General features: G+C 42.3%; 1 protein-coding gene across 1 annotated transcript; it reads left to right on the plus strand.

Moving 5' to 3' along the window:
* The first annotated feature begins 52569 nt into the window (after positions 1-52569).
* On the plus strand, positions 52570-237441 carry RASAL2 (RAS protein activator like 2). The gene is made up of 20 exons (XM_077825004.1): positions 52570-53176; positions 95482-95609; positions 113684-113810; positions 168752-168858; positions 186954-187063; positions 198760-198913; positions 202975-203073; positions 203719-204273; positions 207239-207383; positions 212292-212436; positions 213378-213614; positions 214456-214657; positions 218033-218232; positions 219300-220161; positions 226944-227078; positions 229268-229470; positions 230043-230130; positions 234715-234745; positions 236767-236850; positions 237244-237441. Exons 1-20 carry the CDS (start codon positions 52570-52572, stop codon positions 237318-237320), a joined length of 4296 nt encoding a protein of 1431 aa, XP_077681130.1. The 3' UTR covers positions 237321-237441.
* Positions 237442-243793: the final 6352 nt, after the last annotated feature.

The raw sequence follows: 243793 nt of genomic DNA on the forward strand, positions 1-243793 counted from the left end.
TCTAAGATTATGGGTATACCACATTGCATTAGAAAGCTGAAATAATTAGCCTGTCTCAATCTCTGTAGATGATTGTATGAAGTTGTACATTTTCCCTTCCCATGACTACCGCATTTGAGTGAGTGGTTAGTTAGGCCAAGTCAAGAAAAGGTTTTCTGGTATAGCTATACTGGCAAACCCTCCTAGTGTAGAAGCAGCTTATTACTGGTAAATGACTGCTTATAAGCAAAACAAGCAAAATAAAGCTATAAGAGCAAAAGCACTTTTTTGGTCATTATAACTGCACCTACACTAGGGCCTTTGCTGCTATAGAAATGTAATTTAAAAACAAAAAGTGCAAAGCGATATTGCTATATCAGCAAAAGTTTCTAGTGTATGCCTAGCCATAAGCACCTTTCAGAACTGCTCCAGGGCATGGATTTTATTATCCATATTACAGACCCAAGACTTGGTCTAGTTTAACATCCCTCCTCGTTCCATCTGTCCTCTTTTTTTTTTAAAAAGAAATTGGAGACAGGAATATCATTTCTCAGGTTCTTATAATAAAAGCTATTGCTAAAGTGCTCATTGCCATTTCCAAGAAAAACATTGGTCTGATGGAGGGTACTGGTAATCAAATAAAGACATAAAGTGGCTAAAAATTCTATGGTTAATTTTAAGCAAGAGCAGCAAAACTCAATGGCAGTGGCCATAACTTCATGGAGTTAGCATCACTTCATTCATCTGCTAAAATTTTATCTGGCTAAAATGCTTTTATGCTTTTAGCCATAGTGACTAACTTAACTCAAGAATGATCTTAACTTTTTATTCAAGCATATATTTATATACTGTATCCAGTATATACAGTGGATAAAGAGTGTATATATATACTGGATATGTTTACACACACACACCCATACCCTCGGTATGCTTCTTTCCATTTCCAGTCTGGGTAGAGAAAAGGACACAGTGTGACTTGAATTCTAAAAGCTTTAACCTTAATTTGTTCTAGTCTGGATTGCATCTGGATATGCTGCCTCTCCTATCGAGGTCATCAGTTAAAAACAGACTCAGGATGTTAGTGACCAGAAGTCATTACCATATGAGAACTGTTTTAGCCTATGTAAAATGAGTCTGAACTCAGTTCTGTTCCTGTTGGTCAAAAACAATGCTGCTGTTAGTCTTAGCAAATGCCAGTGATTGAATGGCAGTGAAGAAAGAACTGCGCTGTTATTTTCGGTGTTCTGTTCGGGTCAGGCTTGGGAGACGTAGTGGCAGGGCAGCATGTGGAAAGCTTGCACTTGCTACTGCCTGTGCTGTCCCTACCCTTTAGAGGAGAGAGTCAGTCTTCAGGGACTGCCCGTTTGACTTCTTTCATGAGTGGTATATTTGCTTGCAGCCTTTTGATGTTCTGTGATGCTAGTTATTGATCTTTTTGGACTCCTTGTTGGAACCGAGTGGTGGTGTTTTGTTTGCCATTCTATGGCTAAGAGGATAACTTTTTTTCCTCCTCTTCTCATTTTCATATGTGTCTGAGTTTGTGGCTTGCCTCTGGACTTGCCCGTTTGAAATCTGAAAAGGTTAAACAGGATATGGGATAATTAAAACTGACTTCACCTTGCAAACAAATCAATGGCAATCATAGTGCCCTTCCCAGAACTGGGTGTGGTGGTTGGACTGAAATGTGTCAGAAGTACAGAGTCCTACTGTTTACTGGCAGACAAAAAGATAATTTCTGAAGACTCCCTGTTTGTACTGGGATATTTATGCTCTTATCGCACAGTTTCCATCTCGTTGATTTCTGGATTATCTAAATGAGGTAATCTTACAAGGATCCTTTAGGCTCATTTTCATATAATTTGAAACTTGTTATCAAGCCTCTGCTTCTGATTCAAATGGAAAATTTCAGTATTTGTGATGACTTTACTTGGAAATACTTCTTTGCATTTTGTTCCATCCCCTGCCTCTTGTTCAACTCGGAATGAATAAAGTTTTGTAACTTTTAACGTTTAAATTGAGTTGGAAATCTGAAGCAGTCGGAGGAAAAGGAATGGGCGGGAGCTCACAGTAGCAGGAGACTGTTTTTGAAGAGGGAATATTATTAAAGCAGATATTCCTTAGCCAATCACCCAAGTATCTTATTAATATTTGGCTTATAATCACATATGTTCTTATTACCATTTCCCTCCGCCTCTCTTCCCACTCCTTTTCATTGTTTTTACTAGGGTTGCCACCTTTCTAATGGCTGAAAACCGAACACGCTTGTCCTGCCCGGTCTCTTCCCCTGAGACCCTGCCCCCACTCACTCCTCACCCTACCTCCCTCCGCCTGCTGCCTGCAGAGCCCAACTTGGAAGAGCTGATGCGGAGCCTGCCCGATCGGGGCTCAGCGTGGGGTTGGTCCCCAGAGCAAGGGGCTGAGGCTGGGAGGGGTTTGAAGTCTTTACGTGAAGACTGGATGCCTTTCTAAAGGATATGCTATAGTTCAAACAGAAGCTATAGGCTTGATATGGGAATTAATTGATGAGGTTCTCTGGCCTGTGTTATACAGGAGATTAGACTAGATAATCATAGTAGTTCCTTCTGACCTTAAAACCTATGAATCTAAGAATATGGAGTGGGAGGTGGAACCTGATTGGGGCCCTGGGCATTACTGTGCTAAAAGTAAGAAGGAAAGAAAAGCATGAGTGAAAATAGAACTTATGATCATGGCTTCTCTTTACAATAAATGTTATAAATAATGAAATTCACCGCACCTATACTTGGAGCGCTCTGCCAACAAAAGAAAATTACAGAATGCTAGACTTTATACAAAATAGTTAGACATTGAGCACACTTGAAAAGAAGGGGCAGTTTTAAATCTTTCTTCCCTAGAATTTGAAGGAATGGACTGTTGTGAGGAGTCTAGCTCTGTCTTTGGAGAGCACCTTTTCCACATTTGATTATAGTGCATGAGCCAGGACATAAATTGGAGACTGCATAATGTCCTCAATCTGCAGCAGATCACCCACTGATGGCAGTGGCAGCTTTGCACAAAGATCAACAGCAGAATAAGACCTTATTTGTTACTCTTTTTTTTTTTTAGCTGATCTTATTTGTCTCGTTCAGCATTACTCACTGGGAAAATATGCTCACCATTAGGACCACTACTACTTCTACCCTTTTGTTTGTTTTGGTCTCTGTGTGTGCCCCTCTGTTTTCCCTCTAAATTTCCTTTCTTGCAGTAAATCTCAGTTTACCTGTGGGCTTTACTTTCTACGAATCCTATCTGATAAAATGATCTGTGATTAAACAGCTGATATGTAAAATATCATAATTAGCCTTCACTTAGCCTAGCGAAATTAATGAGGACGGGGAGCTAACACCTCCCAAAGCCATTGTCTCAGGTTGTCTGCAGACTCAGGAACACAAGGCTGCATTGTTTTATACTCGTTTTGCATTTGGAACTTTTTTTTTTTTTTTTTTGCAACCATGAAGGCGAGAAATTTACTTTTTTTTCAGAATGAAAGATTGGATTCTGTAGAATAGAAATATGGTGGTGCAAGATGCAGTACTCAAGAAGGATGAGTGTTTGACATGTCTGGCCTATTGTGATGTCCAAGGGTAGCAAGTTCCACAATCTATAGGCCAGGCTTTTGTGCAGTTGTGGAACTCCTAAATAGTGGATGAATTGAGTGCTGCTGGAGAAACACTGAGGCTCATGATCATTTGCTGCTAGCATTGTATATTCTTGTTTCAAACAAAAGTGCAAATCGTGTGGACAGGTTTTTTGTTTTTTTGCACTCTGGTTTAAATCCTCTGAAAATATCAATAAGCAAAGGTGGCAAACTATTCTTCTCTATTAGCTCCTGTCCTTAAACAAACCACATATGACAAGGCTTTCCATGTGGGTATTTTTGGTTTGGCTATTGTTTGCCTAGTCTTCACTTCTCGGTTTCCAGTAAGAACTCCTTCTTCATTTTCTTCCCAGCTGCTGCAGCTTTTTCAGTCCCCTTAAAAGAAGAGAAACAAAGTTGGTTGCTTTCCTTGGAAATGTTACGTGAAATCTCCACACAGTCATACTACTGGGTATGCAAATGGTGTCCTCATTTCTGCTGTTACTGACCTTATTTCCATTATACTTCTAAGAAAACATAATTTTTTTTAAAGTGTGTGCTTCCTTTAGTTTGTGTTTTGAGTTTTCATGTAATGTGGATAGCTCCTTTCACATGTTTTTGTTTGGGTGTGAGGACCACTTTTTGGTGAAATGGTAGAAATACGGAGCAGTCCTGAAGTCACAATATATAAGTAGTACTGATGTTCACAAAGGCTCTGTCTGTATGTATTATTACACAGCAGAACCATTAAATAGTGGTGTCTAGGCACATGCTTGCAGTATGTGCATGCAAAGTATATTCCTGTGAGCCGTATAATCCTTAAAGGCAGGAGGTGCATAAAATCAGAAGCAATACAATCTCAAGTTAAAGGAAAGTTATGTAGCACGGTAAGTGTCATAGTAAATTCTGACTGACTTGAAAGTCTAAATTTCACTTACACCATCACGTAGGGAAGAATTACAAAATGCGAAAGGAAGTAGATTCATTTAAGAAAAATTCCATTAGCTTGTCAGGAAGACTTGTGTGTTCCCAGTTGCCTCTTTAAAGGGTGATTTTCATGCTGGGACAAAGTTCAGTCAGAAGGGTGTGTGTGGGTACAACTCTTTTACAAAATACAATGTACTTTCAGTAATGCTCCATTTCCCTTGCTGGTATGGCTAATTGCTGAAGAAGTCTTTATCTGAATGTTTCAGTGAGATTTCTCCTTCACTGCAAGAGAAGAGAATCTGGGCTCTGAAATTACAATAATTTTCATAATAAAAAAATTCATTTCAGATGAATGTCAGAATTTCAGCATTATGATTTTATTTCATCAGTGAAAATAGGAGAATCCTTGTTTTTTGTTTTGTTAAACTCAGATGCCTTTAGTTAACTACAGCAGTAATAATGGAAATTCCTAGACTTGGGAGCTAAGTGATATATTTGAAAACTTACCCTATGTGAACTTCTTCATAATTAAATGAAATATAGTCACTTTTTTAAATGGAAGTGTGACTTATCCTTCCATAAATAGATGATGCCTCATTAGTGATTAGCACATGGCTAGTCTTTCCTTTTGCCCACCACCACAGTTCTCCACTAGCATAAACATTTCCCTTCAAAATGCCATTGAGCTACAGCGCATGAGGCTTTATGTAGACTCAGTGTTAATAGATCCATAATTACATGAATGAACTGATCCCTGGCAAAGTGTACTCCTGCAGCTCACTGAGTCTTATTACTTTGCATTTGCTGCTCTTAGCTAAGTCTGTGCAAGCATAGGATAACCTTTTGTACTCAGCAAGTCACAGAATCTCACTTTGAAAACGAGAGAAAAGAACCATTTTTAAATTTCTAATGGACATTTTAACAAGTTGTAGCAAACTCCACGACATTGTCCTGTCTCATTCGGTCATTGGTTGATTGGACTGAAAAAATTATGCGTCTGTCTTTAAATGGCAATGACTTACTGGCTGGGTATGAGTGTGTGTTGCTGTCTTTAGCATCTGGGATAATGAGTTAACTCATGGCTGTGTCATGAATGGACTTCTTAAAATTCTTCAGTAAAGAATTGTATTTAAGGCAAACTTTTGCTTTGCTTTACCCTTCCCCCCCCTCCCCCGCCATTTGACTGCTTGGGCCTCTATATCCTCTTGGCAATGATAGAAAACTTGAGAAAAATCTTTTCTCTTGTGGAATTAATTCTGTATAACTACCTTTTCATAGCATGTATGGGACATTCGTGAAGAGTTGAGATAGGTAACTAACACTTCTGTATTTATGCCAGCAGCAACTATGCAAGCAAACTTTATTTTACAGGCTAAAGTCTGTTGATGTCTTCTAGCTATATCCCTCAGCTGTTACTAACTGTATCCCCGGGGAATGCATCGCCTTTCAGTTTCTCATTGACTCTTACAGCCATGGCCATTTATAAGTAGGGAATCAAGTTGCATATGAAATTAGTAGTTCAGCATTCCCTTTTATTTTTAATTTAAATTTAATATAGTTTTAATAAACACTATTTGTAGACCTTGAAACATTTATCTGACATTCACTAGCTTGAGGACTTAAGCCCAGTAGCTGGGGTGAAAAATACCTGACCCACCACTTCCGGGCAGTTTTAAACGAATTAAATAGTAGTGCACTTTGACTGACAATATGTGGCAATTATCTTAAAATTAAAAATGTGGCTCACTACATCTCTAATTTTGGTTATAACTTCTATTCCTATCTAGTTTTACTCCTCTTCTCCCCCCCCCCCCGCCGCCCTTCCAACAGTAGGTCATGGTGTATCTCCTCCTGACTTGTTTTCACTCTGCTTCCTTTATTTTGCCTCTACTTGCACTCCTATATTTTCCTCTTTCTGTTTGGGGGTCTCTGCCATTTTTCCCACTTCCTTCAAAATCAGTCCCCAACTGACCATGGCTTTTTGGTCTTTTGATTAATAAGGTCCTCATTTAGACTGAAAGATCTTCAGGTCAGGGGCCAGGCATCTGTGAAGACCCAAGCAGGCTTCTGGAGTCTATAAAATAATAATCTACGATCCCAACCACTCTCCTGCACCTTGATCTCCTACCCCTACTACAGAAAGCTTGCAAAAATATTCAAAAGACTGAATAGCCGGAGAACTAAACTAAAATGAGGGACCCTGCTGCCTTGGGTCACTGCCTAAGTGTGAAGTCAAGCCTCTTCCCTTGCCCAATTGCTGGAAAAAGGCACCGTTGAAATATGGTCACTTTTCTGTTGGGTAGGGAGTGTCTTCTGGGCATCGGTGTACAATAGTGGCATCTACACTCTTTCTCCACTCTGCCCCAATTTCCTTAATACTACCAGTTAACATAACACTTGCTCTGAGAGGGCTATTGAAGTGAGGGTTACAAATTAGCATTTGAAAATCTCCTTGGCTTTACTCCAGCCTTGTTCTGTAGATAACTGGGATAAAGAACTTCCCATCGTCATGAAAATGGAATCCGAGAAATCCTCAAAGCTCAAGGGGAAGATTATTCCTTCAAAAAACAACTTGACTGAAATATTGTTACTTTTCTGGGAGACATTGTAGATATCCATTGGTAGGTTAGTTTCTTCTTTTACATCACCTCACTTCTTACCTCACCTCACGTCTGTTGCTCTACTTACCCGTATTTTCTTTCTTTTTCTGATACTTTTACTTAACTTCCAATTAACCCACTTAAGTAATGCACTTGAATCCCAATAATAAATCAGCAAGCTAGTAGTGTGGTATATAATCACCTTGTTTATTGTAGTAAAGTTAATTTTTACCGATGTACATAACATTCCTTATTCTTCTAGTAAGCTAAGTGGGCATCTTTGTTTATAATTAACTTTTTTACTTCACTTGTCTTTGCTGTCGTTTCTAAAAGTAAACTTTTAGACCCATAGACTTTAAGGTCAGAAGGGACTGCCATGATCATCTAGTCTGACCTCCAGTACATTGCAGGCCATAGAACCTCACCCACCCACTCCTTTTGAGAAGAAGGAAGGAGGTTAGGGTTGGTATCCTTCTTGGCAGCTGGGGGGTGGTTGTACCCCAAACAAGGGCCTGTGGATTATTGCAAAAACATAAAACAATGGGAAATTAGTGAATTGTCTCTTTATTAAAAAATTGGAGGTTGGTGGCGAAACTTTTAAAAATGCAATATATTGTGGGTTGTTCTCGCTTGCTTACTGTTAGTAAAATCAGGTAGGTGGCTGTAGTGTTGCATCCTCTGTTACAATGGGATGGATTAGTATTCATGCAAAGATCGGCTCAACAAAGCAACTAAGGTAGAACTGCGCAAAGCAACTGAAAACATAAAATAAAGGCTTCTGGATTTCATTTTAAATTATCAAGACGTGTCCCCGTTTAATTACCATGATTTCAGCTTTTTATATGAAAATGGTTTCTTTCACACAAATGGTCCAACTTACTTTTAAAGAGAAAATGTAACTTTAAAAATGTGTTTTTTTTAAAAAAATGTGAGTTTACCTGTGCAAAAAAATTGTGTGAAAATGGGAATATCACTTTTTGCACATCTCTGAGCTAGGGATCTCTTTCTTGATACCTCAGGCATTAAAATTGGAGACCCAAGGTGTGAATCTGGATACTAAGTTCTATTACTCTGGTCAGCAGTACTGAACACTGAAGATACCCGAGTTCATTGGTAAAGGGAGGGCTTTGTGAGTGTACACTACTTCTGCCAGTTACAGGAGAGTCCAAGTAATACAACTTTTTGTACAGCAGCAGCTGTTTAGTAGATTAATGCCCAATAACACTGTATGCCTGTCTTCTGTTGTGATTGCTGCGGAGGAGGAGAATTGGGAAAGAGGAAGTAATTCCATGAATGAGTAGGCAGAGAGAGAAACCCAAATTCTTGCTGGCTTAAGTAGTATAAATGGAAAGTCCCGTTTTGTAGAAAGGGGAAGTAAAGAACCCAACTTGGTGATGAAGGAAACCTAAATACATGGACTCCAGATGTATTTAGCTTATTAAAGATGAGCTGGAGGGGTGGGGTTTGAAGAGATACTGTCCCTGTAAAAAATGTATTGATATATGCAGGTTTGAAAGGTTGCAAACAAAATTTGCATTTTAAAAAAATGTAGTAAGTTCAGGTCCTGTCTAGGCTGGAAAACTGATAGACCAATCTAGTGAAATATTACAGGAGCCATGACTGTGAAAGTTGAGCAATTGAGAGGGGAAGGAATTTTTAGTCTGCTTAAAACTTTTTAAAAATACTTGATTTCAGTGACTAACACTTTTGATAAAGGAACTGTTTGTTAAAGGCCATGTCTACACTAGAGAGCTTACAGCGGCACAGCTGTATCGATGCAGCTGCATTGCTATAAGGTCTCCTATGTAGCCACTCTGTGCTGTCGTCCCGCCCCCCACCCCCACCCCCCTGGCTACATAAGTTATACCAACAAAAGTGCCACTGTAGACATAGCCAAAGATTCAACATTCTTGCCCTTCAGTTAAGGTGCTGAAGCCTGTAATAAATATATCTGAGACTTTCCAGTGGTCCTCCAGCTAAGCAAAGGAAGACCAGACTTGACATTCCGGATAGTGCTATGGGGTGGGGTAGGAGAAGGAGTGTGATGAGGAGAAGAGAAGAAAAATGAGGAGTCTGTCTTCAGTGTAGCATAAGAAAGCAAAAAAGGGCACAAACCCAATTTTAAAAAAAAATCCTTTGCAGGTCACCTTTAAATTGCAGCTACTTTAATGTTGTTTTTGTATAGTCCCATCTAGCTCCTGAGTCTAGCATCTAAAGTAGTAGAATTTATTATTTTGCCATCACAGAAATTAAGAAGCAATTACATTTTGGTGTTAGCATGCTATGGAGCAATAATTGTGTAATTTATGATTGGTTTTGTTTTGATTTATTGGCATAAGTCACACATTCTTAAGCTTGAGACCCTTTTACCTAAAAGAAAGAGGAACAGAACCTCTTAAAATAAATTTGCCCAAAGGACTGCTCGGACTACACAATCTGTCTCTTACTACAGTACAAACAAATTTGTTTATCTTGTCTTCCAGCAGAGCCAATGTAGAAGAAGGAAGAGGCGATTGAGAATGGTGCTTAAATTTAGTGTGTCTGGCAGGTTCTGCAGATGTGCTCACCACTTCTTGAGCTCTAAAGCTGATTTTCAGGGTCACAGAAGTACAATGCTTTTTTTTTACACCCAAAAAGCTTTCTCTTGCACAGATGGAGAGTCTCTAGGTTGCAAATCTTTCATATTTGGACTGGACAAAAGACTATAAAATAGTTATCCATCATAAAGATGAGAGATTCTGTAAACTCAGCATCATTCTTTTACCCCCTTTTCTTCTTTCTTCTGTTTTTATTCTGTTTTGCTAATTAATCTCTTTGTGGTAGAAGCCTCTTATCCAACTCTTTCATGCCTTCTCTTTTGGGCCATCTTAGAACAAAATTAGTCACCCTAAGAGGATGGGGAGTTTTTCTTCATTCTATAAATCTGGGCCTTTCCCAAGCTCTCTCTCTCCCCAATCTCCCTCCTACCCCTGGCCCCTTCCCTGCACTTAAACTTGTACAACAGATTTGATAAAAATGTGCAGTCCTTTAATTATCCATGTTATCAGAAAGTAATTAAGCCTGAATAATGAACCACAGTCTGTAGTTTTCAACCAGTCTCAAATAAATTTCTTGTTTGCCTGGATTTTGGATTATTCACAGTTAATGGAGGCAATGAGAACATCAAAAACTCCCTGCAGCCTGCCTTTGGAATGTGCCAGCCTGGCACACGTTGCCGAGTACCAGCCACAAATTCTCTTCCCTCTGCTGATGATAGCTTAATTTCTTTTCAAAGGCACTTCCTGAGTTTCAGATTTCCCATATTCTTTGTTTAGCCTCTTGTCATTTGTCTGGCTCAGGTAGCAACCTGAATAAAAGCAATCCTCAGGGTATCTTTCCTTGCAAACTTGTGCAGCAAACAGTCTTGCTCTAGACTGGGGAGCTCTCAGGCTCTTCCATATCAAAACTCTTTTGTAAACTGTCCATAAACTCATGTGACCTCCCTAGTAATTTCTTAGCTATATCACATTTTAAAATACTGGACCAAATAGAGGAAAATGAGCTCAGCCAGCTAAGTGCATTGTGCTAGTTGGGAATTTCACTCCTTAGTGGAGCCTCTGTATTTTAGAGGATTTTCTCTGCCCCTTTGCTTTGAATGGCTATTCAGCATTATTTTGCAAGTCGCTCTTTTGATGTCACTGGTGCTTTAGGATATTTCAGAGGTGATGTATTATTGTTTAATCTTCCTGAAACTTTCAATGAAAAATAAATAAATTTGGGGGAAGATCATAGACTCATAGAGCTGGAAGCACCTCGAGAGGTCATCTAGTCCAGTCCCCTGCACTCATGGCAGGACTAAGTATTATCTAGACCATGCCTGACAGGTGTTTGTCTAACCTGCTCCTAAAAATCTCCAATGATGGAGATTCCACAACCTCCCTAGGCAATTTATTCCAGTGCTTAACCACCCTGACAGGAAGTTTTTCCTAATGTCCAACCTAAACCTACCTTGCTGCAAGTCCATTGCTTCTTGTCCTGTCCTCAGAGGTTAAGAAGAACAACTCTTCTCCCTCCTCCTTGTAACAACCATTTTTATACTTGAAAACTGTTATCATGTCCCCTCCTCTGTCTTCTCTTTTCCAGACTGAATAAATGGGTTTGTTTAATCTTCCCTTATAGGTCATGTTTTCTCGGCCTTTAATCATTTTTGTTGCTCTTCTCTGGACTTTCTCCAATTTGTCCATATCCGTCCTGAAATGTGGCGCCCAGAGCTGGACACAATATTCCAGTTGAGGCCTAATCAGAGTGGAGTAGAGCAGAAGAATTAATTCTTGTGTCTTGCTTACAACACTCCTACTAATACATCCCAAAGTGATGATTGCTTTTTTTGCAACAGCGTTACACTGTTGACTCCTATTTAGCTCGTGGTCCACTATGACCCCCAGATCCCTTTCTGCGGTACGCTTTCCTACGCAGTCATTTCCCATTTTGTATGTGTGTGACTGACTGCTCCTTTCTAAATGGAGTACTTCGCATTTGTCCTTATTGAATTTCATCCTATTTACTTCAGACCATTTTTCCAGTTTGTCCAGATCATTTTGAATTTTAATCCTATTCTCCAAAGCACTTGCAACCCCTCCCAGCTTGGTATCATCTGCAAATTTTAGAAGTGTACTCTGTATACCGTTATCTAAATCACTGATGAAGATATTGAACAGAACCAGACCCAGAACTGATCCCTGCAGGACCCCACTTGTTATTCCTTTCCAGCATGACTGTAAACCACTGATAACTACCCTCTGGGAATGGTTTTCCAACCAGTTTTGCACCCACCTTATAGTAGCTCTATCTAGGCTGCATTTCCCTAGTTTATTTATGAGGAGGTCATGTGAGACAGTATCAAAAGCTTTACTAAACTCAAGATATACCATGTCTACCGCTTCCCCCCATCCACAAGGTTTGTTACTCTGTCAAAGAAAGCTATCAGGTTGGTTTCACATGATTTGTTTTTGACAAATCCATGCTGACTGTTACTTATCCCCTTACTATCTTCTAGATGCACACAGTGGTAAAACAAAGGTGCTTTTTAGCAGCAGTGGAGTAGCGGGGTTCATGGTCATGAATCCTTTCATTTTTAGGAGTGGTAAGAACTTGGCCATCTAATTCAGTTGAGCCCTTGTGGCAGTAACATGTGACCACATTTTCAGTTTAGTTGAGCTGTTAGCTTGACAAGCCCAGGTTTACAACGCAGTGTGGATGCTCAAGCATGAGCTTGGACACACCGGATATGTCAACACTGCATTGTGAATCTGGGTCGGTGGGACCTGTGCTTGAGCATCGATGCTGCATTTTAAACCTGGGTTTACAGTTGCTGGACCTGGATCTCTCAGCCATGCTATCACATCTATACTGCCCTACATATGACATGGGTCTGCGACTTGAGCTGTGTTCACACTGCAAATTGACAAGTTTTTGGATACGCGTCACAGCAGGACTCTTCCCTTATTCTCCCCCACACCCCACCTCTAACTGGATCAGGAGGGACTTGCCTGTGGAGCCAGGGCTGGGAGTTGTAGCCTCCTGACGTCAGTAGGAGGCGGCCCCAGCTGAGTAGGGGCTGGTGCGGGTGATGACCCGGGGCCTCCTCGCCTGCATTAGCCTGATATTGTCAGGTCCTCTTTTTGATAGGACTTCCCGGTTGAAAACTTGACACCTGGCAACTCTAGTTCCCACTTCCATTCTTGTAGTAAATACTCTAAAATGCATTGCCATTAAACTAGTGTGACAGTAACTTTAATGGCATCTTCTGCAGTTACAGATAATTGGCGTATCTTGCAAGTTTTGCTAAAACCAGAGACCAAACACTGAGCTTCAATTAGGTTTCAGAAAGTGGAAAAAGAGATGTGACCACAGTCCCCTAAATATAGGGCATCTTTGGAAATCAGTGTATGGGAATGTGCTACTAATCTGTGCGCTCTCACTTGGCAGTCTTATTACTGATGATGATGATACAAAATGATTAGATGTTTTAAAGGTGATTTTTAATGTTTCATTTGTGCCTTTTAAGACTGTTTGGTGAACGTCATCAGTGGGAAATTTTAGAGTAAGTGAACATACTCTTGTGTGTGTGCATAACATGTTTTGTATAATTGGACAAACCTTTCTGCTTTATACCCCGATACCATAAGAAATTTACTGAAGTCAGTGAGGAAATGCTCAAAGTATTAATGCGTCATTCAATTCCTATGGTTGTGTTTACTTGTGGATCAGATTTTGTCTCTCTCAAAAGGCTTTTTTCCCTTGGTTTCGAAAGCAGCCCCCTACAGCCCTTTGCATTGTGGGATGCGACTCCTGCTGGCTCTTTGTCACTTTCCCAGCCTTGATATTTCTCTTTCAAGCTTAGCTGGATGTATTGAACTCTTTCTCTGTCACTCTGTTTAAGTTAGACACAATGGACTTGAGAAGCTGTCTTTTCCACTGTAGACCATCTTTCCACAGGCTGGGCATGCTCTGCTGTTTCCTGTTGTGCTAATTAAACCTCCTTGCTGAACAATGCACAGCACAGTCAGATTGCCTCATGGCTGAACCCATAACAGAGACTAGTTGTTTACTAGAGAACCACAGCAGGGACACAGATATCCCCTGCTCTTTACACTTCCCTCCATCCCCTTCTTCTGATCGCTCATGCCAGAGACCTGATGGAACAATGTCTGAAATTTCCACTCTTTAAAATGTTGTTTCCTGGTCAGTTGGGTGATAAATAGTTATTTAATTGGAATGGCTGTTGCAAAGAATTGTATCTAAATGACCTCTTTTTCACAGCTGGAGGACTGAAATAACTGCCTGGTGAAATGTACTGGAAAAAACACCTGATGTTTTTAAAGGGTTATAAATGAAAATTAAAAATGTTCCGTTGTCTTCTGACCCCATTAGAAAATATCAGATTGTGTAGATCTAGTCCCTGAAGCATTTCTTTACTGTGATGAAAAGTCCTGGGAAGTGCAGTGAGTGATTTGACTCATTACTTATATTTAGTAGCATTACCTAGTGGATTCGATTCTGTTTTCTTCTGAGGCTGAATGCGTTCAGGAAGGTTAATAGCAAAAACGCCCTGAAAAAGGCAGTTCAGTGCTTATTAGAGTACAAATGCATGGAAAACGCCAGGTCATTGGGCTGGGTGTTGGGTTTTTTTCTCTTTTTTTTTTTTTTCTTTTTTCCCTTCAAAAAGTGCATGTGTAGTGTCCTTGCTTTTTGGTAAAGCGTGCTGAATTTGAGATGCTTGTGGAACCTCAATAGAAAGATGACTTCAGACTATAACAGCTTCTTTCATTAAGATTCAAGGCCACTGTAACATGCTTCTGGGGTACCCAAAGCTGTGAGCGATTGTGTTAGCATCCGATGAAGTGAGCTGTAGCTCACGAAAGCTCATGCTCAAATAAATTGGTTAGTCTCTAAGGTGCCACAAGTACTCCTTTTCTTTTTGCGAATACAGACTAACACTGCTGTTACTCTGAAACCTGTGTTAGCTCTGTGCCTCAAAAGGAGTGAGCTTTGCTGGAGATTAGATTGAGTGTCAACTTCCTGCCACAGCTATCTGTCTTCCTCACCAGCAAACTTCTCAAGATGCTACCAGCCTTTACCTTGCCTAGTATATAACAATCAGTGAACTCTGGTCCCCAAGCTCCTCAGAGATGTCTTTCTGCAAAGTACAGCTCCTCACAAATCTTCCTTTTCCAGCAATAGCTGGTTAGTTCTGGGCCCGGATCCCCACAGAGTCCAAGGCGCTGGTCTTCCTTGTCTCCTCAATGAAGGATAACTTAGGGGTTCACTCCCCTCTCTTTATTATCCAGTAAACCTTTGAAATGTATCCCCAGATAAAGTTTCTTTTCCTTGTTGGTTATGGATGCCATGCTGTCTAGTGAAGACTCCATGTTGTCTCTCTCCCCCAACAGGTGATGTGTACAATGCAAATGATTTCTTCCTGCAACCTCCGATACAAATAGCCCGTTGAATTTGGCCACACTTGGTTTGAGGTGGTGACTTCTTCCCTTAGTCTGGAGAAAATCAGTTTATCAGCTCCCACTGACATGCCATGTTAAAACACCTTTTAATGACAGACTTTAAAGTCTAATATCAGTGAGTATGCATAATTCCACATACTGCAGTATCACATACATTTCACAATGATATTATTGACCAATGTGATGTTAATTTTCATATGACACCTCATAAGGCATATTTTGTACCAATATCATTGCAATAATGTGTAGGGTGTGAATACAGGGCTGCCTAGGGTCATAGCCACATACAGAAGCACAAGTCCCTGAGTTTGAAATGTAGCATACTATTCCAACTACCCAATGAAGTGAAATCTCTGCTTTATACGTGGTCTTTCACAAAGCTCACTCTAAAGTCATTTGTAAAATAAATACAACGACAATCCCATTTCAAAGCCTAACCTGTAAAACAGAAATAGCACCAGCCTTACACCAACTAAGGGAGAGAGTTCCAGATCTGAGAGTGCTACTTAGTAAAATTTAATATTAAATTCTTAAATCTATGCCTCTAGACTTAATCCACTGCATAGGAAATCAGAAGGCCACTTAGATATGTGGAACCAGAGTAAGAGCTGTTGACGTTTTCAAAGAAATTTAGAATATAACACAAAACTTTAAGTGACTTCCTTTAACTCTAATATTGGAGAAATGGGTTTTTAAAAAATTGAAGTGCATAAAAGTAGTCAAACAATGTTATGCATAAGCTGAAGTCTACAGATTTTTTTCCATCTGTCATCATTGATCTGTCCTAGAAAATACCAGTGCATTGATTGACCAGTGCCAGTGTGATAGAGACAGCATGAGTGATGGAACAGAGTTGCGCTCTGATCTGATTAGAGCAATAAAGTGACCTTCAAGTAGTAGAATGGGTCAAAAATGATGTCTGCGTTTCTTATGTACAGTAGAACCTCAGTGTTACATACTGACCGATCAAGCACACACCTAATTTGGAACCAGAAGTACACAATCAGGCGGCAGCAGCAGCAGAGACCCAAAAAAAGGCAAATACAGTATATTACTGTGCTAAACATAAACTACTAAAAAAATAAAGGGAAAGTTTAAAAAAAAAAGTTTCTGTGCTTGTTTAATTTAAATTAAGATGGTTAAAAGCGACGTTTATACAGAGTAAAACGGATTTATTTGGGGTTTGCATCCCATTGAGAACTGGGTGTCTGAGTGCTGGAGAGGTAACCTGCTGAGCTATTTTTGGTTAGTCTGCAGTTTTAGGGGTGTGGCCCAGACCCTGAGTCTGTGTTGGAGCAGACTGGTGTGTCTGGCTCAACAAGGCAGGGTTCTGGAATCCTAAACTGGCAGGGAAAACAGGCTCAGAGGTAATTTCAGCACATCAGGTGACAGTCCCAAGGGGGTCTCCGTGACTGAACCTGTCACACTGAGGTTCTGCTCTACTCTCAAAAGTAATGTGGTTGCTATCAAAACTGAAAACATGGAGGAGCTTGAATACATTTTGAGGGACCAAAGAGGATGGTACCCAAAATATTCTGTGTCCAAACATAAACTGCTCCTCACCTTTGGATTTGTGTAAGACACAGTACCTTACAGAATATTACAACAGACTGGCTTTGTGGACAAATGCACTTCAATTATTTCAGATGTAGAAATGTCAGATGTTTAATGTGAAAGCTTAAATTCGGTTGTAGAATCTCTCCCATGTTTCAAGCTTAAGCTCTGATAGTGATGTCTTACACAAGATATCCTTTTGAGATTGATTCATTATTTTTTAAAATAAAGGCTTTACTTTAATATCTTTTTATGTTTTGGGCTTATTGAGCCTTCATTTGGCAAGTATTTGATATTTATATTCAGAAAATGATTAGTGTTTAACAGTGAACAATGATTTCATTGTTCACCTAGATAAAAAAATTCTGGTTGTCCTTACTAGTAAGCATATAAATATACACATCCAAATAGACCTTGATACATTTGATTACATCTGGCTCTTGTAATCTCGTTACAATTTAGTGTTAGCTCTAATGTCTCCTAAACAGGGGAGTCTCCTGAATACATTAATATTTTCTTACCAATATATAAATTCTTCTTTCCATACATTAGGTGAAACTGGGTTGAGTTGGGTAAGAGGTCTTAAAAAGCACATTAGCCTACATATCAACATATTTTGTGAGGTTATAAGGAAAAACCCTGTGAAATTGTAACGAATTATGTTAGAGGAAATGCCTGTTTTAAACCTATACAGTGAAGCTGGTGGTAGTAATATCTTTTGTAGACAGCCTATTAGAGATGCATTTGGTTTCTATTTTATTGTACTTGGTGTTTTTTTTTTTCTTCATTTAAACATTTTTGGTAAGACTTGCCTCAGATACCATGGAAGGATTGTTGTAAGGTTTCTAACTTTGGTATCCTATCTCATTTTAAAGAGAACTTTCTCTCTCTAATCTCACACCTACTTGCCCTGGAAGAGTAATTCAGTTTTCTTTTACAGCGATGTTTGACATGAATTGAGATTCTGATTTTACTGGCCTTGAAGGATATGATTGATGTAACTGCAGAGGACCTGAGAGATTTAACATGGTAGGGGAATCATAAAACTAGGTTATAGAAAGGGGGAAACTTTACCATCCAACTTTGCAAGGTAGAATTAAGAATAGGTTATGCAGAGACCATATGTAATTGTCATGGGTCCTTTATCGCACCTAATTAGATATAATAAAACTCTTTTGCACTGTAGGATAGATGATCTTAGATACAAAGTTAAGTACCTCCATGTGGTTGGTAGACCAAGAGAAGGTAATCCCTTAAAAATAAAAAGGTGTGGGGGAACTGTAGACTTTGGGGATGAATATTTAAGCCATCAGGTTCATCACTGCTCAGTCTTCCAATAAAAGTCCATTGGTAAGGTTTTTTCTTCAAATTGAGCTGCTGTCTTGAGAAATCATAGATTTGTGAACAGTAAAAACACTAACAGGCTCTATCCTTAATATGGTGTACCTCTGCCATTTTAAAGGCAAGGGAAGTCTTCAAGCAATGTGGAAGAGCTACATTCCTTGAGCTTTTCTTGTACGTGTAGTTAATACTTACTCATGCAGTGAGGGACAACTTATTTTCCAATAATCAAAAAAGGCTTCCATTCTGTGTGGATCAGAAACACTTAGAGGCAAATGCTGATATGGACATTCCAGAGATCAAGGATGAGGAAACTTACTGGTTGGATGTTTATTCATGTGCTTAGTTCTTAGTGATGGATCACTCCTTAGGATTTATGCTACTGTTCTGTCTAGTTTTAAATAATCTCTGTAATCCAAGTGATTGGTCACTATGTTTGCAAGTTGCCTGCTGCTGGCCAGCTGCCTCTGTATGTTCTCCAGAGCCTAAGAGTATAGTGAGATTTCTGCCATGTTAGTAGGCACATCTCCCCTCTGCGGCAGTTTCAGGCATGGTGCTGGTACAGATCTCCTCCACAGTGGTTTCAGTATGGCTGTCCTCAAGTATTGTTCACAGCTGCTGAGTCATACGGGTCTTGGCTGCCCTGATAATTCCCCTCTTCGCTGGACCTCATTGCATACTTGGGGTCAAGGGACCAGTCAGTGGTTTACTGGGTACTTGCTGTGTTCCCTGTGGCACTATCCACCACATCCATTTTGAGTTCTGTGCTGGCATAACTCACAAAAATACGGTCCGGTTCCTCACGGCATGGGCATGTAGTAGGAGCATTACTGGAGGTCCTGTTATGGTCCCTTGTCTTCAGAATCTTCTGCCAGAGCTCCTTTGCTTTGCCCAGGCACTGGGACTGGCTCCAGAAGTGACCCCCTTCTTCCCCCCGCTTTCATTTTATCTGACAGTGCCCTGTGGATGTCTGCATTTTGGTGATTCTTATCCAGTGGGACTGGACATACATGTCTCCAAAGAGGGAAATGAGTCCAGGACCTCTGCAAGGGCCCACCTGGAAACATGGGGGGTGGCTATGGCTGCTGTACTGGATATGTGAATTTACTCCTGGCTGGTACTAAAGAGGGGCATCCCTGGCTACCCACCAGCATTTAAATGGAGATTACATGCAGTCAAGGTGACCCTGGAGCAGTGGAGGGCACAAAGAGATCGGGTCAGTCAAGGTGTGAAGCAGTGCAGTGTGGGATATTAATTGAAGGACTGCCCTTAGTACAGTAGTTACACACTTACAGTGAGCAAACTCTCTGACGTGGAGTTACTCGTATTCCAAGGAGGGCTTGTGACCAAATAAATCGTGTTAGGTTGTGTGTGAACACAAGGCACTTAGGGAGCGTCTGCACTGCAGTTAGACTCCCACAGCTGGCCTATGTCAGCTGACTCACGCTTGCGGGGCTTGGGCTAAGGGGCTGTTTAATTGTGGTGTAGCCGCTCAGGCTGCAGCCCAGGCTCTTAGACCCTGCAAAGTGAGAGAGTCTCGGAGTTCAGGCTGCAGCCCGAGCGGCTACACAGCAGATAAAGAGCTCCTTAGCCCAAGCCCAGTGAGCTCAAGTCAGCTGGCATGAGCCAGTTGTGGGTCTTTAACTACAGGGTAGGAATACCCTTTAAGGCAAACTAACTACACTTTGTGAAATATAACATCACTGTATAGAGATAGACAGTGCCTTGATGAAGTAGTTAAATCATAATCCTCTAACAGTAAAATATTTCAGGTTTGAAAAATAGCCTGGAATTCATGCACAAGCCAAGATATCAACTTTGGTCAATTTTTCCATGGAAGCCAGATGTAAACGTTACAGCCCTGCAGCACCATGCTAAAGGGATTGTTGATGAGTTAAATGGTACTTCAAATGCCCTCTCCTGATCTGTCCTTAAGACTTAAATTTGTTACAAACACTTGCTCTAAGAAACAGACCTATGAAAATTTAGAAGGCATCGTGCTATCTTGTGAAGTATGTTCAGCTGCTTGAAAAAGATGACTTGGGTGGATATGATGGAATATATTAGAGAGATTATAGATTAACTTGTCAGTCAATGGTTGCTATGAACAGAACACTGATGTGCAGGTTTTCACTACTGTAGCCCCAAAATGACAAAGCTTACGTTAGCTAGGTAGTGGTGTTAATAAGCCCAGAATGGCACAAACATAAAAGTGGAGGGCACTTAAAATAAAAATACACATTTATCTGATTGCATCTGCTGGTCTGTATGTGAGCAGTTAGCATCCCTCATTCAGAGGATAGGATCAAATCACTCTATAGTAACCAAACTAGTCAATATAATGTAATTGCCAGTAGTTCCGTAGCTTTAGCTACTGGAATCATGGATATTGACTGACTCCTGCTATAAAACAGGGATATAGCTTTTGATAACTCTCACCCAGGTCATGTTACTGGGATGAGGAAATAAAGGAGGGGTGGCAAGAGATATTGATTTTTGTGTAATGCCTTTAATAGAGAACCTGTGAAACCTATACCTCTCCTACTTTGAGGCTTGTTTTTGTCTTCCCCTTCCTTTCTTTCTCTGCCCTCTGATTGCAGTGACATTTTTCTGTATGTCTGTGAGAAGGGAGTAAGAAAGCATAAAGGTATATTCATATTGGAGGTCCATGACACTTTAGCCAAAACACAATCTGGAATTGTTTCTTCCTTATCTGTCACAGCAGTAGGCTCAGAATTTGCCTAATGTAAAATTTAATCTGATGGGGGAAATGCCAAAGTAGCTTCATTGTTATTTTTAAATTAGTTACTCCTTGTGTGACTCGCATCTTTTTTTTGTGTGTGTACACACGAGCTCCCTTGGCTGATTTTTCAGCTTCAGTTAGCTAATACATACTCTTTGTTTACATCAAAGATACTGGAGCACAAATAAGGAAGTAAATACACTTAGTATTGATTCTGTGTGTAACGGGTTGGATCACAGAAAACCCCTTGGGACTGCCAACTGATGTGGCAAGACTACTACTGCCCCTGCTTTCCCTGCCTGCTTGGGACTTCAGTGCCCTGCCTGGTTGTGTCAGACACACTTGCCTGTTTCAAACAGACCCAGGTCTGAACAACGTCCCACAGACTGCAGGCTTAACTGAAAACAGCTTAAGAAGTATTCCTGTCTCCAGCACTCAGATGCCCACTCCCAATGGGGTCCAAACCCCAAATAAATCTGTTTTACCCTGTATAAAGCTTATACAGGGTAAACTCATAAATTGTTCATCCTCTATGACACTGATAGAGAGAGATGCACAGCTGTTCCCCCCTCCCCCCCGGTATTAATATATACTCTGGGTTAATTAATAAGTAAAAAGTGATTTTATTAAATACAAAAAGTAGGATTTAAGTGGTTCGAAGTAATAACAGACAGAACAAAGTAAATTACCAAACAAAATAAAATAAAACACGCAAGTCTATGCCTAATACAGTAAGAAAATGATAATGGATGAAATCTCACCCTCAGAGATGTTCCAGTAAGCTTCTTTTGAAGACTAATCTCCTTCTAGGCTAGGTCCAGCAATCGCTCACCCCCCCACCCCCACCCCCGTGGTTACTGTCCTTTGTTCCAGTTTCTTTCAGGTAGCCTCTCCACCCCCAAAGGATATCTCTTGAGCCAGCTGAAGACAAAATGGAGGGGTCTCCCAGGGGCTTAAATAGACTTTCTCTTGTGGGTGGAGACCCCCTCCTCTCTCCTATCCAGAATTCAGCTCCAAGATGGAGTTTTGGAGTCATATGGGCAAGTCACATGTCCATGCATGACTGAGTTCCTTACCAGCCAGGCCACATTCGTGGGAAAGCTGAGATGTGGATTGGCATCTCCAAATTCATTGTTGGCCTAAGTGTTTCTTGACTGGGCACTTACTGAGAATAGTCTTTTCTCAGGAAGCTAACCAACTGCTTCACTGAGGCTACTTAATTAAACAAGTACATAGCGAATACTCATAACTTCGAATACTAAAATGATACATGCATACAAATAGGATGAATATATTAAGTAGATCATAACCTTTACAGAGATATGTTACACAGCATATGTAGCTTAAAACATATTCCTGTTATGTCATATGTCTATATACATTCATAAGCATATTTCCATAAAGAATTATGGGGTGCAACGTCACACTGTGCTGTGGGTGTGTTTACATGGAATTTTCAGCCTTGTTGGTCAGCATCTGTGTAGCTTCCGTGGGGGTGGCAATAGGGGAAATGCTAATATGGACAAGGTGAAAGGATGAAGATATTTTTACCATTGTCACCCAATCCTATTCTGAGCAGGTTTAGACAACACGGTGGGGGGAAAAATGCCTGTGTTGCAAGCACAGTGGGTAAAAGGCTAGTGCAGACAAGGCTATTGAGGGGTGTGAGTGGGAGGCTTCTTGCCTAATGGAGATGTATAAAAACTGATAGACTTAAAAGCTCAGAAAATACAATGCACTATGGACAGTGGAGTTTTTTTTAAACTTCCTTTCCCAGTGCTAACTAGCTTCCAGAAAATGTCAGTAAGTTTGGTCATGGTGGTGCTACTGTCCACATTGAGGGCTGGTCATTGTGCAGAGTTTCATTTGGAGATGACAAATGACTCAATGCTTTTTTTGCCTCTGTCTTCACGAACAAGGTCAGCTCCCAGACTGCTGTGCTGGGCATCACAACATGGGGAATAGATGGCCAGCCCTCTGTGGAGAAAGAGGTGGTTAGGGACTATTTAGAAAAGCTGGACGTGCACAAGTCCATGGGGCCGGACGAGTTGCATCCGAGAGTGCTAACGGAACTGGCGGCTGTGATTGCAGAGCCATTGGCCATTATCTTTGAAAACTCGTGGCGAACAGGGGAAGTCCCGGATGACTGGAAAAAGGCTAATGTAGTGCCAATCTTTAAAAAAGGGAAGAAGGAGGATCCTGGGAACTACAGGCCAGTTAGCCTCACTTCAGTCCCCAGAAAAATCATGGAGCAGGTCCTCAAAGAATCAATCCTGAAGTACTTACATGAGAGGAAAGTGATCAGGAACAGTCAGCATGGATTCACCAAGGGAAGGTCATGCCTGACTAATCTAATCGCCTTCTATGATGAGATTACTGGTTCTGTGGATGAAGGGAAAGCAGTGGATGTATTGTATCTTGACTTTAGCAAAGCTTTTGACACGGTCTCCCACAGTATTCTTGTCAGCAAGTTAAAGAAGTATGGGCTGGATGAATGCACTATAAGGTGGGTAGAAAGTTGGCTAGATTGTCGGGCTCAACGGGTGGTGATCAATGGCTCCATGTCTAGTTGGCAGCCGGTGTCAAGTGGAGTGTCCCAGGGGTCGGTCCTGGGGCCGGTTTTGTTCAATATCTTCATAAATGATCTGGAGGATGGTGTGGATTGCACTCTCAGCAAATTTGCGGATGATACTAAACTGGGAGGAGTGGTAGATACGCTGGAGGGGAGGGATAGGATACAGAGGGACCTAGACAAATTGGAGGATTGGGCCAAAAGAAATCTGATGAGGTTCAATAAGGATAAGTGCAGGGTCCTGCACTTAGGACGGAAGAATCCAATGCACAGCTACAGACTAGGGACCGAATGGCTAGGCAGCAGTTCTGCGGAAAAGGACCTAGGGGTCACAGTGGACAAGAAGCTGGATATGAGTCAGCAGTGTGCCCTTGTTGCCAAGAAAGCCAATGGCATTTTGGGATGTATAAGTAGGCGCATAGCGAGCAGATCGAGGGACGTGATCGTCCCCCTCTATTCGACATTGGTGAGGCCTCATCTGGAGTACTGTGTCCAGTTTTGGGCCCCACACTACAAGAAGGATGTGGATAAATTGGAGAGAGTCCAGCGAAGGGCAACAAAAATGATTAGGGGTCTGGAACACATGAGTTATGAGGAGAGGCTGAGGGAACTGGGATTGTTTAGTCTGCGGAAGAGAAGAATGAGGGGGGATTTGATAGCTGCTTTCAACTACCTGAGAGGTAGTTCCAGAGAGGATGGTTCTAGACTATTCTCAGTGGTGGAAGAGGACAGGACAAGGAGTAATGGTCTCAAGTTGCAGTGGGGGAGGTTTAGGTTGGATATTAGGAAAAACCTTTTCACTAAGAGGGTGGTGAAACACTGGAATGCGTTGCCTAGGGAGGTGGTGGAATCTTCTTCCTTAGAAGTTTTCAAGGTCAGGCTTGACAAAGCCCTGGCTGGGATGATTTAATTGGGGATGGGTCCTGCTTTTGAGCAGGGGGTTGGACTAGATGACCTCCTGAGGTCCCTTCCAACCCTGATATTCTATGATTCTATGACTTCATGCATTTTTTTTTGGAAAGGATCAAAATGTTGATACCAGGCTTTTCAGGTACTCCACTTGCAGTTCCAGCCATTGTTTAAAATGTATATTATTGGCGTAGAAGAACTGGTTTTATATAAGAATTTGTAGCTAACCAAAAAGCACTCAGTAGAGTAAACTGTCCTAAGTGTTTGTCTTATTACTGACATTGGCCATTATAACATTCAGATTTTTTTTCTTAAATACACGTCATGGAAAGTCAAGTTTAAAATAGACAAATGGCATTTTCTCCAGCTTTCTGCATGCACGTATGTTTATCTCCCCTCTCTTGAGATCCATAGTGCTTTTTTTAATGTTTAATTTGGCTGTGAGGTAGTTTTCAACTGCACAAAGAAAAGGCAAACTCATTTTTAGAAGGGGAGATGGGGTAAACTGAAAACAGCCAAACAGCTTCAGCCATACTGTAGCTGAAGGAGACTGTATTTGAAAATACCTTTTTTAAAAAAAAAAAACTATTTCACAAGATGAAAAGTTTTGATAGTATTAGATTTAAGAGATAGTTATAAAGGTGTAATATCATCCATAAAATGTTTTTCTTTATAAGGTAATTAAAAAGAGATATAGAAGGGCTTTGCTAAACTATATCCTGTAAGCTTTTGCTGTCTAATTTCTACTGAATGTCCTTAGAATTAGCATATACAGTTATGTATATTATTTCAGTGATGGACAAAAAAAAGGCTGCCGTGTTGTATTAGATTGCTGTTATTCTGAAAACTCAGGTATTCTGTACAAGCTGCTATTAAATGGAAGTTACAGTTCTACCATCACATGCTCAAATGTCAGGAAGTGATAGGTTTAAATTTGTACCACCTTAATTAACTCTGCACCCTTGTTTTGTATGGATTACAATAGTCTCCAACAATTTGAGTCTATACTCTTTATTAAATGCAATTATTTCTACCTTAGCTAAATACTACATATATGTAGCATCTTGTACTATTACGTATGCCAAAGATGGTCCATGAGAGTCATTTGTGAAGTGTGTACATAAAATGCTACAATGTTTTAATGATAAAGCACACAGGATTAATGAGAGTTGGGCACATGCCAAGTTCATAGCTAAATTAGCTTCACAGCTAACTGCTTCATCCCTTGAATTGTACAGACCATTATGAAGGCTGTGCTACCAGCCCAAATTAAAGTGTGTAGAACATGGTTGCTGACTAAATAACTACAAAATATATCTTGCCCTAGACAATAATTTTACCATGTAAGTCACTACAAATATTCTAGATTACTGACTATTTTTAAGACTGGAGGTTTTAAAAAATAGATCAAATTACTAGATTGTAGAAATAATTGTAGGCTATTGTGCCTATATGTGTGAACATATAATAGAACTGGGCAGAGGTATGTGAAGTAGCCACTGGTTTTCAAATAACTTCAGAATGTATTTGTAATTAAATCTGCAGATACATTGTCAGTTTATTGGAATCTTAATCTTTACCTACTTGTAGGTATTTCTGAGGACTTCTTTTCTTTCCACCTTTAAAAAGAAATTTGTGACTAAATCAAACTTTCTTGGTCTTGAAAAATAATTTTATATCTCATATGAAACTAGAACTTTCTGCTTAAAATAAACTTTACCTCTTGCAGTTTTTATCCATTTTTTAAATTTATTTATTACAAGGTACAAATGCACCATCATAAGTTTTTTTTTGTGTGTTTGTTTTTTAACTGCTATTTGTTCCCAGTGAATGTTACTCTTTGAGGGCATAGGTATGTCCATAACAATTGCTGACATCACAAATAGTATTATTACTTTACTCCCTGGGTCAGAACAGTGTCTTCAGGTTAGTGCATAGGACTGAGAATTCCTTCCTAGCTCAGAACCTGACTTGCCTTATGACCTGCATAAGTTATTTACATCTTCTGTGTTCAAGATTTCCTACTTGTAGAATGGGAGCGATGATGATTTACCTTCTTCACAGGGGTGTCGTGAAACTTAATTCACTAATGTTTATAAAGTGCTTTGAGATACTTAAATGAATGGTCCTATGGGGTGAAATATTATAATAGATTGTTAAGGAGTGAATAAAGTCTTCAGTAGGAGATGTCAGAGGTCAACTGGTCTCAAACTCTTCAGTTGCTGTTTGTCTAGCCAGAGAGGAAAATTTTATTTCTTCTTCTGTGTATTGTCTTGCTGAGGATTTTAGAGAATGCAGATGGAATAGAGGATGCCACAAAACATGCAGTTTTCTCTTCTCCGTGCCCTCTCCCACTCCTGATTTTAGGAAGATGAGATTCACCAGTAAATCCTGATATTGGAAGCCTTAAAAGGACTCTCACTGACTTGTCAGTAATTTTTTCTCTCTGGTACTAGTAGGGCTAAACGTGCAGTCCTGAAAATGGGTTTTCATGATCCGTTGTAAGTAGGTGAGAGAAGTGACTTGGAAAAGTTCTTTCCAATCTTGGTAGAGCCTGAGAGAAAATCATGTGTTAGAGCACATAGTGGATAGAATCCTGAGCAAACTTCAGACTGACTTCAGTTAATACTGAAAGCTGCTTGGGTGCTAGAAGTTATAGCTAGGGCTAGTCAAAAAAGCATGAACAGAACAAATTAAATGGATTAATTTCCTGCATGTGTCTCAGGTTTTAAACAGTTTAAAGAGTTCATGCATGAGTCCTTTCACTTTGGCAGTTACTTTCTAAGACAATTGCAGGCAGTGGCTAGTTCCTCTTTGAGCTAAATCCAGCTCTTTCTTGAGCAAATGCTCAAAAATAACCATTTTTGCCAAATTACAGCTTCTTAGCTGTCAGCTTTCAACAGCTTTACAGAAACGAATGTCAAATTCTGATAGCGAAATAATGGTGGCATTTGACCTGGCTAGTCTGGAAGAAGCTGCAATTGAGTTTAATTCCCTGCTTGTGTTGCTTTTCATACCCCTGAAATTAAGCTATGATGGACACATCCATTTTTGTTTCTTTCTCTCTTTCCCTCCCCCAAACCTAGATGTTGTCATCTTTACTCTTATGGGCCTTAATTTACAAGCTTTAAATGTAGATTTTATTCTTCCCTTTTCACTTGTGTGAAGTCAAGTGTTCTTTGTGCATTACTAGTCTTTCTTTAATTGCTGTTGAGGATTTCATACTATTTAATCTTTCAACTGGTGTGTATCCTATCATATGAGACTCCCATCTTTGTTGAAATGGACCATTTATGTTGCATATAAAAAGTGTATGTAAGACCACAGAATTTTTTCTTACCAGAATTACCCTGGGATTTTCATTTTCCTGTTCATCTAGAAATTCTCCTAATGTGTGTCACAGCACATTACTTGGATAACTTAATGGTTAGGCAGCAAAAATTGGCTTTTACTTTTCTTAAGTTGCTATTTTAAACTTAAAATAAAAGAAAAAATTAAGACTAGTAAAAAGCAAATCAGAATGTGAATTGACTTATCCCCTTGCATTGTGGAATCTTATCAAAATAAAATTATATTTGATTGATTCAGCTTACTGTGATGACTGTGCTTCTGTTTTATTTGGTATACCATTTCATGTATTTCCAGGGACAGACATTTCAAACATACGGCCGTGGGTGGGATCTGGCTTGTATGATTCATGTATGTGGCCCTTATGACATATCCAGGCTGTGCAGTATCTAAATTTTCTTTCTTGGGGGGAAAAAAAAGTGTCTAGCCCTTGTGACTGCAGAGATAGTTCATGTTTTGAGGACTAAGTATAAACTGACACCATTACATCTGCCTGAGTCTTCAGTAAGCCTGAGACAAATGGCTCAGAGAACTTTCATCTCCTGTTAATCTCATTGGGGGTATCCTCTCTAAAGCCCAATGATGTCACTTCAGTGTCAACATTAACTATTCGTTTGCTGATAGACATGTGTATGGAATGGGAAAGGGAGTAGGAGTGAATCCCTTGATGGGTGGAGTTTGGTAGTTGCTACAGGGAAAGAAACACAGAAGAGATGCACAGAGTGAGAGAGGGCGAAAGGAAGATGGGGAAGGAAGAGAAGCAAAGGGCAGAAATAGCAGTGGCCCAATAGGGAACATTTTTTTTCTCACTGAATGTGACAATAAGATATGGAATAAGTAAGTTCAGTTACTACAGGAAGGCTATATTCTCCCTGGGATCTTTGTGCAAACCTTCCAGTGACATCAGTGGGAGATCCTCTGTGGATTAAGGGGACTGTGAATCCTGAATTTATTTCCTGGCCCTCTCTTCTGAATGAGTTTGACATCCTTGTCCTAGGAGCTGATATGTTGAAAATTAAAACAAAATACAGTGTTAGCAAAACAAGTTTATAAGTTACCAGTTTTGGAAGCTCCTCATTCTCTCGAACTTCATATAAAACTATAGTATTCCTACCTAATAATAAACTAAGACTTAATCTTGGGAAAATCTGCTAATCCTTTTTCTGCTGCCTTATATTAATAACAAGGTTGCTGTTTCAAGTAATTTCATGTACAGTTTTCCTTGCTTATTTGTCTTTTTCTACTTTTCTTGGAAGGTGATTTGAAAATTTGCATCAGTGGTCTGAAAAAGGAATCTGTGCTCCATAACACTAACACAGCGGGCCAGATGTAGCTAGATTACCACAGGAAAATACCTCACTTAGGTTGAATTAGAAAAAATGTTGGAAGATGAAGCAGTTTTGGTTGCAGTAAGAGATCACCTTAAAATTTTCTCAAAATAAACCTTTTTGTGTAATCCAGGCAGGCCAAATTCTAGTTGCTGACTCACCATGGGCATGTAATTGTTTTTTAAGGGTGAGTTAAATATAAATCATGTTTTAATTATCACACAGGAAAGTTAATTTTGTGCCCCAGTTATAAATATATGACAGTTTTGCGAATCTGATTTAACTTTTATGTGATGTCTGTTTCACATTCATCTAGTTTTTTAATATGGAAAACACTTTACCCGGCATGCTGTGTAAGACTGTCCAGATAGTAAGATGATCTTGCAAATGAGAGCTGCAAGAATTCTGAGGCATTTGTTAATTAAAGAGAAAAGCATTTTGAACCGGGTTCTCAAAATGTCAACTAAATGGTCCTAGAAAATAATTTGTCCTGAACCCACCCCACCCACATACAGAACTGTGACTCCTAAATGAAGAGCAGGTTTGTGAGATCGGTGTGTATGCACTCTCTCATTAAACTCTTAAGGTGATTTGTTAAGGATTAGTTTATAGATTGAGTTTTTTAATTGGAGAAAATTATATGGCTGGAATTTATATTCTGGATGGGGGAGGATTATGTTTTAAGAAGATTTATTTCTTTTCATGGGTAAATCCAGAACAATGCTTGTTTGTGTTAAATATGCTTTTTATTGAATGAATAAGCAGTGATGGAATGATAGGGCTTGCTAGAGGAAAGTCTGAGAGAGTTTTTCAGATTGAGAACTTGTTTCCTGGCCTTCAGATGTACAATGCTTGATCTGATCTATACAGGTTTGGTTCATTCCTTGATGTATTAAATCTGTGGCAGCATTGAGAGTTCTTTTGAGTGAACTGCAAAAAAAAAAAAAAAAAAAAAAAAAGTACAGCAGTGTGCTGAATAGCCCCCCTAATCAGGCTAAATGGAAGAGTCAAGACAGAAATATCTAAATATTCTCACTGATCTACCCTGGCATGTTGCAAATATACTATAAAATAGGCTCTTGGTGCTCCATGGTAGCTGTGATATTATAGGTAGATGCATATGGAGCATCACCACAGAGCAGTAATTGATCTGTGTGATTTTGGAGAACCTTAAAAGAACAATCTAATTTTGGTGGTTGCTCTCACTATCCATGTGCAGAAAGACATTCAGCAATTGGTGGTGTTAAGTACTCATTGCATGCTCCAATGAAATACTTATACTGATATTAACCTTGGCAGCATAGTGGGGTATTCTCCTCACTGTAGCTCTGTGGACCTCCTTAGGTCCTTTACAGTATTGCCAACCCCAAAAATAAAAAAGCTGTCAGACTCCAAAAATTACAAAATTGGCTCCAACATCATGAGATTTTAAAAAACATGTTTTTCTTTTGATTTTTGAACTCTCCCATCCCACCCAAGTGTGTGTCAGTTAGAGAGACAGAGTGGCCAGCTGTCCCAAATTTATTGAATTAAATGATTCCCCCATCTCTCCCCTCCCTCACATGCTTCAGGAGCTCTTGCTGGCTGCTGGATGGTGTGGAGTGTCTGGTTTCCCCAAACTCAAACATTTTAATTTTAATTAATTCTGTGCCAGGATGTTTTATTATACATTCATTTATACGTACATTTATACATACATAATTACATCCCATCCCAGGATGTAATTATGGACCCCTTCCCTTTGGAGGGGTGAAGAGAGAGCAGAAATGCTTCCTGGGCTCTTTGTTTCATCCTCCCCTTCCTCCTGTGAGAATGGCATCACCTGCTTCCTCTCCCCCATCTCTTCTCATAAAGTCCTCTCTGCTTCTGAAGAGTGGAGGGAGAGCTCTTTCCACCTCCTGGAGCAGCCCTGATTGCCTGCTCTGCTCTTCTGCAGGAGGTAGGGAAGGCAGTCAGTCACAGGGGTTTTCCCCACACCAGAGTGGAAATCACCTAAATGCTGGAGTTTCTCATATCTTTGTCAAATTGGCTCTTGCAGGCTGTAACGTAACAAGAGTTGATAGCACTTGCTTTATGTACTTAAAAGACCTCAGGAGCTTGGGAGGTACAACCGAGGTGGAGACATTGCTGCCCTGCTGTTAATCACTAAGGTTAGGTAATGCTCCCTGTTCCTCAGTACCCCATTGACCTTTTAGGGTCTGTTAATTTGTGTATACTGCCCATTCCTCTGGTTTGTGGAACAAGATCATGACCATATGCCAAAGAACTATGGAGGATATAAAGCAGTGGGATGCCAAACGACCTGTGCGAAACTGCTTTTTGGTTGGACAAGATGTAGCCCCATAGATTGCACAGTGAAAATGAATATTACAAGTGCCTAAAGCAGTGGTTCTCAACCTATTTGCCATTGTAGGCTGCATCCAATACTACCTGTATGGCCCTGAGGATGTCACATGGCATGAACAATATACCCTCAAGCCCATACAGAATTAACCTACAGGCTGCAACAAAGTTGATTTTTATTAACATAACCATACAAAAATGTACAGCAGTAACTTTGTAGACTTGAAATAATTAGAAATTACTATTATGGCTCCAACACCTGTATTTTCATTGTGTATTCTTGCAGACAGCCTCTTTTCAGACTGCGGCCCCATTTTAGCAAAACATTTAAGCACATGTTTAAATGCATCCCTATTCAGCATAGTCCTGTTGGAATGTATGTGTGTTGTGTGCTTTGTTGTTTACCTGTGCTCTCCAAACTCTTGCTGTTGGCACCCAGGCTGCATGATGGAGGAACAAGATCGACTCAGATGTAGACCCCAGAATGCAGGGCTGAGGAGCATGAACGGAAACGAGCTGTTTGGGGTGAAAGACAAGAAGAACAGGGACATAAGAGCAATAAGGACAGGTTGCTGGCAAGGAATGGTGGGGGATCAGAATCAGAATGGGACAGTCTGGGGGGATGTGATGATGTAGTTACTGGATCATTACGCATGCACATAAGAGAGCTGAATTAGAGTTCTACAGGCAACCTTAATTCAAGTATTTCCTAATTTTGAGGGCTTGATTTGGAACCTTAATGTTCTTCTAATGTAGTTTTTTGTAGGTAATATTTTCTGTAATATTAAGCCACTATTTTGAAGGCACTATATCCATGTAAGACTTCACAGGACTGTTACTGATGTACATGAGTGATGTCCTGCCTTTTCCTTGCTTGTTGCAGAGTGGAGGGAGCAGGAAGTCAGGCCTGTGTTTAGTCTGGCCTACATTGTTGTGATACTGAATCAAGAGGATTTCCTGTTTTGTTTTGTTTGCTTTTTTCCAGAAACGTACTTATTCTTTCTCTGCCTCTTCCCCCTACTCTCCTTCCTGCGCATCATTAGTCCAAAGTGGAATGTTTCCAAGGTTCTTTGAAGATGCTTATAAATAAACCAAGTTCAATGTGCATTTGTTTTTTCCCTGACTAACAATCACTACTGCAAATTACCATATAATTGATCCAAGTATGGTAAATTTCTTATTAGTTTAAGAAAAATAGTTACAAAATGTTACTAGCTGTAACTGTGGAGAATAGAAATGTAGGAAAATAGTTTGAAGAGAATACCAACAATGATAACTGAAGGGAGAAATTTACAAGATGACTTATTTTGATTTAATGAGCAAGAACAAACATGGAACATATTTTAATGTAGAATAAAGTAGGAAACTTGAGATCAGGGTTGGGAATGGCAGCAATTAAGATTTTATTCTAAATAAGACACAGTCTTGTTTTTATGTGCTATGTAGTCTGAGGGTTTTTTTAAAATGGATATTGACTGACAAGGAATGCCAGTGAATTCTTGGGGTCATTGGTGCTCTCTGTAAGAAAGGGAAGGATTTCAATAGCACTTCCTGCCACTCATAGTGAGTATAAATTTCACTGGATCACTGTGTTTATATTCTGGATTTCAGGTTCTTAATCTGCTGTGAATTCTGTATGTTTTCCACCACATACAGGAGCAGGTTCTTTGCTTATTTAAAGGTTGTACGTTCCCATATTGTATGTGGAAGAGAATATACATAGAGTATATATCTTCTTGTATTCTGTACCCAAAAATATTTGTGGTGTGAATTTATTCTCCATTCTGGAACGGTAACCTCTGGATAATTACCTTGGTTTGCCTAAGGAGACAGTTTGGATTAATACTGCAGAGGAGCAACAACGTATACTTCCCAAAAGAGTTTTAGTAAGGATAAATGTCACATTAACTAACTAAAGCGGATTTACTTGCTGTGACAGGATGATACCACACAACTGGTAAAATTCCTCAAATGTAATTCAGACTAAAATAAAGAACTCTTTTTCACTGTTTCCTGTTTGGACACCAGAAATTTGACACTGCTGATGGCTTGTAAATAGAACATATTTTTCCCAAGCCTTTATAAAAATTTCCCCGTTTCTGCAATTGTGACTCAGTTTTGTGGTGCCTATCTGCCTCTTGTCAGGCATTGGCCTGTCTGTGCGAATTAGAATGCGCACATACCCAAACAGTGATGCAAAATTTGAAATCGCACCAAGTGCACTGCCAGAATCCCATTGTGTGGGATTGTGCTGCGTTTCCAGCTTCAGCTAAAACTCCTTTGTCCTAGGCCATGTAAGCTGGAGTGCTGAAAAATGGTTATGCAGACTCAAGGAGGGAGAGAATCCAAATTGCACATTAATTTGGATAATTAGGTAAACAGTAAATACAAGAATCCTGCAGAGCATTAAAATCCCTTTCAATTTTTCTTGTCCTAAAGTTTATTTTTAGACTTGGCAGTGAGATTTGTCACAATAATTGGTATATTGTTTAAACAAGGTCACTGGCTTATTGTGCATGTGTTAATCTATGTTCAACTGGTTTGCTTTTTTTAAAATAAAAATCCCCCCTCAAAAATCTATCTTGGAGCTATTAAAATCCTCCAAATCGGATGCTTCAAACACACTCGGTTGCTGGAAAATATATATCACTTTGGCCATTACTGACAGTTTTGCAAATCTAAATCCTGGTAACTGATTGCAGCAGTTTCCCTCTGCTTGTGAGGCTCTGTCATTAGAATAAGAGGGCTTCAGGTGTTTAGAGCAGCTTTTTAAAAAAATAAGAATTATAGTATGTAAATAAGTGAACCTATAATTACTTTTCGCCTAACGCAATAATTCTTAACCTATTTACCATTGTGAGCTGCATCCAATACTACCTGTATGGCCCGGAAGATGTCACATGGGCCTCAGCTGTGTGCTGACTGGGCCACAAGCTGAGAACCACTGGCCTAATGGGATTGAAATGCACAAATTTACCTTTTTGGTCTTGCTTTAAAAGTGCAGTGCATTACTCTGAAGTGTCTATTAAGAACTGACATGGGGATCCATGTTTGTGTCTGAGTGACATCATATTTGTTGGGGTTTTTTGGTTTACTAACTGCCTGGAAACTTACCCTGCTGTGTGGAAGTCAAGCTGGGTTGTTTGCTGCTCACATCATGTGTAAAACAGATTCTGCAGTCAGTACTTACTTAACAGTTCTGTTGATTGTGGTCTGAATCTGAACAGAACATAATACATAGCTGCACTAAATCTTCTAAGCTAATAGGAGTAAAAAGTAGTGATTTTGCCACTGAAGGAAGTAAATAAAATGCCATAGGATATGCTCAGGCAACAGAATGGAACTTTAAGAATGGATGAGTCACTCCTATATTATCTTTCTGTATAGGAGGCAATAGGATCCAGTCTTTAGTTGGGGATTAGTAATTGCAGCTTTCTGGGGTTTATTTCTGAGTTCTACCAATGACTTGCAGTAGGGCCTTTTAGAAGTCTTTTAACCTCTGTGTACATCTATTTGTTGATATGAGGCTGTAATAGTAACCTCACTGGGGATGTTGAAACTTAGTTGTTTGTTGGTAAATGCTTTTGAGATGATCAGATGAAAAGTGTTAGAGGTATGAATTGCAGAGTAGACTCTCTCTTAAGCAATAACACAAAGGGTCAGAAAAACTCAGCCCCTGGTAGAGGAGTCTGCAGCTAAAACTGGGGAAAATATTGTAACAGAAACGTTTGAGAATATATTTAAGTGGTTGCTTAAGACTAGGTTGCCTATTGTAGGTAAGGTCCTCAGTGCAGCTTTCATAGCTGGAAGAACTGGACTTTGTATGCACAGGTGATTTAGGATTGACTCAGAAATATGCAGTTTAGTCATCTGGTAAGTGAATGTTCATGCTTAACGAAACCCAAAACAAAATAGTTTGGAACTTGAAAGTGAAGTAATCTCTCCAGAACAGTAATGAGGCATGAAGAAACAAAGTACTGATGTCATGGACATCGCCTGAGGCTGCTGTTGTGTGTGGTTCTTTCAGGATTGGGGTTATGCCTCTCTCTGGCTGCCATACAGAAAACAGAGGACTGTCTGCTCAGAGGGGTAATGTTGGTGATGGGGGTCCTTGCCTAGAACACATTCTTCATACAGATGTATTGCCATGCATGTATACTGTTCTTTTTTCTTTTTGGTGGTGAAGGGGTGTGTGTGTATGGCAAAATCTTTCCATAAATAGTCTTCTGAAAGTGCCAATCTCTTCCTTCCTTCCTCTTCTGACCATTGAGTTATCGTATATCCTTCTGTTGTTGGGAAGAGCCTCCTGTATATTGTTACCTTCAAATATATTTAGTTTAGCGTTAGACTTAAATATAAATAAACTGGCACAGAAAGGCTATTTTATTTTAAAATGATAGTCCTGGCATAGCTCTCTCTCCTAGATGCTCGCCTGCCAACTGTGTTTGGATACTCATGTTGGATCTGTGTGCTTCTAAACTCCCCTGGGTTCTCAGCAGGGTTTAGCCACAGCCTCTGGCCTCTTGGACATACTTCTCAGGTAGAGAGTATCTGTCTGGAACCACTTCTAGGGAATGGGATCCTCTGGTCCAGCTGCATTGGGCCACCAGGACCAGTGCTGACCGGCTCAGCTGCACTAGCACTCCCTCCCCAGAGCTTCATCCTCCTGGATATTCTGTTCTGTAATTTAACTCTTCAGGGACACATAATTGAAGCAAATAACTCATGGACTTCAAATCACAAGAGAAACTGAAATTTAGGCAAAATAATAAACACCTGTAGGCAATTAGTTCCTGAGCCCTCACCACTCTAGAGCATTCTTTGCAAAGGCTTTAGTCAATGGCTCCTGGGGTCCCAGATCCCCTCTTCTGGAACTCACTCCCCTGGCTCCGTCTTCTGTTCCTGGTCACGGAGCCTCCTCTAACTCCTCCACTGAGCTCCCTTCAGATTATTCAGATCCAGCAGTCAAAACCCGAGCAGCAGTTAAAATGTATGCTTGCTGAGCTAACAACCTTTCTGTTTGTTCCTTCCTTTCTCTTGAGATTTTCTATTTGCACAGCTCTAGCCCCTGCAGACAACCTGGGGAGAACTGCTTTCTTTTAGGGTATGTCTTCACTACCAACATTAAAGCGTTGCGGTGGCAGTGCTTTAATGTGGCTGTGTAGTTGCGGCACCGGCGTTGGGAGAGAGCTCACCCAGTGTTGTAAAAAAAAAAAAACCCCAAAAAACCCACCCCCACGAGGGGAGTAGCTATCAGTGCTGGGACCGCGACTCCCGGCGCTGGTGCATTGTCTACACTGTCACTTTACAGCGCTGAAACTCGCATCGCTCAGGGGTGTGTTTTTTCACACCCCTGAGCGAGAAAGATTTCAGTGCTGTAAAGTGGCAGTGTAGACAAGCCTTAATCTTCAGTCACCTCATTGTTCTAGGCTGCTTTCCACCTGAATGGAGGATCATTCCTTCATTATTCTTGTACCTCCCTGATCCTGGTCTTGGAGGTACATCACAAACCCTATCAGCAAATAGCTGATTTTTGTATCACTGAATGTCTCAGAATATACTAAAGAGCTTCTTATAGTCTCCCAAGATTTTTGACAGGTTGTCATATTTCCTCCCTGTCATCCATTTCTACTTACTGACATTCACATGGCCGATTTGTAGATAGTAATTATAAGGTAATGATGACATCTTATTTAAAATCACTGACTAATGTCTGCATGGCATTTTGGATACACTTCAAGGCATTATCCCGGTTTTACAAAGGCCACTGGGATTAAATTTCTCGCCCAAGATCAGAAACTGAGTCAGGAGTCCTGGACTAATTAATTCACCTGCTGGCCTCCTGCACTAAACAGCAGACCCCACTTCCTCTCTATATTCCCTATATTGCAACTTGTGGTGCCAGTTATTCCCCACAAAGTGATGGTAGTCCAGTCTAATAGATAGTAACCTCTTTGTCTGCTTCTCATTCAGCAGTCACTGCACAGGTCAGAAAATACGAATCAGACCAGCAAGTTTCACATACTTCAGTGGTTAACTATGAGTGAAACTAATTGTTTTGTGTGTGTAATGAACATACAACTCAAACATTTAAAATGCTGGAAAGGTACACACAACTTACTTAATTGTCTGACCTCTCCCTTGAAAACATCTGGTAAGGCTTTTTTACTTTGTTAATAAGGGCACCAAAGCCCTTGGGTCTGCCCATTGGGGTTTTTTATCACTAAACTGAAATCCTGAATGCATGAGCACTTGGCATATGGAAAAGAGTAATGAAGTAGTCTTCATAATGCTTCCAAGGTGGCAAAGGCTGGGGTCATCTGCCTGATAGGTATGCTCTGTGTTCTGGGGGGAAGGGGAGAAAATTTGGGGCAAAAATTCCAAAACAAATACTGCAGATGAATGGGTGTTGCCACCACTGTCGGTATTTCCACCTTGTCCTCCACAGTCTCTTAGCTCACACCAGTGCAGGAACCATAATACGAGACAGAATTTTTCTATTAAAGATTTGTGGTATTTACACAGCAGAACGTAAACACTGTAATTATGGATATTGCTGAAGTTTGTTCCTTATTTATACCATAATAATATATTGGTGTATAATGGTACTGGAGAATACTGTTTGATTGAGCAGTGGTTGATTTTACTTCTTGGTTTGGAATGAAGATGTTGGCTTTTTTGCAGGTTTTCCAGTTTCTGAGAGGTTACAACTTCAGATGTGTTTCATGGGGATAGTATGTTTGGATAGTATGGGGGATTCATGGGGATAGTATGCTTGGATAGTATGGGGGATTCATGGGGATAGTATGCTGGAAAAAAAGCTGTTTGTTCACTCTGTTAGAACGCTTCTGTCACCAGTGTTCAGGTGTTCTATTATTGTGGATTGTTGGTTCACAAAACACAGTCTGTGAAATCAGAGCAATTTCTGCACATGTGGTTTTGAGAGGTTTTGGTCAGCGTATCTGTTGCTCCTAAATTCTGCTAGCTATATGTATAATAGGAACAGAGGAATTGCCATTCTGGATCAGATCAATAATCCTTTTAATCCAGTAATTTGCCCTCTAGCTGGACGATACGTAGCTGTTTCAGAGGAAGATGTAAATATTTCCATTCTAGCTTATTTTCTCAAAGGGCGTGGCTATACTGAAAACTTCAAAGCACTGTCGTGGGAGCGCTCCTGCAGCAGTGCTTTGAAGTGCAAGTGTGGTCATGCGCGCGAGCACTAGGAGAGAGGTCTCCCAGCGCTCCTGGTAATCCACCTCCACGAGGGGATCAGCTCCGAGTGCTAGGAGTGCGGCTTCCAGCACTCGGAGCCTGTTTACACTAGCGCTTCAAAGCACTCTGACTTGCTGCGCTCAGGGGGGTGATTTTTCACACCCCTGAGCCAGCAAGTTAGAGCGCTCTAAAATGTAAGTGTCGCCAAGCCCTTAGCTATAACCGTGTCCTTTGTGGTAACAGGAGTAAAATAACTTAGTTTTTCTCACTGTTGTCAATAGGTATGACTCAATACACATATGGAGCAGATTCTTTGGGTAAGACTGTGCCATTTTTACACAGTCATTCAGAACAAACCTACAATTAAAGGCTACTATTTCTGTTTCTTACAAAATTCAACCTTTTAATTTGACAAAAGCCCCCTGCAATAGTAGTTGAAATTTACATAACTTGTTAGTGAAGGCCATCACATTGAATATTTACTTAGGTCTTGAAATATATTTAATTTGCTCTTGCTGGAGAGACTGAGAGTAGAGGAGGAGCAACAATACACAGCAGTATCTTTGTTTAGGTCCCAAGTGACCAATTAGTTTTTACAATTTGTCGAGGAAAGTAATGTCTTTTTACATAGCAAGTTCTTTAAATACTTGAAAATTTATTTAAAATCCAGAAGACATTTCTCGTTAGAGTAGGACCCAAAATTTGACCTAAATTTAGAATTGTTAAACTGTGATTACTGTTGAGATCATCTTCCTCTATGTCTAGAATCTAAATCTAATGAATTAATTAATCTAAATCTAAATTAACAATTGACTTTCCTTTTTCCTTATGGCTTGAATCAATACTGAACACACTTTACAGATGACATTACCACCTACAGCAGTATAGCTGCAACTGAGTTCTCATTAACTGAAGAAATTGGGTGTGCTATCACCACAGATCCTAGCCTAGAATCTATTCGTTCTATACCAGAGCACCTCAGTTAACTTTTGTTTATTGTGTAACATAACATTCTCTTTTTATATTCAAATGGATATTTGTATAGTAGCTAGTTGCCCTTCCCAGAATAAGCTTATATAAGGGTGCTGCTGTGCTTACGTCTCCTGCCTTTCCTTCTATCATCCTCCCCTCCGTTGCTGCCACATTAAAATCTTATTAGATGGTGGAATTGACTTCAGAGGTACCACCCCGTCTTCTCTTCTCTACTTCCCTATGGACAGCTCAATGCATAGTAGTGGAATTTAGTGTCCTCCCCAGTGGGATTGTAACAACAAACCTAAGACTCCACCTTTGTTGTCCTGTTCTACTTTTTTTCCCCCTTTATACTGTTTAAGATTTGCAAGATGAACTGATTTTAATATACTTTTAATCTCTATTTTTTAAATGAATCTTTGCTCCAGATTCCTTTAAAGCTGTAAATCTGCAGGAAAGTGCAATTTTCAATTATCTTTAACTTGTCCAGCTTGGAACAGTAGAAGTAGTGCATGGCTGCACACGTGTACACTGTAAATTTCCAGAAAATAATTTGATATGTCTGGAACTTTGAAAAAAGTCAGACTGAATTATATAACTTCAGCATTTTTGCTAGATAACATCAATTACAGGCTCTGTTATCTTTTCCCTCTCTTCCCCCCCCCCCTTCTATATTTAGTTGAAGAATATTCTACAGATGCTGCTTATGGGGCAGGATGTTTAGCCTTCCCTTTCCTACTTACAGCAGCCAGGGCTTTTGATGTCAGATGAATGATGTCCCATTAATATGGTGTGTCTGTCTCCAGTAGTGCATGCATGAAATGGTGGATGCTAAAATTATCAGGTCCATTATATTTGCCAGCCTGTGTGTAGAGGATGTGGTCACTTACTACAGCTGTATGTGAAGGGGGACAGAGAGAGAGAGAAAAATGGTCATGTGAATTTTGTTTGAACACAGTCAGCAGGGCGTCTGGTATAATATTTATCCATTAACATATGTGTATGCTACAAATCCTTTCTCTTGGTCAGTAATGCTAACTTTGCAGTTAGTTTGCTTGATGCTGTGATCAAATTTGGCAGTATTGTCTACTGCTGGTAGAATGTTGGTTTAAAAGATTCCAAGTGTAATACTTTTTCCCCTGGCTCAAGTGAAAAGAGGATTGGGCAGATGAAAAGGTAATTTTGCCTACTGGAAAACAATTTCAGTAAAAGGCTAAGTGAGTAGGTTGGTGAAGATTTGACATGGTATTCAACCCAATCTGTAATCATAAAGAAATGGATATCAGAGTGGGGATAAGAACAGTTGCTAATTTTAGATTTTCTTTTCAGTTGAGAGGGATCTTACAAAGATTGTCACTAAAGGAGGTGAAATGTGTTAATGCCACTAGTCTTTTTCTTTTAGATATATGACTTCATATTTCAGTTTAAGTCTTAGTGATTTGTCTCAGGTTAAGCCCCATGAATGTTTTTGTCCATAGCACAGCTGGCAGTACCTGCATTGGGGAAGCCAATTCTGGAATAACAACTGTTACAAGTCAGGACTGAGGGCCTGCATTAGAGAAATTTGCACTGGTATATGTATGCTGATGTAGCTACATCAACTGTAAGTCAACTCAGTAAAAAGAAAAGTACTGAGGGGTAGAACACATGGGCCAGTCCTGTGACTACTGGATGCCTTGGTGAAGAGATGTCAGATAGTGGTGTAGTTGCATGATGACCGAGGACTAAGCTAGAAGGATGTTGCCCTTTATTTTGGCCACAGGCCCATTGTGATACTGGAAACCAGCTTTGCGTTCTGATTTATTCAAAATTGCTGATCTTTTTCTGCAAGCACTAACAAATTGGTCCAGTCTCTAACATGCATTTCTAGCTGAGAGTTTGCTGTATTAACACTTTGAAGTGTTGCCTTCAGAGGAATGCTAATTCAGGTTTCAACAGATAACCATGATCCCAAACACAGCAATTTTTTAAGGTACTGCTCAGCTTTTCCCCTGAGTGTCTTCATTCACTTATGTGAAGCAGTCACATGCAGATATGTCAGGTGCGCTGTTCTAGACACGTAGTCCAAGGAGAAGTGGTCTTCACCTACAGGAAGTTTTGCAGCGGGAAGCAGATGGATCCCAGTGATAGGAGATGGGAAGGGGATGTTACATCATTAATTACTTAGCTTTGCATAAACAAAACTTGGCATTTTGAAAAATGTCTTTCTAGCAAATGGAGGGAAAGTCATCTTTGAGGCTATTTAGCTATGTATCGTGATTGAAAGGGATCTGTGACTCTTATTAACTTACCAATTATGGTTGGCACTAGAGCACTGTATGTACAGTTCCAGCTCTAGTGTGTCATGCAGTCTGAGTTAGCTTTGAAAGTGAAAGAATATAGAAAGCTCTAGATTGCTTTTTCCTATAGCTGGTTGAATAAATTTTTCTTTGATATATCTGCTTGTGTTTGCATGCAGACTGTCCAAACAACACATTATAGGGCACAGTACTGAATTTGTAGTGAGGGCTGTGTCCAGATGTCCCTCTGTTATGCCCTATTTTCCTGGACTGTCTGTCTGTGATTGGAGGAGGTGATTTGTCTGAAATTTTGAATATCTAAAGTAAGAAAGATTTTTCCTGAGAACTTGGAAGCTATATATTAAAATATATCTGGTAGTGAATCTAAAATTGGCTTAGTTCCTATATAAAGCAGTGTTGCGGTATGCTTCAGTGGCCTTTTTCTCAGTGCAATAAATACTGAAGATGAACTAAAATTTTGTACGTGTATTTCTGCTTCTACACACTCAGGAACTGGATAGCTTTCACAGAAAGGGCATTAAAAGAAATTAACTAATCTTTATTGTCAAGGGCTGGATCTCCTCCAACTGCTTAGCAATTAACATTTTTATCACTTGACTAGTAATGCTTATTACTAAGCAATTAGTGATTAAAACTTCTGGTACTCCAGGAGTTGTTTACAGTGGAGCTGGGTGGGTCATGGGGAAGTACTGAATGAGGAAAGGGAACTCTGGGGACCATCATATGGAGGAGAGACAGCTAGGGAGAGGGAGGATTGAAGTGGTTGACTTCATTTGAATATACTTGATTTTCATGGGATTTGATCACAAACTTAATGTTTTTCTATTTTCAGCACTAGTTTTAGAGACTAGTTAAAGCACTAGTTAAAGAACTATATGAGCATGGATTTGACATATATATAATGGCTTCTTTGGATCTTTTATAGGAAGAGGATTAACGGGAAAGTAGACGGTAATGGCACATTTGGTACTATTTTGTAAAAGGATTTAGGAAATTAAAATTTATTTTTACAATCAGTGTTTAAAATAAAAACTAAGAAACGTGTGCAGCTTTTCTGGCATGAACAGCTCTAGCAGGGCTTATGTAAATGTGCACATCGCTTTTTCTTATTACAGTGATACAAATTATACAAATGTAGTAATAGTTCTTCCCCCCCCCCCTTCATTTTCAGTAGCTGGAGTTGTAACAAAATGTAAAAGATGACAGAGTACCAACTAGAGAGAGCAGTAAGTGTAAACTCGATGCAAAGTAGTTTTGTAAAAGTAGATTAAGTAAACCCAGTTAAAACAACGGAAGAAAACATAACCAAGATATCTTGCAGTTTATCCTCTTTCTAAACCAGATTGCAAAAATCTAGTTTTTTGTGCCCCTGTGTAGGTAGGGAGCTCAACAGAGGAATCCAATTCCAAGTTTGTCTTCAATATCACGATGAGGGAAACTTGATCTAATACAGTGGTCCTCAAATTGTGGAATATGGCACGCCCTGAACACTGAAGAATGTTCGGGGGGACGTGCAGCAGGGCCTGGGCCAGCTAGGATTGCTAATTTTGGTTGGACATATTCCTGGAGGTTTCATCACAGGACATAATCTTTAATGAAAGATTAATTTTTAATTCCCGGAGACTCCAGGGCAATCCTGGAGAGTTGGCAACCCTAGGGCCAGCCCCCAAGAGGGGCGGGGAGGGAGCACCATGCTCCCAGCCCCACTCCACCCCCTCACTAGCTCTGCCCCAACCCTGTTCAGCCCCCAGTCCTGCTCCGCCCCTAGTACCAGCTCCGCCCCTAAGCTCCCCTTTACCCCCTACTGCACCCCCAGTCCAGCTCTGCCCTCATTCCCTCTCCACCCTCAGACCAGCTCCGCCTCTAGCTCCAGCTTCTCCCCTATCCCTAGTTCCACCCCCAGCTCTGCCTTCAACCCAAGCTCTGCTGCTGAGGAAGCCTTGGCTGTGCAGGAATGGCGTGGGGGCCTGCACAGACTCCGTTAATGTTGGTGGGGGGGTGCAACAGAAAAAGTTTGCGCACCACTGATCTAATGTAATGAAGTGTTGTTTTGGTTCCAAAAGAACAGTTTAGAAGTGAGCCTATGTATGTTTTCCAACCCAAATATTCTTCAGTATCAACCCTTACTTGGTACTATATGCATATTTAAGGGTTGCAAAATAGTTTCTGTAAAGGAATTTACTCTCTACCGCTTGGTTTAGCTACTGTTACTTGGTGTTTGGGGACTAGCACCTCTTGTGGGATTTCTGTCTCTAGTTAAGAGTGCTTGGTTGTTTTTCAGTCCTATCACTGTGAACAACATACTGTAGTTTTCCATGTGGCGTTTGCCTTCAATCCTGGATATAAATGCACTACTAAACCAAGAGGTGGCAAAGGCATGGCTCACAGTGGCTAGTTCCTTATTTTAAAGGAATGGGTACAATCTCATGACTAGCTGAAAATGAAAGACTGTATTTCTTTCCACAGTTGCTGGCCATGCTTTAAGAAGCGATGGTGCGTCCTGCACTAAGACTGAACATTGTCTTGTGAATCTGATGATCAGAAGGCAGATTCTCTTGATAAAGAGAGGAGAATGATGTTCTGGCTAGCAGTTTGCAGCATTCCTCTTTCTACCAGCATCATCTTTTACTTGTCTGTGTACAGATTAAATGGGAATAGTTTAGTTACTGAGCTTGAATATTTATATTTTTGTAGCTGAAGTATGTAAGTCAGCAAGTGTACTTTTTATTGTAAAAAGAAATAGCAGTGTTACGTTAATCTTTGAGATTCTCCAGTGTCCTTAAGATACTCAAGGTTTAAAAAAAAAAAAAAAAAAGCCTTACTCGTGCTCAGTGTTAATATAAAATTATCAATGACATTCCAAGTGATTGCTAACACTCAGTGTGCTTAACTTCCAAAAGGAAAACCCTATTCCCTCCTGAAACCGACAAGTAAATATGTAACTAATAAGACATATGCCTGTCCATTTTCCTCCTTACTTTTCTTGAATGTTGTTTCCCTTCAACCCTCCCTTCATCTGCTTTTGCCTTTTTAGATTTCAAGTTCTTGGAATCATAGAATCGTACAACTGGAAGGGACCGCGAGAGGTCATCTAGTCCTCGTGGCAGGACTAAGTATTATCTAGACCATCCCTGACAGGTGTTTGTCTAACCTGCTCTTAAAAATCTCCAATGATGGAGATTCCACAACCTCCGTAGGCAATTTATTCCAGTGCTTAACCACTCTGACAGTTAGGTTGGACATTAGGAAAAACTTTCTAAACCTCCCTTGCTGCAATTTAAACCCATTTTTTCTTGTCCTAAGGAGAACAATTTTTCTCCCTCCTTGTAACAACCTTTTATGTACTTGAAAACTGCTTTGGAGCAGGGCTTCTCTTCTAGTGCTTAGAAGGTACTTAAAGCTTTTTGTGGAACTACCAAAATATTATAAACAATTATGAGAGTTTTCCATTATAATCCTGTGACTGAAATAGATCAAATATTGTATTGTTTGCTGTTAACAAAAAAAATTAATCACAAAGAAATCTGCATTTTGTATTTTATACTGTTAATTATCTTTTGAAGATTTAGAAAAAATAATCAAAGCTTATATTAGTACATTTAAGTGTGAAAATCAAATGATTAAATGACTGGTGGATTATTCAACCCCCCCCCCAAATAAACAGAACATATGGTCAAACTTATCAATGTTGAATTAAAGTAGCCCTCATGCCAAGAATTCTTGTGAGCCGTGGGACTGTGTTCACATATGGTTCACATGGTTAAAAACAGGAGGTGAAAGGTGAAGATATTCTGAATAAATGTTCTCCAGTTGACCAATGAGCCTGTTTCTTTCACTGCAGTTATTTCACCTGTTGACAGAGTAATAGGTGACTTTGGATGGCTTGGGACCCAGCCTAATCAGTTGCAAATTAATCTATCGTGACACAACAGACCATGTAAATGCTTCCCATGATGAGTTTATGGTCTGGAATGATGGAGTTCTTGCCTGTGAGTAACAGGACTCAGATTGAGCAAAGTGGAAGAACTCTGATACAGTAACTGTCTTGGATGCCACCAACAGCAATAGATTCTGAAGGCCAAATGAGATCAATTTGAAGTCAGTGGGGTTGCGTTGGTGTAGCTGAAGGCTTTGTTTGGCTTCCAGCATCTTCATTATTGGTAGCATTGCATGAGAAATATAGAACACAGCTTGATTCTGAGCCCAGTCTGAGTTTGCTGAGCTTGCAGTTAGACGAATCATCTTTTTATTTCTAGAGTAAACAAATTTGATGCAAAATCATCGAGACACAATAAACGCAGAACCCCACTGTGCCATTGTTAGGTTAACTTTTCAGAGAAGAGCCAGCCATTGTTTAGAATATCTTGAACTTCAGCGAAATGGAGATAGCCAGACAAGGTTTCTGTCAGTTTAAAAGTCCGTTTTTCATTTGATGAGCAACGGCAGCATCAATGAAGAGAGTAATTAGTAAAATGCTTTTCTTTCTTCATTTACATTTAAACAAACTGATCTCTGATTTGAGATTCCTGGGCTTGTCGTCATTGGAGGAGTTAATGCTTCACATCTTTTGCTTTCTGAAGTTCTGACACTGAGAGTAGCATAACATAGAATTTTTGTCTGAACTTCCCCACCCAACTAAAGGTACCTTTTAAGAGTTGAATTCATAGTTTGCATTCTGTGTTGCTTTATCCTGTATTATGCATGCAGAAAGGCTAACTATCCTACATATGTGTGCATATATAGTGCATCCTTTTTTGGAAATGTGTGGCATAAAAATGTTGATGGGTTATGGTATCCTGTTCAATAGGAAATCAGCTTGCAGATGAATTACAGTAAAATGAGCAGGCAGATTAGCTGATATAAATGAAATGCCACTGGAAAGATGATAATGACGTCTTGTCATTCAATAAGCTGTTAGTAGGACAGCAGCAGAGAGGGAAGGGAATGGGACTGATCATCAAGCTATCAACTACTGTCTGTCTCATTCTGCCTTTAACTAGTGTTGTATTACATCCATTTTTTTTAGAATAATGCTGACGCAACTAGCTATGTATTTTTCAACTTAATGTCTCACGCTCGTGCGTGCGCACACACGCTCTTGCCATACTGGTCATATGCTGGGATCTGGTCCTATGACTGAGCTCAAGAGCAATCAAAACCCTATGTCCAAACATGATTTGCATCTGCACTGACTATGGTTTCAAACTGTGTTTCAACAGCATTCAGAAAATGTGCTCAAATTTTGCAAAGGGGAAGACTATAAGATGTCTTCAGCTAGCATGATTACTAAAAAACAAAACAACCCCCCCCACCACCACTCTATCTTTACTAAAGCATATAGTATTCCTAGTAGCAATTGTTAGAATGCTTGTCAAGCATGGTTTTGTAGAGTTGACCAGAAATACACCTATTCATTTCCAAATAGTTTTAGCTATTGTTTGAGTAAATAGAATAAAACACACCAAGCTTCCATATACTTTTATGTATTTTTAAACTTCTACAAAGCTAATTTCCCCAGATGCTAACGGAGGCTTTAAGTTGATATATTTAATCTGATTTATTTTGGTTGCCTCCTACCCAGTCTCAGTGGTTCTGCTCGTGTCCCTAAATTGACTTTAGTGTCTACATTTGCCTGATGTTTTACTGTTCCTCCTACTACTTAATTAAAATATTGTCTCGTCAGTGTAGCTATAAAAATGAAAACTAATGTTCTTCTCAGTCTGAAGAACCCATTCTAACTCTCCTGCTTTTACTTTCTTTGATGGCTGCAGTTGTGACCATTGCTGCTCTTAGTGGCGCTTCCCTCCCCCTTTTTTGTTGTTCCTGTGGTCATAAACTGACATTGACTGCAGGACAGTGCAAAACATGAAACATTTGAAAAAAAAAAAAAACTGAACAGTTTCCATAACTTGCCAGGGAGATTTCAACGAGTATTTATTGGGTCTTTTTCTTTTTAATTGAAATGAAGCCATAATTGTCTCCAAACAATGTTCAACCCTTTGCTCCAAGGTAATGCATTCTGTAAAGAAAGGGCTACAGCTCTTTAGCTCTACCTGGTAAGACAGAGGTCTCCAACCGGTGGTGTACAGGGAAGAGAAACTACCTGACAGGTGGGAAAATGCCATAATTAATGTTCTCTTGAGGCTGAAAGTGAAGCTGGAGTGCTGCTTGAAAGCAACCTGCCTTCCTTCCCTGTTTCCACTATCGTTCATAATGAAGCTAGCCACAGGGCTCTTGGTGCAGGCAGTAGCCAGTGGTTCAGACCTCACTTTTCACTGCTCCTGTGATAATAAGCTAAATAGCAAGAGCATAACTAACCTGGACATGTGGAACTACCAACAGATGCCTCCACTCTAAGCAGCATATAGCTTCCTGCTGAAGTGGGAACAGGAAGGGAGAACTGCAAAACTGAGGAATGGTTAGAATTGGCAAAGAAAAAATTAGAGAAGAGAAAGGTCCAAGGCACTTAAGAATGAGAGAGTAAATGGACTGCAAAGAAAGAGGAAAGTGTTCCGAATAAGGCATGAGTAGACATAGGTGGAAGCGGGTGTGCGAGTCATCTGCCAGCTCATTAGAAAGGGGAGCTCCATCAGAAGAATATTGAGAAACACTGCTGTAAGTACTGTACTTCTGGGTTGCTGGAGTTCCATGACTCTTCTGACTGACCGTACGTGATTCTCTGTCCTTGATCAGAATGAGTTGTTTGTGGCTCTAAGTTCCTTTTGGCTGGACCTACCCTCTTCTTAGAAGTAAACTGAAAAAGGGAGGAAAAATTGGGGTTGTGCTATTCTTTGCTGCTTTATGGTGGGGGAAAAAAAATAAGATGGAATGGTTTTACCAATCCAAAAAAAGATAAAAATTGTTTTTGCTTTAAAAATACAGAAATGTCCAGTTCCCTAGCCAGAATGAAATATTTTTTTAAACTTCTGCATCCCCTGATCAGAATAGCAAAATTGTGTGACATGAGAAGAGCTGACAGAGTGAAATCTCCTCAAGAATCTGAAAATTAACCAGTCATGGAAGGAGAAAGAGGTCTTAGCTGGATTTTTTAAAAAATCACACTTGCCTTAATTGCTGTCACAAATATGACACTAAGTTTTGACAAGGGCAGGTTACCTGTGAGATCTTTAATAATCTGTTGTGAAATGTGGAGAGCTCTTCCCCTTTTGATTGAAATAAACATAGAATACATTATGTATGTTATGACACATTATTTAAACTCCTCTAACTTGTCTACTCAAGGGTAAGGCAAATTTCTTTTGCCTGTCCTGCTATAACCACTAAACACACTAAATCACAATATGTGGCTTTGGAAAGGGGAAAATAAAACGTCCTCCCGTCAATCAGACACTGGACCAGATTCTGTAGCTTTGGCAGTGCAAAGGGGTTGTAAAACTGCCCTAACTAGACGGCTGAAGATTCCTTCAGCATGTTCCAGTCATGTCTCCTTGAAAATCACTACAAGTCTACATAGTTTAAGAAAGCCTGAAGCTGCTGTGAACCATGGCGTGGACTGAACTGGCTCCTCAGCAGCCCCTGGGATTAGGGAAGAGTGAAGGTGGTATATAGCTAAACTTGGAAGCATTAGGTTTTTATCAGTTTAGGTCAGTAAACTCTGATTTCACTCTGAACATGCACACAAACCAATGAGAAAATATTTCCACCAATAATAATTGGAATTTACAGGTAGATAAAGTAAGAAAAATGCTGCTTGAGAACCTATTAGAGTTTGATTTAAGGATATTTGCTTGGTATGTTGTGATGTGTGATGCTGACAATTTGTGTTTTAACAATTATAAAATTTTAACTTTTTGGATCTCTGCATCTACAGTCATTAAATAATTATTGTCTGACCTCCATAATTTCTTCAACTGTGAAAATGTGAATCAGTAAAAATAAAAAAAAATCTTAAACAAACATTGATAGTTTTTGTCAAAATAGTAACACATAAACCAAACTCTAAGTCTATATATAGCTCTCTCTCTCTCTGTCAGCTGCACTGAGCAGAGCTATGGTGTAGTCGAGGATCTAGTTCATCAGGTGCATTTTTCTGAAGAAATTACAAAGTTACAAATGAAGGAAAATGTCCAAATAGCTGCTCTGTTTTTTTCCTTGCCATATACCTGCAAGACATTTCTGTTTATGGTATACTTCAGTTTGTGTGTATGGTGAATGTTCAACCCAGGAAACGATTGATCTGGGAAAAGCAACATTTGGAAGGTACTGGGAACACAAATGTTGGTGCCTAGATATTCAGAATATGTCTACGTACTGCAATTAAACACCCATGGCTGGCCCGTGTAAGCTGATTTGGGCTTGGGCTATGGGGCAGTTTAATTGCAGTGTAGATGCTCTGATTGGAGCCTGGGCTCTGAGATCCTCTCCACTTGTGGGGTCCCACAGCCTCTGCTCCAGTCTGAGCTTGAACATCTACACGGCAGTTAAACAGCCCTTTAGCCCAAGCCCTGTGAGACCAAGTCAGCTGGCACAGTGACTGGTGAACTAGAAATGCCCAGATACAAATAGTATCATGCACTCTGAGTATGATCTGCCGATGGGAGCTTTTTCTGACAACACAAGCTTTTATCTGATGATTTAAAATCATACTGGAGAATAGGGGGGTGAAATTCTCTGAATCCTAGAACTTTCTTCCATTTGCTGTTTTTCTGGTCTCTCAATGAAGGTGTTGAACCATACAGTAAGAAACCGGAAAGCAGGAGACTTTCTTGTCTTCTGACTTACTCGTAGTCCTCTGGTTTTCCTGTCTCCTAAGGGGATGAGGATAGAGATGGGAAATGTTGAATGCAAACTTGTTTGTAAAATATTCCTTGCTTATAAATGAATCTGGACAACTTTGAAGCCCATGAACTCCCTTTTCTGGCCTGCCTGGGCATGATCCAGCTTTCTCTCCAAGTCTATTCAATATCGCTTGAGTAGTTGCAGTGCTTGCAGCTCTTGGAGTGTACCCACAGCCACTGCATCATCAGGAGTACTGAGATTTTGGAGATGACCTGAGAAATCCCCCAAGAGCCTGAGCCTCTGGCCAGTGCTTGATTGTAGGCACGTATGCATTAGATGTATCTTGTCTCCTTGGCAGTGTCTGTGACGCTCTTGCCCATTGGCTTGTTTCTTTCATAGTGAATTAATTTACTCATCTGTTCCAGAGAGTAACGTGGTTTTTACAAAACACAGGACTCAACATAATACATTTTTCAATCCGTATTCTGTATCCAAGGATTATTTTTCAGATTTTCTTTATTACTCATAAACTTGGCCACTTTAAAGTAAACACAGCCACTATCTTTCTATATCTTACATGCCAAAAAACACAAGATTTTTTTTAAAGGGAATTGGTCGTGGTGAGTTGGATATCTTTACAGACCCATTCCATGTTGATTCAGAATGGAATTGCTGGAGCAATTCACAATGTTTGCCTGCTGTAGTTATCAGGGATGTACATTGGCTGATGAAAGAGCTCTAGCTCAAAGCAAAGGTTCTGCAGTGGGACGGACAATTTTATTGGTCTGCCAAGCCAGATTATCCTTTTATATTACCAGAAAAGTCTTTTTGATTGTCGCTGTTGTAACATTAGTCAAGCGTCTGTCAATATTTCCATTATAAACCTCCTATTTTCAGGGGTTTATGAATAGACTATTTTTTAAAAAATCTTGCTCTGGTCTGAAACTTGGCATAGGAGATAGGAGTTCAGCAGCAGATATTTTCTTTAACAAATTTAAAATAGTCAGCTGTTTCTTAAACTGTAGAGAGGGCAAAAAAAAATTCTTTGGTTAAACAGATAGGAATATTTTTTCCAATCCACTTATTCCAAGTAGATTTATAAAAGCAAAACTCTACTCCCTATTAAGGGGGGGCGGGGGAGAATCATATTCCATTTGCCACAAGAGCTTGCCTCAAAACTTTCCCTTTCTTAACTTTGGTTTATGATTGACTAAATCCCACCCACCTTCTCTCTTCTTTCCTCCTCCCCTATGCATATTTCCCTTCAGTATATTTACATTATTGCGACTTTAAATTACAGCTTCCTTTCATTTACCCCCACTGATCCATATAACATCGCTTTTGCCTTGCTGTCTGAGGTTTGCAGCACCCAATTCTTATGAATCTCTTTGCCTCTCTAAAGGAATTTTGAGATACTTTGTTTGACAAGATATGTATGGTAAATATACACTGAACAGACTTATTCAGGAATTGCTCTTCTGCATTAAATGTTGCTTTAAGCTATCACTTAATGTACCCAACTTCTCAGGTCCTGAACATAAGAAGGATGACTGCTAATTTAGATTTGGGGGGGGGTTGGTATTTTTTTTACTACGACTTCATGCTGCATGAATGTGTGGCTTTAAGTTAAGGTAATTCCACATTCCCTTATTAACCCACTGTTGTTGCAAAGTGAAAAAGTGAATTACGATTGGCTCAGAACCCCATTGTGGGTTTTCAAGACTGGTGGTTTTTTAGTCATTTCCTGAAAGTTTGGTGCAGAAACCTGAAAGCGCAGGAAGTGACAACTGACTTCGCAGAGCTGAATTCATCTTCAGAAGGAGAACAATTTGCTGTAGGCGAGGGTTCCTGTATGTTGAAGACTCTACTGAGATGCAGAAATATGGAGTAATAAGTGATGGTGTGAAATTCTATATCTAAATGACACCCGATTGATTCCAGCTCATCAGGAAGAACATCTACTGTCATTCGTAGCCACACTACTGAAGAAAGCAGCTCAAGCATTAAAATGCTTTTGAGTACTGACGAATGTGAACTGTAGCTGTATGATTGGTAAAGCAAAAGGAAGTGTAAGTTAAAGAAACTGAAAGCTGAATGGTGAAAAATGAGTGTGTTTAAAAAGCAGTACCGTCCCTCTGCTGCAGCCTTTAGACGATCATTGTCGGAACAGGGGAGTGGAAGTACAAAAGTTGCAGCTAATTTGAAGGAATATCAATGGTACTACCAAATGAAGAGTAAGAGGACACATGAACAAGCAATTTCAGACCTAGGAAAGTCACTTGGTGCATACAGATGGCAGACGCATCCCAGGTTTCACTGGAAGGGGAGCAAGAGAGAGTTGTCTCACAGTCTTAAATGGAAACATAATCAGCTAAGTCCTATTGAATGCCCTTTGAGGATGGACAGTAGTGGTGCTGATGATCTCCGGGAAGACCCAGCAAGGAAGATGAGCCAGGCAGATAGTATACCATTTCGAGTTCCATTCAGCAGGTCTATGTCTGAGCCTGCCCCACACTGGAGAAATAGAAGTGTGAAGCCATTTCTGCAACCAGTGCGCTCAGTAGATTGTGAGCAACAGGGATATTTCATCCATGATATCTTCTCTACGCTTTCAAGTGGCTTTTCTAAGATGTTGACCCGAAAAGGGGAGCCCAGCACTGAGCCAGTGAATGAATGGAGGACGGACTGTAATCAGATTGATTTGAATACAGGTAACAGTGAATTGTTTTGTTCTCCTTATAGCTGGTTAACAGGTGAGCATAGTTACTTGCTCCTTGGAGAGATTTTTAGTTATTTAAAGCTATTTGTAACTTCATACTGATTTTACTGGTGGCTAGTAATGTGGGGAAGCTGATAGCATCTATGTTAAATTGAGTGCTCCCTGATGTGTCATTTAAATAGAGCAGTTTATGCTACTGTGGCCTTCTGAAATGTTTCCTTTTTTCCATTGTTGTCCTTGCCTTAACAGTGAACCCACTAAGTGCAATTCTTTAAATTGAAATAGGGTGGTGGTTAGGACTGCCCAAACAATTTTCTACCCACTTAAAAATTTGAAGGCTTTTTAAAATGTCTTTTTGGTGGTTTTAGGAACTAATAGCTCTCTGGAATGAATTGGGTATATGGTGTGCACTGTTTGAGGGCAAACTCTGAGGACTTGTAGTACCTTGTTATATAAAACCTGCTACTGTCAAACTGGAGTGTGGAGGGAAGTAAAGCTGTCTTTAAACGATGTACCGATTGATTTAATCGTGCCAGATTCACAGTTTTGTAACGTCAGCCAAATTCATGTATGTTGTATATTAGATGCCAAGAACAAGAACATTTGTAAAGGTTTAGCGAGCTGGGATTGAGGTCAGTAAGCTTCTTGATGCCAGTCTGTGAGATTTCATTTAATTCTACCCCGTTGATAACAATGCTTTTAAAGCGAAAGAGAAAAAGGGAGAGAGATTTGCCTCCTGTTGTCACTCTTGGTTTTTCATTTGACTTCCTAGTACTGGCAGATCTGACACAAGTAACCGATGCAGCTATGAAAATGGGTTTAAACTCTTACTTTTAAAAACTCGTAATGTTTTCCAAAATCCTGCAGATTATCATGCTAAAACCCTGATAACATCTGGATCCATCTTAGACCATTGGACAAGCCCTCTGTGTTCCGAAAGCCTCTGTTTTATTATTAGAATGTACTCTGCTGACATGGGCACTTACAATCTCTTAATTACAGTGGAGTGGTCTTGTATTTTATATACTGCATTTTTTTATTAGAGTCAGTCACATCCCTTTAAAACAAACAGCTAAAAGACAGAATTAAGTTATTTAATGGGGACTGTATCCCCAGTTCAGTGTAAGGCTGTAACTCAGTGGGATTCTATTCAAGATGAGTTTTTGATTAATATCACTGGATCCCCAAAATGTGGAATGTGGGTTGCTGATCCTTGTTTACATTGCTGTAGGTAGCTCCAATGCCTAGCGGGTTGCTAGGATTTTGTGCCCTGATGAAGCCCTCTTACTAGTAGTCCCTCTTCTCTCCTCTCCAATCATCTGCTAATTCAGTGTGAGACAAGAAGTCCAATCGCAGATTACTGCGATAGTGGGGGGAACCAGTGGGTTAGAGTGGTGAATGGGGAGTTGCAGAGTGGGCCTGGTCCATTTTCTGGTAGGCCTTTTCTGCACCACTGATCATACATCTTCAATTGGGGCAGAAAGGGGGGCCCTACAAGAAGTGCTGCTGCTCAGGCTGATGCTGGGCAAGTAGTCCATACCACATAGGAGGCTCGGGGAGTCAAGATTCTGACTTGGGTGAGAGCATAGTGGAGTGTAGTTGCTCAAGATAAGACATTCTTCAATAAACCCTTGAGCATTGTTATGGGACAATACCAGAGCCAATAGCTCTGTGAAGTGTGGCTTGACCTGCAGAGCCTACTAAACTGATTGCACATGCATGACAAAAACCTGGGAACTGACATGAGCAAAGGGACTCGAGAGAGGAACAATTCAGAGACACCAGACTAAGACAGGCACCCGCTGGGATGTTTGAAGAAGCTAGGCCTGACTAGACCCTCATTACAGGTTGGCAGGCCTTCAGGTAAGATAGACTTGCATGTAGAATGTTTGTTTTTAAACTCCTTGTCCCTAAATGCTTTATTCCTTATGTAAAAATAAACAATACTTGATGTTAAGAAGGCTGTCTGATCTCTCTATACCACTGGTCACAGACTACAAAAGGAAAGAATCACAGGTGCCAAACCCAGCAAGGCTGCTGGGTAAACACAGTTGAGCCACCAGGGTACTGTAGCCCAGGGTCCGGTCTAAGAATGGGAGAATCCCAGGATTCCACCCCAGGAGAGGTAAAGACACAAGGTCTAAGACCAGAAGGGGTGTGCACAGAGACACCACAAAGGGCACAGATGTGCAGCTTAGCCCTCTTATCTTGATATGGACCTCCTCAATTGCTATTGAAGAGACTACATTACAGGAAATGATCAGGTCTCCTGTATTCCTCCCAAAACTTGAAGAAATGGACTTGAAGAAATGGATTGAAGACCTCCCAAAAAACCTCTTGCCTTTATTAAAAGGAGTATGAGAAGCCTCTGCTTGGTCATGTCACAATGACTTCTAACCAGAGGGGGAGGCCTACCTAAGATGTTGTTCAACTGCAGAGTTGAAGAGGCATGTGACATTTCACTCCATATTCTTTATGAAAATATGCTTATGATATGAATATGACATAACTGAGATGCACTTTTATGCAAGATAGGTCTTGTAAGATATCATTGGAAAGGTTATAATTTACTGAACGTGATTATCCAATTTGTATGCCTGTATTACTTCTATATCTGAAATTAGGAATATTGTATCTGTATTTCAACTATGCTACTTTTGGTGACGCCCACTGCTAAAACTTCAGATACAACAATGGAAAAGCCAGACAGGGCTGATGACCCATCAGTGAGGACAATGGCCTGTGAAAATGGTTGGCCTTTCTGCAGACACTCTATGCTGCCACTGACTCATGGATGCTGTGATACTACAGAGTCAGGTGATCTTGTCACCGATACTAAACATTACCTGGGAGGACTTGTAACTTTCCACTGGAGGAGGGTGGGGGGGGGGGTCAAGTTTGGGAAACAAAGGATTTCCGCCTTATGTAAATCCTATTTAAGGAAGGGGAGGAAGGCAAACGAGGGGACTCCTCTCCATGGCCTGTCTGCCCAAGAAGAAAGACTGCTAAAGCCACCTAAAGGGAAGGCAAGGGGGGAGTCCAGACTGAGTCAGGGGTTCAGTCTGAAAAGGAATATAACTGGAACTCTGAACCACAGAAACTTTGCAACCTGCCTAAAATAACATTTAGGGTGAGAATTTACATTTGGTAACCTGTTTCTTAAGTATATTGAGCTTAGCTTGCGCGTTTTGCTTTATTTGGTCAGTAATCTGCTTTGTTCTGTCTGTTCTCTCTTGTATTCACTTAAAATTCACCTTTCATAGTTAATAAATGTATTTCTTGTTTATAATCCAGTTTATGTAATTTCTAATTGGTACGGGCAAGAAGGTGTCCTTATCGCCCTCCTCATTGAGGGAGGGGGCAAATTTCATAAAACCCTCTGGGTTTGTACCCCTTAAAGGGAGTGGGCACCAGAGTGTTGTGGCGAGCCCCTAAGGCTGAACCTATCCAGAGTGGATCTCTGTCTCTCTGTGCAGCTGGGTGCGGTCCTGCCTATGTGCTTGTCTGGAAAAGCTTGTGAGCCTAACCCAGCAAGGCCAGGTAAAGGAGACCCAGGCTGGCAGAATAGTCTGACTCCATGGCATCCCAGCAAATCAGGTGACATCCCAAAGGGCCCAAACCCATCACAAGGCACATCAGAGTGGGATTTATCTGGGAAGAAATGGGCCAAATCATTCTAACTACAGCACCAGTCATCCCCCTTCAATGGTGGAAGGACTCCGAATTTCTCTGAAGGGATTCTTCTGGATCTATCTAGTACCTCAACAGGAGATAGAATGCCCACGGGACTGCACACAGAATAGCAGTGCTGTGTATGGGGTAAGGCATATTGGGATGGACTACCACACAGATATTTGGGAGAGCGGTAGATAGACAAACCAGTCAGCTGGTACCCAGGAACAGTTAAAGATCCCTGTCCACAATGTCCTGAACTGGTTAGAAGAAAGCAACACGGAGATGTCATTAGCCTCTGGCATGGCTGAAACACTGTTAGATGCCACAGTGTCTCGATTTAACTGTTTTAGAACCAGGCATAATATTAACTGGCCTTCACACTGGTTGTAGCACGGACCAGGCCTTAAGCTAAAGGAGTTTAGACTCAACATTTTTTGCCATTAACTTTCAATTTGAACATTACTTATAACCTACAAAAAGCTGAGAACAGTAAATGTATCAACTCAGAAAAGAGAAATATCATTTCAGTTAACAAACATCTGGACTGTACATGTTCTCATACAACAGGAGTCACAATTTAACCAGAAACAGGGTAAGGAAAGAAACCAGTAAAGCTGTGTTAAACTCTTGTGTCTCCTTTTCTTTTTTGGAACTTTCCATTCTGTTCCCATTCTTAGCTTTTTTTTTTTTATTATTTTTTATTAAAGGTCACTGAAGCAGGAGAAAGTTCTCAGAAAATATGCATTTGATTGTTCTAATTTACCTGGAGCGCAGGACAGAGCAGGTTTAGTTGGGATATTTTCCAACTGCTCCACTTCACTCTGCTTGGTTCTGGAGAAAAAAAAATATGATGACTATTCTATAGTCTTTTTCTGTTTCGTTACAACTAGTGTTCTCTTGTTATCATCGTGATTATGGTATTTCCTTCAGAATTGCTTCCTCCTTTTGCTTCATCAGGACAAAATGCCTTTGCTCAGCATAAAGATTCTGAGTTATAATTTAGCTGATTTTAGAATTTACCCTATTTCTCCTGGCACCACCAATAGAGGGGCATTTCTGGTGCAATCCTGATTTTTCAAAAGCTCAACTCATTATCCAAAAAACACCCCATTCTTTGTAATTTGATAAGCTTTACTCAACCTCAGTCCCCTTCAATATGTGTGTCCAGTTTGGATTTCTCAGACTACATTCCTGACATCCTTCCATCCAAATTATTTAGATTCTGTCTTTTCAGATTCGAGAGACTTCAGTAATTTAGCAGTTTTAACACTCTGTCAATTCCCAGTCAGGAAGCTTTCATATTCTGTTTTGGGAGACAGGGTCTGGTATTTAGTATGCATGGAAGCAGCTATGTTTGTATTAACTTTTAAAAGCTGCTTCTGAATTATAAAACTCTTTTTAATTAAAAATCACCATCCAAGAGAAATTTAGAACTAGCTAATTGGGTCTACACCCTTAGATCCTTTTTCAATAAAGTGGTTTAGTTATTCCCAGTTGAATAAAAAACAGTTTAGTCTGTATGCATTTAATTGTATTACTTAGTATACCTAGGGTGACCAGATGTCCCTATTTTATAGGGACAGTCCCAATATTTGGGGCTTTCTTATATAGGTGCCTATTACCTCCAACCCCCTGTCCTGATTTTTCACACTTGCTATCTGGTCACCCTAAGTATACCTGCCCAAAAAATTTACAGACTATCTTTTGACTGAGTGCCCTGCACATTTATGGTGCTATATAAATAACTATATGTAATTCCTGTTCAGTGTTTCTATGATGGATTAGGGCACACAATCTACTTACATGTACTTTAGTTAACAGTTAAAATTGAACTGGTTTAAAGTTGTTTCAAGGATGTTTTATAAATAATGAACCTAGTGCTGCATCCATATTTTGTTAATTTAGTTTTTAGATCTGTATACATAGAAATAATCCACGTCAGCCACATTTAAACCTGTTTTTGAAACGCTAGTGTGGCTGAGAGGTGATAAATGGTGCTTTATGGCATGTTGAAAACTCAGAACTAAGGCAGTTTTGAAATTTCTCTTCTGGGAGCTATTACAGGTTTTTGACAGCTTTAGGACACTGCATTTAAAAAGCTCCTTATTTTTCTCAGTGTCTTTCTTTTTTACTGTTAATTACTGGCTTATTGCAGTCATTATAAAGCTAGTGTGGATTGGAACCAGTAATAATGGGCAAACACATTCAGCTGAATACTTCTGGTTTTAAAAAAGCTGTAAAATAATTAATGTCAACATTTAAACTTGTCAATAAAATGTATAGTTAGGTAGCATGGACAAACTGTTTGTTGGAGGCAGGTACAATCCATTTGGTATAACAATATGTTTTGCGTTTTTATCCTTTAAATCTATGTGCCAGTATTAGGCTTCAGAGTTATCCATTGGGATGAATAGAAGCATTCATATGCCTAAGAGCTATTGTTTCAGGATGTTTGTACACATGGAAGGACAAAGTTGCATTGGTTTCCACTCAATTCATGTCTGCAAGATTTTTTTTTTTTCAACAATAAGGTACTGAAACTTAAATATTTACAATATGCAAATTTAGAGTCTGTGGTAAGATGGTAAATTCTGCTGTTGTGGAATTGCAGAATACACAGGGTCCTTTCTTATGATTAAGGTTGCCTAAACATTTCTGTAACTAGCACTTAGTATGAGCATTTATTTACCCTTTTTCCTCATTAAAAAATCTATCTATACAGATCTAAATTAGAAAGGCCAAGGCACAAAACAAGCTTAAACTAGCTAGAGACATAAAGGGTAACAAAGACATTTTACAAATACATTGGAAGCAAAAGGAAGACCAAGCACAGAGTAGGCCCATTACTCAGTGAGGAGGGAAAGACAATAACAGAAAATGTAGCAGGTTTCAGAGAGGCAGCCATGTTAGTTTGTATCAGCAAAAAGAACAAGGAGTACTTGTGGCACCTTAGAGACTAACAAATTTATTTGGGCATAAGCTTTCGTTGGCTAAAACCCATTTCATTGGACGCATGCAGTAGAAAATACAGTAGGAAAATGTATATACACCTCTACCCCAGTATAACACGAATTTTGATATAACGTGGTAAAGCAGCGCTCTGGGAGGCGGGGCTGCACGCTCCGGTGGGTCAGCGTGTCTGCTTCTGACATGCTGCTCTGAGCAGTGTGTTAAGCGTGCCGGGCTGGGACAGAGGCAGAGGGTCTTGGGGGCGGTCAGGGGACAGGGAGCAGGGGGAAGTTGGATGGTTCGGAGGTTCTGGGAGCGGGGCGAACGGGGAACAGGGGTGTTAGATAGGGCGTGGGAGTCCCGGGGGGCCTGTTGGGGCGGGGGTGTGGATAGGGATCAGGGCAGTCAGGGGACAGGTAGCGGGGGTGGGGGGTTGGATGGGGTGGGGGTTCTGAGGGGTCAGTCATGGGGAGGGAAGTGACTATTAATAACGGAAATGCTCGAGGACAAAGCAAGTTTTATATAATGTGGTTTCACCTATAATGCGGTAAGATTTTTTGGCTCCTGAGGACCGTGTTATATTGGGGTAGAGGTATATATACAGAGAACATGAAAAAATGGGTGTTGCCATACCAAATCTAATGAGACTAATCAATTAAGGTGGGCTATTATCAGCAGGAGAAAAAAAATTTATAGTGATAATCAGGATGGCCCATTTCAAACAGTTGACAAGAAGCTTTGAGTTACAGTAGGGGAAAAATTAGCATAGGGAAATAGGTTTTACTTTGTGGAATGACTCATCCACTCCCAGTCTTTATTCAAGCCTAATTTAATGATGTCCAGTTTGCAAATTAATTCCAGTTCTGCAGTTTCTCATTGGAGTCTGTTTTTGAAGTTTTCTTGTTGAAGAATTGTGACTTTTAGGTCTGTAATTGAGTGTCCAGGGAGGTTGAAGTGTTCTCCGACTGGTTTTTGAATGTTATAATTCTTGACGTCTGATTTGTGTCCATTTATTCGTTTGCGTAGAGTATGTCCGGTTTGGCCAATGTACATAGCAGAGGGGCATTGCTGACACATGATGGCATATATTACACTGGTAGATGTGCAGGTGAATGAGCCCTTGATGGTGTGTCTGATGTGATTAGGTCCTATAGATGGTGTCCCTTGAATAGATATATCAACAGAGTTGGCAACAGGCTTTGTTGCAAGGATAGGTTCCTGGGTTAGCGTTTTTGTTGTGTGGTTGCTGGTGAGTATTTGCTTCAGGTTGGGGGGCTGTCTGTAAGCGAGGACTGGCCTGTCTCCCAAGATCTGTGAGGGTGAGGGATTGTCCTTCAGGATAGGTTGTAGATCCTTGATGGTGCATTGGAGAGGTTTTAGTTGGGGGCTGAAGGTGACGGCTAGTGGTGTTCTGTTATTTTCTTTGTTGGGCCTCTCCTGTAGTAGGTCACTTCTGGGTACTCTTCTGGCTCTGTCAATCTGTTTCTTCAGTTCAGCAGGTGGGTATTGTAGTTTTAAGAACGCTTGATAGTAAGGCTTTGGAGCTATGCTCCAGAGCTGCTCCGGGCTCTGCTCCAAAGCCCTGCTTGATAGAAAGGCTTTAGGTGTTTGTCTCTGTCTGAGGGACTGGAGCTAATGCGGTTGTATCTTAAAGCTTGGCTGTAGACAATGGATCGTGTGATGTGGTTTGGATGAAAGCTGGAGGCATGTAGCTAAGTATAGCTGTCAGTAGGTTTCTGGTATAGGGTGGTGTTTATATGACCATCGCTTATTAGCATTGTAGTGTCCAGGAAGTGGATCTCTTGTGTGGACTTGTCCAGGCTGAGGTTGATGGTGCGATGGAAATGGTTGAAATCATGGTGGAATTCCTCAAGAGCTTCTTTTCCATGGGTCCAGATGATGAAGATGTCATCAATGTAGCACAAGTAGAGTAGAGACGTGAGGGGACGAGAGCTGAGGAAGCATTGTTCTAAGTCAGCCATAAAAATGTTGGTGTACTGTAGGGCCATGCAGGTACCCATAGCAGTGCCGTGACATTATCAGGGATACTGTTCCTGATGGCTTGTAGTCCATCTTTGTGTGGAATGTTGGAGTAGAGGACTTATACATCCATAGTGGCCAGGATGGTGTTTTCTGGAAGATCACAGGTGGATTGTAGTTTCCTCAGGAAGTCAGTGGTGTCTTGAAGATAGCTAGGAGTGCTGGTAGCATAGGGCCTGAGGAGAGAGTCTGCATAGCCAGACAATCCTGTTGTCAGGGTGCCAATGCCTGAGATGATGGGGTGTCCAGGATTTCCAGGTTTATGGATCTTTGGTAGCAGATAGAATACCCCGGGTCGGCATTCTAGGGGTGTGTCTGTGCAGATTTGGTCTTGTGCTTTTTCAGGGAGTTTCTTAAGCAGATGGTGTAATTTTGTTTGGTAATTCTCAGCGGGATCAGCGGGTAATGGCCTGTAGAATGTCGTGTTAGAGAGCTGCCTAGGAGCCTCTTGTTCATATTCCGACCTATTCATGATGTCAGCCTTTTTGATTATGATGTCAGAGTTGTTTCTGAGGCTGTGGATGGCATTGTGTTCTGCACGGCTGAGATTATGGGGCAAGTGATGCTGCTTTTCCACGGTTTCAGTCCGTGCACGTCAGCGGAAGCACTCTATGTAGAAGTCCAGTCTGTTGTTTCAGCCTTCAGGAGGAGTCCACGCAGAATCCTTCTTTTTGTAGTGTTGGTAGGAAGGTTTCTGTGGGTTAGTATGCTGTTCAGAGGTGTGTTGGAAATATTCCTTCAAAAAAACTTCAAAAACAGACTCCAGCGAGAAACTACAGAACTGCAATTAATTTGCAAACTGGACATCATTAAATTAGGCTTGAATAAAGACTGGGAGTGGATGAATCATTCCACAAAGTAAAACCTATTTCCCCATGCTAATTTTTCCCCTACTGTTACTCACACCTTCTTGTCAACTGTTTGAAATGGGCCATCCTGATTATCACTACAAAAGTTTTTTTTCTCCTGCTGATAATAGCCCACACCTTAATTGATTAGTCTCGTTAGAGTTGGTATGGCAACACCCATTTTTCATGTTCTTTGTGTGTGTGTATATATATCTATACCTATATCTATATATCTTCCTACTGTATTTTCCACTGCATGCGTCCGATGAAGTGGGTTTTAGCCAACGAAAGCTTATGCCCAAATACATTTGTTAGCCTCTAAGGTGTCACAAGTACTCCTTGTTCTTTTTTTTAGAAATTGTAGCAATGACCGAAGTGCTAAATGCCTTTTTTTTTTCACCCAAAAGGTTAGCAGTGATCAGACGACTAACCTAGCAAACATCAGTGTAAATAGGGAAGAATCTGAGGCTAAAATAGGTAAAGAACAAGTTAAGAATTACTGAGGGCTTGTCTACACTGGCAATTTACAGCACTGCAACTTTCTTGCTCAGGGGGCGTAAAAAACACCCCTCTGAGTGCAGCAAGTTTTAGCGCCGTAAAGCACCAGTGTAGACAATGCACCACTGCTGGGAGCCATGCCCCTCGTGGAGGTCAGTTTTTTGTGCCGCAACCACACAAGCCACGTTAAAGCGCTGCCGTGTAGACCAGCCCTTAGGTAAGTTAGATGTCTTCAAGTTCGCTGGGCCTGAGGAAATACATCTTAAAATACTTAAGGAACTGGCTGAAGAGAACTCTGAGCCATTAGTGATTATCTTTGAGAACTTGTAGAGAATGGGAGAGATCCCAGAGGACTGAAAAAGGGCAAATGTGGTACCTATGAAAAAGGGTATTAAAGACAACCCAGGAAATTATAGACCAGTCAGATTAACTTTGGTACCCAGAAAGATAATGGAGCAAATAATCAATCAATCAGTTAGTAAGTACCTAGAAGATAATGTGGTGATAAGTAACAATCAACATGGATTTGTCAAGAACAAATCACATAGAGCCAACCTAATATCCTTCTTTGACAGTGTAACAAGCTTTGTGGATGGGGGGAGCCATAGATGTGACATGTTAACTTGAGTAAGGCCTTTGATGCTGACTCACATGACCTTCTCATTAGCAAACTAGGGAAATACAGCCTAGAGAGACGAACTTACCATGAGATGGGTGTACAGCTGGTTGGAAAACCATACTCCGAGAGTAGTTATCAATGGTTCACAGCCAAGCTGGAAGGACAAATTGAGTGGGGTCAAGATATCTTCATAAATGATTTGGATAATGGCATAGAGAGTATGCTTATAATGTTTGCAGATGATACCAAGCTGGTTAGAGTTGTAAGCACTTTGGAGGACATGACTAGAATTCAAAATGATCTTGACAAACTGGAAAAAATGGTCTGAAATAAGTAGGATGAAATTCAGCAAGGACAGGTGCAAAGTACTCCACTTTGGAAGGAATAATCAATTGCACAAATACAAAATCGGAAATGACTGCCTAGAAAGTAGTTACGCAGAAAAGGATTTGTGGGTTATAGTGCATCACAAACTAAATATGAGTCAACAATATAATACTGTTGCAAAAAAAAAAAGCAATAATTCTGGATGTATTAGCAGGAGTGTGGTAAGCAAGACACAAGAAGTAATTTGTCCACTCTACTCAGCACTGATAAGGCTTTAGCTGGAGTATTGTGTCTGGTTCTGGGCACCATACTTCAGGAAAGATGTGAACAAATGGGAGAAAGTCCAGAGGAGAGCAACAAAAATGATTCAAGGTCTAGAAAACATGACCTACGAGGAAAGATTGAAAAAAAATTGGGATTGTTTAGTCTGGAGAAGACTGATGGGGGACTTAAGTCTTCAAGTATTTAAAAGATTGCTATAAAGAGGAGGGTGATAAATTGTTCTCTTTAGCCACTGAGTATAGGACAAAAAATGATGGGCTTAAATTGCAGCAAGGGAGATTTTGATAAATTGTTAGGAAAAACTTCCGAACTGTCAGGGTGGTTAAGCACTGGAACAAATTACTTAGGGAGGTTGTGGAATCTCTGTCATTGGAGGTTTTAAATAATAGGTTAGACAAACACCTGTCAGGGATGTTCTGGATAATATTTAATCCTGCTTCCAAGCAGGGGATTGGACTAGGTGACCTATTGAGGTCCCTTCCAGTTTGACATTTCTATGATTTTATATATATATAATCTGTGTGTGTGTGAAAATAGATATAACCCAGGAAATCCCATTTTAAAATAATTCCTCCACATATAAGGCCAGGAGTATGGGGTTTAGCACTCAGAAGAAATTTCAAAGCTAAGAGGGCATACCAAATCTTAACTTCTTGATGGAGCTGCCCCTTCAGATTGCTATTCTTGAGTTGCATGGCATTTCTTTCAAGTCCCAGAGGTATTTAAAGTGAAGTTATTTTCTGAAAAAATTATTCTAAACTTGAACTTCCAAGTTTGTGGTTTAAATGATGCTGCTAATAAATGCACTTTGTTTACAAGCTAAAAGATTTTTTTCTAACCGTCAGTCTGAAATCTGTAAATTAAACTGGTATCCTAGCTCATGCAGCTTTCTTAGTAAAGATTGCATAGGCCAAATGTTGCCCTCAGTTACGTTTATGACTATGTAATCTTTAGTAGGACTCAAAGGTGAAACTGAGTTAACAGTTCTCTTGATGATCATGAGCCAATAATCCAATTCATTAGCCTGTTGATTCTCAAGGGCTGACAGTAGTAAAAAAAACTTATTATTTAAAGCAAGTTGATACAACCGAATACCCACAGTGAACAGTTCCACTGATGGAAAGGTGCCATTTTTAGTCACTTTTTCTATTAGAACTATTCTTTAAAAAGAGTTGACTCTTGGCAGCCATGCTTCAATACTGTACATGGATTTAAGCTTTCACTACTGAAGAGTTTCCCAAACTCCATTCTTTCTGTGCATCACTCTCCACCTAGTGACACTCTCAATAGACTCTAAGGGAGCTGGACAGGAATGGAAGGAGGAGTGAAGATGTGCAGAGGCAGATTTGGACATCTCCCAGTTACTGGCTTGCAGTTTTCCTTTTTCAAATCACTTTTTCTTTACCATCTAATTTTGATCCTATAAGGAAAGGCTATTTTAATAACTAACTTCTGCATATGTTGTATTAGGAAGATAGGGATCTGTGTGTTTAAATCTGGTGTACTAAAATGCTACTGATTTCAAACATCTGTTGCTAAGAATTTAAAACCTTAGCCTGGGCTGTTGTGTTGCTGAAACGTTGAGGTGCTGAGTTTCCTGTCAATGCAACTGTAGTTGCATAAAAATAAACATTGTTAAACCACCGTATTTTTAGAATGACTGTCCTTTTCTTTACTGGACTTTCTATCAGCATAAGGCAATTTTCAGTGATAGTGTGATTTTTCTCATATCTGAAGTCTTGAGCTAGTTTTGTAAGGGAATGATAGGGAAAATGAGTAATGGTTCTGATTCTGTGAGAAAGCAGCTAGTAATTATGTTCATCTGAACACATGGGATTTTCGTTGCTGAACTTTGTCAATCACAAGAGTTAGGGCAGGTCTACACTAAAAGCGCTACATCAGTGTAACTACAGCGCATCTGGTGAAGACCCTATGCTGATGGGAAGGTGCTCTCCTGTTGCCATAATTACTCCACCTCTGCAAGAGGCGGAAGCTATGTCTGTTGGAGAGTGTCTCGCGCTTAGGTCACAGTAACTTGTGTTGCTCGAGGGGGTGGGAGGGGGAGGGTTTCCACCTTGAGAGACATAAGCGGTAGTGTAGACCTGCCCTCATATGTGCCACTGGCATGCATCCTGATTACAACTGAGAACAAGCTCCAGCTTTGCCTAGTTTTGGATCTGATTTATGTGTGTGCATAGTAAAATCCTTTCCTTAATCAAGCTGTCCAGGTGGGAAAGGCCTTTGGAACCTGTTAAGGGCCCAATCGTGGGAAGTGCTGAATACTCTCAACTCCTATGGATTTCACTGTGGATTACTGTGCAAGGTCAGGGACTAACAGAAGATATTGTAATAGTAAAGCTATTGTAAAGGGATCTGCAGAGCCTGTCATATTACTGGACAGGATATGCTGTTTGAGGATCATTTTTTACAGCAGAATAGTGATGTAGAGTGGGTATGGAAAGAATAAACAGGCAGGCATGTACTTTTTGTTCATATCCGCTTTGAAGAGTCTGAAGCCCCTGAAATTGTTAGAGAAGTGGGGTAGACAGAGCCAGCATGAGTAGACATGCAAAATATCTGCATGCTAGAAAAGCACCTGAAAGTATCCTCATTGTCAAGTGACTGATGATTAGGGTTGCCAATTTTGGTTGCATGTATTCCTGGAGATTTCATCACATGACAATCTTTAATTAAAGATTAATCTTTAATTCCTGGAGGCTCCAGGCCAATCCTGTAGGGTTGGCAACCCTATGATTGAGTCACTTCCTTTAATTCTTAGAATTAAAAAAACAGAATATCTTTAGGGATTATACTTTCTGCTTCACTGTATAGTTTCTGTTGGAACCTTCTATAGCTGCCACCTGCATGGCTCTCTGTTACAGATTGAAAGAAACTGTACACACAGGTGCACACCCAGTAAACAGTAACTGCTTTTGAGTGCCATTAGGCTTCTATAATTTCCCTCAGAGACTACAGATTCATTCCCATGTAGAATGCATCATACTGAATTTTATTATGCAGTATCATAGCTGAGAGTTTAAATACACTAATCGAGAAATTAATGTATGATTTGCACAGCAACCATAGCTCAGACTCCTTGTGCATATGTAGCATTTTGAATTACACTCTATGGTACTAATTGTATAAGTACGTGCCTGCATTGTACAACATAGGGGCATAGATATGCAACAACTCATCTTCAGTGTGGCTTAGTAATGGTTGCCATGGAAACCATAAATTCAAATTTTCTGACTTTTATGGATTTAATATTTGTCAACTGTTTGGTTTTTTTGTTTTGTTTGCTTGCTTAAAAGGGGGAAGGAAAGGAGACAAAACTGATTGCAGATTGAAATAAACACTCTTGTACAACATGAGTCAAATAGCTGTATTGCATATTTAACTGGAATGTTCATGCTTGAGAGTACTGCATGTTCAAATAGACATAGCTATGTTTATTTTAATAGCAGAGCTCTGAATACACATGGTGGAATGCAAACACTGCAGAAAATAGAAAAAAAAGTGCAAATGTCTTCAGGTATGTCAAAGGCACTTGCCATCTATGAAGTACGTGTGTCTTTAAAATGCCCTGTTCGTGTCTATCAAAAATGATTTTTTGATATTTACCAAACTTTTCGAAAGAACTCAAGATCAAGCACAGGAAACTTCAGTCCAAATAATGTGCCTAGATATGGGTGTATGAAGAAAACGCCTACTGACTTATAACTATAGTGATGCTTTTGCAATTCTTTTTAAGACACCCAAACATGCCTAGCAGGTGTACCTGAGGTGAACAAACTTTGAACACACTTTTAAAATAAAGCCAGATCAATGTACAAATGTTTGGAGATATTGAATAGATCAGTTGCTGCTCAGCTTGGAGTCTGGCACATCTAATGCCCAAAGAATGCACAAAGAGAGATGCTGTAATAGCCTAGAGATATGGAAGCATGGCCATTAATGTATAAAATAAAATTCAAGGCAGTTTTCATTTTAATGAACTTTAATCACATGAGAGTTTAGAAAATAAAGAAAAGGAAATGATTTTTCTGGTTGTCATGATGGCTCATTGCTTCAGGGCTGGAAAGCACGTCAATGTGTAACTCACGATTTCAATTCAAGTTTTATGCTGTTCTTGGAGAGGATGTTGTGAAAAGGAGAGGGATGAATTGTTGTCATTGAGGACAGAACAAGTAGTAATACGATTAAGCTACAGCTGGGGAGAAAGGAGCTTGCATATTTGAGCAAACTTTAAGAATTAACTAGGAACTGAAACAAGATACCCAACATGATTGTAGTTGTCATTTGAGGTTTCCCTAACTAGTCATGACATCTCTCTCTTTATGGGGGGTATCAACCTATATGATTGTATGGAAGTTGTGAAATGAGGATACATTGTCTGTTTTACATACACTAAGGCCTGGCCTATGCTGGGGGAGTGGGGATCGATCTAAGTTACGCAACTTCAGCTATGTGAATAACGTAGCTGAGGTCGAAGTACTTAGATCTACTTACCGCGGTGTCTTCACGGCAGTGAGTCGATTACTGCTGCTCCCCCGTTGACTCCACCGGTGCCTCTTGCGCAGGTGGAGTACAGGAGTCGACAGGAGAGCGCTCGTGGATCGATTTATCACGTCTAGACTAGACATGATAAATGGACCCCCGCTGATCCAGCGGGTAGTATAGACATACCCTAAGATTCCTTATCAGGTGAGTTGCTCTTTGTTTTTCAACTCTTTGGCTGTTAGCTCAGATCTGTGTTTTTTGTTACACTTCTTGCTTCTGTGCCAAGTGCTTGAAACTTGTTTTAACACTTCTCCCTGCAGTTCTATTGTAGTGTCCTCTCAGCCTCTGTGTACCTATCCTGCATCTCCAGCCTCTTTGTGCTCTGACACTCCAGGATTCATAATAAAGGGGAAGCAGATCTCTGTCTTATGCTTGAGACTCTCATATACTAGTACAAGAGAACAAATTGTACCATCTACAAAGTACATGAAAATAGCTATTTTTCTGTGGAAGCAAGCCACTGCATACAGATAATGGTTTGTCAACTAGATATTAATATCAAGAGATCGTGTAATATTAATACAAACCTTTTAATTTAAAAAAGGCAGAAAAAATTTCTACCTTTGAAATATTAAGTGTTTTTTATAATGGAGAATTAAGAACAGCTTGAGATTTTTTCCTATATTTTTTGTTTCAGTTGTCTGAAAGAGTGGTTATAAATGATCAGTTTTCAGACTGGAAAGAGGTAAATAGCGGTGTACCCCGTTGATCTGTATTGGAACCAGTGCTGTTCCACATATTCATAAATGATCTGGAAAAAGGACTAATGTGAGGTGGCAAAGTTTACAGATGATACAAAATTACTCAAAACAGTTAAATCCAAAGCAGATTGCAAAGAATTACCAAGGAATCTCACAAAACCGGGTGACTGGGCAACAAAATGGCAGATGAAAATCAATGTCGAAAATGCAAAGTCATGTATATTGGAAAACCTAATCAGAACAATACATACAAAATGATAGAATCTGAATTAGCTGTTACCACTCAAGAAAGAGATCTTGGAGTCATTGTGGATAGTTGTCTGAAAACATCCTCTCAACGTGCAGTGACAGTCAAAAAAGCTAACAATGTTAGAAGCTATAAGGAAAGGTATAGATAAGACAGTAAATATAACGCACTATATAAATCCATGGTACACCCACACCTTGCATACTCCATGCAGTTCTGGTTGCATCTATTAAAAAGATCTATTAGACTGGAAAAGATACAGAGAAGGGCTAAGGGTATGGGACAGCTTCCATAGGAGGAGAGATTAAACAGACTGGGACTTTTCAGCTTGGAAAAGAGGGGGATATGATAGAGGTCTATAAAATCATGACTGGAGTGGAGAAAGTAAATAAGGAAGTGTTATTTATTCCTTCTCATAACACAAGAACTGGGTGTCACCCAATGAAATGAATAGACAACAGGCTTAAAACAAACAAAAGGAAATACTTCTTCATACAACACAGTCAACTTTTGGAACTCATTGCCAAGGGATGTTGTGAAGGCCAAAAGTATAACTGGGTTCAAAAAAGAATTGAACCTATCCTGCATGAACTTATCAGTGGCTGTTAGCCAAGATGGTCAGTGACACAACCGAATGCTCTTGATGTCCCTAAGCCTCTGACTGACAGATGCTGGCAATGGGTGACAGAAGATGGATCACTCAATAATTGCCCTGTTTTGGTCATTCCCTCTGAAGCATCTGGAGCTGGCCACCATCAGAAGACTGGATACAAGGCAGATGGACCATTGGTCTGACCCAGTGGGACCGTTCTTATGTTGTGTGACTGTTTACACTCTGAGATCTCATTGTGCTCAGTGGCACAGAAGTAGCTCTTTAACTAAAGCCACACGAAGAACAGCTATCTACAGTTACATTTGAGAAGCATTTCCTTCTATTGTCCAAGTTGGTTCTAGATAATAATCCCTTGTGTACATGAACGCTCCGTATCCCTTCCACCCACCTCGTGGCAGCATACAATTTCTGCAGAAAACTAAGAATTCTGTATGCTGCCTGTGTAAGTTGTACTTCCCAATGGAAGGAGATGAATTTCAGCGATAACTGATAAAAGCACAGATGGGGGTTATTTCTCTTCCCTTCTGTAAAACCCCACTCCCAAACTAGATGAAAACATTTCAACCAAGAACAGTTAGTTTTCTTTCCTCAGAAATCAGATTGGCTCTAGTGACTAACGGCCATGCTGTGAAACTGCATTTAATAATCAGATGTTATCAGGGCTCTTTAAATAAAGCCATCATCTGTAAATTTCAGTATGGTCCCACTGTAAGTACTTTTATTTTTTCCCCGGCAATCTATGTATCTTTGTGAACCTCACATGTTCTCCTTCCAGAATTAGAAACAGCTTGAAAAAAATGTTAGTGAGGAAGTTTACGTGATTCTTAAAATCCTGTTTGGGGGACAGCATTATTGGTATGGAAAACATACAGTACATTAAGTACAGTACATACATTAAGGAGCAACAGCATGTTTGTGCTTAAAGGATTTAAGGTATTAAAGACATTAACACTAAGCATCCAATAAGTATCAGTAGTAAAGCAGTATAGCAAAGTTTTAGTCCTGGTGTCCTGTGTTTTTCTGGGATGTGGGGGATTGGAGGAAAGTGGGAAGAAAGAGGGGAGGTGCATGAGGAGTCCCCAGGTAACATTATCAAGTGTGCTATGTGGTTGAGTGACTTTTTGGCTATTAATTTTGCCTTTTCTCTGTGACCCCACAAACCTGGAGGAGGAAGAGTCACATTCAAAAAAAAATAATTCCAGTGAAAATAAACAAAATATATTGAATGTTTGATTTAATTTAGTTTAGAATAAAGATTCTTATCACTTGCTCACTTAACATGCACTCTTATTTTAGATCAGACAAATGAAAGATGTACCTTCCCATGTTTCTAGAGTTGGAGGAAGAGTGTAAAACTTCCTGGACTGCTAGAAGACACTTAATTAGCTATGCCATTATCATGTGCATTAACCATAATTAATCATGCTTACCCTCACCATAGTAAACTTACTTCACCTGTGAAATTTTGGTACCTACTTACAGCGTCTCAGCTGCCTTCCATTTCTAAATTCACCTCAGTCTCACAAGAAGGGACTTTTCAAATACATTGGTCTACAAAAATGTATTTTTGTATTGTTACGATGTTTCAGCACTTAAGTTTCGCTGGTGTAGGTTACTTCCTTCTATGTTTCCTCTATTTTTCAAGTCATAGTTTCATAGATTCATAGATATTTAGGTCAGAAGGGACCATTATGATCATCTAGTCTGACCTCCTGCACAATGCAGGCCACAGAATTTCACCCACCACTCCTGAGAAAAACCTCTCACCTATGTCTGAGCTATTGAAGTCCTCAAATTGTGGTTTAAAGGCTTCAAGGAGCAGAGAATCCTCCAGCAAGTGACCCGTGCCCCATGCTACAGAGGAAGGTGAAAAACCTCCAGGGCCTCTTCCAATCTGCCCTGGAGGAAAATTGCTTCCTGACCCCAAATACAGCAATCAGCTAAACCTGAGCATATGGGCAAGATTCACCAGCCAGATACTACAGAAAATTCTTTCCTGGGTAACTCAGATCCCACCCCATCTAATATCCCATTACAGGCCATTGGGCCTATTTACCATGAATATTTAATTACCAAAACCATGTTATCCCATCATACCATCTCCTCCATAAACTTATCGAGTTTAATCTTAAAGCCAGATAGGTCTTTTGCCCCCACTGCTTCCCTTGGAAGGCTATTCCAAAACTTCACTCCTCTGATGGTTAGAAACCTTCATCTAATTTCAAGTCTAAACTTCCTGGTGGCCAGTTTATATCCATTTGTTCTTGTGTCCACATTGGTACCGAGCTTAAATAATTCCTCTCCCTCTCCGGTATTTATCCCTCTGATATATTTATAGAGAGAAATCGTATTTCCCCTCAGCCTTCTTTTAGTTAGGCTAAATAAGCCAAGCTCCTTGAGTCTCCTTTCATAAGACAGGTTTTCCATTCCTCAGATCATCCTAGTAGCCCTTCTCTGTACCTGTTCCAGTTTGAATTCATCCTTCTTAAACCATGGGAGACCAGAACTGCACACAGTATTCCAGGTGAGGTCTCACCAGTGCCTTGTATAACGGTACTAAAACCTCCTTATCTCTACTGGAAATACCTCGCCTAATGCATCCCAAGACCGCATTAGCTTTTTTCACGGCCATATAACATTGGTGGCTCATAGTCATCCTACGATCAACCAATATTCCAAGGTCCTTCTCCTCCTCCGTTACTTGTAATTGATGCGTCCCCAGCTTATAACTAAAATTTTTATTAATCCCTAAATGCATAACCTTTCACTTCTCACTATTAAATTTCATCCTATTACTATTACTCCAGTTTACAAAGTCATCCAGATCCTCCTGTAGGATATCCCTGTCCTTCTCTAAATTGGCAATACCTCCCAGCTTTGTATCATCCCAAACTTTATTAGCACACTCCCACTTTTTGTGCCGAGGTCAGTAATAAAAATTGATCCCTGAGGAACTCCACTGGTAGCTTCCCTCCAGCCTGACTGTTTACCTTTCAATAGGACCTGCTGTAGTCTCCCTATTAACCAATTCCTTTTCCACCTTTCAATTTTCCTATTGATCCCCATCTTTTCCAATTTAACTAATAATTCCCCATGTGGCACGGTATCAAACGCCTTACTGAAATCTAGGTAAATTAGATCCACTGCGTTTCCTTTGTCTAAAAAATCTGTTACTTTCTCAAAGAAAGAGATCAGGTTAGTTTGGCATGATCTACCTTTTGTAAAACCATGTTGTATTTTGTCCCATTTACCATTGACTTCAATGTCCTTAACTACCTTCTCCTTCAAAATTTTTTCCAAGACCTTACATACTACAGATGTCAAACTAACAGGCCTATAGTTACCCAGATTGCTTTTTTTCCCTTTCTTAAAAATAGGAACTATGTTAGCAATTCTCCAATCATACGGTACAACCCCTGAGTTTACAGATTCATTAAAAATTCTTGCTAATGGGCTTGCAATTTCATGTGCTAATTCCTTTAATATTCTTGGATGAAGGTTATCTGGGCCCCCCGATTTAGTCCCATTAAGCTGTTTGAGTTTCGCTTCTACCTCAGATATGGTAATATCTACCTCCATATCCTCTTTCCCATTCGTCATGCTACCATTATCCCTAAGATCCTCTTTAGTCTTATTAAAGACTGAGGCAAAGTATTTGTTTAGATATTGGGCCATGCCTAGATTATCCTTGACCTCCACTACATCCTCAGTGTTTAGCGGTCCCACTTCTTCTTTCTTTGTTTTCTTCTTATTTATATGGCTATAGAACCTTTTACTATTGGTTTTAATTCCCTTTGCAAGGTGCAACTTTACTTGACTTTTAGCCTGTCTCACTTTATCCCTACATGTTCTGACCTCAATAAGGTAGCTTTCCTTGCTGATCCCTCCCTTATTCCACTCCCTGTATGCTTTCTGCTTTTTCTTAATCACCTCTCTGAGATGCTTGCTCATCTAGCTTGGTTTACAACTCCTGCCTATGAATTTTTTCCCCTTTCTTGGGATGCAGGCTTCCAATAGCTTCTGCAGCTTTGATTTAAAATAATCCCAGGCCTCCTATACCTTTAGATCCATAAATTCTTCAGTCCAATCCACTTCCCTAACTAATTTCCTTAATTTCTGAAAGTCAGCCCTTTTGAAATCAAAAACCCTAGTTGCAGATTTATTTTTGTTAATCCTTCCATTCAGTTTGAACTGAATTAGCTCATGATCACTTGAGCCAAGATTATCCCCTACAACCATTTCTTCTATGAGGTCCTCACTACTCACCAAAACCAAATTTAAAATGGCATTCCCTCTAGTCGGTTCAGCAACTACTTGCTGAAGGAATCCATCAGCTATTGCATCTAGGAAAATCTGAGCCCTATTATTATTACTAACACTCGTCCTCCAGTCTATATCTGGGAAGTTAGTCTCCCATGATCACACAGTTTCCATTAGTATTTACTTTATTAAAAACATTAAAAAGGGCTCTATCCATATCCAAATTAGATCCCGGTGGTCTATAGCACACCCCAAGCACTATCCCAGGGGAGGCTCTAATAGTTTTGTTCCCCAATGTAATTTTTGCCCAGATGGACTCTGTCTTATCCATTCCATTGCTTCTTATTTCTTTACATTCTACCTCATCGTTGATATACAATGCTAACTCCACCACCCTTACCTTTATTTCGGTCTTTCCTAAACAGCACATACCCTTCAATACCTGTAGTCCAGTCATGACTACTATTCCACCATGTTTCTGTTATCCCTATAATATCTGGTTTCACTTCCTGCACCAGTAGCTCTATTTCCTCCATTTTGTTACCTAGGCTCCTCGCATTGGTGTACAAACATCTTAATTTTTGCTGTTTGGCCTCATTCACATTCTGTACCCTATTAGGCACGGTCATTCTACAGCCAGTATAACCTATTAGACTGGTATCTACACTGCCCTTCCTCCTTATATACGTTCTCCTACCCACGGCTGTATCCTCTCTTACTTTGTTTTCTTCCCTCTCAATGCTAAAATCTGGCGTGGAGATTACCTGGACATCTCCCAACCATCTCCCCCAAATTCCTAGTTTAAAGCTCTCTTAATCAGTTGTGCCAGCCTCCATCCTAGAAGTCTATTTCCTTCCCTACTCAGATGAAGTCCATCCCGAGAGAACTGTCCTCTGTCCATGAATGCCTCCCAGTGGCCAAACATCCCAAAGCCCTCCTTATAGCACCACTGCCTAAGCCATCTGTTGATAGTCATAATCTTGTCACACCTTTGTTGCCCTTCTCTAGGAACAGGCAGAATCCCACTAAAGATCACCTGAGCCTCGATTTCCTTAAGCGTCTTCCCTAGCCTAGGATAGTCTCCCTTAATACTTTCCAGCGAGAATCTAGCCGTATCATTTGTTCCTACATAAAGGATAATTAGGGGATTCTTTCTTGCTCCCTTTAGGATCCTTTTCAACCTCAGGTCTACATCCCGTATCTTAGCACCTGGAAGACAGCACACCCTCCTATTCTCTGGATCAGCTCTGGTTACAGGTCTGTTTATTCTTCTCAGTAAAGAGTCCCCGATCACATAGACCTGCCTTTTCCTGGTGACAGTGCTATTCTCCAGTCTATCCCCTGTTCCCTCTGGCTGCAAGTTCTTTCCATTCCTATTCTCCCTTGGATAATATGCAGGCACAAAATCAGTCCAGCTACTGTATGGTATTCTGACTAAAACTGAGCTTTGGTTTAAAAATATTTAGGTCATGTGGTGGTAGTAGTTAAAGCAAAACACTGAGTCAGGAGGCATGTGATCCTTCATCTGAGCTGAGAGTGATTCACTGTCCAACCATGATCAGATCAGTTGTCGGCTCCTTATCCTTAACCAAAGTGGATTTTTCTTTTTTTTGTAAAAGCCTGATCTCCTTCCCAGTTATTGCATCTGAGACTAGTTTCCCTAGATAAAGTAAACTACCCCAAAAAATCCTTAAAGCTGGAATTTGAGAAAAGGGTATTTTAAAACCTATTATCTCCACTCATTGGACTAAATATAGTGATTCAGATTAACAGCAATGGAAAGACTTTATTTGTTGTGCAAAACTGAGTAATACAGAACAGAATCCCCATCACATTCATCCTCAATTTCTCCAGTCCCTCCTCCCCCACCCCCCAAAAATTATGACTTCATTGGACCTTCCTCACTAGACATCTTTTAACTGAAAAAAGCCTCCTCAGCATGGTCCAAATGTTTCTTTACTAAAATGTGTGCAGATTCTGCAGGGAGAGAGAAAGATTTGGAGGGCAGGGGAGATGGTCTTTTTATTTGTTTATTTGAAGTGTGTGAAATCCACTAAGTGGTGGATAATAGCCAGTTCTAGACTCTGGTTAAAACATTTGTAAGATACCAAAACTGGGAAGGTCTTCCAAAATAGCATGGGGACCTGGTGGGAGGCTTCTTTATAATCTATTAGAGTCTGCTGGAATAATACATTAAGGCAGTTTGATGCTTTCTGTGGATAAGAGAAGTTCATATGCTTGAATGACTTGGATAATACCCTATGAATGCAAGGAACAATGCCCCCTCCACCTAAGTGAAAAACATTATGCTGTCTCAGTAAGATCACACACATCTATGCCATGGTGGTTGGAATATCTGTAGTCTCACTGTATCCTCTCAAAACTCATATAGTCTCAGACTTCAAGATGCATGTTTGTTCAGAGTCCAGGAGGTGGAAAATACCTAAAATACTTGAGCTATTTTTCTGGGAAGCAAATGAGAGCCATCAGGTTTTCATGTAGATTCCTTATTTCCTACGCGTCCAGCTTGAAAACCATTGAAATCCACAGGCTTTCATCTTTAGAACACCAAACTTTACTCATCTCAGACAGGCAACTCTTTCTATAGGGCAGGATTTTTTCTTTTAAATAAATGGGAAACCTGAGGTCCATTCCATGAAAGCACCATGTGGAGGGTTGACTCCTAAATACTAGCATTCAGTATTTGTTTTGTTGCAGCAAAACAGGATGAAAGTGTTTGAAAGGTTTAGGCTTTATAGCTGTTTAAACTGCACTGAGATAACATCCAGCCTAATGTTTTCATTTGCCCAATTGGTATTTAACTTGTATTGGTATACTTGTGACACCCAGCCCTCACCATTCAGCAGTTAGTTCTTGACACTCGCCCAGCATTCCTCAATCTTTTCCCTGCCAATACCCCACATAATTCTCTGATATCTGTGAAACATCCCTGCCCCTCATCCCACTCGGGTTGAGGACCCCAGATCTTGCTTAATGCTTCCTAGATCAGGACTGACCTAAGGAAAGAAGATCTCCCCTCCATATTAAATCCAATTGTGCAGTTTCATCAAGAGTTTTAGTACACTGAGAATCCCAAGGTAGCACTTGATTGATCATGCTTCACTAAAGGATAATGGTTCATTGATGTAGGTTTTATATGTTGCAGTATTAAATGGCGTTGCTAGGGTAAGAAGATCCAACTCCAATCAAGTTTCAAATCAAGAGGTAGCTGGAATCTTGTAGCAAGATTCTATTTGTGGATTAAATTATCTATAGAAGTTCAAGATCAGAGAATAAAATGAAAACAGGAATAAACTGTACTGATAAACTAAGCATTTTTGTTTCAATTTAAAGGAAGTTCTCTAACATAATAAACAAGCAATTTGTAAAGAGGCCATTTGGAATTACAGATATGAAGTGAGTTTTATGTTTGGCTAGTGGTGATGGTTTGCTGTCAAGGGAATGGAATAAGGCAGTCTTTGAGGGGTGTTTTGGTAATAGATCCGCCAAATGTCATACATTGGTCATGGCACACAAGCATTTGGTCCCTAGCCCAAATACAATCCGACAACTGCACTGGAATCTTGTGCATCCAGAGGGGTTGCAGGAGCTGAGCAGGGTGTCCTCTAAGGTTATTCCTCCCAGCTGCTTGGGGCCACTGTAGAGCTGCAATTTGAAACAGACAGGATGCTTCTCTTTCCTTCTCCCTGCACCACTGCTGGCTAACTAGGAGAGAGAGAGAGCGAATTGTGCAGTAAAATGAGGTAGTGGACAGCATCTGCAGCTGCAGGCTTTATCTCTACTGGTAGTTCACAGGAGGGAAAGAGGAAGCACAATAGAAAGGGGAGAATAGGGGGCAGGGAGAGAGGGGTAGAATTGAGTAGAAGGGAATATGCTAAGGGGAGGAGATCAAACCACTTTTACCCCAGGGAGATATTTAGCTCTGGCCCTTAGACCCCCTGAGAAAAGCCCTCTGCCTCCACCTTCTCCAGGGAGAAGTGTCACTCAGCAAGATCTTCAGCACTAGGTGGCTATGTAGTAGGGCATATAATCTTTGCCCTTTTATAATCTTTTCTTCAGTTCAGTAAAATCTCTCTGCTTTTGAGAATTTGAGTGTGTATTGCAAACCAAATGGGAATTTAACTAGCTGAGAGTGAGTGCATTTAGTAATTGGGAGTGAAGGAGCGGTGAAAACTCAGCGGTCTGAGGCACAGAATGACAGCTGAAGAGGTGGGAAGGAGAATCAACTTAGCATTGCGAGGAGGGTCATACTGATGGCTTTGAGTGACTGCAAGTTATTTGAAGTTCTGGGTATCTTTGGAAACGCAAACTGTTATATGAATGGGAGCTTCTGTTTTGATGATGTCATGAGGTTTACAGAGTTATACAATGAGCATCTTGTTTGCAGACCTGCACCAGAAGGTTGTACTGGTTTTGAAACATGCCTGCATGCCCTGTAGCATTCCAGTCTTAATTGTGTTACTTTTTTGGAGGTTCTACATGTTTGGCTGTGAAGCAGTGTTTGATTAGCCCCTGGATTTTATGGGCTCACAAAGATCTTTGGTTTTTATCTCTCCTGATTATCATTCTGTTTTTCATTACTGGTGCATGCCAACTTTTCAAGACTTGAATCTCTAAGGAAGACAGACAAGAGAAATGAGGATCAGTTACTCTTTTCTAGGCTTCAGAGTAGCAGCTGTGTTAGTCTGTATCCGCGAAAAGGACGACTTGTGGCACCTTAGATACTGGCACATTTATTTGAGCATAAGCTTTCGTGAGCTACAGCTCACTTCATTGGCTCACGAAAGCTTATGCTTAAATAAATTTGTTAGTCTCTAAGGTGCACAAGTCCTCCTTTTCTTTTCTAGGCTGTGCAGCATGTAAGAAGCTTATAGAGCTTAGCAGCATTCAAGCTAATTGACCAGCTTTAAACTGCCATTAAGAGCTTTCTCACCTTTGCTAAAGAGAGCTTAGCAGTGAACTGAGAAGCTTTCTCTGCAGTAATCGAAATCCTGCTGTCAGGTTGGTGATTGAGTTGTCTAGAGTTAGACCAACTTTAACTCTCCTTAATTTTGCTCCTGCTTCTAATTGCTTAGGCCTGGCCTGTAGAGCTGACATGAGGGCCGCTGTCTAGCTTGGCAGAACAATGTGATACACTCAACATCTGCCAGTTAAGCTAATGTTAAGCCCTTAAGACTTGCGTCTTCTTTTGTTAGAACAACTTCAGGGCTTTCCTTTGGAAGAAAATACCTCAGTGTGTGTGTCTGTGTGTGTTAGCAGTGTAAACAATGCCTTGCAGCTTAATGAAGTTTGTTCTAAAGCATCGCTAAGGGCATGTCTACACTGGCAAAGTTATGGTGCCGGCAGTTACAGTGCCTCTCAGAGAGCGCCAAAGGAAAACCACTGTTGTGTGTTCACACTGACACCTGCCTGCACAATAGTGTGTTCACACTTGTGGCATGTGCGGCGCTATTTGGAGCGGTGCACTCTGGGCATCTATCTTTTGCTCCTAAGACTTGTGGGAAGGTGGAAGGGGTCGTGGGGCATCCTGGGTCCTGTCCCAATGCCCCGTGATGCATCGCTTTGCATCCCAGCAATCCCTGTGCTTCCGTACGCATTTGGCGCCATCTTTGCACAATTTGTGTACTGCGCGCCCTGCCCTGCCTCTTTCTGGCTGTAGGAATGGATCCTGAGCTGTTGACAAGAATGCTGTTCACACTGACCAACACGTCACAAGTGGCAGTGGAGTTATTCCTTAAACTACAAAGGCAAGAGGAGTGTGACATTGATCTCGCCACGTGTAGTAGCTATGCCACAAGATTTTTTGTGGCATTCACAGAGGTGCTGACCACTGTGAAATGCCACTTTTGGGCTCGGGAAACAAGCACTGAGTGGTGGGATCACATCATGATGCACATCTGGGATGACGAGCAGTTGCTGCAGAACTTTTGCATGAGGAAAGCCACGTTCATGGGACTATGTGATGAGCTTGCACCAGCCCTGCGGCGCAAGGACATGAGAATGAGAGCTGCCCTGCCATTGGAGAAGTGCGTGGCAATTGCACTTTGGAAGCTGGCTACTCCAGACTGCTACCGATCAGTCACTAACCAGTTTGGAGTGGAAAAGTCAACCGTTGGACTCCTGTTGATGCAAGTGTGTAGGGCCATTAATCTCATCCTGCTTTGAAAGACCGTGACTCTGGGCAATGTGTGTGAGATTGTGGATGGCTTTGCACAAATGGGCTTCCCAAACTGTAGAGGGGTGATAGATGGCACGCACATTCCAATTCTGGCACCAAACCACCTAGTCACCGAGTACATTAATTGCAAGGGGTATTTCTCAATGGTTCTCCAGGCACCTGTGGATCACCATGGGCATTTCACGAACATTAACGCAGGCTGGTCCGGAAAGATGCATGACGCACGCATCTTTTGGAACACTGGCCTGTTCAAGAAGCTGCAAGCAGGGACTTTCTTCCCGGACCAGAAGATCACCGTGGGGGAAGTCGAAATGCCCAATGTGATCCTGGGAGACCCCGCCTACCCCTTAATGCCATGGCTCATGAAGCCATACACAGGGCAACTTGACAGCAGCCAGGAGCGGTTCAACAGGCTGAGCAAGTGCAGAATGACTGTAGAGTGTGCATTCGGCCGTTTAAAAACCTGCTGGTGATGCCTGTACAGGAAGCTGGACATGATGATAATATTCCTATGCTTATAGCCGTGTGCTGTGTGCTCCACAATATTTGTGAAGGGAAGAGTGAAAGCTTCACTCAGGGCTGGACAACAGAGGCTCAGTGCCTGGAGGCTGAGTTTGAACAGCCGGAGACCAGGGCTATTAGAGGGGCACAGCGTGGGGCCATAAGGAAATCAGCAATTTGAAGCTGAAAGCCACTAATATTTGTTGCTATGCTTGGGATTGCAGTGCTTATGATGCTAGGAGGTGATTGGTGAACATGATGCAAGAAGGGGCTTTAACATAGCTGTATGTATGTTGCTTTGCAGTACTCTCTTTGCTTTCGCTTAATAGAATAAAGATTGCTTTAAACAAACACAATTCTTTTATTGAAAGATAACAACCAGAGGAGAGAATCAAACAAAAAAATTCATCAGCAGGAAGGGTGATGGGGGAATGCGCATGGGAAAGAGTTTTGTGACCGGCTGTACGGAAGGGCGGGCGCGGAGCTGCTCGGTTTGAAGAGCTAGTATCGCCTGGAGTGTGTCTGCTTCGTGCTCCATAACTGTTAAGAGCTGCTCTGTGGCTTCTTTCTGGTGTGCCACATTCTCCTTTCGGTCCTTCTTCTCGCTGTCCCACCACTCCTTCAATTCCTTTTTCTCGGTGGTGGCGTGCATCATAATCTCACGCATAAAGTCTTCCTTACTTCTTCTTGGCCGCTTTCGAATTGTTTGCAACCGTTCTGCCACCGATAAGGGAGGCTGGCCTCCCAAGGTCATCTCTGTGAAGTTTAAATGCAACATTTTACAGAAGCAGTATTGTTTGCAACACAGACAACACTGTTTCAGTGCTTTAAAACACAGCCAGGTACTCTCACACCTGACACTAATTTGCTGACCCCAGGCAAGCACACACAAGCCACAAGACCCCCAAGATGGTGAGTAGCTGCAGGGGCAGGGTAAATCACTGTTCCTAGACCCTGCTGTACACTGGGCACGTGGATCTTGGGCACTTGGGGAGAGCCAGCACTGTAGGGGCGGCCTGATAATCATTCCTGTCCCCACACTTTCCGCAGGAGGTGATGATTTTGTAAGATATCTCGCTGCTGAGGGTGAGCAGGGAATCAAGGGAGGGTCTTCTCCAAGCCTGCTGCTTCAGCCCTGGCCCCTATGCAGCTAGCCTGTGTGCAGCTATGGTCTCCCCCACCTCCCACTCCTCCGTGACAGCACAGTGGTGCAGGAAAGTTACCATTAATGGGGCAAGAAACAAAGCAGCTCTGCTGAGGAACCTGGGGAGCGGATTGCCCAGTATCTCCAGAAGATTTTCTGGGAGATCTCTGAGGGAGATTCCTGTGAAATGAGGCAGTGTGTAAACAGCCTCAAACTAGGCATGCGGTGGGAGACGAGCCTGCTTTCTGCAACCCTCCTGCTCCCAACAACTCACTTCAGCAATTCCCAAAATCAGATCCACTTATCAGGGGCCTCCTCTCCTGTTTGCGCTTATCCAATATCCACCTGTTGTGACTGGCTAGGCTCCTCTGGTGTAGAAAAGAGCTCCTGACTGCATGCATCTCTGGCCTCCAAGTCATCTTCTGCCTCTGGTTCCCCCTCCCCCTTTTCTTCCAAGATGGCTTCCTCCTGGCTCAGTCCACTCTCGACTGACAACGAAACCAACAAAGTATCCACAGGGAACTTCACAGTGGAGGTGGGGTCACTGCTGAGTATTGCGTCCAGCTCTTTGTAGAACTGGCAGCTCGTGGGCACAGCACCGGAGCGAGGGTTTGCCTCCCGTGCCCTGTGGTAGGTGTTCCACAGCTCCTTCACTTTGACCCTGCACTGCAGTGTGTCCCAGTCATGGCCCTTTTCTATTATGCATCTAGAAATCTGTCCATAGGAATCAAAATTCCGACGGCTGGAGCACAGCTGTGACTGCACTGCCTCCTCTCCCCAAATACCGATGGGGTCCAGCAGCAGGATTGCCTGGTGCGTGGAGCAGGCATGGCCACCTGGAGAGATGCACTGAGAATACTGCACGCATTACCGAGCAAACAGGAAGGGGACTTTCAAATTTGCAATCTATGGGGTGGGGCTGACGGTTGAAAGCAGGGCAAAGAGGTGAGAACATGCATTGTGGGACACCTCCCGGAGGCCAGTCGCAGCGCTGTAATCGCCACGGCACAGAAAGCTCTACGCCTCTCGTTGAGGTGATATTTTTAGAGTGCTGCATCTGTGCAGTTTCTGCGCTCTAAGTGGCTTGGCAGTGTGTACACCTCGGGAGTTACAGTGCTCAAAGCTGCTTTCCTGTGTACAAACTTGCCCGTGTAGACACAGCCTAACGCAGTTGAGTACTGTTAGGCAAAAACCTATGATACTAAACATTAGGGGCTGAGGCTGGTTAATACACTAGTTTACCTCATTGGAAGATCTAGAATATTAACATGGCTTAGGTTGTAAGTAAGAGATTGGTGCTTTTGGCCTAGTTTCTAATGGATGGTTGACAAGGTTGCAAAAACAACTGCCCAAGTGTCCATCTCTTAGGGGAAACTCCAGACATAACTGGGAATAGCACAGGTGTTGCAAATCAGCACTGAGGTAAACTGGCAGAGCCATCTGGGAGCTCAGCTGAATAGGTATACTTACCATGCCTGACTTTAACCGGGCTGTTAATCATCTATCCTTTTCCTTGAAAGGGTTTTTCCAGTGCTTGTGAAACAGTTCTGCTTTTCCTATTTAAAGAAAAAACTTGGGAGTAGCTTCAGCAACATCAGGAAGGAGCTGCCTGCTGCCTTTGCTGATCTCAGTGCTGAGACAGAGCAGGCATGTACTTAGATTCATAGACACTGAGGTCAGAAGGGACCATTATGATCATCTAGTCCGACCTCCTGTACAACGCAGGCCACAGAATCTCACTCACCCACTCCTGCGATAAACCTCTCACCTATGTCTGAGCTACTGAAGTCCTCAAATTGTGGTTTAAAGACTTCAAGGAGCAAAGAATCCTCCAGCAAGTGACCCGTGCCCCATGCTACAGAGGAAGGCGAAAAACCTCCAGGGCCTCTTCCAATCTGCCCTGGAGGAAAATTCCTTCCCGACCCCAAATATGGCGATCAGCTAAACCCTGAGCATATGGGCAAGATTCACCAGCCAGATACCCAGGAAAGAATTTTCTGTAGTAACTCAGATCCCACCCCATCTAACATCCCATCACAGGCCATTGGGCCTATTTACCATGAATATTTAAAGATCAGTTAATTACCAAAATCATGTTATCCCATCATACCATCTCCTCCATAAACTTATTGAGTTTAATCTTAAAGCCAGATAGGTCTTTTGCCCCCACTTCTTCCCTGGGAAGGCTATTCCAAAACTTCACTCCTCTGATGGTTAGAATTATTTACAGGTTTGTTTTTGTTTTCCATCTTTAATTGCAAAGAAGCTCCTGGTGGGACTGGTGCAACTTGATATGCATGAAAGTGACTGCTACATACGTCAACTCATCACCTCACTGGATCATCTTAAATTTTGTATGCAGAAAATATCTACCAGAAAACTTTAGGAATCTTCACAAACTTTGATCTTGTTTCCTAAAACACCAGAAGGAGTTCCCTGCTTTTCCTGTGCTGAGACCAGACTGCTTCTAGGTTGAGAGAGATGGAGAAGACAGCTGACTGCTCTTGGTGCAGACATAGCAGACTTCCTTGTAAGCATTCAGGCTTTTCGACTGGTGCAGATTGAATCACATCAGAACATCTCATGGGAGATGTGGACAAACTGTCTTTAATTGGAAAATGAGGCAAACACCTGTAAGTGATTGGTCATCAGGCACAAATGATGGAGCACATCATATCTGAATGTTGCCTTTGGCTGGGGGCCTGAAGGACATTAGCCAGCTCACTGCTGCGGCAATGTGCTGGCTATCAAATCTAGATATAAATTTGTAATCTTTGCTACCTACCCAAGCCATATGAAAGAAGATTTGTTGGTAGTTGCTGCGACTCTCCTAAAATTGGCCATCAGATTCACAGATTCCTCATTTTTTATAGTGGACAGAAGAGCTTCAAACCTCAGTTAAAGATATGGAGACTAAGATCAAGTAGGAGATGCATTACCTAGCATCCAAAATGAGGGACCTAGAAAATTGAAGCAGTTGCTGCAGCCTATGTATTGATATACCAGGATCCTCAGAAGAAATGAGTAAGGTAGCCTTTTACAAACTACCTTCTGGATGTAGCTTTCCCAATACAAGCGCATACCCAAATACTGAGAGTGAATGATCTTATTAGGCTGGTTTCTGAGTAGCAGCCGTGTTAGTCTGTATTCGCAAAAAGAAAAGGAGTACTAGTGGCACCTTAGTCTCTAAGGTGCCACTAGTTCTCCTTTTCTTTTTGCTTATTAGGCTGCTCGTTCTTAAACCTAGGTCAGGTGAAAAATACAGGCAATGACCTGCAAATTTCAAAAATGTTGTAAAGACAAATTCATGTAAGTATACAGGAAAATTAAAAGGGATGTTTGGTCATCAAATATTTGTTTGGATCTCAGTGTGGAATTGAGGACTGAATGGAAACAAGTATAGGTCCTCCCTGAGCAGTTATGGTGTTCGGCTGGCCTTATGGCCTCCATCCTCCGCAGTGAGAAACACATTTTTGTGTGTGTGAGTGAGAGAGAGAGACACACACAGGAACTAGAGACAGGGAAGCTCTGGCTCCTGACCAATCATGTCTGTGATATTTTGGGATCCACCCACACCAGTAAGGGGTTCTGTCATTGTCTGCCAGGTATATTTGTTGGGCTCTCTGTACTGTGCAGCTGTGTTTCAGTTCCCTGACACTAGTAGCCTGTCCACAAGCACATGGTTTCACCCTGGCTGTCATCAGCCTAGTATCTCTTTGCAGGGTGACACCAACAGCCCTTCCAGTACTGGGTCTCCCCAAATACATTCTCCTTGACTTCTGAATTACAAGACACTCTTCCTGATCCCCTCTGGTTCATCACCCTGAAGGGTGAAACCAGCCGCCCTCTGGTTATCAGTTCACTTTGGCATACACACTGCACACAGTTTGTACACGAGAGACTTGCTTGGGATAAAAATAAACAAAAGGTTTAAGTAGTAGAAAAATCTCAGATTCAAAGATGAAATAGTAAGGGGAAGCAAACCTTCGCATGTTGCACAGAAAATAAACATATCTGCAACTGCAGACTTTACACTTTTATGTTAGATAAATTCCCTTTTCTAGTAAATTACTTATTCCCTTAAAACAGATTCCCAACATGTCCCTTAGATCTTGGATGGATCCAGCATTCCCAGACAGCCTTGAAATTGTCCCCCAGGTTCTGGGTGGTGATCAGTTCAAACCCCTTCCATTTTAAAAAGGGTTTGCAGGTTTTTTTTTCTTCAGCCACTAGAGATATTCAAAGTGGGGAAAACACCCTTCTTTCTTAGTTTCCAAAGACTGGGGTTTTCTTTTCAGTTACAAGCATATTCCCATTTCCTTTGGTGGTTCCTCATAGTTTTTTCCTGGGCTTGCACAATGGCTAGGTGCTTGAAGTCCGTTTCATCTGCTTGGGGAGTCCCTCCCTGCCTTATTGCTCCACTGTGCAATTGTGAGGTGATGCTGAAATTGCACCACAATCACAATTTATATAATATACACACATTCATAACCATAACCTGCACATGTGTCTCAGAATGACTGAGTTCAGTGCATTACAAGCTGTCATAAAAGATCTTTACTTACAGTAAAATAACATCATGCAATCAATTGTTTTAACTGCTTATTTTGGAGGGTGGGAGGGTACAGGCATAGGCGGTCTGCCCCCGATAAAAGGGGCAGGGCAAAGACGGCAGGACTATTGCCCGGACTGGAAAGACCCAGGGGGTGATGGATCCTGGGTACATGGGCGTCTTCTACGCAGAGACCCCAGGTGGAGTCCCTGGTTGGGCCCTGGTGTCAGCACCCGGGCGAAAGGGGGCTGATCACCTGCAGGAAATCTGGGAGGCCCAGGAGGGATTGTGGGAGGTGCAGGAGGCCTTCCAGGAACAGTTGGGCCATCTGGTAAAGAAACAGCAGGCCCTGGTAAACCTCCTCAGGAAGGGGTTTCAGAGGAGTGGTGGTGAAGCTCAGGAAAGGCTGACAGCCAAGGCCAGGAGGCCTGTGGCCGAGCGACAGACATGTTATGCCCGCTTAAGATGCGGACATATCAAGAGGGATTGTCCCTACTGGGGCGGGGGCTGGGTGCCTCACCCAGGAGAGAGAGAGGGGCAAGTTCTGGGGACAGTCCGCCGGGTGAGGAAACCCGGGTGGCTGCCAACCTGTTGGGCCTGTGGGCAGGAGGGCCACGTGCAGTGGACATGCCCACGGCCAAGTCGGAGGGTCCAGGTCCACCCTGGTGGAAAGGTGGGACCCAAGAAGGACCAAAGGGGAAAGAAGGCAGCAAAGAGGCGGGGAGCCTGCTGGGGCTGCCATATCCCAGGACACATTAGGGGGCACTGTCCCCTCAAAGGAGTTGAGGGTTGGATGATGGAGGTGCATGGAGGGGGCCGCATTGGGTTTGGAGAAAGCGACAGAGGCCGAGGCAGAGATGGTGAGGGCCCAGCAGGGAATTGGGACCCAGACCATCATAGAGCCGGTCACCAATGGGGAAACCCAGACTGAATGGGGCCTGCAAGAGGCCGGGACCCAAGTGGTTGTGGGACAGACAACTAAGTGGACCCAGACCCTGTAAGGGGGGAGTCCAGGAGATTCCAACCTACAGGCACGGCTGGAGGCCGTGGAGCTGCCCCGTCGGAAGGCAGAGGCCCAGTTCCGGGAAGTGGCCCGAAGCTGGGAGGCCACCGAGAGGAAGTGTGCGAGCCTGGAGGAGTGACCCTGGAGAGCCAACTTCAGGGAGCCTGGACCAAGCGGCCCCCGCTTCCCTCAGGGATGGGGGTTTTGAGAGGGGGTGTGTGTATCGGGGTGGTCACCTGCTCTGGCCTTAAAGGGCTTAAAATAGCCCAGGAGAGGGCTATGGCTGGGAGCAAGCAGTTCCCAGGCTGATTGGGGGAAGCAGGCTTAGCTGTGGCCACACCCCAGTCAGGCCTCAGCTGGCTCTTATAAGAGGGCAGTGGGCCAGGAGCAGGCAGAGTCTCCTCTAGCTGTGGAGGGAGACTATCCTGGCTGCTGGGGAGTGCACCAGCGTACCTGAGGTGGAGCAGGGCTGGGGGAAGGCCATAGGAGCTGGTGAGCTCCAGCCTGGAAACCCCCCAGGCTGCAGGCCTAGTGGAAGGCCAAAAAGGGTATTGGGGTTGCAGGGGGCAGCCCAAAGGTAGGCAGAGGCAGCAGGTCCAAACCCCCCTTGCCTGTGATGATTGGCTTATACACAGTAGTCCGCTGCAGTGTACGGGGGCTCAGTGGTGACTGGCTGTAGCCAAAGACTAAGGCAAGGTGGGGATAGTGGGTGGGGGTTCCCCTGGGAGGGGGAGACCCAGATCTGTGGGGGTACTACCAGGGGGCAGCACCCCAGGGAAAGGGGCACTGGTGTCTGGGAGGGACACAGGGGCCAGCAGCAAGTGAGACACCGGCCTGCAGAGGGCGCTCCGAAGACTGGAAGAGCTAATTCCCTGAGAGACCAGCAGGAGGCGCCACGGGGTGAGTCCCACACCGTGACAGGGGGATTAAACCTTCTGTTTGGGCCCTGAACCCTGTCACCCTATAGTACCCCCCCGTGCCATGCTGGGACATTGTTTAAGTATCTGTACTGACTTGGAGGAGTTTGCCATCTACTGATTCCCCAAATGACTTAATAGAGCACCCTGACTTTTTTCCTTGGAATACTTCCTTCTACCTCAGCCTTGCTTATCTTGAGAAATGTGATGCATCTTTTTTTCATCAGGATTTGGGAATTTGAGAAACGATAAATGCAAGGGGGAGCCATGTGAACACATGATTGTATATTCTTCATTGTGCTTTTCCTAATATCCTGTCAGAGCCCATGCTCCTTAAGACTTCTCTCCTATACCCCAGAGCTTGTTCACTCATTTTTTAACTGTGCCACACCTGTCTGGACACCTGTGATTGCTTTCCTGCTTAAAGAAAAGGAGTACTTGTGGCACCTTAGAGACTAACCAATTTATTTGAGCAGAGCTTTCATGAGCTACAGCTCACTTCATCGGATGCGCTACAGCTCACTTCATCGGATGCATACTGTGGAAATGCATCCGATGAAGTGAGCTGTAGCTCACGAAAGCTCTGCTCAAATAAATTGGTTAGTCTCTAAGGTGCCACAAGTACTCCTTTTCTTTTTGCGAATACAGACTAACACGGCTGTTACTCTGAAACCTTTCCTGCTTAAAGCTCTCAGATCTAGTTGTCACTAAATTTTTCAACTCTGTACTTTTCCAGTATAGTAGATCCCTGCAACTCTTCATCTGAAAGTTGTCTGGCTGCATGAGATGGTTAAATACAGTGTAATTACCTGTTCTTTAGGTATTGCTGTTTGTTTGTCACATTAGTGGCTTCTTTTAAAGCAATGCTATCTTAGTAGAAGCTTAAGCTTCTTATGTGGGGCAAGGGAGTGAAATGCAATGACATACAAACATACAATGTTTCTCCTCCTGCCCTTTCCTTCATTTATTTCTTTTTATATCATTAGCTTAATCACTTTCCAGATTTGGGTTCAGTCCTATAAAGGTTCCTGTGCATCAGAGCCTAGTCTTTGTGGGACTTCATTGCAATAGCCAGGCTTGAAGTATCCGTTTCAGGTCAAAGGCAGGGTGAAGGTTCAGGTTGATGCTTATTTTAACAGAACTGCTATGTGTAAGAGTAAGGGGTGCTGACAGGCTCTCAGCTGACAGCATTTACTCAAAGCCCTTTGAGAGTCTGTCGCCATGGTAAGTATATCAAATAGCATAAAAACACTGACACCATTTAAATGAACCTGTTGTCAAAAGGTGTGTTAGTGCTCCCACTAGTTATATATAAAAAATAACCTCCCTGTGGGCCCACTTTGCTGTTAATTTAGTTATGAAGGAATTGCCAACCAGCTGTATCAGAAACATTATGGGGTGAAAACCTGGCCACATTGAAATTACTTAGAGTTTTGGCATTGATATCAGTGAGGCCAGGATTTTAACCTAAGTGCGTACTGTAAAAATGAGCTTTCTTTGACACCTCAGAGGGGGGCTGCTTTTTGCTGCTGGGATATTGGTATTTTTTTAATAACAAAAAACCTAAACCTCTTCCCCAACAATTTGAGAACTACTTAGTAATGTAAAAAAATGTTTGCTGTTAATTTGATTAGCACTGAAACGGAAATTCTCAAATATCTCAGGGCTTTGTAAATTATGCTTTAAAAAGGTCCCACTCCAGTTTAAGCTGCTCTCTCACCTTTTAATCTTGGATGTGTAGTAACCCGGAACCAAAGTATGCGGGTTTTTGTCGTTTAAATTCAGAACTAGGGAAGCAAAGATTTTTTTTTTTAATGGGTATAATCAGGAATAATGTGTCTTTCAAAGCAAATAAGCTCCAGTGTCTGAAGTAATGTCCTGATTTTCCCTTTGGTAATCAGAGAGAGAGAGATGACCTTGGGTCAGGATATGTGCAGACTTCTGTCTATTTTGGGCTGACCTAATGCACATTAAGAATGCACATGGTTTTAATGCAAAATTCCTCAATCTGAGAATTTTTTTGTTAAGACAGTCAACCCCTTTTCAAAACTAAAATATCTCCTCTTATTGTTGCATAACACTACACATTTTTGCTGGCATTGTGAAGGGAGAGGAGATGCTCTCTTGTTGCTGCAACAAAAGGGCACATTGAGAACAAATGACATTGAGGCATGTGTTAACTTCTGGAAATCATTCTCTCATTATGAAATACTGAGGACTGGCTTTGGGAAATTTGCTAGACTTCTCCTGTTTTGAACACTGTTTGAGTAATATTTTTAAAATGCTGCATGCTCGTAATGGAACAATGCAGAAATGCACCCACTTACACTACAGGTACCCATCCCAAAAAACTACGAAAGCACTCTTCAGCTCTCACAAAGCATCACACCTCTTTCTGGAGGGACCAACTTGGACACTGGCTCTTTCTCTCCCTTCCTCTGCTCCCTACACTAAATCATACCCCTTTGTTTGCCCTGTCATGGTAAATCCATTGTTCACATTCATAGATGCCTTCTAGTTTGAGAATGGTAATGTACAAGTTCATCCTGCTGAATATAAAGAGGCTTTGTGGATATTTATAGACATGCTGAATGGAATTTCCAAAGCCATGGAAAAAAGAACAATGCAGTTGTAGATCTTCTGGTAGGTCAGGTGATGTGACAGGCATGCAGTGATGCACTCCTCAGTTTAGCAGGGGAGTATGTACAGAAAAAGAAGTTCTGTTTTTTTAAGCTGTTACTCAACTGATATTAGCATTTGAAGGGTCATAGGGCATGATCTTTGATCCTGTGAGTAGGCCAACTGATCTATTTTTTTGAATGCCTGATTGTAAGAATGCAGAATGGAATGGATTGCATCAGACTATAGGAGAAAAATCTCTCATCAGTGCTTGCATTTTTAGGTGCTCGGCATAACACGTTGATACTCTACATAAATCTGCAGGATTTAGAATAGGGGTCAGTTTTCCAGATGCGCCTTTCTATTCCATATTTCATATTTACTTCAGGTCCAAACACTTACAAAGCTACACAATTGTATTCTTGAATAAATTACCTTCAGGAGAGACTTTCGCCTTCCAAATGTTGTTATACTTGCTTATGTGAGCTGTCTCTTTCGCAAAATGGCCCCACACTGAGAAATGAATCAGCCCCTGGCTTTGAAAATCTCCGCAGGAGAAGGTGTGCAACATTTTAGTTAGAATTTTGTAATCTAATTTTCCACAATTCTTCAAACACCAGGTGGTACTCCTATGGTTGCTAACTTGAGAGGTTGATTTTTATGTACGGAAATCCTTTTGCTCCCCATTATTCAGTACTACTTAACCTCTTGAAGTCCAAATGTAAGGTAAAGGCGTAGATGAGTAACACAAGAAAACAGAGCCTCAGAGTTTATGAACCACTGTGCATATTTATGACACTGCTGGTGCACTCTCATAGGTTTGCACGGTGTTTTGAAAACACTTAAGTCCCAAATAGTCTGTAGTCTAAACTAGTAAAATACCTCACAGGCAGGCTTTTGGTACCACAGCTGTTGCAAAAGCTCTGGAGAGATCAGCCACCTCGAAAGACTCACTAAAAAATGAGTAAGTTGGATAGGGATATTGTTTGGCACATAAACCGAGACCATTCCGGGTACAGTACACAAATTAGTACCAAGAAATATCATTTTATCATGGTTCATTCTCTGTGTAATTTGCATTTAGTTTCCCATGGGTCTGCAAGACAGGTTTTCTGCTGGTTCCTATAATGTGGACTCCAAACGGTGGACTCCAAAATTGCAAAAAATCTGCTTGCCGTCACTCTCCACTGTCTTACTGTAGGTACTGTTGTATAATCAGAATAAAGCGATGACCGAGCTGTGTGCTGACATTCATTGCTCTTTACAGATGTACATTCCCTGTTGGCTACTGGCAGCACATTATACTAAGATGGCATCTTGTGTTGCCAGCAGTTGGTGCGGAAAGCTGTTCTGACGTAGCTAACTGACTTGACAGCATAACTGTGGCTGGCCACCTCTGCCTGTAGCTCAGTTAAGTACTATAGTTGTTAGTGCTGTGGAAGATGTTATTCTAGTCTATAAATCGTATGGGCTGAGTGTAGAAATATTGGATGCTATACTAGTGAAGCCTACGTTTAGTGGAAATTACAATGCAAAATATTTTGCAGCTCGCATTTAGCGTCTACATCAAAAATAAGAAGTCTGAGTAACATGGTTTTGGGTTTTTTTGTGATTGCTAAAATGAGCTAAATAAGCTAAAAATGAGTGAGGGTTTTTCGGTGCACACTTGGTACAACCACATCAAGTAAAATCCTTTGTTTTACAAACCTTAGTTTGTCAATGGCAAAAAAAAAAATCCATCTGGAGGTGTAATGTTCTATTTTTTTAGACTGAGCTGTGTACGTGCTCCTCAATATTAGGGTAGTCTGCGGTGGCCAGACCATGTTTCCCGATGATAGTGTCTCATTTAACTGAGTCTTCTAAACAGGATTTTGAAGAATGTTGAAATACACAGAAATTAATTGTGCTTCAAAATTGCTCTATACTACTGTAAATCAACCTATGTTGCAGGAGTCAGGTAGTCTACCACATAGACATGAGTTTATTGGCAGATTCAATACCAGTCATTTCATGAATCATTCCCTAAAAAATGTAGATACACACCTTCTGATGTTTTCTGAATGGTCAGTACTGTATTGTAACAGTCTTTATCTGTGCCCTGAAAACTTGGTTCAGGTTAAGAGTCAATGTTTTCAAGATGGCAGATTCTCATGAAAATTTAGAGCTACAAGATTATATTTACCTATTTGAAAACTTTATACAAATATTAACTCTTCTCACATGCGTAATTCAGAGTGTGTACAGCTTCTGATATGGACTGCATCTTTGAGGGCTAAATATTTATTTAATTCTAACACTACAGTCTTGGCTTATACTCTACTTTCCTCCCAAGACTGATTGAATGCTGCAGTGTCTGAGGATTTGCTGGCCTCTAGTGGGGAAGATACAAAAGTCTAACAACAGTAACATATTTAGTCTGTACAAATCAGTTTTAATTGTGGGTTGTTAGTGAAAGGAAAGGAGCATTAGGAATCATTTGGATCTCAGCAGAGGTAAAGCAGTGTAAAACTCAAATGTAAACTAGCAACAGAATTTAATGTTACAAAGAAGGCAACATGTCTACTTGGAACTGTGTAACGAGGTTATTTGCATGTATGTTTCCTAAATTTTGATAAATTAGGGTACCCAGGGCTGTATATTTTTCCTCAGATAGGTATGCTCATTGAGACTTGAACAGCAGTCTTGACCTTTACTACTGTTATTTCAACTGAGGGGTTCCCACAGATCTTTTAACAGTGTACCTCAATACTTACCTATATCCTCTACACCAAGTCAGTAATATCTCTGTCTAGTCACATCATTCCTGATGTGCAGCACCACCTGCTGTTCCAGACTTGGCTGCTCCTGAGTGGAGACTGCCATGCGTGGTGTGTGTTTAGTGACATGGACAAACACATTTAAGTTTTGGGGAGTTTTAGTCAAGACAGTAGGTGTGATATCTTGCCCAGTCTTTGAGAAAGCTTGTTGGTGATAAGATGCATAATGCATCTGTAGTTAGTGCATATAATTATAATGGGAAACAAAACAAGTTTTAAAAATAAATGTGCTCAGTCCACTAGACCACCTTGCCTCGCAACACTGGGACCCAGGCAGGCATGAATTCTATTTCTAATTCTGCCACTGAGTCACTGTATGACTTTGGGCAAACTTGGGCAGACTTTTATATCTCTGTCTTTACCATCTTTATAATGGGGTGTGACTCTCCCCCACCTCATTTTGGAAGGGAAGCCTCTCAGTATTAGAGAAGGAACTGCTGGCAGGACATTCTAAGTGAAGAGAACTCTGCTTTGGAATCTGCATCCACTGTGGGCTGAAGTAGCCTGCATTTATTAACTTTCAAGGCAAGGCTTAAGGCCTGTGTGTTTACTCCGGCTTTTAAGGAGGGAGAGGCAATAAAGGCTGATCTTTATGAGGGACAAGGGGGTTGAGCATGGGAGCTGCTTGTTTTATTTTTGTTCCAGTTTTTTAGTGCTTAGCACAGTCACTTAGAGGTTCCTCAGGTGCTTTTGATTTGTTACAGATCTATTGTAAATAAAAATAAATGTGTTAATATTTGTACTGTGACCTATATAAAGTTTCACACAGCTGACTTGTAGGAGAGCGGACTGTTTAATATACTGAAACATGCACTCTCTTTAACTACACTTTACAGTTGTACACTGTTTCTATCTACAGAGACTCAAAAGCAGGAGAAGATGGCTAATTAAGCTCTCTAATGATTCCATTTTATTCTTTCACAGATGTGAAAGGGCCACCTACACACAGACTGTCCTGTGGCCAGTCTCCCTACACTGAAACTACAACATGGGAGAGAAAATATTGCATCCTGACGGACAGTCAGCTGGTGCTGCTCAACAGGGAGAAGGAGGTGAGACACACTGCCAATGCCGAAGGGATTTCTCCCTCTGAATGTATTTGTCAAACAGCCAGAGAGCGTTTCTCTTCCTCTCTGATTAAGGGGGTCATGGCTGCAGTTGAGTGTATAGCTCAGGGGAAGCTAAAATAGTATTAGTGGTGGTAGGAGATAGGGTATTGTCTCTGTTAATGTAATGAGAAGATGCTGTCTGCAAACTTCATTCTATGTTGTCGTTTTTGTTGTAGTCAGCTGGGCGGAGAGGGAAGCTGAGATTATTTGCCCTTTTCTCTTGGTAAACTGGGCAAAGGATAGGTGTCACTGGCAAATGCATGAAACCAACCATACAGTTCTCAGAAGGAGCTATAGGAACCTCTTAAAAAGTGGCCTAAAATGGTTTTAAGGCCCAGGATTCCATAGATCTGGCAGTGAGATAGGGATTTCCATGTTCCACTGCTTTAAAGCTTGTATATCTGTCTCTGCACAGTCTCAAAATATCAGGCCTGAAAACATATCACTGATGCAGCCCTGGATATTGTCCATCTTGGGCTTTGATTAGTGTAAATTGTCCCGGGGTCTAGAATATTGGAAATAGTCTTTTGGGAGATGTAGCCAGTGTGGTGGTCAAAGGTACATGGAAAAACTGTTGATGCATGTGAAAAAATTCATTTACTACACGGTTCTGCAGTTTGTCACATGGGTGTGAATGGTATGTGGATTTATAACAACGCTTTAAGACACTAAAGAAAATCATGGGCATGAAGGAACTAATACTATCAGTGTACTAATCCCGGTTACACTCAGCATAAGAGAAACATACCTCATAAAATGTAAACTGGAACACACTAGGTTAAATCACAGATAACTATCTGAAGGCTGGTTTTGAACACTAATCACATATTAATTGGGTGGGTTTTTTACAGTTACAAAGGTCAGTTTGTAGGAAGATTTTGCAAGGATATGGGTAAGATGAATCTCTTGGCTAGAAACAAAATCATGTGGGAGGGTTATATTAGTCCATAGTATCACTAGTGTATTAAGTTAAAAGTGATATTTAAATGCTTTCCTGTTCTGCTGGTTATGTGTCAGAAATTGAAGATTTTGTATGTGGGCATTGTGACGGGGCAAGGCCAGATGGCTATAGAAAAGTAGTGGGGGATAGACATATTAGCTCCAGGCTAAACAAATCCTTGGTACCAGGATAAGTGAAATGGCAGCTGCTCCAGGTCAATTAAGACACTTGAAGCCAATCAGGGGCTGGCTGAAACTAGTTAAAAGCCTCCCAGTTAGGTGGGCATGCATGTCAGGAGCTGTGGGAGGAAGTTGCGCTGTTGGAGAGACTGAGTAGTACACACCATATCAGGCACAAGGAAGGAGGCCCTGAGGTAAGGGTGAAGTGGAGCTTGAGGAAGTGAGGGCTGCTGTGGGGGAATCAGCCCAGAGAATTGTATATGTCATGTTTCTAAAAGGTCAGCTACCATAGCTGATACTATTAGGGTCCCTGGGCTGGAGCCCGGAGTAGAGGGTGGGCCCAGGCTCCCCCCCATTTGCCCCCTGATTAATCACTGAGACTGGGAGACAACAGAGACTGTGCAAGGAAGGATAGCTTCTCCTCACCTCCCTCGCTGGCTTATGATGAAAATGGCTCAGTAGACTGTGACCCTTGTCTCTAGAGAGAGAAGGGTTACGTGGAGGGTCGCAGTGAGCCTCTGAGGCTAGCAAAATCCACCAGGAAACGTGGGACCCACAGGGGCAAGAACAGAGCTTTGTCACAACTGGTATCAGGAGTGGGACTTCGTTCACAGCATGGCGGAAGAAAGAGGTCTAAAAAAAAAAAGTGCACTGGGGTTTTGGATTTTGTTTGTTTTGGTTTGTTTGTTTGTTTGCTTTGTACCACAATGGAGGAGGTGGTAAGAGCTCTGGTACAATCCACAACAGCCCAGCAGGAGGCCACCCGGGTTCAGGCAAGGGCACAACAGGAGTCTATGCAGCTACAGCAGGAAACCAATCAATTATTGATGAGCCAGGCAACCCAAGATCGTGCCTTCTTGAGAGAGGTGGTGGACCAGCTGAAGATCCTCACCACCCAGGCCCAGGGGTCCGACGGGACGCGAACCCTGAGGGCCAGTGCTTGTCTGCCAAAGATGATGTCAAGAGATGATGTAGAGGTAGATCTCCTCTCATTTGAAAGGACTGCTCAGCATGAGGCGTGGCCCCAGGATTCTGGCCCCTTTTTTGTGTGGAGAGGCCCAGAAGGCCTATTTTGACTTGCCTGGCACGGATGCCACTGAGTATACCTCTCGGAAGGCAGAGATCCTAGCATGATCAGGGGTAACGGCAGCGGTAAGAGCCCAGAGGTTCCATGAGAGGAAATACCAGGAGAACAAACCCCCGATGTCCCAGCTATTCGACCTCATAAACCTCGCGCAGAAGTGGTTACAGCCCGAGGTGTGCAGGCTGGAGGAGATTTTGGAGACCCTGGTCATAAACCATTACATGCGGGGACTGCTGCCAGATCTCCAAAAATGGGTACGCCAGAACGATCCATCCACGTACGACGAGATGATCACTCTGGTAGAAAGACAGATGACAGCCAGGGAACTGACCCCACTACCCAAGGAAGGCCCCTTTTGAAGCAAGCCCCCGACCCCAACCCTGGAAGGTTGGGCAGCCAAACCCCCGGGGAGTTCTAGGTGGAAGAAGGAGGGGGCCGAAAACCAGTGGGGACCCCAGAAGGAGGGGACTGGCCTGAGTGGGAGGCAAGGACAGAGCTTTGTCACAGCATACAGAACAGGGATAGTAAATATACCAGTTACAAACAAGGGAATCCAGCAGGAGAGTTAACCTTCACAGTGTGCTCTTGGAGGAGCCTGCCAGGAGTATCGCCTTGAGAAATTACTCATTATTTCATCCAAATTGAGCCAAGTAGACACTGCCTGTGGTACAGGTGTGACTGCATACACAGAGCAGCTGATTTGTTTTAGAAGCTATAGTCTGCAGACTCAGATTTACAATTCTGATTTTTTTTTAAAGTAATTTTAACTACTCTGAATGAAGAAGGGAAAGTCCTACTGCCTGTCTGTGAAGTATTTTACTAGTTTAGACTACAGACTATTTGGGATTTAAGTGTTTTCAAAATAGAAAGCCATTTTAATCTAGCCTCTGAATCTATACACATGAGGGCGCGTTTCTCTGCATTTATAAAAGCACAAGTAGTTTTACAAGAAATTCTCTTGTGCAATCTTAAGGTGAAGAAACAAAGAGCTGATAAAACAGACTAATACAAAACAGCATTAGCAGAAGGTGGTTTTATATTTTGAATGCTTTTTGCAATAGGTTAATCTCGGTTGTGTTTGTAGAGGAAGGAAAGAGAGGAATCCACTTGGTGAATTTTAATTGGCAGGTTATTTCTGCCAAAGTAAAAGGTCTAGAGATGGGAGTGAACTAAAATGAAAAAGAAGAAGTTGGGAGACAAGTTTGGGTGGAGCATGTGGGATGGAGGAGGAGATTAGAGAAAACACTGTAAGTGGGACCAGAACTGTGTAGAGCCCTGAAAGTATAGGTGAGTAGCTTGAACTTGATACAGAAGGAAAGTGGAGGCTAGTGAAGGGAATGATGAAGTGGGAAAACATGGTCAGAGCAGCATGTGGGGAAGATGATCTGGGAGGCATCTTTTTGCCTAGGTCAGAGGGGATGAGGCAAGTAAGCAGTGGGAAGTTGGGGAGGGAGGGAGAGAGAGAGAGGTTACGGTAGTGAAGATGAATGGTGGTGAACGTTTTCAGCATCTATTTTTTTTCCTGTTAATCTACTTGGATTTTGATCCACTAAAGCAGGGGCGGGCAAATTTTTTAGACTGAGGGCCACATTGAGTTTCGGAAAGTATGGAGGGCCAGTTAGGGGAGGCTGTGCCTCCCCAAACAGCCAGACATGGCCTGGCCCCTGCCCCCTATCCCACCCTGCTTCTCACCCCCTGATGCCCCCCCAGACTCCTGCCCCATCCAGCCCCCCCGATCCCTGTCCCGTGACTGTCCCCAGAACCCCCACCCCTGATTGCCCCCTAACCCCATCCAACCTCTCCTCTCATTCCTGACTGCCCCCCCGGGACCCCTGCCCCATCCAACCACCCATTCTCCCTGACCGCCCCTGGAACCCCTGCCCCTGACTGCCTCCCCGCTGCCCCATCCAACCCCCCCACCCCCTTCCTGACTGCCCTTCTGGGACCCCTGCCCCATCCAACTACCCTTTCTCCCTGTCCCTTGACTGCCCCTGGAACCCCTGCCCCTGACTGCTCCCTGCCGCCCCATCCTACCCCTCCTCTCCTTCCTGACTGCCCCCCCAGGACTGCTGCCCCCATTCAACCCCCCTGTTCCCTGCCCTCTGACTGCCCCAACCCCATCCACATCCCCACCCCCTGACCATCCCCCCGAACACACCTGCCCTCTGTCCCAAACACACACACACACACACACACACCCCGCTCCCTGCCCCCTTACCGCACTGCCTGGAGCATCAGTGGCTGGCGGTGTTACAGCCACGCCACCCAGCTGGAGCCAGCCACACCACCGCGCAGCACAGAGCACTGGGTCAGGCCAGGCTCTGCAGTTGTGCTGCCCCAGGAGCTCACAGCCCTGCCGCCCAGAGCATTGCGTTGGCGGCACAGTGAGCTGAGGCTGTGGGGGAGGGGGAACAGCAGGGGAAGGACCAGGAGCTAGTCTCCGGGGCCAGTAGCTCAGGGGCGGGGCAGGAGGGTCCTGTGGGCCAGATATGGCCAGATGTGGCCCGCGGGCCGTAGTTTGCCCCACCTCTGCACTAAAGTAAGAGACTTTAGTTTGGGTTAAATTGGAAAGGCGCATACTAGTACCCTTCACTGAACGTAACATTTTATATCCAGAAGAGAGGAAACCAGGGCATGCAGAATACAATTAGGAAAGTAAAATAAATCTTAACTGTTTCACCTGTCACACTGGACTAACTTGTGCTCCATTTCAACACAGGGAGTGTTCTGAATGAAATGTGTAGACCTATTTCAGTATGCTTGGGGAAATGAATAGAAACATGTAATAAGACATTGGAAAAACTGCTTACAAGTATTATATTTTTCCAGAAACACTACACAAGTACATACATTGATTTGACTGAACAGAGACTATGCCAAGAATTCACTGTGTGCATGTTTTTCACATTGCAGTTGGGTCCAATGTATCTGCAGTTACTTAGACAAAAATAAATTATGACCGCATCACCTTGGTGGAGTGTAGGCTAACAATAAAAACTTAACACTTTGTCAACTTTTATGGAATTAAAATTGACAACGAAGAATAGGAGCCACCACTAAGGAAGAGAAGAGATTGAAACTCAGAAAGCAAGTAGAAAGAGAATAAGCCTAAGGGGGAGGGGACACAAGCCCAAGGGGTCCTCCATGAAGTGAGGAGTCACTAGCTTGTGAGAAGTGGACATACTATAAGATTTCAGAGGCACTTTTATGGTATGATAATGCCTTGCAGCATCTTTCAAGACCAGTAGAACAGGTCTTAAAAAGTTAAGGTTTTTTTCCACAATGGAAACGTATACTAGATCTGATTTCCACTCTGATGTTTGGGGAGAATGTGGATCTTTCCATCATCTCAGTAAAACTTTTGTGTAACGTAAGAGCTGTAAGAGCATGCTTATAAGATACCATAGTATATGGCTATTCTCATAAAGGCCAAAGAAGCAGAGTTTAATTTAAGGGGTAATGGAATAGTTTAGTGCTTCTGAGGAGTGATTGCAGATGGATAATCACACAGGACTCCCATGAGGGAGGACACAAACATGGGATCATGTGACAAGTAAGTGGCTGTCACTCCAGCAGGGTTGCAGTTCTTCTGAGGTTCGCTGTCTGTAATTTGGCTGCTGTCTTGGTAGAACAGGGGTGGGCAAACTTTTTGGCCTCAGGGCCACATTGGGTTTCCGAAATTGTATGGAGGACCCGTTAGGGGAGGCTATGCCTCCCCAAACAGCCAGGCATGGCCCACCGTCGCCCCCCCAGGAATCCTGCCCTATCCAACCCCCCCCTGTTCCCTGATGGGGGCCCCCCCCCGGGACCCCTGCCCCATCTACCCCTCCCTGTCCCCGACCACTCCCCGCCACCCCATCCAACCCCTCCTCTCATTCCTGACTGCCCCCTCTCCCCCTGGGGACCCCTGCCCTATCCAACCACCCCTTCTCCCTGACTGCCCACCGCTGCCCCCATTCAACCCCCTTGTTCCCCGCCCTTTGACCGCCCTGCCCCCTATCCGCATCCCCAGCCCCTCGAACTCTCTTGCCCTTTATCCAACCCTCCCTGCCCCCTTACTGCATTGTCTGGAGCACCGGTGGCTGAAGGCACTACAGCTGCGCTGCCCAGAGCAGCTGTGACGTCTGGCTGGAGCCAGCCACGCCACCACACAGCACCAGGTCAGGCCGGGCTCTGCGGCTCCTCTGCCTGGCAAGAGCTCACCGCCCTGCTGCCTAGAGCATTGCACCGGTGGTGCAGTGGGCTGAGGCTGTGGGAGAGGGAGAAGAGCAAGGGGAGGGGCCTGGGGCTAGCTTCCCAGGCCAGGAGCTCAGGGGCCGGGCAGGACGGTCCCACAGGATGATTGTGGTCTGCGGGCCGTAGTTTGCCCACCTCTGTGATAGAATCTGTTTAGTTTTGGTTTACAAGTAGACTGGGCAAGGATGAAGAGCATTTTACATTTCACAAGATTCTTTCTGAAGCTTCTGCCCTCAGATTCCAGGTTCTTTGTCTGTCTTTTTCAAAGACAAAGGGGGATAATGACCAGAGGCAAGTTGTAACTGTTTGGCAGGGGACACAATTTAAGGTTATGGGCTGCACCTGACTGCCCTATATGTCACCTCTGCTGTCCACCCCATTGTCCCTTTGCATGCTCCCCATCTCTTGGTTTCCTCCCACTTTGCCCCTTAGCCCCAGAGGCCCGCTGCTCCTCCTTAACACCCTCCGGCGGGGCACGTCCAGCTCCCAGTGCTGTGCAGAGAATCGGCCCTGGCGGGAGCGCTCTACATACCTGCAGCCAGGCTGGTGGGCTCCTTGCTCCCCTGCTGCCTCTGGTCTGGTGCCCTGGAAAAGTCCAAGACCCTCCTGCACAGAACACTACCCAGGAGAGCCAAGCCCTGTGTTTGCCAAAGCCACCTGGAGTCCTGCACAGCGCTGGCACGGGGGAACCTCTCTGTCCCTCAGATAAGTGCTGGTGTGGGGTGGGAGTGATTTCCAGCCCATTCCTGCCCCAAACTCACAGGCTCTGCAGTGGCCCCCCAGGCAGGGGCTTAGAGCCATCTTTGTCCCTCCGCCACCCTGCTCGGCCCAAGCCCTGGCCCCCAGAAGAACACCCCATGACCAAATCTGCTCCATCCCCTAGAGTTAATCTACAGTTAGTATGCAAGTGCCTTTGTGCCCAAGGCAGCAGCCATGCATGGTGCTGTTCCTCCTCCAGGGGGCATCCTCCCCTGCTGAGCCACCTCTGGACAGGCTCCATGGCTGCTGAAGCCCCTGCACAGCCCAGCACCTGCCACTTGTTCAGGGAAGGTGGGGATGGATCTGCTGGTTCCCCCGCAGCCCAACTACCCTCTGCTGGGCACTGGCAACAGCCCTGCCCTGCCTGCTGCCACCACCTGCTCCAGTGGCCCTTACCGGCTCCAGTCTGCTGCCCAGCTGGATGGTCTCTCCACGGAGAGCCCTGGGGGGACTCAGCTACTCCTGCTGAGCCACCTACACTGCAATAGCTCTGCCCTGCAAGTCCCGCTGTACTGGTGGATGCCTGGCTGGAAATGGAAGGCAGAAATCTGGGGAGGCATGTGACCTGCGTGCTGCCCCATGCATCGCCTCTGATATTGAGCTGCCACATCCTGCCTCCTTCACCCTATGACCAAATCTGCTTCCTACTAGCCTCTCCTACTTCGAGGGTACGCCTTCACTACCCACCGCCTCGGCGGGTAGTGATCGATCTATCGGGGATCGATTTATCACGTCTCGTTTAGATGTGATAAATCGATCCCCGAATCGAAGCCTGTACTCCACCTCGGCAGGAGGAGTAAGCGGAGTTGACGGGGGAGCCGTCGCGGTCGACTCACCGCCGTGAGGACGGCCAGGTAACTTGAACTAAGATACTTCGACTTCAGCTATGCGAATAGCATAGCGGAAGTTGCGTATCTTAGTTCGAAACCCCTTCCCGCCCCCAGTATAGCCCAGGCCCAAGTAGCAGCAGAGGGAGCAATTCATTTTTCCTACACTCCCCCCCACCCCCCGCGCATGTAGCAGCAGCAATGCTCCCAACAAAAGCTACAGGGAGCAACACTTATCACATTAATTTCTTCTTTAAAGGCACAAAACAAAATTTTCAAAAGCACCTAGGTTCAGTTTTCATAAGAGACTTGGGAGTAGAGATCAGAACTTTCCAGCAAAACATTTTTTTTGACAGAAAATGCTGATTTGTCAAAACAAACTTCAAGAATGAATGGCTAATCTCCTGATTTGAAACAAAGTTTCAAAATTATTGAAATGTCCCATTTTGATACTTTCTAAATAAAAGCAAGTTTTTTTTTGTTTTGAAATCACTTTTTGGTTTGACTTTTTAGGTAATTTAAATTTAAAAGGTAGAAAAATTGTACAGATAAAACGATATAATTTTTGTCTTGATTTGGGAAATTTTTGGATATCTTGAAAAGTCTCACAAGACAGGAAAACCAGTTCCTGCCAATCTCTGCTTAGGGACCTTGCGTACCTTTGACTTTTATTGAGACTTAGGTTCCTGAGTTCCTAAGTCACTTTTGAAAATGTGATTTGGGCTCCTATGTCACTTGGGTACTTCTGAAAATTTTACCCGCAATGCCTGTATTGTTGTATCTGGCTGAAAGCCCCAGATATAGGCTTTGGTCTTAGGATTTGCACCACAGAATATAGTTCTATCATGTAGTTCAGTTGTAAGGATATCTCTGAGCTCTCAACCTGCCCTTGTTTGAATCCTGGAACTTGCAAGTCAAACTTCTTAACTGGCAAGAAAAGCTTTTGGAATGTTCATGGATACCTATTTGTATCCCAGGGGGCAGTCTGCTTCAGGGTCTAACATTAAAACAGCAGCTGCAGGAAGGCCAGTTCAGGGTTAGAAATACTCAAGATAGTGGAGTCTTGCAATTTAGAACCTAAATCCCATAATGGGCACTGAAGTGGCAGCATTTCAGGATTCTCTTCAATCCTCTGCTGAAATGCTCAGTAAATGTGGAATAGATTTGGTCAGGGTATTGAGGGAAGCAGGAGGAATACTGTTGAGACAAGGCTTAATCTGCTGCATAGGTCATGGGGCTTTGGTTCTGCCCTTGCAGATGTTTCCATGCCACCTACTCTTGGAATACATTTGACCCAGTCTAAAGCAGCTGACACAGCATGTCTAAGACGTCTCCAACACTGAGATATGCAAGGTTGCTGCCTGGAGATCATTTCACACATTCACGCAGCATTACTTCTGTGAATTGACAGCTAGATCTGGTGCCTGAGGGCAGTTGTGCAGTATTAAACTAGTTCTCCTTCAACCTGCCTCCTCTTAGGGTGATTAATGCTAGTTAATTTCCCAAGAGTGGGAATCCGTACTGGCAATACTTCAGGGAGAAAGAAAGGTTACTTAGTAAATAACACTAGTTTAAAATGACAGTATGGATCCATGATTCCCCTGCCACTTACCTTCCTCTCTTCTTCAGAGTCTTTAAGATTTTGTTTGAGTTTGTCTAGACTGAAAACACAGTTTCAAACAAGAATAATTCTACTGAACCCGGTACTGTTTTAAAACAGACTTAGGCCAAATCTACTCGAGCAATTTTGGCTGGTGTAGCAATGTTGGTTAGGAGTATGACTTTTTTTTTTTTTTTTTGTAAAGACATTCAATACCTACAAAAGCCCTAGTGTAGATGCAGTTATACCAAGATAAATTGCTTTCGCAGTATAGCTTATTGTGCTTGCCAAACTAGTATAAATTATACTGGCAAAAGAACTTTTTTGATAATATAAGCTGCATCTACAGGAGCAGAATTTGATGATATAGTTTTACCAATAAACCTCTTATAGTGTAGGGCAGTGGTTCTCAAACTGTGTGTCCAGACTCCAGAGTGGGTCATGACACAATTTAAATGGGATCTCCAGGGCTGGCTTAGACTTGCTGAAGCCCGAGCCCCAGGGCCAAAGCTGAAACCTGAGGGCTTCAGCCCTGGGCAGTGGGGTTCAGGTTACAGGTCCCCTGCCTGGGACTGAAGCCCTTGGGGCTTTGGCCCTCCCCGCCCGGGGTAGCAGGGCTCGGGATTTGACTTTGTCCCCCCTCCGCCCAGGGCAGCAGGACTCAGGCAAGCTTAGGCTTCGGTCCCCCCTCCTGGGGTCATGTAGTTATTTTTGTTGTCAGAAGGTGGTTGTGGTGCAATGAAGTTTGAAAACCGCTGGTGTAGGACACCCAATTTAGAAAAACACTAAATGAAAAGGATATGGGTTGGAGTCAAGGTCTTTGCTTTTGTAAAACCTTCCACTTAAAGGTTCAGTTTAGCAAAGAAGCATATCTGGGGCCCTGGCAGACAATGCTTTCCAAATGGTCCTGACTAAGAGTACATGTGCTAGTCCCAAGAGAGTTAATCTACAGTTAGTATGCAAGTACCTGTCATTTTCTGCTAACTTTCAACTGTTGACCTTCTCACCAATGCTATCTCATCCTCTTTAGCGCTACCTTATTCACAACTTAAAAATAAATCCTGGAATTTCATCTTCATACTCTCTTATTTGTCAGAATTATTTCTTCCCTTGCCCTTTCTTCTTTGCTTTTCATAATTCCTTGCTTTCGTCTAGTTTAGATTATAATCTCTTCAGGGCAGGGACAGCATTGCCTGTATTTCTGTAAAGGGCTGTGTAAATATGGGTTTGTGGACTCATAACATTATAAGTAAACATTACATAACAAGTAGAGAATGAAAGAGGTTGGCATTCTTGAACTGCTATCCCTTTGTATCAATGTATTGCTTTTTAAATTACTTTTTTGTGGGGGGAAAACCTAAAATAAGTGTGGTTCATTTTGGGCTGAACTGTGATATTTCATTTAGTTCCTTCTTTATGTACAGTAACTCCTCACTTAACGTCGTCCCGGTTAACGTTGTTATGTTGCTGATCAATTAGAGAACATGCTTGTTTGAAGTTATGCAGTGCTCCATTATTTGGCAGTCACCTGCTTTGTCCACTGCTTGCAGAAAGAGCAGCCTATTGGAGCTAGCTGGTGGGGGCTTGGAACCAGGATGGACCAGCAGCCCCCCTATCAGCTCCCCTAAGTTCCCTGTGCAGCAGCCGCCCAGCAGGCTATAAATTGCCAGGCAGTTCAGCTGTCTCTCCCCGCACTTCCGTGTCCTGCTCCTGCCCTCTGCCTTGGAACTGCTCCCGGGAGCCTCCTGCTTGCTGTGCAAAGGGAGGGGGAGAGGGGCGAGAGGGGTTCTAATGTCAGTGTGTCCCCCTTGCTCCTGTACCCCATCTCTACAGAGAAGTGGGGGGACAGGACAGGGCTCAGGACGAAGGGAGCTTGCTGGCAGCAGCTGCTGTCTCAATTTGCTGATCTACTTAAAAAAGCAGTGTACTTAGAGTGAGGTCAGTGTTCTTAAAGGGGCAATGCATCTCACACACATGCACACACAGAGTCTCTCTCTCTCTCTCTCTGCCATGCTGTGTCTCCTCCCTGCCTTCGTGCTGCCTTGTAGCGTGTGACACTACATTAACAACAATGTGTTAACCCTTAAGGGCTCAGCCAAGTGCTAGTTAATCATTTAGCAGTAAGGCATTCCCTGGGAAATATTCCACCCTCTGACTTCACCACCTCAACCAAGCTTCACAGTCATTATTGCTATGTACAGTATTAAATTGTGTATATGTATGTATAAAATATAGTCTTTTGTCTGCCAAAAAAAATTTCCCTGGAACCTAACCCTCTTTCCCCCATTTATATTATTCTTATAGAGAAATTGGACTCTCTTAACATCGTTTCGCTTAAAGTAGCATTTTTCAGGAACATAACTACAATGTTAAGCAAGGAGTTACTCTATGTTTTTTGTCAAAACTGTGAGAGGCGCTTTTTTTTTTTTTTAAAAATAGTCTTTACAATCCTAAAAACTGAACAAAAAGGTGGGGGAGAAGAAAACTCCTGTTCTTAAGGGGTAGTAAGTCTGGATGAGATCTGTGGGTTCTTTAGCATCTATCTTGGATTCACTTTCTGGTAATCTGAAGAAGCAGTGTAAGCATGATTAGGATCAGTTTTATGAATTTGCCAAAATGCTAGCTATTTTAAAGCTGAAATCTAACAAACTAGATTTGCCAGTTATAAGTGTTATAGCCAGTGTTGAGTGAAGTCTAACTATGATAACCCCTTTTTTGCAAAGTGCAAGGAGTGTTAGTTGACTAATTTTAACACTTGGTTCTTTCCAGGCCTACATTTACCTTGGACAATGTTTCTCAGGTCAGGACACTTGGTTATTCTTAACCAAGCAACAGTTTATTAATGCATCCAGAACCACATACATATACAATCAATCAGTCAATGTGGACATAACAAATGTTCTAGACATGTACTGAACACAAAATATACATGCAGTCTTATAAGAAATTAGCATAGACCAGTGTTGGGGGCCCAGCAGCTATACCAGGGAACAATACAAATCACTAAGATTTTCTTATTATATTTACTAATAATCATCAATTATCAATTCTCTACCTCTAATACACTTCTTATATTTCCAGTATTTCTCTATGGAGTAAAGATGCAGCTGTTTTGAAGGAACTTTTAAGAGTGTGATCCCTGCTATTTGAATTATTTGGTATGAAAAAGACAAGAATATCAAAAGCAATTGCTTATCATTTGTCTGTCTTAGGCCAGTTTGGTCACAGGCATTTAGCAGACTCTGAGGTCCACACTGTGGCCTTAAGGTTTATATTGTTTCCAAGTCCACTGGAGAAGGGCAATGCTCTTAGCGTATGTCTATGCTGCCTATACACATATATACACACACACACCATCACTCAAAGAAGAACTGCAGTTACATCTACACTGCAAAATATATATATAAAACCTGTAGCAGCGAATCTCAGAGCCTAGGTTAATGGACTCAGGCTCACACTGGGAGGCTAAAAGTAGCTGAGTAGACGTTCCTGTCCATGTTCCAGCCCAAGCAGGAATGCCTACATTACTATTTTTAGCCCTGGAGCACAAGCCCAACTCAGCTCACCTGGGCTCTGAGACTCACTGCATCAGGTTTTTTATACATATATATTTTTGCAGTGTAGATGTAACTGCAGTTCTTCTTTGAGTGATGGTCCCACAGATAGGGACCACAATCTCAAAGAACCTCCAGTTACAGGTAAGTAACCTCCTCTTCCTGTTGGGCAGTGGTCAGCTGGGCACTCAGCTTTCAGCTCTTATTTTCTCTGCTTCTTCCATTCCTATCCAGTAGATGGCATCAGTCTACAAGAAATTTCTTCAATCCTTTACTTTTCGGAGGCTTTTTATATTTGATTGACTTCCAAAATTGTATTTAAAATTTACCTAGACTATTAATTCAAATATCCCCATTTTTAAGTAAATTCTTCTGTTTTTCTAAAGTTTTATATCCAGATTAGGTGCTTATATCTTTTAGTATTCTTTAATCTTCTGGTGTGTTAAAATTCCTATCGCTTCTATAGTGCAACAGTAATTTAGAGAGAACAAGCAAACGTCCCCTATAGTTCCTAGATGGTACGTTCTCTGATTATATCTATTATATCTCATTTCACATCTTTTAGGGCATACCATAGGCTGAGACATTACGTTGGAGGAATAAGACAGATTGCTCACTTAGAGACACAGATCTGATTCATTAGGCTGACAAATGTACAGTTTCTAATTTCAGGTGAAATATATATTTGGCTGCTTGGGATATCAGGAAGTTGGACCTCTGGAATATTCAGCTTTTTGGGTTATCCAGCAAGCTATTTCTAACTGGTCTGAACTTACATTTTCTACTCCTCTCTAGTCCTTGGCTAACATATAGGAGACAGTAGAGCACTTGGCACAGGGGGGGAAAAGGTGTAGTTATTCTGATCTGTCTCCTGGCTAGGGATTCTCTGTCAATAGACCAAGAAAGATAGAAGTTTCATCCACATGTAAATTATGGGAGTGTCTGGTTTGAGGGACTAACAGTAGTGATAAGACTCCTTCTCAAGCATCTGAGCTTGCCTTTCCTGGAAATAGCGTACTTCAACTTCAATTTAGTTGATGCTTCAGGACAAGATTTCTCACATGTTGAGATGGGCATGTTGATTCTCATCCTCCCCAAGAGGAAGCTAAAGATTTTGAATATACCATTGTGTGATCAATGTCAATCTTTCTTGTTGCAGAGAGTTTAAAGGGCAGAGAGACGACTGTAGCTGTTCATAGATCTTCAAGGCATATTTGATACCTGTATTAATTACAGTTCCCAAGGTAGGATTTCATGTGTGTGGAAGGTAATCAGAGTTGTGAACCTTGCCACTAGTTAAAGAGCCCTAATCAAGTTTTAGGCAACTGTTGGGTCTCAAATATCTGGTGAAAAGTGTCCTATTAGATGGATTTCACTAGTACTTGTTGAATAATATATTCAACCTGCTGCAGAGCTGGTAAAATGCTGTAAGAAACTATTGAATAAGTGTTGAATAAACTCTATGAAAAATCACAAGATTCACTGGATAAGACACTCATTAAATATTATTACACCTGTCTGGTATCACCACCAAACATGGACCAATGAGCCAGGTAAATTTGGCTCATACATTTCTGCACAGATACTTTTCTGCCCTTGTTGTTTTTCTAGTAATAGCTCCTTCCACTGGTCGTAACCCCAATTAGGACACAGTGAACTAATGACACAGCTGAAAACTAAGTTTAGGCATTGCTGCAGAAACTTACTAACAAAGAATATAGTTTAGAAACCTTGTTGGAAGGTCGGCCTCTGAGAAGCGGGAAACCTATTATCCCATTGTCTGCCTTTGCGTGGCTACCAGAATGGATGCAGGCATTCCAGCCTCAACTGATGGATCTGAGTTCTAGTAGGGTTAATCATGTAAAAGTAAAAATATTTACTGGGTGGCAGACTCTGATGCGAGAAGAATAGACAAAGGTGTAGAGAAGCTGTATTTAGAGAGAAGGGACTATATCTATATCCACTTTGTGGGCTAATTAGCAATCTTGTCTTAGGGAAGCTCACAAGCAAAGGAACTGTATTCACTACAGAATTAAACTAGAGTGGTGATGCATGTCTGCTAAAAGGGTAGTTGTCACTAATCAGCACCTTGTGGCTTTGTGGGTGAGGTTAAGTGGAGTAGGGCACAGGATACTATGAAGATATTACATGTAGCATTCAGCAAGAGCAATCTAAAAGAAAATGCAGAGATAAAGATTGATAAAAGAAATGAAAAAGCATTCAGTAGGAAATATGCCTAAATGGTGTCTGCAAATGAAAACTGCAAATCTAGTATTTGATCTTGTTTGAGTGAGTGTAACACAAACCAAAAATAATAGTGTCCCCTTAGTTTACTAATACTCTCTCAAATAGACCTCATTCATTAAATCGTCTGAGTAAAAATCCACCATCAAACTATAAAGCTTCAAATAGAATATCCATGAGGGAATTGAGAAATTTATTTTGAAAAAATGAGCAATGCTTGAAGGAGACAACAGACAAGCATAGTATCAAATTACATTAAAAAAATACGTGAAGAGAAATGTTAATATTGCATGATTAAGTACTCAAAAGTCAGGAAATGCTGGAGCTAAGATTGAATGAGCCCTTAAGGTACAATCTATAACTAGATGATCACATAAATTTCTCAAATAATACAAAATATTATTCATATTTTATATGCCTTTGATACAAATGACTAATATCTTTTGCTATTACTATTACTCTGTTTTGCCAGATAGGGACAATAAAAGACATTTATGTATAAGGTGCACAGTGAATGAGGCTGAGTTTTTCACTCTACAAATTTATAAGATACAGTTTTTTCCTACAACCGTATACAGAGCATGATCCTGTGTGTAATGTGAAATATTATGTGATCATGCAATTAAAGACTGTATTTTAATGCCATATGCACAAGAAGGTAGAATAAGTTAAATTTCTTGACTTTTAAGTGCTTATCTCTGCAGAATTAATATCTCATAGTTAATTTTTAATAGAATATTTATAGAATAAGTAATTTGGAAAGGGAAAAAAACTGCATAATTCCAGATTGGCGGTATACTGCTAGTGCAGTTTCCAGTGAGGCAAGGTCTCCTTTAGAGTCATTGTTTAAAAAAGATTGTTTAAAAACATTGCTGTGCATGTCTGAAGTTTGCATTTTTTCTAATTCTGTCAAATCTCAGTCAGTTTTCACTAGAGTGCTTAGTAACCACTGACAAAGGACTGTTGCCCTGCGAAAACATCAGTTTTCTACCTACAGTCATTTCATATGCAGAGCTGTCCAAAAAAGGGTTGCAAGAATTTGTTTGTTGAGGAACAATTTTGTTCGCTCTCCTTATAGTCTGTAACAGCTCAAAAGTTGTCTCAAACTTATGGAGAAACTAGACACAGAAAATTTCAGCCCAGTCAGTGAAACTTAAGGAAATATCTAAATAACTGAAAATAGTGGGTTATAATGGAAATATATAAGCAACTGAAAATATAGACATTGCTAGCAGTTTACCTATCGTAGGGGGGTAGTCCAACAAGGGGAACCAATTGTCATGGTTCAGGGATAGCTGCACTTTCAGCCTCTCAGTATCTCTGAGTACAACCCTGCAGGTGATAGACCTCTTGCCTTCATCTCTCTGGGATAATTGTGCGCTTCCTCCCTGACTGTCAGACTGGGTCCTGGGCTGTAGCACCCTGTGAACTGACTGACTTCCTTAGCAGACCCGACTGGGTTAGAGCCCTGCCAATTTTCTCTTCAGGAGCTGTGAGCTTTTCAAAACAAAGTATTCAGTCTCAATAGCCAGAACAGAGCATTGGGCTGACCTAAAGCTTAGGTAGATTTGGCTTATCCAGACACCCCCAGATCTGGGAACTGAGGCTCAGTCTGCTTCCCCACTGTCCCTGAGTCTCTGTCCCTGTCTTCAGGGGCAGACCTTTCATCAGTCCCAAATCTCTGTGTCTCCCTGCCTCTACTGAACTTGGCCAAACCAATTTATTCGGTTGGCAGAGAAAGAGTTCCAAGCAGTTGATTCTCTGTTGTCCATTAATTATTGGTAAATGGGTGTCTATCAGAAGTTTCTCCACACTCTTATCTTTGTGCATGCTAACCCATGTGTAACCCTTAGCAATACATAAATCTGAATAAGCCTGCATTAACCGTTAGTAATCGTATAGCAAATGCTATAACAATCAAACACAGATATATATAATATTCATAAAATATTTCAGACATCTTCCATCTCCTCATCAGTAACAACCTTCATTCAAAAGTTCCTCTGTCCTTTTGTATGCCATACTGATCAGAACAGTGGTCCATCTATCCACATATCTTGATTCCAGTCCTCTGTTATAGTTGATTGTAATGACCGTGTGTCTTTGTTGGAAGTACAGTTACTTCATGCTTTTGTAGAGTCTCGAGGCCTTGGGTGTAACAAGCCTTGTAATCTGATTAGTAAATTCTGCCTGATTTTAACAGTATGGAAATGAGTAGCACTTCAGACCAATGGCTCTTGGTCCCTCAGTCATGGGGAAACCAGTTTCCAGGTACAAGACTTACCTTGTAATTGTATAGGCTGTTTGTTTTTGTTGCTTGGTGCCTTTTTGGCACAGACATATGTACCTCTGTGTGCTATGCACAAGTCTCTTTGCATAGTTGCATTTCCTGGTAGCTCACTTCTTTTATAATAAACTTACTTCCCCTTTTCTGGATTGTAACCTCTCCAGATTTTTGTGGTTGGGTTGGATCTGCTGCATCCTATCTGAATATTATTACCAGATCAGTGAAAAATTAAACAAATCTCATTGAGACTGAGTATTAGAAGACATGTATAATGACAGATTAAAGATGCTGGTATCTTTTTCTGTAGATGCCTGTGGAGGGGGTACAGGAGCAGCAGGCAGAATCTACCAAAGGGCGGTGCCTGCGACGTACAGTAAGTGTCCCATCTGAGGGTCAGTTTCCTGAATATCCACCAGAGGGAGCCACTAAGCTTGGTAAGTTACAAAATTAGAAAAGCAATGTACTAATTTTAATTTATAGATGTATTATTTCTCTGTTTTAAAGAAACTGTTTTCTATCCAGCATTGCCGTAGTCAGTTTGCTCAAATCAATAGCATTTCAGCTAAGAGTTAGCAGAGGTCATAGGAGAGTGACCGTTGTTTATAATTGCCTGTCAACAAAGTGACTTCAGTGTGTTAGGATTTATCTGAACATCAGTGAGGGTACTGGGAGGGAAAACTGCACAGCAGGGAGGCTTATAACTGCATTTGTGAGGATACTAAGCAGCTCTGGGATTTATAACTGTGAATCTGTGAGCCCAGGTCAATAGTGCTGCATGCTTTACAGACCGTTTTAAGTGGCTCTTCCTGGCTGTTTGTTTGAGCTGTTACTTGGTTATGATTTACCTTATTTAAGCCTTTTAGAAGCTCCTTGGCATTGTATTTTAGTGACTATTGGGCTACACCTAATCTCCAGACCTGATTACACACTATCAGAAATACTGTCCATTTGAAGGTACGGCTTCCCAAATAAACCAACGAGTTGTGAGCAAGGGGCTGTGCCAGTGTTGGTTATAATCATAGTTTTTGAAAAATGAATCAAAGGAGACAGAAATGGAGGGCTCTAAGGAAAACTTAAAAATAGAAGACCAGTTGTGATGATAGGGTTTCCACAATGCCACATTTTGGCCCAGTTCCCCATGTTCTCTCTCTCCTCTTCGGTCAGCCGGGAGCGGTCTCCGCGCAGGGAGGGATAGTAGAAGGAGGCAGCAATAGTGCAAAGTGAATTCTTGTTTCTATCTGCAACTAGTGATGGAGCATGACTTGGCAATAGGCTGTCACTTGTTGCTGGGGCTAGGAACAATTCTGCTTTTGCCTACCTGTAAAGTTGCAATTCTAGAAGAGAGTTAGCTGCAAGAAAAGGCTGCAGGTACATCTCCAAGCAGCAGACTAGGTAGGATAGTGACTTTATGTAAATATGAAGAGTACATAAAAGAAGGGTTTTAATTTCACAAGTGTGTTCACTTTAAAAAAAATTAGTCTATAATTACGTGGATAATAAAATGCTCAAAAATAGATATTTTTTCGTGGGTATAGATGCAGTATAGCAATCTATTGTAGATTGCTAAATAGCAGTTTCAGTAGCTGTTAAGGTTGTATTTGTGAAGCACTCTACCTCACATTTTCTTCTTGAAAGCAAATTTCCTGATGGGAGGGGGTTTGAGCTTTTTCTCGGTCTTGCATTAGGGGTTTGGAAAGAGAAATGCAATTTAGAAAATGAAAAGGGAAGATGCCAATGTGTAGGAATAGGAATAATACAAATGTGGTTTCTAGACACTTATTTCCAGATAATGGAAATTACACACAATTTGTTGCAAGTCAGAAGAGTTTAGAAGTCTTCAGGAATGAGACTCCTAGTCTTTTTTCTTATTATAATAATAATAGTAATAATAATAATAATAAAGTTTAAAGAAAGTTATACCTGACCGTTAAGCACCTGAAAGTCTGGGAATGCCAAAGTTAAGATTGCAATGCAAATTTCACTCTGTTTCTTTGTGTGCATGTGTTTACAATACAGATTGTAATTCTATGATCACATACTCAAATAATAGTATATATTTTTCCCTACAACCTTAGATGCACATGTAACATCTTGTGCCAGACAAGAGTCCATTAAAAGTACATAGGAAAAGTACACAATAACCCATAGTCAGACCATATTTTACATATTTTGTATACAACTATCATGAAAATTTTGCTGGACCATATAGGCCACCTAATTTAGTAGCTAAAGAGGTGTGGGCACACAGAGCGGGAGGGGAGGAGGAAAGACATGCAGAAGAAGATCATGAATGAAGGGCAGAGATGATGGACAAGTAGGAAGGTTTTAATGTCTGATCACTCTGTAGTAGATCAGGTTCCTTTTGTTTACTTTTCACATGCTGACTAGAGACATGGTTTATCAGTCATCACAAAATCCCTCCTGATTGAAGAAGCTGGGGTGGTGTAGAGAGAACGGTGAGAAATATATTTTTATGAACAAGACAGTGAGCCAGAGGGCAAACCAATGAAGTAAACCACTTGGAATCATTGTAAAGAAAAGGAAACAGATGGCAGTGGGCAGAGTGTATCACCAGCAGTACAGATAACAACTGGACCGAAATAGTCTTTGAATTGACACGAAAGCTGTAAAGCACAATGGGGCAGATAAACTATCCAGCAATGAAATTGCTGTGCAGAGCAGATAAGAGTATCTCGCTTGTCCTAAGGACGTATGTGCTTGACATGGGAACAACAGACGTTATAGCTTGAGAGTGTCTGAAGTTACTATCCAGAGATGAGTTTTTACAGCTGGATCTATTATGAGGGTTAATGGATGGCAATGGTATTTGCTTTTTTCCTGTACGTAAGGTTACTGTACATGCTTGACTATCAAAAATGAGAGAATCATTATGTAATCAGTTAACTGCAGTGCTACAATTATGCTTTTATAGAGTACATGAAGGTATTGTACTGAACCAACCTTTAATTGACTTTAGCAATTGACGAAACATTATGCTATATCATTATATGATGAGATAATACATATGCTTTGGGCTCAGTTCATGACTAGTAATAATACTAATTCTTAGGATTCATGCCGCTGTCTGTGATCAGAACACTGTGCAAAGATCCTAACACCAATCCTATGAAGTATGTAACTATATATTATCCATGCTATCATAAGAAACTGAAGCCCAGGGCAGATCTGTTGCAGGCACAAAGATAACACACAAGAAGGTGGGCATCTTGATTATTTTAAAAAGAACAAAAACAATAATCAATGGATTGGTCAAAATTAAGGCTATGTTTTAGTCACAGGTATTTTCAGTAAATGTCATGGACAGGTCACAAGCCATGAATTTTTGTTTACTACCTGTGACCTGTCCATCACTTGTACTGTATAGCCTCCTAAATGTTTGTGGGGGAGGGGGCGGCCCGGGGGTGCTGTGAGTGCTCAAGTGTGGCTGGCAGCCCGGGACACCCGCTGGTGCTGGGGGGGGGGAGTCGGTGGGGCTGGCAGGCTCCCTACCCTAACCCAGCTACGTATGGCCCCCTGGAAGCGGCAATATGTGTCCCTCCCTCATCTCCTAGGTGGGCCACACGCTGCCTCTGCACCGAGCACTGGCTCCACAGCTCTCATTGGCCCCAGTTCCTGGCCAATGGGAGCTGCGGGGGCAGTGCCTGCAGCCTCTGCCTAGGAGCTGAGGGAGGGACATGTTGCCAGTTCCAGGGAGCCCCCCAAGGTAAGTGCCACCCAGAGCCCTCACCCCCTCCCGCACCCCAAACCCCAGCCCTGAGCCCCCTCCCATACCCAAAGTCCTGCTGCTGCTGGGGATAGGGGTGCGGTGGCCAGAGACTGCCTGAGCAGCGGCTGGTCCAGGGGCTGCCTGAGCTGCTTGGGTGGCCCCCGGGCCAGCCATACCAGCTGCTGCAGAAGTCCCGGAAAGTCACAGAATCCTTGACCTCCGTGACAAACTTGCAGCCTTAGTCATAATGCATAGAAGAAGTCTGTTGTGTGTAAAAAGCTTCACCTTCTGGCTCATCCTAAATATTAAAGGAATATCTATTGAAAGGAAAGCTACCCGGTTTATGAAGAGGCTGCACATGGTTATTCTATGTACCTGTTTTACACAGGTTGTGTTTAACTAAGGCTTTCCTGCATTAGGTTAAAACTAGTTAAAATCCACTGTGAAAATGGCTGGTTAATACCACTGTGTATGGTATTAAAAACTGTTTCTGGAAGGTGTGAGCAGACCCTCAATATTTCCCTTACTCACTAGGATCTCATCCATGGGAGCACATAGCTTCAGAGGTAGTTCCATTTTAAATATCACACTGTTTCATCTGCTAAAAATGAACCATTATTTTGTTTAACACCGGTCCATTAAAACGTAAGTCTCTGACATGCTAATCTTCATATCGTGAGCAATATGAGCCTCCAGTGCTGGTACCCACGCAGGAAGTTTAAGGATGAGTTTCATGAAGAAGACTGAATTAGTGTGTCTTCATAATTTCCTCTTTTACTGTTACCTTCCTTATTACTTTAGGTCCTGCCATTCGGTAGCTTATAACTTTTCTTTAGACAGTTATGTTCTTAGTAATTTCTCATGCTTTATAGTTACATATTGGTATTTATTAATCAACCACATGGAAAGACCCCAAAATAATTTCACTCATTCATAACATGTGCCAGATCAGTAGCACAGAATCACTGATCTGTTTCTAGAAGGGGTCCTATGTTTCTCCTGTCCCCGAAACACACACACAATCAAATGTAAAACAAACCACTGCACAAAATAAAATCTACAAAGTTTGGATGATATCATTTGGGGGTAGTTTTTGTGGCATTTTGAAGAAAAACCTTGTTTTGGCAACATCTGTCAAATTCATTCCCAGGGGTGGGAAATGAAGAGGCAAAAATCTCTTTTAATTAGTGCTTCAGTTATCAGGAAAGAATTGCCATACCAGGGAGAACCTGTAATTAGTAACAACACAGCCTGTCTGGAAAATCTAATTGGAGGTAAGACAAAGCAAAGTTGATTCTCAAGACTCCTTGGTGCTTAGAAAAGCTGTAATTGATGCAAATGAGGAAAGTCCATTGAGAGATGAAGTCCTTTGGAAGATAGAAACTAAAGATTATTGGATTTGGACCTATTGAAGCAAAGTATCTTATCTTTGTCTATGAATTTGCTGAATTTTGGTGCTCTTTAAAGAGGGATTAATAGCACTGGCTAGAGAGGCAGGTCAAGCGTGAATAGTCTCTGTGTAGATTTCAACACCTTTTTAAACATGCATCTCAGCCTTTGCTATCCCACCCTTTCCCAGATGGGAGAAGCTGCCTCATTGTGCCAACCTCTGCGGTTTTATGACTAGAGATTAAGAATAACATTTTCAAAAGTGTCTAAATAGCCTTTTCAGAAGTGATATAGACAGTTAGATACCTAACTTTCAAATGGGTCTTAAACTCCTAAATCACATAGGTGCATTTGAGAATTTACCCTTAATTCCCCATGTTCGTTTCATTTGTGATTTTAAATGGGTTTCTGAATGTGAGATTACAGCATCCCAACCCACCACCACCACTGAATTTCTGTTTTACATTTTTCAAAAAGGCAGGAACAGTCTAACCACTAGTTGTCTCTCGCTTTCTAGCGGTTGTAAATGAGTCTGGTGCTTCAGTGCTCTTAAGGGAGGAGTTGGGAGAGGAAATCTAAGAAATAGAAAAGATCCTGGCTGATAACATCTAAAACATGCCTGACTTGATGTGACTTTGATTCTCCGCTTGCCCCAATAGCTATTGAATTAGGATGCATCATATACTAATCTATAAACTGAATTTAGAGGAACAAGAACAAGAGAACACAAGAATCTCTGTGGAATTAGGAAAATTTGTGGTGGCAGAAACTGCAGTTTGATTAGTCATCTGGGCATTCGTACAGTATTTTTTCCACGTTAAAACAACCATGGAATGCTGGTATAAGTTTGCTGTTTCAATTGCGTAGGATCAATATTGCTAATAGAGATGAGCCAAATCAAAATATCAGATCCAAGTTTGCAGGCCAAAGACCCCCATATTTGGTAAGATTCAAATACCGATAGATATTTTAACCCCCTTACATTTGAGTGTCCAAATCTGCAGTTTTGGTTTGGGTCTATCTCAGATTCCTGGCTAAACAAGCAGGAACCAGGTTCATCTTCAGGATACTTTCGTTAGGTCCAAATAACGGTATTTCCTGCTTAGTTTTCATTGTTGCCTTGTATAGTGGAATCCCTCCAATTGATGTGAGTGTGCCTGTTGTTGCTGGGTGCTGACACTGATGTTTCCTCTGTATGTCTGTTTAAACTCTTTTTCATAAAATTTGTCTGTTTTTTGGTTTATGGAACTTCAAAATGAAAGCACGCTTAGGAAATTTTGCATTTTTTAGACAAAATTATGCTTCAGTCAGTTGTCTGGATGTTTGCAAAGCCACTTCTGCTCCACAAATTCACACTTGTGCATTCCAGAATGTTGCAGGAGAGGAGAGAGATGATGGGAATGATGCAGAAGTGGCTTTCCCACTTCTGTCATTGTCACTGGCATTAATACTGCTATATGCTAATGGAATTTAGCTATACTTAGGGCCCCGAATACTATATGCTGCATCAGACCTACCTTATATAACAAGGCCTTCTGATTTACGCAGTGGAACTGCTCTGAATTATGGCCCTGATTCAGTAAAGCACCTGAAGCATGGGAGAGGCAGTGTGGCACAGGGGATAGGGCATTGGACTGGGATTTGGGAGTCTGGGGTTCGGTTCCCAGCTGCAACACTGACCTGCTGTGTGACCTTGGGGAAGTCACTTCACTGCTCTGTGCCACACTTTCTCCTCCTACCCTTTATCTACTTAGACTGTAAGCTTTTTGGAGCAGGGACTGCCCTTCACTAAGTGTTTGGTTTGCTCAGTGCCAGCTACAATGTGGTGTCTCTCAATTAGGGTCTCTAGGTACTACAGTAATACATAGAATTGATAATAGTTAAGCATGTGCTTAAATCATCACTATCCTGTAAGGCACTTAAGCATTGATTAACTTTAAGCAATTGCTTACATTCTATTGCAGTCAATGAGAATTATGCAGCAATGTTAGCTAGTTGTGAAATCATTCAGTATAAATAAAATTAATGGGGAGCTGTATGCTGCACCTCCCCATCCTTGGCAATAAAATTCAAACAGTTCACCGCACAATTAAAATATTAAATTTGTTGGGGGCGGGGCGGGGAGAATGGCCACAAATCATAAGGGGTCCTGGGGCAAGTAAGCTAAATGCTTATCAGGAGCTCCTACAATAGCAGTTCTGCATAGCAAGTGCCTACCCCTCCCTCATAGCTCTGAAGTCAAGGAAATGGTGGTCCATTTCTGCAGGAGGGGAGCTTATTCTTCTGTGTGGTTGGCTGGGTGAGCAATGCCTATGTCCATGTGTGGAGGGCTGAAACACTGTGCTTGGGGAAGCAGTCAGAGGCTTGCAGGGACAGACTAAGCCTGGAGGACTGAGACTGCCACTGCTGGAAGGCTTAGGAGCTCCACAAAGCAGCTAGCTTCCTCACTCTGAGGGCTTGGCTACACTTGCAAGTTAGAGCGCATTAAATCTGCCCTGGGTGCCCTAACTCCCGAAGTGTCCACACTGGCAAGGCACTTAGAGCGCCTGGACTCTGCAGTGGGAGCGCTCCTGATAATCTTCCTCCACAAGAAGCATAAAGCTTGCTGTGCCCCGGCTGAAATGCCCAGGTGTCATTGTGGACGACGTGTTGCATTACTGCGCTGTGATTGGCCTCCGGAAACATCCCATAATTCCCTGAAGTCAAGTGGCCACTCTTGTCATTGTTTTGAACTCAGCTGCAGGCATGCAGACATCCCCTTTCAGAGCTCTGTTTCTGACAGCCAACATGCTTATCTGCTCCGGGACAAAGCAAACCATTAGAGTGTGAGTGTGTGAGAGAGGGATGGGGGGATCTGCTGCTGTCTGAACTTACAAGACAGCATGCTGACACACTCTCTGCCCCCCAAAACACACTATCTCTCCCCCCACATACAAAGTCCCTGTCACACTCCACCCCCCCCCCCCCATTTGAAAAGCATGCTGCAGTCACTTGCACACTGGGATAGCTACCACAATGCACTGCTCTCTGTGGCGTTGCAAGAACTGCTAATGTGGCCATGCCACTGTGCATGCAGCTGACAGTGTAATGTCACACTGCAGCGTTTTCCCTTCTGCAATCTCCGAAGGCTGGTTTAACTCCCAGCGCTCTACATCTGCAAGTGTAGTCAAGCCCTGAGTTCCTCCACTGCATTTCCTTTCACCACCTTGTCAATTAGACCAGGGGTCTCAAATTCAGTTTACCTTAGAGCCAATGCCAGTCCTCAAATCCTCCCAGCGGGCCAATAATGTCACTGAAGGTGGTGTTCAGAAAAGAAAATGTTGATATTGTATTTTTTATTTCGAATTTCTTCGAAATTATAAAACTGTCATGCAACTTTATACAATTCTTCGCTTGCCAGAGAGTTTTTAGTGTTTGCCAGACACCTGTCAACACTTCAGTTCTGTCAGTTTGTTGATGTTTGGCCTCAGTGACTGAGCAGTTGAAACCTTCTTCAGGATTGCAGCAAGGTGTGCATCAGATAGTTGTGTTCGGTATTTAGGCTTGTTTATATTCATTGTGGGGGAAAAAAGGGATGCTGCCTTCATGGCTGACTCTGCCCGGCGACTAGTGATGGTATCTCTGTCCCTCTCCCCCAGCCAATGGGAGCTGTGGGGGGTGGCGCCTGCAGTAGACCTTGCCGGCAGTGTGTCTGCATGAGTGTCTCTTCTGCGGGCCGCACTGGGGAGGTTCTCAGGCTGCAGATGGCCCACAGGTTGGGACTTTGAGACCCCTGAATTAGACTATTGAATTTTGCCAGGCCTGCCAATTCTTGCACATTACTGAGCTGTTAACTCCCATGTCCTCCCTGCTCACCGCTGCTAGCTTTTCCCACCCATTCAAGCACTTTCATGCTTTCACCCATTCTATCCATTTTGGAGCAGATCCTCCAAAAATGAGCATTGCTATCCTCCAGATTCCTCTATAAATCTCACCTGGGTTGCGATGCCTACAACTATCTCGACAATGGTTAGGCATTTGGTGCTGATACTGGTGCCTATTGTGGTGGTTTCACCTTTTACCCTGTCTCTCTCTCCTACCTGACCATTATTGTCTTATATGTGACCTTTGTCCACCCATTATGTATATCAGGGGTGGGCAAACTTTTTGGCCTGAGGGCCACATCGGGGTTGCAAAACTGTATGAAGGGCCAGGTAGGGAAGGCTGTGCCCCCCAAACAACCTGCCCCCTAACTGCCCCCTCCCACTTCCCGTCCCCGTCAGAACCCCTGATCCATCCAAACCATCCCCCCTGCTCCTTGTCCCCTGACTGCCCCCTCCCAGGACTCCGTGCCCCTAACCGCCCCCCTGGTACCCCACCCCCATCCAACCCCCCCGCTCCCTGTCCCCTGACTGCCCACCTCCTATCCACACCCCTGCCCCCTGGCAGGTCCCCTGGGACTCCCATGCCTATCCACCCCCCCCCCTTTTCCCCGTCCCCTGACTGAACCCTGCCCAGAACCTCTGCCCTCTGCTCCCTGTCCCCTGACTGCCCCCTGCAACCCCCTGCCCCTTATCCAACACCCCCCTGCCCCTTACCACGCTGCTCAGAGCAGCAGGAGCTCGCAGCCACGCCACCGCGCTGCCCTGCAGAAGTGGCAGACCACTGGCGGCATGGTGATCTGAGGCTGCAGGGGATGGGGGACAGCAGGGGAGGGGCCTGGGGCTAGCGTCCCCGGCCGGGAGCTCAGGGGCCAGACAGGATGGTCCCGCAGGCTAGATGTGGCCCGCAGGCCATAGTTTACCCACCTCTGATGTGTATAATAGAGAGTGTGTATTGTGGGGCGGGAGCTGTCTTGTTTATATGTATACAGTGCCTAGTACAGTGGAGCCTTAATCAGGGCTTCTCTGTATTACCATAATATAAACAATCAGAATAATTATCTTCCCCTGTTTTGCAGCTATGCTATCCAGGAGCAGGGTTCCATTCCTATAGAAATTAGGAGTTAGGGTCCCCCCACCACCTTACACAGTTCCTTAGACAACGTTTCAGCCCCGTCTGCTGCACTGTCTGAGGGAAGATCCTTAGTGGTGAAGGATCTCCCTCTCCCTGCCCCTTGCGCCCTCTTATAAGCAGTAGGGGGAGAGCAGGTGCAAGAGACCCATTGAACTCCTGTGGGGAAAACACAGGAAAACTGGATAAGGAAGGCAAAATTGGCAGGTGGACAAGCTAAGTAGTGGGAAGAGGAGGAAAAAATGATAATTTTTGTGGATTTATTTAGTGTAAAGAGCCTTGCATGACAGCTTATCAAAAAGATGCATTGTGGTCACTTGCGCTGATGCGTTGTCGTACTGCAGTAGACATGGAGTTCTAAATGCCCCTCAGTGTTCCTATTAAGTTATTAAATATCATTGCTCCTGTACTATAGATGGGGGAACTGAGGCTGAATTGTCTGATGTGCCCAAATCAATCAACGTTAATGTCAGAAGCAGGATTAGAGCCCAGGTCACCTGAACCACTAGACTTCAGGGTCCCAGGCAGATCCCCTAGCCAGAATTTTCAAACTTGATTGCTTAAAGTTAGACATCTGAATAAGCTACCTGAGTTTCAAAGGTGCGGAACACCTGCAGTTACTGTTGACGCAATCAGAAGGAATGGGTGCTAGGCACCAATGAAAACCAGGCTAATTACGTTGTCTGCCTCAACACACTAGAGCTAAAAAAATTTGTTCTTAGCCCCGAAAAAGAGGGTCCAGAAAAAGCAAAAATGTGAAATCTACCAAAGCTAATATTTTTGCATTCAGACTTTGTATTTAACTGCTTGTTCCCCAGCTCAAACACCCGAAAGCCCACACAGTTGATGGATTTTTTTAATTCATCCTTTCTGTGCTAGTGATGTTTTCATACTTGAATTACTCAGAGTGGAACTCATTTTAACAGTGAAAATTCCACTTTCACCTGATCCACCGTGCAAGGAGATAAGTGGTAAAAATGAGGCAACAGTCTGTTTTGGTGCCAGATCCGGTATTTAGTCAGGTGACAATACTATCAGGTGACTAGTCAGAAATCCTGTCTCAGTACTGTTTGAAAGAATGTGTCCAGGGGCTTGGAAATGGTGTGAGCAACAGAACATTAGTTAAGTATTACTTCGTTTGATTGCTGCTTGGAATGTGCCTCCACTATCCGTGTCTGCAAGCTACTGCTCAGCACTTCTAGCTCGAGGATAATTGCACCAAGGAAACACACGGTCCATGCTTTTCCTTCAGGTAAAAAACTTGGGAGAGAACAGTAACTAAAGAAAGATGTCTAGGGTTAATTCAGTAACTGCTGTTCCTCATCCATAACATTCTCTGTATCTGTAATGATCAGAGCCAAGCCTGGCTATTTGCATGTTCCAGTTGAGATGAATACTTTCTGTGACGGAGGAATAAACCTGTTTAGACAATAGATTTACTGTGTGCACCAGTCTGTTGCAGTCCTTTCTGTGCAATAAAGTGTCTTGAATGATTACTTGATAAAGGAATCCAACTTCTTTCATGACTGGAAAAAACCCTCACTTTTAAAAGAAGTGCTGTTTGTGACCTGGTCAGTGAAGGAATCTGCAATGCACCAGTCTGGGTTAAATCTGTGCATTGAGCTAATGGTATACTTAAGAAAGGGGCAGATGTTTTGAAGAAATAGGCTTACCATGCCTTCTAGCTGGACAATATGCTGAAGAGGACTTTGCCTGTGAGGAATATCCTTTTGAAAGCGAAGGTGGGGAGTTGCAGCATGGAGCTTCCCATGTCTATATTCCATGAATGTGGATATTCTGTCTTGATGAAAGACTTTTCCTAACAGACTTGTCTTTCTGTGCCTTATTGGCATGTGCAAAATGTACATCTCCAGTTAGCTAACAACATGTCTGGTTGGGGGAGTAAAAAATGGGAGCTTCAGCTTTGGTTCTGTCAAATTGGCGTGTGCATGTGTGGGAGAGAGTGAGAGCACGGGCATGCATGCAGTATGTCTGACACAGAGAGATCCGGATGAGCTGATGTCTTGATTTTCATAGCTCTTAATGGCTGCCTGAGGTGCAAATGACATTCAGAATCTGTTTTATACAGACCAAGGATCTAAAAGAATTGATACATTACTTTTTGGTATTTCTTTTTTTTTTTAATTAGCATCTTCTAAGTGTGTATGTTAAACAAACCATATATACCAAAAATGTAATAAACCTGGATTGAGAGATCTCCAATAGATGCAATATAAATTCTAATGAAATCTAAGCACTAAGCACAATTCTGCATTTCTGTGTGTGAATTTTAACAACACTGAACTGAGAGAATTGACTACCACCACATATACTACAGGAGGGTATTGTGCAAATATAGCCACAAGGCTTTTCTATTGTACTTCAGCTCTGACCTGCAACAATATTAGTAACACTCCACAATACATAAACCTTTCCAGAGCTGAGACTGCAAAACTCCGAGGTTAGTTTAGTGACACGAAGAAGGGTCTGCTGAAGTCTAGACAGAGCACCCAACTTTTGGTGTAGCCCATATTTGAATCCAAGAGTGAAAGTCAGGTGCACTGATTCACTGTCATTTATTGCTGTGATTATTAGCAGTAAGTAGTTGAATTGCAGTTATTTACAGGGAAGTTAATTAAACCTTATTGACTTTTTAATTGTAATTTCTTGTTTTTAGAAAATATTAAATTTGTAGAGCACCTTTTAGTCCCAAAATGCTTTACAAATTATATTCCATTGAAACGCAGTAACTCTTGGTATGGATGGCAGTATGAAATTGCTGTGCAGCACAAGGCCAGCACTTGTCTGATGCAAAATATGTCCTGGTATTTTTGGGGTCTGCGGAAAGAGACAAAACTTTGGGTTTTTTCCCTCAAATCTCATTTGAAATCTAAACTGTACAGAATGCAGTTTGCCTGCCTCAGAATGATGAAGAACTGAGGCAACCATGCAAGGATTAGAACTGTGCCTTCTGGGAGGCTCTATATTTTAAACATAATGCTTAGACCTCTAAGACATCCCCTCTGGCATTTGGAGCTATTCATATATAGCAAATTGCTACGCTTCTGTATTTTTCATCCAATATAACTCAAGTAAAGGTGGATGACTTTTTTGTTTGTTTTTTAAATGCTGCAGCCATAATCCTTATACACCAAATGCCAGATTATGGCAGGGAGCAAATTTATCTGGTTAAATCTTAAACCTCAGTAGAGCAGGAATTAATAGTAATATGAATACATAATCGTAACACTTTGATATGCTGTGCACATAATCCATGTTTGTTTTTTTTCTTGGAAATGTGTTACTACACCTTTCTGAAAGAAATCCCTGTAAAAGATTGTAAAGTTTATAAGGGTGGCCAGTGTTTGTCTTGCATCTACAGTGAGAAACAGAGATGCTAGTTGCCAAGAGAGGGAAGCTGCATGACTCCTTGGGGTGGGCAGGTTTTTGGCCTGTTATGTAAACAAGCTACTGATCTGAAGAAAGCTCTTGTTAATTACGGTGCAGGGTTCCTCTGATATATACAACCCTCTGCATCATGTGTGAATTTGCTGTGACTTGTTCAATTTTGTGCATAGTTTTCTGTATTTATGTTCTTGCTGCAGAAGCCTGCTTATATTTACCTTGTTTGTGCACACTTATGAAGTTTTTTGACCATGAATAACATGACACCTGATGGAAAACTAACTGTAAATGTCACCTTTTATGCAGATCTCCTGTCCCAAGGATGACACCTACCGTTGTCTTAACTTTTCCAGTTTAGACAAGGCTTAACTTGTTAACTAAATTGATTTAAAAATCAGTGTACTTGAACTCATTCAAACCCCTAATGTAAGACCTACTACAGAACCCAGTTTATCCAATCTAAATGGGAGTGTGACCAGGGCCACATTGATTAATCAAAAATTCAGATAATCACGAGAATGGGAAAGTGCGAGGCTTCAGTGCCATCTAGTGGCCACAGGAGAGTGCACCCACTTCTGGACCTGTGTGCTCTGAAAGCCGGATAATGGAGGGTCGGCTAAACAGGGTTCTACTGTACTTATACCTGTTTAACCATTGCTGATATCGATTTAGCTAAAGTGATAACTTACCAATGCAAGTATAGGTTTAATTGGTTTAAGTGCATTAATTATAGCTATACACCAATTTAACTAAACTGATTTTAAAATTGATTTAATTTCATTGTCTATACTAGATATGTGCTCCAAAGACTTAAGTTCCTTATCCTGTGCTAGATGCCCACTGGATTAGTAGCCCATCCATTTCTACTACATTCAGTTAAGATGCCTTTGTGATCTTTTTATAAATAGAGTTTGAAAAATTTGCCCAATACTAAATATTCTGGAGGCTAAGGATATAGCTACACTGCAAAAAAGACCCGCAATAGCAAGCCTCAGAGCCTGGGTCAGCTGATTCAGGGTCATGCTATGGGGCTTAAAAAAAAACAGTGTAGATGTATGGGCTTGGATTGCGTGACGTAGTTATGCCGATGTAAGTGTGTAGTGTAGACCTAGCATCAGATAGTTACTAGACTTATTTCAGCAAGAATACAGGCTATTTTGATAACTTGTTACCTTTACTGTAACTGATGGCTCTTTTATACTACAGGGGAAGAGGAAGGAATTATACTTGCTCTGATTAGATCAGCAAAGTATTTGAATATTTACATTTGAAGAACATTCATATTTTTGATAGAGGTATCTGCAGGTGGTACTAATGAAGTCAAGAGCAGACAGGCCCCTGAAAATTTCTGCTTTGTAACTTTCTTTTCTTCCCTGCTACTCTGTTTGTACAGTAACTCCTCACTTAAAGTCGTCCTGGTTAACATTGTTTCGTTGTTACGTTGCTGATCAATTAGAGAACATGCTTGTTTAAAGTTGCTCAATGCTCCCTTATAAAGTTGTTTGGCAGTTGCCTGTTTTGTCCACTGCTTGCAGGAAGAGCAGCCCATTGGAGCTAGCTGGTTGGGGCTTGGAACCAGGGTGGACCTGCAGCCCCGCATCAGCTCCCCACTCTCCTAAGTTCCCTGTGCGGCAGCTGTCCACCAGGCTATCAATTACTGGGCTGTTTAGCTGTCCCTCCCTCCAATGGCATGCGCTGCTTCTGCCCTCTGCCTTGGAGCTGCTCCTGGGAGCCTCCTGCTTGCTGTGCGGGGATGTGGGGGAGGGGGAAAGAGGGGTGCTAATGTCAGAGTGTACCTCTTCCCCCTGCTCCTTTACCCCATCACACCACAGAACAGGTGGGGCACATGACAGGGCTCAGGACAGAGGGAGCTTGCTGGCAGCAGCTGCAGTCTCAGCTTGCTGATCTACTTAAAAGGGCAGTGTACATAAGAGTGGCGTCAGCGTATTTAAAGGGGCAATGCATCCGTCTCTCTCTATGTGTCTCTGTCTCTCTCTGCCATGCTGTCTCCCCTTCCTCCATTCGTTCTGCCTTGTAGAGTGTGAGGCTAACACAGCAATGTGTTAAACCTTGAGGGCTCAGCCCAGTAGTCGTTCATCATTTAGCAGTAAGGCATTCCCTGGGAAATATCCCACCCTCTGACTTCACCACCTCAATCAAGCTTCACAATCATCATTGCTGTGTACAGTATTAAATTGTTTGTTTAAAATGTATAGTGTCTGTGTGTGTGTGTGTGTGAGATGTCTTTTGTCTGAAAAAAATTTCCCTGGAACCTAACCCTCCTCCCTCCCCCCCCATTTACATTAATTCTTATGGGGAAATTGGATTTGCTTAACATCGTTTTGCTTCAAGTCGCATTTTTCAGGAACATAACTACAATGTTAAGCGAGGAGTTACTGTATCACTTGCAAGGGTGGCACACTGCAGCTAATTCTCTTCAATTTGGAAAGATCTGGATTGTTTCTGAAATCTGATGTGAGAGGTTCACCTTTTGACTAGGGTCTCACTCTGCCAGTTGGGTAAGACACCTTCTTTTGTGACCACGAGCTAAAGAGCAGCATTAATGGGCATCTTTGGCTGGCTTTAGGGAGTCTCACAATATCGGAGGATATCTCTGTTCCTGACATTAGTGAAACATACCAAGAAGGCTCTAAGAACAAGCCATGGCTTTGCATGGCATTTCTGAACAAGTGGGTGAATGCTAAGTTTGAATAATTCTATACAGAGAAAATGCTGTTATTTCCCAGGCCGTGGGCTGTCAGGAATGTTGTGGGAAGAAGAGGCTCCACATTGTGTCATAACTGAGAATCATGGGTTGGGAGGCATCCTGACCACTACATTCATGGGGTTATAGATTAGATATAAGCAACAAAGCCACATTAGAGTGTGTATCGGTGCTTTGACAACTGCCCAAGGAAATGCACCAGCAAGCAAATGCTGCACCTCCTGACATGACACGTTGTTTTTCACAGTATATTTTAAAAAGTAGAAGATCGCTTAGTCCATTAAAAATATACCAGACGCCTACTAGTCAGAGATATATATTAAAGAAGAGTTTGTCTGCTCCTCTAGAAAAACTGATAGGCAACACCCTGATGTTAAACCTAGTCTTCCTGCTACCATAGGCTCCTGGGAAGGGGGAGAGAGCTGGACTTACTGCCTTACTGCCTATGATCGTATGACTTACGATCATATTTGAAACTTCATTTTTCATATATCTCTGGCTAGTAGGTGGGTCTTAAATTTGAAGCTCCAAGCTCTCTAGCTGTTTGAGAAGAGGAAGATCTTTTTTAATTTCTTCTCCCCTATCTGGAGTCTTCTGAAGGCTGCATGTGAGAAGGGTTTCTGCTACTCCTCTACCCTTCTCCCTGTGCCTTCTGAATGCTGTGATGGGAGGAGGTCTCTGTTGCACTCTCCCTGCGTTTGTTCCCCTGTGAATAGCTCCAGTGCCTTTTCTCTGCTGCTGCTGCTCATGGCTCTCAAGCAACACAAAATTGACAGTTCTTGACAATTTCATTTGCTGCCTTCATGGTTCTGAATAGAAGCTATAAAACTGTCCACGATGTTAGTGACGTCACTGCCACTGATTTGGGAAAGTTTTGAGCAGCAGCAGAGGCACTGAAGCTGTTAGTGTGTGGACCTAGGCAGACAACCCTCTGTTCAAATTTGGAACGTTACTTTCACAATCATAAAGAGTACAACTTTAACTGAATCCATTGAAAGCCTATATTCTCCAGAAATTGTTAGTGCTCCCAAAGTTGCTAAGGAACGCTGGCTGCCTGTGAGTGGAAAAGTGGATTTCTCAAGCCCTGTCATAGAAAGAGAAATCAGAATTCTTTGAAACAGAAGGGGTCACTTTCAATAACTGGCTTTAGCAATAGCTGTGATAGAAAAATGAGTGGAAGCACTAAAGTGATAGCAGATGGGCTGGTAGCACTTAAATACCTATTTTTGGATGCCTCTTTTTTCTGAGTGTGCCTGCATACAAAAACAGCATTAAATAAAGTGCATCTTTAAGGGAAGTTTGGGGGCAATTCAAGGCACTATCCTGCAGAAGGCTAGGTTGGTGCATAATGATGTCAGGTTTTTCCCTCCACATTTTAGAGGTCCCGACATTCTCTGGGAGATGGGGCATAATGGGAATTTCAACAAAAAGGCAAAACCCAATGCCATAGTTCAAATTCACATAGGTTACACCATCAATCACTGGGTTGTTTTTGTGTAAATGTCAGATGCCTTCATGATCCTTGGATGAGAGCGAGCTTGTTACAAGGACTTTGCAGATTGCATTTCAAGTTCCTGCAAAAGACTGCTTGGATACCACATTTGCTCCCTCTTCCCCTAAGCACTCTCCCTGCTTGTACATCAGCCACCACTTATGGTTCCTTTCCTGCTCTGCCTGATATCAGCCTTGAGAAGGCTTTTAGATTATGGCACAATGGGAGAGGGCTGTCAATCTATTAAATATCTTAAAGTTAAATAGAAAAGAAATCTGTTTGAGACAGCGCTTAGCAATTTCACTGTGGATGTTTAAAGAAATATTTTGACTTGTATAGGGAACTTAATATACTGTGCTTCTCCAGTCTTTGAAACAAGATTTACTCTTCTTTTTTATATTTGGCTTAAATTCAATCTTAGTAGTATACTTTATTCTTTCCATTTTCTCTCACTGGAATTGGGTAGAATTTTAGAACACTCCAAGTAGCTGTGTATAGTTTGACATTTTTTAATCCCTCCTCCAGTCCAGCCATCCTCACTACATACTTTGGGGGTCTATTTCCATTAAGTAGAATCAGACAGTTCCTTTGGCATTTCAAGAATCTAAATTTCTTCATGGCAGGTATAGCAGTATCGTGGCTGATAAAGCCAGTTCTCTGACAACTCATCAGATCCCTAGAAAACACTTCCATTTACGAAACAGCCAAGCCATGGTCTCAGGGGTATTAACCAATTTTCACAACTGGAACTGGAGTGTAAGCCCTCTGTTTCTAACCAGGCTGAGATGGAGGATTCCTGAATGATGTAAAGCAAGAATTGGAAATGTAACTGGATGAGACTTTAAAAGCCAATGTCCTGTCTACATAAATACTAAAATTCTGATGGCTCTTTAAAGAAGAACATGGATTTATCCCCGTGCTCTAGGCTTTATTGTTCCCTTCTTGCTGTTGTACAATGTTGTATGCACCAGTTGTTGTCTGCTGCTCTCCACCCCAGACATAGCTGCATTTCTTTCATGCTGAAGATACAGTTTGTAAAGTGTTTTTGGATCCTTCAACATAAAACATGCTATGTCATTATCAAACTGTTCATTTCAGTGTGGACAAGTGTGGAGAGAGAGAGAGGGAGATTACTGTTAGTTGACAAATTGCTTTTCTAAGGAATCCTATTAAACTGAGATTGTCCTGTCCTTCCACTTCCCCAGTAGTTAAGTATTTCTAGAACCAGGTCAACTCAATCTCTGTATAGGTGGGCTTGTTTACTTTTTTTATACCATTGTTAGTGTTGTCTTTTTTTTTTTTTTTAACCTAAAGGCCTGTACTAGCCTGAATTATGTACCTAGTTCTTGGTTTCTGTGTGTGGTAGTTGGCTTTAATTTTTTACTTAATTTTAAAGGTGGGGACAGTAGTATTTTTCATTTCACAATGAGTTTGTCTGAACACACCATCAGCACGTTTTTCTCCCAAGAACTATCCTGTGGCTTTCATACATATTTTTCATGTGAGCCTTAGCGGGGGGTGGGGTCATCAAAGCTTCTATTCCTACTGGGAAAAAATTGCCAGGGCGTGGGGGTTGTTGCATAAAAGGAGAAAGAACAGACGCTTATCTGAAACAGAAGTAACAGAGAAAAGGAAGAGGTATGTCACTAAGGAGAGAGGAATTAAAAAGGAAGAAGAGATCATGTTACAAACAAATGAACAAAACAGGAAAAACTTTGAACAAACTACAGAAGGTGGGAAAGAGCATGTGATCTGTTTACTATCAGCTGTTCATTAAATGGTAGCAATAGGCTAAGCAATTTTGTGTTTCTCTCTTTTCTATTCTCTTCTGCTCTGGTGCCCAGACTGGTGGCAGGTGGGATCTGCTGGGAATCAAACTGGATTTTTAAATTGATCAAACTTGACATGCTGTCCTCAGCAGTGGCATTATAATGTGTTAAAGGTATCATGCCAGCAGCAGGGACTGGAATGTGTGTTTTCCCCTTGCTTTCTCTGCATGTTAAAGAGCAGCTTTCATTCTCTGTTCTAGGGTAATGCTGCTGTACCTAGAAATCAAACTCTCTGCAATTTTAAAATAAACAAAAAAGATAGCAAGGAGAGATCTTTTATTTCAAACTTCACTATTGCTCTTTCAAAAGCCAGAAATCACACCCTGAGTAAAAAGCAATCCCAGTTCAGGCTCCAAGGAGATAAAATGTGCATTGTTTGTTTGAGGAAAATCGTCCAGGCTTGTTGGGAGTTGTATATTTTCCTGAGATGTAGAGGTAGTAGTATCTTTAAATATAAAATACAATTTTATGAGACTGACACTTAAAGTGGCAGCAGGTGAACTCTTTGCTCCCCTGGCTGATTTGGGTTTGTACTTTCTTGGTGTCAATCTAGTTTTTAATAGTTTGGACATTCTGTGATAGCCTCTTAAGTCAGCACTTCTTAGTTTTTATATAATTGATTTTAGACGTATAGATTTTTGAGACAGCTGCTTGAAACCAGTGGCTTTCATTAGTTTAATACATCTGTTATTTAACAGCAGACCTCTTTCCGCCCCCCTGCCCCCCCCCGGGCCCTGTGTGCTCATTGTCACTCTCACTCCACCCCACCCCCCCGCATCCCCCATGGGACAGGAAAATGAATTGTCTAACTGTCCCTGGTAGATTATGTTAGCTGTTAACAGGGGAGACTGCACCTGCCCGAATGCTGCAAGAGAAGGAAAGCAAGTGAAGGGCAGCTATTGTTTAACTGAAGCCAAGGAATTGGTAAACGGGCTTGGGTTTGACTGGCTTTGGCTCTGGCTTTTCTGCATTCCAAACTGTCTGAGGCAGAGAAAATAGAGAGTGAGCGGGGAGTATGCACAGAGCGTTCTGACTTTCTGGCTGTCATGCTGTCAGGATTATGGTAGAGGCACTAGGAGCATCACAGAATGCAGTCCACAGGTAAGATCCGTCATGATATTAACCACACGAGTCTGGAAACAGATCTCTGCTGTATTCCACTGAGGTTTAACTGGATGATAGGAGAATGGGTATTGTGTTAGAAATGTAACTATGAATGTAGTTAAGAACTAAAGCCTTGCTTTTCAGCCTTTCCTTGGTTCCTACTGTATACATACTTTTTGCATTACTTTATCAGTGTTGTACACAGCCGATATTTTCCCCAGAGATGTTCACATGTGTTTCATCTGGCAGGGTGAATGCACAAGGGAGAGGGCAACGTGGCTATCTTTCTGCTCACCAGTGCAGACACCAAGGGCAGTAATATCCCTCTGATACCCCATGTGGGAGAAGAGAAGTCAAGAACCAGGACATTTACATAACTAGTTTTAATGTTTAAAATAGTTGCTTGCTATGTGAATTCTTAGATTAAAGAAAAAAAAAACCCAACTCCTCTCTAAAAGCCCTTACGTAATGAGGATAACTCAGGAAGAGCAACCTTCCAAGGAAAATTAGATTTATGGATAAGGGCAAATGTGCCTTACTTTCTTTTTAAGAACACATTGAGTGACATTCTTAATGTGCTAGTGCTAGTAGCATCTGGCATTATATGTTGGAGTCCATATAAAATTTTGCAAACCTGTCTTCCTGTTCACTCAGAAGAGATGTTAAATCAAAGGTATTCAGGAAACCCCACAGGTGGTCCATACAAGCAAGAGGCTTTTTCAAAAGAGTAAATTTTCCTACTGCTGTTTTGCTTTTCTGGCAACCTGTGTTTTAAAATATATTGTCATAAGATAGTAAGCTGGAAGCCTTCAGATTTTGTGGTGGTCGATATTTTTAGACATATGCCACTGACTACAAAAATTAGTAAGTATTATATGAAGCCAAGCACTGAAATCTCGGAATTAAATTTTGACCACCTTGGAGTTGTCTTTTAATGTGTATTGATTAGAGAGCAATCATTCAGTTATTTCCTGCTTAACCCCTTCACCAGAGACAGAACTACTAGTTTGCTCAGGCAGAATAACTTTGCATTGGGTCACCTTTAGCCAGTGTGAAGAAAAATATCCAGCAGCTGCTTGTGATTAGAGAATGAAAACATTCTACATTCATTTTTTCATATAGGTGTGGATTCCTTAAAACAAAACAAAAAATTTCATAACCAGCTAATAGGGGAGGCTTACAGTAGATTTCATACTCCCTGCCTAGTTTCTTATGGATGATTACAGGAAGGTGGTTGAAAGGGGAATTTCCAGCCTTTTCCGAAGTCTTTTATCACATCAGTAACCCATTATTATAATTACAAGGAATAGGTTCAGTAGTGCTAGGAGCTCCAGAAGGTGGAGGCAGAGGACATTTGTATCCAGATGTTTTCTGTGGTCCCTAAGTTTAGCTGATGCTCTTTACATTTCTTTTGGAGCTCCCTGGGCAGGGAAGAAGCAGTACAATTCGATTGAAAGAACTGTTCAGGAAAGCTGCTGTCAAAATGATCTGCCTTTAAGTGCAGATGGCTCTTTACAGCGTATGGGGAGGAGTTTGTTTTGTTATCTGGATACAAGAGAAAGAAGGGCTGTCCTGTTGCAATGAGGCTTGACCTGCTCTTTCACATTTTCTAGTACCACAGTAGCTCTTACTATAGGACAACATGCGCGTGCATGAGTTAGAATTTTAATAGCAGCAAAGCCTTGTGCCAAAGTGCAGAAAACAAAAAGTATTACAATAAAACTTAAATCCAAAATTATAAAATATTAAAATACTTAAGTACAGATTTAAAAAGACATACTCCCGTAATCCACGTATGATCACTATGCTACTTGCCTTTTCCTTATTTTAGCAGCTGACCAAGCAAATAGGGCAACTGCTTGGATTACAGATACACTGTCAGCTCGTAACAAACATTCTGTTTTCTGAGAAGTCAAGAAAAAGGAATCTGGGACAAAAATATGGAAAGCCATTTTGACGTCAAATGGCAATACAAATGACTATGTAATAAATAATGGTGTAGATCTTCCACCTGCCCTAAACCAAATGGACAGAGGCTGTCATGTTTTTTGATGCCAATTAATTGGCCTTCTAAGTAAGCTGTCTGCACAAATTGAAAACGGAGATCTGTAAAGGCCCTTCTAAGCATGTTATTATTATTACTAGTTGTCTGGCATTGCCCATGAGTCTTTTTAAACAAGGGGGAACCAAAATGATGTATTTGAAGTAGAAACAACTGCCTTATCCAGTTGCTTATTAATATCCTCTATTCTCTACTTGACTAGGGATTTTACATTTTTAAACTTAAATCTAATAATTACCAATTTAAAAAACCTGGAGGATGCAAAGAATTTTGAATATATTCTAACCAAGGAAATTTGTATGTGAAAGTCCTGCTGAGCTGCACCTCTAAGCACAACCTTGCAAACCCGTGAGTGCATACTATGAATATGGAGCCAAAATTTAATATTACAGAGTTGCATTTTGGACAGGGTGTTAAACTTTCACTTCAGCTAATTACAAGTGCATTTATTGCCATGCAGGAGGGCTGTGGCCTTCAATGTAATTATCTGGAAGGACATTGTTCTTCTCGTACAGAGCCCCGGCAGGTTTTGCGAGGCACTCCAGCAAATGAAGGGTGGCCTCCATTTCTCATGGTCACAGACAAAGCTGCAAAATCTAGGGCCAGGTCCACCTGTAACTCCAGTCTCTCTGAATTATGAAACTGTAGAAGCAGTCTCTAGCTTTTGCTATTTGGGTTCTATACTTACCAGTTCCTCGAACTCTCCATCAGATGGGCATCGCAGCGTCTGCCATGGGTCATTTTACAATGAATATTGAATCAACATCATCTCAGCATGACAACCAAGTTAAGGATCTATTCGAGCTGTATCCTTTCCATACTGTTGTACAGCTGTGAAACATGGACACTATGCTGCTCAGACTGGTCAAAACTGGAGGCTTTCTACATAAAATGCCAACGTCGTATATGGGGCACAAAGTGGAATGACTTCATTTGTAATGCATATGTTTATGGTCACTCCGGTCTACAGACGGTCAGGGCCATTGACCGCAGACGGCGTCTTATGCTTTTCGGACATGTTGCGAGAATGCCACAAGACATTCTGGCGAGCGCTGTTCTCAGAGTGGCTTGTAACATTCAGGATAAAATTCCACCAACCAGGGGATGGAGGTGGCCCAGAGGCAGACTCCCTATTACATGGGTTCATCAAGTCTGTTCCAATATTGGACACTCAGGCCATCAATTCCTTGCAGCTGCACAGGTACGGACCAAATGGAGAGTGATTGCTGCAGCTGACCATTTGGCTCAGCATTGAAGAAGAAGAATTTTGGACAGAATAGAATTCATACCTGTTTTGCATCACTTCTAGTCCTTTGAGATCATTCCATTCCTACCATTCTGCTCCATAGAAGATTCGAGTGCATACCGTAGCCTCAAACACTCAAAGGCTGGTGCAGTTAAGTTGCCCACATGAGTCCAGATAAAACGTAACACCTTTTGCATTGAATCCGAGTCCTTCTCTTTTGTACCTGAATATGCTTATCCCACAAACCATTTTGTGCGAATCAGATACCCAGGTAGTGGAAGGAGCTGACTTGTTGCATATATTGCCCATCAATCCTCTAGTTATGCAACCTCTGTCTCCAACTAAAGACAGTTACATTAGTTTTGGAATAATTTATTGAAAGGCCTCCCCTTTGACAGTATAAACCAAAAGCATGTAATAAATGCTTCAGTCCCAAAGATGTTTGTGACAGTAGAAACCTATCCTCTGAACATAAGAAGACAGACATAGGGTGGTTCATGATTTTAGGGGGAAGATATTGATCCCCTTTTAATGCAAAAGCAACATCATTAATATAAAAGCTAAAAAGACAAGGGGCTAAAAGATAGCCCTGTTGAACTCCTTTTGTAATTGAGATAGAATCAGTTAGTTAAGGAAAGGTCTAAGTACCACCACTAGGAGCTACGATAATACAAATAATAAGTTTAAGCACACTTCCAGAGTGACCCACCTCCCCAGTAGAAATATGCAACTGTGTTGTGGTCAGGTGCATTTCATAAACAGGCCATTTGCAAGTGGCCTTGAGAGAGAGCCCTGTCCCAGAGATCAGTTGGGAATGCATACAGCATGTTGTGTAGTTTTTGTTAGATAATGTACCTGAATTTTCTCAGAGCTTTAATCCTACATGAAAGGCTTTCTGTGATTTTTTTAGCTTGCTCTCAAGGTCAATTATGTTATTAGATGCCATAAGCATTCCTTAATAGAGTTAATACTGAGAGGTTTGACACTGGGCCAATGTAAGGAAGACATAATGATCCCCTTATAATTTAATGTACTATATACATGGGTCACTGCCTTCCACGAGGCAGAGAAAATGTGTGAAAAGTAAACAAACAAGTGGTGTATCTATAGCTTCTCCTTTCTTCCTGAGCCCTAGCACTTCCCAACATTAAAGGAGGGACAGATTCACTGTTTGCATTTTATAGATCAAGTCAGTAGCCAATAGTGCTGAAATTGTTATTTAAAAACATGGGGCATGTAGTTGCACAAAGCAGGATTTGGGCTTTGTCTTTGGTTGGGTTTTTTTTGGAAAATTTTGCGAGTCAGGATTGTATTGTATGAATGATTGGCCTGTTTGGTTACATAGTTGGTCTGTTCTCCTACCCACTAACTACTCTCTGTATCTTTTGTTGGGAGGTCAAAGGACAATCAGTGCTTTAAAAAGCTCGCTTTTTAGGTAACTAATGTCAGCTACCAACTGTTGTGGTCAGTCTGAGTGGTGATTCTTTGCCTAGCTTAACAGTGCTGCTTCTTACTTGGTCAATGGAGTTGTTTGTTATGACACACAGATGTGAACACCTGCTCAACAGAAAGTGAAACAAATCCACCAACCTATTCACTTCACTTGGGTCTCCAAGCAACCATCATAATGCTGCCAGGCATTCAAAATATGAGCCAGGCCCTTAAAAATCATGAGGCTATTTTAAAATATTACATTTTGATTCTTTTAACTAGTCTTCTGGTTTCTGTGTCATTCGGTTGATCTTAAGTCAAGTTTTCAAGCTTTTCTCTACCACAGTGAAGGCTCTGAATGAAAACTGATATTCTATCCATGTTCACTTGATTCTAGGAGCTGAAGCTTCAAGAAAACACCAAGAATCGCAATAGTCACAATAATATTGAGAGTTGACAACACTACTGATCAGAACATGACATTTTTCAGTCAGTTCTAGTATGTTTAAAGTGACTAGGAGTCTCTTAAAACAAAGCACCAAAAATAGTCTTTTGCCCTACACAAGCTTTTGCAGAATTTATCCTCCCAGAGCCTTGTTCTAGTGTATTTTGGGCTCCCCATAAAACATGGGATGGATTCTCCAGGGGAAGTCTCTTTGATTTTTCCGAAATCTCAGTCAGGAGGATTTTGTGAAGTGTATCTACAGAACACTACACCAATCTGCACAGGGATTAAAGTAAGATCTACAAAACAGACATTAGATCTGTAATTTAGTATGGCTCTGGATGCTGAGGAAGAAACCGGAGCAGATCCTGAATACAAAGTAAATGGAAATGTTAAGTTCGATGGTTGGAATTACAAGGATGGACCATGTTTGTAACACAAATTAGGGAAAGTATGGAGGGGTGGTACTAATTATTGAACAGCTGAGAGAATCCAGACTTCGATGGTTTGGGTGTGTGAATAGAAGACTGGACTGAAACAGCATGTTAAACCTAGAAGTGGAAGGGTAAGAGAGGGGTTGGAAGCACCAAAATTGGATGGATGGATGTCATGCAAAACTATTTGATTTGCTGTGGAGAATTGCTTCAAGACCAACTGGAATGAAGAAGGGGGACTTGAAGAGCTGGCTCCAGACAGATGGGACTAAGGCTAGAAGAAATAATAGTATTAAACAAAAACAAATGATCAGTGCATTAAATTTCCTGAATGGGACATTAATGAAAGGAAAGTGTCTTGAGCCTTGATAATTACCTCAGTTCTGCCTCTGTTCATGTTCATACCTTGCAAATCTTTGTATGTATGCAAGAATATGAGAGGGAAAGGGGGAAATGTGATTCATGAACAAGGATGGATGGAGGGAGAATCATAGGACTGGAAGGGACCTCGAGAGGTCATCTAGTGCAGTCCCCTGCACTCATGGCAGGACTAACTAATATCTAGACCATCCCTGACAGGTATTTGTCTAACCTGCTCTTAAAAATCTCCAATGATGGAGATTCCACAACCTCCTAGTCAATTTATTCCAGTGCTTAACCACCCTGACAGGAAGTTTTTCCTAATGTCCAACCTAAACTTTCCTTGCTGCAATTTAAGCCCATTGCTGCTTCTTGTCCTATCCTCAGAGGTTAAGAGCAACAATTATTCTCTCTCCTCCTTGTAACAACCTTTTATGTACTTGAAAACTGTTATCATGTCCCCTCTGTCTTCTCTTTCCCAGACTAAATAAACCAAATTTTTTTCAATCTTCCCTCATAGGTCATGTTTTCTAGACCTTTTATCATTTTTGTTGCTCTTTTCTGGACTTATTCCAATTTCTCCACATCTTTCCTGAAATGTGGCACCCAGAATTGGACACAATACTCCATTTAAGGCCTAATCAGTGCAGAGTAGATTGGAAGAATTATTTCTCATGTCTTGCTTACAATACTCCTATTAATACATCCCAGAATGATGTTTGCTTTTTTTGCAACAGTGTTACATTGTTGACTCATATTTAGCTTGTGGTCCACTGTGATCCCCAGATCTCTTTCTGCGGTACTCCTTCCTACGCAGTCATTTCCAATTTGTACGTGTGTAGTTGATTGTTCTTTCCTAAGTGGAGTACTTTGCATTTGTCCTTATTGAATTTCATCCTATTTACTTCAGACCATTTATCCAGTTTGTCCAGATCATTTGGAATTATAGTCTTATCCTCCAAAGCACTTGCAACCCCTCCCAGCTTGGTATTGTCTGCAAACTTTATAAGTGTACTCTCTGTGCCATTATCTAAATCATTGATGAAGATATTGAACAGAAGCAGACCCAGAACTGATCCCTGCGGGACCCCACTCATTATGCCCTTCCAGCATGACTGTGAACCACTGATAACTACTCTCTGGAAATGGTTTTCCAACCAGTTATGCACCCACCTTATAATACCTCCATCTAGGTTGCATTTCCCTAGTTTGTTTATGAGAAGGTCCTGGGAGACCATATCAAAAGCTTTATTAAAGTCAAGGTATACCATGTCTACCCCTTCCCCCCCATCCAGAACGTGTTACCTTGTCAAAGAAAGCTATCAGGTTGGTTTGAAACGCTTTTTATTCTTGACAAATCCATGCTGACTGTTACTTATCACCTTATTATCTTCTAGATGTTTGCAAATTGATTGCTTTCTTATTTGCTCCGTTATCTTTCCGGGTACTGAAGTTAAGGTGACTGATCTGTAATTTCCCGGTTTGTCCTTATTTCCCTTTTTATAGATTGACACTATATTTGCCCCTTTCCCAGTCTTCTGGAATCTCTCCCGTCTTCCGTGAATTTTCAAAGATAATTGCTAATGACTCAGATATCTCCGCAGTCATCTCCTTGAGTATTCTAAGGTGCATTTCATCAGGCCCTGATGACTTGAAGACATCTAACTTGTTTAAATAATTTTTAACTTGTTCTTTCCCTATTTTAGCCTCTGATCCTACCTCATTTTAACTGGCATTCACTATGTTAGACGTCCATTCACCACCAACCTTCTTGGTGAAAACTGAAACAAAGAAGTCATTAAGCACCTCTGCCATTTCTACATTTTCTTATTGTTTCCCCCTCCTCATTGAGTAATGGGCCTACCCTGTCCTTGGTCTTCCTCTTGCTTCTATATTTGTAGAACGTTTTCTTGTTAACCTTTTATGTCTAGCTATTTTGATCTCATTTTGTGCCTTGGCCTTTCTAATTTTGTCCCTACATACTTGGGTTTGTCCCTACATACTTGTTTATATTCATCCTTTGTAATTTGACCTAGTTTCTACTTTTTGGAGGATTCTTTTTTGAGTTTCAGATCATTGAAGATCTCCTGGTTAAGCTAGGCTGGTCTCTTGCCATACTTCCTATCTTTCCTACACAGTGGGATAATTTGCTCTTGTGCCCTTAATAATGTCCTCTGAAAAACTGCCGACTGTCTTCAGTTGCTTTTCCCCTTAGACTAGAATCATTTTGTGGACAAGGTCACTCATCACGATTTTTTCCTGGAAAGTCCTTGCTACGTGACTAGAGGTCTCAAATTACCATTGTATAGGTCACTACGCATTAGTCTAGAAGAAGCTTTTGAGGGTAATTTTCTGGTTTGATTTCTGTGCTGCAGGAAGTTGATGATGCAATCTGTTGTGAATTAGTCATCTTTATGACTGGGCCAATCGCATTACAGCAGAGGAGACGATTAGCTCACAGCTGATGTTGGCAAACCTGTAGTTGGTTAACATCTGAAGGGAGCAGGCAGGGACATCAGAGGTGGAGCAGGGTTTGAGATTGACACAACATGCCAAACCCTGTTCTGTTAGAGAATCCTAGGCATTTATCTTGTTCTGAATAAAGCTAGCAAGATAAACTTGTTGTGGGGGTATTATATAAAGCCAGTGTTAGATAGTTCGCAGGCTTGCTTGAAATGGGTGAGGTGCTCACAGGGTAAAATTTTTTAAATTGTGAGATAATACTGAAGGGGCAAAGTGTGGTGGTGGTCCTGGGTGATGTGACTGATAATTCTTAAAATGTAGTACGATTCAGCATAGAACCCTTTAGAGTATGGAATGTGACTTCTTTTTAAGTCAACCAGAATTCCACACATAACAGAAAATGGTTCGCTGTGTGCCTTTAAGCTATAAGGGGTGCTGTGTGGATGCTATCCTTGTTACACTGAGATGGGCATATTGGATGATTAGAAATCATATTAAAGTCTCTTTCCACCAAGTTATTAATTTTTTTCAAAACTGTGGACCTTTCTGGGATCACTAAGCAATTTACCTGAAGGTTTCATGAGAGGAGGAGAAATAGGGAAAGGTGCAATGAGTGAGTGGTCTTTTGAAATGAACTGGATTCTTTTTGGAAAATCTCAGGGCTCTGCACTATGACTAGGTGCTTGTTAGAGCATTGTGGTATCAAAAAGAAGTTTGTGCAGTAACCCAGTGGTGACAGGAACAATGGAGTGTGGCAGGGATGTCTAGTCAGTGGGGAGCACTATTTTATAAAGGGTCATGGCACCTCCATCAGATTTGAAACTCTTCATTAGTAGGATTATGCTAGGTCCTAAAGGCCCCGACCAAGATTGGGGTCACATTATGCTAGGCATTGTGCAGACTTACAATGTGGCAGTGTCCCTGTCCCACAGAGAATTTATAATTTAAATAGACAAAACAGTCAAAGGGAGGGAGGGGGAATAGAGAGGTGAAATTATGTGCCCAAACTTACACAGCAGGTTAGTGCTAGAGCCAGTAGAAACCGCCCTGGACAAAGGAAGTATTCAGACAAAGTTGGCTTAGTTGTTAAATTTAAATTATTTTTCTGAATCTGGGTAAGGTGAGCCCGCATTTACACTAAGTTCTCTGAAACATTTTTATGCTGCAGAATAGAAGGAAGGTTTTTCAACTTCTATATGTGTGATTGTATTAAATGGGAGAAATAGCTTGCAGCACCAGTAGGAACTTGGAGATGAACTCCAGTGCGAGCTGTCCTTCCTTCAGAAACCTTGCTCTGATTGTTTTCTCCTTTGACAGTTCACAGTAAGTAAGCAGCTTCCACTGCTGGGGATCAAGCAGATGTCCTCAAGAACCAGAATAACTTGTCAGATCGCCTACTCCAGTGTACTGTACAAATTCCCCAATGATTACATAGCAGTCTGGAAATAATTAGACTTTATTTTCTATGTTTATCATTACAATATGATGTCCAATAAATTAACTGTTAGTCTTTCCTAAGTGGCTGAGACATTTTTAAACAAAGTGGGCCAAGGAACTTCTAAAGAAATCAGTGTCCGCTCTTCCCCCACCCCCAACAGGAAAAAAAAAAACCTTTTAAAAACCAATATGAATGGCTAAAAAGTGAAAGCATTTTAAGATCAGTGTTCTTATATCTTAGCATTCAAGAGTATTCTCATGTGCCCCTGCAGGTGCTTCAACCACTTGGCTTCTCTTACACATTCTCTGCACACAGTGATCCCTTCACACAGCTAACTGTGGCAGTCATTGCCACTAAAGTTAGTTGTAGTTGAGCCACCCCTACCCCTAGGAAAGCTAGATTGACTATCATGGTGTATGTCTACGCTGTAAAACCTGCTGCAGTGAGTCTCAGAGCCTGGGTCAACTGAGTCGGGCTCACACTACAGGGCTAAAAATAGCAGTGTAGATGTTCCCACTCAGGTTGGAGCTCAGGCTCTGAAATTCACCTCCCTTGCCAGGCTTCAGAGCCCAAGCTCCAGCCTGAGCAAAAACATCTGTTTTTAGCTCGATAGCACAAACCTGAGTCGGTTGACCCAGGCCCTGCTGTTTTTAGCTCGATAGCACAAGCCTGAGTCGGTTGACCCAGGCCCTGAGACTTGCTGCCATGATATGTTTCTCCCCCGACTCCAGACAGATGTATCCTCAGTCACTAGCAAGAAGAGGGGGTAATTCTGTTTTATAATGGTAGCTTGCGTTTGCCTTACAATCTCCTTAAACTAGAAGGGTGGCAGTTGTCCTCAGTTAGTGACGTTAATGCAAAGAGAAGCTTGACATTAGGGGATTATTACTTACAGGGAGCAAAAACTAATTTCCTTCTGATCATACCACATGACAGCAAGTAGTTATATGCCAATAGAAATGCATTTTAATATGAAGTGAATGGAGCGACGTTGCTTGGATTCAGAGTAGCAGCCGTGTTAATCTGTATTCGCAAAAAGAAAAGGAGTACTAGTGGCACCTTAGAGACTAACAAATTTATTTGAGCCTAGGCTTTCATGAGCTATAGCTCACTTCATCGGATGCATTCAGAGTGAGCTGTAGCTCACGAAAGCTTATGCTCAAATAAATTTGTTAGTCTCTCAGCTTTCGTGAGCTACAGCTCACTCTGAATGCATCCGATGAAGTGAGCTGTAGCTCATGAAAGCCTAGGCTCAAATAAATTTGTTAGTCTCTAAGGTGCCACTAGTACTCCTTTTCTTGTTGCTTGGATTGAGGCTATGAAACCGCTGGGTAACTTCAGAACATTTTTTCTTAGAACACCTGGAGCGTTTTTAATATTAGTTTTTGTCCTCATCATCCTTGGGCATGAGGGAAGAAGCTGCACCTTGTTCGATCATTGCATCCCCTTGAAAATTCACAAGCAGGAAAGTGTCTTTCTGTTGGAACCAACTGTAATTTTGCAAAGTTATATCATTTGTGACACAAGCTGTTCGAGTTCTTCCCAGTGTCAGATTGAAAATAAGTTTTCCTCCTGCTTTCATACTGAAATAGCAAATTCTGTCTTGATTTAAGCAGCTTGCAACTCTAGTCTGTGGAGAATTTGGCCCTAAAGTTCAGTGTTAATCTTTTTCAGATTGGAGGGCGGGAACTGGTTTTCTCATTTTTGGTCCCAGTGTTACAAAAGTCAGTTTTTCAGCAGAGTGTCCCTGGAAGCCTTATTTCTAACCAAAAATGTATCTGCTTTTAAGCACAGTTTCAAAATACTATTCTGAAGAAGAGTTTTCTTTTCAGTCTGTATGCAGTGTGCATGGAAGGGTTTTTTTCAGATCACTCCTCATGATTCTTCAAGGGTTTGCTACTTCATTTGAGCAGCCAATGTTTTTGATTAGGGGGATCAATGGGAAGTTTAACAAAGGAAACAATATGGAACACCCAATTTGTAAACACATGCTTGGAACAAAAGGGTAACTGTTAGTGAATGATGGCTCATATTTTGAGAAATTCTGGTGGAGGGGGCCAGAGTACGCAAAGCTTGCATGTGATAGCAGTGAGCTGAGCAGAGTGGCTGCAAGTGTCAACCCAGTTACTGCAGAGAATGTAGCCTGAAAGAGTCATCTTGAGCCACAATACTAGCCACATTTCTACCTGTATATAATAATGAATGCTGTGGAATAGAGAGGGGAATCACTTTCTGCAGAAGTGTGTGTGCTCCAGAGTGGAGTTCCTGCATTCCTGGGTTAGGAAGCAGTTAGGTATATATTTTAATAACCAAAAGTAAAACAAATATTCTTAAATACACAAAAAAAGAAATCCTTCTACTAGACTGGTTTCAGAGTAACAGCCGTGTTAGCCTGTATTCGCAAAAAGAAAAGGAGTACTTGTGGCACCTTAGAGACTAACCAATTTATTTGAGCATAAGCTTTCGTGAGCTATAGCTCACTTCATCGGATGCATACTGTGGAAAATACAGAAGATGTTTTTATACACACAGACCATGAAAATTGGGTGTTTATCACTACAAAAGGTTTTCTCTCCCCCCACCCCACTCTCCTGCTGGTAACAGCTTATCTAAAGTGATCACTCTCCTTACAATGTGTATGATAATCAAGGTGGGCCATTTCCAGCCATTTGTGAAGTGTATCTACAGGACACTACACCAATCTGCACAGGGATTAAAGTAAGATCTACAAAACAGACATTAGATCTGTAATTTAGTATGGCTCTGGATGCTGAGGAAGAAACCGGAGCAGATCCTGAATACAAAGTTGTCAAGGTTCCTCCCCCACTCTGAACTCTAGGGTACGGATGTGGGGACCTGCATGAAAAACCTCCTAAGCTTATCTTTACCAGCTTAGGTCAAAACTTCTCCAAGGTACAAAATATTCCACCCGTCGTCCTTGGATTGGCCGCTACCACCACCAAACTAATACTGGTTACTGGGGAAGAGTGGTTTGGACACGTCTTTCCCCCCAAAATACTTCCCAAAACCTTGCACTCCACTTCCTGGACAAGGTTTGGTAAAAAGCCTCACCAATTTGCCTAGGTGACTACAGACCCAGACCCTTGGATCTTAAGAACAATGAACAATCCTCCCAACACTTGCACCCCCCCTTTCCTGGGAGATGTTGGATAAAAAAGCCTCACCAATTTGCATAGGTGACCACAGACCCAAACCCTTGGATCTGAGAACAATGAAAAAGCATTCAGTTTTCTTACAAGAAGACTTTTAATAAAAATAGAAGTAAATAGAAATAAAGAAATCCCCCCTGTAAAATCAGGATGGTAGAGACCTTACAGGGTAATTAGATTCAAAACATAGAGAACCCCTCTAGGCAAAACCTTAAGTTACAAAAAAGATACACAGACAGAAATAGTTATTCTATTCAGCACAATTCTTTTCTCAGCCATTTAAAGAAATCATAATCTAACACATACCTAGCTAGATTACTTACTAAAAGTTCTAAGACTCCATTCCTGGTCTATCCCCGGCAGAAACCAGCATATAGACAGACACACAGACCCTTTGTTTCTCTCCCTCCTCCCAGCTTTTGAAAGTATCTTGTCTCCTCATTGGTCATTTTGGTCAGGTGCCAGCAAGATTACCTTTAGCTTCTTAACCCTTTACAGGCGAGAGGAGCTTTCCCCTGGCCAGGAGGGATTTCAAAGGGGTTTACCCTTCCCTTTATATTTATGACAAAAGTAAATGGAAATGTTAAGTTCGATGATTGGAATTACAAGGATGGACCATGTTTGTAACACAAATTAGGGAAAGTATGGAGGGGTGGTACCAATTATTGAACAGATGAGAGAATCCAGACTTCGATGGTTTGGGCATGTGAATAGAAGACTGGACTGAAACAGCATGTTAAACCTAGAAGTGGAGGGTAAGAGAGGGGTTGGAAGCACCAAAATTGGATGGATGGATGTCATGCAAAACTATTTGATTTGCTGTGGAGAATTGCTTCAAGACCAACTGGAATGAAGAAGGGGGACTTGAAGAGCTGACTCCAGACAGATGGGACAAGGCTAGAAGAAATAATAGTATTAAACAAAAACAAATGATCGGTGCATTAAATTTCCTGAATGGGACATTAATGAAAGGAAAGTGTCTTGAGCCTTGATAATTACCTCAGTTCTGCCTCTGTTCATGTTCATACCTTGCAAATCTTTGTATGTATGCAAGAATATGAGAGGGAAAGGGGGAAATGTGATTCATGAACAAGGATGGATGGAGGGAGAATCATAGGACTGGAAGGGACCTCGAGAGGTCATCTAGTGCAGTCCCCTGCACTCATGGCAGGACTAACTAATATCTAGACCATCCCTGACAGGTATTTGTCTAACCTGCTCTTAAAAATCTCCAATGATGGAGATTCCACAACCTCCTAGTCAATTTATTCCAGTGCTTAACCACCCTGACAGGAAGTTTTTCCTAATGTCCAACCTAAACTTTCCTTGCTGCAATTTAAGCCCATTGCTGCTTCTTGTCCTATCCTCAGAGGTTAAGAGCAACAATTATTCTCTCTCCTCCTTGTAACAACCTTTTATGTACTTGAAAACTGTTATCATGTCCCCTCTGTCTTCTCTTTCCCAGATTAAATAAACCAAATTTTTTTCAATCTTCCCTCATAGGTCATGTTTTCTAGACCTTTTATCATTTTTGTTGCTCTTCTCTGGACTTATTCCAATTTCTCCACATCTTTCCTGAAATGTGGCACCCAGAACTGGACACAATACTCCATTTAAGGCCTAATCAGTGCAGAGTAGATTGGAAGAATTACTTCTCATGTCTTGCTTACAATACTCCTATTATTGCAGAGTGACTGCAAGTGTCAACCCAGTTACCGCATGTACAAATCCAGGTTTTGTCCCCCCCACCCCCAAACCCAGTCTCCTGTTGGTAATAGCTTAGAGTGATCACTTTAGATAAGCTATTACCAGCAGGAGAGTGGGGTGGGGGGAGAGAAAACCTTTTGTAGTGATAAAAACCCATTTTTTCATGGTCTGTGTGTATAAAAACAGCTTCTGTATTTTCCACAGTATGCATCCGATGAAGTGAACTGTAGCTCACGAAAGCTTATGCTCAAATAAATTGGTTAGTCTCTAAGGTGCCATAAGTACTCCTTTTCTTTCTACTAGACAGTTTCATAGACATTAGACAACTTTTTTTTAAAGTTACGTGAAGGTATTTTTATCATCTTGTTAAAAGTGGTTATACGATGGTGACATGCTGGTCTTAAAATAGAACAATTTGTGTACTAATGAAATATGATGCAATATGTTTCAAACAAGATATATTTTTCTAGTATTGCACAAACTTTAAAGAGTTTATTAAGCCAATATGGGTAGGTCAGTGCAGGTCCATTACATTACAAGTGAAGTGAATGTGGCCGAAGATCAGAATGTACTGGATATTTGTCTTCATCCCATTGCAGTATATTAGCACAGTTGGCAGTCTCTGTTCAGCGAAGGCCCAGACTAACCCAAATTCACCATCTCAAGGTGATGGTGCATTGTTGGAGCTGTACCAGGGAAATCTGAAGGGCAATTGCTACACTGTGACTATAATCTTAGGGGGTAAACATTCAGTTAACAAGCAAAATCAGTTTACTAGTATAATTTAATCCAATCTGCCAACCTGTGGAAATTCTCTGTAGTTCCTAGGCATGCTGGATCTAGTCTAAAGTTCCCTTTCAGCTGCTCAGCTGTCTGCCTTTAGCTGTATCAGAATCGTTTAAGGGAATAGGCTACTGATGTGATAGACAATCACAAGGCATTTTTTTTATTATTTAAGAAACATTGCATGCTGTCAGAGACATAAAGTGGCCTCTTGTTTATTTTAATAAACACTAAAAGACCTCAGTGCTAATGGCCAAATCTGTCTTCATTTTGGGGTCTATCACTCCTTTCCTCCTCCTGTTTGCCTTTACAAGCTGTCAGTACGGGCAGTTCCCATTGAAACCAGTGTTTCCTGCTGCTCTCATCACAATCAGTTAGGGAATTGGGTTTTCTTCTTTTCACATGAGTGAGTGATCACTTGTTCAGTGTTTCTGATATCCATCAGCCTTGGGATGGTGGCTGTGTTTGGGAAACTAGGGAGCCTCTCGCTGTGGCAAAATATATTGTTGCAGCAACACCGTATTGCATGGAGGTTGTCATCTTGCAGTGGGCTGAGAATTGCTGAAATAGACTACTATGGATCATTGTCTGAATTAAAATATTAATATCTTCAGAAAGCATTCTGAAAATAAAAAACTAGAATATGACTGGGCATGTTTGTATTTTGCCATTAAGAGTTTTGCCTTATTAGCTTGCTGAAGAATGGGTTGGTTTAAAGAAGGAATCTGATTGTTCAATCAGGCGTAGCTGAGAAAAGGGGTTTGGCCCTGTACTTACTTTGTCATACATTTATTGCTTCAGTATTGTGAGGAAACATGAGGCTAGCTTGAGGCAAGTCTCTCTCCCTGGTATAAATTTACATAACTATAGGATACTTACTAAAGGTTAGTCTGTGCAGCAATTTGTCTTGTCAGGATGTTATGATATGACTGGGAGACGATCGTTTCATGAAATGGTATTTAATCTCTCGTGTGTGTAAATGAGGCTGAACTGTGTGTTTATCCATGTTATGCTATAGTGTTTAATCCCTTCAACATGATTCCACAAGGCGTGCATGCACACACACACACACACACAACTGTTTTTTCCCATCTTTATGTTATAGCATGGTCAGAAGGCTATTACATTAGAACACAATTTCTCAACACAATAAGAGTTCCTTTATAGATGGGCAATTAGAATGATTTGAGTGTGGAAGTTTGAGATTCTTAGCTGGCTGTGGAGACTTTTGCTTCTATAACTGGTCTGTTTAGATATCTTGGAAAAATAAATATTTCATTTCGGACAGGTCACTTGTTCAAATCTGGAGAAGGGCTGTCTTGATGGAAGGTCATTGCTGTTTGATGGCATTTTGCCCCCAGCAAAATGGCTTAATGTACTTTTCCTATGACCTGATGGACAAATGAGGCAGGGCACAGGAGCAGGAATTGCTAGTTGTGCCATTGACTAGTGATGTGACCCCTGAGCAAGTAATTTCATCTCTTTCCCTGCCCTCCCTCCCCATGTCTTTTTGGATTTTGAGTTTTTCTGAGCAGAAATCATTAAAAAGGGATAGAGAATAAGACGGAGAGTATCTTATTGCCCTTATATAAATCAATGGTACACCCACATCTTGAATACTGCGTACAGATGCGATCCCTTCATCTCAAAAAAGATATACTGACATTAGAAAAGGTTCAGACAAGGGCAACTAAAATGATTAGGGGTTTGGAACGGGTCCCATATGAGGAGAGATTAGAGGCTAGGACTTTTCAGCTTGGAAAAGAGGAGACTAAGGGGGGATATGATAGAGATACACCTCTACCCCCATACAATGCGGTCCTTGAGATCCAAAAAATCGTACCACACTATAGGTGAAACCGTGTTATATCGGGGTAGAGGGATTCGAGTGTACAAAGAAATAATGTGCTTTGAAATTTTACTAGGAAAGATATTTTTATTCCTTTAGGATAAAAATGTTTGTAAACTTGCGAACTAAATAATTTTTGTTAGTAGGGGCAGAGGGTCTTCGGCGGGGGCACGGGAGGGAGGCAGGAGCTGAATGAAGCGGCAGCGGCGGCAAAACCGCCCAGCCCGGTGGAGCGCGCAGCACCCCCTGGGGGTGCACAGGACTGGGTCTGCAGCACGGACCCGCTCCCTCTGGCCGCAGGCACCCAGGCTGGGGCATGAACTTCCAGCCATAAGCCGTCTCCCGGGTCGCCACAGCCTGGCCGAGCCCCGCAGCGTTGCCCCTGTACATCTGAATCAACCCCTGTTCCCTTCTCCCCATGGCCCCATTATCCAACCCCTTGGGAGCCAGACACAGTGATGCGCTGATCTACCGGAGCGCGCAGCCCCGTCCCCCAGAGCGCTGCTTTACCATGTTATATCTGAATTCGCTTTATATCAGACTGCATTATATTGGGGTAGAGGTGTATATAAAATCATGAGTGGTGTGGAGAAAGTGAATAAGGAAAAGTTATTTACTTGTTCCCATAATATAAGAACTAGGGGTCACCAAATGAAATTAATGGGCAGCAGGTTTAAAACAAATAAAAGGAAGTTCTTCACTCAGTGCACAGTCAACCTGTGGAACTCCTTGCTGAGGAGGTTGTGAAGGCTAGGACTATAATAGGATTTAAGAGAGAACTGGATAAATTCGTGGAGGCTAAGTCCATTAATAGCTATTAGCCAGGATGGGTAAGGGATGGTGTCCCTAGCCTCTGTTAGTCAAAGGGTGGAGATGGATGGTAGGAGAGAGATCACTAGATCATTACCTGGTAGGTTCACTGCCTCTTGGGTACCTGGCATTGGCCACTGTCAGTAGACAGGATACTGGGCTGGGTGGACCTTTGATCTGACCCAGTATGGCCATATCTTATGTTCATATTATGGCTGCTCATCCTGCACCTGGTTGGATACAGGACTATAGTAGGTTCCAGGTCTGCAAATACATCACCTTCATCCAATACTAAAGTAACCGTTAACATTTTAATAAGAGTGACTTGAGTGTACAGAGTATAATTACACTGCTGTGAAGGAGTCACTCGGTGACTACATTAGAGCCTGTCAGTCAGTCAGTCCGTCAGAGACTGTCTCTGCTGTGTGAGTCAGATCCATTTTTCCTTTTCTTATAAGTGCCTTGTACATAGAACATTAGTACGTTTTGATTTATAATACTACTGCTACTTTGTGCTTACATAGCGTCTATCAGAAGCTGTCAAAGCTCCAGTATTTGCATATATTATGAATGATCGTTTACTAAATTGCTTTATAAAAATATGAACACACTTGCTTCTGTGTGGCTTGACTTATCATGGGTGTTGACTTCTAAATCCATAGGTTAGCAAAGATGCTTAGCTTCATAGGTTTCAAAGCCATAACAGTTTGAGGTGACACTTTTGACAGGTGAAAAATAGTAGATGCTCGTCCACTGATGATGATATAAAGTGGTACTAATTATGGATTTATAATTTGTAGCTGCTATTTAGGAGATTTCAAAGTTTCAAAATATATGGGCTTTACAGGCGTTCAGTTTAATTTTTTGCTGGATGGGCTTCCACACATTCAAATGGAGAAATACTCCAAAATTTGGGAGGGGAACAATTGAAATGAAATAGTTTAATGGAACTTCTGGCTTTTGTCCACCTACCACTCCAAATAACTATCACTTTTAATTTTGGAGGAGCAATAGCCTTTCCATAATTAAGGTGGAGACTTACTTCCCATAATAACATTGGGTTTTTTGCTAACCCATTCCACCTCTCGTCCCCACATACACACTTTCAGATTTCACTAAAAGTCATTTCCATTTCAAATTCTGCATTCTCTCTCTCTGGTTGGAAAACCATTTTTTGTCCACATTTACTTTAGTCCAGACAAACTATTTTTGCAACATAGATTTCAGGGTGGAAATGAGTATTAATCATGTTTTGAAAATTCTTCTAATGTTTTTTGCAGCAACTTATCTCAAAACCTACTTGTCCTGGAATATTCAGACAAGACTTATTTGACAGCTCTTGGCAAGCTCCAGAGTACAAGACCCATTTTGAGATGAAGAAGGCATATTTAGGAAGTTATTAACAGCATGTGTTCTATCTCTGCCAGACTATAAAAGGGAGACCAAAGCTGTCGTGGTCATCGTCGTTTTCTTTCTTTTTTTTTTTTTTTTTTAAGTCTAACCCTTTTTTTGCAAAGAGAAGCTTCAAAATGTAAACCAGTTGCTATGCAGCCTTATTACTGTTTACAGTCTAGACCTACCTAAACGGGGAGAAGATTTCTGATAGAGGGCTCTGAAGTCTAGCATGCAAAGTCATAACAATATCCGGTGGCTGGAAATTGAGGCTAGACAAATTCAGACTGGAAATAAGGTATAAATTATAAATAGTGAGTGCAGTTAACCATTGGAGCAACTTAGCAAGGGAATGGATAGATTTGCCATCCCTTTTGTCTTTATGTAAGGATAGGATGTCTGTCTAAAAGATATGGTTTAGCTCAACCAAAAGTAATGAGTTAAATGCGGGAGTCACTGGATGAGGTTCTGTGGCCCATGTGATGTAGGAGGTCAGACTAGATGATCATAGTAGTCCCTCCTGACCTTTTGGTCTATGGATCTGTGAATTTCCATGCTTTTGAACATTTCTTTCAAGTTTAACAATAACTGGTTTTTCAATTATTGTGTTTTTATAACTACAATGTTCCTAAAAGGATTTTTACCCTCACCCTTTTTACCCTCCTATGTACTTTCAACTTCTGGTCCAGGGCGAGCAGGCTCATCACATGGTGATGTCTCTCCTGCTTCCAGCTTCTCAGGGTATGTCTACACAGGAAATGCGACAGTGCCATAGCTGGGCGGTAGCTAGGTTCATGGAAGAATTCTTCCGTTGACCTAATGGCTTCTACATCGGAGCTTAGGTCATCTCATCTAAATCGCACAGTGAGTGAAATTTTTCACAACCCTGAATGATGTAGGTAAGCCTGTAGTGTAGACCATGCATGAATCCCATAAAAAGGTCCTAAATTGCATAAATACTTCCCTACATTACTTTCCTATGTAAACAACTGCTGTAGCTGGCCCAAGGATGTTATGTGACGGTTAGTGGGAAGAAAAGGAGTACTTGTGGCACCTTAGAGACTAACAAATTTATTAGAGCATAAGCTTTCGTGAGCTACAGCTCACTTCATCAGATGCAACCGATGAAGTTGCATCCGATGAAGTGAGCTGTAGCTCACGAAAGCTTATGCGCTAATAAATTTGTTAGTCTCTAAGGTGCCACAAGTACTCTTTTTCTTTTTACGGATACAGACTAACATGGCTGCTACTCTGAAACCTGTCATTAGTGGGAAGAGAGGAGGTCAACATTATGAGACGTTTGAGAACTTACGAGCTACTGAGTATGTTGAATTCCTAATTGAGCACTTCACTGTTTCCTTCTCCCTTCCTTATACGATTTTGTATTTTGTCATGATGTTACATAAAATCACAAAATTCTGATCCCTCCCTTCTCCCCCCTCCCTCCCGAATATGACTTAAAAAAATACAATGCAACAAAAGGGATGTTTTCAGATTACAACATGCGATGACAATGTCACAGGGAAAAATTAAGAAAGTGTAATCTTGTGTTCTATGATTGTCCCTTCAGATGCCCTTGATAGAAAAGTGAAATGAGAGAATGAAAGGAGAACTAGTGAAATTAGCATTTTTAGTCAGTTTTCTATAGAAGATGACATTCATGCCTTTCAGCATTATAAATAACCTTTAAAATGAATCAGTTTTCAAAGGGAGGATATGAAGACTTTTGTATGCATCATATTTCAGTTTCCCAAGAAAACTGTGAAGGAAGGAAGGAGGTAAGATGTTGGTGCTAAATTACTCAATGTATGGGTGGAAACAGACTAGCTAAGCGTTTCTAACTAAGTCTGTTGAAGTCCATCCTTCTTTCAAATAATCATGCCATCAGTTTGCACATTTTAAAGTCAAAGAAAACTTTTTTACAAAATTACAGAACTGAAATTTGTGGAAAAACACAGTTTGTCAAATAATTAATATTTCTCACACACATGCCTTTCCATCACAGAATTGTCAAGAACACAGGAAATATCCTAATTTTCATATTAGGATCAGGTACCTTTTCTATGAGTCCTTGAGAGACACTCAGCTAGGCCTTACATGCTACTGTGGTATTTCACTTTTGAACTGTGCCGTGTTCCCTCATTAATTTGGACTCAGTGTAGCATCTGCCTTGCTTGGCAGATTTTTAAGAAAATATCTGCCCCATACAAGCAATACTTGCTTCTGTACATGTAGGTAATTGGAATTTTCTTCTTGGTTGGGCTCTGATACCACTTTTTCTTCACTTGCTGGCTGGGATCCAATTCTTTCCTCTGCCGATCTAGTGGGTTTTTTTTTGTTGGTTTGGTTTGGTTTCAGGCCATTTGTCAGCAAGTGGCCCAGCTCAGTGCTCCCTCCTCTTCGCTGCAGAGAGGCAGTTTGTAATTGGGACCAACAATAATTCAGTTGTTGGGAATGGAATAGGTTAATTAAAATGAAAAACAGGTTTACTGAGAGTGGTGAACAAAGGGATCCTGTCTCTTTAAAGGATGTAGTTTGATCAGTGCATCAGCCTGATCCCTGAAGACAAAGACATTTTTGATTTGTTGGGCCCAGGAGTCCCTCACTTACCAAGACTTGTCTTGGCTTGTGCATGTGTAAACCTTTTGTGCAGAATAAATCATATGCCAAAAATCCTGTATTGTTAGATCTGACCCCTTCCTGTTGTAAAGTCACAATGCTGCAAGTCCCCTTTGTAGTGCTGCAGGACAGTCTTGGTTTCTGGCAGCACAGAGTTGTTATGGTCTCTTTTTTGTAAATAAACTGAATCCATTACAGTGTGGATGGCTCCTATGACCCCCCAGCATAGCTCATTTCTACTGACTCTCTTATTTGGCCTGTGGAAAGAGAGCTCTTAACTAGGGAGGCTATAGTCCAGCAGGACTTCTGATTGCTGCTTCTCATTCTGATGAAGAGGAACTGTTCTAATATCCTTAATGCTGCTGTTGGCAGTCAGAAACAGATTCCATTATTGTTGATCAATGCAGCCACCATGCAGGAGGAGGGAAAAGGGGAGGGGTGGGAGCTTCCTATTCACAGATTGATCAACCTGCCATTGCATCAACAAATGCATTGTGAGAAAGCCTGGGATGCTGTTATAATAGCTGAAGCAGGAAGGGACTGGTGAAGAGGGGAATACAGGTTCTCCAGCTGTGACGGGTTTTTCAAATTGCCTCTAAGCTCTCTTTTCTTCACCAAAAAGCTACTGAATTTGATTTTTGTTTAATAGGGTGATGGTGATATGTTATACGTAACTGATTAGCTATTGTGCTGGCTGAAAATTAGAGTTTCTTCAGCATTAGGATCCATTTCTTTTTATTTCAATTGCCCTTATATCTTATTCTGCTACTTCATCATTTTAATTACAAGCCTTCTCCCCACCCTTCCTCATTCTCTAGTATTTCTGCTTGGGCTGAAATCTGGCACAAAGGGACAAGGAACACAAATCTTTCTTACTGCTTTTCTCTCTCTCCTCTACCCCCCCCCCCACCTGCTTTATCAAAATGGTCTGACAGATAGAGAATTAAGAGGGGCAGGGTCACACTTTGTTTCATTTTGTCAGTGCAGTCAATAACTTAAGTGCTGGACTCCCAAGGCCATCAACTCATCCCCACCCTTCCTTCCCTGCTTCGTTCAGTCATTGTGTTCTGTATGGAAAAGTTTTCTGGCTGGAGAATGAATCTCCTATCTCCTGGTGATGTGGCTGAATGGCTGGATAGCAGCACAGAAGATGAGAAAAGCCTTCTCTCATTTCTCGGTACGGTAGGGTTCTAATGATTTTTAACACTTTACTGGCAAGACTTTACTACTTAGGGGTGGGAAGGTTAATTTTTCAGAGCAGAGTTGTAAAAGGAAACCATTTAAGGCAAGCTCTGAAATGAGATGGGAGTTTTAATTGGTTGGAATCAGTTAAAATTGTTCCAGCAAAAAATTTGGACAAATGCTGAAGCAGAGTGAAGTGACAGATGTGTTGTACAGAAATGTTTCATCCCAACTGTTACTTGTGGGTCTGTTTCCTCTTGACCAGCTGATCTCTCTGTTTAGTTAGCTTCTATCCATGTCATTCAGCATGCACGACAACTTTAACTTATCATGCATGTTAGAAGTAATAAGTTAAAGCATATGGAAAAAATGGCTGTGGGTGTTTTCCCTTAATTAGAAATTTTCCTATGTTAGAATTAAAATTTGAGGCAGAGGATCAGGTACACCTTAAATAATTTTTTTAAATCTAGAATTCTGGCTGCAGCATCACAGTGAAATGCCAAATACTGCTTCTATCTACTTAGGATAAGGATTTTGTTACGCTAAGTAAGAAATTATTCATTTTAAATTTTCCCTTGCTCAGTTTCTTCCCTTTACTCTTATTTATTGTCCCACCCTAAATATTTCTTAGCCCTCATTGTTGTTTACAGCCTTCAAACAGTTGTAGCTGGCTGCTACTTCATATTCCCCCTTAGTTGTCACTAAGCCAAGCTGTAAATATTTAGATTTTAGTTCTTCTAATCTTTCTACATAAGTCATTGCCTCCTGCCCCTTCATGATTTTTGTTGCTTTTTTCTGAATTCCCTCCAGTTTGATATCTTCCTGGTATCGAGATGCATAGAAGTGTGTGCTGTAATTTGTGTGCAATTTCAGCTTCAACGCTGTATAGAGAGGTAATATCTCTTCCCTTGGTGTCTATGCTGCGATACCTCTGCATATTGTACTGACTTGGGGAACTGGGTCAGGTTTTAACATTTTTTTCTTTCCATGATGTGGCTGCCAACAGACTGGACAAATGAGTGACTCTTAATCTGTGAGTCAAGCAGGCAATAGATGATTTTAGATACTGGATTTTTGTGCCTAGTTCCTCCTCTGTCCAGTGTGCAAGCAGGCTTCCCAGGTTGTTCTCCTGCCTCACTGGAAGTAGCTGCCACAAGTTCCTTTCTACTGAGAAACCGTCTTACTTGCAGGCCTCAACAGAGCTCCAGAATAACATAGAACATGGGAGAAAAATGGAAAGTTAATCTCAGAAAAAGCAAGAGGATAAGGACTGAAAGTTCCCTTTCTGTTCACCATGCCCCGCAACCATACATTGTGGCCTTCTGTGGAACTACCACAGCCAGCCGAAGTAGGGACAGAAGCGTTTCTGAACTGGGCAGCAATGCTCTGCTTCAGCAGCCTGGGTCCCATCTCCCCTTTCTATCCAGACCCAGAGACCATCAGGACAGCTCCCCAGTCCTATCGCCTAGGTATCCAAAGACAACCTCCAGGGGAACAGGACTCAGATGGGGACTCCTAAGATGAGATATAGGAGGCAGGGCCCTGGCCCCCAGCCCCCCACATCAGAGTGTGGAATCCCTTCATCCACAAGCTTCAGCAAGGGATCCATTATCTTTCATTCTGGAGTTCTTCCAGGATGGTTTGAAGAAAGGGTTCTCTGCTTGCTCCCTGGGTCCTGGTTTCGGTCCTCAAGTTGGATAAGTTCTCTTCCATTATAATCAGTTTGATTAAGGCAATATCTTAAGTATCTAATTTTCCTGTGGAGCCTAAACCTAGTGCTAAATGCCTGAGATTTACACCTGTAGTTAGTGTTCTATTCTTTCTCTCTTTCATAGAAAAAGTGGCTTTTCTAATGTTCATTACCATGGTCCTGAGCCTCAGGGAAACCTCAGCCCTGGCTTGCAATTTCCCCATCAGGAAAGAAAATAGTTTGCTGAATGTTTCATAGTTTGTATATGGCCTCAGTTTTCTGTCTTAATCATGAGATACCACTTTCCAAATTCTGTCCAATCCCAAATCCAGACTCAGGTTTCAGTGGCATCCCTGGACACCTGCTGAACATGTGAGGCCTATTTTTCCCTAATCAAACCCTTCTGCAGGTTCAGGGTCTCTGTTTGTGTTGCTCACAGAAGGACGAAGTCCTGTCCTGATGGACCAGAGGCATGAAAGCCTAAATCACTAACCCTGGTTTTTTAAGAGCAATAGGAAACTGCCGCAGAGCTGAGTTACATCCAGGACTCTGTTGCATCTGAAAATGCTTATTGCATGTTAAGTTAAATAAGAGTGCACTTCTTAGAAATGGACTCAAACCAAAACCCAGATCCAGACTATTATTATTATTATTAAATATTTATATTGCAGTATGTGCTTAAAAGGCCAACAAAGCTGGGGACTCAGTGTGGTAGGAACTGTACAAACATAGAATGAATGGCATTCCCTGCCCTAAAGACTTTCTTTGTCTAGTCTATGTAGATTATAAAATGTCGGAGGGGAAACAAAGCCACAGAGGGTTGAAATGAACTACTCAAAGTCACATGGAAGTTAGTGGCAAAGCTGGATTTCCAGAATCACAGTCTATTGATCTACCCGCTAGACTATGCTTCCTCTGACCCACAGAAACTCTGAATACTAAGGAAACCAGCTGAGCAGTGAGCCTGAAATGGAGCGACTGGAGAAGGAGGCAGGAGGGAACAGCACAAGGGAAGAGGAATGTCAGGCACTGATGACAGTATTGGCATCTTCTGCTGCAGCTACTTGTCTCTGCTTTTGCAGACTCAGTTTTGGTCTGGCTCCTTGTGATGCCAGCATACCTGGTGCCATCTGATGTCAAAGACCCCATGCCTCAGTTGAATACTGACAAATATATAGCAGGAATCAATCTGGCTCAGCTGTGTGTTAGTATTGTTAAAATGGGTATTAGAATTATAAGAATGTTTATTGTTTACACTTTATGAATGCCTGCAAGTTGCTGCACACATCAATCTCCCTTATAACATCTGTATCCCCTATTATAAGATGGGAGCATTAGTATTGTAAGCCTCTCTAACTATGGAGATCACCCTGCAGGAGAGAGACATTAACTAATGTGAAATGCTGGTCTCCAACAGAAGGTGTTATGTCCTGTCCAACAGGGAAGACCCATCAACAACCCATCAGACAAACTATTATGGAACATTCAAGAAGGCAAAAAACTTGGCCGATTGCTTTCTGCCCCTCTTCCCCATAAAGATGAGTCATGCAAGTGAATTACTCCCAACAGCTGAATTTGCAGCTCAGAATGCAAGGGAGAAGGGAATAAAACCTCTAAAATGAAGAAACCATATCCTTTATTCTGACTGGACTCTAAGGGGCAAGGTTTCTAGGCATAAGCAAGAGATCCTCAGATGCTTAGCCTGGGTTAGCCCTAAGGACATTGTGACAAAGTTCCTGCTCTACCTTGGTCGGTCTTGCGCTTATTGGCGGATTTGCTCACCTTGGAGCTTCACGGCAGCCCTCAGCTTGGCCGTTTCTCTGAACCCACAGTCCAGGTCGACGACTCCTGTGTCTGACCAGGAGTTGGGAGGATTTGGGGGGAACCCAGGCCCACTCTCTACTCCGGGTTCCAGCCAAGGGCCCTGTGGAATGCAGCTGTCTAGAGTGCCTCCTGGAACAGCTGTGCGACAGCTACAACTCCCTGGGCTACTTCCCCATGGCCTCCTCCCAACACCTTCTTTATCCTCACCATAGGACCTTCCTCCTGGTGTCTGATAATGCTTGTACACCTCAGTCCTCCAACAGTCTGCGTTCTCACTCTCAGCTCCTAGTGCCTCTTGCTCCCAGCTCCTCTCACACACGCCACAAACTGAAGTGAGCTCCTTTTTAAAACCCAGGTGCCCTGATTAACCTGCCTTAATTGATTCTATCAGCTTCTTGATTGGCTGCAGGTGTTCTAATCAGCCTGTCTTAATTATCTCCAGAAGGTTCCTGATTGTTCTGGAACCTTCCCTGTTACCTTACACAGGGAAAAGGGACCTACTTAGCCTGGGGCTAATATATCTGTCTTCTATTAATCTCCTGTAGCCATCTGGCCCAACTCTGTCACAACATACAGAGCTTTCTTATTATGAAAGCTTCTGTTGCCCCTTGGAATTTAAAATCATAACTCATTTGTGTATGTATCAAGTATCAGAGGGATGGCTATGTTAGTTTGTATCCACAAAAACAACAAGGAGTGCGGACTCCTCATTGTTTTTGTGTAAGTATGTTTACCTGCTTTAACCTTGTAAATAACTCTCATTTCCTTTTCCTTTTAATAAATGTGTAGATAGTTTATTATAGGATTGGCTACAAGCATTCTCTTTGGTGAGGTCTAAGGAGCGATTGACCTGGGTTAAGTAACTTGTCCCTTGGGACTGGGAGTAACCTGAACATTACTGTGATTCATGGTGTAAGGGACCATCTATCACAAAGGTAAGCTTACCTTGGTGGCAAGACAGATGGGTATACTAAGTCTGCGACTCCATGTGAAGGCTATTATAGTGCTTGAGGAGTTCACACTTCATAATTGGTTGGTGAAATCTAAGTATAGAACTCAGACAATCTGGGGTTTGTGCTGTGGTTTGTAACAGTCTGCTCTGAGGTTGGCACTCATGCTCTTGAGCCACTACAGGACATCTTGATGCTCGTCCCAGCAATTTCTCTTGTCTTCAATCTCTCATGGCTATCTTCATACAGAACTTACCAGTAATAAGAGGTTCTGGAGGCATGTACATGAGAAGTTAAAAATGGATACCTGCGTGCATTCACCTTCTTTACAGAGCATACAGTTAGCAGACATGACTTCTTAGAACAGTGCTTCTCAACCTATTTATCATTATGAGCCGCAAATGTGGCCCATAATGTGTTACCTGGGCCGCAGGTTGAGAATCACAGCGCGTCCCCTTGAACCACCCCTACAGACCCTTATGCCCAGCGTCTCCCACCCAGAGACCCCTCTGCAGGGTGGGGCCAGGAGTGGAGCCCTGGGTGGGGGGCTGGGTGGCAGGGACCCTGGACCCCGCCATGCGGAGCTGGATGGCAGGGCAGCCATGGACCCTAAACCCCGACCCTCTGGGGCCAGGTGACAGCCCTGGACCCTGTGGGGCTGGGTATTGCTGGGCAGCAGCCCCAGTCCCTGCGGAGCTGGGTAGCAGCCCTGGACCTCAGACCCCATGGAGCTAGGTGGATTCTTGTAAGTATGTGAGCACCATTTTGGTAACCGGAACACCTGCTGTCATTTTTCATTCTCAAACTTCTCTGTCATGGGATTGTGAACATCTGTTGTTTTAAAATACTCAGTAGTTGGCTAGGAAGCTAGGGTGACCAGGTGTCTGGTTTTCAACTGGAACACCCAGTCAAAAAGGGACCCTGGTGGCTCCGGTCAGCACCGCTGACTGGGCCATTAAAGGTCTGGTCGGTGGTGCTGCGGCACAAAGCCAGGCTAGTCCCTATCTGTCCCGGCTAACACTGCGCTATGCCCCGGAAGCAGCCAGCAGGTCCGGCTCCTAGGCAGGGGGGTCACAGGGCTCCACGCACTGCCCCCATTCCGAGTACTGGCTCTGTACTCCCATTGGCAGGGAACTGGCCAATGAGAGTGGGGGCGGAGGGGCAGTGCCTTCGTGGAGCCTCCTGACCCCCTGCCTAGGAGCCGGACCTGCTGCTGGCCGCTTCCAGGGAGCCACCAGAGGTAAGCCCGCGTCCCAGCCCTGAGCCCCCCTCCCAACCTGGAACCCCCTCCTGCACCCCAAACTCCTCATCCCCGGCCCAATTCCAGAGCCCTCATCCCCTCTTGCACCCCAAACCCCTGCCTCAACCCGCAGCCCCCTCCCACACTCTGAATCCCTTGGCCCCACCTCCAAACCTGGAACCCCCTCCTGCACCCCAAACCTCTCATCTACAGCCCCACCCCAGATCCCACACCCCCAGCTGGAGCCCTCACCCCCCCTGCACCTCAACTCCCTGCCCCAGCCTGGAGTCCTCTCCTGAAGTCTGAACCCCTCATTTCTGGACCACCCTTGAGCCCGCACCCCCAGTTAGAGCCCACACCCCCTTCCGCACCCCAACCCCCTGCCCCAGACCAGTGAAAGTGAGGGAGGGTGGGGGAGAGTCAGCCATCAAGGGAGGGGGAATGTAGTGAGCAGGGGGCGGGGCCTCAGGAAGGGGTGGGACTAGGGTGTTGGATTTTGTGCGACTAGAAAGTTGGCAACCCTATCGGAAGCTTTTGATTCTTGCTGCTATACAGTAAGTTGGTTGGTAATGGGAAGCTATAGCAAATGCTCTGTGTGTTTCCTTCATTTTTTATTCTCTTCTTTACTTACCAAAGTATTTCACTTTTATACTTTTCATTATCAAACTCACCCCTATCTCATGTCTTACTTTTTATCTTTCCTGTCTAGACTACCTATCAATATTCACTTCGTGGTTGTAGGAACCATCACAGCAAGATTGTTTTGCCCACAAAGTTATACACTGTGGAACTTGTATTCTCTTATATTTCATTCAGAGCAAGAGTTCGGTGAGCTACCAAGCCTGGTGCAAAATCACATTTGTTCTGGCTGCCTTCTAATTCCAGTTTTTAACTGAAGGAATTAATTAAACCTGTATAACAGGGCTTTAAACTAAGCCCAACAAGTCTAATTTTCCCCAAGTGGGGGAATCCAAAGGGGTGATGTTTATTCCAAGGTAAAGCCTTCACCTTTTCACATTTTCATAATGCCTCCATGCTACCAAGCCATTACATTTGTAAACTGCTGAAGGCTTGTGTGACCTACATACAGACTGAGAATTTTTTAATTATCGTAGGAATAGAGGAATTGCTGAATCAGACCAGACTGAATCAGACCCATCTAGTCCAGTATCCCATCTCTGACAGTGACCAGCATCAAATGCTTTAGAAGAAGGCATAAGTACATCACACTTGTCAGATGTGAGGTAATCTGTCTCCAAAAATTAGGTCTCATCCTGATATCTACTAATTAGAGATTCATTTAAACCCTAACGCATATGGTTTAATATCCCTTCAATAATTTTTCATAGCACTAACAATTAGAACTCTGGATGTTCTAATTAGCCCTATAAATGTCTACTCTCGTTCTGAAACCTTTTAAATTCTTGGCCTCAACATTTTCCTGTGGCAGTGGGTTCGACTATCTAATTGCATGGTGTGAAGAAGAAATATTTCCTTTTATCGGCTTTGAATTTTCCACCTGCTAATTTCATTGAATTTCCTAATTCTTGTGATAGGGAAAACATAAACTCCTTGTATCCCTTCTCCGTAGCATTCAATGTTTTGTAGACATGTCCCTTCTTAGTTGGCTCCTTTCTAAGATAAACAATCCCAATCTTTTTGATTTCTCTTCATATGATTTTTCCGTGTCCCCAGCGATCCTTATTACCCTTCCCTGAACCTGACTAATTATGCAATATCCTTTTTGAGAGTGACCAGTACTGCACACAATATTCCAGCCAAGTCAAAGATTGTTCATTTCATCCTCTCCGTGCTGGAAAAAGGCCTTCGTAGTAGGATACAGGGGCCCACAAATGCAAGGATTCAAGTTACAAAAGGCTGGAAACAACAAGCTACTATACTGGAAACCCAGAAGCTTGTGGACCATTGCTCCCTCATTGGAGGGAGCTGAGGCCAGCATTTGTGGCCAAGATGACTGGATTCAATGGAGAAGGGTGCCCGCCATCTGCCATACCAGTGCTCCCTGCTGAATGCTTAATGAAGTGGCAATTGTGTATGTCTTGAAATAAACAGTTCTCCTGCCATGTGGGCCAAAAGAATGAGCAATTGCATGTTACAGTGGGAAGAGGGCATTGCTGTGTGAAGGGGTGAAAAGGGAGAGCTATATGTCGTCCTTTATAGATCTGGTTTCACAGGCATTTGCCATTCCTGAGTAATTGCCTCAGCTAGTTTGCAGCTGACTAATATTATTTAACACAGATAAATGAGGTGATGAATTAAAAGCTCCACACAGGAATGTTTGCAACTTTTTTTTTTTTTTTGTTAAGATTGGAAGGGGGGAAATCCATTTATTTTTCAGAGGTTGAGAGAACAGATGAAAAGGTTTCAGACTGTTATTTATCCACAGAGACAATGTGATTTGTCTATAGTGTTGGCCCCAGAGAGTGAGCCATGCAAAGAACGATTATAATTTAATACTGAGACCGTGAAAGGTGCATTGATTTTACAGCAGGTGAAAACAATGCAATAGTAGTATGTAGCATGAGTGGGGGGAGGCAATCATCTAATATTGGCCTAGAAGCAACAGTATAGATTTTCCATCCAACTCAGCAGAAATACTTCTTAAGGACACAGTAGTTGCATCGCTTTCAGCTTGTAGGCTTGGAGTTAGAACTGGGCCAGTTTTACATTTTGCTAGGGACTAATCCAGCAGGTTCTTAAAATGCTCCTGCTGATATTTTTTGTTATGTTTCTAATTGATTGCAAGCATCTCCTCTGGATATTTGCTTCTCCTTTCCTCACTTAATAGACTTTTATGAATCTTCTGAGCATGGAAGAAACTCATTTTATGCAGCAATCCCAGCATCTTTTATCTACAAATAACTGGCATTGCTGCTAGATGAGTATCGGGGCTGGAGCATAGATTCTTCTCAGCTCTCCTTTGGTTTAATCTTATTTCTCCCTATAACTCCCTGTCCTGGGAAAGGACCACCTATTGTCGAAAATGATAGGGAATTACTTCTTCTGTTTTCATTTATGACTCAGCAAAATCAGCACTGTTAAATTACTTGGGATGCTTTGATGATGTGAAGTGATTTCCTGTGTGTGTGAAGTGAAGAAAGCCAAAGTCATTACATTAGTTGATGCTCTTTGATTTGAGGTAAAGGAGCTCTTTTTGGCCCCATGTTCTAAATGCATAGATCGCTTCCATTTCCTTCAATTAAATTTCCACCAAAAATTTGATTATTGAAATATATCTGATATGGCTACCTCTCTGAGTACTTACGCCAGGAGAAGTTCTATGCTATGTGCTGCAGGCTGTTTTTACCTAAGGGTATGTCTACACTGAAAGTAGGCACCTGCATCTGGCCTGTGCCAGCTGACTTGGGCTCAGGCTAAGGAGCTGTTTAACTGCAGTGTAGAAGTTCAGGCTTGGGCTGGAGCGCGGGTTCTAGGACCTTGCAAGGTGGGAGGATCTCAGAGCTCAGGATGCAACCTGTGCCCAAACGTTTACACTGCAATTAAACAGCCTCTTAGCTTGAACCCCGCGAACCCAAGTCAGCTGCCATAGGCCAGCCACAGGTGTCTAATTGCAGTGTAGACATACCATAAGCTTTTGGCTTTTTTGCCTCCCCTCTTTTTGGGGGGGGGGGAGGTGTCGGAGAGATGATGAAGATAGTAGAAATAAAACTAGCCAAGTATTCTGAGAGTGGGATTGACCATTGTTCAATCCTTGGTCTAGCACTGGTCTCTAGGCATTCCATTGTCTAAAGGTGCCCTGTGAAGCAGTGATCATCAAATTCCGAAACCAGGAAACAGCTGGTGCCCCATAGGTTATAAAGGGAAGTGCCCAGTGCTAATCATCAGCCTGTGGAGAAATCTCACTGTAAGCTAAGGTCTTTTTGTTGCAAGCTTTGACAGATTGATTAATTTATTCTGTGTGAGTGGAGCTGTTTGCATCAGCTTCGTGGTTTTGGACTAAATGCTGTGCCCTGCCCATTTACCAGTGTTAGTTGGTGATCGCTGTTCAACTTTCTATGTAGCTAATTTTGGAAGCTGTTGTTCACGTTAGCAGTTCTTTAATCATTGATGCTTAAAGGCAAGCTGAGAGACTTATATTTTTTTTTTAAAAAAAAGCCCTACAGTAGAGGGATTACTACTTTTGCAGCATGATCCTATTTTCTTAACCTTTCAGTCGGTATGATGATAAATTTTGGTTTTCTCCTTCAAGACTTCTTGGGCAAGATCTACTATAATATGGATAAAATAGAATCCAATTGGCAAAGGTATCACAGGTAATGTTCTGCTTGGAGAAGGCTTTTGTGTGTGTGGTGGGGTGTCTTGATGATTTTTGGTGAAGAAATCCTTGTTCTCTTGGCAGCAGCTGGCTGTAAATTTCAGTAAACCTTTGTTGTTGCTGTGACTCAGGATATATAGTGAAATTTTCTGTAGCTGAGGGGAGCCGGCAGTTGGGCGTCTGTTAATAGCCTGAAAGTAACTAATGAGGATGTGCAGTCGGAACGATTGATTGAATAGCTGCAGTCCTGTGTGTTTCTTTCTCGCTCTCTCTGCAAGCTGTAAAGAGGGAGGGGGAAGAGAGAGAAAACCAGCTTTCACTTAAGTGGAAGTAGCACAGATCCCAAGGGCCAAGAGGCCAGAAATGGAAGTTTAAGCTGCATCTATCTTTTGAAAGGAAAACGGCAGGAGTCAAAATGTCAGTCTCCGAAGTCACAGTTTACTCCTTTTCTTTAAGATCCAGAAGATAACAATGGGCTTTTTCTAAGGATGTGGTTTTTCATATCCTATTGAGAATGTCTTATTTATGAAGCTGGATTCCTGTAAGTCTAGTATTTGAACTGGAGATGGGCAGCAGTTGTGATAAAGGTATTAATATGTGTGTCCGTGTGTGTGATTTTATAATGTGCATGCTGTATAAATCTATAAAATCAGATATGAGCACATCTTCTGTAAAGATTTGAGCTTGCAAGATCTGCCTGCACAGATTTAGGATGCCAAAGTCATATCTTACTAAGGTCATATTGCCAGAACAAGGAGAAACTGACCTATTTTTGTATCTGCTAAGGTATATATGTTGTTTTATCCGGGCAACTATGAGTCTTCTGATGGTCTCAAAGTTTGAGCTAGCAGTAGGGTCACATTACCTGCATGAGACTGAACTTTGACCTTTGTCAAATTATGTTCAACATAGGATAAAATCGTGATCTCCCTCTGTCACAGGTTTTATTTGACAGTGTTAACTACTACATTGCTGATTTGTAAAAAGAATAGTTGAAAGTTCTCTGAGTTGTAAGTAGCAAGTGTACAAGGTAGCAATACATATGGGTATTGAGCTTCACCAATGTGTTTAATCATAACTGCCTATTGCCTATAAGATCAAATCAGATTCCTAATTTTGAGCTTGTTGCCAGTTAAAATGTCTCTGTAACTTACCTTGGTAACAAATGAGCCATATATAAATATGTAAGTATGATTTGGCTGTTAGCTAATGCACCTGATAGTTTGTGACGGCTTCTGTCCAGAGCAGGATAAAACCTGGGTTTTTTTATTTTTTTTTTCCAATTCCCCTCACCCAACTTCTTTTCTTTTTCTTCTCCAGAGGTCCCAGCAGAGAGATCTCCTCGCAGACGGAGCATCTCAGGAACCAGCACATCCGAGAAAACCAACTCCATGGATGCTTCAAACACCTCTCCTTTCAAAGTCCCAGTAAGTGCGCCTTTCCTCTGAAGGAGGGATATCTTCCCATTGAATTGGGGGTGGAGGTTTAGGCTATCCTAACAAATCTAGTACTCGTCTATTGATTCAGGATGACAATTTAATAGTGCAGGTGGCCAAAAGGCATGCATATCAGCTGCCATAAATGATCAGGTAACATTTTCTAGGAGATCCATAATTTACCTTTCCACAAGATTTGATCTAAAATCAGTAGTCATGTGTACTTTAAAACCCAACCATGGGGTGGTGAGCAGTCTAATTTCAATATGTCCTAGATACCCGTGAGATTGCTTTGTAGGCTTCACACTGGACATTTATTTTCTTCTCCAAAAAAGAACTTTAGGTTGGTGATGGCATGTGTGTTTTCCCCGTATCAGTTGGAATGAATTAGGGGTCTGAAATGGCTAACACTTTATTTTAAAGCTACTGAAATGGATCTCTGCATGTGTGCGTTAACTGGCCTTAATTCTTCCGGTTGTTAGTTTCAGTTTACCTTTCCAAGTATGGAGTGTGGATTTTCTTGCCAACATCTTTAGAGTCCAGTTGCTGTACTAAAACCTACAGCACTAAGGCTTTTCTATTGTTCTTCTTAGTCTGAAAGAAGAAAGGTCTGTCAAATCATAAGTCAAGTTAAAATGAAGTGCTCTTTAATATTTTACCAGTAGTTAGACTTGGTTTAAAAAAGGCAAAGTCCAGATGTATTATTATAGAGATTTTTTATGTTCCTCTCCACTGTGTGTAAGAACTCTTGAAAGCTAGAAAATGTTTGTCCACACAGTTTTTGGCCTTTTTTATGTGTGATGAGCACTGATTTCTCTTCCTGTGTTCTCTGTGGAGTTGAGGCCAGTATAGCTGCATTTTATTTGTGTTCACCCCATAACCTCCAAATCACTGAAAGTCACCCAGAATACTCACAACCCTGGGAAGAATAGTTTTTAGCTAACTTCAGATACAGACATGTTTACATGCTTGTTTTGTGATGAATCCCCACAAAATTCTCCCTTGTCTTTTTAATGTATAAATAAGTGGTGGATTCTTTAATTTTACAATCGATATTTTGCCAGTATGAAGGTGGATTCAATTTTATTAAAGTTAATTTAATCTGAGCCCGATCATAAACTCCAAATTAATTGGTTTCAGAGTAACAGCCGTGTTAGTCTGTATTCGCAAAAAGAAAAGGAGTACTTGTGGCACCTTAGAGACTAACCAATTTATTTGAGCATAAGCTTTCGTGAGCTACAGTAAGCCATACTACATACTAAGCCACAGTATGCATCCGATGAAGTGAGCTGTAGCTCACAAAAGCTTATGCTCAAACAAATTGGTTAGTCGCTAAGGTGCCACAAGTACTCCTTTTCTTTTTTCCAAATTAATTGGGATTTAAAAGAAAAAAGTTCCTGGTCAAGTTAATGGTAGCTCCATCTTGGACTGTTTTCCTGTCCTCTTTCAGATTAAACTATCAGTGGTAAATACAGGGAGATCACTATCTTGGAGTAGCTACCTGTGCTCGATTCCTGTGTTTTTCTCCAAGTCTCATAATGAGACCAAAAGTTGAACTTCTGGTATCTGTTGGGGGACCACCAAAATGCGCTTTCCTTGTTTTAAAGACCATCTGAAGTAAATATTCATACTGAGACTATTTTGGTAGTCTTAATATGCTGTGTTCTAAAGGGCACTTAAAAATAGGTTTTTAGTCCAATTACAGAATGTACTAGTTATAACTTTATAAAATCTCAAAACTTGTCTATATGCAATGAATCCTTATAGTATAACCATGGGCAGCAGAGTACATATGGGTACCATGAGGATTTCTGGGAGCTTTTGTAAGTCCTAGCAACTCTTACCCAACCCATCTGTATTGATAAGAAATGCCATTAGTCTTACAGATGTTTGAATGTATTGTGGTGTTCTGTGTCTACAGCTTATCTATAAATCACAAACAAGATTTGAAGACGCCATGTACCAAATCACTTAATGTCAGCCTGGGTTTTTTGTTTTTCATTTCCGTACCTTCCACTCTTTACTATCCCTCTCAAATGTCTTTTCTTCAGCTGCGTTGTATTGTCTATGAATTTAGGTCGTTAACACTTTAAAAGTGTTTCTTTTCACTTATGTTTTCTTCTTCAGCACTCCCCCTTCCTTCCTGTGTCTCGTCTTTTCCAAGTTATTTTTTCTTCTAATGCTTCTTTGGGTACTGTCTTATTTTCCTCTTTCCTCCTTGCAATTTTAATGGGGCTATAAGAACTCTGAGGCAAAGAGGTGCAGGAAGCTGTCCACACCCTCTCCTTTTGGTCATAAACAGCAAAAAGTAGCTATTGTTACCACTTGTGCAGCTGGTCTTGTGCTCCCCTGTTCTGCTGACCACCTGTGTAATGGTGGGCCTGCTGTACCCTCCTGATTTGTACATAAAAGACAAGACTACTGGCTTTTGTAGGTTTTTCTCTGCATATGCTATCTCGTATGCTGTGGTTGTTACCAGGCCACAGTAAAGATGAGATGAGACCTACCTGTGTTTCACACCAAATGCTGGATGTTGCAGCCCTCTAATCTCATTAGGTTAGTGGCTTGCAGGTAAAAGTCAGAGCATTTATGAGTAGAGCTGGGCCCAAACCAAAACTACTGAATTCAAACATGCTTCTAACTTTGTGGATTAGATCCAGCTCTACTTATGAATAGAAAAGCCCTCTTGTATATTCTCTCGATTCATATTAAGTTTTTTCTGGATCCAGGAGGGATTGATCTAAGGAGAGGGGTAAATGGCACAAGTATAGGTAAGCCCAGTATCAGTGGTTTGGGAATGGAAGGTGTGGCTCTAATAGCATTAAAAGTTATTTGTGGGGTTTTCTTCATCTCAGTGGGTGCCCATTTTAGACAGGAAGAACACAGAAATAGGAAAGCACCTGGTTTTGTTCTTCGGTCATTGATACTTGCACTGCACATTTGAGGGGGCAAACCAGCAATCTGTGCATTGTGCTGTTTCAATGATTCTTTGCTCCCGGCTTTGGGGGGAGGGAAGAGGCAGAGCAGGCAGGGTTATGCCAAGATTTTGAAAATAAGTTGCATTTACAGCTTTCTAAGCTTCTGTTCTCTCAGGTAAGCATTTAAAACTCTTACTCTTGATAGAATGTACTGGAAATCAATGTTCTGTGCAACTTTTCCTCTAAACTCCAAACAGTGGTATACAAACAGAAAAAGGCATCGACTTTCTGACTGTTAAAGTGCCTTTGTCCAGTGCTTGGAGTTTTGATTTACAAATGCATAATGTGGGGTAAGTGAACGTTCTTTTAAATAATCTCTTCTGTCGTGGTCATTGGAAATGTTTTTATTTAAAGGGTTGGCATGTAAACTTCAGGAAATTCAGTTTCTCTGCCTCCTACATATAAGTTTAAAAGCATATTCTTCTATTTAAACTTACTATTCTATAATCTCAATAATTATGCATACGCATTCTTTGGTTTACCATGTCACAATCAGCCTATGCTGACCAATATATGGAATGTGGTTGTCTTATTTATCTCCCACAAAAGGGAGTGAAGTAGGATTTTGCTGATATTGGCAGTGCACTACAGAAGGGATAAGGAATGGCTTGTGTATAGAGATAAGAACTGTTAGTGCTTGGCCTTTTCTTCATTCCCCAACCCCCAGCTACATTAGTGTTAGGTTACTTCAGTTTCCCCCTAGATTCAGTAGTGTTACTTCTCACTCCACAATTGCCAAACATATTTTTTGGGGGGAAGCAGGGGTGAAAGTAAGTTGAGTGACTTACCGGTACTCTGGGGCCAGCTCTGGCCCCCGGAAGGGGTGGGGCCTAGGATGGAAGGGGTGGGTTGAGGGGGTCAGAGCCAGCCCCAGCCCACCCTGGAAGGTAAGTGCCCCCCCACAGACACACACTGGGGTAGCAGCAGCAGCCTGTGGCTCCGGGGGCTATGTAAAGGGCCCGGGGCTCCCCTCTTCTACTGCCCTGGCCCTTTAAATAGCTGCCAGAGCCCTGGGGAAGCAGCGAGGCTCCAGCGGCTATTTAAAGGACTGGGGCGGCAGAGGCAGCTGGAGCCCCAGCCCTTTAAATAGCCCCCGGAGCCCCCGCTACCCCAGGGCTCCAGGGGCTATTTAAAGGGCCTACGGCTCCCCTGCTTCTACCGCCCCTGTCCTTTAAATAGCCGCCGGAGCCCTGCAGCCGCTATCCCAGGGCTCCAGCAATGGGGCTCTGGAGGCAATTTAAAGGGCCTGGGGCTCCAGCCACTGCTGGGAGTCCCAGGCCCTTTAAATTGCCCCCTGGGGAAGCCGGGCTGCCCCAGTGCGGTGCACCGGCTATTGCCGGTACACTGTACTGGGGCGAACCAGCTTACTTTCACCTCTGGGGGGAAGGTTAGGCACAAAACACTGGGGGGGAAAAAAAAACCCACAGCTTTAAAAAAAAAAAAAAAAAAAATGACTGAACATTACTGCTGAGAAGTTAGAAAGACTGATAGAACTCATCCACCACCGGGCCTGGTGGTAGATGAGTAGGCGAAATACCAGCTTTCCCCTCCTACACACACACTGTGCTCTGTCAGTGCAACTCAGTCTTACAGTAGCACATCTCCTGATATTTCATTATTGAGCCATTGTACCACTCTGACAGAACACCACAATCCCCTCCTTGCTATTCCATTTGAATTGGCGATTAGGCTAAAACATGAGAATTCCAAAATACTGAACCTCCAGAAGTGACAGAACAAAGGTCTTAGTAACCCATTGTAAAAAACAAACAAAAAACCAGGTCCTTAACCACCACCTCACCTTTTTTGACCAGTTTTGTTGATTTATTAAAATCAATACAGATATTATGTGACTCAGTGATGTACATGGGCACTTAAAAAAAATAGAGGAAAGAAACAGACTGGATGAAACACACAAAAATGAGCTAAAAAAGTCAGGGTGTAGGCTCTGAAGTAAGTGAAATGATTTGTATGGGAACCCTGTGTGAATAGTGATGGAAAGGCTGATTCTTAGGGTCTAGTTTCTTTGGTTTGCCTCTAGTTCAGAATATAACTGGATATACAGGAATAGTGTCTGCCTCTTTTGCTCTTTAAGAGTCCTGCTAAATAGAACAAAAGACAATGCAGCCAGCCTAACTGAAGGTCAAAGCATGATGAGATCTCACTGCTGCCCAGACGCATATCTTATGCAGTCAACAAGACCCATGGTTATCTCAGGAGCACTGTTCCGTTACAATCAGGTTGCAAAGCTAGAACGAGTCTCTGATCTTTTCTGGCCATATGACCCTAAGTACATGTTTTTAATTCCGCAGTAGTGCCAATGCAGGAGTTTGAGTTGTTGAGCTACCAGTAGCGTGTCCAGGCAGCACAGGATTCCTGTGCCCCAATATTCTTAATGAAAAATCATCTGGCTGTGCTTGAACTTCGTCCTTCCTATTTTAATATTCTCTTGCTTTTTGTTCTGCTCTCTCACACCATAACGCCCATTCTTTACATTTACCCTTGATATTTATTTTGTTTCATATAAGATTTGAGGCTTTGGGCTCTCACCCATTTTCCCAAGGATTTTGTATAGTTGGAAGGACTTGTTATTAGTTACTTCCAAGAGGCTCATGGAGCTTTCGCTTTTCCCTTTATTCTGGATTGCTGTTATTTATAGACTCACAGGAATTAGAGATATGTATCCCCATGCAATAGAGATTTGTTCTTTACAGTAAATTCTCCAGTGCTTAGTCAAGAGATAGTATTTCTGCTACCGGGGCACAGTCCAATAGACTTCAACAGGAAATTTTTCCTTGTATTTATCCCAAATTTTTCTTTGTTTCATTTAATCCTATTACTATTAATTTATATCCCTTTAGGCCACTGGATAACCTTCCACTCTCGCTTTGGTTTCACATTGTACAAACAAGTACTGATATTGTCAGTTTCTGTATCCCCTACCTTTAAAGCATGGTTTAGCCAAGCTAAACAACATCACCTTATTTTAATGTGTCCTCCATATATCAGGCTTTCCAGCCCCTTTATCATTTTTCTTGCTCCTCTCTGAATTTGCTCCAATTCACTGATGTATTTCTGGTATCACCTTGCCCAGAACCGTGTATGGTGTTTTCTACTTTTAACCCCTGCAGATCGCTTAGTGTTATTTGTCTGTCCTCACTAGCACTCACTGTACCTCCTAATTTAATATAATCTCTGAATGTCATTAATGTGCTGTTTAACTTCCAGATTGTTAATAAAGATGTTAAACAAAACCAGTTCTGCCACCAGTCCTTGCAGCACCCCATTGGTCAACCTCTCACAACTTGTTACATTGTCATTTATCATAATTACCCTTTTTAGGTAGTCCTTCAGCCAGTGTGCAAGCCGTGACAGTAACTTTAAAAAAGCCCATTTGAATAAATTTTTCAAATAAGCCAATAAGCTATATTGTGAAGCACCAACAATGAGGAGTCCTTGTGGCACCTTAGAGACTAACAAATTTATTTGGGCATAAGCTTTCGTGGGCTAAAACCCACTTCATCAGATGCATGGAGTGGAAAATACAGTAGCAGATATATATACACAGTACATGAAAAGATGGGCGTTGCCTGATCAAGTGGGGGGGGGGGTCAGTGCTAACGAGACAATTCAATTAACAGTAGAATACCAAGGGAGGAAAAATCTCTTTTGTAGGGGTAATGAGGGTGGCCAATTTCAAACAATTGACAAGAAGGTGTGAGTAACAGTAGGGGGAAATTAGTATGGGGAAATTAGTTTTTGTAATGACCCATCCACTCCCAGTCTTTATTCAGGCCTAATTTGATGGTGTCCAGTTTGCAAATTAATTCCAGTTCTGCAGTGTCTCATTGGAGTCTGTTTTTGAAGGTTTTTGGTTGAAGAATTGCCACTTTCAAGTCTGTTATTGAGTGACCAGGAAGATTGAAGTGTTCTCCTACTGGTTTTTGAATATTATGAATGAAGCGCTTTTCTGTAGTATAGGTGCACATTATGGCAAGCTGTGTGCAAGTATGATGGAGGAATAGAGGGGCAAGAAACTTGTTTCCTCCTCTCAGCACATGGAACAAACAAGATCTGGCTGCTTGCACTCCTTCTGCACAGTTTTGGGACATTGGTGTGCTGCACAGCCCAAAGAGTGTCTATCTGTGCAGAGGTGCTTCCGTAGCCTTGAGCCATAATTTTGGCTCTAAAGGCTTTACGTCTACTGCAGTCCCTTCATTGCAAATTTTGCTGCTTGATTAAACAGTACTAAGAGAGTCGTATGTGATTTGTTCTTCATAAAGCCCTGATGTTTATCACCCATATTTTTGTCATCATCCAGATGACTAGACCTCTTTCTGCTAATATTTATTCCTTGATTTGGGATTAAAGTTAGAATCACTGGATATTAGTTGCTAGGATTGCTCTTTCCTGGTTTTAGGACCCTCTTCAGCAAGCTGCTTAAGCATGTGCACCATCCCACTGAAGTCAGAAAGACTACTCTTTGGTTTAGTTACACATGTGCTGAAGTAACTTGCAGAACCGGGGCCTGAAAGTGCAGTACTGCTTCTCTCTTAACTCTTCCCAGGTATCTGAAACATGTTTGTTTCTCTGTGAATTTTCCAAAATAATTCACAGTGGTTTGTTAACTTAATTCATTTAGGACCCTGGAATCCATATCACGTGTCCCTCCTGTTGTGTTTTCCTGTACTAGTTTGTATTAATTTTTTTGCAAAGTCCTTGTTATTGCCCAATTTCTCATACCTCTCTATTTGTCTTATTAAAAACTAGGGTTTTTTTTAATTTTTTCCCCATAACTGTTTGTTTTCATGTTTATTGATGAACCTAGCTTCTTGCCAGGACTTTTTTCCCTTAGCCCTGGTCTACACTACGAGTTTAGGCTGAATTTAGCAGCGTTAGGATCGATTTAACCCTGCACCCGTCCACACAACAAAGCCATTTTTGTCGACTTAATGGGCTCTGAAAATCAATTTCTGTACTCCTCCCCGACGAAGGGATTAGCACTGAAATCAACATCGCCGGGTCGAATTTGGGTTAGTGTGGACGCAATTCAACAGTATTGGCCTCCGGGAGCTATCCCACAGTGCTCCATTGTGACCGCTGTGGACAGCATTCGCAACTCGGATGCACTGGCCAGGTAGAAAGGAAAAGCCCCACGAACTTTTGAATTTCATTTCCTGTTTGGCCAAAGTGGCAAGCTGATCAGCACAAGTGACTGTGCAGATCTCATCAGCAGAGGTGACCATGGACTCCCAGAATCGTAAAAGAGCTCCAGCATGGACCGAACAGGAGTACTGGATCTGATCGCTGTATGGGGAGACGAATCCATGCTATCAGAACTCCATTCCAAAAGACGAAATGCCAAAATATTTGAAAAAATCTCCAAGGGCATGAAGGACAGAGGCTATCACAGGGACCCGCAGCAGTGCAGTGTGAAACATAAGGAGCTTAGGCAAGCCTACCAAAAAACCCAAGAGGCAAACGCCCACTCAGGGTCAGAGCCCCAGACATGCTGCTTCTATGATGAGGGGGTGCCCCTACCACTGTCCCACCCCTGTACGTGGACTCGAGCAAAGGGAAGGGGAGTCTCAGGCAACAGGGATGAGGATTTTGGAGATGAGGAAGATGATAGCGCACACCAGGCAAGTGCAGAAACCATTCTCCCTGACAGCCAGGAACTGTTTATCACCCTGGATCCAATACCCTCCCAACCCGGGCTCCCAGACCTTGAAGGTGGAGAAGGCAGCTCTGGTGAGTTGAAAATATAATACACAGTTTAAAAGCAAGTGTGTTTAATGATTACTTTGCCCTGAAGACTTGGGATGCATTTGCGGCCAGTACAGCTACTGGAAAAGTCTGTTAACGTGTCTGGGGAGTGAGTGGAAATCCTCCAAAGACATCTCAATGAAGCTGTCCTGGAGGTACTCCCAAAGCCTTTGCAAAAGGTTTCTGAGGAGGGCAGCCTTACTGCTTCCTCCATGGTAGGACACTTTACCATGGCAGGCCAGTAGCATGTAGTCTGGAATCATTGCATAAGAAAGCATGGCAGCATGTGGTCCCAGTGTTTGCTGTCATTCAAGCAACATCCATTCTTTGTCTCTATGTGTTATCCTCAGAAGAGTGATATCATTCTTGGTCACCTGGTTGAAATAGGGGAATTTTATTCAGGGGACATTCAGAGGTGGCCGTTCCTGCTGGGCTGTTTGCCTGTGGCTGAAAAGAAATCATCCCCACTGTTAGCCATGCGGTGGGGGGGAGGGGGTGAAGCGATCAGCCCAGAGAATTGGGGGGGGGGTAGTTGGGTTTGTGCTGCACGTTATCCCGAAAACATCAGCCCCTCCTTTTAAATGGCTAGTGTGTCTTTTTCAGTTTTAATCTCCCTTTTTTTCCTCCCGCAGCTTCAAACGTTTCAACGCTGTGACTAGCATCTCTGTCCCAGAGGCTAACACAGATAAGAAGGTGAAAAAAATGCACTCATGATGAAATGTGCTCTGAGCTCATGCAGTCCACCCAAACTGAAAGAGCCCAGCAGAATGCGTGGAGACAGACAATGGCAGAGTCCAGGAAAGCACAAAATGAACGTGAGGACAGGAGGGATGCACGAGAGGATAGATAGCTGGAGCAACAGGAGAGGTGGCGGCAGCATGATGAAAGGAAGCAGGATGCAATGCTACTGGAGGATAAAACTGATATGCCCCGGCTTACGGTTGAGGTGCAGGAAAGGCACAGACCGCCGCTGCAGCCCCTGTGTAATCAACCACCCTCCTCCCCAAGTTCCATAGCCTCCTCACCCAGATGCCCAAGAACGTGGGGGAGGGGGGGCCCTCTGGGCACCCAACTACTCCACCCCAGAGGACTGCCCAAGCAACAGAAAGCTGGCATTCAATAAGTTTTGAAGTGCAGTGTGGCCTTTTCCTTCCCTCCTCCCCTCCTCTCCCACCCCTCCTGGGCTACCTTGGCAGTTATCCCCCTATGTGTGACAGATTAATAAAGAATGCATGAATTTGAAACAACAATGACTTTATTGCTTCTGCAACCGGTGATGGAAGGGGGGAGGGGAGGGGAGGGTGGTTGGCTTATAGGGAATTAGAGTGAACTAAGGGGGTGGGTTTTCATAAAGGAGGAACAAACAGAACTTTCACACAGTAGCCTGATCAGCCATGAAACTGGTTTTCAAAGCTTCTCTGATGCACAGCGCGCCCTGCTGTACTCTTCTAACTGCCCTGGTGTCTGGCTGTGTGTAATCAGCGGCCAGGTGATTTGCCTCAACTTCCCACCCTGCCATAAACGTCTCCCCCTTACTCTCTCAGATATTGTGGAGCACACAGCAAGCAGTAATAACAATGGGAATATTGGTTTCACTGAGATCTAACCAAGTCAGTAAACTGCGCCAGCGCGCTTGTAAATGTCCAAATGCACATTCTACCACCATTCTGCACGTGCTCAGCCTATAGTTAAACAGCTCCTGACTACTGTCCAGGCTGCCTGTGTACGGCTTCGTGAGCCATGGCATTAAGGGGTAGGCTGGGTCTCCAAGGATAACTATAGGCATTTCAACATCCCCAGTGGTTATTTTCTGGTCTGGAAAGTAAGTCCCTTGCTGCAGCTGTTCAGACAGACCAGAGTTCTTGAAGATGCGAGCATCATGTACCTTTCCCAGCCATTGCACACTGATGTTGGTGAAACATCCCTTGTGATCCACCAGTGCTTGCAGCACCATTGAAAAGTACCCCTTGCGGTTTATGTACTGGCTGCCTTGGTGCTCCAGTCCCAAGATAGGGATATGCGTTCCATCTATTGCCCCACCACAGTTAGGGAATCTCATTGCAGCAAAGCCATCCACTACGACCTGCACATTTCCCAGAGTCACTACCCTTGATAGCAGCAGCTCAGTGATTGCGCTGGCTACTTGCATCACAACAGCCCCCCACAGTAGATTTGCCCACTCCAAATTGATTCCCGACTGACCGGTAGCTGTCTGGCATTGCAAGCTTCCAGAGGGCTATTGCCACTCGCTTGTGAACTATGAGAGGGCTGCTCTCATCTCAGTATTCTTGCGCTTCAGGGCAGGGGAAAACAAGTCACAAAGTTCCATGAAAGTGCCCTTATGCATGTGAAAGTTTCGCAGCCACTGAGAATCATCCCAGACCTGCAACACTATGCGGTCACACCAGTCTGTGCTTGTTTCACAGGCCCAGAATTGGCATTCCATGGCATGAGCCTGCCCCATTGCCACCAGGATAGCCAAATTGCAGGGGCCTGTGCTTTGAGAGAAGTCTGTGTCCATGTCCTCATCACTCTCGTCGTCTCCTCGCCTGCTTCTGCACATACTGCATGATTACGCGCAAGGTGTTTACAATGCTCATAACTGCCGCGGTGATCTGTGCGGGCTCCATGCTTGCCACGGTATGGCATCTGCAGGAGAGCAGAGTTGCAGGGGAAGCGGTCGTTCAGTGACAATGGTTTGCAGACCTACTGCACTGTCTGCTGCCAGGACACAACAGCTGAGAGGGCTGCACGTTTGCCGTGTTATGGCGAGATAAGAGCAGCCAAGCAGAGTTGCAGCGGAAGTGGCCCTGCAAGACCACCAGGAGAGCAGAGTGGCAGCAGAAGTGGTGGCTGACGACCTGCAAGGTGGATTCAGGAGAGCAGAGTGGCAGCGGAATCGGTGGTTCAATGACGAAAGTTAGCAGTCCTACTGCACCGTCTGCTGAAAGCAATATGGTGCCTGCACGGAAAAAAGGCCCGAAACGATTGTCTGCCTTTGCTTTCACGGAGGGAGGGACAACTGATGACATGTACCCAGAACCACCCCCAACAACGTTTTTGCCCCATCAGGCATTGGGAGCTTAACCCAGAATTCCAATGGGCGGTGGAGACCGTGGGAAATGTGGGATAGCTACCCACATTGCAACGCTCCAGAAGTTGATGCTAGCCTCTGTACTGTGGATGCACTCCGCCGTCTTAATGTGCTTAGTGGGGACACACACACAATCTACTGTATAAAATCGCTTTCTAAAAATCAACTTCTATAAATTCGACCTAATTTTGTAGTGTAGACATACCCTTAGTATATTTATAAAAGCCCTTCCAACTCCCCTTCACCTTTTTGGATAACACTAACTCATTCTGCTTTTTTGCTTCCCTTATCTTCCGTCATAAACCTGAAGTGTGACTCTAGCCTTATTTGGTACCCTTCACATTCTCTATTTCCATTGAAGACTTTTCACTCTCTCTTTGAGCTTACAATGCTGAAGTTACAGAGGCTGCCCGCTCGTTCCTTGTATTTTAATTTTGCAGGATAATTGAACTGCTGAACCTTGATTATAGTAGTTTAGCATTCTTTAGTCTTTCTCTACACACACATTTTAAAACAGCCTTCCTCTGCACCATGCTCAGTGTTCCTCTCATTTCCACAAAATCGCTTCTATGAAATGTAATGCTCTTATGCATGTACCGCTGTGTTCTTTGGACCTGTTCCTTTCTACACTTAATTAATTACACTTTACTCCTAGAAACATAGGAATTGGTAAAACAAAACAGATTATTTCTCCATCTTATTCTCAATCCTTCCTTTGGTAGTGGCCAATACCAAATAATTCAGAGGAAGGTTTAAAATGATGCACCTGGTCAAGCGTGCAGCACTGTGCTACTGGAGAAAAATTCCTTCCTGAACCTAGCTGGCAGTCAGCTTGCCCCCTGAAGCATGAGGATTGCTCAATCTCCTTGTTATTTTTAAACCTGTCTGATGCAACTGCAAACATTATTCCTACTTACATAAATGTGTAATCCTTTTTTAATCTTGCTGAAACATTTGTCTCTCTAATATCTTGTGTCAGTGAATTCTCAGACTGATTATAGAGAGCATGAAAAAAAATCTCCTGTTACACGTTTTAAATTTGATGTCTCTCAGATTTCAGTTTTACCCCTTGTTTTGTGGTATGCAGCAGAATGAATAGGGGAGCCCAATTAGCTTTTGTTTTTCTATACCTTAATGTTTTTGTATACCTCTGATTCCATTTTATTTTTATTTCTAAACCAAATAATCTTAGTCTTTCAAATCTATCTCTATATGTAAATCCTTTTACTCTCTGCCTCTAATCAATTTTGTTTTTCTTATCTTGGCTTGTTTTAATTTAATTTTTTTTGACATTGTCTGTACTGAGATGAGATGAGATAACCAGACTAGAATGCCATATTTAGAGTGAGGAAGTCCAGTGCATTTATTTAACACCATTTTATGTTTTCTTTATTACATTTTATCCTTTCTCAATACATAGAAAATCTTTTGTTTTATTTTTAATGCTGTATGTCAAGAAGGCATCTTCACTGAGGTGTCCACAGTGACTTGTACTGCCAGATCTTTTTTTGATGAGTTTACATCTCATTCGTAATCTGTGGTACTTTGTTGTGGGGTTTGCCCAATATGCTACCATGGGCATGGTGAGATTTATCTGTCTTTCTGTTGCCTGATCAGTTAGTTTTTATTAGGATCTTCTAGAGTCTCTCATAGTTCTCTAATATTTTAGTAACCTGAATAATTTGTCTGTCAGCAAACTTCTCCATCTTTGTTTTGTTACATTTATTAATGTTCTATAAAGAAAGGTGAGCCTCACTGTTCACAGTACTCATTCTTGGAGTACCCCCACTATTAACTTCCTTCCACTCTGAGATCGGGCAGATTTCCCATATGCTTTGCTTTTGGTCTCTTCTCTGGATTTTTAACATATGATACAACTTTTCACCTTGGTTTCTAAGCTTTCTCAATAGCCTCTTGTGAGGAACGTAATAAAAAAAAGTTCTACTCTTCAGAACATTCAGTAACAGCTAGAAAGCATTTCTAGTGGGGCAGCAATAACTACAACTATCGCTATCTCCATTGAGATGATGGCCATTTCCATAATTCATCCAGTCTGTAATCCCTTTAACCTGAGATGGGAAGAGTCCAGGAGTCACTCCTATTGTTATGGCTAATAATAACGTATTACTACTGCTACGAATACAGTACCATAAATGAACATGGCACTTTCCCAACACATCAAAGACAATGTCCCTGTCTCAAAGAGATGATAATTTAGGTTGAATTTTACATCCAAAAAGGTTGCATAGATGCTAAGTCTTCCAGTCACCCATTCCACCCTGACTTTACTGCTCCTAGATCTCTGCTGAGAATGTTGTGTTTTACTGGATAGCTCACATTATTATTATTATTAGCTTGTTGGTTGCTGTGGAAATTACTAAGAGAAGCACTATTTGTTATGCACAAACTCTTCTCCTCAAAGTGAAAAATACTTACGTCTGTAGTGTGCAGTAGTTAAGTATTGTCATTCATGCCATGTTGTCTGTGAAGCTGGTTGTTTGGGCATCCATATCCTCCTCCCCTGGTGATTGTCCCCTGTTGTATTGAGATACAGGAGAGCGGGGTGTCCTGTTTTGCAGTAATGATGCTGCTATAAGTGATGCATAGATGCATTTTACAGCTATCATCCCATCACACTTAATGTCTGCTGTCAGGGATTATAGTCCCCTTCCTTCTCTTTGCCACTGAAAACTGCATTTGTAAAGTCCCACTTTATTCACCTCTTCTGAGCCCTGGTCTACACTTAAAAATTAGATCAACCTAGCAACATCACTCAGGGCTGTGAAAAATTTTGTGCCCTGCATAGGGTGACCAGACATCAAATGTGAAAAATCAGGATGGGAGTGGGGGGTAATAGGAGCGTATATAAGAAAAAGACCCAAAAATTGGGACTGTCCCTATAAAACCAGGACATCTGGTAACCCGAGCCCTGCGTGACATAGTTAGATTGACCTAACCCCCATTGTAGATACAGGTAGGGTGATGAAATAATTTTTCCATCCGTCTGGCTACTGCCTCTCAAAGAGGTGGGTTACCTGCATAGGTGGAAACCCCCTTTCTGTCGATTTAGGAAGTGTCTGCACTACGGTGCTACAGTGGCACGACTGCAGCCCTGTAGCTGAGCTCCTGTAGCAACTGTAGTGTGGACATACCCTTGGTTGGCACATCGTTTGGACAGAAAGTAGTGGGACTCTTAATCTGCTGCTGAGTTTTCAAGTGACGTGAAGATAAGAAGGCACATGTGAGATTCTGCTGGTGTGGTTTTGAGGGGTAAAGTTGGTTTGTATTGAATTTGCCATTTGTCTCATTAGGAGTGGAGTGTTGAAGCAATGTCGAGAGAGTCTGATTAGGGAAGAACTCTCGTACAGTTATTCTTTTACTGTTTGACTCCTTAAATGTCAGCATTTATATAGTGTTGTTCATCTCCAGAGTGCTTTGCATCTAATTAATCCTCACAAACACCCTGGTGTGTTGTTAATAAAGTATTTGTATACCTGTTTTTTACAGTTGAGGTAGCAAGAGTCTTTTGTTTTGTTTTAAAACCACCAATGGAAATGTTTCATTAAATTTAAACTGTTTTTTAAAAAGAAATACTCCTCTGTTAGGAAATGAGAACCAAAAAGTGTCTGTTTTCAACTGTCTGTGCTCAGGTAAATGCTATACTTATAAGGAGCATAAATAGCAAAAAAAAAAAAAAAAGGGGGGGGGGGGAAGAGACCTACCCACTAAGGTACTAATAGCATTGACAAGGAATTTTTTTCCTAAAAATTATTTTAACCATATGATGTCTCGTTAAATATAGTGTTGAACTCAGGGAAAGAAAAATTTGTTCAGGCGGAATTAGTGTTTAAGAAGATTTCTTCTTTTTTTTAGTTGGATAGTGTTTGCTGCAAATAAATGCTGGATGCCACCTCCCCTTTATTTTTGCATTCCACATTTTGAGAGATTTCTTTTAGCAAAGAAACATAAAGGTCAAAAAGCTCATCTCAGTTTTTCTAGCATGTGTGAATTTTTCATGCTGCTCCCAATTTATTCATCTCCAGTCATCAGCCTTACGTGATCCCATAGCAAAGTACAGAGAACAACTAAGATGCAAACAATTTAATGTGTTTTCAGAAACAAACAAAAAAAAATTTTGCAATTTGCTTGTGATTTTTTATTTTATTTTATTTTGTCAGAGTGATAGCACTACACATCTGGCTATCCTGAAAGTTGTCATTTATAACCAGCATTTGGATAGCCATATTTGACCAGTTAAGCTGTTATACATTTTGCTCAGTAAAAAAGTCCATTGTCCCTGTCATGTGACACTAAAATGATTATAAACACTAAAAGAGTTAACAGTCGGGGGTCCATCTCTGCTGGGAATGGAGTCAATTAACTTCAAAAACAGTTTGGGGCCCCATTCTGACTCTTGTCAGGTCAGGAGGGGCTGTCTAGTTTGTTGCTTGGAGGGCAGGGGCAGTGTGCAGGGCATGGCGCAGCGCAGCAGAAGTGTTCAGCTTCACAGCGTCTGCACTTTGAGCATGCCACGTAGTGCTGGAATGCGGCCAAGGTCCACCAGGGCCAAGTCCCAGTAGCTGGGTCTTGTTACCTCTTGTGATGGAAAGTCAGACTAAATGAAAGTGCTTTCATTCTTCTGGATCAATTCCAACATTTTTAAAGGCACCTTTTCAAGATCTGGCCCAAAAGGTCCAGGAACCTAGTTAGAGTTTCAGTGATTTGTATAGCCACAAACACTCATTCCCTTTTTCAGATGTCTTTTCCCCTTAATGGACAACATGTACCCTGTACTTCGAAATTTTCTGGGTTGAGAGCGTTGCGGGGAGGGAAAGGGAGAGGGCTGCATTCCCTGCCCTGCCTCTTCCAGTTTCTGGGAAGGGGGAAAGCTTTCCCCTTCTCTCCCAAGATTTGTCAAGGAGCATTAGGTAGATGTTCCCTAGCCATTAACCAACTTTGTGGGGTGTTGCCTTGTAAGAATCACCCCTAATCTGGGGGACAGCCAGCCCCAGATGGCAGCAGCAGATGCAGGAAACAGACTTCTTTTAGCATAGCAATCATTTTACTGGGTCATGGGGCTGTGCAAAGGTTTGGGGAACACTTCTCAAGCAGCTGCATTCGAGCAAGTTCTTTCCTGTTTTGGCTGGTATTGTATTTGGGGATGAGGCGATCTCCTTCTGCTCAGAAGAGCTTCTTACCAATTTTGGAAGAAGAGGGTGGAAGAGCTTTTATTAATCTGCTGCCCTCCTCACATTTCCCTCAAAGAAGTCTGAATGAGGATGAGGATATTGGCATCTAGTGCTAACTGAAGAACTTGTGGGTGGTGGGGGAGAGGAGTTTTCTCAGAATTTTCTGTAAATTTTGGCCTCTGAAACGCTCGTCTGCATTTGAAAATTGAACAGAGCCTACACTCAGTCCTCAGTGCTCCATCTCTAGAGGTAGTTAGAGAAGGAGGGAAGAGGGGAACCAATTTGAGTTAAAATTGGAGAGAAGGGAGGAGGGTGGTAAGTGAATTTTCAGCACCCGTGAGGGTACAACTATGTTTGACATCTCTTGTAAAATTCCCTTGACTTTGCTTATAGAGAAACAGCCTGTGAAGTTAGGCAAATTTCTCTTACCAGGCTATGCTTTTCCGTAAAGAAATACGATTTAACTTAGATGCATTTAATATATCCCATGATGGCTATGCCAAGTTAAAGTGAAATATCTATGTGTGACTCTTTCACCAAAAAGAAGAGAGAGAGGTGTTTCAGCCAATAAAATATTGCTTAATCCTATTGGATGAAGACTTGCTAAATTTGCATTGATTGGGCCAGGAATGCTTGTGTGTTGGCCAACCTTGGAAATAATTTGGCACATGTACTCAGTGATTTACAGGACAGAAGAGGAGATAAGCAAGCAATGCTGAGCTCAAAAAATGTAAAGTGTGTCTTCTCTTAACAAAATATTTAGGTGTGGCTTCCATTGCTCTCTTATTAACACAGCTCTACTTTAACTGATGGTCTTGTAATGCAGTCTGTATGCCATGCAGTCAAAATCTGGAAATGTCAAGTTACTACTCTTTGTACTATAACTTCTCCTCTTGTCATGCAATAATTTTTATTGTACCTTAATGGGGTTATGAGCAGTTTGAGTTTTGTTGGAGACTGAAGCATTTTTGGTTTATAAAGTAGAGAGAGGCCCATTTGGTTTAGTCATTACTTGCATAAGAGTTTCCCTGTTTCACTTGCTATGACACTTCATTTTAGGGCTTCTTCAGCAAACGTCTGAAAGGCTCCATCAAGAGGACAAAGAGCCAGTCAAAGCTGGACAGGAATACAAGTTTCCGTCTTCCATCTCTCCGCAACGCTGATGACAGGTAGGAGTTTCTGCACTTCCTCAGAAGGAGGCTGGTAGTTTCAGCTCAACTCTTCCAAAAATGCCTGGCAACACGTGTTAGTCTGTGTAAGCATGCCTGCAAACTGACAGAAATGAGGGACAACTAGAGTGGTTTTGTTTTTTAAACGATCAGAAATATATCTGTTGGCCTGTTAAATGTTGCGTGTGCTTCCATCAGATGAGATTGTTACTAGTCCTAAAGATGGCTGGTGAAAAAGGGTTTGCTTAAGTGTCTGCACTAAAATATCTTGTTCTTTTTTAGCACCTCTCCTCCCAGGTCTCCAAACACCTTATAAGTGTTAAGTTTCACAATACAGTATTGTGGCCCTGTCTGCATTAGAGAAATTTACACCAGTGTATTTACAGCACTGCAAACACAAATATCCTGATGCAGTGCATCTTCATTAGGGGTTGTGTGATGTAGTTACAGTGCAAATCCCCAACACATACTGTACTGCAGAGCATCACTATTGGGGATTCATACTGTTGTCAGATACAATCATGTACTTACCGCAGTGTGAATTTCTTTAATGGAAGCAGGGCCTGTTCTTCAGAAAACTAGAAGTCAGGATTACAGCTCCCAAAATTCAGAAGCTAGTTTGGTGAGACGCACTTTAGCATTCTCAGTCAGTATATCTAGGCTTGCTTGTATTTTGCTGGTGGCTTGGGGAGGGGCAATATGTTTTGGTTTTTACTCGCCTCAACTGCATTTTTCGCTTTTGTAAAGTGTCATGATCATCTTTACTGGAAGCCAGACAGGTTATTTTTTACTCTGTGAAGCCCAGTGGTAGAGTTGGATTGAGTGGTAAATGGGCTGCCCAGTACTTAGGACCCTGACAGGCTTCTTTGACTTTACAACATTATTGTGTGTTTAATGCGTTTTCGCTCTCTCTGCTGGGCTGAATTCATTATTTGTGTCTGTCATGCTGCGCTGCTTCAGTCGATAGTGCTGCCTTCTTAAAAAGCAGCACCATAAAATCGTGGAGACAGCAAGGCTTCAGATGTTAGAGGCCTTGTTAACTTTGTGAGTTATGGAGAAACTGCTTACAGGATGTAGCCAACAAAGTGGATGATGTGCTGCTCCTTCAATCACTGCCATGTCACCCATGCTATTTTGACTAAAGGTCTGTCATAAACTCCTATTATCGGGGTCTTATAACTCAGCTATGAAAATTGACTCCATAGGCTTAAACGTGGTGAATACGGTCACTACCTGGTGATACCTTGTGGTTTTTAATGGGGGATTTTGCGAACTTTAAACAAAGTTTTCTGATATAAAGTCTTACACCCATGAGTAGTGTAAAGCCTGCATTTATGTTCCTCTGGCTACACATGGTTTCAGCTGAGAATGCCGCCTTGCTACATGTGGATTGATGGACATTTGCTCTTACTGCATAAGGGAAGCACTGTTTTCTGAGGGTGGAAAGGGGTAATTATATTTAACACCAGTTACTTTGGTGTAGAAGCTGGCTACTCTACACACCCTATTTTTTCTCCTAAAAGATAGCACACAGGTTTTTAGCATGCAGACATGAATAATCAGATAGACCTAAGGGACTCGGCAATGATTTGCAAACTGTAAATTCTATTTCAGGCCCTGATGCCATTTGGCACCATCAGTCTGTTGTGTTAATGTGCCATGATCCTCTTAAGACGCCTAGGGCTGAATTTAAAAATAATGGCCCAGTGGGCAAATGAATTGAGGCGTTCCAGTGGTAGGGCCCAATATAGGGGGTGAGGAAATGGGGAGCTGGAGAGCTAGATGCAAAGTATAGCAGCCTGAAAGGGAGGCTGGCTGGCATGATTGAAAGCTGCTGCTTTCCCTATCTCTCGTCCCCCAGCGCTTCCACACCAACCTTCCCCCTTACAGCACTGTCCTCAGAACTCCCACTTCTGTGCCTTGTGCCCCTGCAGTCTGTAGCTCCCACACATCTTTGCCACCTTTCCCCTATCAACTGCAGCTCCTACTCCAACACCTCCTCCGCCTTGTCCCCGCGCTAGAGATGCTGCTAGGAGGGGGTCAGACAAGAGTTGCTAAGATAGTTGGGAATTAAGCTACTCTGCTTTCTAATACCGGGCTTGCTCCACACTCTGAACACAGCAATCCTTTTTCTGGGTAGTGGTCAGAGGGCGTTGTTGGCATTTGTGACTTTGCCGGCCCTTGGCCCTGTGACATGAAAATTGAATTTTTAATGTATTTGCACAGGAATTCTAAAGGACTCAGCAGGAGCTATGATAGGCAACCAAGAAATCTAAACAATGAGGACAAATCCTTGTTCATTTGGAGAAGAGACTAAGTTGGGTAGATAAAGGCCCAAGGTGAAGCAGCGAGCCAGGAGAGAATAGTTAGGCTTCATCTGGCAATAATAAAATTCACCCCAGCTTCTTTATTGCTATCAATAAATTACTGTTCGTGTAAGAGAGTATTACTCTTTTGCTTGAAGTGTGTAGCAATTTCTTTTGACATCACAGATGCTCTCCCAATGCGCATTTGTAAAGTGTTATGCTACAGGACAATGAGGGAAAAGAGTACTGCTTCAATCTCTTTGGAAAGAAATTGATGAGCGTTTGTAGCAGTACTAACCTCCTGGGCACCTTACATGGAAGAGACTGAATGTTTAATGGAGTTGTGTTTGCATTAGTGGCCTCTTATCCGGAAATGCACCGGAAATGCACTCGAATACAGCATCTTTGAAAGTGTGTAATTGTATACGTTACTTTACTTTATAAATACAACCACAAAGGAAGCTAAACCCCACTGTACGGTGAATCTTACCAATGATTTTTACTAAGTTTCACTTTGCAGCCAAAGGTTTCAGAAAACACAATTGGCTGGTATGGTGTGAAAAGACAACTGAGAATTCACGTGGGAATGAGGCAGTGAAGATAGGAAGAGATAGCTTAAAAAAAAAAGGGGGGGTGATGGGGTGGGAGAAGGAGGAGGAATTAAAAAAAATATTCTCAGCCTCTTTAAAACAATATTGAATTTGTTTATTCAAGGGACAAAAGAGGGAGATGCAACCATTAAAACTAGCTTGTGAACAAAGAAAGGTGAAAAATTAGCATTTGTTTTTCTGCAATTGTGTATAATTAATATGAATGAATTAGCATTCTTCCCAACCTCCTATGTCTTCGCTGCCCCTTTATTATTATTGATTTATTACATATAAGAACTTTCCTAGCCTAATCCCCAGTGAAACATACCTACCCAAATCTAAGGAGATGCTCACAAAGGATGTCATGGTGTTATGCAAGTTTCTAGGGCTAGATAGGCAGGAGACTAACTTCATTCCATTTCACAAAAAAAGCAACATTATTATTATTTATTATTAAAATAAACAATGTCATTAGCTTACTCCAAAATCATTCACAAAAATTCGCTCCTTCCTACCGAGTGGGTATGGAGCGAGATGAATATTGCTGTTTCATTTTTCTAATGGTTCCAAGATGTTCAGGTTCTATAGTGATAGCGGTTCAATTTATAGATAAATACCTGTAAATGTCAGGAGATTTACTTATCCTGGTGTGTTTCAGGATTTGGTATTGCAGACGTGTATCTCATTCAGGATGTTGGCAGGTGATGCCCTGTGAGCAGAATTGTTTTGAGGTAGAGAGATGACCCAGAAACATTGTAGGGAAGGGGTTTGGAGAATGAGAACTGCCATACAGGATGCAACTGGGACTGCTACAGAGGGGAAGCAATTGATCATCCAGCTTAAATATACTGAAACTGGGTTCAAAACCAGGTTTCAGTATAACTGGCTGGCATACCAGGCCAGCTCTTCAAAACTGGGATGTTAACAACACAATACCTGTGCACCCAGTCTGGGTCTGCATCTTCCACAGCACAGTTTTATCACTGACTTACCTCACTTAAGCTATTCTAGTTTCTGGCTCTCTCCTGAGCAGAGCCTGCTGTGCCTGCAAAATTGTTTCTCATCTTGCAGTGCTCTAGCTTGAAACTTCCAGACTCCCTTCTCATTTGTGACGTAAACCAGATTTGAATGGAGTTGTCCAGATACATATATCCTATACAGTATCTCTCTGGGATGCAGTATCTCATGTTGCAAGAGCATGTGGCATCATTTACTTTTACTGTGTCAGCTTTCACATTTTTCCTAGACAGGTTCCCACTGCATTCGTCTCACACAGTTGCATCTTACATGTGTTGGGAGTGTCTTCCTAAAGCATAAAACTTGTCTACTGACTCTAAAGGTAAAACAGCATAAAAGGTTCAAGGATAACATGCTTTGGATAGGGGATGGGGCAAAGAGACCAAATTAATATAGTCAATTTGTGGCTGGGAGTCTGAGAGCATTTCCAACCGGCCTCATAATCCTTCCCTTAGGTTTGTTTCTGGTGGGGAGTAAAGATGGTTGAGCCTGGTTGCATATGCTCTCGGCAACGGCATTAAAGCTCTGTGGACAGCTGGGAGGGTTTTGCCCTGCTGGGATTTACTGCCACGTGGGAATCCTCCTGATGTAGTAAAAGTGATTTTATGGCATTATCAGATAGTCGTAGTTTGCCAAACGTTCCCTTCTGTGCTTGCTAAGAATGGACCCTGCCAGGCACCAGGGCAGCCAGTAGCCATGGCTTTGGGATTCGTGGTGAAGCGCTACCGCTGCTCTCACACCAGCTCTTTCTATCGGTAGGTCCTCTCATTTTTTCCCCTCAATTATTTGCGGTATGGAGGTGGAAAAAAGATAAGATAAATGGAAACAAATCTTGCAGTGTTTTCACTTTCTCATTCATTCATTCTGCTTAATCCTTGTTTAAAAAAAAAAGTGGGTGATTTTATCCTGTTTGAGATTTAGGGATAAAAATCTGTATTACGCAATTTGCTATTAAGGCTTGACTCATTCAGGAGCACTCATTCCGCATATGTCATTTTGTGTCTACATGCTGGAGAGTGCCGGGTGGGGGAGGAGGGGATGAAGCAGGATGTCTCCAAAGAAATGTTGTCTCACTGCTCATGTTCTAGTGAATGTTTCTCTCAGCCACTGCTTTCAGGTCTTATGTAGCTACTTCGTTTTTCAGGAAAAATTGAACAAGCCCACAATGTTAAGCTTCCTGTCATAAACTTTCCCTTTGTGGGTACAGACTCTACCCTGGGTGCCAGTTCAGTTGGCCCCTTTATAAACATCCCCCTTCATGGCAGATGCATTTCTGTAACCCACAGTGCACTGTCAGGCATGCAGAAAGGGGACTCCACCCTACATAGTACATTTCCATAAATAGCATTTAAATGAAACATTATAGTTAAGTATCTGCTTCAGCAAATTAAAGGAGTCTGAAATGTTAGCAGTAGGGACTGTGATTGTCAGAGGAAAGATAATGTTATGATTGTAAAATTCAGCAGGATATTCTGTAGCACCATGTGAGATTTATGTTAGACAAGCTGTGACCTGTACGGAGAGAGATCTGGAAGGGCTTTGAAATTAAACATACATGGTTCAAACAATGAGTTTAGGGCTTTGGGTAAAGCCCTGCAATTAAACAAGATCTGAATCTCCATGCTCAAAAAGAGCAGAGGCTCTTATTTACATTTGAGTTCTTTTCATTGTCAACAAATAACCTAAAGTTTCCAATAGTGAATAAACATACATATAATAAAACTGGTTAGACTCCTAGAATTGTTGACCAAGTAATGAGACATTTTGCTAATTGATAGTTGGAAAACCAAGCAGGGTGTGGTGCCTATAGAATGAATGCTTGCCATGGGAATCCACTGCTTCAGTCCTGGTAGAGTGCACCTGTACTTCCGGACCGAGATGCTGTTGCTGACTTTAGGGTTCAGTTCAGTGGGCCTAGGACTCCTAATTGCAATGTTGAGCAGAAACTCCACCACACAGGAATCCAGGTTCTCTCTGTTGATTTTGTGGATAAGTATTGAATTAATCCTTCTGATCTTAGGAAGTATTTCTGTTATCACAACGGTGTTGTGTTGTGGATTTTTCTGAAGAATATAGGCATAACTTTATGGACAGTTTTTTAATGTGAGGACATTTGAGACAAATAGGTTTTAGTTGAGTGGCTGGGCTGAGCAGGATTCAGCTCTCCTTACTAATATAATTCTAATCAAAGTTCTTGAGCTTTACCTTGATTTGTTGATGAAGAAAAAATATTATGGGATTTTGTTCCTTCAGTGCTGCACTTATTTAATGTTTGGTTTTTAGATTATTGATATTCCCATGTTGTGTTTTGGAGCAGTATAATGCTCTCCCTAATACGCTGAGTAATTGAAAGCCTCTTGTACTTTGTAGCTTGGCTTTTAAATAGGTCAAAATCAGCAGGACAGCTTCATCACCAAAGCAATTAGGTTTTTAACCCTTTTTCCCCTATGCTTGCTAGAATACAGTAGTAGCTCATTAATCAATTGCTGTGTGTTGGATGGTGCCATTGGAAGCCTGAGGTTTTCAGTTCCAAGCTTCCTCTCCTTGCAACTGAAATCCTCCTGAAAAGGAGAACTATTGAATCATGGTGTGCAAGGAGACGGGGTCAGATTGGGGTTGGAGTGATATGGTAGTGTTGCTGGAGAGACCTTGTCAGTAGCAGTGGGATTCGGCTGCTGGGTCAGTAGTTTGGGGCATTTTCAAAGCTCTGATTGAGGAACATGCATACTTCACTATGAGGACCACTGCCCATCAGCATTTGGAAAGAGGTGAGAAGTTAAAACGTTTCCCCGCACACTCCTCCTTCCACTACTTCTCATGATAGAAATGAATTGTTAAGTGTAGCTACACCCGTGGTTGGTGGGTTGGTAATGATGCATTTTAACCATGTGTTCCCTTATGCAGAGTTTTTACCATGTGCAGTAGATAGAAGAAATAGTAGGGAAAAGGTTAATCATTTAAGGTTAAATGTAATTGAAATCAGCATTTGGGTTGTTAATGGGGCTGTTTAATAGCAACAGATTTGTGCAAACAACCCTTCCCCCACCCTGAGCCTGCTTGAACTTCCTGTTTATAGTAATCCTGCTTCTCTGGGATTACCTCTCTCTTCGCAGACACTCTAAATAGTACTCATTTTTCCAATAGCTTCCCATCTAATATAGGAAAGGCTCTTTTAATCTGGCATCATCACTGGACATTAGAAAAATAAGTGAGTGGCTTTGAGTTATTAACTGTGTGTCTATGCCAGAGGGGTAACGGGTGAGCAAATTGTCTATTTTATTAATTACAACAACAGAATGTTGGGTGAGAATTTAACAGAAGCAGAAAACTATTTTAATAGAAATATAATTTATTTTTATTGCAATTGCCTTTGACTGAATTATGCCCAGAGCAACAGTATCATAGATACTAAACAGTTTTACCAATAAATGAGAAATACATTGTGGCAATTGCAGATGCATTCATTCACATTTAACCCAACAAGCAACTCTCCAGTATCACTGTGGTGTCAGAATGAGGTTGAGTTTTAATCCGTTTATAGTTGTTTGCTTGGCAATGCTGAAAGGAACTGATCACCAAAAAGAAATCTGTGCAGGACAAAATACAGTCACTTCCAGGGATTGCTAAAACTTATTCACGGCCCCTCTCCCTTGACCAAACAAGATCATTTTATATCCAAGTTGATCTGAGATAAAACCATGTACAAAATTAGTAGGCTAAAGAGAATGCTGCAGAGGAAACAAAACAGATGTGTTAGTAAAAAATTTAGCTTGCGAGGTGGGATATGGTAAATGTCTCCCAGCAGGGGAAGATCATATGTGAAGAAAGATAAATAGAATTTCTGTGATGTATTTTTCTTCAGCCCCCACCCCATTCCTCGTAGGCCACTGGCTAGCAGTTCTTTAAAGGTATTTTTCCCTCCTTGCCATTCTTTATTATCTAGGATCTAGTTATCTTGTTAAATCCAAAGAAGAGCAATTCACTCCTTGCTTGAAAGGTCACCTTTGCCTTGTTGCAGAGCATGCTCCCTGAGCCCTGCTGGCTGCTGCTTCTCCCTGCTGTCTTCCAGCTCTAACCTCCTTATAGATGCAGCACCATGGAAACAGGCCCAGTGTTGAGCAGACTGCGCACTGCCAGGAACCTTGTTTGTGTCACCTGAGGGGCAGGATGCAGCATGAAGGATGAGGAGAAGGGATATTACTAAACGTGTATGGATGGAGTAGCTTTTCTTCCTACCCAATGTTCCTGCCTGGCTTAAAATTCATCTGAAACTTTTAACCAAAGGCTTGAGATATAACTACTGCTGGATTTTGTGCATTTCTTCCTCTGCACACCTGGATTTCTTTTCTGAGATGTAGCCCAGAAAAAGATTTGGAGGGGCTGTTATGTGGCACCACTATGATTTGGGGGTGCACGGCCAGATGGCTGTACAATTGCTTCATGTAGGTGTGCTTGATTGATGTAAATTGGAATGTGTTGGCCATTTTAACCCTAGGATACTACAAATGTGATGGCTTAATCAGGATTTGTGAAAAGTTGCCTTGTTTTGGAAGTGGTAGTCTGTCTTCTCCTCCCTTTTGACCACCCCATATTCTTCTGCTGTGAGCTCTTGGGGCTGGAATTAGCTGTGGGCACTTTCAGACATTTCTCTGGCATCATTCACTAAAGGACCATCTTTTGGAACTGAATTTGCTGAGAATTTGGGAGAGTTGCCACTTGGGTAGCCAAGTGACCTCAGCAGTTCTTTCTTTAGAGGAGAAATTTAAATTAGAGAGAGGATTTTGCATAGAATAATATTAAAGTGGTGCATTGTGGTGTGTTTATTTTAGACTTGCCCTACCTAATTGCAGCAAGTGTTCAATTATACATGGCTGAGGTTTTAGGTTTTCATTGGTACAAGCTGCTGCTGTAACCTATTATAAAAAAGCACAGTGCAGACAGAGTGCTCATACTAATGTTGTCAATTTGTATTTGAAATCTCTTTTTAAGAATCCATCTTATCAAAATGCAGCTGTTCCCTATGTTTAGATCATTTTAATATATTTAATGTAACCTACATTTTCTCTGAGAATGTCTAAAGATCCCATGTGAATCAACCAGCGTGCCAGAAGTAGCTGATCTTGTGCAAAACTAAAATGAGGTGAACTCTGCTTGCTTCTTAATATATTTATTCTTTGTAGTATCCATGTCTTGGTAAGCTGCCTTAGAACTGGTGAAGATGCAAACAAAAATGCATTTGGAGAAGGCTTCCTGTTTTCTAATATCCCTCAATAAAGCTGCTGCTATGGTATTGAGAGTTTTAAGATTTTTTAATATTTCAAAGTATTAGGTTTTCTTAAAAAAGAGTTTCAAGGGGAAGTACAATTTTTCAGAGAATAAAGCTGCCAGCATAGCTAACAAAACCTTCCCAATCCTTCTTTGAATAACCATTTGTAAACGTTTTTGCTTTGAAACTAAGGGCTTGTCTACACTTAAAATGCTACAGTGGCACAGCTGCGCCTGTGTAGCGCTTCAGTGTAGACACTACCTATGCCAACAGGTAGCTAGTGGTAGCTAGGTCGACGGAAGAATTCTAGCACAGTCTGCATGGGGACTTAAGTCAGCTTAACAACGCTGCTCAGGGGGGTGGATTTTTCACACACTTGACCGATGTAGTTAAGCTGACCTAATTTTTTAGTGTAAACCAAGCCTACATTGTGGCCCAACTATGGTGGGAAATCTTGGTGAGAAAGTATTGCTTTAAAGTGCAGCTCTACTCTGAAAAGTGTGTGGAAAAATAATGCCAGCCTACTCTCACATCTGCTTTTCCTTATGCTTAGTCTTATTTGCTGTGCATTGCTGAATAGCAATAGGGTTAAGCATGTGCTTAAGTGCTTTCCTGAATCAAGGCCTGGAATAGCAAGTATGTTTTTACTGGTTTCAGAGTAGCAGCTGTGTTAGTCTGTATCCGTAAAAAGAAAAGGAGTACTTGTGGCACCTTAGAGACTAACAAATTTATTTGAGAATAAGCTTTCATGAGCTACAGCTCACCTCATCAGATTCAAAGTGAGCTGTAGCTCACGAAAGCTTGTGCTCTAATAAATTTGTTAGTCTCTAAGGTGCCACAAGTCCTCCTTTTCTTTTTATGTTTTTACTGTTTTTATCCCTGTTCATGAGTTGAACAGAGTAGAGTCAAATGCAGTAAGAGAGGCACCTGGATTCTATTCCTTGTTTACTATCAATCATTTCATTTACTCAGGGATGATCAGTTAGGCATGAGTAGCCCCACCAAAGTAGTGCCATTGAAAGCACAATTTTACCTGTAGAACCTTTTATTCCAGGTAGTGATGCACAAGGAGGAAACAACCTGAGGTGATAACATTTATTCTGGAGTCAGAAACCTGGTACTTTACAGTACCACTTTGACAGTAGACTGCACTATAAGAATTTTATCTCGCTCAGGCCTCGTCTACACAAACACATAGCTCACAGCAAGCTAGGATGAGAGTCTACTCTGCGCTGGCCTGCGGCACAAGTGCATATGTGGACCCTCTGCTGCACACCAAAATTACTGTAGTGCTCTTTGATCTACCCTGCTTTGAAATAGTAGATTAGAGCGCACTGACAAGCTTGTAGTGCATGGTAGCAGGGTCCGCATAGACACTTAGTGTCTGGCAAGCTAGACGAGGGTAGATTTACACCCCAGCTTGTCACAAACTAAGTTTTTGAATAAACAAGCACGAACATACAAGTATCACATGGAAATTGAATTCTGAAAATATTGTAAACCGTTTGACATGCAAAACTGGTCCCAAAACTCTGAAGTTAGCTGGAGTTGTGTGTCTTCGAAAAGTCAGCAAGAGCCACAAGGAGACTGATGGAAGGAGGTCTGGATAGATGACAAATGCCTGGAGTGATAGAAGATCAGAAGCAGACTGAAATGATGAGGGACATCCTTGGAGGAGTTAGAGGTGGGAGATTCCTGCAGTGGTCAAGGAGAAGGAACTTAGACCCATCAGCTGAAAAAGAGAATCTGTGTGTCCACTGGGAAGATAGAAGAGGCCTGGGGCAACCCCAGAGGAGGAATGCTGAGTGAGGCCAAAAAAGACAAGGGAGATGGGAACAGTTAAAAGGTGTAAAGACCAGCCAGACAGAGGGATTGCAAAATGTCAGTGTAGACAGCTGATCTGGGTAGGGTAAGGTGGCAGGGCATTTGCATGTTTTAATTGTTTTTGTTTGTTTTGTTTCTATATTTTCTCCTCCACAATATGTAGAGGGAAATCCCACTGATTGAAAAAACTGCCTGTTTTAAAGAGGAAAAATCTCATTTTGTGTGTGTTTAGGGACTGGGGGGAAGGTGTTTGTTGCTATTAACAAAGCATTTGCTTAGTAATCAGCATTTAAATATTCCCAGTAGCATATTGTCTACAGTAAATACAGATTTAAAGATAAATCCACATTTTGTCAAGAATTTCTATTTTTCTTTTTTACTGTGCCAAAATGGATGCAACTTGTAGTTCTATGAATCTATATCTCCTGGATTTGGGTGGTGGTGGGAATCTATTTACTAGCCAGATGCTAGTACAACAATTTTGTACTGTATTAAAGAGTTATGCGACACCTTGAATTTGCGAAACTGAATAAATAAGGCATGCAATTTATTTACTTTAGGCTTATAAAGTACTTATAAAAATTGTACAGACTGGTTAACCCATCAGTCTCAATCTTCCTTTGTTTCTGGATGTTTCCAAATCTTGTTTAGGAGATGACTCCCTCTTATTTTTCCCTTCTTGTCTGCTTTCAGATCTCGTGGACTGCCAAAGCTGAAAGAATCTCGTTCACATGAGTCTTTGCTGAGCCCAGGCAGCGCAGTGGAGGCATTGGATCTTGGGACTGAAGAGAAAGTTTTTGTCAAACCGCTTCACAGCAGTATCCTTGGACAAGACTTCTGCTTTGAGGTAAAGAAACGCCACCCCATAAAAGTACAGATTGCATAGTGTAGTCAGTCAGTATGCATCCACAGTGGGCACTGTTTTGTGATTTCCTAAGTGGGTGTATAAATCCGTTTTCTCAGACATTTGAGATTATGATGTAAACTATCTGATCGTAAGATTCTAAAGTCCTTGGCACTAATGACATCCATCAGTCAATGGGAAGAAATCTTTTCAGTGATTATACTCTTCTAATTGAATGTCTGCATATCTGATACAAAACTAGGCATTTGTAATGTGCATGCAGATATATGGCTTAAGCTTGCTTAAGTACTCATCATAATCTGAATTCTCTTACAATACATTTTTTAAAAACAGTTAAAATATGACTAAATTGAGAAGTCAGCTGATATAAGAGCTCTGCTCCAAAAGCCCTGTTCTGGCAGGTTATTGAGGAAAAGCTTGAGTAAACAAAGACCTTGCAGGTTTCCAGAAGGTCAACAAACTTTAACTTCGTCAGGCAATCAAGGGATTAAATTCTGTGGCTCAGGACTTCTGCTGCCCACTGGCCTTCTCCCCCACTCCCCTGCATTCATATTATGGGGCTGGTAGCAAGAGCACCCCGACTGATCTCAGTTACCAAGATACCATGAGAAGAAAGTCTGTATGTTAGAAAGGTCTGTAAAGTTAGTGGAGGGCTAATGAAGGTATATTACATAAGCGTGCTTTTAAATTGGATAAACCCTACCTAAAACGCATATCTAAAGTTGACAGGATGAACAGCATATTATCAAGTCTTATATCAAGGCCATCACCCTCAACACAACGTCATGGGCCCACTCAGTCTTCAGTGGAGTTATGCCTGGGTTGAATCTGGCCTCAGGTGTCTAAATCCCTGACGCAGAGATTGGTTTGCTACCTTAAAACTGCTCTGTCAGAACACCACATAGATCAGTCTCATCCCTTTTCCTTAAGGGAACGTGTTCAGAAGTTGTTCCAATTCATTTCAAGGTAGTATCTGTTGTGCTGATATTGATCTCAAAGGCCTAAAGAGTTAAAGGTGTTCATAATCTCTTTCACTGTCGAACCTTAAACAGAGATAGGTAAGTTTGGAGTTATTGTAAACAGAGGCCTTTGTTTTACTCAGTAACTTGACAAACACTCAAAAGCATTTATTCCAATGAAAAATTTATTGATTAAATAAAAGAAGGAATAAGAAATCAAAACAGGAATTTATATTGAAACTCAAGTTGAGTGATTATGCAAAACAAACTTAGTCAAAACCTTTAAAGCCTTTCTCCTTTTGGAGGTAAAAGATCAGTCTCTTATTTTCAGAACAACTTTTTTTTGATGAAAAGGAAAGGGTTAATTTTACTCCAGCTTTGATGTGTTGAGGGCATTTACTTATCCTGTTCTTAACAGACAGACACAAGGTAGAGGAAAGACAGGTAAGAAAAGATGGGTGAAATACAGCTTTTCCTGATGTTTTTGGAACACTGGACCGCTGGTTAGTTACAAGAGGATGCTTTTGGCTGGCAAGTCGATCGTGACACCTGCTACTTGGATCCTGATTTACAATCTGGTCAGGGACATCATCTTACTGGATGTTTTCTTCATAGACAAGGCAGGCTTAGATGAATACAACATAGTTGACTTCAGGATTCGATGGAAAGCCAAGAGAGTGAGAAATAGAACAGAGGGAAAGAAGGGAGGACATAAAATAATACCACAAAGCAGGGGTTCTCAAATAGGGGGTCAGGACCCCCCAGGGGGTCGCAAGGGTCTTAAATGCGGGCTTGCAAGCTGTCAGCCTCCACCCCAAACCCTGCTTTGCCTCTAGCATTTATAATGGTGTTAAATATATTTAAAAGCATTTTTAATTGATGGGGGGCTATGGCAAAGTGGGACTGTTCTTAATGTTTCCTCTGAATGCTGTAGGGGTGCCTCAGTTTCCCCTATGCATTTCTTAAGTCTCCAGGTGGTGGGATAAGAGAGTGTAATTGTTGCAGACCAAAGGGCCAGTGTACATAAATGGCCGACACTCTGTCTCCTTGGCAATTGATGGCCTGGGCCCTTCCCCACTGCAAGGTGATAGCTAAAGGGTTAGAGAACAAAGGAATCGGGTGACCTCCTGGCCCGGGAAAGGGACAAAGCCCGGAGGAGGAGCTGGTGGAGAGTGAGTCAGTTTCGGCATGCTGGGGACATGGAGTGAAGTGCAGACGTGGTTGTCTGGCTCACTGCCCCCGAAAATGGACCTGGCTGAGGGGTCCTAGTCTCTGTACCTACAAGCTCTGTTTTAGACCGTGTTCCTGTCATCTAATAAACCTCTGTTTTACTGGCTGGCTAAGAGTCACATCTGATTGCGAAGTTGGGGTGCAGGACCCTCTGGCTTCCCCTGGACCCCACCTGGGCGGACTTGCTGTGGGAAGCGCACGGAGGGGCAGAGGATGCTGAATGCTCCGAAGTCAAACCCAGGAAGGTGGAAGCTGTGTGAGCTTTTTGCCCTGCAGACAGGCTGCTCACAGAGAGGAGACTTCACCCGAGTCCTGACTGGCTTTGTAGGGAGCAGTTCCAGAGCATCGCCCAGGGACTCCGTGACAACTGGGGTCACACTCAGAGGCTTGCTACGTGAAAGGGATCACCAGTAAAAAAGTTTGAGAATCACTGTAACAAAGGAAAGGAAAATGATGCAGGATCTTACGTGCCCCTGCAATGTTGGCAATTATATATATCCCCACTTATGGGCTTGAGGACTGGATGTCATGATCATATGATGACTTTCAGCACTCACCGGTGAAAACAAAGTACCTTGAAAAAGCTTAAGGTCAGCAGGCTTTCTTCTCAGGAAGAAAGTCCTTTAGATGAGTCAAGGTGAGCTGGGATGAGTTGCAGTGCTGGCAGTTCGGGGGATAAACTGGGCCACCAGGTGGAATGGGAGAACTGAGCTGAGCTGATCATGTCTTTTTTTCAGTCTCTTTAAGAAAGGGTAAAAGTGGGTGTCATAGTTCATCTCCCTCGTTATTTTGACCACCAGTTAGGCCTCGTAGCCATCACATCAATTTTGGTCTATTAGTTCTGGTTCCACATCTTCCAAAAATTGTTGAAATTATGCTTGCTAAAAATGGATTATATTAACATGGCCTTTTTGATTTAGATTAATCAATCTTCTTTGTCTGGTTCTTTTGCACTTGTTACAGCATTCCGCATTATAAACAACTTGACCTATTTTTCATGGTTATTGTAACATCTTATGAACTTTCACATACTTTTTACATCTGAGTTCACAATAGGGGTATACTCTGTAGGCTTAATAGTCACAACATATCTCATTGGCTGGAAGCACTTCCTGTTCTGCTTCAGCCTTCCTGGGTAGACGGAAGACAGCTGGCAATACAAATGCAGAGTTTAGTACTAACATTTAGTCTTAAAGTGCTTTGCCCATGCTCATACATCTGAATGGGAAGAACAGGGAGAGCTGGCAAGGCCAAATAAAAATTGAAGCAAAATGTGACTGTCTCCTTATATGCACAAACAGAGCTAGCATCAGTTTTGCTCCAGGTGGTGTTGTCTCTTCCAAAAGCAGAGTCAAACGTTTTGGCTGTTTCAGCCCATTGATGTGTATAGTATCCAGAGCATGCAATTTTTAGCTTCCCGAAGACAGTATTTCCAGTGACATCCAGCAGGGATTTTTGTTCATCAGACCTTTCATCAACATGTGACTAGCTCTCTCCCTACACCTGCTCCGTTAATGATCAGATTGTCAGCCTTGGGGACTTACTGGGATATTGCAGGTATCTAGAGGCTGCAGTTCAGTTAGCATGTGCACAAATTTCAAATTGCTGACTACATCCTTATTTTACAGTCTCTCAGAACATTTGGCTAGAACAGTGTGTTTCCCTTCAGTTTTATACCCATCTGAACTGAGGTTTTTTTCTCTGCAGTCTGTGCCCTTTTCAGGCTTGCTCCTTCCCTGCTCCCATATTTTGCTGCCTCTTTCATATTCTCAATGCTTGAAAGTCACCTATGACTTTTGCTCCTTTTTCTGCTTTGCAGTCTTGCCAGAACTGGACCTATTGTTTGTGTTTCAGGTAACCTACTCCAGCGGCAGTAAATGTTTCAGTTGCTCCTCTGCAGCGGAGAGAGACAAGTGGATGGAAAACCTACGCAGGACAGTGCAGCCTAACAAGGTAATAGAAGAGGAAGCTGTAGGAATAATACCACCAGTAAAATGTTCATGGCATGACTGGATTCTTGTCCAGATGATATATCAAACCATTACAGAGGTGCTTACCTATTTAATTAGGTCAATCACGATGCCCCCCCCCACCCCCCGCTATACCTCAGACGTTCTTGTCAACTGCTGGAAATGGCCCACCTTGATTATCACTATAAAAGGCTTTTTCCCCCCCGCTCTCCTGCTGGTAATAGCTCACCTTACCTGATCACTCTCATTACAGTGTGTATGGTAACACCCATTGTTTCATGTTCTCTGTGTATATAAATCTCCCCACTGTATTTTCCACTGAATGCATCCGATGAAGTGAGCTGTAGCTCATGAAAGCTTATGCTCAAATAAATTTGTTAGCCTCTAAGGTGCCACAAGTCCTCCTTTTCTTTTTGCTGAAATGTTATGAATCTGCCAGCTTCTGGATGGCAGAAGTTAAGAGCAAGTTTGTGTTCTGAACAAATTTGAATACAGCTTTTCAAAGGTGATCAAATAGCAATGTATAAAATACACTCTTTGCATGATCAGTATTTTCTGTTCGAAAAGAAAATGTTCTTTTTCCTCATCACTGTCTCTAAATCAATGCTGAGCTCTTTTTTCTGCACAGGACAACTGCCGTCGAGCTGAGAATGTGCTCCGTCTCTGGATCATTGAGGCCAAGGACTTGGCCCCCAAGAAGAAATACTTCTGTGAGCTGTGCCTTGACGACACTCTGTTTGCCCGCACCACCAGCAAAACAAAAGCAGACAACATCTTCTGGGGCGAACACTTTGAGTTCTATGGCCTCCCGCCCCTCCACAGTATCACAGTTCACGTCTATAAGGATGTGGAGAAGAAGAAGAAAAAAGACAAGAATAACTATGTAGGACTGGTCAACATTCCCATGGCCAGCGTGACTGGCCGTCAGTTTGTGGAAAAGTGGTACCCAGTCAGCACACCTACGCCCAATAAAGGGAAATCAGGGGGACCTTCCATTCGCATCAAGTCCCGATACCAGACCATCACCATCCTCCCCATGGAACAGTACAAAGAATTTGCAGAGTTTGTTACTAACAACTACACCATGCTGTGCTCAGTGCTGGAGCCTGTGATCAGCGTGAGGAACAAGGAGGAAATGGCCTGTGCCTTGGTGCACATTCTTCAGAGCACTGGCAGAGCCAAGGTAGGAGCGGAAGGAACATCTCACAATGATTTCTGAGACTCATAAACATTTCTCATGGTTTTAAACATAAATAGCATGAGGGGTGGACAGGCCTGGGAATGGGAGTCAGAGGAGGGGAACACTACCAAAGGGGAGAGGCTGTAGAGGGGAAGCGAAGTAAAGCAGAATGAGCATTTTAAAGAAGTTTGGGCAAATCCTTTATAAGGGGAAGTCAATATAGGTGTGCAACACATTACCAGAAGTAGAATATGTAAGTGTGAATATATTCCAAAGAGCTAGATGTAGACACTTAGAGGAGATAACTATTGCAGGGTTAAAACATTAGCTATGTAGGTGGAAGGACTTCATAGCATCCTACCATCACAGAATGTTATGTCTGTACCTTGAGTACATTGAAATATTTCATGCATTGCTGGATAGATGATGCACCATGAACACTGTAGCATCAAGGGACTTGCAAATAAAATTTTGTAAATGTGTCTTATAAACAGTGAACAGCAAAAGTTCACCACAGTTAACATGAGGGATTAGCACTTGGATTAGCCTAGCTGGATTGTGAGTAACCACTCTGAAAAGCCATACCCCATTACTGCATCCTCACACTGGTACTGCACTCACTTGTGTGGGTCGCTCAAACTTCTGGGGCATATCCCATGTTCTTCATTTGCAATAAGCTGAGCGGCTCTATGATTCTGTCCCAACTTGTCTGTCCTTCTGGGTACACAGGGGGCATTGTGGGAAGACATTGGAGGACTCTCTGCACTCAAATGGTCACTTTGTCACTGCAAAGTGCGTCGATTACCAGCCTGAGTGAAAGTGGTACCCGAGCTCTAGCCTCTATGACCCCCAGCTGTACCAGCTACCCTGAATTCTTAAAGCACAGCCAAACTTCGATGAGCCAGGTGTTGTGTGTGGACGGGAATGTGTACATAATCCTTCCACTTTTATGCACTATATTTACCATCTTCCACTGCACACGTCCCTCTCGATAGAATGTCTTTTATGACCAAGTATGCTGAGAATTCATACAGTACCATTTGCCTGTCTGATCTAGTGCAGTTTACAGCTAGAGTAGCTCCTGTAGCATTGAACTGTAATAATTCTGGCAAGCCATCTCCAGATTCCTTCAATGTTCTTTGCAACAGATAAGTAAATTAGCATGTTAAAGCTCTACCTTTGTAGTGCTTGTATTTTAGATTCTAATGTACTGGCGAAATCCTACAATGTAGGACGGGGTGGCCAACCTGAGCCTGAGAAGGAGCCGGAATTTACCAACGTACATTGCCAGAGAGCCTCCGATGAAGTGAGCTGTAGCTCACGAAAGCTTATGCTCAAATAAATTTGTTAGTCTCTAAGGTGCCACAAGTACTCCTTTTCTTTTTGCGAATACAGACTAACACGGCTGTTACTCTGAAACCAGTAATATGTCAGTAGCCCCGCTCCTAGCACCTCCCAACCATTGGCAGCCCTTCCAATCAGCGCTTCCCCGTACCTCCCGATCAGCTGTTTCGTGGCATGCAGGAGGCTCTGGGGTGGGGAAGGGGAAGGAGCGAGGGCATGTTAGCCTCAGGGGAGGGGGCAGAGCCAGGGTTTGAGCAGTGAGCACCCCCCGGCACATTGGAAAGTTGCTGTAGCTCCAGCCCCGGAGTCGGTGCCTATACAAGAAGCTGCATATTAACTTCTGAAGAGCTGCAGGTGGCTCCGGAGCCACAGGTTGGCCACCCCGATGTAGGACATTACAATCTGGAGCTCTCAAGTGAGCAATCCAGGATTTTATTATATAGTTGTTACACTTGAATTTCACTAATTTACACTGATTGGGAAAACTATTACCAATTTTCAGAGAAAATAAAAAGGCAAGTAAATAACAATAAAGCAAGGGTAATGTAGCTTGGTTGTAGTTATTAGAGACTCCCTACTATACTAGTAATGTGCTTCAGTAAATTTTGTGAAGTAACATTTTAGGGATGTGAGACCTCACTACCGCTGTGTGAGAGGTTGCCACTTTTTTCTGCAGATTAGCAAGATTCTCTTGTATTATTCAGGGGGGCTTGAAGGGATATTAAAAGATGTAGAAAACAAACAAAAATTTGGTCTCTGCCCCCAGGAGCCTTACAGTGTCTGAGGTTGGATTTTGGAAGGGGCTGATTGCTTCCTGTGGGATGCTGAGTGCCCTCAGCTCCCGCTGGAGTAAGTAGCTGAGGAATTTGATTACCACTGCAGGACTGGGCCCTGTATTAGCAGCTTGCAGTCTGCTTTGATTCTTGCCCCTTGTTCTGTCTGGCCTGCCTGATAGCCTGAATGCAGTTCAACACAATGCTAAATTAATGCATAGTAGGAATGTTAACTTTGTCTCCCTAATCCCCAGCCCATTTTATGCTCATTAATTTCATTGGTCTAAATCCTTCTTAATAAAATTCCTGTATTCAATTAAAAGTTGGATTTGCTTTCCTCCTGATATTTTGAGTTTGGATAGCAGGGAAACACACAGCTAGTTATCGCTAACATATATCAGTAAAGCATGACTATAACATGTCAGCTATGGAGGAGTTAGTATGTCATATATTCTGGTCAGGATCTGGATTAAATGTCAAAAAAGTTTGGTTGTAGGGATTTTTTATTTAGAGACTTGCTTCCACCATTGTAATTTTACCCACAAGTCCCAGCTGCTATTCCAGTTTTAGAAATGAGTCCAAAAATGACAGAGCTGGGGATCTGTATTGGCCTAGCCAGTCAGGTACACAAATGTGAGGAGAACTCTAGCTAATCTTTATAGCCCCCAGTGCTGTAATATTTGCATGCCTTCCCCCAGGCCAGGCACTTCAGTTCAATAATCCTCTCATCCTGTTTTGAGGCGTGTCAGGCTCCTTTTACACTTCCCATTTGGGTTCTAAAGTCACTTAAAGAGCATAGCATGATTCTATTTGATTAATAAACCTTATTCCTTCTGGACTTTTTCCCTCAGGACTTCTTGACTGATCTGGTGATGTCTGAGGTAGATCGCTGTGGGGAGCATGATGTTTTGATCTTCAGGGAGAATACGCTTGCCACCAAAGCCATTGAGGAGTACCTAAAGCTGGTAGGACAGAAGTATCTTCATGATGCACTTGGTAAGAAAATACCAGTCTCTTTTCTTTTTTCTTTTTTCCTTTCACAGAACCTAGGGACCAAATGCTGTCCGAGCAATCAGCCAAGTAACGTGGCTGTGCGTTGAGTATCCTGGTGGGAAATGCATCGACTGCTTCTCCAGCTTCAACAATGGAGTTGGTTCTGTGGCTCTAGGACTCCTGTGTGCTGAAATCCATGGCCCCTTGCCACATAGCACCGGATCCACTGGCCTCAGCCAGTGGATCGCTCACCTAGGGGACTTGTGGCATGTCCCTTGCATGTACTCCTGAAATGCTGCTCTCTCACCATGTGCAGTAGAACCTCACTGGTTCTGCTCCATCTGGGCCCTTCTTGTTTATGGAACGCAGAGACAAGATTTGGCTCCTAAGAATTGCAGCATCTGAAAAAAGATCACACTCACTTCTGTGTGGATTAAGGGGTCTCCTTTAACGGTTATCTCATCCCAATGCTCTACATTTTTCTAAGTACCATCTTTTCTCTTGGTTCCCCTTATTGATTGTCATATCTCTTCATTATGATTTGTGAATCATTCAGTCTGGAGTACGGGATAGAGGGATAAAGGGATTAAATAGGGATAAAGGTGATTTTGATAATGTAACAACTGGGAAAGATACTGACAACATAGATGAAGTTCAGTGCTTTTGCACTGTGTAGACTTTGCATCTGGACATTGCTGGTGAATCCAGTATAATCCCAGCTGAAAGAAGCTACATGGAAATTTCAAGAAAGGGTCAGAAGTGTTCTGCGTAGGCTTGCATAGCCCCTTTGTGGGGGAAAAGGAACCGTAATGTTGAAGATGCTCTGTTCAGCAGGGCAGCCCAAAGTCCTACCTGAAAACTGATACGCACCTAGGGGTGTGAGGCTGAGCGGCAAAGCTGATCATCCACTGGATTTTATTGCTGGGGCACCTCCAACCAAGCTGTTCCTGTTCATTTGTCAAGGAAGGTACAAGTCCAAGCCGGTATTAGGGTTGGGTGCATGTATGTATTGTAATAAAGATTTGACAATTTGCATACACACAAGGTGCACCATTGAGCTACTGGCAAATTTCCAGAGTGGCCCTCTGAGTCACAAACTTTGGTCATGACCCCTGCTTTTGAGCAATTAATTCAATACCCTGATAGTCATGTTTCTCTTAATCCCACCTTAACCTTCTAATCCTTCACCAGATGCAAACAGAAATATTTAGGGTTACATGTGGCCAGCTGGAGAGAATGAGGCTGTGAGGCTAGGGAGCATCACAAACCAGGAGAACCTGCTTCAAGCTGTTCCGGTGACCCTTTGAGGATGCTTGTCCTAAGTGCTCTTTACTCAGGGAAAAGAACAGAATCAATTGTTCTCCAATTGCTCATCTCAGCCTACATGCCTAGCTCTTGCACTTGTGATGTTCCAGGTCTCGAACCCAGGCCTAAGAGTCCACAGACCGCAACTGCATCCTGTCCTCCACCCAAGGTCTGCTGAAACCTGGTGGACCAAGAAGCTAGTAGGACTATAGCCTCAGTCAAGGCACCACCCATGGGAGCCCTGATTGGAGGATTGTCCAGCTCTACCAGTTGTTCCAACCATGTTATTTAAGACAGAAGGTGGCACAGAAAGTTTGTCCAAGCAACAAGGTGATTTTTTCTTGTGGCTGCATTGGACCCTGCTTGTGCTTGCACCCAAACCCTGTTCTTGATTCCTGCTCCACTCCTGTCTCACCCATGTCTTCACTCCTGTTCCCACTGTGCTCCATCCCCATGTTTGATCCTTGCCTCTCCTCTAGTTCCTGCCCTTACACCTCACTTCCAGCCATCAGTGACCAGTCCTGGCTTCGACTCCAACTTCTGACCCTGACTCTGGCTTGACCCTTGGCTCTGACATTTGGATCAGCCTTGACCCTCAGCTTCGATTCTTGCTTCTGACTCTGGCTCGACCCCTGACTCTGGTAATTAGAAGTTGACTCAGGTGTTGACCCTTGGCACCGTTCCCCAACCTGGACACCTGCTCTGCCCACTAGACCTGACTCCTGCTCTACTAGGCCAGACCACCTGCATCCCCATAACAGCACTCCCCTAACCCCACAACTTCCTCCCTTCCTAGCCTTACCCCTCCCAGCAAGCCCAGCAGATTCATCCTGCTTGTCTACCTGTCTTACCCGCACAGAGACAGTGCTTTGCTCTTGACACGTGCCACTGCCAAACATGTAATCCCAGCCCCACAAATGCTATCCCAACATTGGGTATGTCTACACAGCGACTAGACACCTGCAGCTGGTCCATGCCAGCCGACTCAGGCTGTGGGGCTATTTCACTGCCATGTAGATGTGTGAGGTCCCAAACTGAGCTCCAGCCAGAGCCCAGAAATCTACACAGCAATGAAACAGTCCCTTAGCCTGAACCCTGCAAGTCTGAGTCAGCTGGCACGGGCCAGCCACAGGTTTTTCCTCTGCTGTGTAGACGTACCCATTGCAACTCAGAGTGTGCACAGCTCCCAGTAAATGGACAGCCTCCCTACAAGGAGGCACTACCTGCTGTATGCTGATTCCTCTCCTGCCCAGGGTCCCAAGATGAGCCACCTTTCCCCTCCTGTTTCTTGGCCTAGGGGAGATTGGAAATTCATGCAGGCCAGGTAAAATCATGTCAGAACTGACTCCTTCCAAGAGACCCATCCCTCCTCCCCAGTGGCCTGGAAACTGGCCAGTCATCCAGGTGTTAAGTGGTTGGCCAGATTAGTCAGTGTCTCAAGTCAGAATCTGAGATGTGATTATATGTATTTTGAGTGTACTGTATATATCTTTTCAAATTCTGCCAGCTTTACTCTCACTGGGTAGAACCTTAAGATACTGCTCAACACGAGTAAGGGTGGCAGACTCTAGCCCAGTACGTGGAGGCAAGCAGCAATTTACTTGATGCCTTGTCTTCCGACAGATTTAATTATCACCTTTTGGTTCAATATGTTACATTTGACTAAAAGTCCTTTAATGTGCAGTAATTAAATGGATATTTTTAAATTGATGACTATTTATACATTGTTTTGGACACCAATGCTAAGCGATAAGATTATGAATCATAGAAGTTAGAGATGGAAAAAGACCTGTTACATCATCCAGCTTGTTTCCAGTCTAGGGCAAGATGGCTCTTGAAGATATATTTATCTAGTTTCAAATGCATCACACAATACGTTCAGTTAGATTCCATATTGTGTGAAATAAATTAACCACGCTGAATTCAGTATTAAGTGTATAGTATACCTACAAGCACATTTTAATACATAGTTAGGATCTGGCTATGGACTACTGAGAACAAGTTACAAGTGCATAAAAAACGATTCAGGAAATTATTGTTACAACCAGAGTTTGCTCACCCAGAAGTGGTGCTGAGCTCTTAGCAAATAATACTAAACTACCTTCCCTCAGCAAAATTTTTCTGTAGTGGAGCCCAGATTATCTTAAAAATAACAAATTAGTGTTTTATCAAATTGTTGTTAATCGGCCAAACTTACTTGTTTTGATTATACTATAGCATTGCAGAGCTGAAGTACTAAATAATGCTCCTAACATCTTTATTCTGTGCTGTTGAAGTTGCCCTCTAATCCTTTAATTGCCACAAGGGGTTGAAATTGGGCCAAGTACACTGTGAACAGAACTCATTTCAAGAAGTTGTAGTTTCCATTCCTTCCCAGGGTTCGGGTACCAGCGAAAGTTTCTAAACTGGATTTTCCGATGAACTACGAATACTTGTTCAGAATAATTACAGCATAACCAGGTGTTGTCTGTAAGATTATATATGCAAGCACATAAACAAAAATTTGTGGAGGTGAAGAGATTTGGGTAAATGTACTACCTGTCCTGCTTGCAAAGCCATTGGTGGTTTGGTTTAGGGGTGGTTTTTTGTTTGTTTGTTTCTTAAAAACATTTTTGCACAGACAGTCCTTGTGGCATAAACTCCAAAGTGGGAAAATCTTCTGAGGACATAACTCAGGAGTCACTGAAACATTAAGCAGATAAGGGAAGATAACCAGTGCAGAGTTTAAAAAGTAATGAGTATACTAGAGTCCATATGAGAGAGAGAGTAGAAAATACACTGACGTTACAGAATATCAACCAATGGAAACACCACCATGCCCAGTCTGAAGTTGTGTGTCCAATTTCAGTTGCCTCACTTTAAGAAAGAGAGGGTAGAAATTTAAAAGCTCTAGAAACAGGCAACAAAGATTTTGCAAGATGTAAGGATGACAAGAGGCTGCATAAACCAGGATTAGTTAACCTGGATTGAATTTTTCACAATTGCAAAGAACAGAGTGAAAACTGGTGAATCCTCCTTTTTACCGTGTCTCATAACACAAGAACCAGGTGACACTCAATGAAATTAAAACACAGTAAATTTAGAACTAATAAAAATAAAAAGAATTGTCAGATTCATTGCCAGAGAAGGTCACAAAGACAAATAGCCTGGCTTTGCGTTTTAAAGGGATGGATAATTTTATAATCGCTAATAACATCTGTATTCATGCAAAAAGAGGTAAGGATAATCATTCTTCAGGGTGTAAGCTGATATCTTGCAGGGGTCAAAAAGGAATTCTCCATCTCATTTCTCCCCCACCCCAATGTACAGCAGTTGCACAGCTGGCTAGATTCATTATTTTGGGAGGGGAGAGGAGTGGGATTTGCCTTCCTCTGAAGCCTCAGCTGTTGGCTAGAGCACCAATGGCCTGATCTGGTACGGAAAGTCCTGTATTTGAAAACAGTTATGAGGAGTCATGCACTCCACGCCTGGTGTCTGGAGACTACCTCACTGCAGATGCTGGGTGCAGAAAATGCAGTTGCCAAGGAGAGGCATAAACAGGCTTTAAAGATACATCAAGGAGACTTTCCTATAATTGCCACTGTTTGTAACCCTCTTCCCTTACAGGGGAATTCATCAAGGCTTTGTATGAGTCAGATGAGAACTGTGAAGTTGATCCCAGCAAATGTTCATCCAGTGAATTAACTGATCATCAGAGCAACCTGAAAATGTGTTGTGAGCTGGCCTTTTGCAAGATTATCAACTCCTACTGGTGAGCGCCTGCCTCTTGCTTATTGGCCACTTGGTTTGATGTTTGGTTAGGAAAGGCAAAAATAGTATCCCTCTCTCTCCAAAATATGGGAAAGCAGCAGTTGTTGTGAGACCGAGGACAAACGTACTTCCATATATTATAGTAGCATGGGTTCCTGTGGCTTACCGCTCTCTACACAACATTGCAGAGAGAAGTTCCGTCCAAACAAGGAGTCCTGACACCATACCCAGTCCTAAGTACTATACCATATGGGAATGTCCCCTGAAATATTTACTGTGGCAATGGAGATCTAGTGAATGATGATTGAATCAATGGGATAACTTGAAAACTAAACTTCAGAAGTTCTATTTGAACTTTGAATAAGCAGCTAATAGCTTGGATGCTTATGTGAAATGTTTTTCAGACCTCTTAGATCTGCAAAAAGTGGTCTGGAAATTGTATTGTGGGGAAAATGCTTCACAGGAGATTTCTATTAGTGTCAACTTCTGATCAAGCTGGAAATGTTGAAATATTGGCTTTTCTGCTTCAGGCCAGATCAAATGAAAAGTAATTAAAAAAAAAAAAGTTAACTCAGCATTCAAAATCTTAAATCCAATTATAGAAATGAGCAACAGTTCAGTGTGTGTCTGAATTTTTACAAACATATTTGCCATTCACTTCAAACTAGGGATGGACATTTCTTAACCTGTAAATCAAAGTGATCAAAAAGGATTTAGTTTTATATCTTCTATAGGAATGCTTTGAATAGTACTTAAGTGTACCAAATAAAATGGTGATCTGGGAGCTAAGACGAGAAATCTAACAACATTTGCTGGGCTGAAATAACAAAATAACCAGCATTTCTGTTTCTCATGGTTTTGCCTTTCCTGTGACAGGCTATCAGTTCAACCTGTTACATTTTACGCCCTTGTCATTTTATTGATTGATTTAATTGTTTGCAGTGTGTTTCCTCGCGAGCTGAAAGAGGTGTTTGCATCCTGGAAGCAGAAGTGCCTCAGTCGGGGCAAGCAGGACATCAGTGAACGCCTGATCAGCGCCTCACTCTTCCTCCGTTTCCTGTGTCCAGCTATCATGTCCCCTAGTCTCTTCAGTCTCATGCAGGAGTATCCTGATGACCGGACATCTCGCACTCTGACACTCATTGCTAAAGTCATTCAGAATCTCGCCAATTTTGCTAAGTAGGTGGCAGTAGCATATTGGCCCTGAAACAACAAAATGTTCAGGAGTCTTAGTCTCACACATATTATTGAGGAAGGGAAAGGAGAGCTCTGTGCAAATACAACTCTAAAGCTAAGTCCTAGGAATACTGTGTGAAACTTTGAATGGGGAGGATGCTTTTCCGCCCACACGCTGCGTGGCTACATAAACCAAGAAGGGTTTAAGAAGACTACTGACGTGAACACTGTCAGCCTGATTCTGTTTTCAGGAGTAACTCCACTGAAGTCAGTAAAATGACACTGGTGTAAACTGTTGTAACTGAGAACAGAATCAGGTGTTTTCTGTATAGGTACATAGATATAGGTGAGAGGTTTTTCGCAGGAGTGGGTGGGTGAGATTCTGTGGCCTGCGTTGTGCAGGGGGTCAGACTAGATGATCATAATGGTCCCTTCTGACTTTAGTATCTATGAATATATCTATGAACTTATATACACTTAGGTTTTCAGTTGGTCTCATTATTACTAAAGAATACAAGTAGAATTCAGTATAAGTTACTTGAAGGTGGTAACTCTTTTTATCCAAACTCCCAGCCAAAGGAATGATGCAAAGGACGTATGCTTAGAGTCTCCAAAGAGGATAGTCTGTCGGGGGCGATGGTGGTGCCTGTCACGCAGTGGTATGAACAGTGGATTGTTAATACCCAGATGAGTCAAGCAAAGCAGTGGGGTTCTTCAATCACTTGCCCCTCCTCTCTCTTCTCCTACCCCAGGAAGAAAGATGAAGGGGAAAGCATTAGAATAATTCTCTGAACACTTATCTGTTGTATTCTGTGTGGAAGTCATTTTCTCTCTCTCTCTCTAGGTTTGGTAATAAAGAGGAGTACATGGCCTTCATGAATGATTTCCTGGAACATGAATGGGGGGGAATGAAGCGCTTTCTACTGGAGATCTCTAACCCAGACACCATCTCAAACACCCCTGGGTTTGAAGGCTACATTGACCTGGGCAGGGAGCTCTCAGTTTTGCACTGCCTATTATGGGAGGTTGTGTCCCAACTTGATAAGGTAAAGTAGGCTCAAGGGCTGGGAGGGTGGATTCTGCAATAGTATCACTGAAACTGTCAACACCAGGAAATACCCAAGGAGTGGCCAAGTCCTATTTTAGGAAGAACTTTCTGAAGTTCAGTAACTCTTTAGAAAAGTATGTGACTGTGGCGTTGAATATTTATCCTTTCAATGATTCCAGATCAAGGCCTAGCTCCTGCAAGACCTGTGAGTCTTGAACAGGATGTGCAAGGTAGTTGTGCTCCAGCACAAGTGTAAATGCTTTGCAGAGGCTGAGTGTTCAGTGTTGTCCTCTGCACAGTGGTATGAAGCCTCCCTGAACACCCACTCCGTTACTCACACGTGTGCAGGGTAGAAAGGGCAGGGCATGGATGGAGAATGGGACTACCAATGGAGACAGTGAGTTGCTTTGCTGCACATTCACTTCTTAGGCTTTACTCCTCCTCCCAGATTGGAGTAGTTTAACAGTAGTGTTTTCGTTAACGGCCTGAGCCAAAGACTGTTGCAGTCACTGGAAATCTTTCTGCTGATTTTAATAGGCATGGGATCAGATTTAGCATAAGATCAGGTTCCCCATGTATGCCCTGTCCCATTCGTATTTTTACATGCCCCACATTGTGCATGGTGAAGCTGGTTCTCTAAGAGCCAACACTGCAAACTCCTGAGATATGAAAACCAGGCTGTGTCTGTTCTGCAACCTACATCATCACCACTAGTAATGGACATTCTGTCATCAGCCTTTAGCTGGCAAGTTGGCTGATGCATGAGACAGAACAGACTCCGGCTTGCTTTTCCCTAGCCATGTGACCTCTTCAGAGCCAATAGGATTAAAAACTGGTCAGTGTAGAGAGGACTCGGACACAAGGACCAGAGTTCTTGAATAAGATTTTGCCATTTTTGCATGTTTACAAGCGTTTGGATATTCCCATCACACTGCAGAGTTTCAAATCCGCATTCTGTTGTCTGCAGTCCCAGATTCTACTTACACCATACCAGTTAGGTCTTTTCTTTTCAAATTGGAGATGAGGTGGTCTGCAGAGAGCTGCTAATAATATTTTGTTACTAGCAAGGTTTGGAGAAATAATGATTTATTCAAAGATTTATTTCCTACTGGTACAGTATAAAATTATTTGTGTTGGTGTAGTAGAGTAAATCTAAATGCCCTTGATGCATGAAGATAAAAACATATGTTTTAGTTTGATAAGGATTTTTTGATTTGTCAGTTTACTGTCTACACTCATATATTTTTGCATTCTAAATGTCATATGCAGTAAAATTTCTCCTACAAAGACTGCTTTCCTAAGGCCACTGGAATGACTACCTGAGCACAAATGGGCAGATCCTGAGTTCATGTACATCGGGCTATGCCAGTTTACCTCAACTGAAGATCTGGCCCAAAGACTGAAAGCTTCTGGCATTGCCAGAAGGAAAAGCAAGAGAAAAACCCACTTTAGAACAGGACTGGACTTATGAATTTGCCGGTGTCAGATCTGACCTCATAGTTACTGGGTGCTGTGGAACTGCTTTCAAAATGCAAATAAGTGGTACATGGCGGGAGAGTGGAGGCAGGAAGCGGATACAGTATTAAGCCAGAGTATACTGTGCTCTTTTCCCAGTGCAGATGTATCAGTATATCCTAACAGGTTTTGGGAAAGGGGTTTTGTTTGTGCTAAAATGGGAATTAAGAGTTAATGTTACACTACCATGTTGCTTCACTATGGGCAATGATTACAGGGAATAGGAAAGAGAATGAATGAAGTTACCAGGAAAAGCTGGAGATTTTAATGAAGAAGAAATAATTGGGAGAAACAAGCAGTTGTAAAGTAACTTTCCACTGTAGACAACTGATTTGGATGCCTGTTTCTGGGGGGTGGAACCTGTCTTTCACAGGAAGGTAGTCTTTGTAATGAGCTTTACTGTATAATAATACCTCCCTTACCCTTTACCCCCCACCCCTACCGGTGGCACTGTGTAGATGCCAAAGTCACCGTATAAACTCAGGGCAGATTTCCAGAGAAGAACAGAAAATCTGAACGGTAGCCTCCACCACAGGGATATAGTGTTGGTAGAACTCCGCTTTATAGTCAGTTGCTGTTGTGTAAGGCCTTGCCAGACTGAAGTGAATTTTTCCCCTCTATTCGACATTGGTGAGGCCTCATCTGGAGTACTGTGTCCAGTTTTGGGCCCCACACTACAAGAAGGATTTGGAAAAATTGGAGAGAGTCCAGCGAAGGGCAACAAAAATGATTAGGGGTCTAGAACTCATGACTTATGAGGAGAGGCTGAGGGAACTGGGATTGTTTAGTCTGTAGAAGAGAAGAATGAGGGGGGATTTGATAGCTGCTTTCAACTACCTGAGAGGGGGTTCCAAAGAGGATGGTTCTAGACTATTCTCAGTGGTAGAAGATGACAGGACAAGGAGTAATGTTGCAGTGGGGGAGGTTTAGGTTGGATATTAGGAAAAACTTTTTCACTAGGAGGGTGGTGAAACACTGGAATGTGTTACCTAGGGAGGTGGTAGAATCTCCTTCCTTAGAAGTTTTTAAGGTCAGGCTTGACAAAGCCCTGGCTGGGATGATTTAATTCGGGATTGGTCCTGCTTTGAGCAGGGGGTTGGACTAGATGACCTCCTGAGGTCCCTTCCAACCCTGATATTCTATGATTCTATGATAAGTGTAATGATGCAAGGTAGCTAGACGCTAGTCGCTGGCTGAAATGAAAATATTGGGTTGGATGTTACTGGAGTTTTCATGCCGTTAATTTTAATTTCATTTCAAGTGGGAAAGCCACGTTAGCTCCCAGCTTTTGATAGCACCTTGGTACAAAAGATGGCATCAGTGTAGGATGCCAAAAGGAGAAGGCTGATGAAATGGAAACCTCCCTCCCCCAAACCCTTTCAATTCTCTCCTGGATCCCTTGAATGCAGCCCCCCCCCTTCTCTGTTGGCATGTATTTCTTTTACCACATGACCCCTTTTGCCTGGAAAGTTCCCTCCCATTAGCTGATTCTGTAGTCTCTGAATTCCCATTTATTAGTAGTTACTATAGTTTTTAACTTGACTCCACCCTGGATTTAGTTTGCTTTGCATGACAGTTTTGCGTTGGAATGGCAATAGTTTGGTTTTATTGAGCATGAATTTTATTTTTGGGGGTCAATCCTAATTTCTTTTCTATTTCCTTTTCTTTCCTCAATGTCTGCTGCACCCTGTTTCGTCTCCTTCATTCATCTCGTCGCCGTGGTTACACTGCTCCGTAACAATGCATTATGGTCCTGCCACACCCACACACAAACACCCACCCTCCTTCCTTCCAACCTCCACCCCTCTGCATCGTTATCAAAAAATGGCGGATGTCGCGGTGCTTATTATCCAATCAGGGTGAAAATTCCTTCCTACAGGCGACCGTGGCAAAACTTGGACCCCTCCCTCGTATTCTTGCTGATATCACCAAGTCAATGACCAATCCTACACCAATACAGCAGCAGCTGCGGCGTTTCACCGAGCACAGTTCTAGTCCAAATGTCAGTGGCAGTCTCTCCTCAGGGCTTCAGAAGATATTCGAGGACCCCACTGACGGGTATGTAACAGCCAGGGTTCAAGAGCAGATATGAAGCAGAAGGGATGTAGGATCATGCAGGTTTGTAAGATTGTGTTAAGAGAACCTCTGTCCAAGCATAGTCACCCCAAATTTATAACTAGGTACATGCTAGGACTCAGAATTGGTATCTGTAGTAAGGAGGACAGGAACCCACTGAGATATGCAAGGATTAGTGCTAAGGCATGTAAGATTTGCACTTAGCCAGGACACTGGGGTTTGCCTAAAGTCAATGACTTAGGATATTGAAAACCAAACCTTATACCACTGGCCAACCTGGGTGAAGTACAATGAGATGGAAAGATACAAACAAAAATGTATAGCTCAATATAAATCCTGTAAAGCTGACTGAAATATCTCACTCTAGAGATCAGGATTACCTTTCCAATAGCATTGAGAAATACATGTTATAGTTATGCTGAGGGAGAATGAAAATATTAGAATAGCAAAAATAATCTGTTCTGTATTTAGTGTTACATTCTCACCTTGTAATTGTTGTTACAATTCTGGAGAGCTCCAGCAAAAAGCCTGGTGATGGCTGAAATGCATGACAACTTGCAACCTAGTTGTTTATGTGCCCATGCTTTGTGCTGCCAAGTGTAAGGCTCTGTTTTGTGTCTCAGATGTCTACTTTCTGGGCCGTCAGCAACTCCTGCAATCTATTACATGTTCAGACAGATTGAACAGGGATAGCCTAAAGCTCTGGGAAGCCGAGGAAGAGTGAAATGAAATCTGGACTGGTTTGGAATCTAGCTGGAAAATAGCAATGTCCAAGGGGGAAAAAATCAGTGGGAATGGTTTGAGTTTTACCTGTGAGAAGATAGGCAGGCAGTTCTTCAGTAAGGCTTTATTCTTAAAGCTAAACTAATTTGAGATGTGTGTATTGTGACTTGAGAAAAGTAAAGAGCTTCACAAAAAGAAATACTCTAGTTCCTGAGGCTTTTTTAGAGAGAGGGAAGGGGTTAATTGAGGAAGAAGGGCATCTCTGGGACAGATCTACTGGGATTGTGGCTGGTTAAAAATTAACCAAATGCCTATCTGCTCCACAGTGACTCCCATAAACTGAACTCTCCAACCCAGGAAAATATAGATGGATATTTTCGAGGGAAAACCTTACTGTTGGTTCAGCAGGCATCCACCCAGAGCATGACTTACTCAGACAAGGATGAGAGGGAGAGCACACTGCCCAATGGACGTAGCGTCTCCCTCATGGACTTGCAGGACCCCCACGCAACTCACAGTGATCACACATCTATCCTGCACGATGTGCCTTTGCGTCTGGCAGGCAGCCAGCTCTCTATAGCACAGGTGGCCAACATCAAACAACTGCGGGAGACTCAGAGCACACCGCAGAGCGCTCCCCAAGTAAGGAGACCGCTGCACCCATCCTTGAATCAGCAGGGCAGCCTTCAGCCCCTCTCCTTCCAAAACCCAGTTTACCAACTCAACAACCCTCCTCCACCAATGCCAAAGGCCTCTGTGGATTCCAGCTTGGAGAACTTAAGCACTGCCAGCTCCCGGAGCCAAAGTAACAGTGAAGACTTCAAACTCAGTGGACCCAGCAACAGCAGCATGGAGGACTTCGCCAAACGCAGCACACAGAGTGAGGACTTTACCAGGCGGCACACTGTGCCAGAGAAGCATGTACCTATGGCTCTGCCCCGCCAGAACAGCACTGGGCAGGCACAGATCCGTAAAATGGACCAGGTTGGGTTGGGTGCCAGGGCCAAAGCACCACAGTCCCTGCCACATAGCACTTCCTTGCGGAGCACAGGGAGCCTGTCGGCAGCTTCAGGTGCAATGGTGACAGAGCCAGTTCAGAACGGGAGCCGGTCGCGGCAGCAGTCCTCATCCTCCAGAGAAAGCCCTGTCCCCAAAGTGAGGGCAATTCAGCGGCAGCAGACGCAGCAGGTAGGAACAAAGTCCTTCTCCCAGATTTTGTCCATTCTCTGTATTTGTAGCCCTCAAAGATAAAACTGCCCACTTCAACGTTTTCCACTTACTTTATTTAAATGTGAAACAAGAAATGTGAACTGATTCTAGTATTATGGGAGGAGAGGCTGGAATGGGAAGGAACAGCAGGCACAGGTTATGGTTTGCCTTGCTACCATTATTAGCTTGGCCAGCAACTCTCCCATGTTAAATAAAATGAGCACAAGATAATCAAATTAAGATTTTAAAAAGCTGTGTTTTCAGTTTACCCTCACAATAAGAAAAGTGACAAATTTGTTCAAAGAAACAAAAACAGAAGAATTCCAAGAAAAAAAAGCTTGGTTTCAAAAGCCAGTTAAGATGGCTGAGTTACAGTATATTTGCCTACTTAAGAGGAGGGAAATGAATCGATAAGAATAGCATAGAATCCGTATTGCCCAACTGCTAAGCAAAAACAATATTCTCATCAAGTATAAAGAAATGTATATTTTGTCACAACCCAACAACCTTAGCTCTGACTCTGTCATCAGTAATATCAGAATGTGAACAAAATGGAAACACTTAATAGAAATATATATTTGCCTATGTCTAATGCCTATTGATTGGCCTCATATGCAAATCCATATACTTAATTTTACCATAAGTTAATTTTACATTATGCATATTTCATCTTACACAATTTTGGTCCTAACAAACAGCAATTATATAGTGTTGAACAAAAAAAGAGTGTGATGAATATTTTAACTGATGTGTACAATGTAATGGTATCCCATAAAATGAAATGCTTAAATACTGAAATTGAGATACAGTCCATACAAATGCCCAACAGTCCATAGCACAACCACCTTCACTCTGATCTGTAAAAATGTCCTGTATTCATTTGTCTGCTCTAGGTTAGAACAGTGCATTTATGTTTATCGTCGAGGCCGATTAAGGTTTATGATGTCCTTAACTGTTAATATTCTTGCTTTTTAAGTACTTGAGTTTTGTAGTTTGTGAAAGCTGAGTATATTGTTGTCATTCAGTGACCTTATCTGGCTTTGAAATGAGGCTCTGGGATGTATTAAAACCAGCAGCTTGAATTGCATAGGGAAGCAGAAAGGAAGCCCCTGCAGTTCTCTGACACCAGCTTTTATGTGCTCATGCTGGCACAATAAGTGGGCCAGGTGGCTGCATTCTGCACTAGCTGAATCTTCCAGGTGATCTTTGCGGGTAGGTCCAAGTAAAGGGCTCTACAGTGTCCAATCCTGGAAGTCACAAAGGTGCGAGCTACAACCTCTTAGGCTTGGTTTACACTTAGAAATATTGTCAGCAGAGCTGTATTGATTCAGAGTGTGAAAAAAATTGCACCCCTAACTGACAGCTCTGGTAAACTAAGCTGGTAGTGCAGACTTTGCTTATACCAGCACAGCAAAAAAGTCCTTTTGCTGGTACAGCTGTATCTCCCCCAGGCAAAAGAGCTCATTGCTGGTATAAGCTGTATCTCCCCCAGGAGAGCCTGTTGGTATCACTCTACCAGTACGTATCTACCCCAACAAACCCCTTTAAATGTAGACGAAGCCTTTAGCAATGTAAGGGAGAAAAAGCAGGACAACCCATACCTGGTATCTGGGACCCCGAGAACAATCAGTGCTTGAAAACTACCATATGGTGTCTGGCTTTCGCTGCTGTAACTGAAATCAGAAATATTGAATCACAAAGCCAAGCTTATTAGGCAATTATATTTATATCAAAGAAATGAATCCCATAATGTTTAAAGTTTTTTATATTGTTTGTGTCCATATCCCTCATTTTGGGTGCTTGTCTTGTATGTGGGTATAGGCTGGTTGATAGATACAGTATGTTGGATGGTACCATAAATTATATGTTTAAACCACTGCTGGGATAGGGGGAATCTTCCGCCTAGTATAATAGGAGCTGTGCTTGGAAATCCACTCACTGCTCTTCTAATGCTTCAGCTGCCAGGTGAAACAGTGTGTGTTCTGCTGGTAGCTTCATTTTGTACTGCAAGTAGTGCCTTATCAGAATTCCCTCTAGAAATAGTTGGTTTCCTTAAGGTCTTTTACTGGAAATGGCTAGAAAAATAAACACAAACTTACTTGAAGGCAGTGGGGGCAAGGGAACATATAGGCTGTTTTTGAAAGCAGCCTTTAAAAAAATATTATTGACCCTTTTCTCCAGCACATACATGTGCATGTGGGCATGCATGGGAAAACCTACAGCCACTGCCCTTTGCGTGTTTATGAGAAATCCCCAGGTGACTACATACAACTCCTTGGATAATCTCGTTTCGAGTCTGTTGCATCTTGAGGCTTGAGGTACTGATTGCCATATTCCTATGAAGTAAAGCATTTTCCTCCACTTACTTAGAAATGACAGTCCCAAAGTGATGTCCCAAACTTTCCTCCTCGGTCTACCATCTCCTTTTATCCTTCAGCCATGTTGCTGCCTTTAGCTATGGTCAGCTTCAACAGACTACATTTATACTGGCCCTGTAGATTATAAAAGTTGAGTTATGTGTGTCTGCCCAGATTTCCACCCTTCCGTTTCTACACTGACTCTTTTCACCAGTACAGTTACATCTGATGAAGTGGGTTTTAGCCCATGAAAGCTTATGCCCAAATAAATTTGTTAGTCTCTAAGGTGCCACAAATACTCCTCGTTTTTTTTACCAGTACAGTTAGTTTCCTTGCTCCCACTTCAGTCACAGATATCAATCTGGTCTGTTGTTTGGTATCCCAGACAACTGAGAAACTTCTTGAGCTTTTCTGACTTCAGTGGTTAGCCTGTTCTTGAAGCAAATTCCACTGCATATTTTTAATTGCAAATATCACTGTGGAATTCTTTTTCTGGCTTAAAAAAAAAATTGGGTGAATTCTCTCTGAGTGTTGCTTTGTGGGTATTTGTCATTATCAACCTCTTTCCAAGTTTCATATGTTTTTGAGCACAGAGCAGGGCTGTTTGCTTGTCTGGGAGACGTTAGCTTCTGCCTTTCATTTCCATTTAGTGAGTAAGTGGGGGATAGAATTTTCAGAGGAATTTTGGTATTGAATAAATTTCCCTCTCTGACCTCTTTTCTGCAATATTGTCACTTGGGGCTCTTGTTAGCATTTTCAAATTGCATCTTACCCTTTGCCGTCTGCTTCTTTGTTGGTGTCCTAACTGTTCATGCTTTTGAATTTGATTTCTGAAAACATTCCATTCTTCAATTTAAAGGTTAACTGAAAGGATATGCTGGTGAGCCAGAGGTCTGGAAGGAGGTCGTTAATGCAGTTTGTCCTGACCCTTGTGCTATCTTATCCCTCCAGAACCAAAATAAAAAGCAATTGTGTTTTTGTTAAGGATCAAAATCCTTCCAGCCTTCTAGCAGTTCCCAGTGGCTGCAACAGTATTTACTCCTGAGAGGTGCTGATTGGTGGCAGAGCTGCCCATGGTCCATATTCTCTCCTGCTGTCTCTGTCTCACAGCAGATACTGCCAGGAGAAGAGTCTAACTGCAGGACCATATGTATAAAGTTGGGTCACTACTAATAGCAATATCAGTCATGCTGCCACCGAGAGGGTTATTAACCTTTCCAACGCAAATTTTTCTCTTTCCGGGCAGAGGCCTCCATCTCTGTCAAAGCCCTGAAATTCTCTCTGACCCATCTCTATACCCATCACTGCCAAGTCTCCTTGTTGCTAGAATCAGTGTATCATCAACAGAAGATAACAGAGCCATTGTTGGTGGACCTAAGGTATCTCCTAGACCAAGAGCTGAGTCGCTGTGTGGGCAGCACGCTAAGTCCCTGAGCACGTGACTAAGGGCTAGTCTACACTGGCAACGCTAAAGCACTGCCATAGCAGCACTGCTGCGACACGGCTTGTGTGGTCGCGGCGCAGCGCTGGGAGATCTCTAAAAACCCACCTCCACGAGGGGCGCAGCTCCCAGCGCTGGGGCACTGTCTACACTGGCCCTTTACAGCGCTGAAACTTGCTGCACTCGGGGGTGTTTTTTCACACCCCTGAGCAAGAAGGTTGCAGCGCTGCAAATTGCCAGCGTAGACAAGCCCTGAGAGAGACTGGAACTGGAAATCCTACCTGGATGTCTGACCTGATAGGAGGCTGAACAAACTCTTATTTTAAGAGATTATAACTCCCCTATAAAACATGCTTCCCTGAAACCTAGCAAGCAAGCTCTCAGTCCAGCAGCTCACTCTGTTGTCTCAGTTAGTATTTTAAAATCTGAAATTCTACAGACCATTACTTAGTATGTGAAGCTAGTTAAGTACCTTTATGCATTTCAGAAGGAGGAGTAAAAATGAAAAGGAGGACATTGACCTGTTTGGACTCATAATTTAGCTGATTTTAAATGGCTATAATGTGTTGGGGAATGTCCCCTGCTCCTCAGATATCCATATTTTTAGTTTACCTCTACTCCACTAAGAAATTAAAACAAAAAAACCCACACTCCTCCAGCAAAGCCAGTGACCATCGCTCATACCAGACCTGGATAACTACATCACTCAGTGCTCTGTTGCCATCCAGGCAAGGTGACGAATAAACACTGTTCTCATATACCTGTGTCCATCTGTGTAGTCGGACAGCCCCTTTTTGCATTCTGGCATCCAAAGCCCTCCACATAAAGGTCCCAGAGCTTCATTCTAGATCCCCGTGTTCTGCCCCTGTCACACAGCAGCAGCTTGGTGAGTACCTTCAGCCTTTGCGAGGCATAGTCTTCTGGGGCCTCACTATATTATGCCCCTTTTTGTCTTCTCTTCCCTGTGGCAGACTTGTGGACTTTGCCTGGGAACCTGGATAGAGACTGGTAAGAGCAGCTAGGCCCTAACAATAGCTCACTCTGCCTCAGTAGCAACACCACCTCTCAGTGGATAGTTGGCCCCAGCGGGGAAATATGCTCAGACGCTCAAAAGGGCTCACATGGAGCTGCTAATCTGGAGAGTGGAGAAAGTGGTTTCCAGTGGTTCTGCTGTATCAGCAATGTCTCCAGTGGGGAAGAGACTACAGTAGCTTCCAGCCCCCACACCTCAAAGTGCCCAGTCCACAATGGTCCTCTTTTCTTGTCTGTCTGAAGCAGTAACATAGGAGATGTAGGTCATGTGGTTGCTCAGACTTTGACTCAAGACTGCCTCCTTCCACATTAACAATGAGCCACTTCACCATACAGTATGATCCTCTACCCTCAGCTCTCCATCGGCTCTGGCTGAGTATGCCCGCTCTGTGGTGTAACTCTAGGCCCTTTTTATAGAGAAGAGTTTGAGTGCCAAAATTTCAGCAGAGCTGCCATAATTACCCATATCTCTCGGCTCAGGACCATGACCCTTGGTAATAGGAAGGTATATTTATAGAGAAAAGCAAAATTGTCTTATCCCCACCAATGTGCTGATATTGTACTTAATGCTGCTGCCGAAACAAGGTATCAAATTGCCATGTTAACAGAAAAAGGAAAGCAGGCTGGGAAAAACTTTATTTTCAAGTTCCTCAAAGTGGGAGCTGGGGAAATAAAGCAATGTTGTTCTCCCAACAGCAGTATTTCCCAGAGTTTAGAAATTCTGGTGTCACACTTCAGGGCATCCGTGCCCGTATTTTTTTTTTCTATGGTCCAACAAGGGCACCCATCTTTCCCTTCTGACTGGGGTATCTCCAGGCTGAACAGTTCCTTGCCTTCACCGTTTTGTTCCTAGCAAAGGCAAGCTAACCTGCTTACCTTCACTTCATAACAGGTTAACCGTGTGCCTGCCCCCACATATAGGTACCGCACAGCTCTTTTGGTGCATGCCTATTTTATTCTTAAGATAAAAGCACCACAGGGAAAACATATTAAAGACCATACAAGAACCTACATGCTTATTAATAAGCTTACCCGAAATCACCCCAACCCTACCATGGGCTCTGGCAGGAGCAGGCCTTAACACTTCACCTAAGGGGTTTTCTTGGGGTTTCAAGGGCTGATCACCATAGGAATTACATTAGCATCTCCCTAGAGGAGTCACATACAGTTCCACAGTAACATACACACAATTGCATTTTTAATACAATGAACCACAAAGGTATTAAAAAAAAAATTGCATCTCAAGTTAAGCACCTCACTTCTTCAAAGTAACAAACCTGCCATTCACAAGCAAGCTACGAATAAAAACTTCCTTGTCTTTAGTGCTGTGTGAGGGGGACTGAGACAGCTCTACCAGGAAGCTAGCTAGCAGAAGGTGAACATGGCCAGGACCCAGTCAGTAACAAGATTTTTTTTCCATAAAAAGGAAAGTGCATCTGCGACCAGATAGCATATCAGCAAGCACCAAACGGTCATCTCGTCAAATACAAGCCCATCTCCTTTCTGAAGTGTCTTGTACTGTCTTTAATCTTCCTTATAAGAGACTGAAACCACAGTATTTCTGGACTCTGGTGTGCGTTATCTGATTCTGTTGTGTGCGTGTCTTCACTCCCCTTTCTTGTCCTTAAGGACTATGGAATTGTTTTAGGAAGGTGACTCTGATTGAGGTGAAAGGGAAGCTGTGTGCATGGGTTTAATGCAGAGAGGGGTCTTTCCGCATTAAACTTTTCCTGGATGCAGTGATGTTAGAGGGGTTGAAGTATAGTATGTGTCTGGAGTATCTCTGGAAGAAAGTAGCTGTGGGGAGCCTTTGATACTGCTGGACTCACGATGGCCTTCTTCCCCCATTTTTCTCCTCTGAGTAAGTTTGACTGTAGAGCCAGGCAGTATGTGATTTCTTTGACAAATGCTTACAGCCCTCTCTGCTCCAGGTCCAGTCACCTGTGGACTCAGCCACAATGTCACCAGTGGAAAGGACAGCTGCGTGGGTTCTGAATAATGGGCAGTATGAAGAGGAAGAGGTGGATACAGAGCAGCATCAAGATGAAGTAAAGCATGCTGAGAAGGTAATTGCAGCGTGCATTCACCAGTCTGAGCTCTTAGACCTGAGGCTTCCACTGAGCTCCTATCCACAGCAGCAGGCTGAACTGTTCAGAATGGTGGCATACCCTGTTGTGCCAGAATCATGCTTTCAAATGCAGCTGTTACTAGCACAGTTTTCCCTTCCAGCGTGAAGAGGAATTTTTTGTATCCACATCCTGTGTAAGCTACCCCACAGCTAGTGCATTGCATGGTTTCTGACCACAGATCTAATACGGTTCATAAGCATGTTGGGATGGTTGCAAGCTTTGTTTGAAACCATTGTCAAACACATCTACAGACTAAAACAGCATAGGCATGGCCAGAGCCTTGTAAATTCACCTGTAGCTGATGCTTGCTGTTTACCTCCATCATATTTTAAGACTGAAAATATCATATTGCCTCTATATAAATCCATGGTACGCCCATATCTTGAATACTGTGTGCAGATGTGGTCACCCCATCTCAAAAAAGATATATTGGAATTGAAAAAGGTTCAGAAAAGGGCAACAAAAATTATTAGGGGTATGGAACGGCTTCCATATGAGGAGCGATTAATAAGACTGGGACTTTTCAGCTTGGAAAAGAGACAACTAAGGGGGGGGATATGATTGAGGTCTATAAAATTATGACTGGTATGAAAAAAGTAAATAAGGAAGTGTTATTTACTCCTCATAACACAAGAACTAGGGGTCACCAAATGAAATTAATAGGCAGCAGGTTTAAAACAAACAAAAGGAAGTACTTTTTTCACACAACACACAGACAACCTGTGGAACTCTTTGCCAGAGGATTTTATTAAGGCCAAGACTATAACAAAGTTCAAAAAAGAACTAGGTAAGTTCATGGAGGATAGGTCCATCAATGGCTATTAGGCAGGAATGGCATCCCTAGCCTCTGTTTGCCAGAAGCTGGGAATGGGCAACAGGAAATGGATCACTTGATGATTACCTGTTCTGTTCATTCCCTCTGGGGCACCTGGCATTGGCCACTGTCGGAAGACAAGATACTGGGCTAGATGGATCTTTGGTCTGACCCAGTATGGCTGTTCTTATGTTCTTATATAAATCATGTCATTTAAATATATTAGATGCTGTTAGTCTCATTTTCTGTTCTTTAAAGTAACACTGGTACTAGGATATTCCTCCAGCTCTGTGTTCTAATGTTTATGTGAATTTTAGGGGTCACGAAAATGAGTCTGGTTATTAGCCAGAGCATGGGTTAATGTGGGCACATATTATGCAACCTAGATCAACAATAGCCTTCATGTTCTTCCTGTCTTGGGCTTCACCTGATCAGAATACCAGTAGTTCAGATTGTGTAAGAGTTTGGTGTTGTGCACAAGTGTCCACCCTTTTTTCACATCTGTAATTTTCAAATATGATTTGAAGAAATGTGGGTCTCCTGACATCTGTCAGTAGTGTAGTGTGTTCCCGGGCATTTAATTGTCATGTCTATTTATAGCAACAATATACATTATTTTCCAAATAGGTATGCAGGCATACAGGTGCCACAGTCATGGCCATATAAGTCCCTAGATAAATGTCTTGGGTTTGGGGCAAAAATAAAAAATAAAGTAGAGTTTTAGGAATAATGAAGGACCTATAAAGGGAGAGTGAAATGTATGGAGGAGGCGGAATTACTGGAGGGAGCAGTCAGGAGAGAGAATGGAACTTCAGCAAAGTAAACGCCACAAAGGCTGTGTCATATAGTGTGTTAATGTGCTAGGCATCTGGACATCCGACTTCAAAGCTTGATTAGGTCTTAACGGAAAATGAGTTGTTTGGATCCCAGCCTAATCCATAGTGGATGTTTGTTCACTTCAGAAAACCATCATACAGATAGGCACTATTAGCACCTGTCAGAGAGCCTATTCGGAGGAGCTAGGGGTTGTTCAGTCAGGACTGAGGCACAGTGGCAGGTTGTGTGGATGCCCAACAGTGGCATAGCAGGGGTGATGTAGGGCAATATTAGAAAATGTTAAAGTTGTATGGATAGGATCTTACGTTATGCTAGTCCATAGTTGGCCATAGTGACTGGTTCTAGCCCTTCCGGTCATTTCTCTCATTTTCTGTGTTATTAAAGAGGACAATGCACACCTCACAAAAATATCTGAACTCCTCTATCTAGCTAGCCCCTTTGCTTCTGATTCTGTCCCTTCCACTCCTGCCTGCAGTACGAGCAAGAGATAGCAAAGCTGAAGGACCGTCTGAAAGTGTCAAGCCGCCGATTGGAGGAGTATGAGCGGCGTCTTCTGGTGCAGGAACAGCAAATGCAGAAGCTGCTGATGGAATACAAGATGAGGCTGGAAGACAGTGAGGAACGACTACGCAGGCAGCAGGAGGAGAAGGACAGTCAGATGAAAAGCATCATTAGCAGGTGAGAGGAGAGTGCCCTTTTTGAAAGCTTTGGTGGAAAGCATGGAAACTCTGTAGAGACTGAAGAAACCCAGTAGATTAACTTATTCCTTTGTGACAAGAAGAACATGATATTTTGCAGGCAGGCAGCTCTTGTCCTCAGTTAAACCCCCCAACACTTTGGAAGTGGTCTCATCCCCATTTTACAGATGGAAAAACTGAGACACAGAAGTTAAGTGACTTGCATGCAGAGCTGAGGAAAGGATCCAAGACCTTAACCCTCAAGTCTCTGCTCTACTCATTAGGTAGACCACACTGCTTTGAAAGAGGGAAGGAGCTCCTCTTGAAGTGTGGGCTACAAACTCTGGAATCAGTGGTCCTGTCACTGTTCAGAGCTGTTTAATTTTGGCATTGGTCTCCGTGTAGGGATTGAGTTTAGCCAATTGAAGTTGACAGAAGGGCAAATCGACTGCAGAATATTCCTCTTAAAAGGGAGAGCGCCAATTGTTGGGCTGACTTGTTTGAGCTACAACTGCATTGTCTGAAACACTCTAGAATTGTATTAAGATTTCCTGATCCCTGTCAATGTCCCAGGCTAATGGCGGTCGAAGAGGAGCTGAAGAAGGATCATGCTGAGATGCAAGCAGTCATTGATGCAAAGCAGAAAATTATTGATGCACAGGTAAGGAGTTTGGGATCTCCAAGAACGAAGCATTTCTTGAACAGAAACCATTAGGCCCCATCCTTGTGTCCCGTGCAGCCACCATGTCAAAATCTATTAGATAGCTCTCAGCATTATTGTCTCATTCCCAAACCAGCGTCACCCCATGGCATTGCGCGTACTACGTGCCTCCTTCATGGAGAGAATTCTGTTTTCACTCAACAAAGACTACAGCGTTTAGCACCCGTGTGATGCAGTGCTTTATGGGGTTAACTGAAGCCTCTAAGAAAGAAGTGAGCTCTTGCTGTGTAGCATTGCACAATATACTGCTAAAGCGTTGGGTTTGACTTCAGCTGACCGTGTCTATAGTCAGTCTTGGAATAATGCCTACGGTGGCATGAATTTCCAGTGCTTGCCTTGGCTGATACAGCTTAGCTGTGGGAAAGGGAATAGTAGATGCGGCACATAGGTGTAAATAATGCAGTTCTGCTCTTTCAGTGTTTGGAAGTATTGCTTCAAATCTGTTTTGCTTCCTTTCTGCATCAATGCTCACCCCGATAGAAACGAAGCTGATAAACAAAATATACAACCAGTTTGATCTCTGCCCGCTGCATTACGCTTGTGAGAGACTGTTTGTCAGTGCCCCTCATGCTCAAGAGTGTAGAAATCTCTCCTGCTTTTGTGCTTTTTAATGATTAGTGTCACTTCCTAGTTACAATTTTAAAATATTTAACTTTTCCAAAGATACATGTAACAACAACAGCATCCCAGGTGGTTTCAGAAAGTCACCACACCATGCAGGCGGGAAGTGCCAGAACCGCTGAGCTGTGGTTGGAATTTCCCTCCCTCGACATACGTGAGGTTATATATTAATCTAGCCAAAGATGCTATTGGCATATTAGAGCAGAAGTGTGAGCAGGCATTTGTTCCATGCATCCGATGAAGTGAGCTGTAGCTCACGAAAGCTCATGCTCAAATAAATTGGTTAGTCTCTAAGGTGCCACAAGTACTCCTTTTCTTTTTGTTCCATTATGGATAGCCAACAGTAATGAGACCTGTGAAACGTATGAGCTCTGTATGTGTCACTAGGGAACATACACAAAGAAAAGAGATCTCAAAGACTTTGTGGTAGCAGAAACGTATTCTTCAGGAGGTTCTATTTTGGAATCTAGAAAAGTTTTAGCCTCTGAGGAGGAACACTTGTGTGTGCTGTCTCCCAGCACATTTTCCTGTAGCTACTCCTTCAGTGATGCTAAACTTGAAAACTAGAGGATTTGGACCTATGCCGTCTAATATGAACAAATCACTTGAGTATGGTATCTCTTGGTCCTTGCATTATGTTCAGCTCAAAAATATTTAGACTTCTAGGATGAGAAGATAATCCTGCTGGAATTGCACAATACCTGCTCCCCATACACCCTGCAGGATGTTCTAACTGAGGATGCCAGAATAGAAGTCATCCTCTTGTGATATAACTTAAGTGAACAGGAGAGTGAAACAGTGTGTGTGTTCACTGACTCTCAAAACCTAGGGCAAAAGAGGAGAATACAGGGGGCTTATATTTAATATTTGACTCCTGCGAATAAAGCGGAATAGCAGACCCTTTCTTCATGCAGATGGACTTTTGAGCTGAGCTGATGGTGGGGTGGGGACATGAATGAAACAAGCCAATTTTCATACTTAGTTACGGTCTCAGGGTCTCATTGTCCCAAACTGATGTAGCTCAGGCATGTCCAAAAAGCAACAACCTATTAGACTTTGGGGAGAAATGTGGATACCTCTTCTCTGACCATCCCCACACCAACTGTCTGAAAGAGGGGCCTGGGCATCCTCCTCTGAGTGGGCCATTCATCTGCTGTCTCCAACCTGAAGTAGAAAGATGTAATCAGTGGCATACAGAGCAGTGTAAAAGGCTTTTATAGATAGCCCTTGAAGATGATGGTTGTGACGGGTTCAATCACAGAAACCCCCTTGGGACTATCACCTGATGTGCTGAGACTACCTCTGAGCCCATTTTCTCTGCCAGTTTGGGCCTCCAGAACCCTGCCTTGTTGAGCCAGACACGCCAGTCTGCTCCAACACAGACTCAGGGTCTGACCCACACCCCCAAAGCTGCAGACTTAACTGAAAACGGCTTAGCAAGTGCTCCTGTCTCCAGCACTAGACAGCCAGCTCCCAATGGGATCCAAACCCCAAATAAATCCGTTTTACTCTGTATAAAGCTTATACAGGGTAAACTCATAACTTGTCCTCCCTCTATAACGCTGATAGAGAGCTATGCACAGCTGTTTGCTCCCTCAGGTACTAATTACTCACTCTGGGTTCAATAATAAACAAAAGTGATTTTATTAAGTATAAAAAGTAGGATGTAAGTGGTTCCAAGTACTAGCAGACAGAACAAAGTAAGTTACCAAGCAAAATAAAACAAAACACACAAGTCTAAGCCTAATACATTAAGAAACTGATTACAGATGAAATCTCACCCCCAGAGAAGTTCCAATAAGCTTCTTTCACAAACTGGACTCCTTCCTACTCTGGGTCCAGCAATCACTCACACCCCTGTAGTTACTGTCCTTTGTTTCAGTTTCTTTCAGGCATCTCTTGGGGGTGGAGAGGCCATCTCTTGAGCCAGCTGAAGACAAAATGGAGGGGTTTCCAGGGCCTTTATATTCTTTCTCTTGTGGGTGGAAACGCCTTTGTTCTCCTGTGCAAAGTAACAGCAACAAGATGGAGTTTGTAGCCACCTGGGCAAGTCACATATCCATGAATGATTCAGCTTTTTGCAGGCTGATGCCATTGTTTACATGTCAGTTTGAACGTTCCCAGGAAAGCTCAGATGTGGACTGGCATCTCCCAAGGTCCATTGTTAGTTAAATGTGTCTTGATTGGGCACTTACTGAGAATAGTCCTTTCTCAAGAAGCTGACCAAATGCTTCACTGAGGGCTACTTAGAATCAAACACATTGAGATACAAGTACATAGCCAGTATTCATAACTTCAAATACAAAAATGATACACACATACAAACAGCATAATCATAACCAGCAAACTATAACCTTTTCATAGACACCCCACTTGACCTCCTCTGTACAAGACCTGGTGCAACCATAGGACCCTCGTTGCAACAATGATCTATACAGTCACAGTTCATGTCAATAACATCACAATGGTGAATCCCATCTGGACTGTGAACTTGCTTTCAGGGCTTGGCCAGCTGCAGTGAGGGCGTATCTGTGCTGAGATGGGGGGGTGGAGGAGCACTGTAATAGATACAGAGAAATTGATGGGCGGGGGTCATGTAGCCAATAATCGGCGTAGAATGATCATGTCTGAGCAGAGAGGAACTTCCCCTCCTCTCTCTTTACCAGTCTATGCCAATAGCCTCTCATCCTCTGTGCGATACTGTGCCTGTTCCAGGAGCAACACGATGGGGATGTTGCATGCCAGAGAAGTCTGGTCCCTCAGTGTCAGCCTGCAGAAGGGAGGATTGTTGTTGGTTAACCCCTCCATGCTGAAGGGGTGCAATGCCCCAACATGATGGCTAACTGTTTGTGGTATGATCACCAGCAGTGCAAATTGCTTGAAGGGATCAGCCATGTGAGACAGAGTTCTGTACACATCCCATACAGTAACTCTGGTGTTTCAATGGCTAGGAAATGCAACCTTTTTAAAATGGAGAGAGAAGTTTTCCCTTTTAATCAAATTTCTTTCTCCCAGCCCAGTTTCCTAACCCCCTCCATATGGGAAACTTGGGGTTGATTTCTGGACCTCGTCTCTCACTCACCAAACCAACAAGAGCTGTGGGGGAGTGCCCAGGAAACAGCCCAAATCAGGTTTAGAAGGGCGAGCGCATCAGTGAACCCATAGAAACACAATACCAGTAGTCCAGTCCTGTCATTTGATAGAGTTTAATGGCCACAATGCAAGGCCTTTTGTGGGTCCTCGAGCAGAAAAGGGATGTTGGCAGGGTACTCAACACCTGGTTGCAGAGGACACAACTGTCTGAGGAACCAGATTTCTTTTACTGTTAATTAATCTGCTTCAAATTACACTTAGAAGGAAGATTGTGTTCAGACCATGATTCATTGGCCAGTGGGGTTTAATGCACCAGGATAGAGATGGGAGGTCATTCTCTTTAGAGATACTTGGAACAGAACTGGATCCTGGTTTCTCATTTTCAAGATGAAAATGAATGCTAGGACATAGCAGTGAAGGACATTGGATTCTTGTCTCTTTCTTCACCAAAGAATGCTTTGCAGGAATTGCTGTCTGTGTTCAGGGTGTGGCATCCTTTATTAAGCTATGCACAACAGTCTTCTTGTTAAACTGACTATGTACATTACTCACAACTTTACCGCACAACGTTTGTAAATGTTGTGAATCCAGAGGCTCTTTCTGTGCTTCCCAGATTGAAAAGAGAGAGGTCTGGGTGATGGTAACCTCCCCAGAGAATAGCAGAGCTGCAAAGTGACACAACAAATCCTGCATCTTGGCAGGGGTTAGACTAGATGACCCTTGTGGTCCCTTCTAATCCTTTGATTCTATGATTCTATGAAATAGGCCAATTGCTATTGCAAGTGACATCTCCACTGTGTTAAATTACAGGTCATAAATGGGGATGAGATAATTCAAACAGGCAAGTAAACCCAATCAGTTCTCTAGCTGAGCAGTACCCAGCCCTGGCCTGGTGCACTGACCTCCTACACATTCCAGCTCCTACCACTCCCTGCACCTAATTCATGTGCATTAGGAACGTGTTTGGTTAGATTGCATTTTCCTTTGAGTGAGGAGGTATCAGCAGGGTGCATCTCCTTTTGTTCACCAAGCTCATGCCTTCAAGATTGACATTCTGGTTAAAGCTTTTCAGTTGTTCTGTCCATGTTTGATCTGAGTTTGCAATTACCTCATGTACTGAGCATGCTCAATCAGTGCCAGAAAACACCCCAGCCTTCCATTTTTAACTCTCTGTAAGGCCAAATTTTTTTAATAGAAACTTTTCTTTTGAAAATGAATGGGGAGATTGAGTTAGGGAAGGGAGGGACTTCCTGAGGAAACAGATCTCTGCTAAGTCAGGTATTTTTCTTTCTTCCTTTAAACCTATCTCCTCACTTTGGTGTTGGAGGGAAGGCTGATGCTTTACCTCTCAGATCTTGCCCCTTCTTTTTTCCCCTTTCTGGACTAGGAGCAGTGCAATGATAGGACAATGAGTGGTCATGGCCTGATCTTGCTATTGATCTCTGCTGACCCTGTTTCCTACATCAGCTCTGTTATACAAGCAGCACCTAAACTCTGTTTTGTTTTGAGTCCCCCACCTTTATTCACTTAGGGAAACCCTTTGGGAAGAACAGACATTCTCCCTGATTGCACATGTCCCATTCAGCTGACATGCTGGGATGTGAACCTCATGGGGCTGCTGTAAAACTTATGTCTCCTGAGCAACATGTCTGAATTATCCCCTAATGTTTGTGCCTTCCGTACATCATTTTTCCTTCCCTTTGTTTCTCAATGGGCTGGGGCTGCACTGGGCAGAGATTGCATGCAGCTTTTTTTAAAAATAAGAATATAAAATAAGTCAATCGGCTGGTAGCACGGAGAGCATGTTTACCTGCTGCAGTGTCCATTGCTGCTTTGTGTGGTTGCATTTTTTAAAGGCAAGACAAATATTGAAAGCTGACTTGTACCATCAGTCTCCTTGGTTTGAATCCCCTTTCTCAGTGTCCCACCTCAGATAGCACAGCTGATTTATTTTTTTATGTATTTAGTGCATTCAGCTACCCTTTAGCTTCTAAATACTTCATTGCTTGAAGTGGAAGCTAGCACTTTCTGTGCCAGAAGAATTAAAACCAGAACGAGAGAACCTTTGATTTTGTAAGTCCTGGAGCAACTCCGAGCTGGAATGGGTCTAGGAACAGTGTGGTTTGTTTGTTTGTTTTTTGTGTTTTGTTGATGCCATCTTCCCCTCGCCCCCCCACACTTCCCTCTTACCCCTCCCTGCCCCCACCAAATAACCACTTAGTTTTAGCTTTTGGCTGCTTTTCTCCTGTGTTGCTCTTGTACCCTCACCACTGCTGGTGACTGCAGGCTGCCATTATTTGCTGTTTTAATTTCAAACATACGGTGGGTTTATACTGAGCATCTCCATGCAGTCTTTAGAGACAATGATCCTTACATACCACCTGCACTTTTCTTTGCAAAATGAAACCTGCCACCCCTTATTTTACTGCTGCCTGTTTCTGTTTTCCAAATTTTCCAATAAGGGAAAAAATTCTAAATCCAGGAAGGCTTTTGCGCCTTCGTCTGCCTTGTGAAAGGGCTGTAGGGTGAAAACCCTGAAATACATAACCCCCAAGGCTGGATTAGTTAACTAAGTATAACAATGACTTATTGGCAGCTTCCGTCATGTAAAGAAACCAGGGAGACCAAACTGGGGTGTGCAGAGCCTATGGCAAACTGGAGCCGTAGTACCTCCAAAAAACAGAAAGAGGCAGAGACATCCCCATTCCACAGGAAACGCTGGTAAGGATGTATCTGTCTAGAAAGCATCTGAAGACTTGATCACAGCACAGGCAATGGAAGTTCCTGGCAAAGAAAGGGTTCAGGGAAGTGCTGTACTGGGTGGAATGGCTTTGATTTATTGTGTGTGTGTGTGTGTTTCAGGAGAAGCGGATTGTGTCTCTGGACTCAGCCAACACGCGGCTGATGAGTGCCCTGACGCAGGTGAAGGAGCGCTACAGCATGCAGGTCCGCAATGGCATCTCCCCCACCAACCCCACCAAGCTTTCCATCACGGAGAATGGTGAATTCAAAAACAGCAGCTGCTAACAGGTTAAATGCTGCTGGCCATCTCCCCTGGGGCAGGGCAGAAGGAAGCAGACTCAAGAAAGCCAAACACAGACTCCTTACAGGTTTACAGAATGCTGCTAAAAGAAAAACTCTGGATGGGGAAATATAGCCCACCATTTAGACCAGGATAATAAGGGCAAGGGCCCTCCATATCGCTGTGTATATACATAGGGAGCCTGTTGTGGGCCGTGTACAGAAAATGCCACTGTAATATACCAAAAGGAAGTCAACCATGTAGATTTTTTTTTAATTATTGCTATTTTTATTATTATTTTTTCCTCTTGTTCAAAGCACTGCAGTCCTTGGGGAGGAAGAAGAGGAAGAGAGAGGAATGTGTGTGTGCATGTCCGGTGTGGGTGAAGGCGTGAGCGAGCAAGAGAGACAGAAGCAGTTGGTTACTTAGAAGCTGTACATATCAGGGTGATTGATACAAGCACATGGAGTGAAGTGAAATATTAGTTAAATGAATTATAAAAGAGACTCATCTGCCGATTTTAACCTTCTCTTCCCCAGTTCTTTAACTGAATACAACTCCACACCCAACCTTCACGCAGGAACACTGGATCCTGTTGGCTTCTGTATCTGCTATTGCTAGGATACAGGCAAAAGGCTATTCCAGTCTCTCTGAGCATACTGAGTAGGAACTCTTTAGAGCAGTAAGCCCATCTCCTTGTGGTCTGCCCAAAGCCAGGCTTTCCACCTAATAGACAAAGGGAATTCGCAGTTTTAAAGGTGGGATATTTTTACCCCAGTTATAGTAAGGTTTGATTTTTCCTTTTTAGAGTTTACAGAACTGTAAATACCTGTGTTTTTTTAACTTCAGTCCAATTCCCAGTGTGCATACAGTCCATGGTCCCAATGCAGTAACTATACAAATCTGTTCTCCACTCTCCATTGGAAATAATCAGGTTAGTATTCTAAGGAAAGGGCTAACCAAAGGGCACCCAGGCCCTGTGCAATAGATCAGTGAACGTAAAATAAAACTTTCCTAGTTTGTTTATTTTTAACTTTGTCTTGTTCAGTTTCACTTTCACCGTTTCACCCACTGGGTTATCAGGTATCACAACATCAGAGATGCTTTCTCCAGACTATGCATGATTTTTTAACATCTCCACCCCATCCAAATTAAATTTGCCTTTCTATTAATGTTTTTTGAGTTCTGTACGTATCCAGTTTTTTGCCTAAGTGAGTTTACAGCTGAACCTCAATGTCCCCCATAATGTTGCGCCTGCTTCCCACAGAAGCAAACTTTTGCAGGATGTACATGAACGCTCATCCTGAAATTATAAAGTGACCTTGTGGGAAGGAAGATTTTGTAATATTACATGCCATACAAGATTAACAGGAATTACACAGTATTGCCAACTCTCATGGTTTTACCAGAGGTCTCGGAATACTTAGTGTGGGTTTTTTAAAGCCCCAGCTTCTGGAGTCAAATGATTGTGAGAATCTTCACTTTCAGTTTGTAAACAAGTACATTTTAGCTCTTGTTATTGCAGAGAAAAACAAGAACCTGTGAATCTTAAAGGCTCAACACAAAGCAAGTAAAAACTAGACCAATTCAAATTAGAAATTAGGTACAGATTTCCAGCAGTGAGGGTGATGAATCATTGGAACAAGCTACCAAGGGAAGTGGTGGATTGTCCATCTCTTCATGTCTTTAAATCAAGATTGGATACCGCGTTGGAAGATGCGCGTTAGTCAGACACCAGTTATTGGACTCAATCCAGGAGTAACTGGGTGAAATTTGAGGGCCTGTGTTATGCAGGAGGTCTGACTAAGTGATCTGATGGTCCATTCTGGCCTTAAGCACTATGATTCTGTGAAAACTTTACTATTTTAAAAATCTTGGGATTTCTAAGCCAATCTCATGACTTTTGGGGGCCTGATTTGAATTCTCTGACCACTCGGGTTTGGCAATATTGACAATGACCTTAATTCAGAATCATTTGTCCAAGTTTGTTTGCTGTTTAGAAATGAATTAGCCTAACTCTTTAGGCCGAATCTATTTCTTTGTTGTAAAGCGCAATATGTTAACTGTGTGAGTTAAAAGTTACTTCCATTAAACATACATGCACACACATATATGTACATATATAACTATGCACAAAAACAGAGAGACCATATCTCCTGTACTGTAGGACATATAAAGTAAAAGTGTATGAATCTGTTTTAGTAAGACCTTGGTAGAACACTTACCTGAAGTGAGTAAGAATTTATTTTTAATGTTCTCTCAGCTCAAAGCTGCTTCCTCTGCCTAGTTCTCAAACATGATAGGTACTAAAGAGCAAGGAGAGGTCCTGCTTAATGTTCTTGAAGCAGCACAGACAAGTTTATGGAGGCTTCTGTGCTAATGGGGCCATGTAGTGGATCTGCACAGTAGTGATTTTTTTTTTTTAAACTTTCCAAACAATGTTTTCCAACTCTGGGTCATTGTGACTCCTGCTGTTTTCTCCCTTGGGAGCTGTGCCTTTCACCCTCTCCTCCTAACCACATACCAAGGCTGCAGTCATAGTAACAGCTGTGAATCCATTTGTCTATTGTGAGTAGCTCTCATGTTTTTGCGAGAAGCTCTTGTCCAATGAAACCCCCTTTAGCTCAGCGTTTTTGTGTGGCTTGGAGGCAGCGACTGCACGCCTCCCCCTGTGTTATATAACTGCACACAAATTAAGTGAAGTTCACTATAATTACCCTAGATTATATTCACCTAGCGGTGCTATGCAAAATCTTTTTCCCAAAAGCAGCCCTGTAAATGGGTGTGTACTTTAATCATATAGTATATACAGCATGTGGTGTGGGTGGGTTTTTTCTCTGAAGTTCAAGATTAAGGAGCAACTGAATTCTTCGTCTATGCATTATTTTGTGGGGGCTAGAAGAAGGTTTACATGGAGATACAGACTCCAGTCGAAATGGCATTCTAGTGGTGCTAGGCTAACGCTACTGAGGGAGATGAGCTGACCAGAGCCTTATGGTAATCCATGAACAATCACTGCTTTGATGTGTGATTAGATGGTGAAGGCTCTTGGGAATGTATTGTGCACTTGCCTTTGTGTAAGGTTCACACAGGCTTCTGCCGAGAAATTCAGTAGGGACAGCATCTTTCCATGCATATCATATCAAATCATAATCAAGTACATGTAGCCTACTGGGATCCGTTGCACCACCAGAGTTGATGGCATCGTACCTGGCATCATAGAGTGAAGTTCCCTATGCATAGGATAGAGTGCTTTTAAATACAACTGCTCCTGGTTTTCAGAGGGGATTCCCTAGCTGCTGAAAGGTTATATAATGGGATTGGCGATATCTTGAGTAATGTATACATATGTGCACATCCTCCTGGGCTTTTCTTCAATGTCACCCTGGAAAAGGCCACTGTTCTAGGGCTCAGTCATTACAGCTTGTTGCTGTGATGATGTTTCTGTTGGTTTATAATTTCCTGCTCAGGTAAAGGTGGCAGCTGCACAATATTGTTAAGTGAAAGCGGATCAAATATGGAGCAGAACATTACACTTCTGTGTTCTGCTCCCCTTTTGTTTTAGAGCTGCTTTCTAGGGAGAGTTTCATTTGTTAAGAGACTAGAGTATGTGACATTGCCGGCTTCTCTTCTGTCCAGTCTAATCAAATTCAAGTGGCATTAAAACACACAGTAACAAGAAAAGAGCCTCATGGTCCATTTTAATATGAATGGGACAATAAACGTTTTCAGATGAGCAGTCTATACATTTCTACAGGAATGAGAGGAAAAATAAATAGAACAAAATCTGATGATGAACTTTATAGCTTTTTAGGGTTTTGGCTAGTATATTGACAAATCACCTAAACGTAGTAGGCCATGTGTAATGCTATTGTGGGAGACTGGCCACCTTCACTTGAGGACTGCAGAGGTAATGTAGGAAGGCTTCTAGAAGTCTCTAGAACCCCTATCTGTTTGTTCCCAACTTTGGGCTGCCTCCATGAGTGCATCTCTGTTGGGGAGGCATTGGGACAGGGCTGCTAAGGGAAAAGGAAGGCGAGGATTCCTTATTCCAAGCTCTCTAGTGCCATCAGTTTCTATTAAGCATCACAGTTTGTGGTTAAACATTATTTTGACTTTAAGGAATGGCTCTTGCCATCTGATTCTCCAAGCCTCAACCTAAAACTGTAGCTTTCCACTGTCTGTGACTTTCACTAAATCTAATTTCCTCACCCTTCATCTGAGCTGTGCTGAGTGAGAGAGGGAGTTTACAATATACCTTTGCATTCTCAACAGTTATCACAGTGACACACAGGCCTCAGGCCAACAGACCTCTCTGTGGCCAGCCATTGACTGTGTGCTTGTGGTGCTATTTCTTGCCCCTACTCCTTGACAGAGAGAGTCCAGAAGCACTACTTGTATCCCGGTGTGATGGGGCTAACCGTGACTTTGGGGATTAGGTGCTTGCTGGCCACATCCATGACTCTTGCTTTATGGTGGTCCCTCAAAAAAGACAAATGAACTGAGAGACCCTTTCCTATACCAGCCAGTTGGATTTCTGAATTTTAAATAAAAACTCTTGACCTGCTTGTGGTGTTGCAGTTAAGCACAATAGCATGTGTTGTGCTCTGGCGATTTGTCAAATTCTGAATGCTATATGTTGCATTGATGAGGGACAAAAGTAATCACACTGGCAAGAGAAGCAGTAAATATCTCAGGAGAGGAGGAGAAGCTAAGGATGAGTGAATGGCTTAAATGTGGCCTAATCTAAAGGACCCTTCTTTGCAACACAGGGAATTCAGGTCCTAAAGAAGGAAAAGGGGTGGGAGTTGGAGTCACTAAGCATCTACTGTTTTTTCTTCAGTGTATAGAAATGGGTATTCATGTATATAAATACATACCTAGCTGCACATTTCAAACATTCTGTCTTAGAAACCCTCTCATATCATGAGAGAGCCCCGAGTAGGGTGGAGAGAGATGTGCATATTTCCTAGCTGGTGGACATAAGTTGTGTTCTGTGGTTGGATAACCTCTATATTCGGCCATCCCAGAATGTTTTTCTTTTACATTGTTGCAAATGCTTTGGCTTTTTTTTTTTTTTACCTTTTGCATTAATTTCATACTCTACTGCTAGTTCAAACCACCAGCTTTTAACTAACCAATGGGTCAGTGATTTAACAGTGGTGTATGTTAGCCATATTCATTTGCTGAGTGACCAATGTGATGTATGTACAAATCCTATTTATGTGTTCTGTAAAAATGTCTACATCGCTCTTGGGGAACAATTCATGTTTAAACCATTACATGTATATTTATATTGTTGATTAACATTAACCAAATAGGACATTATCTGGACAACCACTATTCTCCAACAGTGTGTGATAGATTTAAATGGTTAAATTTAGGTTGATGCTTTTAGACACTTCCTTCCCTACATTAAATTAGTTCCCATGAGAGAGAGAGAGAATGTCATTGTGAATCACTCCTGCCAGGAATCCTACGTGTACAAAAATAGATTTTCTATCTCAAGGGCCTTAATGAGAGTGTTACTACACAGGACTATTTTACAATGATAGCTCTAAATAATTTATTTTTTAGTTCAACAAATTACACCTTTAAAAAAGTAATAAAGTTGGTTTTCAAAACCATATTTTTATGCTAGTAGCACTGGACTGTTCAGTCTCTGAGCTCCATCTCTGCATTTCATTGCCTGGGTTTGTTCTAAAGAAGATTTATTTTTGTTCTGTGAATAATTTTTCCAAGGTTCTTGTATATGTACAGATATAGATACATTTGAGGTCTTTTATTGATATTCCTACAAAGAATACAAATAAACTTTAACTTTAAACAGTCTGGACTCAATCTGCCTGCATTGATTAAAATCTTACTGCTCTCACTGCTGGGTGATTGTACATATGTGTTGGGGCAAATTTTTTTTTTTACTAGTGGGAGGAAATTTGCAAGGCAACAGTATAACTCAACCTCTGGGACAGTTTGCATTGCAACTCCTTGAGCTATCCAAGTAGGGTTGCCAGGTGTCCAGTTTTCGACCAGAACACCTCGTAAAAAAGGGACCCTGGTGGCTCCGGTCAGCACTGCTGCCCGAGCCATTAAAAGTCTGACTGGTGGGGCTAACGCAGGAACCATTGCCAACGGGAGCTGTGGGGGTGGTGCCTGCAGGGGGAGGCAATGCACAGAGACGCCTGGCTGCGCCTCCACCTAGAAACAGAGGGACATATCGCTGCTTCCGGGGAGGCCCCAAGGTAAGTCCTGCCTGGAGCCCACACCCCCTCCCACACCTCAACCCTCTGCTCCAGCCTTGAGCTCCTTCCCATACTCAACCTCCCTCCTGGAACCCACACCCTGACCCCCTGCCCCATCCCTGATTCCCCTCCAAGGGCCGGCACCCCACATTCCTGCCCCAGCCCAGAACCCCCTCCTGCACCATGATCCCCTCATTTCTGGTCCCATTGTGGAGCCCGCACCTCCAGCCCAGAGTCTGTACCCCCTCCCACACCCCAACCCCCTGCCTCAGCCCAGAGCCCCCCCCCCCACTCTCACACTCTCCAAACCCCTTGACTCCACCCCACAGCCCCCTCCTGCACCCCAAACACCACATTGCTGGCCTGCACCCTACCCCAGCCCAGAACCCCCTCCTGCACCCTGAACCCCTCATTTCTGGCCCCATCCCAGAACCAGCACCCCCTGCTGGAGCCCTCATCCCCTCCCCATACCCCAACCCCTTGCCCCAGCCTGATGAAAAGGAGCGAGTAGCAGTGGGGGCAAGCGAGGGATGGGGGGAAAATGTGGAGTGCACAGGAAACGGAGGTGGTCTGTGGCTGAAGAGTGCATCAGAGATTGGGCTTTGAAATTGCAGCTTGCTGGTGA

This window comes from Eretmochelys imbricata, chromosome 8 (assembly GCF_965152235.1).
Source record: "Eretmochelys imbricata isolate rEreImb1 chromosome 8, rEreImb1.hap1, whole genome shotgun sequence".
NCBI lineage: Eukaryota > Metazoa > Chordata > Testudines > Cheloniidae > Eretmochelys > Eretmochelys imbricata.

Excerpts from the sequence above, each read along its gene's own strand:
- RASAL2 (XM_077825004.1), top strand. The coding sequence starts at position 52,570 with ATGAGTGTGTTTAAAAAGCAGTACCGTCCCTCTGCTGCAGCCTTTAGA. Across the intron at positions 168,859-186,953 it reads CCTCTCCTTTCAAAGTCCCA|GGCTTCTTCAGCAAACGTCT; the intron begins GTAAGTGCGCCT and ends ACTTCATTTTAG. Across the intron at positions 229,471-230,042 it reads ATGAAAAGCATCATTAGCAG|GCTAATGGCGGTCGAAGAGG; the intron begins GTGAGAGGAGAG and ends TCAATGTCCCAG.